The sequence below is a fragment of the Tursiops truncatus genome, chromosome 3, assembly GCF_011762595.2.
Source record: "Tursiops truncatus isolate mTurTru1 chromosome 3, mTurTru1.mat.Y, whole genome shotgun sequence".
NCBI classification, from domain to species: Eukaryota; Metazoa; Chordata; class Mammalia; order Artiodactyla; family Delphinidae; genus Tursiops; species Tursiops truncatus.
The window spans coordinates 111,600,068-111,819,128 of record NC_047036.1 but is presented as its reverse complement, the minus strand read 5'-3'; the positions used below and the strand labels follow the sequence as shown (position 1 = coordinate 111,819,128).

Below are 219,061 nucleotides of genomic sequence, written 5' to 3'. Positions count from 1 at the left end.
GAGACAATATTTGCAAATGAAGCGACCAACAAGGGATTAATTTCCAAAGTACACAAACAGCTCATGCAGCTCAATATAAAAAACAAACAAACAACCCAATCCAAAAATTGGCAGAGGATCTAAATAGACATTTCTTCAAAGAAGAGAGACAGATGGCCAAAAAGCACATGGAAAGATGCTCAACATCACTAATTACTAGAGAAATGCAAATCAAAACTACAATGAGGTATCACCTCACACTGGTCAGAATGGCCATCATCAAAAAATCTACAAACAATAAATGCTGGAGAGGGTGTGGAGAAAAGGGAACCCTTCTACACTATTGGTGGGAATGTAAATTGGTACAGCCACTATGGAGAACAGTATGGAGGTTCCTTAAAAAACTAAAAATAGAACTACCATATGACCCAGCAATCCCACTCCTGGGCATATACCTGGAGAAAACCATAATTCGAAAAAATACATGCACACCAATGTTCATTGCAGAACTATTTACAATAGCCAGGATATGAAAGCAACCTAAATGTCCATCAACTGAGGAATGGATAAAGAAGATGTGGTATGTATATACAGTGGAATATTACTCAGTCATAAAGAGAACAAAATAATGCCATTTGCAGCAATGTGATGGACTTAAGAGATTGTCATACTGACTGAAGTCAGTCACAGAAAGACAAATATCATATGATATCGCTTATATGTGGAATCTAAAAGAAAAGGGTACAACTGAACTTATTTACAAAACAGAAGTAGAGTCACAGATGTAGAAAACAAACTTATGGTTACCAGGGGATAAGGGGAGGGATGGCAGGGAGGATAAATTGGGAGACTGGGATCGACACATACACACTACTATATATAAAACAGATAACTAAAAAGAACCTGCTGTTTAGCACAGGGAACTCTATTCAATACTCTGTAATGGCCTATATGGGAAAAGAATCTAAAAAAAAAAAAAAAGAGTGGATATATATATATATATATGTATAACTGATTCACTTTGCTGTACACCTAAAACTAACACAACATTGTAAATGAACTATACTCCAATAAAAATTTTTAAAAAATAGTTATTACAAAATAATGGCTATATTTCCATGTGCTATACAATATAACCTTGTTTATTTATTTTATACATAGTAGTTTGTATCTCTTAACCCCATACCCTTATTTGCCTCTCCCGCCTTCCCTCTCCCCACTGGTAAAAAAGAAATTTTAACCAGCTAATCACCTTTGGAAGATGCTAGAGAACTCATTATTCTGAAAACTGATAGGTAAAAGGAAAGAATTAGGTGTTTATGTGTCCTTCCCACACAAAGTTTATTTCAGGGTAACCAAATATTTGACAAGGGGAAGCTTATTTGTATAGAAGTATTTGAGCCAATTAAAGAAACAATAGAATTTTAAATTGCCATTTAGCAGCCCCTAATGAAATAATGAAGCTAGGCCATCACCAAAGACTACTACGATGGTTAATTTTACGTGTCAACTTGCCTGGGCTAAGGGATGCCCAGATAGCAGGTAAAACATTATTTCTGGGTGTGGTTGCAAGGGTGTCTCTGGAAGAGATTAGCATTTGACTAGGTAAACTGAGAAAAGATCACCCTCACCATTGCAGGTGGGCATCGTCCAGTCTGTTGAGGATTTGAATAGAAGAAAGTGGTAGAAATAGGGCAAATTTTCTTTTTAATTCGAGCTGGGACAACCATTTTTTCTTGTCCTCAGACATTGGCGCTCCTGGTTTTCAGGTCTTTGGACTTGGAGCGAGACTTGCATCATTGGCCCCCTGATTCTTGAGCCTTTGGACTGGGACTAAAACCACTGGCTCCCTGGTTTTCAGGCCTTTAGAATCAGACTGAATTATACCACCAGCTTCCTGGTTCTCTAGCTTGCAGATGGCAGATCATGGAACTTCTTGGACTCCTTAATCTCATGAGCCAATTCCTGTAATATATCTTTATCTATCTATCTATCTATCTATAGTTATTAAAACCATTAAGTGAAAAGCTGAAGAGGAATTTTTAAGTGGATGAATCAGGCTAAGAACACTTTAATATCACCATAAAAGACAATCAGTTATTATGGACAAACTAATATGATGAAATAGGAAGTGCAAAACACTACCTAAGATGGACAAAAAATCAACACGGAATCTCATAACACCTCTAGAGCTCACTACCAATTTACAGAAAATACAGGAGTTAGAGGACTTCAAATAACACCATGGGAGGGACTTCCTGGGTGGCACAGTGGTTAGGAATCCGCCTGCCAATGCAGGGGACACGGGTTTGATCCCTGGTTCAGGAAGATCCCACATGCCGTGGAGCAACTAAGCCCATGCACCACAACTACTTAGCCTGCGCTCTTGAGCCCGTGAGCCACAACTACTGAGCCCACATGCTGCAACTACTGAAGCCCACATGCCTAGAGCCCATGCTCCGCAACAAGAGAAGCCACTGCATTGAGAAGCCCACACACTGCAATATGTGTAGTCCCCGCTCGCTGCAACTAGAAAAAGCCCACGCACAGCAATGAAGACCCAATACAGCCAAAAAATAAATAAAATTTTTAAAAATAAATAAATAACACCATGAAAATGCAATCAACAAAATTCAGAATTTGGGGGGAAATGACCTAGTTTCTTCAACAAATAAATTACAAGAGGAGAAAAAGAGAAATGGAATCCATAAGAGAGACTTAAGAGACATAGAGATTGAATGCAGCTGGGCACCTTGTTTGGATGGTAGTTCTAACACTTATGTGACAAAAATTATTAAGAAAATATTAGCAAACAAAATCCAGCAATATATAAAAGGAATTATAAACCATGGGTCCCAGGAATACAAAAATGGTTTAACATCCAAAAAAATCTATTAACGTAATATACCATATTGAATAAAATAGAACTATTTGTAGAATAATGTAGAATAAACCACATGATCAATTGATGCAGAAAAAGCATTTACAAAATTCCACACCCAATCATGATTTAAAAAAAAAAAAAAACTTTCAAAACACTAGGAACAAAGGGAACTTCCTCTTAAAGGATATCTACCATAAACATACAGCTAACATTACACTTAATGACGAAAGACTGAATGTTTTCCTGCTAACAGGAATAAGGCAATGATGTCCACTCTATTTCTATTCAACACCGTATTGAAGGTTCTAGCCAGTGCAGTAAGCAATGAAAAGAAATTAAAGGTGTAGAGTTTGGAAAGAAAGAACAACTGTCCTTATTCAGAGATGGCATGATTTTGTATGTAGAAAATCCTATGGAAACTCCCCAGAAAACTACCAGAAATACTATGTAAGTTTAGCAAGGTTACCAGATACAAGATCAGTACACAAAATGGACTGTATTTCTGCAGACCAGCAACAAACAATACTTAAAGTGAAATAAAGAAAACAATTCCATTTATAATATCATCAAAAATAATAAAATATCGGGACTTCCCTGGAGGTCCAGCGGTTAAGACTCCGCGCTCCCAATGCAGGGGGTCCGGGATTTGATCCCTGGTCAGGGAACTAGATCCCGCATGCTGCAACTAAGAGCCCGCGTGCTGCAACTAAAAAAAAAGGATCCCGCATGCCACCACGAAGGATCACGCATGCTGCAACTAAGACCCAGCGCAGCCAAATAAATAAATATTTAAAAAATAATAAAATATCTAGGAATAAATTTAACAAAATAAGTGGAAGTTTTATACCCTGAAATCTATAAAACACTGCTGAGAGAAATCAAGGAACACCTAAGCCAAGGGAGAGGTATACCATGTACTTAAGTTGGGATATTGTTATGATGGCACATCTTTCCAAATTAATCTATAGATACAATATAATCCCTAACAAAATAATGGGGATTTGTAGAAACTGACAAATGTATCCTAAAATCTATAAGGAAACATAAAGACCAAAATAGCCAAAACAATTTTAAGGAAGAAAAACAAAGTACGAAGACTTACACTACCTGATTTCAAAACTTATTTTAAAACTGTATAAATCAAGGAAGTGTAGTATTGGCATACGTACTAGCATATAAATCAATGGGATAGACAAGAAAGGCCAGATATAAACTTATACATTCATGGTCAATTGATTCTCAATAAACATGCCAAAGTAATTCAGTGGGGGAAAGGATAGTCTTATGGTGCTGGAATAATTGGTTGGACATACAAAATACAATGAACTGTATACTTACAATGGGTGAATTTTTTGATATGTAAATTATACTTCAATAAAGAGACAGCAATTAAATAATTTTTTCTTACAATTATCGGAAAATTAGGACCATTTTTTTGTTTTTGTCCACACCGTATAGCTTGCGAGATCTTAGCTCCCTCACCAGGAATTGAACCGGGGTCCCCGGCAGTGGAAGCGCTGACTCCTAACCACTGGGCCGCTAGGGAATTCCCAAATTAGGACAATTTTAACACTGTCTGGATACTTGGTGATATCTAGGAATTATTATTTTTAAAAGTGTAATAATGGTATCATGCTTATGTGTTTTAGAAAGTCTTTAGTTTTAGATTTATGTATTGAAATATTTTAGGATGACATGATATGATTTGGAGAATTTGCTTCAAAATAATTGAGGGGGAAAGAGAGTAGGTAGGGATATAGATTAAAAAACAAAAGACAGGTCTTGAATTTTTAATTACTAAAGCCTGGTGATGGCCACATGGAGGGTCATTATACTCTTATTTTTACTAAGTTTTGTGAAAGTTTGTAATTTCCAAAATTAAACAGAATTTTTACAAAGACTTCTTCTGTATGTGCTGTTTTTGTTACAGTCCTACAGTTACTCAAAAAAAATCATGATCAGTTTCAGTCATCAGCCATTCTGCACCTGGCATATTGAGGGTGCATAATACTTTGCAGTTATTATTTGTTTCTTTATGTGACAGAGGGAGCACAACAGCCATAGAAGTAGCTCCCAACATGATCTAAAAGCCAGCATCATCACGATTTATGAATGATCTCTTATCTGATACTTCTTTTCTTAATTTACTTTTTATTGAAGTATAGTTGATGTACAATGTTGTGTTAGTTTCTAGTGTATAGCAAAGTGATTCAGTTATACATATACACTTTTTCATATTCTTTTCCATTATGGTTTGTTACAGGATTATCTGATACTTCTGAGCTTATAAGAGAATGAGCACAGTAACCAGTTTTTCTGTGGAAATTCATCTAAAAACAAGCCTAAAGCTTAGGACTAAGCAGATGGGCTGGAGTTTCACTGGCTCTGTGCTAAAATTAATTAGCTAGTTTGAGAGATAAAGCATGTTAAAATATCAATTCAGAACAAATAAAAATTGCATTACATGGTTTAAGTTCTACATATTAAGGCATCTGTTTTCTAGTATGCGTTCCTAGAGGTTAGGGACTTGTGTCTTGTTCAGTATGTGAGCTGCTACATTGTACAGGAGATGCTCAACAGTTACTAAGGTCAGTAACTTGAATTTATTAGGTTAGTTGAAAGCTTGGGAAAATTACCAATTAAAATGGGTTCTTTTTACCTAAAATATAACAAATTCTTTATTTTCAGAAGTGGCTCCCACATCTGTTAGAATGGCTATTATCAAAAAGACAAGAAATAACAAGCATTGGAGAGGATGTGGAGAAAAGGGAACATTTGTGCACTGTCAGTGGGAACGTAAACTGCTGCAGCCACTGTGGAAAACAATATGGAAGTTCCTCAAAAAATTAAAAATAGAACTACCATGTGATCTCATAATTCTACTCTGGCTATTTATCCAAAGAAAATGAAAACATTAACACGAAAAGATATATGCACTCCATGTTCATTGCAGCATTATTTACAATGGCCAAGATATGGAAACAGCCTAAGAGTCCATTGACAGAAGAATGGATAAAGAAAATGTGACATATAGAAATAAAAATCTATATATCACGTTTATCTATACACCAAAATATTATTCAGTCATCTTGCCATCTGCGACAACATGGATGGACCCTTAGGGTATTAAGCTGAGTGAAATAAGTCAGACAGAGGAAGACAAATACTGTAAGATCTCACTTTTATGTGGAACCTAAGAAACAGAAATCAAAACCAAGCTTACAGAGAACAGACGTGTGCGACAGGTTGGTAGGGGGTGGGGTGTGGGCTAAAGGGGTGAGTGGAGTCAAAAGGTACCAACTTCCAGTTATAAAATAAATAAGTCATGGGGATGTAATGTGCAGCATGGTGACCATAGTTAATATTATGTTGCATATTTGAAAGTTGCTAGATCTTAAAAGTTCTCATCACAAGAAAAAAAGAATTCTGCAACTATGGATGGTGATGGATGTTAACTAACTAGACTTACTGTGATCATTTCACAATATATACAAATAGTAAATCATTATGTTGTACACCTGAAACTAATGTTAAAAAAAAGAGTAGCTCCTTTTGGCCCCACACCCTCCACCAGCAATAAAAACAATATTTACTTTCATTTACAAAGGGATAGATCTTGAGCTATACCAGGAGAAATGTAACCCCTCGATATAGGCAGGGGCATCTTAATCTGTCGTATGTATTTGGCTTGGATATACTCTTATCTAACCAACTCCCCCTACCATGTGTGCATGTGCACGCACACACTCACATGCTCCCTAGCCTACTTAATACTATGCCACCACTCATTGACTCCTCTTTCCATTACTGACACCAAGCTTTATTAACTACCTATTTCAGATCACGGTCTGTCCACTTCTCTCTTCCCCACTGCCTGATCTTAATCTGAATATCTCACTCAAATGAGACTTTACCACTGTGCCTGCCTCTGATTTTCCTCCTCCAAGCCAACCTAAACTACAACTGCGAGTGTCATTCCCTTATTTAAAACCTTCCAATGGCTTGCCATTGCCCTCAAAAGGAAACAGAAACTCTTTAAATTGATTTTTCAGGGCTCTTCTATGATCTGGTCCATTTCATCTCCACTTCTCAACCCTTGTTCACCACCACCACTTACCATACACAATAATTTGTTTAAACAATTTCATATACACAATTCTTCCAGGTTTGCGTATATGTGTATGTTGTTTTTCCTGTCCCTAATACTCTCCCACTCCTCCACACACCAATCCATACTCATCTTTCAGCTCCCAGCTTAAATGTCATTTTGAGCACTCTCATAGCCCCCCTCATTTACCCCAGAAACAGTATTCATCATATTGTATAATTTTCTGATTACTTGTCTAAATCTTCCATTAGACTACAAACCAGTAGTGTAGTGCACGCAGAAGAGTGTTTGGCTCAATGATGGTATGCAAATCTTCAGTAAATTAACAATTTTTTTTAAATGACACCTAATAATGACTTAAATTAGCTTCAAAACCCTCAATTTGGTTTCACATAATCTGTAGGATTTTGCTTCTTCATTCTACCCCAATTTCAGCCCACAACCCTTACTTACCTATAGAGATGTGGTAGAGATTGCCACTAAAATCCATTCTCTTCTTGCATAACTAGACCTGGCTGCCCAAGTAGAGACTACACTTCCCAGTGCCTCTTGCAGCTATATGTATTCATGTGACCAACCTACTGTCAAAAGAATGTGAGAAGTTATATAACTTATTTACTTAAAACGGCTTAGACTTCCAAAGCCCACCAATTCAGGGACTAAAATGAAAACAACTGAGTAATCTCAGAAGCCATATTTTGAAAACGGCAAAGTCAGTTAGAGCCCAGGTCCTTGAAAGACTGCATGGAGGACAGCACAGGACACTTAAGTGGTGAGAAATGTGCTAGCCTTAACAGAGCCATCATATTTTGGGGTCTCTTTGTTACAACTATAACTACTATAAGGCCTAATACACAGGATACAGAAAGGCAGATGAAATGGGAGACTTCAGATTTTCAGAATAACTACATAGACCTAATAAAATAAAGATTAAAATTTCCAATATCAAAAACAGATTACGAACCAAGAGTCATATAAACATAGAAACTAGTAATTTTTGAAACTAGTTAAAAATATCTTCCTTAATGAGAAAGAACTGATATGTTGGGACTTCCCTGGTGGCGCAGTAGTTAAGAATCCGCCTGCCAATGCAGGGGATATGGGTTCGAGCCCTGGTCCGGGAAGATCCCACATGCTGCAGAGCAACTAAGCCCGTGCGCCACAACTACTGAGCCTGCACTCTAGAGCCCGCAAGCCACAACTACTGAGCCCACGTGCCACAACTACTGAAGCTCATGTGCTTAGATCCCATGCTCTGCAACAAGAGAAGCCACCGCAATGAGAAGCCCGTGCACCGCCACAAAGAGTGGCCCCCACTCACTGCAACTAGAGAAAGCCTGGGCGCAGCAACAAAGACCCAATGCAGCCAAAAATAAATAAATAAATGTGTGTGTGTGTGTGTGTGTGTGTGTGTGTGTGTACACACACACACACACACACATATAAAGAATTGATATGTTATCTGAGGCAAATTAACAAAATCAGAAACTAAAAACAATACGAAAGAGACAAGGAAAAAGAACTTATGTGTCTGTGGTGCCCATAGGTCATGTGCAGTTATAAGCCAGCAACTAGGGTAACTGCCATTCTACACGCAACTTCTTATCCCAAGAAAAGCTAGCCCAAGGATAATGGGACAAATGATAGACAACAGATCACAAACCAACTTCAGAGGTCACAGACCAGCACCAGGCAGCTCAAAGACAAAATGGGCAGATTCTGTACTTAAAAACATGCCTTGCTCACATGGAAATAAATGCCTAACAGAATGAAGATTTTGAAAGATTTCTGAAGATTTAAAAACTTCAAAGATTTTATGGGGGACTTCCTTAGTGGTCCAGTGGTTAAGAATACGCCTTCCAATGCAGGGGAAGCAGGTACGATCCCTGGTCGGGGAACTAAGATCCCACATGCTGCGGAACAACTAAGCCCGTGCACCGCAGCTACTGAGCCTGTGGCGCTACAACTAGAGAGAAGTCCACACGCTGCAGCGAAGAGCCCGCGCGCTGCACTGAAAGATCCAGTATGCCGCAACGAAGATCCTGGGTGCCACAACTAAGACCCAATGCAGCGAAATAAATTAAAAAAAAAAAAAAAACCTTTAAAGATTTTAAAAGAGTAATGAGAAAAATGACCGAGAAAACTTTAAAAAAAAGGCTCTGTCACCCTCCTTACAAAGAAGCTACTTCAAGATCCCTTAGGTTCTCAGAAAAGAATGGCCACTGGCAAGGAGACAAAACAAATCATTAGAATTCCATGGCCACATTTATCTATTTCAGGGCCAGCACAAAAATACCTACTAAAAGCAGAACCTCTTTTTAAAATTTTTCCAATGGTGAGTAGAAGCTTAAGAGCCCCAGTTTTGCATGGGTTCAGATGCTGACTCTTACCACTTACTGGGTGTCATGACTCTGGGTAAATTATTTAACCTCTCTGGGGTTCAAGTTTTCTTACCAGTAAAGGCATATTCCAACTCCTTTGACACCATTCAATAAAATTGCAATGGTTTAACAAAATAAATCATGTAAAGTATTTATTATTTATGGCAAGCACTGTACTAAGAAGCCATTATTACTGTACCTGTTTATACTTTCACTCCAATGGGGTTTTGTACTTTGTTTTTTAATAACATTTATAGTTGACACTGATTTTGAAGCAGCTACAAGTTTCCTTTAAGTTAGGAACCTAACTTAAACCTGAGTTTAAGACTCAACTACTGAGCCTGCACTCTAGAGCCCGCGAGTCACAACTACTGAGCCCGCATGCCACAGCTACTGAAGCCTGTGTGCCTAGAGCCTGTGTTCCGCAACAAGAGAGGCCACCGCAATGAGACCCACGTGCCACAATGAAGAGTAGCCCCCGCTCACCGCAACTAGACAGAAAGCCCGTGCGCAGCAACGAAGACCCAATGCAGCCAATAAATAAATAATAAAATTACTAAAAAAAAAAAAAGAAAAAAAAAGCCATCACTAGACTTCCCTGGTGGTCCAGGGGTTAAGGTTCTGCACTTCCACTGCAGGGAGTGTGGGTTCAATCCCTGGTCAGTGAAGTTCCACATGCCATGTGGTGTGGCCAGAAAAAAAAACAAACCCAAAAACCATCACTTGCTCAGGTTTTGAAATTCAATTTTAAATTGTATTTGCTGTTTCCTACTCCAATTTATCCTTCTAGATAAGGGGGGGTCAGCAAACTTTTCTGTAAGGAAAGGAATAATCAGTAAATTTTAGGCTTTGCAGGACTTATGTCACAACTACTCAAGTCTGCCATTGTACTGCAAAAGCAGCAAGAGACAATATGTAAACAAATGGGAATGGCTAATCCAATGAAACTACAAAAACAGGCAGTGGGTCTTAGTTTGCCAGCCTCTGTTCCAGATGATATGCAGGATTCAGAGAAAATGGAAAAGGTAATTAGATATTCGAATAATTAGGAGAAAGTGTTTTTCTTTTTATATCTCCAATATTTGACAGTTACAAAATATGCACATGCTGCTATCCCTAAGGTTAACACTAAAAAAGTTAGCCACATTTAATATCTAAACTTTTCAAACTAAAAGGATCAATCACATTTAAATTTAAGCCTTTAGGGCTTCCCTGGTGGCGCAGTGGTTAAGAAACCGCCTGCCAATGCAGGGGACACAGATTCAAGCTCTGGTCCAGGAAGATCCCACATGCTGTGGAGCAACTAAGCCCGTGAGCCACAACTACTGAGCCCACGTGCCACAACTACTGAAGCCCGTGTGCCTAAAGCCCATGCTCCAGAACAAGAGAAGCCACCACAATGAGAAGCCAGTGCACTGCAACGAAGAGTAGCCCCCGCTCGCCGCAACTAGAGAAAGCCCGTGCGTAGCAACAAAGACCCAATGCAGCCAAAAATAAATAAATAAATTTATTAAAAAATAATAATAATTTAAGCCTTTAGTAGAACCATTAGCCTGAAGTATCTTAATAATTGGAAGAAAATGAGATTCATTTATAAGTTAGAAGTTTAAATTACAAATATATAATTACTATTTTGAGAAAAACAAGTAGAGAGAGGCAGATTTCAGAAAGCACAACCCAAGGAAAATACAAGACCACCAATCATGAAAGAGGTTTTACCATTTACAATTACCCTACTTGGAAAATACTTTGCTAAGAAATAAAGTAGTAAACATAGTTGGTTTTAAAGTAATGACTTTATTAATAAATATACATCCATATGATGATGTAGATACAAATCATGAACACTACTCCATTCCCATACACATAATTGCACACGAGTAGCTCAAGTTCATGGACATAAAAACATACACAGTATCTATTCAGACTTTTTACAGCAGAGAACAGCGTGCTTATATCAGTTAACTGGTAATTATTTTCTCCATAATTACCTGTGGAAAAAGGAAACTGAAACTCAAAGAATCAAAGTGGTCTGATTACTATAAATCACACGCTTGATTTACTATAGCATTAAATTTTCCAAAAATTAAATACATTATTTGTGAGAGCACAGATTTATCTACTTGGGAGTAGGGGGGAAAAGCAAAGGAAAGATTTAGATACATCCTAGAGTTTAATAGCATATAGTTAAGCTATAATAAAAACAAAAACATAATAGCATCAAAATATCTTATGTTCAAGGGAAAAAATGTTCTGAACAACTGTTGTGAATTCTTATATTGATAATTTACTATAAAGGGATCATAAAATTTTACTGCATATATAGACAATGACTGGCAGAGTAGCAGTTATTGTCAATATCCCCTGAATTGTTCTTTTAAAGCGTCTTGGAATATAAAAGAGAAACTTTTTTTTTTCTTTAGCTCATACACTGGTTTTTCTTACATTGGATGAATCACCTTTAACCTAATAAATGGATCCAGATAATTTTTTTTCCTCCTTAATTCAAAGAAACGCTATTCTTATTTCATGAAAATATACATGTAAATTCACACAAACATTAGTTTGGAATGAATATTACTTTTACTACTTTAACAGATGTTTCTTTTAAAAAGTAAATAAAAAATATAAAGAATTTTTTAGTCTAACTGAAATACTGATTTTTAAAACATCCCCAAATATTAAAAATTAATCACTTATTTTCTTCCAATACACTGTGCTAGCATTTTTTTAAATATCCAGTGCAAAACTCCAAAGATAGTATCAAAATCATCCCACGCTAAAGATTAGTTATGCAAGGTTATAGCTGTCAAAAAATGGAAGTTTCATCTGTATTAGCTCCTAATTTGTTAATATAAGAATAAATAAGGCATGTTAAAATATTTTTTAAAGAAAAAAGTAAAGCAAACTTACTTGAAGAGCAGATCATTTTCTGACCAAAGTTTTAATATAGAATAGTGAAACCTATTTTGTGAAGAACAGAATTACACAATATAAAATTACTAATTTACCTTTCAAGGAACAATCATACAGTGGGAGGAAAAGGCCAGTTTTCCCCAACTGATTATATTAAAGTATAGGCAATTGTTTAACATGCTATTTCAGTGTTTATCATGACAAGAGACAGTGTTACAAAAGATGCACAATGTAGTCTTTATAGAGAAGTAAAAATATTTTGTATTTTAAGACTTCATTCATGTTATCATTTAGATGTCTTTCTCTTCATCATGGCACCAACAAACTGTTCACAAGGAGAAAAGGAAGTGCAATCAGGAGATGCTCATCAGCATACAGATCTAATACTCCAGGTAACGACTCACATGAACACAGAAAATTCAGCTTTTTAAATGATGTTATCCATTCACAAAAGTAGCCATTCGCCCCCCCTTTTTTCCTGGGACATAGCTCCTGATGTTAATAAACACTGTTATGAACATACTTCCTTTAGTTGATCTCACCATTTCATTAAGTTGTATATAAGATTCATCATACATTAACACACCTGCTTTATCTTCTGACACACAGCACAGCACCACCGAGTAGATGTGCTGGAGGATGGAGAAAGGGGGAGGGGAATGAATGTAGAAAAAGGCAGGGAGAAAGAGCATGTATAACAAAATCAGGAAAGCAAATAAACCGAAAGGGAAATGTCAAATGGGTGTACTATAAAACACAACCTGCAACCAAACCCTTGACAGTGATATATATAATTCCATGGAAGAACATTTAATTAAACAACTGTTTTCAGGAATTCAAAAGAGGATTTCTAAGCAGCCAACTGCTGAACATCATCTTGAGAAACAACTAAATGACAGATACATAATAAAAGTGGATGGATGAACTTATGAATAAAGACATAAGCATCTGTGTGTGTGTCAGAAGTTATACTGTTCTAAGTAAATTATTTAAAAAGTTTTATATTTTAAGCTTCTGCAAGAAGAAACTCTTGTAGCAATTTAGCTGCCAGAATGTTACAACTGATTATGTAGTCATCCAACATTGTTCTCTATGGTTTGTGCAAAGCTAAAATTGTTGAGGTCACTGTCTTAGATGCCAGTGCACACACAGTCCCCACATACAATGCAACACCTCTTACTGTAAAGAGCAGCATAAAGTCCAGCTCATTGTGTCAGGCATCACTGGAACACCTGAAGGCTTGCTGCTTTTTTCCTGATAAAAAAGGTATGAAACATGACATCCATTTGCAGTCAGAGTTTGCAGTAACTGAGAGCAAGCCCAAACAACACAGTATGTGCCCTTTTAAAATTTTAATTATTTTAAAAGTTTTGGGGTCCTGCAAATCTACATTATAATCTCAAAGGCATTTAAGCTCACAAATACATATACACTGTAACTTTAAAGTTCAGTGGATTTTTTTTTTCCAAATCCAAAGTTTATAATAGTTTATTTTATTTAGAACTCAGAATAAATAAAATGTATATTAACAAAGAATATTACTTTCAGAAAGAGGGAAGAGAGATATCCCCCTGTCCCTTCTATACGTATCTACCCAATATGTTTTTTTCTTTCCTATCTATTTTGCTTCTAAAGCAAACACTGTCAGAAAAAAAATTTATTTTGAATGAAGCGATCTCACTAGAGCAACCATGAGATTTTTAATTAAACTAACCAACATATTTCTTACATGTTTCATGCATAGATGGATTCCTATATACTTCTTAATATTTGGGTTCTGACAGTCAGAAAACTACATTTTGTTTATACCAGTTTTACGGTCTACCATTCAATTTTTGTCCTTTGGTAGATACAGACCTGAAACCACAGTAACTGCTAATGCAATGGGACAATTTATCAGAAAAAACTAAAAAATATTCTTAATGAATGAACATTAATAAATGCTTTAAGCATAATGCTTTAAAACTAAGTATATGAAAGACAAAATATAGTAACTACAGCAACATGCAGACCTTAAGAATGTTTCTTTTCCTATTATATTAAATATGCTATTCTCAGAATGCACCGTATTCAATATTTCACCAAAAATGTAATGTGCAGTTTTTATAAAAAAGTTTATTTTTTTTGTAAATATGAATTGTTTGTAGTGTTTGGTATACATGCTCTTAGGCAATTAAAAAATACACAACCTAACATGGCTGAAAGGCAAACACTAAAGAATTTTTAAAGGAATGATAGTTAAATCAACTAATGCCATGTAGATCAATAAATAGGAAGCTGCTTAAACCTAGAACATTAAAAATAAGATTTTTAACATGTGAAACCTAAGTAAATGCCAAAGCATACAAATATCTGTGCCTTGTCTCATGAACATGTTACAAAAAAACCTCACAGCCACTACCTCAAGTAATCCTGAATCATTAGTTTGCTTTGTTCCATCAGTTAATAATACCTTAGATATTATCTTTATTATATTGTAAGCTTACTTCACAAACTAATAGGTATAATGGTTTCAGTTGTTTAATACATGAAGCATCTATTTAGAATGACCCAAAAGTAGTAATGAAATGAGACACGACCATAACTCCAAAGGAAAAGCAAAAATGATTTAAATAGGTGTTACACTTGAACCTATGTACAAAGACAATGCCACTGCTATGCCCTGAGTGCATCTGTCAGCATATGACAGTTTCTGAGCAAAAGCAGGAAAAAAAAAATCAAATGGGAAAACAAATTTGGAAAGCCCAGGCCATAAAATCATGTATGTCAAAATAAAACCAAGCTTTGGGATTATTCACAATCTTCCTTCTAAACCTGGCCCTCCTTTCCTGCCTCATTCACTCATTGGGCGGCTTGATTTCGCTGCTGGTTTCCTCTACGCCATGAACTGCTCTACCATGCATCATAGGGTAAGGAAAAGCAGCAGTCCCACAGCCATAACCAAGATCGGCAAGACGGGATAGAGCTTTAATGCTACCTGGAGGTCTCCCTGGGCTGACTTTGTATCCCGCAGCTTTAGTTGTACCCAAAGGTCTGCCTGGACTTGTCTTAAATCCAGCTGCTTTGGTGGTTCCCAGGGGTCTGCCCGTGCTGGTCCGGTATCCTGCTGATTTGGTGGTTCCTGAAGGCCGGCCACGCTTACCAGATCGGTTGAGATTTTTCTTTTTCTTTAGTTCATCTTTTATCTCTATGCTTCTGCCACTTGTAGTCTGCAAGTGTGTTTCATTTAATGGGTCTTGCCTCTGACAAGCCATTGGTTTGTGGCTGACTGTGTGGCTGTATTTGTTTTGCTGGGAGGAATATATGTCAAACTGATCAGCAGCTCTCATGGCATCTTCACTGAGGCAGGAAGGTTTGCCAGGCCCACAAAAAGCTGGATTACTGCTGGCAACGGGATGCATCATTTTCTACCAAAAATAAAAGACAAATATGCATAAATACACATATACAAATATATATCTGTATGACAGCATTTAGTGGGAAAACAGTCTGTCTTCCAACAACTATGCAGGCTCTCTAAAATTAGCTGACAGGCAGGACTCCAGACCACTTATAAACAAACACACATCAGCAGATTCAGATACTTTTTTTTTCCCTCAATTTAATCACTGGCAGGCACAAATGCCATGCAAGATAACTCTAGTTCTGATTTTGTAGTTACAATGTTCTCTACTTAGGAATTAGCAAAGTGTGTACATGAAATCTGCTACATTTTGTAGGCTCTTTTCTTTTAGACTACTAAATCCTAAAAAGATAATAATAAAGACAAGAATTGTTATTAACATGATTCTTTTTTTCTTAAGTTTCCCTAGCATTCTTAGAATGTCTTCCTTTGGCCTTTCATTATATTTCCCACATGTATACTTCTGATCTGGCCAGTTTTCACAAGGTGGACACTTCCTTATCATTATCATCATTTATTATTTATACAGAATCCTGAGTGTATGTTACACTTTACAAAAGATAGAATGTACCAAGGAAAGAACACAATCTGTTGGCCAAAGGTACTGACTCCCTCTAAACTATTCTATCCAAACAGGAGGCAATAACAACATAAAGGGTAAACAAAGGTTTTCATTAGGGCTTCCCTGGTGGCGCAGTGGTTGAGAGTCCGCCTGCCGATGCAAGGGACGCGGGTTCGTGCCCCAGTCCAGGAAGATCCCACATGCCGCGGAGCGGCTGGGCCCGTGAGCCATGGCCGCTGAGCCTGCGCGTCCGGAGCCTGTGCTCCACAACGGGAGAGGCCACGACAGTGAGAGGCCCGCATACCGCAAAAAAAAAAAAAAAAAAAGTATTTTATTATGATTGTTACACATATTTTTGTAGTATAAGTCTCTGTAGTTTCTATAAATGTTCGCTTATTTCAGCTAATGGAAACCTTTTTTTTTTTTTTTTTTTGCGGTACGCGGGCCTCTCACTGTCGTGGCCTCTCCCGTTGTGGAGCACAGGCTCCGGACGCGCAGGCTCAGCGGCCATGGCTCACGGGCCCAGCCGCTCCGCGGCATGTGGGATCTTCCTGGACTGGGGCACGAACCCGCGTCCCTTGCATCGGCAGGCGGACTCTCAACCACTGCGCCACCAGGGAAGCCCAAAACTTTCCATTTTTAAAGTGTGGTTATCAAGACAAAAAGTTGAATGTGCCACACTGCTTTCTCCCTTGACCATAAATAATGATGTGGATCTTCTTCCCTTACAAGAGCTCTGTGGCTTATTAACAAACAGTCCAAACTCTCTATCTGTGAAGACATCCCTGTGAATTGTTTCTCTATTTAGCCATATCGTTTAGACACACAGAAAATGAGAGTCTATATAGACTACAGTATTATATTTCGATAAGGTAAAAAACAAAAAAAACCACATGGGTTCCAATTCATATTTTGAATGTATACGAAGGTCCAGCCCCAAGTTGTTAGAAGTTCGCCTGCACCTTTCATAAATGTAAAATTGTACCAAAACCTCAGTTATGAAAATAGTTACTCCCAGAGGCTAAGAATAGATAATCAATGTGAGCCAAAACCACTGCAAATTTATTTCAGTTATAAAGGTAAAAGGAAATGGAAATGAAGTCAAAGAACTGAATTCAGTTACATTACTAAATATTTGCTGAGAATCAACAGATATAGAGCCACTGGCCAGCTAGCTTAAAGTCTTAACTATGAAGGAAAAACATTTACAATGAGAAGCTACTTGTTTATGGCAGAAGCCTTATAGACTTGAAAACATAAAACAAGAGTGAGCCAAACACAAACATTAAATGGAGTGATTCTTCACTTATTCTCCAAGGATAGAGAATGAGTTTATTATCACTTCATTTGCCCAAATTCTAATTTCAGATGAGAAATAAGAAGAGATCTGATTCACTTTGTTATAAAGCAGAAACTAACACACCATTGTAAAGCAATTATACCCCAATAAAGATGTTTAAAAAAAAAGAAATAAGAAGAGATCATCAAGATGTGTTCCAAATGTAATGATATTAGCTGAAAGTTTTTTCAGATTTTTCTACGTGCCAGGTAATAAGTTTGGCCCTTTGCACATTATCTGACTTAATCATCACTACAATTCAACTCCATGGGGAACATATTGTTAGCTCTGTTTTACAGAAACTGAGGCAGGAACTTTAAGCAACTTGCCAGGGTCACACATTAGGAAATGGTAAAACCAAATACAAATTCAGATAATTTGACTTCAGAACCAACTGGGGTTCTCAACAGCACCACTATCATTTGAGTCAGATAATTCTTTTGGGTGGGGGCAGGTGGAGGATGGGGTTGTCCTGTGCATTTTAAGATGCTTAGCAGCATCCCTGGCGTCTACCCACTCCACCCTCTTGATGTCAGTAGCTACACCCTCCTCTTTACCCTCCCAATCTGTGACAAGCAAAATATTCTCCAGACATTGCCAAATATTCCTTGGGGGGAAAAATCTGCCACCTATCATGGGAATCACTCAGCTATACTAAAATGAAAACCGAAAACTCAATTTCAAATACTCCTGTTGGTCTTCCCTGGTGGCACAGTGGTTAAGAATCCACCTGCCAATGCAGGGGACACAGGTTCGAGCCCTGGCCCGGGAAGATTCCACATGCCGCGGAGCAACTAAGCCCAGGCGCCACAACTACTGAGCCTGCGCTCTAGAGCCCGTGAGCCACAACTACTGAAGACCGCCTGCCTAGAGACCGTGCTCCGCAACAAGAGAAGCCACCTCAATGAGAAGTCTGTGCACCGCAACGAAGAGTAGCCCCCGCTCGCCGCAACTAGAGAAAGCCCGCACACAGCAACGAAGATCTAACTCAGCCAAAAATAAATAAATTTATAAAAAAATAAAATAAAACACTCCTGTTGAAGTTTTTATTCACATCTTAAGCTCCTACCTCTCCAAATATCCATAAAATCTGTTGATAACTTCTCCAAATAATCATAAAACTGTTCTGTTGATAACCTCTCCAAATATCCACAGAACCTTTCTATTGATAACATCTACAACATCTAAATCAAATAGATTTGTTTTCCAAATTGAAAAAAAGCCAACGTTGGGATTTGTGAAGGGACCAACCACATTCCTCTCCCCTACAAGTTATAAACTAACTGAGAAATATACACAGGAATTAGATAGGAATCAAAATACTAGTTTATTGCCAATAAAACTAGACTAGAGCCCACATGCAAATACAAAGAGAAACACACTGAGACCTTTGAGCAGATTATAAGAGAAAAAGTGGTCACTTTTTCTTTCTTTCTTTGGGCCGTGCCCTGAGGCTTGGACCACACAGTGAAAGTGCCGACAGTCTTAACCACTGGACTGTCAGGGAATTCCCACAGTGATCCCTTTTTCAATTTTATTATTCAGAAATCACCCTGCTGGAAAGCTCTAGTATAAAGAGATAGAAAGGTACCAGTTCTCTTCCACAAGTAGCACTGCCAGTAAAGGGAGAAAATGTTTTTTTCCTATAATCTGTTTCAATGGTTTATAGCTCATGCCTTTTAAATTCCTATCACTAACTTACCAAAATCTTCCCTCTGGACCTTACTTCCTTTAACTTCATTTTCTCTTAATATATCAGAACATTCACCACCTATTATCACTCAGGATATACAGTCTCAGCTTACATTATGTTAGGCTTTCAGAAGCAAGATTCTGCCACATATCCTTTACTCAGACAACCAACACTGAAGAAAAACACACCATTTAAACAGTAGACCTGCAATAAAAAAAAAATCCACCCATCTTCAACTACTTTAATCTTCTCCAGGAATTTATGAATTTGGTTTGTATTATGTTAATTAACTTCTGACACTGCTCACGTTTATTGAGGGCCAACTCCATGCAAAACACTATTCTAAGCATCAGGACACAAAATAGACAGGAGTAAAGCTCTTTATCCCAGGGAAGATAGTAAGATACTGACTTAAAGAACATTTCTAAAGGGCAAGTCTTCTATATGTTCTATATTTTCCTTCCCTGCTACCACCAAGAAATCAGTACAGTATTCTGCTTACTCAATTACTGATTAAGAAGCTGGACAAGAAATTTACTATGACTTTTACTCATGTAAATAGTTAAATAAAGGGGCTTCCCTGGTGGCTCAGTGGTTAAGAATCTGCCTGCCAATGCAGGGGACATGGGTTCGAGCCCTGGTCCAGGAAGATCCCACATTCCATGGAGCAACTAAGCCCGTGCGCCGCAACTACTGAGTCCGTGCTCTAGAGCCCGCGTGCCACAAATACTGAAGCCCACGCACCTAGAGCCCGTGCTCCGCAACAAGGGAAACCACCCAATGAGAAGCCCGTGCACTGCAACGAAGAGTAGACCCCACTCACCGCAACTAGAGAAAGCCCACACGCAGCAACAAAGACCCAACACAGCCAAAAATAAATAAATAAATAAGTAAATTTATTATTTTTTTTAAGTTAACTGAAACAAGAAACAGAGCTAAAACCAATCCCTTTCTACTTTCAGGTGTCAACTTTTTAAGATGGGAGTCAGCACCATTAGATCCTTGTGTGCATAACCATCATAAACACACGCACACACACAGGCGGGCGCATGCAGAATTTGTATGTTTTGTTTGTTTGTTTGTTTGCGGTACGCGGGCCTCTCACCACCGTGGCCTCTCCCGCCGCGGAGCACAGGCTCCGTACGCGCAGGCCCAGCGGTCATGGCTCACGGGCCCAGCCGCTCCACGGCACGTGGGATCTTCCCGGACCGGGGCACGAACCCGTGTCCCCTGCATCGGCAGGCGGACTCTCAACCACTGCGCCACCAGGGAAGCCCTAGAATTTGTATGTTTGTATGCAGTATGTGCATATACAAGCATTAATCCTACATTTAATAACGCCTCCCTGGTTCCATCCACCTCAGGGCTCGCCAGCTAACTGTTCTTTCTTGAAAGACTCTTCCCATACTATAGTACAGAGTTCATTGAAAGCATGCAGGCCATACTTCTTAATAGAGTCAGAATGAATACTACATTTCTAGAAAGTTTGGGCTGAACGAAATCCAAGAATACAGAACTAGCAAAGATTAATAATCTTTTAAAATAGTTCACTAAATATAAGGGAATTAACTAAGAGCTTCGATATATTTTAACTATGACTCAGTTAGAATTCTTAAAAGCATATGCTAAAACTTGCCATCCCTGAAGCTGTTTTACTGCGTATTTAACCCCTGAAGTCTTTCCGTGGGCTGTTCTTTACGAAATAATTCCTTTTCCTTCTCCTGAATGTGGCAGTCATCACTGTCAACATAAAGAACTATTTTTAGTAACTTCACAATGCATTCATTTTTAAACATGGAGAAAATCTTCCTTTCAAGAAAACCAAGTTCTGCTCTCTTCCGAGGAGCGAACACCACATAATTCTCAGAGGTTATTTCAGGTCATTTGACTTGTAACAACTAGCTAAAATCATATGCGATTTTATAATTCTAAATTAAAGTCCATTGGTGATCGACCTCAATCACTCAGAAAGTCTATTCAGCAAAGGCTAAAACAAATGCCAGTAGCGACGCATCCTGCTCCACCACGGAAAGTTCTTATACTAGGAGAGAACATAAATAACGGTCTTCTTTGTCTTCTTTCTACTCTTTAATTGTGCCTCCACGGCGCAGTTTCCCCAGTGCCGGAATCCTTATTTGACAAGAGGCGTTTAAAAATTCATTACCTGTTGTGCCCGAAAGCGATTATTAATGTATCAGCAATAAGAACTTTGCAGCAAATACACGCCCACACTAAAGAGAGGGTTGTGAACCCTCTTCGATAATCATAACTGATAGCCCGCTGTCGTGCACCGGAGTTCTGCAAGCTGGTCAAGTCCACAGGCCACTCCATCTAGACGTCCATCTCGAAGCCAGCAAGCATTAATTTAAAGTGATGGCGGGGAGGAATGAGGATTCTGACCTCGCAAAGAAAAGAAAGGGTGACCCCTCCCCCCGCCGCAGGAGGAATTTCCCCTAAATAATGGCTTCAAGCCCGGAGAAGAGCAGGCTACGACCGGGGTCCCTCCTCTCGCTCCGAGCTAGGCCAGAGCCCCTTCTCAGGCGCGGGTCGGAGACCTGTTCTCACCAGCTGGCTAGGCCCTCATTCTGGCCCCCTCCTTGCCTTCTCCACGAGCACCCGCCGCCCCGACTCTGCTCCCGGCCAGTCTGACAAACCCCCGCGCGCCCACCTACCTCAGCCGCCAGTAGCCCGGCCCCTCAGCGCGCCCAGGGGCTGCCCATCGGCTGGGAACCTCACGCTGGCGCCGCTCTCTTTCCAGCCCGGCGCCTCTACACTGCGCGTAGAGCCCAAGACAGAGGGAAAAGCAGGCAGGGCGGCGGCAGCGGCGAAGCGGACGCTGGTTCACAGCTCCGACCTCAGCCACCGCTCACAGTGCACCACCGGACCGAGCAGGAAGAGGCCACCACAGCCCCGTGGAGCAAGCAGCGGCGTGCGCGAGCTCGCGAGTGCCGCCCACGCGCACGCACACGCACACGCACGTCGCGAGACCCAATCTCCCGCCGACGACCAGCACGCAAGCCTGCGGAGAGTAGCCCAGGGAGCCGGGCTGCGCTTGCGCGGCACGTGGACGACAGGAGGTGGGGCTTAGGAAGGAGCTCCTTAGGCTCTGGTGCAGATCGCACGACCAAAGGGATAACTTCCTAACGTGGATTTTTCAACCCAATCCTGTGATGCTGGATCTACTACCGACCCCATTTTTCAGATTACAGGACTAATGGTGGAGTCAAGATTTGAACCCAGCATTCTTGTTACAGAAACTGTGCTTTTAATCACCGTTGGCAAAAAGATTTATTATTCCCTCATTGTGCTAGGTGCTGCCCAAAGCACATTAAAAGGATTCAGCCTCTTTTAGTTACTTACGAATGGGTCGGGTGAAATCTCCACCTGCAAATAAAATGGGGAATATTCAAATAACATGAGGCGTTTGGGCCCTCAGTCCTAGCACCATGTAATAATGAAAAGCCTCATTTTGTGAAGCTAATATTAAAAGTTTAACAAGTTTTTATATCCATGACCTCCTCTGAATTACCATATTCTTCATTCCACCATCACAGGAAGGGATGAGACAAGAATTAGCTTGCTTACAAAATCTCCCCTTCTATGTAGCTGTTGCGAGATTTCTGGCATATGGGTCACCCCATACAAGCCACTTAGCAGAAGGGATTAGTTTCCCTGGTTCTTCGGTCCGTTAATTCTAAAACGTCAGAAAGGAGAGGATCCAGAATTAGGAAGGCTGCCGAGAGGAAGACACTTTTTTTTTTTTAACAGATCATGGTTGTTGTTTTATTTTATTTTAAAACTTTTATTTTTTCCGGCCAGGCTCTGCTGCTTGCAGGATCCTAGTTCCCAGCCCCAGCAGTGAAAGCGCAGAGTCCTAACCACTGGACCACCGGGGGATTCCCAGGAAGACACTTCTTTGACAGCATGAAGAGGCCAGAGGCAGGTGCTTATTATCCCTTTTGCCCATGCAATGAAGACTGTTTGAGGAGATAATTCTTAACACTGAATTGCACCATGAGCACAACACTTGGCCCAGTGCTGCTGTCAGCTGGAAATAAAGAGCAACAACTTTTCTGGGTGAGTACACAAGCTAGGAGGCAAACCAAATACAGTACATAAAACAGGCAAGCTCAATCATTTTTTGGCAAGCAGGGTTTTGTGAAATGATTCTAACAATCATTCTAATTACTCCTATAGAATACTAGAAAACAGGACTGATCATACTATTGCTCATATATAAAAGGAGAATACCAATACAGAAAACAGCTAAAATATGTACACAGATTTTAGGGGATATTAAGTAGCCTTCCAAAAAACTTTTTGAAGACAAGTTTTCTCTAAGGAAGTTTTCTTTTTTATTCTTGAAGGGAAATGTGAGAACGCACTGCTGTGCTGCCATACCATGACTATTCCAGATCCATAACTTTAAACTTCCAACTGAAATGGCGTTTGTACATAAAACCACTTAAGCAGAAAACTTTTGTGAATTCCCTGGTGGTCCAGTGGTTAGGACTCCCCACTTTCACCGCCAAGGGCCCAGGGTTCAACCCCTGGTCAGGGAACTAAGATCCCCGCAAGCTGCAAGGCACGGCCAAAAAAAACCTTTCACACTAATAAGGTCAAATGATTTGCAGGCCCAATGGGGAAGTAGCCAGAGTAAGAGAGGAAGTCAGACATTCCCGGGTTTGAATGTCTGTCTGCCATTCACCTCCTATGGTACCTCGGACAAGTCACTGCTTTTTCCAGAAGTTTCCATATGTGTGAAATGAAAATAATGTCTTTTTTGTAGGGCTGTGAAATAAAATGAGCTAATAGGTAAAGAAAGATGTGGATTTAAATCCTCAGTCTACCACTTACTAGCTGTGTGACTATGGACAAGTAACTAGTTAATTCAACTATTTATTGAATTCAAAGTACAAGCTATGCAGGACAGACAAGGTCCCTAACATCAGGAAGTTTACATTCTGGTGTGGTAGGCAGAAACTCAAAATAATCAAAATACAGTGTTAAATGCAATGATCTGGTGTTTTCGGATAATTATCTCAGGTTGGTCTTCATGAGGTGCTATAGTACACAAAACACAGGTAGATAAATGGATATGCTTTTTCAAGAGCATATCCATTTATCATCACTTCATTTGCAAAAAGAGCACACTTTTAATTGTCACACTATTTGACTTACCTCCATTTCTTCAATAGTGTATACCTGTGAAATACGATTTGGACTCAGTTCGACATTTTTCATTCCTTCTCCAAAAACCTCAGCCTGGCCCAGAGTAGGCCAGATAATATAGACAAACCACTAGTTAATAAGACTTTTGTATGATAAGCGGTGATTGTATACATGTGAATGGAAGGCCATAAAAGGAATATTCGACTAGAGTGGGAAACTGGCTGCCCCTAAAGACCTTTCAATTAAGGCAACAAGTGTTCTTAAATGCTATTCATTTGAACCGAAAGATATCCATAGGAAAAATGAATCTCACTTTCTAGATTTTATCAGTAGCCACTGACTGTCCTTGCTAGATATACAGCTTATAGCAATACTGAAAGACACAACACTATTGAAAGATAGCCTAAGAAAATGCACTCCCATTCACCCATTGTAATAAGAGTACTAATATTTATTGAATGCTTACCATATGCCAGGCACTGTTTTTATATGCTTTAATGCTTTATATGTAATTGTTTCATCTTATCCTCACAAAAACAGATAAGGTATTATCTCTATTTTATGTATGAAAAAAAATGAGACATTTTAAAGCATTTAATCAACTTGCCTAAGGTTGTCCAAGTATCACCCAATATGTGAATTTATTTATAATTATGTATATGAACTGTTATTCTAAACTGTAATAATACTATACATGATATATCATGTAACAACATATTATAAAATCTACTCAAAAAATTTAAAGGATGAGATTTAATGTGGACTTCTTTTTTTTTGGCTGCATTGGGTCTTAGTTGCGGCACGCAGGCTCTTCGTTGCAGTGCTCAGGCTTCTCTCTTGTTGTGGCGTGCGGGTTTTCTCTTCTCTAGTTGCGGCGCGCAGGCTCCAGAGCGCGTAGGCTCTGTAGTTTGCGGCCTGTGGGCTTGGTAGCTGTGGTGCGCGGGCTTAGCTGCCCCACGGCATGTGGGAACCTAAAAGATGAGATTTCAAAGAAGAAATACAAATAGAGGATCCAGTGTTTTCTCCCTTTTTCCAGTGGCTTACTAAACATGTGCCCCACTTTGAAGACCACTGCTTTAGATAACAGGCAGTCAAAATCCAAGAACAAAACAAAGTGAAGATTATCAGTGGCTTTCAAACTTGAATATGTATCACAGAATTAGTACCATCCCAAACACACTTATAATAGCAACTCTAGACTGTAAAAAGTTACAGGGGAACTTGGGCTCTCTTTAAAGACATCCACTCCCCTGCTCTTTCCATGGAGCTTTCCAAATCTGAGACTTGGGCCGTGGGTTGGCTTCGGGGATGGGGAGGACTCTTTTTCAAAAGTCTACAGTAGAGTTTTAGGAATCTCAGCTCCCAGAAGCCTCCCTCAGGCAAAGGTATGGAAAGAAAATATTACCTTCGATATTACCTTGCACTGGCTGGACACAGGCACCTGAGAGCCTCCTAAGAATTCAGGAATAAAGGCCAAGGACACTTTAACACCCAAGGCTTCTAGAACTGCTGGGAGTTGACAGGCTGCAAAAAAATCCACCTACTACCAAGTGCCAAGTTCAAATGACATGCTTTTTCTGTGGTCAAAGAGCACATTTTTCATACTGAATCCTCACATTTTCTTTATTCTATAATAGGCAAAATTGTGAAAAGGGACTAATACTCAAAACCTGAAGTATCACGTATTTCCATTTATTAAAGATAATTAGAATTTTCTTAAATTCTGAAACTCTATAGCTTTTACAGTAATCCTAATGATATCTGCGAGAGTAACTCTGAGTTCCAGTTTTCCAAAGGGGTTAAAACTTTTTTTTATTTCACATTTTTACCCCTCTAGAAGAACAAGGTTAACACAAATATAGAATTTTTAAAGGCTTGAGCTTCAAAATCATGAACTTCTATAAGCTTATGCCATATTTGGAAGAGAACAAGGTCAAGAAAAATAATCAAAAGTGAATTCCTCACTAGTCATGTGATTTGATGGTATGCACTTACATACCAGTTTGGCCATAAAGCCCCAGAAAGGTGAGACCACTGATATTGTTGGGATATTGCAAAGAATTCATTTGCTTACACTTTTTCTTCATGTCTCTACTTGGACTCCTGCTCAAGTAAAATTATAAGTTGATACAGAAAAAAAGGACCTTCAAATATCTGCAATTGGTAATACACCAGGGAATCTTTACCTAGTGATGGAAATGTAGCCACCTTTAGCTCCAGAGAGCTGGCCTAAAAACACAGCATATGTTTCACTAAGCAACATGTAAGATGTTGCTATACTCCAAGTCAAATGCCTCACTCCAGTGAGAATTTATTAAGGTTTTCTGGTGGTTACAACACCTAAACTGAATAAAATGTTAAGACATCCCCTCTACCTATCCACACACATTCATCCGTTCTCTTTCTCTATATTTACATACACACTTTTTTTAAAGGTTAACTTCAGCTTTTCATGCCAGAAGCAGAAGGCATAAGAAAATGTCAATAGATTCCAATTCTTACATAAAACTATATACCACAATGTGAAGAACTGGTAGCTCCAGACTCAGTTCTAAGAGGAAGAGTGTTCTCATTGACATTGGGCTAGCCACTCAGAATTCACGCCTGCTACATGTACTTAGCATCCATCATCTAAAAAGGACCAGAATGGGGCATTTTACTAAACAAAATATAGTTTTTTACCCTGGACTTCACTTCAACTACCATTTTCCCCCCAGCCCCTATCTTTTTATTTAAAAATTTTTTAAAACATCTTTACTGGAGTATAATTGCTTTACAATGTTGTGTTAGTTTCTGCTGTATAACAAAGTGCATCAGCTGTATGTATACATATACCCCCATATCCCCTCCCTCTTGTGCCTCCCTCCCACCCTCCCTATCCTACCCCTCTAGGTGGTCACAAAGCACCGAGCTGATCTCCCTGTGCTATGCAGCTGCTTCCCACTAGCTGTCTGTTTTACATTTGGTAGTATATATATGTCAGTGCTACTCTCACTTCGTCCCAGCTTACCCTTCCCCCTCCCCATGTCCTCAAGTCCATTCTCTACGTCTGCGTCTTTATTCCTGTCCTGCCCCTAGGTTCATCAGAACCATTTTTTTTAAGAGTCCATATATATGTGTTAGCATATGTATGTTTTTCCCTTTCTGACTTACTTCCTTCTTTATGACAGAGTCGAGGTCCATCCTCCTCCCTACAAATAACTCAATTTCGTTTCTTTTTATGGTTGAGTAATATTCCATTGTATACATGTGCCACACCTTCTTTTTCTATTCATCCATCGATGGACACTTGGGTTGGTTCCATGTCCTGGCTATTGTAAATAGTGCTGCAATTAACAGTGTGGTACATGACTCTTTCTGAATTATGGTTTTCTCAGGGTATATGCCCAGTAGTGGAATTGCTGGGTCATATGGTAGTTCTATTTTTGGTTTCTTAAGGAACCTCCATACTGTTCTCCATAGTGGCTGTATTAATTTACATTCCCACCAACAGTGCAAGAGAGTTCCCTTTTCTCCACACCCTCTCCAGCATTTATTGTTTGTAGATTTTTTTTAATTTCTTTATTTTTTGGCTGCATTGGGTTTTTGTTGCTGGGCACAGGCTTTCTCTAGTTGTGGCAAGCAGGGGCTACTCTTCATTGCGGCTCGCGGGTTTCTCATTGCGGTGGCTTCTCTTGTTGCGGAGCACGGGCTCTAGGCACGTGGGCTTCGGTAGTTGTGGCACACAGGCTCAGTAGTTGTGGCTTGCAGGCTCTAGAGAGCAGGCTCAGTAGTTGTGGCACACAATCTTAGTTGCTCCACGGCATTTGGGATCTTCCTGGGCCAGGGCTCGAACCCATGTCCCCTGCATTGGCAGGCAGATTCTTAACCACTGCACTACAGGGAAGTCCCTGTAGATTTTTTAATGATGGCCATTCTGACCGGTGTGAGGTGATACCTCATTGTGGTTTGATTTGCATTTCTCTAATGATTAGTGATGTTGAGCGTCCTTTCATGTGTTTGTTGGCAATCTGTATATCTTCTTTGGAGAAATGTCTATTTAGGTCTTCCGCCCATTTTTGGATTGGGTTGTTTTTTTTTGATATTGACCCCCAGCTCTTATCTTAAACAAGTGCTGTGTTATCTGCCACTAAAGGACTTTAGCTGATGGTTTTATAAAGCAAAGCAAGGCATCATAGGAAAAAGAGCTCACACACAGACAAGTTATAACTTTGGAGGCTTTGCTCTCTAGCATGTGTTTCTTAAGGTGCTGATGAATTATTTAGAAGTGGGCTCCACAGCTGGCTTCGTAGGATTTATACATCCCAGGTACTCAAGAGCTGGTTCTGCTCAAACAAAAACTTCTTTGCACATAGGGGATGCCTCCCGCAAAAGGACTGCAGTCACAGGTATACTGTGACTACCAGTTCAATACCACGTGCATACCAACAAGGCTAGTAAGGTATGAAATATATCAGATAATAAAACTGTCTAAAAGGAGTTGAAGAGAATCTAGCCATTATCATTTCATTCTATACTTCCATTTTCTAAGAATGAGTGTCACTGTGATAAAACACCAACTGGCACATGGACCCATTATTTCACCTACAGCCTATCTTAGGCCAAATACAAACACCATTAAAGACTAAGAGCCTTCTTCAGGAAGATATTTTTGGATAGAACTATATATTTTGTGTTGCTAGAATTTTTTTAAAAAGATACAGAGAATATAATACCTCTCTCACATGCCTAGCAATGTAAACAAAATTAGATAAACAGCAGAAAACATTTCAGCAAAGATAATTTTAGGAAAACTCAGACTAAATTAACTTTATTTTATAAGGAATTTAGAAAACATGAGCAAATATTGATATTGCATTAAAAAAACAAATTAACTGGTACGTCATTCAAATCTTAAAAATCAAAGACTGTGACACTAAAAAAATGTAATAACAGGGGCTTCCCTGGTGGCGCAGTGGTTGAGAGTCCACCTGCCGATGCAGGGGACACGGGTTCGTGCCCCGGTCCGGGAAGATCCCACATGCCGCAGAGCAGCTAGGCCCGTGGGCCATGGCCGCTGAGCCTGCGCGTCCGGAGCCTGTGCTCCGCAACGGGAGAGGCCACAACAGCGAGAGGCCCACGTACAACAACAAAACAAAAAAAATGTAATAACAGAGAAATGTGCTTCATTTTAACAAAGTATTATCAGTGGCTTATTACAACTAGATATACAAACGTAAAGGTAATAATGCTAAAATGATGTAAAACTCTGAATCTCCAAGTGACCACGGAGCAGGCTGAAGGGAGCACCAATTGCCATCAACGTGGGACTGCAACATATTCTATCAAAAGAAACAAACTATCACTAGATAACAAAAATAAGGATATAAATAAAATGGGGGAGGGGGGAGGAGCCCAAGATGCCTGAAATCTTATAGTAAATGGTATATTTGGTTCTGTTGCTGTGTTGTGTCTGTTTTCTTCCTCCAAGAAAAAAAGAGGATATGCAAGGGATCCAAGAATATTTCCAAGTTATACCTTAGATTTTCATTAAGGATAACTTTATATTGAAGAAATCATGATTGATACTCCTTGTCACTTTAACCACCTAACATACTATAAAATAATTTAACAGCTATAATATTCTTTGGTTTTTTTCTTTTTTAAAAACTCTAAGTCAAGAATACTCAAGGGAACTTCTATATCTTTTAATTTAAGAAATACATCTATTTAATTCCTGAAAATTTTATTTTTTCAAGAAGTGACAACAATATGAAGTTCTAATACACCAGGAGTCTTGAAAAAAATTAGGTGATCCAATTATAGCAATTTAAATTAGAATATTCAGGAAATATATCTGAAGGCTCAAAAATATAATTTATGATTCTTTGTGAAATGAATTTCACTGAGAAATGCTTAAAGTCTAAGTTTAAAATGTGAGTGCCATTATACTTTTTTTTAAGAAAGAAAATTCACAACCTATTCAATAATCCTGAAGAAAAATCAGATTAGTATGGTGTTTGTATGTACAGATGCATAAACGAACACTTTCAGGGGAAAAAAACAATCATATTAATATTTACAGGCTACAAATCACTTTCTTTTAAGGAAGATTAGAAAAGAGTTAGTAGCTAGGCACAGAGCCAGAGGTTGTTAGGGGAACCTAAAAGTAGTAAATACTAAAACTCTTAGCAGTGTAAAGGAATGCAAAAAATTCTTATACTACAAATTTTTAATTTTACAAAACCAAAAACCAGTCCAACTATGGCCCATACATGATAATAAAAATTGAAACAAAAACTGTGAATGCATTTTGTAAAAATTCTATTATAATATTCTTAAATATAGTTCATATTGTTCCACTGAGTCAAGTAAGATTTAAGCTCAAGGTGGTCACAAAATTAGAGAATTTTACCTTTTCTGAGGAGATTATCACAATTTCATTGCAAGAAGATAAGGTGAATAGCCCCTTAGCGACTTATATACTTTATTTCCTTCAATGGAAAGTCCAAATATTTTAATTTTCTTACGCTTCTGGAATATTATCCAGATTTACATTAAAGGGCACTTTAATGAAAACTTTAAATATAGTTTGATAATTCTGGGGATACTTACTGAAAGAAAATTCATTAGCAAATACTGGTTTCTTGTATTTAAAAAAAAAATCAGCAAGAAAGAATTTTAAAAATCTTAACTTAAAATACACTGTAAACTGCAGACAACAACTGCCACATGTATCACAGACCAGCACAGGTAAAAAGTTTTTTCCAGATGTTTTATAAGACTTTGTATCTTCCTTTATTTGTTGGTTGGTAAGAATTTTGCTACAAGAGAAAATAAAAGGCATATGATCAGTAAAAGGGAGAAAAAAAAAAGAAATAATATGTTAAGTAATTTCCTTTACAAACTTATAAAACTATCAGATATTTAAAATAAAAAATATTAATACTGAGGAAGAAAGAACTATTCAACAATCATCTCCCTGTGTTCACTCGACTGTTCCTTAACAACGGTTCTGAACCAGCTTAATGGTGGTGGCATTCTTTTTCTATCACTCCTTGGTGAAAGTCACTTGATTTAAACGTTGTTTTTATTCTTCCCTCGTTTTGTGTACCTTCTATTCTTTAAATTTTTTATCCACCCGAAAGAATGTTCTGTAAGGGAAATTTTAGAAAAGCCCTCAAAAACACATTCTTAGAGAAAGGATAATGTTTCCTTTCAAAGGGTCCTCATCCCACTGTACACATTGTAGGGAGAGTTTACAGGGATGTGTCTGCTTCCTTTGGAAAGGTGGTCTATAAAAGGCCGCTTTATCCAAAATCAAATTAAGTCCTCATCAAAGTTTAAAAACACTCAAAACACCTAAGTTTAAAAACACTGGCAAAAATGTAGAGAAACTGGAATTTTCATACACTGCTGAAGGTAATATAAACTGGTGTAACTACTCTGCTAAACTACACATACCCTATAACTAGCAATTCTAGTCCAAGGTATATACTCAAGAAAATAATATATTAACGTGAATGTTCATAGAAGCATTATTCATAAAAACCAAAAACTAAAATGACCTCGAAGTCTAAAACATAAATTAACTGTGGTATATTCACATGCTTAAATACTGTACTATTTAATACTACTGATTTCCTCAAAGTAATGTTGAGTGAAAGAAATCAGATATAAAAGAGTACACAGCATTTGATTCCACTTATATGGAGTTCAAAATTAGGCGAAACTAATCTGCAATGTTGAAAGTCAGAATAATGTTACATTTGGGGGCAATGAATAGTGACAAGGAGGGGCATGAGCAGGGCTTCTGGGATACTGGTGATGTTCTATATTTCTTCAACTGGGTAGTGATCGCATCAGTGTGCTTATTTTGTGAAAATTCATCAAACTATATGTATATCATTTGTCTACTTCTCTTATTTATATTATAGTTCAATAAAACATTTACTAAAACAAATAAATAAGTCCTTGAGGTTTTCACTCACCAGCCGGATCAGTTCTTCTTTTATAAGCCTGGTGATTTCTGCCTTTGCTTTCTGCACAGCCAGTTCATTGGCACCTGGTGAGTGAGTGGAGAACATTATTTGTATTATTAGATTTATGCTGGATGTTTATCCACTGCATAGAGATCAGTACGTGACTTTCAGCAACATTGTACTACTTGCCAAGATAGTCTTTCAATACCTGGTGGAACACCATCTACATTGTATCATGGCTGCTTATTATTATGATTACTTTTAGAGTTTCAAATGTAGCCAGTGACGTTAGTGTTAAGAGTGTTAAGGTTAGTGAGGTACTAGTGTTACAAGTTCTTGGTATGTTGGTATGCAAAGTAAAGATAATTCGCAATTTGTCCAGAAGAGAAGAAGAAAAAGTAAAAGGAAAATATAACTTCCTAGGTTCATTTATTTAGCAAATATTTATTGGATGTTTATTATGCTCTTTAAAGTCAGCAAATGTTTTGGAAAAGTGTCACCTGAGCAAAGTCTTAAAGATGAATGGAGGACTAGCCAAGTTGGAGAAGGAGAGATGACATGAAAAGTATTTTACAAAGGGAATCATGTGTGTAATGGTACAGATTAAGAAAGTCACGCTTAACTACTGAAAAGTAAGAGAAGTACAGCATGGTTGAAAAATTTAAAAAGTGTGTGAAAGAACACAGCAAGATAGCCAAGTAGATGAGGTAGGCTGAAGACATTTGTATAGTTATAAATTCAAGAAACATTAAGCACCCACCATGTATGCTATACTATAAGAGATTCATTATACAAAGTACTCATTCATCTCTTTATGATCTTTTGGGCTACTAGAAAAACAAACTTGTAAAGATATTGCAGCAAGATGAGTAGGTAGTAAGTAGTCTACCAGAGCAACTTTAATTATTATTAATTTTTTTTCCAAAATATGTTTAATGATGCATCTTTTTTTTTTTTTTTGGCGGTACGCGGGCCTCTCACTGCTGTGGCCTCTCCCGTTGCGGAGCACAGGCTCCAGACGCGCAGGCTCAGCAGCCATGGCTCACGGGCCCAGCCACTCCGCGGCATGTGGGATCTTCCCGGACCGGGGCACGAACCCGCGCCCCCCGCATCAGCAGGCGGACTCCCAACCACTGCGCCACCAAGGAAGCCCTATTATTTTAATAAAATTTTATTTATTTATTTTTCGCTGCATTGGGTCTTCATTGCTGTGCACAGGCTTTCTCTAGTTGTGGCAAGCGGGGGCTACTTACTCTTCGTTGCGGTGTGCAGGCTTCTCATTGTGGTGGCTTCTCTTGTTGCAGAGCACAGGCTCTAGGTGCGCGGGCTTCAGTAGTTGTGGCACACGGGCTCAGGAGTTGTGGCTCGCGGGCTCTAGAGCGCAGGCTCGGTAGTTGTGGCACACGGGCTTAGTTGCTCCACAGCATGTGGGATCATCCCAGACCAGGTCTCAAACCCATGTCCCCTGCACTGGCAGGCAGATTCTTAACCACTGCGCCACCAGGGAAGTCCCCAGAGCAACTTTTAAATATCACTTCTTCCAAGAATCTTTCCTAACTTTTCCAGGTGGGGTTAAGTGTTTTTTCCCTCAGGGCTCTCACAGGATTATGTTCATACCATCATGAAAGCACATTTTTTTTTTTTTGGCCACATGTGCGGCATGCGGAATCTTAGTTCCCTGAGAAGGAACTGAACCCCTGCCCCCAGCAGCGGAAGTGTGGAGTCTTAACCACTGGACCACCAGGGAAGTCCCTGAAAGCACTTTTTTTTTTTTTTTTGCGGTACGCGGGCCTCTCACTGTTGTGGCCTCTCCCATTGCGGAGCACAGGCTCCGGACGCGCAGGCTCAGCGACCATGGCTCACGGGCCCAGCCGCTCTGCGGCATGTGGGATCTTCCCGGACCGGGGCATGAACCCGTGTCCCCTGCATCGGCAGGCGGACTCTCAACCACTGCGCCACCAGGGAAGCCCCTGAAAGCACATTTTTAAGGTAGAATGGACAAGATGTTTTTTCTGACTAGATGTGAACAGTGAAGAAGAGGAACAAAGATGCTAAGAGTTGAGCAGCAAGTAAAGAAAATAACAGGTAATAAAGGAGATACTGAATCCAAGAGGAAGAACAGGTGCTACTATTAGCAGTGATAGTGGATGAAATTCGATTCTGAGATCGTTGTGGCTGAGGTGCTCAGGGGACACCAAGTTGGAAATTTCAGTAAGGCCAATGGAAACAAGGAGCAGAAGTAGAGGAGAGACGGAGATTAGAGAGCTATCAAGGCTAAGTGTGGAGGGATTTGAAGCCAGGGGACAATGCCAGGAAGTAGGTACGTCTAGAGAGGTAACACGGTGCACACCTATAAAAGGAATAGAGCTGGACCAAAGAAGCAGACTAGAGAGTAAGGACTAGGAGTGAAATGTCAAAGAATAAAAGAAGAACTGGGGTTGTAGAGAACTATGTTTTTATCATTTAAAAAAAAATTTTTTTTTTTTTTTGGTTGCCCCACATGGCACGTGAAACTTCCCCGACCAGAGATAGAAGCCATGTCCCCTGCAGTAGAAGCTCGAAGTCTTAACCACTGAACCACCGGGGAAGTCCTGTTCTTATCATTTTATATAAGAAAATCAAATAAGGAAAACAATTCACAAGAAATGGGAAAATTTCCCCCCTTATTAGATATGCTTTTTCGAACCCATAGAGAGGAGAGGAGAGGAAAGGAGGAAGGGAGGAGTGGGAGGGAGAAGAGGAAGAAAAGAAATGGGAGGGGGGAGGGGAGGAGGAGGAAGTGGAGAAAGAAGAGGAGGAGAAGGAGGAGGAAGAAAAAGAAACAGTTTAACAACAGGAAGGAAAGAGCCATGAGTATGGCTGTGAAGTCAGAGCAACATGTCTAAGCCCTACACCTCGACCAGCCACTGACCACAAACATTTTAAAGCTGTGGGTGCTGGAAGGGAAGAAAGGTAGATGAACGTGGAGCCAAGGGTATAATCAAGAGCCAAGCCAGAATGAAAATTATTTAAAAAATGAAATTCAGGAGGAAAATATGCTACTTGGCATGAGTTGATGTGTAGCCTGTTGACATTCTCTGCTGTTTTAAAAAGAAGGAAAATGATACTCCCACCCAGCTCCAAGTGAAGAGCAATTTTCCTGCTTTAGTTAGAGCCTGACCATTTGGACCAGTTTAAATTTTTGACTGACACAGCTTCTTTAGGTAATAGGTTACATATGTTTATAAGCTGTCATGAAAAAGTGGCATTTCCTTTCATTGGTCCCAAAACAACTCTGGCTGCTTTTAAGGGATTCTCCACTAGTAAAAACAGAGGGTCACAAAACAGGCTATAAATTATACAGGCTGGCTAGGCACGTACGTCCTTCCTGTTCTCCTTCCCACTGCCGGGAGCTGCTGAGCCACACAGAGCCTCTAAGGAGCCAGGCAGTGGGGTCCCTCCAATTACAGAACTAGGAACAGATGACACTAGGCTCCTTCCAACACCTGTTTTCATCCTATTAGTGTTCAGTTGATTTGGTTGGAGTTTCAAAAACTAAAAGATCCTTTAAATCTAATCATCTATGAAAATTCTCAAAGCTTTAGGTCATTTTAATTACCAATCTCCAGCTCTTATTTAGCATATTTATGTTGCCAGAATTCTCAAGATTCATTTCTGACAAGGTTATCTTTTTACTGGGGGAGAGAAACCTTGCTTAGATTATAAAAATTAGATGTTACTTCCTAAGTACAAGTTGACAGTGGAAAGAAGCACCCAGAACCATTTTAGGTGGATGGAAAAGTCAGCAGAAGCTGTGGGCTTCTCATTTCACTTCACTTGGTAGTACAGGAGATATGTTGTGATAAAGTTATATACAAATTAAACCTGGCATACATTAATTACACTACACTAAATAAGTATAATTACCTTTAAATTAATAAATTATATATGGGATCCTTTTTCAAAGCAAACAATCATCTCTGATTTACCTCTTTAAAAGGCAGTCATTTAAAATACTGGTTTTGAAATCTTAGAGATATTCAGAATAAACTACAGTTATGTTATTGCAAAAAAAAAAATACAATACTGGTTTTGCTTAAATGACACCTATGACATTCAAGCTGAATATACAAGGATGACTCCATGTTTACAAAAGGTTTTATCATCAGATTCTACTGAATGACATCCTGTATGGCCTAATGAACACAGTAGGAAGAGAGAGCTGTCCAGTTCCAAGTGCAGAAAGATTTCAGTGTAATTTTCTCTCCTTGAACGCTGAGGTGCCAGCAACCCGCATTTTGCCTCACAATAAGGAACGGTGTCACATGATTCAGAAACACACTGAGTCATTGGCAGAGTGAAAGTCTTTCAGGATACATAAAAGGGTGCCATTTAAAAACCTGACTTGAAATAGATATGATCCAGTTTCTCAAAGTCACAATCACAAACAAAAAAATACAACTTGCCTAGTTCTGGACCCACATTCTTTGCATACCATTTAACATATGTATGAATCTTACTGTACTGTAAAGGTAGAATTTCAATAATATGGAAAACATAAAGGCTATATCTGAGTTTTACCTTTGCCACAATTCTTCATTTTAAAAAGTCCGAAAGTGAGAGTGACATCAGTGAAAATGGCACAGGAGGGAACTTCAAAAGCCTGTCCCTCCACAAAAGCAGTGAATAAACTTGCAAAAACTATTAAAATCAATTTTATCAGAACTCAGAAACTAATAAAAACCTTACATCAACCAGGCAAACCCTTATTAAAGGAGAAAAAAACAAAACCCCAGCTCAATCCTGGTAACAAAACTTTTCTGTTTTTTAACTTACTCTGATCCTATCAAGCATTTTGACCAGGAAACAACTTCTACTTAGGGTAAATGGGATGCACACTGCACGTGCATTTCTCTTCTTGTAGTCTTTATGTTAAGAAGTCACATAAAAACAATTTGAGGTCACCAGTTAAAAGTAAAGTAAATAGGCACAGTACTAATTTATTTTCACATCTGTGAAATTCTTTGTTTTGGCCAGGAAAGAATCAAACCCTAAAAATAAGTCCTCGGGCTTCCCTGGTGGCGCAGTGGTTGAGAGTCCACCTGTCAATGCAGGGGACACGGGTTTGTGCCCTGGTCCAGGAAGATCCCACATGCCACGGAGCGGCTGGGCCCGTGAGCCATGGCCGCTGAGCCTGCGCGTCCGGAGCCTGTGCTCCACAACAGCAGAGGCCACAACAGTGAGAGGCCCGCATACCGCAAAAAAAAAAAAAAAAAAAAAAAAAAAGTCCTCATATATATTTAAATCATTTTTAGTTTATATTTATTTCAGTAAGGAACTTACATACAGTTATAAAGTCCTCACAAAAACCAAAGGAATGCCAAAATATAACAAGAAAATACTAACTAGTGATAAACCTTATTTACAATATACTTTAAGTTTATACTTCCATTGATCTTTCCAGCAACAAACTTTAGAGCTGAGCTAGCCAATTCAGTAGCCATCAGCTATGTGGCTATTTAGATTTAAGTTAATAAAAATTAAATTAAATTTAAAATTTCTTGGTCACACTGGCTGTATTTCAAGTGCTCCACAGCCATCAGAGTTTTTATTGGACGGTGCGGCTTTAGAGAGATCACATGGATATGCCTGTCAAATAATATTTTGTGTGCAGAAGAGAAGTGGCTCTAGAGCATGATCAGATGTATTATTCAGAAAATTTATCAAGTGCCTACCATGTGTCAGACACTGGGAATACAGCAGATGATAAAGTCACTGCATTCACAGAGCTCTAGTAGGGGAGACAGAAACAAGTAAAAATATACTATAATTTCTATGTAATGAGTACTGTGAAGAAAAACAAAGCAAGTAAAGAGCTACAGAGTGGTGAAATGAGATCAAGTAAGGCTTCCTTGTTAGAAGTGATGTGTATAACTCAAAGGACTAGACTGCTGTTTAAGATTATACAAGGTGTGGGAGAGCTCCTTTGCAGCCAGCTAAGCCATTTAAGCAGTAGATATGCAGACTCTGGATTTACATGACATGGAGTAAAACCTCTTCACAGCTGCAACACCAGTGTTCAAAAAATACTTAGTTCATTAAGTAGATGAAATGGATCTGTGGCTGGTCTATGCTTAAAAATCTATTATAAAAATGTTCAAATTAAATATAAATGAAGGGAGACAAGTTATCTACCATGCAGTACATAACGAAGTAGGAAGAAAATCAAACTGGAAACTGTCTTTTGAATTCATTCATGAATGTATAAAATAAGGTTAAAAAACACACCTGATCACTCTTAGATAACGCATTACTTATACCCTTTAAGGGACTTCCTTGGTGGCGCAGTGGTTAAGAATCTGCCTGCCAATGCAGGGGACATGGGTTCCAGCCCTGGTCCGGGAAGATTCCACATGTTGCGGAGCAACTAAGCCTGTGCGCCATAACTACTGAGCCTGTGCTCTACAACCCGCGTGCTGCAACTACTGAAGCCCATCCGCCTAGAGCCCATGCTCCACAATCAGAGACGCCACCGCAATGAGAAGCCTGCACACCGCAACAAAGAGTAGCCCCCGTTGGCCACAACTAGAGAAAGCCCGCGCACAGCAATGAAGACCCAACTCAGCCAAAAATAAAGAAATAAATATACCCTGTGAGTTATGGTATTAATTGTCCTATCCTATTTTTTAAAAAGGTATGTGTGAACTTTTAGGCATAAAATCACAGGCAATATTTGCTTGGATAAACAAGCATTAAGTGGATTATTATATATAGTTGATTTACTTTCTAACCTAAACTTTGGCCTGAACGTTCTACTTACTGGAAGAATAAACAGACCAGTCCTGAAAATACATGTTTTCTTATAGAGTGATTTTCAATTTGACCAAATTGTCAAAACTGAAAGAGTCCCAAACACAGATCATTTACCTCTATATATGTACTAAACTTCTAAATAAAGACCACAATGATAGATGAAACTATTTTTTTTCTTATAGGTGTTCCTCATTTTCAGTCCTCTCTAGAACTGACCTCATATTCTTTCTGTGTCTATTACATCTATATCAACAGTGATCTAACTCAAGATTGAAACAGAACGAACAGTACATACTTTCAATTGCCAAGTAAATTTTCCGCTCTCCTTCCTTGGGTTCTTTGCCAGGTGGGAAGTATGTTCCTCTGATTGTAATTGCAGCTTCAGAATATTCACTGATTCTCTGCAGAGCTTCCTTAGAGGTAACTTTCCACCTAGCAGTCTATGAAATAAAGAGTGGGGGGACAATTATACTCCAATAAAGATGTTAAAACAATAAAATAAAAAAGAGTGGGGGGAAAAATCACTTTACAACAGAATAAAGAAACCTGATGTACTGACAAAGAATAGGTTAACTAAATCATATTATGGTCAATATTAAGATTATAATTAATACCTGCATCATAAATTCATTTAGACTCTAATGTAACTAGAACATAATCATAAATATGGAATTTCTAGTGTTGTCTCCCCATCTAGATAAAAAGTAAAGCAGCCATTTAAATGTTCATGGGTTTTAAACAAGGCATTTTCGCTCCTAAAAAAGGAGTTTCTACTCTATAATTAAAAAAAAAAGTTTAAATCTGTTACTTGCCTGTGGGAAGTCATTGATCTCTAATTCTTCTTCATATCTCTTAAAAGATTCATTCTGTCCACCATCCTGTCTCTCCTCTTCTTGTTTCTCCAAAGGCACATAATTAAGCTTGGCATTGATCTTTTCAGCAAGTTGCTCTGCAATGGTTTTTGCAGAGACAGTGGGAGCCAGGATGGTGCCACCTCTAAGAATTGCATTGGTGGCCTGCTGCATCACATCCTGCAGTTAAAGAAGACCTACAGTCAAATCTCAAAAGAGGGCAGAGACAAGACCAAAGATCCCACCACAAAGTATTCTCTGGAAAGCCACTAACTAAAAGCATCTTTCTAATGTAAAGTGCTACCCGTAAGTGCAATTTAACAGCATATATTTATAACAGACAGTTTAATATATCTCCCTTACTTAATGAGAAAACAATAATATTCAATTCTACATTAAAAATTCTACTGAATCATACATAATTAGGTAACTCTTGATATCAAATATAGTATATTTCTAAAATCATTTACATACTTTGTGGCTACTAGGAGTTTTCCTCTGAATCAGAATCTTTGCCCACTACCACCACTGAGCTCTTCCTTCCCCCATGGACCAACCCAACATTCTATAAATTACAGTAAATGACTTTACTCAACACATTTTTTTAAATTTGAACTTAATTTTACTATGTGCCTAATGCAGAGATAATTCTTCTGTGGGTAATACACGACTCACACCACAAGCTCTTCTAACAACAGCAAAAAGTTAGAGCCATTTGCTTTCACAATAAAGAGTTATTAGTAGCAATAATCTAAGAGAATATTAGGTGAGGTGCTGTGTCCCTGTTGTCAGAAGAGGCACAGGCTTGAGTACAGTAAACACTTTACAGTAACTCACTGGCTAAATAAAACAGATGCAGAGACCCAAGGCTCTGAGCCTTGATTGTGGCTGCCTCACTGGGTCAGCCCACTGGCCTCTAGCTTGGTCATCCCACTTGGACACTAGAGACCTGAACGTATACAGGCTACTGGACACAGGGCCCTGTAGGTCCCCAAACTCTCAAAATCTTAAAAATACTGTCAAAATTAACAAATTGTTCTTTAGGAATGCTATGAAAATTTAACCTTAGTTAAAAATTAAGTTAACCAAAATGCTGGAGAGGGTGTGAAGAAAAGGGAACCCTCCTACACCGTTGGTGGGAATGTAAACTGGTGCAGCAACTATGGAGAACAGTATGGAGGTTCATCAAAAAACTAAAAGTAGAGTTGCCATATGATCCAGCAATCCCACTCCCGGGCATATATCTGGACAAAACTATAATTCAAAAAGATACATGCACCCTTATGTTCATAGCAGCACTATTTACAATAGCCAAGACATGGAAACAACCTAAATGTCCATGGATGGATAAAGAAGATGTGGTATGTGTATACAAACACACACACACACACACGTACATATATACATACACACAATGGAATACTACTCAGCCATAAAAAAGAATGAAATAATGCCATTTGCAGCAACATGATGAACCTAGAGATTATCATACTAAGCAAAGTAAGTCAGGAAGAGAAAGACAAATACCATATGATATTACTTATATGTGGAATCTAAAATATGACACAAATGAACCTATCTACAAAACAGAAACAGACTCAGACATAGAGAACAGACTTGTTTGTGGTTGCCAAGGGGGAGGGGGCTGGGGGAGGGATGGATTGGGAGTTTGGGATTAGCGGATGCAAACTATTATATAGAGAATGGGTAAAGAAGGTCCTATTGTATAGCAGAGGGAACTATATTCAATATCCTGTAATAAACCATAATGGAAAAGAGTAAGAATATATATATATATGTACAACTGAATCACTTTGCTGTACAGCAAAAACTATCACAACACTATAAATCAACTATACTTCAAAAAAAAATTAAGTTAACCAAAAAACTCCCAAGAGAAACAAGGCAAGTGAAATATTTAACACATTTTCCCACTGTCTAAACCCATGTTAGTTTGTTATGTAACTGGATATTCATACTTCCAAGGTATTGTTTGTGTGCCCAATAACCCACCTAATATAAACAGAAAAGAAAGAAAAGAGAGTTATTTCTTTAGGATTTTGTTAAGATCAATCAGAATACTACTTTATAAAATTATCCATGGTTAACATGCTTAACAGTTAGGCCTTCCAGACTAGGCATTAAGACCGCAGTTAACCACACTAGAGAAATCACCCAAATATAATAATTAAAGAATTCTGTATTGAGGATAATGTTAAATGCTTACTACCTCAGTGTCTAAAATAACTTCTTGTTCACTTGTGCTGCCATAATTCCTGAAAAGCATTTAAATCAAAGAACTTACAAAAAGTACTAAGACTTGGAACAAATTACTTAATACCTGAGACTCAATCCCCAAATTCTTCTGAGCATTGATTCTAAGAGCCAATCTCTTTGCAATTTCTAACTTCTCAGCATTTCCTGCAGTTGGAGCAGGAACACTAGATGTTCCAGGAGCAGCCATATCCTTCACTCTCTTCTTTGAATTAAACATGCTTTCAATTTGCTCATCAATCTAAACAAGAAGAAAAAGGATTAGTAAAAATCTAATTAAAAATACCAATTTATAGAGGGAGAAGAGGAGGAGAAGGGGAAAGGAAAGGGAGGAGAGGGGAGTGAGGGAGGGAGGGAGGAAGGAAGGAAAGAAAGAAACAGAGATACAAGGCTGCAAGAACCACTTCAGCAGACTCCTGAGTGGTACAGATACATCCCAATTCAGTAAATGAAGAACATGTGCTGTCAAGACAGAGCAGACAATTTGATGCAGCTGCTTGCTCCAGGGCCAAGGCCTTAAGGCCAAATTACGTACACTGCAATGAAAGAGGCTGGACGAAGGGCAATAACTCAAGACCAGTGGACATCTAAAAATACAGTCAGTGGTTCCCAGGGCAAATGCTGCAACAGGGTTCCTAAAATTCTTCCCAACTTCAAAAATGCAATTGGATTTATCTAAAAAACTGGGTAAGAGAATCAGGAAAAAAAGCCTTTATTGTTTTTTTCCTTCAAGGAAGGAAAGAAATGAAGGTTGGTTTCCCCATCAAAGCAAGAGCAATGCTGAAAATTAGGCTAATATTTTAAATCTCAAATGAAGAGCAAGCTTTTTTCAGGGTTTAAAATTACTTAGGTTAATTTAGAAAGACCTTTTACTGAAATGGAAACAGACAACTTATCTTCTTTTTAAAATATTTTTTATCTAATAAGGGGTTTGAGTTACCAACTACTTTTAAACTAACATTTAAATAACCCTTTTAAATTAAACAGCATACATGGCGTTAAAATCCAAAACAAATGCATAAATCAGGAATGGGGAAGGTATATGGAGCTAGGTGACAGGGGTAACTTTACTTTTAACTTTATTCACTTTAGTATTGCTCTATTTTTTTTACAAAACTTATATAGTATTTTAACAAGAAGGAAAAAATCAACATATTTCATTATGAGATTTTTAAAAAATGTTTAAGTAACATAAAAAAACTGAGGTGGTTTTAAAAACAATGCCACATATTCTTTAATACTCTTCCCTCCAAGAGGTGGAGCCTCTCCTTAAATGTGGGCTGGACTTAGTGATTTGATTCTAACAGACAAAAAAAAAGTGGAAAAGCCAGTATGTAACTTCAGAGACTAGTCATAAAAGGTACTAAGGCTTCCTCTTTGCTCTCTCTTGGATCACGCATTCTGGGGGAGCCAGCTGCCATGCTGTAAGGACACAAATGCAGAGTGAAGAACAGAGGCATCCTACCAACATTAAAGTGACTGAGCCATCTTGGAAGAAGATGGTCCTGCATCAGTGAAGCCTTCAGATAACTGCAACCTGGGACAACAGCTTGACTGCAACCTCATGAGACCCTAAGTAAGAACTACTTGGCTAAACTGCTCCTGATTTCCTAACCCTCAGGAATCATGAGATAATAAATGTTTACTGTTTTAACCTACTAAGTTTTGGATTGATTTGTTACATGGTAACAAATAACTAAAATATTGACTTAATTGAATTTTAAGCCAGTATGGTATGCTAGTAAGAAATGGCCTAGAGTTAATAGGAGACCTTGGTCTGGTCCTGGCTGTGCTTAACAGCCAGTGTGGTCATTTCCTGAAATGACAAGATCAGACTGAATTCCTGATTTCCTAAATTGTGTTCTGAGCTAAGGTTTAACAGGGTATGTTTCAAAAACAACAACAAAAAAGTTCTATGATCAAATATCAAATATGTTGGAAGATTTCTGTGTCAAATAAAGTTAAATAAGATTATCTTATTAATGACTTTTCACATCCTTTGATAGGATACCACTAATAGTGGTATATACTAGGCAGATTTTCCAAAATTATTTTATAATGAAAACATCTAAAGCTCAAGATCCTGGGATTAGGGATCCAAAGAATACTCTGGGAAACCCTTAACTTGCTGAGTCCTCAGGGTCCCTTTTCACTGGGTTACAAATAATTCCGTAAGCTAAGAACATGGGCTTTGAAGTAAGAACAGGATGGGTATAGATCCCAGCTCCTCCCGTTAACAGCTATGCAAATCTGAAAAGGTTATTTCTTTCTAAGCCTGTCTCCTCAATTATAAAATGGGAATACTCTGAGTATCCACTCATCTAGCTATTGTGAGGAAGTAAATGAAATAATCCCTGTAAAGCACTTTGCACAGGACATGGAACTTAGTAGAACTCAATAAATGTTGACTATTACTATTACTAAGGATGTTGTATAACAATTAAATTGTAAAAGATTAAAAAACAATATTAGTACCAATGATGTTAAAGATACAGGGAGCCAGGCACTCTTATATAACACTATTGTGAGTGCAAACTGGTACTCACCCTGCAGGAGAACAATCTGACAACGTTTTAAGACCAAATTAGATATACCCTTTGGCCTAGCAATTCCATTTATACATTCATCCTCAAGACTTAATGCGACGAATGTGCAAGGTTTAATGTTCAAGAATGAGCGATGAAGTACAGTAAAGTATATTCCAAATAAAAAATATATGGAAACAAACATGTTTGTTTCCATATATTCAAAAATAGGGATTTGATTCATTAAACAGTGGAACATCCATATAATGAAATATGTAACCAAAGAATAGCATAAGAGTGAATTTACTAAAAGGGAAGACTTCAACATAGGACTATTGTAAAGATTATAAAGCAGTATGATCTCATTTTTATGAAAATACAGAAATACAGGCATATGTGAATACGTCTGTATACATAGAAAAAAATGGAGAAGGGTACACAACGAAAAGTTTCCAGTAACTTGCTAACTAAACAAGCCTATGGTAAAAACCTCCAGTACCAAAGGAATAATTGTTTCAACTGGTAAGAATAAGGCTTAGAACAACAATACTTACATCAACTGCAGCATCCTCATCATCCGAATCTTGAAGACCAAGAGCAGCTTTTTGTAACTTCTTTCTCTCATTTGCCAAAGCTTGTTCTGTTTCATCAAACTTGAATCCCTTACCAGAGAACCCACTACTCTTTTTAATTATTTTCCCTTCCTTTCAAGGAAAAACAAGAAAGTTAATTTCATAATAAAAAACTTTAATATTCAGGAATTTATGGCAATTAAATATTTTTCCAGGCGGTGTATGACAATGTAACAAAAACATTTCATTTGCATGTGAGAAAAAGGAACTCTATGTAGACTACAAAAAATACTAAGTTGAAGCAAAAGGGAGCATTTTGTTTTCACTCCTTTCCCTTCCTCACTAAAGAGATAAGTGAAAATAATCCTATCAAGATTTACAGGTATTAAATATTCAAGATCTAGAACACAATGACTTGCATAAAAATGAGACTTAAAAAACTCACAGCTTTCTGTTGATCTTTGAAATCACTCCAAAGTTTCTCTAGATCAGGTGGCACTGCAGTCCCTGACAATTCAAGGGCTTTAATTATGTCACCAGCATACCGAGCCTGATCTTCTGTGATGAAAGTATAGGCGAAGCCCTAGTGAATGATGAAAAAGTGATACTATTAAACACTAACAAGATGAATCCTCCTTAGATCACAAATAAGATAAAATCTGAGTCACCTAATATACCCTCTTTAAGATGACTCCATTACTAAAGAATTTCAAAGACCACAAAAGAGTCCTACCAAATTCTTTAATCGTTCAAAGTGAAATACCTAAGTTTAATATTTAAAAATAAGCAAAACCAGAAAATTTCTAATCTCTTTATGCATAAAGGGAAATACATGTGATTTTTACATAAATGTACAACTCCACTGTCATAAGTATTAACTTTAATATATCTTATTTCTCCCTTTTTGCTTGCATTCCCTTCCTCCACTACCTACTGCACCTCTCTACCCCAGCTAACCTGTATTAACGTCCTAGAATACAGCTTCCCATATTTTTTAAAGACCAATTAAAAGATATAAAAGCATACACACATGTATATCTGATATGTTTTTAACATATACAAAAATGAAGTCAGCTACATCACTTCCCTGGGATTCTCTAAAGCCTAAGGATGCAGGTGTCCCCAGCAGCTTTTTGGTTCAGGCAAGAGAAAGACTGGAGTTGTAAGTAGAGGAATAGCAAACTACAATTAGATTGCCATCTTCACAAAACGCTCTACCCTACCAGTGAACTGTTATAAATTTTAAAACATGATTTAATATTTTATTTCAGGAGTACCTAGTTACCAGATTTGACCCATGGCCTACTTTTATACGACCCATGAACTAAAAGTGGTATTACATTTTTTAGGGTTGTGTACACACGTACACACACACACACACACACACACACACGATGTGACAGAGACTGCGTGTGGCCCAAAAAGGCTACAATTTTAACTACCTGGCCCTTTACACAAAAAGTTTCCCAAATCCACAGAATAACTCAGGTTAAAAGAATAAATGCCATCACTACTTACTAGCTATGTAAATTTGTCAAGTAACAATGTCAGTGTGCCTCAACTTTTCTCATCTGTTAAAAGGGGTAATATGATCTACCTCAAAGGGAATTTGTGAGAATAAAATGAGATGATATATGTAAAGCACTCAGAACAGTGGGGGGCATTTAATAAATACTCCATAAATATAATCTATTAATATTATTATTGCTTCAGTATGTAGAAATGTCCATGGTTCTAATATCAAATATATCACCATCAGTACTTCCATCAGTGCTGCCTTCAAAAAGAAAGAGTTAGAACTATATACTTAACAGAATACAAATAAGTTAAAAAAGCAAATAATATTCATGTGTATAGGGGGGTGAGAACAGGGGTGATAGGTGTGGGCTGAGTGTATTTCATGATCCCTTATTTTAAAAAAAGCAATGAAAGATCTTGAACTATATGCATGTATGTATATACAGAAATTTTTAGGTGGGGAAAAATACCTTTTGGGGACACAAATGGTTAACACTATCTGCCTACAGAGAACAGCACTTAAGACATATATATGTATATAAATGATGAACATCAACTATTCCCCATACTCTGATGATGAAGGATTTTCAGAATGTCCCCATAACTCCTATTATCTCTTTATAATCATAAAGAAACACTTGTATTTTAACATAATAGAAATCAACTTTAAAAGCAATTATTTTTACTTTGTTGCCTGCTCTTCCAGTCCGTCCTGCTCTGTGCACATAATCCTCATAATGGTTGGGGCAGCTATAATTTACTACAAGAATCAGATGTTTCACATCTAGGCCTCGGGCAGCAACAGACGTAGCAACAAGAAGTTTGCAGGTCCCATTCTTAAAATCATTTATGATGCTATCTCTGTCATATTGATCAATGCCTGCAAGTAAATTAAAGAGTTGTAAAACCACATATTCAAGTTAAATTTTCCATTTTCTCTGACATTCAGACAAAGAAGTTAAACATGGGGTAAAGAACAAATCCAACTTATATTGACCACATGTCCAACAACTACCATATAGAAAGTAAAAGACTTGGCGGGGGGTTGGTGAGGAGTGATAAATTAGGAGTTTGGGATTAAAATATACACACTACTATATATAAAATAGATAATCAACAAGGATCTACAGTATAGCATAGGAAACTATACTCAACATCTTATAATAACCTATAATTGAAAAGAATCTAAAAGAGAATAGATATAATGTATAACTGAATCATTTTGCTGTGCACCTGAAACTCAACACTGTAAATCAACTACATTTCAATAAAAAATTAAAAAAAAAAAAGACTACGGAAATTTAATGGCAAGATGAAAAGTCATTGCTATTTACGAATTCCAAATCTGCCCTGTTTTGCCCCCTTTCTTACATATAAGGCTTATCACTCCAGAAGCCCAACCTCAGAATCACTAACCAATATCTCTTATGGGGGCAAATGGGAAAAAGGCAGGTACATTCAGCCTATATTGACAGGATTCAGATCTTTCTAATTCTCTCATAGGTTATTTAGAGCCTTGCTCCTCACAGTTTTGTCCCAGGGACCAGGAGCAGCATCACATGTGAGCTTGTTAGAAATGGAGAATCTCAGATCCTACCCCCAAACTACTGAGTCAGATTCTGCATTTTAACAAGATCCACAGGTGATTACATATGCACACTAAAGTTTATGGTGCACTGCTTAAAAAGTACCCAACTGGATCTCTCTTTAAAATTTGTTACTCAAAGAGCCTCAGGATGAGTGACAAAGCAGAGCATAAAATACCAAAATGTTCTTTTACAAAATGTCCAGGCCACAAATATACTTTATGATGGGGTACCTGGGAATCTCTAGTAATCAGTGAAGGGAATGGGATAAATTCTCAAACCTTGAAATTCATTTTTGCAGCAAGAGATATTCTAACATTCCATATAAAACCTGTGTTTAACATATACAGAACATTTAGCATCTAAATATTTATCAATATTAACTTATATTACCTAAAGTTTTAAATGTACTCTTCAAAGACTGAATTATGGAAAATATTTGGATCTTATCTCAAAGAAACTAGGATCCAACATTGTACCCAAAAACCTCATAAGAAAAATTAGTGGAATCAGTAACAATATACATTACGTTTATAATTTTAAAATACCACAACTTTTAGTGTAGACTGAGGTATCCTGACACATACGTGCAGTAGAGTTAGTAGTTAATGGCAGCAACCATTAACCCTCTTCCTTTTTAACATAACCTCAATTTTGTTATCCACCCAACACATGGTCACATATATTAAACCAGAGATGAGCCTAATTCTCAGTCTTAGGAGGTGAGTAATGATTAGTGTAAACTAGCCCTTCTCAAACTTTCTGTGCTCAGGTTGTCTGTGCACTCTTAAAATTAATAAGAACCAGACCCAGAGAGCTTTAGTTTATCTAGGTCATCTCTATCAATATTTAATGTATTAGAAACTAGAACTGAGGAAAATTTTAAATATTTATTAACTTATTTAAAAATAATAAAACAATTACATGCTAAAAAAATATATTTTTGTGAAAAGTAACTTTTCCAAAACAATAAAAATAAGGCGCTTCACATTTTCGCAAATCTCTTTGATGTCTGGCTTAATAGAAGATAGTTGGAGTCTCATATCTTCTGCATTCAATCTGTTGCAATTTAACACGCTGTGCAACCTCTAGAAAGCTATACTACGTATACACTGATGAAAGAATGAAAGTGAAAAAGGCAAATAACTTGGTGGGGTTATTATGGAAATATTTTTGACTTCATGAAACCCCTGAAAATCTCAGAAACCTCAGGGGTGCAAGGATAATACATTAAGAACTATTTGTCATTCCCTTGTCTTTGAATGAATTAGGCATAAACATGTGAAGCAATTCTGACCAAAAATATAAAAGAAGTACAGACAGGGGATTATGGGGTAAAATTTCCTTATATATATAAAAAAATACACATTTACATCAAGGTAGGGGAAAATCTTATAGACTAACCCTCCTGTGGGTAACAACTATGAATTCTGGACAAAATATAAAGAACTAACTACCTGAAGGCACCAGAGAGTGACTAAAAGAAGGCAGAAACTGGAAGGGAGTTGACACCTGGAAGAATGCAATGACACTGGTTGAGTTTACAGGATTTTACTTCTTTATTTTAAACTTTCTGTTTGGGAGCAGGCCCTGAGCAGCCCAGGTAGGGAAGTCAAAACGTGAATAGAAACAGTCTTACTGACAAGAAGAAACAAGAAGAAAGCATTCAGGATAAACTCAGGACCAGAAAAGGGGATAAATCCCAGAAAGAACAACAGAGCAGGCACATCCAACAGTGCATAAAAACACTGTCCAAGGACTTCCCTGGTGGCACAGTGGTTAAGAATCTGCCTGCCAATGTAGGGGACATGGGTTCGAGCCTGGGTCCGGGAAGATCCCACATGCCGTGGAGCAACTAAGCCCATGCACCACAACTACTGAAGCCCATGAACCCTAGGGCCCACGCACCACAACTACTGAGCCCACATGCCGCAAGTACTGAAGCTCACGCGTCTAGAGCCCATGCTCCGCAACGAAAGAAGCCACCACACCGCAACAAAGCCCCCGCTCACTGCAACTAGAGAAAGCCCGGGTGCAGAAACGAGGAAGGGAGGGAGGGAGGAAGGAATAAAATTAAAAACAAAAAAAACACTGCCCAAATATCTGACACCTAAACCATACATGGGGCAGAATCCAAGTAGCCCAGCTCTGGCTGAAAGAAATTATTAGATATTTCAGAGGTTGCCCAACAAGAAAGACAGTTTCAAATATGGATTCAGCCAAGTTAATACCCTATTTAAAAAAAAAAAAAAAAACCTTAAATAAAACATAAGAGAATTCAGACTCTACAAGGTATCATTCACAAAGGCCAGTATACAAACCAAAATTACTAGACATACAAAGAAACAGAAAACTATAAAACAAAATCAAAAGAAAAGATAATAGAAACTGACTTCAGATGACCAAGACATTATAATTAACAGTCAAAGATTTTAAAGCAACTATTGTAATTGTGATCAAGGAAAAAAACTTTTAAATGCTTATAATGAATGGCTAGGAAACTGAATTAGAGAATCAGTAAAATATAAAAGAGAGCCCACAGGAAATTCTAGAACTAAAAAAAAAATTGAATTAAAAAATTCACTGAATGGGCTTATTATTAGCAGATAAGAGATGGCCAAAAACACACAGTGAACTTAAGACAGAGTCAAAGAAATTATTCAGTCTTAGAAAGAAAAAAGATTGTAGAACAAAGACTGAACATAGCATCAGTGATACGTGAGACAGAATCAAAAGGCTGAACATACACACAATTGGAGTCCCAAAAAGAGAGGAGAGAATAGGCCAGTAAAACAATCAATCAATCAATCAATCAAGAAATAACAGTCAAAGGACTTCCCTGGTGGCAGAGTGGATAAGACTCCACACTCCCAGTGCAGGGGGCCCAGGTTCAATCCCTGGTAAGGGAACTAGATCTCACATGCATGCCGCAACTAACAGTTTGCATGCAACAACTAAGGAGCCTGCCTCCCGCAACTAAGACCCAGTGCAACCAAATTAATTAATTAATTATTTTTAAAAAAGAAATAACAGTCAAGAATTTCCCAAATTAGATGCAAGACATAAATTTACAGATTCTAGAAGGTGGTAAACCCGAAGGAGAATACAAAGAAAATCATATCTAAATCAACTTACCATATGACCCAGCTATCCCATTCCTGGTTATCTACCCTTGAGAAATGAAATGTTCACACAAAAATCTGGACTTACATATTTAATAGCAGCTCTATCCATAATTGTCTAAAACTGGAAACAACCCAAATGTCCTTCAACAGATAAATACACAAACAGTAGTACATCCACACAAAACATACTATTAGATAATAAAAAGAAATGAACAATGCAACAACTTGAATGAATCTCAAAGCCATCATGCTGAGTGAAAAAAAAGCCAACTGCAAAAAGCTGTATAATGTATGACTGCATTTATAAACATTCTTATAAGAGCACATCAGTGGTTTCCAGGGGCTATGTACAAGAGGAAAGAGAACCTTAGAGTTACTCTGCATAGGGATAGGACAAGGGAGTCTTGGGGGGTGAGGGAACTATTCTGTATCCTGATTATGGTGAATCCTTTGGGATGGTTAAAACAGCCAAAAAGCTGGAAGTAGCCCAGGTGACCAACAGAAATGACTAAAAAAACTATGATATACTTATACACTGGAGTATTACTCAGCAATAAAAGGGAAGAGCTGTTATATCCAACATGGATGAAAATTCAAAAATATATGCAGAGTCAAAGATACCTGACACAAAACCGTCCATAATGTATGGTTCCATTTATCTGGAATTCTAAAACAGGTAAAGTTGGGAAAAAAATGTAAAAAGTGGTGGCAGGGACTGAGGGAAATTTCTGAGGTTATATCTTAACAGAGGTTTGGGTTTCACAACTTACATTTGTCAAAACTCGTCAAATGGCACACTCAGGATCTGTACATTTCACTATAGTTTACTTACAGATGTTTTATTTAAAAAAATTTTGAACTAGTGTTAATCATGTGCACACTGAAGTGAAATGTGCTGATGCTGCAACGTATTCTGAAATGTATCAAAAAACTAAGAAAGGGCTTCCCTGGTGGCGCAGTGGTTAAGAATCCCCCTGCCAATGCAGGGGACACGGTTTCCAGCCCTGGTCTGGGAAGATCCCACATGCCACGGAGCAACTAAGCCCGTGCACCACAACTACTGAGCCTGCGCTCTAGAGCCTGCAAGCCACAATTACTGAAGGCTGCGCACCAAGAGCCTGTGCTCCACAACAAGAGAAGCCACCGCAATGAGAAGCCCGTGCACCACAACAAAGAGTAGCCCCCGCTCGCTGCAACTAGAGAAAGCCCACACACAGCAACGAAGACCCAACACAGCCAAAAATTATAAATAAATAAAAAGAAATTTATTTTTTAAAAAAACTAAGAAAAATTGAGGAGTGGGTAAAAGGACAGATGGCTAAAGATGTGACATAAATATAACAAAATGCTAATTGTAGAATCTAGTATTAGATATTCAAGGGTGTTAATGATATAGTTTTCTCACATTTTCTGTGTTTGAAATTTTGGTAGTAAAAATGAGGGGGAAAAAAAGCCATAGATATATGGAAAATAGTCTTCCTCCTCTGGAAGCTGTCAAATCTGGAAGTGATGACTGAGCCTGCAGAAGGCTTTTTGCTGCCATAAAGAAAGCTTAGCTTAATAACTAAGTTATTATGCTCAAGATGGCAGTATAGAAACTACAATATGGTAACACTGAGCTACTGCAGAGTGAAGCAATTCTGGAATCATTTTCTCTTTTTTTCTTCTTTGGCCACACCTTGCAGCATGTGGCCTCTTAGTTCCCCAACCAGGGATAGAACCCAGGCCCCCTGCAGTGGAAGCGCAGAGTTTTAACCACTGGACCGCCAGGGAAGTCCCCTGGAATCATTCTGCCATGGGATTTCATGTTTTATAAAATAATAAATATTCCTCATGATTTATGGCAGCTGAGTTCATATTTTCTGTTACTTGCAGAGAACCAAAAGGAAAAGTAACTGATATTAATAGTACACATCAGGGCTTCCCTGGTGGCACAGGGGTTGAGAGTCCGCCTGCCGATGCAGGGGACACGGGTTCGTGCCCCGGTCCAGGAAGATCCCACATGCTGCGGAGCGGCTGGGCCCGTGAGCCATGGCCGCTGGGCCTGCGCGTCCGAAGCCTGTGCTCCGCAACGGGAGAGGCCACAACAGTGAGAGGCCCGCGTACCGCAAAATAAATAAATAAAATTAGGCAAGAGAGTAACATTATTTAAAAAAAAAAAATAGTACATGTCAAAAGTCTCATTGAAGCATTTTGCCCTATTTTAAAATGTCTCTGTTTTCATATATCATAAACACCTGAAAGTAGAAACCATTGTGCTACTTTCCTAATTTCAGCAATATTTACTATATTAAATGCAGGTTGCATCTTTAAGGAATTTTAAAATTATTCATTATTAGTGCAAAAATGAAGAAATGGATGACTGACAGAATAGAAATTATAGCCATGGTTTAATGACAGTATTTTCAGATTTCTTCTTTCATTTTTTAACCCAGTTTAGAGGAAAGTTTAGAGGAATGCAGGTATGTGATAAATAAAAAATAGAGTATTAAGAACAATATGCTCTCCACATATTTTGTTCATAAACTACAATTACCCGGCCTTTGTGCTCTAACAAAAAAAGTCAAGCAACCATGGAATGCTCTGATTGTTGAACTGAGAAAATTGTCTCAGGTTAAGAAAACCAGGAGTGGGCAGAACACATCATCCACTCTCCAACCTCCTGCCTCCCTTTATCCCTTCACTAGACCTGAAGACTAGAGAACTACAGATGGCTCTGAAGAAGTGGCAGCACTCAGAGTGTCTCTGAGCTTCCTTCTCACTATTCCGAAGAGTAAGCAGGAATAAACAGCTATTATTCAATTAAGCGATAGGTTCTGCAAATCAGCCTGACTGCCCCTTTATGGAGATCAATCTTAGAAGAACAGAAATACCACAATCTCCATCTTACAAATGAACAAGTCCAGGATTTTCTGTCATTTGGTCACAAACCAGAGTCAGCAGCATCTTGCAGCTGCAATAATCCTAGCAGGAAGAATGGACTAAATGTTTTGTAGTTTGTATTCTTCTTTCTTCTAAAGGGGCACACAATTGTATGCATTTCAGACATACTAACACCCACACTTCTCACAACTAATGCCATTATACTATGTATTATGCATGAAATGCACATTAATTACATGTGCACATTAGGAATTTCATGGTTATACCTTTAAAAAAAAAATTCTTCAAAAGCCCTACATAGGGCTTCCCTGGTGGCGCAGTGGTTGAGAGTCCGCCTGCCGATGCAGGGGACACGGGTTCATGCCCCGGTCGGGGAAGATTCCACATGCCACGGAGAAGCTAGGCCTGTGAGCCATGGCTGCTGAGCCTGCGCGTCCAGAGCCTGTGCTCCGCAACGGGAGAGGCCACAACAGTGAGAGGCCCGCGTACCGCAAAAAAAAAAAAAAAAAAAAAGCCCTACATAATTTCATGCTGCGGAGCAACTAAGCCCATGCACCACAACTACTGAGCCTGCGCTCTAGAGCCCGCGAGCCACAACTGCTGAGTCCACGTGCCACAACTACTGAAGCCCGGGCACGTAGAGCCCGTGCTTCGCAACAAGAGAAGCCACTGCAATGAGAAGCCCGTGCACCACAACGAAGCGTACATAGCCCCCACTCGCCGCAACTGGAGAAAGCCTGCACTCAGCAACGAAGACCCAACACAGCCAAAAATAAATAAATATATTTATTTTTCAAACCATGTAACTCACAACTTTAAAAATAAATAAAGAAAAGGAAAACACAACGAGTCATTTTCAAATATTAAAAGTTAACCAAATACATATCCTCAAAGCCCTTTTAATTGCATTCCACATGAAGCCTTATGTGGTAGATTGTATTTTCCAAAGACGGCAGCAAAAGCATGTCCTATCCCACATACTCTTCTGCATATCGAATGACATTTTCCCATAAGGCAGTGGAGTCTATGACTCCATTCCCTTGAACGTGGGCCAGTCTAGTGACTATTCTGACCTATAGAATATGTTGGAAATAAAATTTCTACCACTTCCCAGTATCCTCCTTAACTGTCTTGGCAGCTTCTGGTTCTTGCCTTCTGGCCAAGCAGCCTCACAGAGAGGCTCACAAGGGAAAGAGTCAGGACTCCTGGCCAACAGCCTGACTGAGCTCTCAGTCAAGAGCCAATACCAACTTGTCAGCTGCCTAAGTAAGGCAAATTGGAAATGGATCCCCAACCCCAACTGAGCCATCCGAGTAGACAGAGCATGAAAGAGAGACTAGTTATGTGCTAAGAACTACACAAATTGCAGATTCATTAAAAAAGAAAAAAAAAAAGACTGTTGCCACTAAATTTGGGGGTGGTTTGTCACAAAGCCATATTGCCAGAACACTTGGTTAGTGAGTTTAATTCAAACTGTCTCTGTTCCATATGTTTAGTGTTCTAAGTCCCACATATATATAACAATGGCGATATTACACAGAAATTAATTAAAGCTCTAATGTGAATCATAATAAAAACCTCTAGGTAGCATGGTACAATGGAAAGAATAGAACATAAATCAAAAATTTTAAGTGCATAGAAACCAAGCCTATCGATCTGCGCCTGCGTGACCAGCTGAGTTGGCCTCTGGAGACTGCAGATAAGCCGACCTTGCCTAGACAACCGAGTGAGAGGTACCCCGGTGATTAGTGATTTCCTGCTGCCTCCTCACACAGTACCTGGGATTCTCATGACAGCAGTGATTGGTGAGGGGCTTGACCAAGGGAGCCCCCTTATCTCCCTCCAGTAGCAGTTAAGCTCATGGAGTGTGGACCCACCCAGGCTGGGTTCCAGTTCTGGCTCCACCATTTTCTGTGTCATCCTGGCAAAGTTTCTTAACCTCACTATGCCTCAGTTCCATCTTAAAATAAAAATATGTTAAAAGACAATAATGGTACGTACAGCGTAGGGTTGCTTTGGGGATTAGATGAGTTATACTAAAGCACTGAGGCATTTCCTGGCACGTGGAAAGCTCTCTAAGGCAATTGCAGTTCTTTGATGTCTCAGTCTGCTTTTAGTTTGCGGATTTGGGAAAGTCATCAGAGACCATGCCCCTCCTGTTTCAGAAACTCCAAAGGCTCCCTTTGATTACAGCAGGGGCTCCAAAGTGATGGTGCAGGGTGAGGGGGTGGGAGGGGGAGAGGTAACATAGGGTGGGTGTGATATGATACGTTGGGGGAGTGGGAAGAAAATACTAGAATATTTCTAATTTTTGTGTTTTTTAATTTCTTATTTGTGTGTTAATGTTTATAAAGAGCATATTACATTAGTTGTACATATAAATAACTTGTAAATAAATATTGGGGGTTTGGGCTGAAAAAAAAAATTTAAGTTCAATTCCTCCTTAGCTGATTAATGGTTATGGAATTTGATCAAACCAATATGTTGTTGTCTTATTTTCTTTATCGCTAAGATGAAATAAAATAATGCTTACCCACCCCCACAGAACTGTTGTGAATGAAAAATGACATGGATGACATAAAATTTACTGCTAAATTAGAGACAAAGGAAATACACAGCACAGTGCTTGGCTAAGTTAAGTACTTAACAGAGACTTCATTAAACGTTACCTCCATGAAGAGACATGCAAGGGTAAGAAGCTCTCATTAAATCTTTCAGAAGACCATCAGCATGTTCTTGCTTATCCACAAATATAATGACAGATCCTGATTCTTGATAATGGCCTAGAAGTTCAAGTAGCTTCAAGAATTTCTTTTCTTCTTCAATTACAATCTGAAAACACATTGTACCAAGTTAATGGAGTAAAAACCCAAATACATTTCATGAACAAAAATATTCATTTTATTTGTGGCAAATAAATAAACATCTTCCTATAACTTTAGGAAGGGGTAGGAAAATGTTGATTTTAATTGATAAACCACTAAGACCAAAAAAAAAATTGTAACTTTCAGAGACTAAGAGGCTTACAAATGTGGACAGATGATCATCTGTTCTCTCTCTCTTTTTTTTAATTTTTGCGGCACGTGGGTCTCTCATTGTTGTGGCCTCTCCCGTTGCGGAGCACAGGCTCCGGACGCGCAGGCTCAGCGGCCATGGCTCACGGGCCCAGCCGCTCCGCAGCATGTGGGATCTTCCCAGACCGGGGCACGAACCCACGTCCCCTGCACTGGCAGGCGGACTCTCAACCACTGTGCCACCAGGTAAGCCCCTCTCTCTGACTCTTAACTTCACATCCTATTAACCAAAGAATAACATAGGTATGTGACATTTTATCACCAGCCTACCAATTCTGGTGAAAAAAACTAAAAGAGCATTTAAACAGACAGTTCCATGGAAGAGCAAATTCTTGGTAGGGCTTTCCTGGTGGCACAGTGGTTAAGCATCTGTCTGCCAATGCAGCGGACACGGGTTTGAGCCCTGGTCCAGAAAGATCCCACATGCTGTGGAGCAACTAAGCCCATGTACCACAACTACTGAGCCTGCGCACTAGAGCACGTGAGCCACAACTACTGAAGCCCGCACGCCTAGAGCCCGTGCTCCACGAGAGAAACCACCACAATGAGAAGCCCATGCACCGCAACAAAGAGTAGCCCCCACTCACCACAACTAGAGAAAGCCTGCATGCAGCAATGAAGACCCAATGCAGAAATAAATGAATAAATAAAATTTAAAATATATATATATATATATTTCGTAAAATGTTAAAGGCTGCAGTTGATACGTACTATTTAATTTTAGAAATTATCTGCCTACATGACAACGATCCCAAAAGGATGACACAGTGCCTAAACATACAGGGAACTGGGGGTTTCCTAAGGACTGTACGCACCACTTGTTGCTCCACATCTGAGCAAACCACACTTCTGCCTCCAACCTGCACTTCAATGGGTTTACTCAGGATTCTGCGAGCCAAGGCCTCCATAGCTCTGGGGAAAGTAGCTGAAAACATAACTGTCTGTCGGTCAGGACGAACATTATCCACAATGCGCATGACCTGAGAAAACATTACAAATAAGCATGGTGAGTGTAGTCTCCAAAAACTGTAGGATGGTAAAACCAAGTAGAAGGAACTTTTGAAAACATCTATTCAGTGACTTTTAAATGTGTTACCTTAGAATATTATAATTGATTTTACCCTAAAATTTGCTCCTCTTATAGTTTCCCCCTCTCAAGATATGGCAACTCTAGTCATTTTGGTTTATGCCAAAAATCTAGGAGCCATCCGTAACTACTCTCTCTCTTACTCATCCCACACCCAATCCATCAACAAATTCAGTAGTCTTGATCTTCATACTAAACCTACAATGCACCTATTCCTCACTGATATTTCTGTTTTCCTCCAATTATTCAACACATTTTTACTGAGCAACCATTATGTGCCAGGCATTGTTCTAAGTGCTTGGAATATGCAATAAAAATAGAGAAAAACTTGTCTTAATAGAGCTTATATTCTAATGAGGATGGACAAACAAATATATTATGTTACAAATGGTGATAAGAGCTACAGGAAAAAAAAGAACAATGATGGTGGACACACTGTTGAGGGAGTGGGATACAGGTACCAATTAACTACCTCAGTGTCTAAAGAGCCCTGGAGGAATCAGGGAGTTCTAGGATTCTTATGGCATAAACAAGAAAAAAAAGACATAATGAATAAAATTATTACTGATGGTTTCAAGAGAGACAGGGGTGAGTGGTCGGAAACTGGAAAGGGTAAAGGTCTTGCCAGGAATACACAGGACCACATTTCTACTCCAATCAAAGATGATGTGATATCTGTGAAAGGGGCTGCCGTACCCAAGGCATGTGGAAGTGCTGGGCTCCTGGTCCAAACCTCAACCATCTCTCATCTGGATTATTTCAATTGTCTCCTACCAGGTTTTCCTGCCTTTACTCCTGTCCAATCTGAAATCTATTCTCCACCCTGCAGCCAAATTGATGGCTTTAAAACTTATGCCAGTATTTTCAGTTAAAAATGTTTCAGTGTTGACAGCACACACTTACTTCTCTTCCCTTGAAAAACGCTGTAAAATGTAACAATACAGGGATTGTTTTAAAAAATTACACAAACCAACAAAGACCAAGAAAATAAGACAGGACACGATAGCAACAACATTTTGATTAAGTGGTACCTGACTTAGCAGACCCAAGAAAACTAAATCCTAAAATGGGAATGAACTAGACTTTCAACAAGTGGCTTCTCTTATACCCTATCCTGTTTCTCTTCTTCAGGAGGATTGCTCTTTACCACTTGGTCTTTACATAAATTTCAGAGTTAAGCTCTCTTTAATGTTTTCCAGTAAAGTTGCACAGTTTTCTCCAGATACATATTACACATCTTTGTCAAGTTTATTTTTTCAAGCTTTTGTAACTTACATGATTTCTAAAGTACATTTTCTAACTTACTGGGAAAAGAACTGCAAATGACCTTTCTTTACTGACTTTGTGTCCAGAAATTTTACTATTCTCTTTATCAATTCTAAAAATTTATCTGTAGATTATTTTGAGTCTTCTACAAAGATAGTCATATCATCTGCAGATAACACTTGTTTCTTCCTTTCTAAATATTATACCTTTTTCTTGCTTACTGTGCTAGGACCTCCAGCAAAGTGTTGAGTGAGTATTCACTACCTAATTTTCTTTCTTATGTTAAAAGCTTCAAAGTTGCACCATTAGGTGTAAGGTTTGCTACAGGCTTATTCTGGTAGCTCCCTACTAGTCCTAGTGTGCTGAATTTTTAAACCATCAGTGAAATTTTATCAAATGCTTTTCTACATTATTTGAGATAATACTATGGTTTTTCCCTCTATTCTGGTAACAGGGTGGACTACATTACTTGATTTTTCTAATGTTAAACCAGCCTTACATCCAAAGGATACTAACTTCGATATGACTAATGATCTATTTTAAACATTGCTGTATTTGGTTCCTTAATATATTTTTTTAGGGGTTTTGCATCATTGTACATAAAACTGTAACATAACGTTTGATTTCTGTATCGATATTATATTGGCCTAAAAAATGGAATAGCTACTATGGAAAAGTTTGACAGTTTCTTAGAAAGTTAAACATAAATTACCATACAGGGGTGGGGAAGATGGCGGAAGAGTAAGACACGGAGATCACCTTCCTCCCCACAGATACATCAGAAATACATCTACACGTGGAACAACTCCTACAGAACACCTACTGAACACTGGCAGAAGACCTCAGACCTCCCAAAAGGCAAGAAACTCCCCACGTACCTGGGTAGGGCAAAAGAATAAATAGAGACAAAAAAATAGGGACGGGACCTGCACCAGTGGGAGGGGCCTGTGAAGAAGGAAAGGTTTCCACATGCTAGGAAGCCCCTTCACGGGCGGAGACTGCGGGTGGCGAAGGGGGAAAGCTTCGGGGCCACGGAGGAGAGTGCAGCCACAGGGGTGCGGAGGGCAAAGCGGAGAGATTCCCGCACAGAGGATCGCTGCCGACCAGCACTCACTAGCCCGAGAGGCTAGTCTGCTCACCCGCCGGGGCGGGCAAGGCTGGGAGCTGAGGCTCGGGCTTCGGTCGGAGCATAGGGAGAGGACTGCAGGGAGAGGACTAGCGGCGTGAACACAGCCTGAAGGGGCTAGTGCGCCACGGCTAGCCGGGACGGAGTCCGGGGAAAAGTCTGGACCTGCCGAAGAGGCAAGAGACTTTTCTTCCCTCTTTGTTTCCCGGTGTGCGAGGAGGGGGGATTAAGAGCGCCACTTAAAGGAGCTCCAGAGACAGGCGCGACTCGCGGCTAACAGCACGGACCCCAGAGACGGGCATGAGACGCTAAGGCTGTTGCTGCCGCCACCAAGAAGCCTGTGTGCGAGCACAGGTCACTATCCACACCTCCCTTCCGGGGAGCCTGTGCAGCCCGCCACTGCCAGGGTCCCGGGATCCAGGGACAACTTCCCCAGGAGAACGCACGGCGCGCCTCACACTGCTGCAACGTTATGTTGGCCTCTGCTGCCGCAGGCTTGCCCCGCATTCCGTACCCCTCCCTGCCCCCGGCCTGAGTAAGCCAGAGCCCCCAGATCAGCGGCTCCTTTAACCCCATCCTGTCTGAGCGAAGAACAGACGCACTCCACCCTACATGCAGAGGCGGGGCCAAATCCAAAGGTGAGCCCCCCAGGAGCTGTGCAAACAAAGAAGAGAAAGGGAATGTCTCCCAGCTGCCTTAGGAGCAGCGGATTAAATCTCCACAATCAACTTGATATACCCTGCATCTGTGGAATACATGAATAGACAAGGAATCATCCCAAATTGAGGTGGACTTTGAGAGCAAGATTTATTATTTATTCCCCTTTTCCTCTTTTTGTGAGTGTGTATACTTCTGTGTGAGATTTTGTCTATATAGCTTTGCTTTCACCATTTGTCCTAGGGTTCTATCCGTCCGTTTGTTTTTTTTTTACTTTTAAAAAACTTTTTTTCTTAATAATTATTTTTTATTTTAATAACTTTTATTTTATCTTACTTTTTTATTTTATCTTTTCTTTTCCTTCCTCCCTCCCTCCCTCCCTTCCTTTCTTTCTACTTTTTCTCCCTTTTATTCTGAGTCGTGTGGATGAAAGGCTCTTGGTGCTGCAGCCAGAATTCAGTGCTGTGCCTCTGAGGTGGGACAGCCAACTTCAGGACACTGGTCCACAAGAGACCTCCCAGCTCCATGTAATATCAAACGGCAAAAACCTCCCAGGGATCTGCATCTCAACACCAACACCCAGCTTCACTCAACGACCAGCAAGCTACAGTGCTGGACACCCTATGCCAAACAACTAGCAAGACAGGAACACAACCCCCACCCATTAGCAGAGAGGCTGCCTAAAATCATAGTAAGTCCACAGACACCCCAAAACACACCACCAGACATGGAGCTGCCCAACAGAAAGACAAGATCCAGCCTCATCCACCAGAACACAGGCACTAGTCCCCTCCACCAGGAAGCCTACACAGCCCACTGAACCATCTTTAGCCACTGGGGACAGACACCAAAAACAACAGGAACTACGAACCTGCAGCCTGCAAATAGGAGACCCCAAACACAGTAAGATAAGCAAAATGAGAAGACAGAAAAACACACAGCAGATGAAGGAGCAAGATAAAAACCCACCAGACCTAACAAATGAAGAGGAAATAGGCAGTCTACCTGAAAAACATTTCAGAATAATGATAGTAAAGATGATCCAAAATCGTGGAAACAGAAAAGAGAAAATGAAAGAAAGATTTAACAAGGACTTAGAAGAACTAAAGATAAAACAAGCAACGATGAACAACACAATAAATGAAATTAAAAATACTCTAGAAGGGATCAATAGCAGAATAACTGAGGCAGAAGAAAGGATAAGTGACCTGGAAGATAAAATAGTGGAAATAACTACTGCAGAGCAGAATGAAGAAAAATGAATGAAAAGAACTGAGGACAGTCTCAGAGACCTCTGGGACAACATTAAACGCACCAACATTCGAATCATAGGGGCTCCAGAAGAAGAATAGAAAAAGAAAGGGACTGAGAAAATATTTGAAGAGATTATAGTTGAAAACTTCCCTAACATGGGAAAGGAAATAGTTAATCAAGTCCAGTAAGCACAGAGAGTCCCATACAGGGTAAATCCAAGGAGAAACACGCCAAGACACATATTAATCAAACTGTCAAAAATTAAATACAAAGAAAACATGTTAAAAGTAGCAAGGGAAAAACAACAAATAACACACAAGGGAATCCCCATAAGGTTAACAGCTGATTTTTCAGCAGAAACTCTGCAAGCCAGAAGGGACTGGCAGGACATATTTAAAGTGATGAAGGAGGAAAACATACAACCAAGATTACTCTACCCAGCAAGAATCTCATTCAGATTTGATGGAGAAATTAAAACCTTTACAGACAAGCAAAAGCTGAGAGAGTTCAGCACCATAAAACCAGCTTTACAACAAATGCTAAAGGACCTTCTCTAGGCAAGAAACACAAGAGAAGGAAAAGACCTACAATACCAAACCCAAAACAATTAAGAAAATGGGAATAGGAACATACATATCAATAATTACCTTAAATGTAAATGGATTAATGCTCCCACCAAAAGATACAGACTGGCTGAAAGGATACAAAAACAAGACCCATATATATGCTGTCTACAAGAGACCCACTTCAGACCTAGAGACACATACAGATTGAAAGTGAGGGGATGGAAAAAGATATTCCATGCAAATGGAAATCAAAAGAAAGCTGGAGTAGCAATTCTCATATCAAACAAAATAGACTTTAAAATAAAGACTATTAGAAGAGACAAAGAAGGACACTACATAATGATCAAGGGATCGATCCAAGAAGAAGATATAACAATTGTAAATATTTATGCACCCAACACAGGAGCACCTCAATACATAAAGCAAATGCTAACAGCCATAAAAGGGGAAATCGACAGTAACACAGTCATAGTCGGGGACTTTAACACCCCACTTTCACCAATGGACAGATCATCCAAAATGAAAATAAATAAGGAAACACAAGCTTTAAATGATACGTTAAACAAGATGGACTCAATTGATATTTATAGGACATTCCATCCAAACACAACAGAATACACATTTTTCTCAAGTGCTCATGGAACATTCTCCAGGATATATCATATCTTGGGTCACAAATCAAGCCTTGGTAAATTTAAGAAAACTGAAATTGTATCAAGTATCTTTTCCGACCACAATGCTGTGAGACTAGATATCAATTACAGAAAAAGATCTGTAAAATATACAAACACACGGAGGCTAAACAATACACTACTTAGTAACGAAGTGATCACTGAAGAAATCAAAGAGGAAATCAAAAAATACCTAGAAACAAATGACAATGGAGACACGACGACCCAAAATCTATGGGATGCAGCAAAAGCAGTTCTAAGAGGGAAGTTTAGAGCAATACAATCCTACCTTAAGAAACAGGAAACATCTCGAATAAACAACCTAACCTTGCACCTAAAGCAATTAGAGAAAGAAGAACAAAAAAACCCAAAGTTAGCAGAAGGAAAGAAATCATAAAGATCAGATCAGAAATAAATGAAAAAGAAATGAAGGAAATGATAGCAAAGATCAATAAAACTAAAAGCTGGTTCTTTGAGAAGATAAACAAAATTGATAAACCATTAGCCAGACTCATCAAGAAAAAAAGGGAGAAGACTCAAATCAATAGAATTAGAAATGAAAAAGAAGTAACAACTGACACTGCAGAAATAAAAAAGATCATGAGAGATTACTACAAGCAACTCTATGCCAATAAAATGGACAACCTGGAAGAAATGGACAAATTCTTAGAAATGCACAACCTGCCAAGACTGAATCAGGAAGAAATAGAAAATATGAACAGACCAATCACAAGCACTGAAATTGAAACTGTGATTAAAAATCTTCCAACAAGCAAAAGCCCAGGACCAGATGGCTTCACAGGCGAATTCTATCAAACATTTAGAGAAGAGCTAACACCTATCCTTCTCAAACTCTTCCAAAATAGAGCAGAGGGAGGAACACTCCCAAACTCATTCTACGAGGCCACCATCACCCTGATACCAAAACCAGAGAATGATGTCACAAAGAAAGAAAACTACAGGCCAATATCACTGATGAACATAGATGCAAAAATCCTCAACAAAATACTAGCAAACAGAATCCAACAGCATCATACACCATGATGAGGTGGGGTATATTCCAGGAATGCAAGGATTCTTCAGTATACGCAAATCAATCAATGTGATACACCATATTAACAAATTGAAGGAGAAAAACCATATGGTCATCTCAATAGATGCAGAGAAAGCTTTCAACAAAATTCAACACCCATTTATGATAAAAACCCTGCAGAAAGTAGGCATAGAGGGAACTTTCCTCAACATAATAAAGGCCATATATGACAAACCCACAGCCAACATCATCCTCAATGGTGAAACACTGAAAGCATTTCCACTAAGATCAGGAACAAGACAAGGTTACCCACTCTCACCACTCTTATTCAACATAGTTTTGGAAGTTTTAGCCACAGCAATCAGACAAGAAAAGGAAATAAAAGGAATCCAAATCAGAAAAGAAGAAGTAAAGCTGTCACTGTTTGCAGATGACATGATACTATACATAGAGAATCCTAAAGATGCTACCAGAAAACTACTAGAGCTAATCAATGAATTTGGTAAAGTAGCAGGATACAAAATTAATGCACAGAAATCTCTGGCATTCCTATACACTGATGATGAAAAATCTGAAAGTGAAATCAAGAAAACACTCCCATTTACATTGCAACAAAAATAATAAAATATCTAGGAATAAACCTACTTAAGGAGACAAAAGACCTGTATGCAGAAAATTATAAGACACTGATGAAAGAAATTAAAGATGATACAAATAGATGGAGAGATATACCATGTTCTTGGATAGGAAAAATCAACACTGTGAAAATGACTCTACTACCCAAAGCAATCTACAGATTCAATGCAATCCCTATCAAACTACCACTGGCATTTTTCACAGAACTAGAACAAAAAATTTCACAATTTGTATGGAAACACAAAAGACCCGGAATAGCCAAAGCAATCTTGAGAACAAAAAATGAACGGAGTTGGGGGTATCAGGCTCCCTGACTTCAGACTATACTACAAAGCTGAAGTAATCAAGACAGTATGGTACTGGCACAAAAACAGAAAGATAGATAACTGGAACAGGATAGAAAGCCCAGAGATAAACCCAGGCACATATGGTCACCTTATCTTTGATAAAGGAGGCAGGAATGTACAGTGGCAAAAGGACAGCGTCTTCAATAAGTGGTGCTGGGAAAACTGGACAGGTACATGTAAAAGTATGAGATTAGAACACTCCCTAACACCATACACAAAAATAAGCTTAAAGTGGATTAAAGACCTAAATGTAAGGCCAGAAACTATCAAACTCTTAGAGGAAAACATAGGCAGAACACTCTATGACATAAATCACAGCAAGATCCTTTTTGACCCACCTCCTAGAGAAATGCAAATAAAAACAAAAATAAACAAATGGGACCTAATGAAACTTCAAAGCTTTTGCACAGCAAAGGAAACCATAAACAAGACCAAAAGACAACCCTCAGAATGGGAGAAAATATTTGCAAATGAAGCAACTGACAAAGGATTAATCTCCAAAATTTACAAGCAGCTCATGCAGCTCAATAACAAAAAAACAAACAACCCAATCCAAAAATGGGCAGAAGACCTAAATAGACATTTCTCCAAAGAAGATATACAGACTGCCAACAAACACATGAAGAAATGCTCAACATCATTAATCATTAGAGAAATGCAAATCAAACCTACAATGACATATCATCTCACACCAGCCAGAATGGCCATCATCAAAAAATCTAGAAACAATAAATGCTGGACAGGGTGTGGAGAAAAGGGAACCCTCTTGCACTGCTGGTGGGAATGTGAATTGGTACAGCCACTATGGAGAACAGTATGGAGGTTCCTTAAAAAACTACAAATAGAACTACCATATGACCCAGCAATCCCACTACTGTGCATATACCCTGAGAAAAACATAATTCAAAAAGAGTCATGTACCAAAATGTTCATTGCAGCTCTATTTACAATAGCCAGAAGATGGAAACAACCTAAGCGTCCATCATCGGATGAATGGATAAAGAAGATGTGGCACATATATACAATGGAATATTACTCAGCCATAAAAAGAAATGAAATTGAGCTATTTGTAATGAGGTGGATGGACCTAGAGTCTGTCATACAGAGTGAAGTAAGTCAGAAAGAGAAAGACAAATACCGTATGCTAACACATATATATGGAATCTAAGAAAAAAGAAAAATGGTCATGTGGAACCTAGGGGCAAGATGGGAATAAAGACACAGACCTGATAGAGAATGGACTTGAGGATATGGGGAGGGGGAAGGGTAAGTTGGGACAAAGTGAGAGAGTGGCATGGACATATATACACTACCAAACGTAAAACAGATAGCTAGTGGGAAGCAACCGCATGGCACAGGGAGATCAGCTCGGTGCTTTGTGACCACCTAGAGGGGTGGGATAGGGAGGGTGGGAGGGAGGGAGAAGCAAGAGGGAAGAGATATGGGGACATATGTATATGTATAACTGATTCACTTTGTTATAAAGCAGAAACTAACACACCATTGTAAAGCAATTATACTCCAATAAAGATGTAAAAAAAAAGTGGCTTTCTTCTATTTGAGGCTTTCCTCGCCTAAAATAAATAAATAAATTACCATACAATCAGGAATTCTACTCCTAGGTAATCTATTCAAAATATACGAAGAAGTATGTCCATACAAACACTTGTATACAAATGTTCCTAGCAGCATTATTCCTAATCATGGAAATAATCCAAACGTTCATCAGCTGGCTAATGGAGAAACAAAATATGACATATATTCATATGACGGAATATTAATTACTGAGCAATTAAAGGAATAAAGTACTGACAAATGCTAGGACACCAATGGAGCTCAAACACATATGGTAAGTGAAATAAATACAAGCTAGATGTATACTGTATGATTCTCCACCCCCTCCACCCCCAACAGCACGGCTTGCGGGATCTTAGTTCCCTGACCAGGGACTGAACCCGGACTACGGCAGTGAAAGCACCGAGTCCTAACCACTGGACCACTAGGGAACTCCCTGTAAGATTCCATTTATATGAAATGTCCAGAAAAGGCAAATCTTTTAAGATAGAAAGCAAATTAGTGGCTGCCTCGGGCTGAGGTGGAAATAGGAAATGAATGCAGACAGGCACAAGACATTTTTCTGGTGAAAGAAATCTTCTAAAACTGAATTGTGGTGATGGCTGAAAAAACCTGTATGTGTACTAAAACCCATTTTATTACACACTTTAACAAAGTGAGTTCTATGGTATATAATTAGACCTTAACAGAGCTCTTTTAAAAGTAAAAGATTATAATGACCTTATAAATTGATGAGTATTCCCTCTTTTTTATACTTTGAAATAAAGTATGATTAGGAACATAATTATTTACTCCTTGAATGTCTGGTACAACTTCCTAGTGAAAAATAGTCAGGAACTTGTGTTTTCCTTGTAGGAAAATTAAAAGTTGATTTCTTTAACAAATGTAAGACTATTTTAGTGTTCCTGAATCTGTTTAACCTAAAGCTTTCAAATGTACTGGCAAACACAGAAAAAAAAAAAAAAAAAAAGAAGCAAGAAGTGAGAAAGAGACTATGCAAGGAGATGAAAATTTCAAAAAACTATCAATATCCAGGGAAACTTAAGAAATTTCTGTATCTATGAGACAAGAACAGGATGCCATTTAAAATTAAAATTCAGAGAAAAGAAAAGAACATTTAGAAATTAAAACTATGAAAGCAGAATTTAAAAATTCAACAGAAAGGTTGAAAGCTGTGAGTTTAGGAAATCTCCTAGTACGGCAAAATGATAGAGATGCAAAATACTTAAGAAAAATTAGGAAAATGAAAGGATGAGTCCAAAAGGTCCAACATTCAAATAATAAGAGTTCCAGAAAACAAAGAGAAGGAAATTATCAAAAAGTAATTCAAGAAAATTTCTCAAAACGGAAGGATTTGAGTTTCTAGACGGAAAGAACACACGAAGTAGTCAGGACACTAGTTGAAGAAAACAAGCCTAAATGACATAGAACATTCGGATAAAGATCCAAAAAGTTTCAAGACAAAAGGTACAAATTAAATACAAAAGGTTAATAACTGAGTAACATTGAATTTCTCAAGAAAACCAATGGAGGGACTTCTCTGGTGGTCCAGTGGCTAAGACTCCACACTCCCAATGCAGAAGGCCCGGGTTCAATCCCTGGTCAGGGAACTAGACCCCACATGCCACAACTAAAGATCCCGTATGCCGAAACTAAGACCCAGCGCAGCCAAATAAATAAATAAATAAATATTTTTAAAAAAAGAAAAGAAAAGAAAGAAAAAGAAGAAAGAAAACCAATGGAGACAAAAAGAAATTCTGAGGGAAAATAATCCTCACCTCATATCTGGCTAAATGTCAAATAAACGTGAGGGTAGACCAAAGACTTTCCAGACATGCAAAGACTCAAAGAATGTACCTCAAGCACTTTCTACTGAAAAAGCAGTCCATAAACAAAGGAATACACCAAGAAAAAGCCATGAGATCAATTTCTGGTTAAAAATGAAAGACTGAACACATGCATCTATTTTTACACCCTCCAGAACGACAAAACATTATAAAAAGGAGATTTTTTAAAATTCACAATGATATGACTCAAAACAAAAGCAACTAATCAGGACAGAGTTTTGGTGAGGGGGCATGAAAATGTTCTGATATTGGATAGTGGTGATGGTTGTAAAGTTCCAGGAATACAATAAAAACCACTGAACTGACTGGGAAAGGGCACCAAGCTCCATATTCCACCTGACTTCTGCAACTCCCTCTACTCTCTTTCTACAAATGGACCTGCTGTCTCTACTAGAACACATAATTAAAAAGCATATTCAATATCTCCCTCCTACAAAGTAACCTGTTTAATCTCCCCAAAATGCTTATCCAGTCCTTTTTCACATTACGCTCAGATCAAGCTCCCTATAGCTTCCCCACTATCCCAGTCCTACTTGTTGGGACCCAAAGGATAAATTTAATGCTTCTTTCATGTGATAGACTTTATTCAAAGAGTTAAAGGATGCTACCAAATCCCCTACCTCAAGCTAAATATTCCTCATTCCTTTAACTGTTTCTCGGCTCAGGTATTACCATAGTCCTGTTTATTCTTATATGCTCCTCTGTATCTCATTTAGAATGTGGTCCCTAAATCTAAACACAATACATGCATTATCATATGACAGGTAATACATTTTTGGAGAATACATGAATAAACGGAAAGGAATGAACACTTTAACCATATCCCTTTCCAATATTCCATTTCTATTACTGCAGTGATTTAAAAGCATTTTTTTGGCATCCATAGCCCATTGACTACTCATACAGCTCCTCTTGCTAAGAAAAATTTCTACCACCTTTTAAAAAATTAATTAATTAATTATTTACTTATTGACTGGTTGATTGACTGATTGATTGCTGCGCCGGGTCTTAGTTGTGGCATGCCGGCTCTTAGTTGCAGCATGCATGCGGGATCTTGTTCCCCAACCAGGGATCGAACCTGGACACCATGCATTGGAAGCATGGAGTCTTACCCACTGGACCACCAGGGAATCCCCTCTACCACCTTTTAACATGTTTTTCTTTAGGCTTTTTTTTTGTGTGTGTGTAGCCTTTAGGCTTTTATCACTATAATTTTGTATTGAACAAAACTGCACACATGAAGAATATAAAATCTAAGCTAGACAAATGCTTTGGGCCTTAGTTTTTACATCTGGAGAATGTAAACAACCTGTGCTATCTAGATCATGAGGTAGTGAAAAGCATGAATTAAAGCAATTTATTTGGAAGTACAATGAAAACTATAAAATATGAAAGCTTAAGTTTCTATTAGGACTCCACTTCTAATTTTACCAATGATGGTTTTAGATGGCTTAGGAAAGCCTGCACAAATACCTCCTGAACAAGTTTAATGAAGAATCCAAAACATAAATATCTACTTCAATTCCCTATGTCCTCAATCCACTGTATCACCACACAACAGAAATGTGTGTGAGCATTTCAGAAACCATACAAATATTTCATGCTCATGGCAGTTACAAGGTTTACTTTATAGTTCAAAACACTAAGAAATTTAATAAGTACCTGTGGTTCAAAACCCATGTCAAACATTCTGTCTGCTTCATCTAAAACAACATAAGTCACTCTTCGAAGATTTGTAACCCGACCTAACATGAGGAAAAAAAATAAAGACAAAAAGAAAACTAAAAATCAGTCACAATTCATTTTATGACTACCAAAATCTTTAAAAAACTGTAAAGGGAACTAAAATGCCTGACTTAACCAGAGGGGTGAGTTAGGTATCTTTAAACAGTGAAAAGAAATTTTGGTTTACAATATCTTATCTACTGGCAAATACTTTCTGACAATGGGTATATGAGGCCCTTTATTTTGTCAAACTCGTCTCTTGCATACCATCATAGGGCCTGAAGAACCTGTAAAATTCAGAAAACAGCCCTCTCCAAAACACATCATAAAACTAAGACTGAGATGGAGCATCGAGCCACATCAGCCATTATCTGACAGCATCACCTAGGAAAAAACATATTAGAGATTACAGCGTATGTGTGGAAAGCAAGTTCCAGTGCTAACTATTTCAGACGCAGAAAATCTCTCTTTACAATACTTTATGTAGTACATAACCTACTTATATACAGTTAGAAGCTTCTAACGGGCATGTCAAAACATAAATAAGAAGCTATTCAATATCACTAGGTAACTAACATATTACACAAAAATTTTAAAGATCAATATATTACATAGATACATTTTTCTATACAAAGATACAAATCCTATTTTACACAGTGCTCCCACTGGTTTAAATAAATGCAACTGGCTTCTTAGCCAGAAAAAACTAAATACATAGACAGGAAACCCTTTCTAAAGGATTAACACAAGCATTTCTATCAATTGTTGATTCAATCACCTGGCAAAAACATGTATAAAACAGTTATTAAATATAAACCAAAAGGACAGATAAAGGGAAAAGATAAAATTAATCAAGATGAATTTCAGGAGGAGACAATCAATGCAGCATTGAGAAAAAACAAGGAATTATTTCATTAGCATTCAACCCAAAACTTTTCATATGCTATACAAGCACAATGACTTATCAATACCAATGTCACTTTACCAACTTCATGTAGAATTAGAATTAAGAGTACACAGAAATCCAAGCAAAATGCTATTAGAAACATGCATTACTCAAAGTTTTAAATACTCTATGATATATATATACTGAATACTACAATGGAAACGTTTGAAAGCATTTTCTTCAAAAAACAGAAATGTGCCAAAATAAATGCTTTCTAATATTTAAGTATTCCATACTAACATGTGCAGCCCCAATTAGTTTTGCAAGATTGGGAACAGCATTAAATTACCTACCTTTGATGGTTTAAGTCTCGGAAGCCCAGTTCTATAAATCTTGAAGGGCCTTTCTCCACAGAAGTTAAATAATGTCAACAGTTTAGTAACAGTTTTGATAGGGAATAATTTAACAAAGCACAATATTTGAGCTAAAAACATGCAAATTTACAAAAGATAAATTTTCTTGAAGCTGCAAGATCTTAACTTATCTAGTATTGTAAGAAAGTACTAGCTCCTATGGAGAAAATGTCTAAATTGTACAATTAAAAAGAAATAGTCCCCCACCCTTTTAGAAGCAAAGCTAGGCCAAAATTGAATTAAGAATCCATGTTAAGTGCTAAAAAAAAAAAAAAAAATCAGATGGAGTAGTTGTGAAAAAAAATTTTTTTAATTAAATTGCAAAAATATTATGAATACTTGCAACAAAAGCTTGTTACAATACAAATTTCAAGATATTACAGCTTCAAGAAGAAATGTAGAAACCTTTGGTGGTTTCTTGTTTCTGCTTTAACAAAAATGTACAGAATTCAAAAAGGAGAAAAGAGAACAAAAAAACGAACAACAACAACAAAAAAACCCCAACACCCCTGACTTACCACTGTTAGCTGCTAACATGTCAATCATTCGACCAGGTGTGCAAACAATAATTTCAGCACCTCTTTTCAGCTCAGCAATCTAATAAGAAAAGATGAAATTTTATAGTGTATTTATCACTAATGCTTCTTTACAAACTTGAAAATACTGACTGAGGTCCTTGCAGAGCTCCATAACATAAGACAGCCAGGTCTGATTAGAAGACACCAAAGCCTCCTGCTTAATTCTTTGGAATGCTGGAGCACTAATAAAGGAATAGGAAGCAGCAGAAAGACCACATGATGCTGTAACTTTGAAATCAATGAAAACCACAGGTTTTTACCAATTTTAATTTGACACAACTCCTCAAAACCAAGAAAGGAATATGAGAGAGCAGTAAATAAAGAAATTTGATAGATCAATGTTTTTCAAATTGAGATTTGTTTCCATTAGTGAATCACAAAATCAGTAAGTCACAACCTGCATTTTAAAAATGAAATAGAATGGAAAACACTAGACTTTGTTAGACATTATAAAACTTTGTTTGACTTCTATATAAATATGCATGCATGTACCACCTTATTTTGTAACTGTATTTACTACAGGCTATGGCCAAAAAAACTGACACAGATAAACTTAGAAAACTAAGTTCAAGCGTTTAAAATAGCATTGGGATAACAGAAGCAAATATTCCCAAGATGTGCCTAAAATCTGAGAAGTCCTGGTGGTTTGGGGGTTAAATATGTTCAGAAAATGCCACTTAATTTATCCCATTTTTTCTAGCATCACAATATACATTAGCTTATTAACAACTAAGAAGTCTTGCAGAAAAGAAAATTTTAACTTTACATAGTCCAACATTTCCAAAACTTATTTGACCACAGAACCCAGTATTTTTCCTTCTTCTAGTTAAAGCAAAATATCTGATGACTAGCATTCTTTAGAAGACACATGGAGAAATGCCAATCTAAAGAGAGTGAATGAAGGTATGTTTAAATAATTCTCACTAAAATCATTTAAGAATGCAGATGAAACTCTGATATTAATACATCCCACTCAAAACCACCTTTTAAAGATGTCATTTAGATTAGAGAAAATAAATGTTGGTCCAGGAATCATAAGACCTAGATTCTAGGACAAAGTCTTACTAAGCTAAAGACTTTGGTCAACTTAACCTTTCTGAACATCTGTAAAATGGAAAAAATAATCTGCTTCCTTGAGCGGGGAAAGACAAGCATGGGAAAGCTAAGATACGAAAATGACTCAAAAATTCTAAAATATAACTTTAACATAATTCATTCTTACTATTATTTTCACACCTCATTTTAAAGATTTTAGAAGCAATCAATACAGAAAACACTAAAGCAAAAAATCACTTTTACATTATTAAGTCATTCAATTTTTAAAAAGACTGCAAAAACTGAATGTTCCTTTTATAACTACCTGCTCACTGATTCCTGTTCCTCCATAAACACAGACCACTCTAAGGCCCAAGGTCTTCGAAAACTTCTTACATTCTTTAGTAATTTGTAAAGCCAGTTCTCGAGTTGGAGTCATGATGACAGCTGAAAAGATAAATGTCAAAAGCCTAACCACCAAAATTCTTGAGAGGCTAAGATTTATAGTGTTAAATTTAACCTCTGCAATCAAGTTCAGATCATAGTCTAAATTTTGTTTTAATTTGTTTTATGCACCTTTGAAAATCCTATTTCAAAAGTTTTGTAATAGCAGAGATTGTGGTGAAGGATAATTTTAAGAAGGTTTTAAGAACATGCTATAGGAAGATAAATGAGAGTTAAATACCTTACTCAACCATCAGGAAACTACTTGGTTGAAAAGAATGCAAATCATTCTCAACTGCAAATCACAGAGCAAAGATAATCAAGTGACTCACTGTGCTGAAGAGCCATGCCGTGGCTTCCGGAAACAACCTTGGTCTGAGGGGCACAGACAGAGGAGAAATATACTGTGCCCTCTGTTGCCAAGAGAGGAGTTGAACAACTTTCCAAAACCCTACTCAAATTTGGAGAAGAGATCTCTGCCAAATGAATCAAGAAAACTGAATCTAAAGACCTAATCCTGAATGAAATGTTGGCACTACAGCCTTTTAAGGCCGAAAAAAGAAAGGAAAGAAAAATACACTTCCCTACAGTCTTCTATGTTGAGTTGATAGATCCACTGATACGGGCTAAGAACAAACCTCAACATAAATAAACAGATAGATGCACGAGGAGTCTACCTGCCGAGTCAGAGTTTAAAAACTGAGCTGTGCCAGGAGAGGCTGTTTTTGTACTTCTGAGATGTCACTCCAGAGCTCTGAAGATTCTCACTCCACCTGCTGGTAAGGGGAAATCAGCCCCAAAGTGCCAAATTTATAAAGGAAATGTACATAAAGACATCTTTATTGTTATAATTAACATTACAAAGCATCAGGTCTTTCTGATTAACGGACAACGAAGTTGTTAACTGAAAAAATAGTTTAATGAAAGGAATTGTACCTATTGGCCCCTCTCCTTCTTCTAATGACCTCTGATCCATGATGTGTCTAAACATAGGCAACAGAAAGGCAATGGTCTTTCCACTTCCTGTCTTGGCAATACCAATCAAATCTCGTCCAGACATTATAGCAGGAATCGCCTGGGTTTGGATTGGCGTAGGCTTTTCATAACCATGCCTTAAAAAGCAAACCAAAGGAAGACAAGGTAAGAACTGTGATCTCTGGGTCCCTCAAACTGTAAATAAAAGTTTTCCAAAATGTATATCCATACAATGAAAAGGAATGAAGTACTGAGACATTCTACATCATGGATGATGTAGAAATATTTGAAAATACTACGCTAATTGAAAGAAGCCAGTCACAAAAGACTATATTAGTATGATCTTATTTATATGAAATGTCCAGAATAGAAAAATCTATAAAAATAGTAGATGAGAGGTTGCCTAATGTGGAGGAGAAAGGAGAAAACTGACTACTAATGGATCCAGGCCTCTTTCAGGGATAATGAAAATATTCTAAAATTAGATTACGGTAATGACTGCACAACTCCATAAATATACTAAAAATCATCAAATTGTAAACTTAAAGGGTAAATTTTATGGTATGTAAATTATATCTCAATAAAGCTGTTTAAGAAAAAATAATCAAGTTTTCCCATTAGAGTAAAAATGTAAGCAGAGGAATTATTTGCGTAAAGGGCTATTTTTAGTAGCAAGATATTGAAAAATGTGGACAACTACCGAACACTTACTTTTTGAGAGAATTTAAGATCTTCATAGAAATCCCACACTGAACCCAAGATTTAATTGGTTTGGGGCAACCTTTTCCCTTGACAATAATGCCCTCCATTTCCAACCGAAATACATTCACTTCTACAAAACAAAATCCAGATTAAAAACTCTTAAATATTGTTCTAATAGTGCCTTCTACTTTTCAGTGAGGCATGGTAAGATTAAAAATTTTCAATTCTTTTCTAGTGTTCCTGAAGATAATTCCATAGAAAAGCTACGTGACAAAGCACTGAACAGCTCAGAGAGACAACTAAAGCGAGTACTGTTGCAACCAATTAGGAACAAAAGAAACACTCCAATTTCTACAATTTGGCTTTTATTTTGACTTAAATTGTACCAGCAATAAAAGAACAATGATTGACAAGTAATACAACCACTTGTTCTTTAAGCAAGGGTTGCCCAGATTATCCTTATTCTATCAATATCACACAGATTCACATTGGTTCCTAACTCTCAAATATCAGAAAAGGTTAACAATATTTTATTTGCTAACTTCACATGAAGAGTATTTTCGATGCTAAAAATCTCAACTACATGAGCCAAACTAATTTTTCCTCATTTTTTTTAATGTTTCCAAAAACACACTAATTCCTCACTGCTCCAAATCTTTGCGGATGTTGTCCTACCCTCTAGAATGACTTCTCGCCTTCTAGTTCCCTCTCATTTCTCCAGGTAAGCCAGGCAAATTCCTCCTACTCATGCATCAACTCACAGGCCTATCAACATTCCTCCCAGGCAAGGTGAAGTGTACTCCCTCTGTTCCCACAATAACCAATAAATGAATAAAAAAATTCTACCCTCTTGAGACATTTTTGCCAGTTCTGGAACTTCAACATAAAAGTTTTTTCTGAATTGTTCATATTCAATTTTTCCATGATCCACTGGTTCTAGAAGCTTTCTCTGCTTTGTCTGATAACCTGTAAGGGCAGTCTGAAGATCAACTTCTTCCTCCTCTGAAGAATACTATAATTAAAAAAGAAAAATTAAGAGCTAAATCCATTACTACTTTCTCCTGTGGGAAGAAATATTCCTAGTTTTAAAGATCCTCCTCTCCTAGAAAATATTCTTTGGCTTTTACTTTATTTTCTGAATTTTCCAACTTAGTTTATTTTTTCTTTGCCCTTATAGAAAGCTATAATAACAATATAAAGCTAAAATAAAAAAATAATTTTAACACGGCTTTAATAAAGTTTTCCTATAGTTTTCTCTATATAAATCTTTACAATGAGTGCTAATAGGAAAAAAAAGTTTAATTTATTCCGTCACTTCACGTCTTCTCTCCCTATTCTATGTCTGGGATGAGCTGATGAGGGACAAGCGGGAATCAAAAAGTGGGCATACACTTGTGCAGCAACACGGATGAACCTAGAGAATATCATACTATGTGAATTTAGTCAGACAGAGAAAGACAAATATTATATGAGATCACTTATACGTGGAATCTAAAAAATAATACAAATGAATTTATTTGCAAAACAGAAACAGACGCAGAGAACAAACTTAGGGCTATCAAAGGGGAAAGGGGAAGGGGAGGGATAAATTAGGAGTATGGGATTAACAGACACAAACTGCTATACATAAAATAAACAACAAGGATTCACTGTATAGCACAGGGAACTATATGCAATATCATGTAACAACCGAAAATGGAAAAGAATCTAAAATATATATATATATATATATATATATATATATATATATATACACGTGTATATATGTATATGTTTGTGTGTATGTATATATATATATGTATATATACCTATAGACAGATATATATATCTGAATCACTTTGCTGTATACCTGAAACTAACACTGTATTATAAATCAACTATACTTCAATTAAAAAAAAAAAAGTGGGCATACAGCAAGAGGTCAAAGATGTTAGAATGTTCTACCAATTTGAATATGCGGCTACAATACTGTTGAGAATAGCAAGAATTTCTCCTAAGAGTAACTGAAAAGCACACTTCCATCAATGCTTTCTTATAAATACTTCTAGGACAGTATCGCAAACAAAGTCAAAAATGAATGAAGGGGGCTTCCCTGGTGGCGCAGTGGTTGAGAGCCCATCTGCCAATGCAGGGGACACGGGTTCGAGCTCTGGTCCGGGAGGATCACACATGCTGCGGAGCAACTAAGCCCATGTGCCACAACTACTGAGCCTATGCTCTAGAGCCTGCGTGCCACAACTCCTGAGGCCTGGGCGCCTAGAGCCCATGCTCTGCAGCAAGAGAAGCCACTGTAATGAGAGGCCCATGCACCGCAGCGGGGAGTAGCCCCCACTCACCACAACCAGAGAAGGCCCGCACACAGCAACGAAGACCCAACGCAGCCATAAATAAATAAATAAATAAAAATTAATGAATAATTACCTCCATGGCATCCTGGTCATTCTCCATTAGCTCACCTTTCTTCTTATCAGAATCTACGACTGCTTTTTTGGTTGTGACAACAGTGACAACTTTTGTGACTGTTGGCCCAGACTTCTAAAAAAAGAATATAAAACGTAAAGTTGAAACACAAATTATACACCAAATGAAACACAATGATAACTGTCACAATTTATAATTTGAATTAACTTAGTTGTTAGTGACAACCTAATGAAAAAACAAAAAGTGGTCTGCCTTCTCCTTACTGACTTGCTTGAATTTAAAAATGTAGGTACTTCCCTGGTGGTCCAGTGGTTAAGAATCTGCCTTCCAATGCAGGGGATGTGGGTTTGATCCCTGGTCGGGGAACTGAGATCCCACATGCCGCAACTACTGAGCCCGCACGCCACAACTAGAGAAGCCCACAACGCCGCAACTAGAGAAGCCCACACGCCGCAACGAAGATCCTGCATGCCGCAACTAAGACCCGATGCAACCAAATAAATATTTAAAAAAAATTTTTTTTAAATGTAATACAATTGCATTATATTTTGTAACACATTAATAATATAGGTAATGCAGTATATAATATACAATTTTATATAATATTATGTAATATAATTTATTTTAAAAATACTACTAAATGGTACTTTTCACTCATTCAACAAGCCAAATACTATTCTGGGACCTTAGGATAAATCAATAAACAAGACAGGTACGGTAAAGATCACTGCTCTTGGGACGGTTTTAGAAGAAGGAATAAACACAACAAAAAATTAATTTATATACTTTTTCAAAAGGTAATAAATGCTATTAAGAAAAAGAAAAACTAGAGTAAAGAGGATCAGGAGCATAAAAGATGGGAGTGCTGGAGAAGGACCTATTCAGGGCTTACTGAAGAGGACCTACTGAAGAGGACCTACTGAGAAGGCAACAAGTAAGAAAAAATACTAAACAAAGATGATGGCAGTTAACAGTGACTTCTAAAAGAACATTTGCAGTTAAAATTCATGAGTATCTCTGCTATTTAGAAAAGCATTGACACTTCTGAGATGGGGAAGGAAACAAAATCATTAACTTTATAAAGCCATGCATGTCAGCAGTAGGTCAATGCACCAGTGAATTCAAGTTACCCAATTAGGAATGTAAATCTCTAAAAATAGGAGAAAATTCCATACCTTTTCATTTCCCCCACCACCTTTCACACTTCTCATATTAAACTTTTTTACTTCCTCTTTCACTTCTTCCATGTAAGCATCTAATGGATCTAACTCCTCACCCTCCATTTCATTTCCTTCCTTTTCAGCCTCTGCAGGATCATCTTCATCATCTAAAATATCAGAACACACTTTCTTTGAATTTGTGTTTCAAAAGGAAATACTTCACAATGAGACCACACCCCCCCCCCCCAATTAAAGCCTTTTCTCTTACTACCCAAACACCTTCCTTACCAATTAACACAGGCACAACGCAGTTCAAATACTCACACTGGCAAGGTTTTAAATCCAGCAGGTATTAGTTTTGAATAATACTAACAAAAGAAATAAATTATAAATTATTAAACTGAAAAGAGGAAGAAAGACTAATATGTCTAAAAAATGGATCTCCAGTATTGTTTTACAACTACACTAGCAGAAGCAGAACTAAAAACTCTGTCTGCTAAAATGGTATGTCTATTTCTTGCAATTATCTTTCTTTAAATGACACAAAGAAAAAATAATAGCACATTCTTAATTAAAGACAATCTAATGCTTTTTACATAACTAAGATATCATCACCACTTAAAGGTATAATCCATTCATCTATTTAGTTCAACTTTCACAGAAAATGAAAAATTCACAGGAATTTTCACAGAAAATGGAGGAAAATTCCCTTTTCCTATAATATCTCACACTCTTCCACTTTACTAAAATCTTAAACATCAATATCAGATGTGGAGGGGAAATGTTTCTCTTATAATTTATGAAAAAATCAGAGGGACTTGAAAACATGCCCTTAACTTACCCTCATTACTAACATTGGAAGTAAAAAATTAAAGAGCTATTTACTGACTATGCCCATAAGCACCTAACTCTCCACTCTAAGGTAAAATCAGTGATCCTTACCAAACACTACTATACAATTTTAAAATTTAATGTAAACATTAAAAGGGGCGTTTAAAAATCTCAAAATGAAACTAGTGATTCTACTTCTAGGTATATACCCAAAAGAACTGAAAGTTGGGACTCAATCAGATACTTGCACACCAATTCTCACAGAAGCATTATTCACAACACCCAAAAGACGGAAACTTATATATGCAGCAACAGATGAATAGGTAAACAAAATGCAGTATATATGTACCATGTAATACTATCCAGCCTTAAAAAAGAAGGAAATTCTGAGACATGCTACAACATGGATGAAACTTGAAGACACTTTGCTAAGTGAAATAAGCCAGACACAAAAAGACAAATATTGTATGATTCCACTTATATGAGGTACCTAAAATAGGCAATTCACAGAATCAGAAAGTGGATTTGAAGTTACCAGAAATGGGGGGGAGGGGGACAGGATGGAGAATTATTGTTGAATGAGATACAGAGTTTTTGTTTAGTTCTGGAAATGGACAGTGGTGAAGGTTGCACAAATGTGCTTAATTGTCACTGAATTGTACACTTAAAAATGGTTAAAATAGTAAACATTATGTTTTTCCACAATAAAAATGGCCTATTACTCATAATTCTAGAATATTCTACATGAATTGTTATATAGTCTATTAGTCTAACAAATCAATATACCATCATCATCTTCTAAACTCCACTTTTTCCCTTGTTTCATCTCTTCAATTTCCTTTTTCAGTTCCCCTATGTTTTCCATGGCCTTTTTACGTTGTTCTTCCCGCCATTTCTCTACCCTTTCTTTTCGCTTTCTCATTTCTTCTTCTAGCTTATTCTGGTCAAAGTTCTTAGGGGAAAAAAAAGAGAAATAGAGAGAGGGAAATAAGGATCAACAATTTTACTCCAAGTGACATTCCAGATAAATTCTCCAAAGTATAAAAAAAGGAAAAATAGATGTACACAAAACTCCTGAAAATAGATGTACACAAAACTCCTAAATTTAGACCAGATTTAGATCATACATCTTTTAAATATATTCAGGAATAAACTAGCAAAATGAAATCACAATAAAAAGCATCTTCAACTAAGAAAGCAGACACACTTCAAACACCATAAATTAATCTCATTTTAGTTACAAGCAATATGCACACATGAATTCAATTTCTCCCTCTAAGTGGAAACTAAATGAACTAGCAAGCAAAGTTCCCTAGTTATTAGTTATTCTCAACTTTAAATCCTCCAAACTCCTCCAAGACTGCCTCCATGAAAACCAATTTTCTATTACAAATTACTGAGTAAATGAAAGCTATTTATCAACATGATTAAGAAGTTTTGATCTTTTAGCCTTTAGGTCTAGGTTTCCTAGGAACAGCCATTCTAAACCCTGTATCAAGATTATTAATAATACTCTTAAAAGGAGAGAGCAAATCATTTGCACAGTCATAATCAGGGACTTAAAGATTAAGCATTATAGAAATCAAAATTTTAGACACGCTACCTTACAGGTAGTTATGGAAATACACATGTATAAAAGTCAAAGAAAATATTAATAAATGATAATGATGATGGCATTTTGGGCACCTAGGATTACAGAGAATTATTTCTGACTTTCCAAGTATTTTATAATACAGTTATATTATGTTTGTATTAACATAATAAGTTTATTTCTTAAACAAGCAAAAAGCTTTGATCCTGAATTTATATCCTTTATAATTCCATCCTCTCTGAAGATGAGCCCCAGAAAGCTTATGTGTTTTTCTCAAGATCACCCACTCATTCAAGACTAGTAGAAACTAGATCAGAAACCAGACTCCCAGACTTCTTGTGTTATATCTTTTCTTAGATACACTGCTCAGAAAGCAGGTCCCTTAAAAAAAAAAAAACACTAAACAAATAGAACTCAAAAAAAAAAAGAAAAAAAAGTGAAGCTATAATATATTCTAAAATGGGCAAAAGATATGACTAGACATTCCAAGAAAAGTGCAAATAGTAAATAAACTTAAAATACCTTATTTAATTATTAGTTTACATTATGTTCATAGCACTTAAAAATATTTACTCATATTTAAAGATATGCAACTCAAAATAACAAGAAACCAACTACACTGGCAAAAATTAAATTTTGAAATATCCATGTTAGCAAGAATGTGAAGAAACAGACATTTTCATATGTCTAAAATCGTAAAACTTATACAACTTTTTTGGAGAGCAATTTGATACTATTCATCAAAATGTTAAATGTATACAGCCAGCCCTCTGTGTCTGTGAGTCCACATCCTCAGAATTCAACAAACTGTGGATCAAAAGTATTCAGGAAAAAAAATTCCAGAAAGTTCCAAAAATCAAAACTTGAATTTGCCCCATGCTGGCAACTGTTCACATAGCATTTACATTATGTTTACAACTATTCACACAGCATTTACGCCATATTAGGTATCATAAGTAATCTAGAGATGACAATGTATGCGGGGAGGATATGTGTAAGTTATACTACATCATTTTATATAAGGGACTTGAACATCTGAAGATTTTGGTATCTGCAGGGGTCCTATAACCAATGCCCCTAGGATACTGAGGGAAAGCTATATATATATACCCATTGACAAAGTCATTTATTTTACTGATACCAATTTACCCTATACTATATTCACAAAACACATGTGTACAAGGATTAATATATCATTGTTTATAACTACAGACTGGAGACAGCCTAAATATCCATCTACTTTTTTTCAACAAAACACTATGCAGGCATTACAAACAACAAGCTCTACCTCTGTATGCAGCTACAGAAAGATATCCAATATTTAACAAATGAAAACAGAAAGGCATTCTACTTCTTAAGTTAGATAGTTCGTATACTGCTATTTATTACTCTTAAGACCTTACATATTGATAAAATAATTCATAATTTAAAAGTGACAAAAAGCAAGGCACAGAATAGTGCATATAGTATGATCACATTTTGCACATAAAATTAGATAATTTGTATAGATATGCAACTTTTTTCTGAAAAATTTTCTCATGGGACAACTATTATTTTACCTGTTTATTTTACAAATCTATTATCATCTACTTAAAAATAAAACACACAGCATTAAAAAACAAGAATTTGTCACTACAGGAACAAATTTGATATTATACGATTACTTATGTTAGTAAACATACACCGGCATCCTTTTCTTTTTCATCCTCTTTGTCATCTTTGTCTTTTTTCTTCTCTTTAGAACTTTCCCCACTATCTGTTTTCTCTTTGGACCTAGACCTACCAAAAAAGAGAGAGACAGAGAGGGACATCATCTATTTGTTTTTGGAAACATTAATTTTAGAATACTTAGACTTGTATTTTACTTTTTATGTAAGAGTCAACTGAATTTTTATATACCATTAATAAACACTTTGGAAATAAAATGAAGAATTAATCCCATGAAACTAACTGCAAATATTATTAGATATCTGGAAATTGACCAAAGGAAAACTGGACACAGCATATAAAAATAATTACAAAATTTAAATAACAAAATTAAAATTTAACAAATGGAGAAATACACGAAGACATTAATAGTCTACAGGACAACTGATATATGTAATAATATTTAAAATCCCAACAGGCGGGGCTTCCCTGGTGGCGCAGTGGTTGAGAGTCCGCCTGCTGACGCAGGGAACACGGGTTCGTGCCCCGATCCAGGAAGATCCCACATGCCGCGCAGCAGCTGGGCCCGTGAGCCATGGCCGCTGAGCCTGCGCGTCCGGAGCCTGTGCTCCGCAACGGGAGAGGCCACAGCAGTGAGAGGCCTGCATACCGCAAAAAAAAAAAATCCCAATAGGCTTGCATTTTGACCCTACTTAGGGCATCTAATAATGAATAAAATCCCTTAATTGTAATGTAATCAAATTAGTTGACCTTTTTCCCTCCTTTATGATTGGTGCTTTTTAAAGCATCTTAGAAATTTTTCCAACTTTGATGAAGATACTCTAGAGGTAAAGAAGATATTCTCTAGTACAAACTCCTAAAAAGTTTATAGCTTTGCCATCTAATTTGGTTTTTAATCTGTTTGGAAATGCTTTTTGCGCACAGAATGAGGTAGCCGGTCCTATTTTATTAAGGAGAGCAAATGTCCCTAACACCATTTATTGGAAAATCTTTTTCCTACTATTTACAATGTCACCACTGTCATTTATCAAATGACCTTATATGCGTGGATCTGATTCTGAGTTCTTTATATGGTTCCAGTGATCTACTTGTCTATCCTTACAATAAAGCAACACTCTTAATTTCTATAACTTTATGACAAGTCTTGATACCTGGTAGTGCAAGCCCTCATAACTTGTTCTTCAAAAGTGTTTATGCCCTTTGCATTCCTAATTTTATAATCAGCTTATCAAATACTTTTCTATTCATGTCTGCTAAGAACTTTTAAACATCAATGTATGTTGAAGTTAATAAGATGCTTTTCCTGAATCTACTTAGATAACCAAGACTCTTCTCCTTGAATCTTATTAATGTAGAGGATCATACTGATTGATTTTCCAATGTTAAACTAACCTTCCATTCCTGGAATAAATCCAACTAGTTTATGATTGTATTATCTTTTTTATATATTGTTAAAAGCAGCATGCTAATCCTTTATGTTTAGACTGAGTATAGCCTATAATCTTTTTTCACACTGCCCTTGTCAGGTTTTCCTCAATCATCTTATTAATTTTCTTCATTTTATGAATGTTTCTTCTTTCTTAAGTCTTTGTTCCTCAAAAGTATCATTACAGAGTAAAAAGACAAACCAGAGTAATATATCTGCCCCTCAAATAAATGACAAAAAACAACTATCCAGAATATTTAAAAACAAAACCCCCCTATAAATCAAGTTTTAACGACAGAAACAACCCAATAGGAAAATGAGCAAAACATTTAAACATGTACTTTAGAAAAAAGGAAATCTGAATGACCAAGAAACATATGAAAAAGTGTTCAACTTCATTAGTAATCAAGGAAATGCAAATTAAAACCATAATGATATTGCTATTACATGTCTAACAAATAAACAAAAATCAAAAGGACTGACAATACCTAATACTGGCAAGGGTATGGAGGGATACAATTCTCATATACTGCTGGAAGTATAATTAGTACAAACTCCTTGGAAAGCATTTCGGATTACTTAGTTAAAATGAAGCTATGTTTATTCTATGACCATGTAACTTCACTCCTATATATATATATATACCCAAGGGAAACTCATACACATGTATACTAGGATATATATACAAAAATGTTCATAATAGCCCCAAAGTTAAAACAACCCAAACATCCATCTCAGTAGAATGGATAAATAAATAGTGGTATATTTATACCACAGAATAGTGTTCAGCAATAAGAATAAACTACTGTTATGAGCAACACAGATAACTCTCGATGTTGAGCAAAAACGCAAAAGAAGACAAGACTCATTCATGTAAAGTTAAAAAACATATAAATCTAGACTATTCTTTTTCCAGTTATACACACAGGTGGTAAAACTATAAGGAAACAATTAGGACACAAATTACTAGCACAAAAGTCAGGAGTGGTTTTTTTTGTGTGTGTACGCGGGCCTCTCACTGCTGTGGCCTCTCCCGTTGCGGAGCACAGGCTCTGGATGCGCAGGCTCAGCGGCCATGGCTCACAGGCCCAGCCACTCCACAGCATGTGGGATCTTCCCGGACCAGGGCACGAACCCATGTCCCCTGCATTGGCAGGCGGACTCTCAACCACTGTGCCATCAGGGAAGTCCCCAGGAGTGTCTTTATATAGGGAAGGAGGGAGCTGGGTTAGGGAAGGGACATGGAAGGCTTCCGGGGGTACAGAAAATGTTCTATTTCTTGACTTTGGTGGCAGTTACATGGATCTTGCTTTATAATTATTTAATAAGCTGCATGTTTATATTTCACTCATTTCTCTGAATTTATATTTTAAAATTTAAAATAATCCCAATGGGCATTATTACACTGACCTTGACAAAATAAAAGTAAAATTTATAAAGTAAAATAAATGACATGGAAAAAATCCTCATTAACTAATATGGAGAAAACAGAGCAAACAGAACAAATCCATACATCCCATGACACCACTTTAGAAACAATAATGGCAAAGAACAAACCACTAACAAGAGAAACAAAAAGAGTAAATGTATTATGTCTAATAGACATAAATAATATCTCAAAATTGAATGGTACTGACATCTTAAGGAAACAGGTACATTTAACTTACAAAAGCAAAGTTCACCCATTATGAATAGCAAATCAGCAATACACACCATAAGTAAAAAAGTTATTTGTCAATCAACATTGGAAATGCCAAGAAAATAATTTCAAAGGAAAAAACATAGTTCCCACAAAGATGTATATAAAATGCATTTCTGACCATTAATAGCAGATATTAAATAAAAGAACAATGCATTATGAGTGTTAAAACTAATAGAATCTAGCATTTTCTAAAAGCATTACAAGCTTTATAACCTATTGAAATAATTCAGCTAACAGCTCACGGCAGCAGCCAAATTCAGTATTTATAAAGATTTTTTTAAAAAACTGTAGGGAAGAGAGACAGTTCCCAACCTACCTATTCTCAGCTTTCTTGCTTTTATTGCCAGGACTGGAGGATCGGGATCTCCGGCCCCGGCTTCTACTCCTCGAACGTCTCCTGTCTCGACTTCGAGATCTTCTTCGCTCTCGACTTCGATCTCTCTCTCTACTTCTGGAACGCCTGAAAGGGGACACTTCATTTATTCTATGACCAAGTGGAACGTCTACTTCAGACCATGGTTCTGCCTCATGTTGAAAGAAGCTTCTTAATTATTACCATTATTAAAGACAGATTTCAATTAACTATCACATCAGCTAAACAGGGAACAAGTAAAGCCAGTCCTTACAAGCGGTCAATGAAATAAATGATACTAATTTCAAAGCGATGTTTGTTGAAAAACAGAGGAAATATGTAACAAGAGCTGTTTGAAATTTATGACCTATAGCAGAAAATCTAAATTTCAAAGACAGCTGAAACCTAAGTATAAGGATGGGCAGAATGGGGCTGTGGAAAGATCACAGATATGAAAATTAGGAGACAAGAATTTCTACCCTGGTACTACTAATTAGTGACATACATAGGGCAGATCAACTCTCTGGGTCTCAGTTTCCTCATCTGTAAAATATGGAGACTTCCCCAAATAATCTCAAAATCCTTCTTGCTCTAAAATCTTGTGATTCTTTCACACCAAAAAGTCAAAGACCAAATCTTTAACGACCAATTTCACTTAACAAGTACTTGACTGAATTGTATGAAACTGTTCCTGGTACCACATAATATAAAATTGAATAAGTTAGTGTTATCCACATTGTTACGAGTGAATATTTTCCCTAAGTACCAGGTGACACTTTTGCAATCTCTCCTTCCAATGTCTGAAAAAGATGAAGTCAAAGTTCTTTCTGTGATCAGTTCACAGCACCTGTATAACCTCGTCTTCTTTCCCATTTTAATGAGAAATCTTTTTTTGGTGTGGGGAAGATTACTTTTATTTAGAGACTGTTTTCTACCTCTAGAAGTTATGGCTGCTTGGGTGGTACCATGGAATATTTAATCAAGTTTTAAAAAATTAGGATGTTCTTTGGTTAAATCTAAAAAAGGTCTTTAAAATAGTTTCAAACAGAGTATGGAGATGGCTCTGCCCTGTTTCCTTCTCCTGTCAGCTCTAGCGGTTGCTCTGAAGACAGGGGTCAGCTTTCTTGGGACAGGATTAGACTAGAACCCCCCTGATGGCATATTACATTAGCTTTTACTTCACTGTTGAAAATGACAGTGGAAAGGGGAAAAAAAATACTGTTTGAAAGTTCTTGTTCTAGGCAAATCACTTCTGTACCTCATCAAACAAGCTGGGGTAAAAGCAGAGGGCCTGCAAAGGGGCCACTAAATTCTAGTCCAAAATTTTTGAAGAAGCCTGATTTAGCTGAGAAGGTCCAATTTATCAAGAGTCCTGTGGAGATTAATGTCTTACCTCAGACGCTTCCTGTCTCTTGACCGAGATCTTCTTTTATCCCTGCTACGAGACCTCTCTCTCCTTCTATCTCTATCCCTGCTTCTAGACCTTCTGTCATCTCCACGTTTACTTCTTTTGTCTGAGGGTGAGCGACTTCTAGATCGACTTCCAGAGCGTCCCCGTGATGCTGATCGCTTCCGATAGTGGCTAGATTATTAAGTTAAAGATTAAGCTTAGCAAACACAGCTTCTATTACATTTTATTTATTTTATTATTTTATTATTTATTTATTTTATTATTTTCTAAAAAAAATCTCAGCAGATAGATTAAACATTGAAAGGACTTCTTATACGTAAACTTTTTTAAAAGTAGGGGGAAAGAATGAACTCTTCTGCTACAGCATACTGTCCTGAAAAAGAAGGAAGGACAGTAAGCCAAAGAGACCAAGTTCCTGCCTTTGGGCCTCAAGCAGCTTGCATTCTGGTAAAGGAAGAGAGGACAGGCAAGTAAAGAAATAAGTATACAATATGTATTTGGTGGTACGGAGAAAAACCGATGAAAGTAAAGGAAAAAGAGAGACAGTGGGAGGTAGAAAGTTTGCTCCTTTACACCAGGTGATTAGAGAAGGCCTCACTAATAAAGTGCCATTTCAGAGGTTTGAAGGAAGTAAAGGAAGGAACCATGGAGATATGTGAGGGAGAAACTTTCCAGGCAAAAGGCGCAGTAAGTGCAAAGACCCTGAAGAGGAACCTTGATTGGTGTGTTTACGGAACAGCAAGGAACCAGATGTGGTTGGAGTTGAATGAGTGAGAGAAAGTGTCATGAGATGAGGTCAGAGGTACAGCATGGTAGCCAAATGTGGAGAGCCTTATAGGCCATTATAAGGACTTTCTCTTTTACTTTGAGAAAAGATGAGAAACTATTGGAAGATTTTAAGCAGAGGCGTGACATAACCTCTCTACTATTTTTAAAGCATTACTCTGGCTGCTGAGGGGAGAACAAACCAAAGAAAGGCAAGGACAGAAGCAGGGAAAACAGGTAGAATGCTACAGCAATCGTCCAAGTAAGAGACAGCGTTGACTTGGATCAGAATGTCTCGTGTAGAATTGTTGAGAAGTGTCAAACTCTGGATATTTTAATGACTAATTAAATGTCAAGTGCAACAGCAAATCTAGTACACAAGCCAGGCAAGGCAGAAAAGTGGGGGAGAAGGCCGAAGACATAGAAAGGACCTTCTTGGGAAGGGCCCTGAAGGCTGTGCTGAAGAGTCTCACTTCATCTTGGAAGCAGTAAGAACCAACAGACATGAAAGCAAGGAAATGACATAATCTTATGTTAATTTCAGAAGTGTCACTCTGGCTGCAGTGTGGAATCAACTGGGAGCGCAAGATCAGAGGAAGGTAACTTGAGGCAGGTGTAGCAGTCTGAGTAATACATGATTAGAGCCTGAATTAAGTCAGGGAGAGCAGGAATGGTGACTGGGTGCAGTATCTAATTAGATGTAGGCAGCAAGAGAGAAGAATCAGTCAAATAAATATCACTTCCAGGTTTCCGGTCTGGGTGGCCAGATGAACAGCAATGCTTTCACAGACATTTAAAAGACCTTTACACGAATTTTCTGTAGTTATGGAAATACTCTTTATCCAGGTGATGGTTACACGGTTCATATATGAGCTAAATTTCACCAGCTCTACCCTTAAGCGTTGACCATTTCCCTGAATATTAATTATACCTCAGTAAACTACTATTACCTTACTTACTTATTATTTATATCCTAGATATAAATGATCTTTCAGTCACAGCTAAACATTAAGCAAATACGCACATTTAAGATAAAAATCTCAAGGTCCCAAACCAGGTAACAATCTGAAATGTTGAAGAGATATCAGAGTTCTAATAAAACCTCCCAGTTCTCAGTTTAAAAAGGATAAAAAACACATAACAAAGACATTTTAAATCTATCTGCGAAATAAACGCCCATGCAACAAGCATTTACTGTAGTCCAAAACAAACCTAGTCACGTAGTATTGAAGGCGATGTAAAAATGTTTGGCCACACGCTCCTTTCAATTAAGAAAATACCACACGCGCACAAAAAACTAAAGTAGAGAGCGACAGGGGCCAAAGAAATGTTGCAAACGCGAAGTGGTGAGAAATTCAACTAAGGTCGCTATTGACTAAGGCGATACGGGTAAGCTCCGCGGAAATGGCGGGATGTAGTTGACGTCCCGGAGGTGTGTTCCCGCTCCAAGGGCTCGAACCGGCCGATGGCCGTGTAAGGGAACCCTGTGCCCGCCGCCGACCCAAGCACACCCACTGCCTCAGCCGAGGTCCCCCAGCCCCTCTAGTAGCCGCGGGCAGCGCTGGCCGCACGTGGGGTCGCACCGGGCCAGGCCCGGCCCCGCGGCCACCTCGATCCCGCCTGAGGAAGGGACTCGCCCGCTCGCCCGCCCAGCGCGCCGCCTCACCGTGACTCCCGGCCCATGCCGCAGGCCGCGGGAAAGCGGCGCCCTTCGGGATCACGCGCAGGAGAACCGGGCAAAGTAGGAGGCCGCACAACCCTCAGCACGCCGGGCGAGGAACAGCACTAACAAGCTGCAGCAGCCACAGCGGTAGCCACCATCCGAACGCGGCCAACGAAAACAGGACGTGCTGGCGCCAGCGGCAGGAGGAAGGAAAAAGCGGGCCGGAAGCGGCTATCGTTCCACAGCGGCCCCTCTCGTCTGGAGGCCGCACAGTGCCGGCTGCGCCTAAAGAGGTTGCCTCGGCCGGGTTTTCCCTGCACAGCCGCGGAAGCCCCCGCGCCTTGGTGCGGTAGAGGGTGGTGCCTCGGCCGCCATGCAAGCCCTGGGAGGGTCTTTCCTACAGGGGGCACTGAAACGCCATAAGCAACCCCGAGCTGCCCCAGGAAGTGTACTGACATCTAAGCGATGCTACAAACATCTCCATTCACTCTCATCATTTCTACGTGCATTCATTTAAACATATTGTTACGTGTCAGGCATGTTCTACCTTCCAACGAGCTTTCAATCGCGTGGCAGACATAGGCATTAACAGAAACACAAGCAGATGTAATATAACAGAAAAGAGATTCTACCATAGGAAAGGGGTTCAGAAAAAGAGTTCCCTAAGGAAGTGACCTTTGAGGTATGATTTGAAGACTGAATAGGAGTTAACTTGGTGAAGAGGACGAAGAGCTAAAAATACGTTACACAAGATTATGGTTCTCAACACTGCCTGCGCTTGGGAGCTTAAAAATACATATACGGATGCGTGTGTTCCATTCTGATACTCTAATCTGATTGGTCTGGAGTGCTTCCAGTGCACTGGGAATTTTAAAGCTTCCCAGGTGATTCTGAAGTACAGTCCGGTCAAGGCGAAGAACGACTCGCCTAGTGGAACTTACGCTGCAATGTTGTTTTAGCAGAAAGCTGTAAAGGCGTTGGGGACAGGCTCTCACTTACTTTACGTGCTTCTGTACTATTTTATGTTCTTACACATACAGATGATAGAAAAGTTCCATATTTTGACTGTGGCAGTCATTGCATGGATGTTTGTCAAGATTCATTGAACTGTACGCTTTATTTTTATTTTATTGTTATTTTTTTTGGCCGTGCCCCACAGCCTGCGGGATCTTAGTTCCCCAACCCGGGGGCCCTGCAGCGGAAGCGTGGAGTCCTAACCACTGGACGGCCAGTGAGTTCCCTGAACTGTATGCTTTAAATTGGTGTGTTTTATTGTATGTAAATCTTACCTCGATAAATTTGAATTTTTAAAAAATGAAACCAACGAGTTTAAGACTCTAAGACTGGCTTCTGCTCTTCCTCTGTGATTTATTGCCCACCTGTGGCTGCAGGGCAGACCATGCCGCGTAAGGAAGGCCTGAGCCAATATATGACAGAATGGACACCAATGAGGGTCAGGTATGAGAGCCATTGTAAATTGCTTGTATGAGGGCTGAAGGTAAGGAGTGTGGAGACACTGACAAGTGGTCAGATTCTGGATGTATTCCACAGGCAGCTTTCCAAACACTAATTGATAAAATGGATGTGAACTGCAAGGGTAAGGGAGGAATAAAGATGACTCCCAGGTTTTGATCCGAGCTACTCTGGATTGTGGTGAATTTGTGGAGATGAAAAAGGCCTGGGTGCAGCAGATTTGGTGGGAAAAGGAGAGAAAATCAGTGTTTCTGCCTACCAGATATCCAGAAGGAGATAATGGCTGAAAGGAAATATATGAGTCTGGAGTTCAAAGGAGAAATAGAGATTGGAGAGATAAGGGTCATAAGCACTTTATAGAATGTATAATACAGATCTTCCTCAACTTAGGATGGGATTACATCCTGATAAACCCATCTTAAGTTTAAAATACTGCAAGCGGAAAATGCATTTTAATATGCCTAACCTACCCATCATAACTTAGCCTAAAAAAAATAAAAAATAAAATAAAAAATAACTTAGCCTAGCCTACCTTAAACGTGTCAGAACACACACATTAGCCTGCAGTTGGGCAGAATCGTCTAACACAAAGCCTATTTTATAATAAAATGTTGAATATCTCATGTAATTTATTGAATATTATACTGAAAGTGAAAAGCAGAACAGTTTTAAGTGGATCATCATGGACTGGGATCTGCAGCTCTCTGCCACTGCCCAGCGTCACTATAGAGTATCATACTGCAGATGGCTAGCCCAGGAAGAGATCAAAATTCGAAATTCAAAGCGCGGTTTCTAACGAATGTGTCACTTTGACACCAACATAAAGTCAAAAACTTGTAAGTCAAACCACCCTAACTCAGGGACTTTCTGTATACGGTATTTGAAGCCAAGGAACTGGATGACGCCATGCAAAAATTGATATAGCTGGAACAGATTTTTTAAATCACTTACTCAAATTTCTTGGTTTTAAGGGAGAATACTGAGACATGGGAAACAAATTTAATCCCAGATCACTAATCTTCTTGGAATCTAAACTGGAACCAGAACCCAGGCATCTGATACCCAGGCCAGAGCTCTTTCCAAGATACTTCATTTCTAATTCCCTTTTTTTAAAAAATAGTTTTATTTTCTTTTTTAATATTCATTTATTTAGTGGCTGCCCCAGGTCTTTAGTTGCAGCATGCAGGATCTTCAGTTGCAGCATGCATGCAGGATCTAGTTCCCTGACCAGGGATCGAACCCCAGCCCCCCACACTGAGAGTGCAGAATCTTAAACACTGGACCACCAGGGAAGTACCTCTAACTCCCTTTTAAGAGAACATATTCACGTGACAATTCTAACTGGCTTTTTGTGCCCACAGCATATTTACAGTAAGTTCACAGCATTTCTATGTCCTTGAAGAAACTACTTTTATCTATTAGCAGAGGTGAAAGAAGTAATTATAGTCTACTATGTCTCCAATACATCACTTATTTAGCAAACTGCCCTGGCTTCCAAAGCAGATTTTGATTCTAACTAACCTACCTCTGAATCTCATAACCCTCTTGCTGTTTTTACACCAACTGTGTGTACACACATCCGTTTATACAGCTAATAAGACTAAAAATCTATAGCCAAAGATGTCACCTCTCAACGACCATCCTTTGTTGTTGTTTTCTTTTTTGGCTGCACTTCACAACATGAGGAACCTCCCAGACCAGGGACGGAACCCACGCCCCCTGCAGTGGAAGCACAGAGTCTTAACCACTGGACCACCAGGGAGATCCTCAACAACCATCCTTGTCAATCTAGTTTGTCTTTTTTTTTATTTTTTAGCGGTACGCGGGCCTCTCACTGTTGTGGCCTCTCCCTTTGTGGAGCACAGGCTCCAGACGCGCAGGCTCAGCGGCCATAGCTCACGGGCCCAGCCGCTCTGCGGCATGTGGGATCTTCCCGGACCGGGGCACAAACCCATGTCCCCTGCATCGGCAGGCGGACTCTCAACCACTGCGCCACCAGGGAAGCCCTGTCAATCTAGTTTTAACTCATAAACATTTCAAATCCCTGAAATTTCTAAGTAAAAAAAATTCCTCTTAATTATTCCAAACACTAATAAACCTGCATTTCCATTTGACATTATTCAACATGCTTAAGCAAATACTCATGTCTTCTCTTTGAAATAAATTTGATAATGACCTACAATTACTAAAACTTGCATGTGTAAAGTGACAAAATGGAAGAAATAAAATGTGCAATTGAAAACCCCTACTGTCTTCCCAGGGATTGGGGAGAGTGTGACAAATTCAAGAATACTATCCAATCCTCTGCATATTAGATTTGTATGGAATTAGGAAAAATGTGTGCTTGTAATCTTACCCTAAGTCAAACGAATAGACAAACTGTTATACTTACTCTCCATCACTGTGGTTCAAAATAAAAAAACTTTGTGAGTAATAAAAAAAAAAGTCTATATCACAAGAATTAATCAAACAGACGATACAAAAAAACTAGTGAAATATAATACCAAGTGATAAAAAACTTATGCTTTATACTCTTTTAAGTCAAACCTTCCAAATATGACAGTGTTACTACATTAGTTAAGAGTATTTATGCTATTGGGTTGAATACTTCAGTCAATTCTTCAAATTCGATTTTTATATCTAATCATTCTATGCCTATTGCTTAAAAAACATACTTCTGAAAATCTAAAACTCAAAAGTAAAAATTTCCAATTCTGAGTTTGGTAATAAAATTTTTCATAAATTAAAATTAATAAAGATTTCATAAATACCTTTTAATTTCACATGTATGAATCTTAATCATTTCCTCCATTAAATATTTATGCTGGAATAAAAATTAAGATACTGGGGCTTCCCTGGTGGCGCAGTGGTTGAGAGTCCACCTGCCGATGCAGGGGACACGGGTTCGTGCCCTGGTCCGGAAGGATCCCACATGCCGCGGAGCGGCTGGGCCCGTGAGCCATGGCCTCTGGACCTGCACGTCTGGAGCCTGTGCTCCGTGACGGGAGAGGCCATGGGGTGAGAGGCCTGCATACCGCAAAAAAAAAAAAAATTAAGATACTGACTCAACGAGAAAAGATAAAATTGGCTACCTTATTCAGCCATTATAAATTAAAATGTGCAAACTTAACACTAGACAATTCAATTTCTTTCATTTTATTTTTAAGATGGCTCCATTTCTCAGGACAGAACAATACAAATACAAGATTCAGTCCTTGGGACTGGCTGAGACGACATTCATCTGCTCTCCTTAAAGCACTAGCTCAGCTCTCAAAGAGGAATTACAAATCTGAGAAGTTAGGGAAAGGTGTAGACTAGGAATTCTAATTAAACAAGAAAAATCGATTACTGACATTGGTACTCTAATCTTCACATCAGTATTAATACAAACTCAACCCTTTCCAGTCAGGGAACCTGCCATTCCATTCCTAATCAAGTGGTTTTAAAACCTCAAAAAGTAAAAGAATTTCATAAAGGTGTAAACCAATATGTTTCCTTTAGAGTCACTGCAATATAGAAGAGAAATTTTTTTTGTAAGCTTCTCTTTCTGAGTTCTGCAGGCTTCATGGTACTTCAGAGCCCAAATAATCAAGCAGTTCATGACAAAAGATAAAAGTGAAAAAGTAGACACAGAGATCTGTGAAAACTTCGCCCATTTTGCTATAAGTATCCATTGATCGATTTATCACTTCAGCAGGAATTCCGGATAACAGAAGCGCAGCTGTTAGCACTGTTGTCTTTATCTTCTTTTCACCCTGCATAGAGAAAGACTTCAATAAATCTTACAGCTTTCAGAAGACTACTTAAGCTCTATAAAAACATCAGTGCTGCTATTTTTGCCTAACTGATTTCAAAACTGTTAATGAAGTTTCAAAATATCAATCAATAATATATGAAGAAACATTTACTGAGCATATAATATGTAAAGCAGCAAACTGCTAGGCAATAGGGAAAAGACACCATTCTTGCTATCAAAAGTTTTTTAAAAAAGTCTTACCTTGGAGGCAAGATATAAATAATAATTTAAGATACATACAAAAGCTCAAGACAAAAACAGGAAAAGCATTACCAGACAGGACATAAATAATTGCTAAATGAATGACATGGATGACGTGTGCTATAGTGGCTCAAAGGAGACAGAAATTACTCCAGGGTTTTTACGTATAAGTAAAGCACAGGGAAGGATTTCAGAAGGAAGTGGAATTAAAAACAGGCCTTTAAGAATGAGCAAGATTAAGATAAGCAAAAGTGAGAAGATAAATCTTATTATAAGGTTAAGTCTCATGACAACAAAAGTCAGAAGAGTAATAGGTGTACTGGAGGACAGTGAATAATTTGTAACAGAATCAAAGGAACATTCTGTAGAGTCAGCCCTAATTGCCATCCAAACGAATTCACATTTGTTTACATATGCAGCAGAATATCACTGAACATTTATTTCCTAATATAATTTTCTAGTCTCATTCTTTAAGAGATTCAAGGCTGAATTTTCATTTAATTTATTGATTTGGTATCACCAAATCCAATCACATGGTTCAAAACATTTTAAATATAAAAAGCTATAGTTACCCAAGAGAAATCAAAGCCTATGTCCACAAAAAAACCCACTCAGGAAAGTTCTTTGTTGCTTTAGACATATTAACCAAAAATTGGAAACAACCAAGACGTCCAGCAATAGGTAATTAGACAAATTAATGGATACACTCACTCAACTGGAGCATTACTCAGGAAAAAAAAAAAAAAAGAGAGAGAGAGAAAGAGAATGAACTACTTATGCACTCAACAATATGGATGAATATCAAAAATATGATGCTGAATGAAAGAAGCCTTGCACAAAGAAGTACAAACAGGAATGATCCCATTTAAAATAAGTACTAAAACAACCAAAACTAATCTACAGTGGGAAAAAGAAAATCAGACCTTCATGGTGCAGGGGTTGGGACTGCCTGGAAAAGGACATGATGGAACTTCCTGACAGTAATGTTCTAAATCTTAAAGGATTTGGGTTTCACGGGTTGTCAAAACTCATTAAATGGTATAATAAAGACTTGAGCATTTCACCGTATGAAAATTTTACCTCAAAATAACGAAAAATAACCATAAAGAAACACTGAATTGTGTGTGTGTGTATATATATATATATATATATATATATATATATATATATATATATAAAAACTGAAATGTGTAGGGGTAAAATATACTGATGTCTTCATCTACAACATACTTTGAAATGCATCAAGAAAAAAGATGTATTAAAAAAAGATGTATTGAAAATGGATAGAAAATTGGGTGAATATATGATAAATACAATGAAATGTTCACTACAGAATCTAGGTGGTAAGCATAAACGGGTGTTCACTGCACAATTCTTTCAACTTTTCTGTTGAAACCTGTTAACAACAAAATATTTTGTTGAAAGAAAATTATACAGTAATCTCCCTTCCTTTTCTCTCCCCATTTACCTAGTAACCAACACACACTCTATCACAAATAACCACCGTTAAAAATTTCATGTAATATTCTTCCAGAGTTTCTTTACACATATACAAGCAAAATGAAATACATACGATTTTCCTCCTTTTTACAAAAAAAAGGAGTATACTATAGATGTTATTCTGTATTTTTATATCTTAATATTTCTTGGCGAGCTTAACATTATCAGTACATGGAGACCTTTATCATTCTGAATGGATAGGCCATAATTTTTTTTAACTAGTCACTTTTCAGTAGACATTTAGGTTGTTTCCAAACTTTTGCTATTGCAAAACTAAAATCAGTGTTTCAAGGGTAAATTTCTAAACAAATGCTTTAATTAAAATTACATTTTTGGAGGGGATCAATGAATATACATCTATATCATAAAAAAAGTTTTAATTAAAAAATAAAATTACAGGGCTTCCCTGGTGGCACAGTGGTTAAGAATCCGCCTGCCAGTGCAGGGGACACGGGTTAGAGCCCTGGTCCAGGAAGATCCCACATGCCGCGGGGCAACTAAGCCCGTGCGCCACAACTACTGAGCCTGCGCTCTAGAGCCCACGAGCCAGTTACTGAGCCTGCACGCCACAACTACTGACGCCCGCGCACCTAGAGCTGGTGCTCCGCAACAAGAGAAGCCATCGCAGTGAGAGGCCCGTGAACTGCAATGAAGAGTAGCCCCCACCCGCCACAACTAAAGAAAGCCCGCACACAGTAAAGACCCAAAGCAGCCAGAACTAAAATAAATAAATAGATAAATTTATTTTAAAAATAAAATAATAAATAAATAAAATTACATACCTTTCTTTACTCTTTTACTTTGTGGATTTGACTATTTGACCCCTCAAAAATATGTTTCAAACCCATTAAACACACACATGAGGTCTATCAGTGCATTACAAATGACTAAGCAAACAGTAAAGTAGCCATTTTTAAGCAAAAATCTCACACAAAAACTCAATTACACAAGTAAGGTTATCTTCTCTAATGGCAAGGCAAGTTCCATAAAACTGTATAGCATAATTGGAGTCAAGCTGACCAGATAAACACTGATACTCCCCATGATTCTGCTCTGTAAGTGTGGCCAAATATTTCTTACAAATATCAGACGCTTGGCATTAAAGATAAAGCGCGCTGTCATTAAGTGTTCAGTAAGGAGCACAGTAAGATAACTGAACCCATTTTAAAAATAACTTCCTTTGTTAAAAACAAAATGTATTACTAAACTTACTAAGTAACTAAGTTGAACACTTTCTTAGACAAGTACTATTCAAACTCTGTCATGAGGGTTTTCCCCTATTCCATGGTGGACCAACATTTTTGTAAAATATGATAAAAATGTTATGGCAATGTCATATTGCTATACAAGTTTCTAATTACTCACTTTCTGAACTGAACTTATTACAAACAGAAACAAATAGTTTGAAGATCTGCACTTGTGAGCCAATCACTCTTTGAATAGCACTGATTCAGACCATAAGTATAAATAATTTTAAGTTCTTAAAATCATCTAGTTGTTAATCAATCTAAATATATCACCATAATTCAGAAAAAATTTTAATTTACCTTAGGAAAATATTTGTATAGTCCCATGTATGCAAGTTGTAAAGTAAGAAATGGAGCAAATATGGACTGTGAAGACAGAAGATAAAGTTACATATTTCCAACATAATCATTCAAATCACAATAAATCAAACTAACAGCAGTTATAAAATTCCAAGCAAAAAAACTGTAATAAAATATTTAATTTTAGTGGCTGAAAGGATTGTTTCTGCAAAAGAGTGACAAAAATAAAGAGATTTGATTTCCTTAACATAAAACATGTTTCTCAAGTCACATTCTATCAACATCCTCCAAAATTCCCTCTCTCTTAAAAACTTATCTTTTAAATAATTTAAAAGGTAACTTCTCAGCGGTGATTGATGTATAATCATCATGCAGTAACATCTCTCTCATCTAGAAGTAATTAACTGACAGTTTGAAAGCATACCTAAAAGGCTCAATACTCAAAAGAGATGCCATACATACCTCACTCACACTTCAGGGCAAGGAATGAATTCATCTCTGGCCCTCAAATGACGAGGTGTTTTTATTATAGATAAAATGGCTTGGTTATCTCACTTCTCACACAATAAAACAGAAAAGATCAAAATAATACCTAATTTACATTTATTTCTAAAGTTAAAATAGGGAGTGAAGGAGCAAATATTACTAGATGGAAGAATAGTGAGAGCAGTGATTAATAGCTGAAAATCTGACAGCAAAAAAAACACCCAGAAAGCCAAAAAACCTCACACGAAATGAGGTACAAAAATAGGACATAATTTTAAAAGCATGGAAGTACAGAGCCCTTTAGATAAGACAAAAAAAGTAGCTATACATCTCACTAAACGCTGAAAGCTATGATGCCAATTTATCATCAGGAAAAAAAAAATCAAATCTGTTCAACAGATTCTCTTTAAGAAAAAACTGGCATAAAAATAGACTTTTAGGGACTTCCTCGGTGGCACAGTGGTTAAGAATCTGCCTGCCAACGCAGGGGACACAGGTTCGAGCCTCGGTCCGGGAAGATCCCACATGCCGTGGAGCAACTAAGCCTGTGTGCCACAACTACTGAGCCTGCAAGCCACAAGTACTGAGCCCACGTGCCACAACTATTGAAGTCCATGTGCCTAGAGCCCACGCTCTGTAACAAGAGAAGCCACCGCAACGAGAAGCATGCACACCACAAAAAAGAATAGCCCCCACTTGCCGCAACTAGAGAAAGGCTACGTGCAGCAACAAAGACCCAATGCAGGCAAAAATAAATTAATTTTTTTTTTAAAAGATGGGAATTTCCATTAAAAAAACAGACTTTTAAAAACTTTTTTTCTGGGCTTCCCTGGTGGCACAGTGGTTAAGAATCCACCTGCCAATGCAGGGGACGCGGGTTCGAGCCCTGGTCCAGGAAGATCCCACATGCCGCAGAGCAACTAAGCCTATGAGCCACAACTACTGAGCCTGCACTCTAGAGCCCGCGAGCCACAACTAGAGAAGTCCACGTGCCTGGAGCCTGTGTTCCACAGCAAGAGAAGCCACCGCAATGAGAAGCCCGTGCACCGCAACAAAGAGTAGCCCCCGATCGCCCTAACTAGAGAAAGCCCGCGTGCAGCAACCAAGACCCAACACAGCCAAAAATAAATAAATAAAATAAATAAATTTTAAAAATAATAATAATAAAAACTTTTTTTCTTAATAACATAAACCTTAATTATCTGAAAATTTACTTAATGTGGCTGGTATTTGGTAGGTATTCTTAAAATGTCTACTGAATGGAAACACCTCAAAGAGCAAGACACTGTTACGCTTTTCTTCTTTCCTCCACATACTATGAAACAAAGGACCAATAAATCCCAACTTTCACTGAACAGCCATGGCATATGAAGGTACAACAAAAAATGGACTGCTCCTATGATAATACTACACTATAAAATGCAGAATGCCTTCTGAACCATAAAAAAATTACATCACATCCAGGACCATAGGAACTGCATTTTAATATTTCAAATTTGAAAAGTGGTAATTAATATCTCTATATATGTAGGTAATTTACTCTTTGGTTTTGGAATCAAAGTGCTTGGGTTTAATCCCAGCTGTCACTTAGTAGTGTGACCCTGGACAAATGATTGCACCTCTCTGAGTCTTCATTCCTTCATCTATAAAACAGATTCAAATGATACCTGGTTCACTAGGGGCAGTACAGGAATAAAGATGCAGACATAGAGAATGGACTTGAGGACATGGGGAGGGGGAAGGGTAAGCTGGGACGAAGTGAGAGACTGGCATGGACATATATACACTACCAAATGTAAAACAGATAGCTAGTGGGAAGCAGCCGCATAGCACAGGGAGATCAGCTCAGTGCTTGGTGACCACCTAGAGGGGTGGGATAGGGAGGGCGGGAGGGAGATGCAAGAGGGAGGGGATATGGGGATATATGTATATGTATAGCTGACTCACTTTGTTATAAAGCAGAAACTAACACACCATTATAAAGCAATTATATTCCAATAAAGATGTTTAAAAAAAATGATACCTGGTTCAAGAATGAGGTTAAATGAATTAATATATGTAAAGCACTTAGAATGTTACTTAGCATGTAGAAAGATTTTAGCAATTATTATCAAGCTCTGTATTTAACCAGAACACCTCATTCTATACCTAAGGCGAATAGCAGTTTATAACACATCTCCAAACATCCACATGAATCTAGTAAATATTAAGTTACTGTTGGCAATGAATCTTACAAAAGCACTCATTATTATAATCAATTTGCATTTTCCACTGTTTCTTACCAAATATTTGCAAACAAAAGCTCTGACTCCAAAGGCAAGAAGAGCACATCCCACCAATCTAAATATTCGAAAAGAGTCAAATTCTTCAGTTGTATTTCCATCCTCTTGGTTGGGTTTTTCACTAATCAACTGTTTCCTTAGCTTCATTGCTTCTTCAAATCTGGAGAGGTACTGTTCTAGGCCATGGCGAGAACCCCTCTGGACAGTGTCTGCTGTCAGGTCTTCTCTGTTGCGCTGCCGGAGCTCAAGGCTTACATCCATACTGCACTCAGGAGGTTTAATGAAAGAGTCCAATTTGTCTCCCAGCTGAGTCCCCTTTACCTCGGCCACACCACTCTGCTGGTCAGTTGTTCCTGTACTGACCGAATCACCCAGCACTACTCGCTTTGAAACTGAAGGAATGGTGAGGGAGTTCAGTTTATCACTGTCCTGCTGCTTTGATTTTGTTTGACTTTCTTCTTCTGAGAAAAGAAATTTAGAAGACTTAAGTATTACATACTGGCAAACATCTTTCTTATTACTATTTAAAAATATGCCACTAGAGCTAGAACTTCACAGCCTCTGAATTTAATACTGGTTCTTCATAAGACAAACTAGTTCCTTCCTCTACACACTCAAAATGTCAAAAAGAGTATTCCTTCAGAGGACAGACCCCAAACTTTGGAGGTAGAAGATAACGCTATTATACAAATTGGGAAAGACAGGGATGGAGATTTTTTTAAATCTGTATTTTTAATATTACATTTCTGAATCCAGAGTCCTGTCAGCACAGGGTGTGGCATATACTACAGCTACAGTTTACGTAATCCTACTGTAATCTGGCAGCCATTAGCAGGTATTTAAGCAGTTTTAAGATGCTGTTCCGGTTTAAAACAAAACAAAGGGGAAAAAAAACCTTTAATGACAGATAAAATAAAAATTTCAAAGCAAAATAACAAAGTAGAAGCTTTAGGAAAGAATAAATATTCTACTATTAATCATTAAAGGGGAAAATGCGTCTTCTAACGATTGTTCTAGAATTTGAAATAGGGCTCTTACCTCTCTTGGCAGTTTTCAGTCGCAAACCTGTAAACTGTCTAAAAGTTCAGAGCTATATATCTAAAGCCCCACAGAGCAGAAGTCACAAGGATCTAAGGAACATGCAATCAGTGACTAAAGGCCAAATATTAAAGGCAACGCTCAATGCAAATTTAGAGAACACTAGCTCATACTGAGTGTTCAGTAAATATTCACATGAAAAAAAATTTTAAGAAACTCATTGTACATGTCATTGGGGGAGAAATGAGGAGCTCTTTTCAGTGTTAAATGCAGTTCCTGACATCACTCACATCAATCTCAGCACACTAGGAGATAAGGCCTCAGATGGGCACGTCCCACTTGTTGGGTTTCTAAAGAACGGTCCCTCCAATTTTTTTCACCTGTTTAAGAAGACCTGTAGATGACAGTGTGGAGAGCACCGAACACAGACACTAGGATTTAACCGTAAGAATCTCTGATCCAAGGAAGAACCAGGCGGCAGTTCAGTAAAGACAAGCTCATGCAGGCCGACAGAGTTACAGCAAAAGGCCAACGAAGGTACAAGCCAGGGAATGCACTGGAAGGGAAAGCATTTGGAAAGGAAATAAAGGCAGGCAATCTTCCCGACGGGCACAATAGACAGAGCAGTCTAGGGATAAAATGTGTGCACTTCAAGAGAGGCGAGGGAGTGGGGAAGGAGGAAGGGGGCCGTCTCAGGGTAACTGGGCAAAGGGCACCAGGGCAGAGGGTCTCAGGAGCGAGAGTTTCACAGCCCGCGGCGGAGGTGGAGACAACCTAAGGGCGGAGCCCCCGGAAAACTGAGGAAAGAGACTAGAAACGTCGTGGGGTTACGAAGTGCGAACTGGGGATATCATCAAAGGGACGGGGCCAGAGGGGGAGATCAGAAAGCAGGGTTTGGTCAAAAAGGTCGGCAGGGTGGAGAAGGGAAAGGAAGAATGATCCCGAAGACTCAAAAGGGATGGGCAGGAGACTGTGGGGAAACGGAGGTTCTCACCGGCGCCGCTCCCCGGCCTGTGAAAGCCCATGATTCGGTTGATGCGCTGTTCCGAGTTCATGAGCAGCTTTCTCCGCCGCAGCTCGGCCCGACGCTGGGAAGCCGACAGGCCTGAGCCCGCCGGGGCCCCCGGCCGGTCCCCGCTGTCGGTAGCGATGGTGACCGGCTCCATCTTCCCCTCCACAATCCGGGAGTGGTGACGGTGACAGCAGCGGGAGCCGCGGCGACGAAGACTCCTGGCCGGGCCGCAGAGCAAGCGTCCCTCTACCTCTGTAGACCCGCCCCCTGCCCTAGCGCTTGGCCGCATATGCAGCCTAAGCACGCGCGTCGCCTTACGGGACCAAGCGCGAGCCTTGCGCCGCCATCTTGAGTGAGGGCATCGCTGGAAGCTTCAGTTCCTCCCGCCTGGGCTGGCCCTCGTTGCTCCTCTCCCCCTGCCAGCGGTCCCCTGTGGCGTTCCCTCGGAAGTGAAGAAAACCGGCACCTAGCCTGACGCACGGAAAACGTATGGGAGCGAGGAATAAACTCTTCCTGCCTGGTGCCAGGAAGTAAAATGGAGATTGCAGCGGCAGGCACTGGTTTCCAGTGATTTTCTTCGGCCTCGCTTATAGGCTTCGGGAATGCGTAACTCCGAGAGCGACGCTTTAGGGACCCTTGCGGTTGGGATTTGTTATTGGTGCTGATTCCTCATCTTCAGTAGTGCTACTACCAAATACACACCTGGTTCGTTCCAGGCTTTCCTCGTGTCTTTGTTCAAGACTTTCCCAGTGAAGCCTTCCCTTTCCGTTCTATTTAAATTTCCACCTCTTCTCAACACTCCTTATTCTCCTTATGTGCCTTTTCTCAACAGTTATAACCGACTCGAAAGCTGAATGTACTTGTGTTTATTATCTGCTTCTTACTAAAATGTAAGCTCCATGAAGACAAGTAATGTGTTTTGTTCACGGCTGCAACTCCTAGAACAGTGTGAGCGCTTAACAGGGTTGCCTTATCCATTAGGCCATGGTGAGGGCCCACAATAGGGGCCCAAGAAAATGTTTTGTTTTGAATTTTTTTAATGGAAGTATAGTTGATTTACAATATTGTATTAGTTTCAGGTGTACAGCAAAGTGATCTGGTTATACATATTGACATATATATATGTACATGTCTATGTTCTTTTTTACATTATTCTTTTCCATTATAGTTTGTTACAAGATATTGAATATAGTTCCCTGTGCTATACAGTAAACCCTTGCTGTTTATCTATTTTATATATGGAAGTCTGCATCTGTTAACCCCATACTCCCAATTTATCCCTCCCTTGCCCTTTGGTAACCATGAGTTTGTTTTCTTTGTGAGTCTGTTTTCTAAATAAGTTCATTTATTTGAATATTTTTTTTAAATCAGAAGAAAAGTGTAGTAATAATTTTTGTATAATGATGAATCAAGCCTGGATTGTAGTCATTCTCATACTAACACAGTCATAAAATATAATTTTAAATATGCTTTTATAGAGGAAGGAGCCCACAAAAGCAAAATATCCACAGCCCACAAAAGTCATAATGCAGCCCTGGTGCACAGTAATGACTAAGTGAATGAGTAAATGAATGAAGGAATTAAATCCCTTGTCAACCCTTGCTGAGAGGACGCCATGGCCAGTTCGTACCTGAGGCTGCAGGGGGTGAGGCAGCCTAGTGTGTCCCCTGCAATGAAGCCTGCTCAAAGTCAGCAAGTGGGTGAAAACCCTGCTTAGATAGAAGGTAATAAAATACTGTTTTTAACTGTTAGTCATCTGACCCTGTCTCAGACAGAAAAGGATTATGAAAAAAAGTGTAAAAACAAACAGCAACTTATCTTTTGGGTTCAACAACGTAAGGAACTCAGGTATAAACATTGAACATTCCCCCTTGATTGGATGATAGCTAAATCTCAGGGACATGCCCTAGCTAGTAATTTTAAAGCATTAGAAAAGGTTTCCCTGCATATCTGTACAGATCTACATCACTGAGGCCCAGACTGTGCCTTAAAAACTTCTACAGTTGAAATAATTAAGTACTAGTAATAAGTGTGCACAACTTGATGAGGTAAAATCCTGATGAGTCAAGACCAAATACAGTTCCATGGTAGACAAAAGATTTTTTTCACTTGAGATAGCATATAGAAACCAAATGGATATTTTGATAGATGTGTTGATGTATGATGGCTGATGGAGTCAGGTAAGAGTTTAAAGTGTCAAGATTTCATATTACATGCTTACTTATTTCTGGGAAACCATTTCCCTATGGGGTTTCCATAGTTATTAAATTTCCTTGTGCTTCTCAGTGGTATATGATTCCTTACTAAATGATGTGCATACTTAATGATTCTTGTCTTAATTTCTGTCTCCCTCACTATAGACTTTACAAGGGCAAGCCCACCTCCATCTCTTTTTCTTGTGTGTGTGTTATTTTTTTGGTCTCGTTTTTATATTCTTTTAAAAATTTTTTAAATTAAAAAAATTTTTTTTTCCATTTTTAAAAATTGACCACTTTGCCCCATGCTTAGCACTGAGAGCTCTAGATTAAATTTACCTGAATAGTTGCAGAAATTTTTCTTTTGTGCCAAATCTTGGCATTTTCAATGAGTTTTATGTATAATTTTTATTTGATCCCAGCATTGTTTAGGTAGGCTAATATTAATACTTTATTGACAAATTGTAGCTACAAACTGACAAATATGTATGAACATATTGAGTCATAAGTAATAAAAGTAGAATTCAAATTCTCGGGTTAAATATAGACAGTAAGTTCATGCTTGGACACCTCTCTACTACATATAACAATCAGTAACAGTTAAGAACATAAAGAGAGGGACTTCCCTCGTGGTCCAGTGGTTAAGAATCCGCCTTCCAATGCAGGGGACGCAGGTTCAATCCCTGGTCAGGGAACTAGGATCCCACAAGCCACAGAGCAACTAAGCCCACGCACCACAACAACTGAGCCCACACACCGCAACGAAGATCCCGTGCACCTGCAACTAAGACCCGATGCAGCCAAATAAATAAATATTTTTTTAAAAAACATAAAGGGAAAAAAAAAGATAGCTGGCCTCAAAAACAAGAGAAACATCTCAGCAGATCAAAGTATCAGAAACAGCACAGTGGAGCTAAAGTCAGGTGCCTGTTGGGCTGCAGATCCAGAAGCTGGCAATGGTAGCGTGTAAGAGGACCTGAAAGTGCTCCACGTGAGATAAAGGGATGAACAGGACAAACTCACTGCTTGAGGTCTGCCCTCCCTGAAAAATATTCAAAATATCATTTGCTATTGGACTTCAGCTTAATAAACAGAGAGACAGAAGAGAGGGCAACAACTAGACTTCCCACTGTTGGTGACTGGAATGGTGATATCCCCAAATCACGGCAGGAGCCCTAAAATACCTCCATGAGCCCTAGTTTTGGGAAAAAGCAACTAGAAAACCCATAGACAGGGAGGGGGAAAGCTTGGACTGAGAGAGATGTGCTAAAATGAAAATAACAACCCTCCCAATCAAATAAGCCTAGAAACCCAAATTCTAACAAACATGAAGAAATACAACATTTAAATTCTGCCACCCAAATTAAAAATTGGAATTCACTCCAGAAAGAATGTTATAGAACAATTTTAATACATTATTGAACAAAATAGGCAGAAATTAATCAAAAATAAGGTTAGTTATACAAATATAAAAATCAATAGATGAGATTAAACTCCAACTGGGCGTAGTCACAGAGGAATTAGTCACAAGAGGAATTCTGGAGACTTCCCTGGTGGTCCAGTGGGTAAGACTCTGCACTCCCAATGCACTCCCGGGGCCCGGGTTCCATCCCTGGTCAAGGAACTAGATCCCTCACGCATGCCACAACTAAGAAGTCTGCATGCCGCAACAAAGAGCCCGTGTGCCGCAACTAAGACCCGAGCAGCCAAAATAAATTTTAAAATAAATAAATATTTTTTTTTTAAAAAAAGGAATTCTGAAGGTAAAAAAAGAATAGAGGGAATGACAGAAGCAAATATTTTAAGAGAAAATATATGTCAATTATACCTAAGTTTTAAAAATAAATAAAAATTTTAAACGTAACTGAGAATTTTCCAGAATTGAAGATAGACAAGGATCTCCAGATTAAAGCATGCTCTGAAAAGCAAGCAGGGTAAACAGTAAACTCAGAGTATTAAAAGTATAGAATATTAAGGATAAAAGAAAAATCTTAAAAGCTAACAGATTATCTTCAAATAAACAATTAGACTTACAGTAGGCATCTTATCAGTAACAAAAGGGTCCACAAGACAGTGAAGTAGTATCTTAAACATATTGAGAATTAAAAAATTGAAAACGCTTTCAATCTAGAATTTTATTTTAATTATTTTTTTTTTGCGGTATGTGGGCCTCTCACTGTTGTGGCCTCTCCCGTTGCGGAGCACAGGCTCCGGACGCGCAGGCTCAGCGGCCATGGCTCACGGGCCCAGCCACTCTGCGGCATGTGGGATCTTCCCGGACCGGGGCACGAACCCGTGTCCCCTGCATTGGCAGGAGGACTCTCAACCACTGTGCCACCAGGGAAGCCCCCAATCTAATATTTTAAACCTAGCTGTTCTTGAAGAGTGAGCATCCAGAATTTGGATTGTGACTTCCCAGACACTGACTCAGGTTTAAAGAACCTTCAGCAATAGTTTTCCATTTACTTAATTTGGGTGCAAAACATAGCACTACTCAGTGACTGTCAAGTTATTCATACCAATTTAAATAACTAATCACAGTATGTTAGCTCTTTCAATTAACTTTATTGAATAGCCAAATTGATAAGTTAGCACAGTTCAAACGGTTATTTGCATGGGTTACAAATGACTTTTTTTTTTTACAGGAATAAAACAGTGAAAATTACAAACTGTAAAAAGGAAGACATCTTGTCTCTAACGTTTCAGAGAAGCAAGATTTAACACAGCACATTGAAGATCAATACATTTTTGAATTTGAAAACAAGAATTTAATGTTACAATATTATACACTACTTTACAAAATTAAAATTTCTATATAAGGATTATATTTGTAATAGTTAATGAAATCTTGAAATCACATTTAGTGGTCCCCTAGATAACAGCTGTTATTCATCTTTGATTAGAAGAAAATCTTTTATTCTAATTATTGTAAAACAGTCTATTAGACTCAATATATTACATTAAATTAAAACAATAAAATATATGCAAACTAAAATAAATGCTACAGCTTGAGGGAATATTAATGTGCCAGACTTACAGAAATGTTATTTTAAAAATCCTAGAAATTAGAAAAATAGAGTACTTTTTATGGTAGAACTGCCATGCTCAGATTTAAATACCAAGATTGCCCTTGTCAGTTATTTTAGTAGCTGCAGATCTGTAGAAAATTCAAGGGTCTTTCATAATTTACAACTACAATAAAAAAAATATGGCATAGTGTAAATATTAGTTGCTTTACATCAAAAAGTAATACAAGATGAGATAGCAGGTAGTGCCCTAATTTAAAAAAAAAAAACAACTAAACTAAACAACACATTCAATATTGCAAAAAATAATTGCTTCATATCAATATCTCCAAAAGTTTCATTCATTCCCTCATTACTGGGAGAACAAATATTGTGAATCCTTACTAAAGTTATGTTTTTTATGACCTGACTATTATAAAATTATTCTGGATTGCACATGTTATGCAATATCTAAAATAATTTTTTAAAGTAAATTTGTGTAATACACTAACAAAGCATGTTGTAATAACAAGAGTCATACCCACTTAGGGATAAAAGTGAGGCACAAGGAAGATTATTGTCCCTAGGAGCACAAACTTTTCCCTCTGGAAGATTCTTTACTACTATTAAAAAAGAACCTACAATATCAACATTTAAAATTCACATTATGAACAGAATTTTAGTTATTTTAAGAAACATCAGTGCATAATAATGACTCAGTTTCTTCAGAAGAGGGGAAAATATAAATGTATTCTAACTAGCTACAATTTGAAAATTGCTTCCTAATAAATGAAGCAGCTTTCAAGAAAATTTCCAGTTCAATGTACCACTTGCATACTGAAAATAAACCTTAACACTGCTTAAGGGAGATAATATTTTTATAGAACACAATTATTTTGATCTTGCTGGCAAGCAGTAGTATATACTCTAGTGGGACCTGTTTCTTCCCTACCCCAAAACAATTCAGTTAAAGTCAGCTCATATTGATGTAAACCTGAAAGTTACTATTTCATTGGTGATCATATGAGATCAAGATTGTAAACACATTTTTCTAACCCATTAAAACAAAGAAACAAAAATCTTTTCATCAAGTACTATTCATGAACAACTTTTACTTTAAGAAGTTCATATAAGACAAGATGAATCTGTGAAAACTGGACCAAACTCTTTTAAAGATATTTTATCACGGCACTTTAAACATACAGATGTATAATTTACCTATTTGTAAACAAAATTCACTGAATAGTTTTGACTATAATATTTCTCTGGCCAAATCAAAAAGCAGTTTCTTAAGCATGTTCAGGAATCAAGTTTCTTTTGTAATTTTCATAAATCAGATTTGTGTAATCTTAATATCCACTAAACCAAACAGTGGCATTCATGCTTTAATTTTTAATATCCAAGAATAAATCTTATGAGCAGCTTCCAATTTAATTATTAAACTCCTTAGAAAAATGTTACTGATGCATTTGAGACAGCATTTAAGAAACCTTTAATTTCTTTCATTCATACTCATTTCACCAATATAATGCTTTTATTATACATCACAGAGCAAAAATGTACCAAATAAAACCCACTTAAAGGATCAAGATAACTAAGTTTCTCATCTCCTTATTATCATTGCAAGTCCCAACATATTTATGAAGACAGCTCAGATTCTTTTCACTGCAGAATAAGACAGTGTATCCAACCAAGTCTTCTGCAGTCAAATCAGAAAACTACATATAGTTTTCACCTCAAATCAGGGACATTCTTCTTCAAGTATAGAGAATACTGACAGATTTTAAAGCTTGACTGTATCACTTCATAGTCTTCTCAAGCTAGACTAGAGTTAGTTTACTCTAGTCTTAGTTAACATAATGATCCTTTTTCTTCCTTAAAAAAACAACTGTGAGGGATGGATTCTAGTTTTCCAACATATTATTTACTTAAGAAATTTTTTGATTTTAAAAAGATCATTATCAATGGATTTGTAACTTCCCTGCAACATTTAGTCTTGTGAGGTTTTAAATGTAGCAGCCAAAAATTCAGAAAAAAACGAGAAATATACATTTGGAACACAGAAGTCTTTATTTTACAAAATGTACTTTGCCTCTGCAATACTGTCTTATTTCAATCCATAACAACTCAAACATAATTGGCAGCAAAGGAAAAAAGGTATCCAATCGTATATAGATATATTTTGATTTAAAAAATACAGTATTTCAGAGTCGCATGTTTGCTGTGTTCCTTTATTTGCTATAGTTTGTTGAGATCACAGTGAGAACATATAATCATCACATTAGTCCACAAACCTAATAGGAAAGGAAAGTATTACACATTTTCAGGTGTTCTGCATTATTGTAACTTTCCTTAGAAATTACTAAGTATCTTCATTTGTTCATTTATTCACTTGCTGTTGTATATGCAAGAGGAATTCATAATATGATAATGCAGATTCTGTTCTGTCTTCTACCATGTTTTGAAGGAAGTTTGCTTTCATTGGACTCTCATCCCTTAGGAATAAAAGACAAATATTTACATACATTAGACAAAATGTAATAGTAACATAAACAGTGGATTTGTCACAAAGCTTTTGACACACATTTTGCTAATAACTGGATATAAAGCATAACTTAGTAATATTTATTAAAAAAAATTTCTTTTTCTATATTCTTCTAAAGAGTTTGCGGGAATTCCCTGGCAGTCCAGTGGGTAGGACTTTGCACTTTCACTGCCGGGGCCGGGTTCCAACCCTGGTCGGGGAACTAACATCCTGTAAGCTGCTCAGTGTGGCCAAATCAATCAATCAATCAATCAAGAGTTTGCTTAAGCAAAAGGTCACACATATTTGAGTCACAAGGACTCAAAACAGGTCCTTGCAAGGCCAAATTGTTTCACTATCAGTAAATGACAAATTCAACTTACCTTATTACATAAAGTATTGGGTAAAATGGTCTCTGTTCTCTAAGCCAAGAGATGAAAGCTATTGTTCTGGCAGATTCTGGTGTATCAAGTTCTGGAAGGTCTGTCTATTAAACAAAAACCAGCAACATCCAACTTATTCTAACCATCTACAGTGTTTTTCAAACTTTATCTTGTGTAAGAATCACCTGGGGATCTTGCTGAACTGCAGACATTGATTTAGGAGGTCTGGGGAGGAGCCTGAGATTCTGCATACCACAGTTTTCTAGTAAGGGGTTGGAAACTTCTTAAAGGGACAGATAATAAATATTTTAGGTTGGCAGGTCATTTGGTCTCTGTTGCAATTCTCAATTCTGCCACTGTTCCACTGAAGTTGCCATAGACTATACATTATAACATCTAGAATTAACTGATCCATTCAGGCAGTTATTACAAATATATCCATTTCTTATCTCCTCATTACTTAAAATGCCTAGTCATCCAGACCAGCCATTAAGCTACTGCTTATCCTAGATAGAATCCTGACATACATGTCTTTTAAATATATAAATCTCCTAATGACTTTTATAAATGAAGTTAAACCCATAAATATGAAAAGATGCTGACATAAAACATATTCCAAAGCTGGTGACAAACTGAGAGTTGAAACTGAAAAATATGATGTGAAATAAGACCATGTTATAATTAATTCTAACTTTAAAATTCACAGCTATCCAAATAGTACATAGTTTCACACATGCTTTCTCATGTGTTATTTCAAATACTCCTCCATAAGCAATAGCATTCTTATCTTACAAACGAGGCTTGACCAGGTTTGACAAACCTGGTCAAGGTTAGTGACTTGACAAAGGTCACAGAGCTAGTGACAGAGAGTCCACTATTACACTGTCCAATAATCAATATAAATTCTACTGACACTGGTCACAAGTCATTTGCTTGTGTGGAAATTAGCTTAGTTCTTACTCCAAAGCAGCGGTTAAAAGGACCCTGCCAAAGAACAATGAAATCACCTGCAAAAACACAGAAACAAAAACACAGAAACAAAACACTAATGCCAACAGCAGCAAACTTTTTTGGCCATTAACTAAATTCCTTACTTTCTCCCTAAAATAGTACACACACATAAGAATAAGTCAGTCAAAGATGCAAAATAACGTAAAGAATGCCTTTAAAATATAGCTATGATTTCAAAATAGGATGTTCATGTTTTTGCCACATTTGAAATGCCTTTAAGCCTATTACAATCACTATAATTACATAATCTTACCATAGTCTGTGGAATTAATGCATAGTTTTCAACTCCTAGAACTTGACTGAGAAAATTCTGTCGACAATTTCTTCCAACCCAAAGCATTAGTACCTATGGACGGGAAGAAAACTATTTTGAGATGTAGCTTAACAGTGAGCTGTTGACTTACCTTTAACCACTGACTATGTTTCAAAAGATCAGAAAGATGAGTACGTTTACTGAGATTGTACAGCCTTCAACTGAAGTAATGATAACTACCATTTACCATGATGAGACATTTTATGCTTGGCATGAAAGGAGACTATGGAGGGATAAGTGGCTAATACAAAAATATACAGATTAAACAGCATATAATCTGTTAAGGAAGAGAGATATCAAGAGGAATGAAGGTAGTAGTATGCAGAGAGAAGAATCCAGCGCAGTCAAGACTACTCACAGAGCCTGCATCCATGAGGAAAGCTCCATCCCTGCTCAGCTTCTCCACTGAAAGCTGAAGAATAGGTGGCTGAGGTATAGTGCGATCATTGATGTTGATTGCACCCTAAAGAATTAAGCAAAAGATTAAAGCTTTTAATCATGTACCACAATGTTCATTGCAGCAGTATTTACAATAGCCAGGACACGGAAGCAACCTAAGTGTCCATCAACAGATCAATGGATAAAGATGTGGAACATATATACAATGGAATATTACTCAGCCATAAAAAGAAACAAAATTGAGTTATTTATAGTGAGGTGGAGGGACATAGAGTCTGTCATACAGAGTGAAGTAAATCAGAAAGAGAAAAACAAATACTGTATGCTAACACATATATACGGAATCTAAAAAGAAAAAAAAGGTTCTGAGGAACCTAGGGTTAGGACAGGAATAAAGACGCAGACGTAGAGAATGGACTTGAGGACACAGGGAGGGGGAAGGGTAAGTTGGGACGAAGTGAGAGAGTGGCATGGACATATATACACTACCAAATGTAAAACAGACAGCTAGTGGGAAGCAGCCGCATAGCACAGGGAGATCAGCTCAGTGCTTGGTGACCACCTAGAGGGGTGGGATAGGGAGGGTGGGAGGGAGATGCAAGAGGGAGGGGATATGAGGATATATGTATACATATAGCTGATTCACTTTGTTATACAGCAGAAACTAACACAACACTGTAAAGCAATTATACTCCAATAAAGATGTTAAAAATAAATAAATACATAAATAAATAAAGTAAAAAAAAGGTTAAAGCTTTTAGATACCAGTAATAGGGAGCCACAATTAAACAAACAAAAATTTTAATGAGTGTTACCTCTGAGACTTTGGAACTTATTTAGGTAAATCACAATTATTCATATTTAAATATAAAGAAGAGGAAGAAATATGTATCACTTATCTAAACAAAGTCACCATGAATCCCAATAAAGCCAAAATAATTTCTGATCTTAATTATTATTTTAAAAACTAATACAATAAATGCAATCAATATCATGTATCCTGAATGGATAAATGACATTAGTAAGATCCAAATAAAGTCTGGAATTTAGTTAATAATAACAGATGATTGCGTGGCTTAGATCAATGTACACATCCTGAGGGAAGAGTAAGTCTAATGCAAATGCGTTTTTCTCCAATTTAATATTTATTAAGGCCAGAAATGGAAGGTTTTCATTTATAATTGAGTATAGTACTGCCATCTTAAAACACACACACACACACACACACACACACCCCTTTAAATATTTATAACTATTCATTTTTGACAAAAAGTTGATTTAAGTACTAAAACTTGGTACTTAATTAACCTTATCTAAAGGAGAAAGTAAATAAAATACTGACCCGTCAAGGGGTACTAACTTGATAAGGCTTTAGCTCTACCAGGAACTATTAATCACAGCACCTTAAGACCTCTGGCCTTAGGGTGTGTGGGCAGCTAAAGAGACTATAACTTAAATACAGCCATTCAGAAATTAATGTGAACTAAGAAAAGAGAGCCTTGTCCTTCTCTGGTGATAAAGATGGGAAGCTATCAGTGGCTCTGTTTTCTAGTCTGGTAGAAAAGGCCAATCTGAAACAATGAGGCAATGCAAGAGAGTCTATGAATCTGAGCTAGACCTGAGTTTAGTTATACCCTAGCCTTTCATGTGGTTTGTGTTTGAGTGCCACATCAGTCCCCTTTCCTTCCTAAGCTTACTTGCAGAAAAGAGAGTCCTGATAAATACACCACCGAAAGTCCTAGTAGTGCTTGTCTTTGAATGTATATGAGTGATTTATTTTTCTTCTTTCTAGTGGTTTCTGTATTATACGCATCTAATATATTGCATTTGTATTTATGTTAATTTGCTTTTTTTTAATGTGAGAAAAAGACAGGTCCAGTTAGTTGAACTTGTCAAACACAGGATTAATCTTGAGTTATTATTTTTGTAATACAAACTAATAATGTCATCAACAGTTTTCATTTGCTAAAAAGTTACCTCAAATTTCACACGTAATTTCTTCTTTATTATGCAAGGTACCCTAAAATCTTTAAACTCCGAAAAGGTTTTAACCAAAATATTACTTCCAACATATATATCCTAATTTGATCACAATGTAGGAAGAAAGGTTATGATTTAACATTTTCATGCTTGTAGCTTCAACTCAGGTTAATTTCCTATGAAGGGAAAATAATGTTACAACTTACCAGATAAATATTTTCTCTTTAATTGAGGGACACCATTACACTAAACATTGACTTGAGGTATTTAAATTAAGTGTAATTTTACTCTAGGGATACTCCTTTCAGATCAATTTGCTTAAATAAATAAATCATAGGTTGCTCTGGTCAATCTGACAATCTCTTCATTTACTTAGATCTGCTCTAAAGATTTGTCTTAAACAGTAAAGTTTATTATTTTAATAAATAAAGGTACTATATTCAGGAGCTTTCCAAAACCAAACTTTCTTTATATAGGAATAAAATAAAAAGCTTTAAAAAAGAAAACACCTTTCTTCATTTCTGCAGTGGATTCAATATAATTAGGCTTATAAACCTTCAAGTAAAAGCAACTAAAAAATGAATCAATCTTACCTCATCTGAGAGATTGTCAACTCTATACAAACTGGGATGAGTTGTGAGCATAAGGTAAACCAAAGGCTGATTTTTCACTTGACACATAGCAAAAATGCGTTCATCTAGACATGCATTTGTCCCAGTCTGAAATGATTTCTATAAAAAAATAATACACCCCCATTAAAAAAAAGAAAAGGTATTTAACAAATACATATACATTTTGCAAATATCAGTTGTTAAAAGAATATCTTCAGACAGAATTAACAAATTTACCGTTAATTATTCTTTCAAAAATATATCTTGGGACTTCACTGGTGGCACAGTGGTTAAGAATCCACCTGCCAATGCAGGGGACGCGGGTTCAATCCCTAGTCCAGGAAGATCCCACATGCCGCAGAGCAACTAAGCCCACAGCTACTGAGCCTGCACTCTACAGCCCGCAAGCCACAACTACTGAAGCCCGTACACCTAGAGCCTGTGCTCCACAACGAGAAGCCACCGCATGAGAAGCACGTGCACCGCAAAGAAGAGTAGCCCCTGCTCACCACAACTAGAGAAAGCCCACTTGCAGAAATGAAGACTCAACGCAGACAAAAAAAAAAAACATATATATATATACACACACACATATATATATATATATATACACCTTAATAAGTCACACACATCTATTAAATCGTGTCTATATCCTCACCTGAAAGTCTTGACAAATTAATTATCTGACCATGGCAAAGTCATTTAATCTCTCCAGCATTTGTTTCCTAATCAATGAAATCGATCTAAACACTCTATCTACCGTATAGCAATAGTGATGTAAAAAACTAAATAACATTGCAAGGAGGGTAAAGTTATATTGCAGATGACAAAATAAAGACATATATGAAATATGAAGGACCAAAGATCTAAGTTTCTGTAAAAGCTGGGTGATGATTAATGGTGGTTAACTATCCTTGTTTCTCCCACAGAGAAATTAAATAATGTAACAAAGCTCACAAATCAATCAGGAAAATTAATAATTTGAAGACAACTGCTTAGCAGCATACAGATAATAAGTAATTGTGAGTTTCAACTGGAATATTAGCTCCATGAAGAATAATGAAGTTCTGAGGTAAGGTTTTAGCCATTTCTATTGATGGAAAGGAATAGAAAGAGGGAGAGAGAACAGCAATGAAAGTATGCCTTAAAACAAATGCACTGGGACTTCCCTGGTGGTCCAGTGGCTAAGACTCTGTGCTCCTTATGCAGGGGGCCTGGGTTCAATCCCTGGTCAGGGAACTAGATCCTGCATTCCACAACTAAAGATCCCGCATGCCGCAATGAAGATCTTGCATGCCGCAATGAAGACCCAGTGCAGCCAAATAAATAAATAATTATTTTTAAAAAAACAAATAAAAAACCCAAATGCACTGACTATAAATAAGCAAGAAGAGAAAAGGTTCTTAAAGAAAGAGTACTATGGGAAATGAAAGAAGTTCCATTTATTCATTCAAAAAATATCTACTGACTGCCTACTATGTACTAAGAACTGCTCTAGATGCAGGGACAAAGTGGTAGACAAACAAGTTAAAAATCCTTGTCCTTGTGGACAAAAATCCTAGTAAGGGAGAAGTAAATAATAAACAAGCAAAATATGTGGTATTTCAGTGTTAAGTGCTATGGAGAAAAACAAAGGAAGAAAGAGAGATAAAGAATGTCAGGGTGGGATGGGATGACAGTACTGCATATTAAATGGGGAGAAGACAGAAGGCAGGCCTCAGTGAAGGACAGCATTTAATGAAAGACCTGAAGAGGGAAGAGCTCAGATTCTTAAATGTTAAAATTTAAGTATTTACGTAACCTCTGTGTATTTACATTATTTTCAGAAGTGGAAATACATAATTTGAGTTAAAGAAACTAGAAGTAGATTCAAAAGCTATTTCTATCAATGTGTAACAGGTTGCCCTTCTTGCCTGGAAGAGACAACATACACCTGACAGGCCAATGCTGGAGTTCAGAAAGTATACAAATTGACAAGAGCAGTCCTTAATTCATCCTGGAATCTGGGATGGTTCCCCAGGTAATCTGTTAACATGAACTTTTTAATAAAATTTTATAAGGGAAAGTTATACCAAGTCTACAAGTTTAGACATTTTTTATTAACTGAAGTATAGTTAATTTACAATGTGTTAGTTTCAAGTGTGCAGCAAAGTGATTCAGTTTCCTCTTTTTCAGATTCTTTTCCAGTATAGGTTACTTTTTTAATATATATATTTATTTTATTTATTTATTTTTGGCTGCATTGGGTCTTCATTGCTGTGCACAGGCTTTCTCTAGTTGCGGCGAGTGGGGGCTACTCTTCGTTGTGGTGCACGGGCTTCTCATTGCGGTGGCTTCTCTTGTTGTGGAGAACGGGCTCTAGGCGCAGGCTTCAGTAGTTGTGGCATGCAGGCTCAGTAGTTGTGGTTTGCGGGCTCTAGAGCACAGGCTCAGTAGTTGTGGCCCACAGGCTTAGTTGCTCCGCGGCATGTGGGATCTTCCTGAACCAGGGCTGGAACCCATGTCCCCTGCATTGGCAGGCAGATTCCTAACCACTGCGCCACCAGGGAAGCCCAGTATAGGTTATTATAAGATATTAAGTATAGTTCCCTGTGCTATACAGTAGGTCCTTGTTATTTACCTATCTTATATATAGTAGTGCGTATGTTAATCCCAAACTCCTAATTTATCTCCCCCGCAATCCCCGCTATCCCCTTTGGTAACCACGTTTGTTTTCTAAGGACATTATATTTTGGTCATTGGAAAAATAAGCCTCCTCCACCAGGCTAGAGTTTCCCTTTTTTCTTTTTTCAGGAGCCAGGGATATGGGCAAAAGGTAGGCAGGGGAGACAAGTAAATAATAATATAAAAAATTAAAAAATAAATAATAAATATGTTTTTAAATGTCCTCTATAAATAAATATATGCACAAAGAGCTACCGGGTCACAGAAGGAAAGGCAACTGCCAGAGGGACAACATTTGAGCTCAAAGACAAGGACAGGAAAGCATAACGCACATCATGGAAATAGGTACACATGTATGAGAAGGCATTTCTAAGATTAAGAAATGAAATGTGGGACTTCCCTGGTGGCGCAGTGGTTAAAGAATCCGCCGGCCAATGCAGGGGACACAGGTTCGAGCCCTGGTCCAGGAAGATCCCACATGCTGCAGAGCAACTAAGCCTATGTGCCACAACTACTGAGCCCATGCACCACAACTACTGAGCCCGTGCGCCTAGAGCCTGTGCTCAACAAGAGAAGCCACTGCAATGAGAAGCCCATGCACCGCAATGAAGAGTAGCCCCCGCTCGCTGCAACCAGAGAAAGCCCGTGCGCAGCAATGAAGACCCAACGCAGCCTAAATAAATAAATAGTAATTGCATTACAAAAAAAAAGAAATGAAATATGGCTGAAATATTGTAGGGAGCAGGAAAGCATCATAAGAAGAGTCTCGTGTGTGACTTGTTGCTCTAGCAGTAAAATATACAGTTCCTGTTTTGAAAAACTGGAAAACTGATCATTTGCATCTTCGATAACATCAGTGAATACTTCATCAGTGAGCATCTCTTACAAAGAAGGCACATACTTTAAATCAGTATTTTGTAAATTTTTTTGGTTACAAATCCTTTAAGATACAATAGGAGTTAAGGTCCCTGTCCTCAGAAAACTTAACTGATGTAAAGTTATATATACAATGTTCAGTGGTTCACAGGACAAAAACTTTGGCTGTTGACATTTTCACTGTGTTAGTTTCTGATTCTGATTCTTTTACCTGTTTAAGGAGAGCCAACACAAACAGTGGGAAAAGCCGCAAAGAAAAAGGAACCATAAGTCCATGCTGCTGGTTACTTAGGACTGAAGAACGATAAGCTGAAAGAGAGTCTATGACAGCATTCACTAGGGCGTCCCGAGCATCACTCAGACTGGCAGTCACAGACCTGTCAACAGCTAACAGAGGTTGAGGTAGGCACAAAAGAGAAAAAAGATAGAAGTTTAGCTATCCCACTGTTAAGGAAAGAAAAGTTTTTTTAAAATTATACAAATTCTCTCTCAAGTTATTACATACACAAGGAATCAAACATAGCAGTTAAAAGCACATACTTTGGAAAATCAAACCAACATGTGTTGAAATGTTGTTCTGCTATTTCCTAGCAGTATGAATATTTGGCAAGTAATTTAACTTTCATGAGCCTCAGTATCCTTACCTGTAAAATGGGAAAACTGTATTTCGCCAAATCTAAGGTGTTATTAATTGTAACCCACCATTTTATTTTATGTATCATTGACAAAGAAAAAACTCTGCAATCAAACACACATGCTTTCTTAACACAGAGAATTTTTTTTTTTTTTTTTTTTTTGCGGTACACGGGCCTCTCACTGTTGTGGCCTCTCCCGTTGCGGAGCACAGGCTCCGGACACGCAGGCTCAGTGGCCATGGCTCACAGGCCCAGCCGCTCTGCGGCATGTGGGATCCTCCCGGACCGGGGCACGAACCCGTGTCCCCGGCATCGGCACGTGGACTCTCAACCACTGCGCCACCAGGGAAGCCCCACAGAGAATTTTTATTTCATATTTATTGAAAGAACTCTTAGCTATTTAGATGATCTTCATCATCTGTCATGCCACTGTTTTATGCTTTTCTTTATACTCAAAAAATTTCTTCAATACTAAAAACACTCTAATTGTTTTGAAGACTTCTCAAACTACAACTAAACTCAATTCATGTGTTATCAAAAATACACTCGGGCTTCCCTGGTGGCGCAGTGGTTGAGAGTCCGCCTGCCAATGCAGGGGACACGGGTTTGTGCCCCCGTCTGGGAAGATCCCACATGCCACGGAGCAGCTGGGCCCGTGAGCTGTGGCCGCTGAGCCTGTGCGTCCGGAGCCTGTGCTCCGCAATGGGAGAGGCCACAACAGTGAGAGGCCCGCGTACCACAAAAAAAAAAAAAAAAAAAAAAAACTCAATGAAGTGATGTTATTAACTGCTATGACCAAATTTGTACATAAGCAAGAAAGAATGAAGACTACTGTTACCTGATCAACAGTAACTCTAAGACTTTATCAACTGAAGACATCCTGATTTTAAAGATTTTGACAAAATGTGAAAAAAGTGCATACTGGGATCAACCAAACTTAATAACAGAACTAATATTTGTTGTGAAGATTTTTTTTAATCCACAAATACTGCCTGATATATAGTTGTTGCTGAAAATAATAATAATCACACTGTTACCAAAACATAGCAGTTCAACAAAATATAAAGGCAATGATCCTCAAATTTCTTAGGTCACAATTTTTAACTTTTGACAACACATGAGACTAAAGTGAGGTTAGATTCTTTACCCTGTTCCATTAAAGAAAAATTTTCCCAATAGGAAATTCAAGAAAATAGGTAATTATTCCTATTATAGGCAGATTTGAGTTTGAAGCAAATGGACCCACTGGTAGTCATCCCTGAAGGAGAAAGGGAGCAAGAAACAAAATGATGTTAAGCTCTATGTATTTGAAAAAAGGATCCAAAAAAAAAAAATCCAAGAAAGCAACTCTGAGATGGAAGACATTAAGGAAAACATGGTTATTTAAGTCCGTAGCAGGCAGATTGTGAGGCAGAAAACAGTTTAGTGGTTGCCTAAGGCCAGTGAGGGAAGAAGAAGGGAGTGAGCAGTAAGTGTTAATGGACATGAGGTTCTTTTGGGGTGACGGAAATGTTTTAAAACCGGATTGAGATGATGGCCACACAAATCTGTATATATACTCAAAACAATGGAATTGTATACCTAAATGGGTTAAGTGATTGTTATATCACTTATATCTCAATAAACTGAAACTACATTTCAATAAAACTGTTTAAATTAAAAAAAAAAAGATCAAGTTATCTGCAGCAGATCCATTTACTTAGCAGGCATACACTGGATCCAAAATATTGAAATCATAAAGCTAATTATTTAAAGGAAAACAAAACTATGTGGACATTTCAAATGTTACTACTTGCAATATATCTGCAATAGGTGACAACAATTCTTACCCATATTGGCCAATAACCCTGAAATTGCTTGAACATCAGCTCCAAGAAAGACTTCATTTAGAGTTGAAACTACTGGCAAACACAAAGTATGAACACGAATTCTTCTTTCACCTTTGGACAAAACACACAAATGATAGTGAGGGACAGCACTATAAAAAATAGTTTGTATTAAAGTTATTCGGAAAAATCAGTTCTTTTCAATTTGGAACCAAACAGGGTTATATATAGTAAGCAGGGATAGTATCAAAACTTTAATTCGTGAAAACTCTAAAGCATTATTTCTTTTATCTTTTTTACTACAAAATTATTTTTCTTCAAGGTATTACTGAAAAGACCACAGGGATCATATCCAAATGATGGTAACATGCTAGCTTCTTAAAAACTTCTTTTCTGAATTTTTTGGTTACTTTATCCTTTTCCGTAAACACAATTTTGGGAAAATATACATACTGTAAGACAACACTACTCCAAGATGTGTTCTAGAGTTTGTTTTGATATTTAAAGTCCAGAGAAATTTTATGTTTCTTTTTAATCACAGGAAAAAAGTTTAAAAGAAATAGACTAAAGCCGCTCAGCACAGCCAAATTATAAACAAACAGACAAACAAATAAAGCTTTCATTAAAAAAAAAAAAATGAAAGAAATCAACTAATAGTCACAATACTTCCTCTTTGGTAATTACCCACAACAATAAAAATCAATAAATACAAGAAACAAAAATGAAAATCTTTTGAGAGCCATAAAATATCAAATATCATGTCAATCTTTAAAACATTTCTAATGAGCAAGACCTTGAACAACAAAGAACAAGTAAAAAAACTAGAGAGGATACCCACACTACAACCTGCAGGGACACATGAAGACTAACGAAACTGTATCTAGGAGGAGCTCATACAAATTACTTTTAAAGAGAAGAAGTGATATCTACAAAAAAGGGTAATATTGTTTAGTGTTTCTAGTCTAGATAAAAACATTGATAACTAAAGGGAATAAGATACAATGTTTAGCCTATCATATTGGCAACATAGATACAGACACACACAGATACATGCACACAAAATCAGAGGCTGAAATGAAAAGGGCACTGGATGGGACTACAAATTGGTAAAATATTTCTGAAAAGCAATCTGACAATACCAAGATTTTTCTAAACAGTTGATCTCTATACTTTTTATTTCCAATCCTAGAAATCCATCTTAGGGAAATTTTCAGAAATGACAAAGATTTGTGGACATGGATAGATATTATAATCACATTTTCCATAAAAACAAAACATTAGAAATAAACTAAACTTCAAATAGTAAATATATAAAAAGATATCCAATGTTAGTTATTAGGGAAACATGAAATAAAACTAAAAGTGGTATCACTATACTTTATTAAAATGGCAAAAGAGATAAACAAAACAAACCAAAAACCTCAAACCAAACACAACAAACAAAAACTAAACACTGATAACAGCAAATGCTGGTGAGGATGCAGAGCAGCTGGAACTCTCATACACTGCTGGTGCGAATGCAAAATGGTACAGCCACTTAGGAAACAGTTTGGCAACTTCCTAAAAAGTTAAACATAAGCTCACCATACAACCTAGCCATCTGTCGAAAACACTGAAAAAGTATTAACCGAAGTGAAATCACAATTTATGCTCACACAAAAATCCAATGCAAATGTTTATAGGGGATATATTTGAAACTGCCAAAAACTGGAAACAACCCAAATGTACCTCAACTGGAAAGTGAATAAACAAACTGGGTACAATGGAATACTACTTAGGAATAAAAAATAACTACTGCTGGATGAAACAATATGGATAATCTCAAATGCACTATGCTAAGTGAAAGAGCCAGATACAAAAGGCTACCTACTGTATGATTCTATTCACAAGACAGTCTTACAAAGGCAAAACTACAGAGTCAGAAAACAGATCAATGGTTGCAAGGGGCTGGGGATGGGAGAGAAATGACTACAAAAACACAAGGAGATTTGAGGGGTAATGGAACAGACTGTGATACCTAAATTGTGGTGGTGGTCACACACACACTTGTCAAAACTTGTGGAACTATACATTAAAATGGTAGATTTTACCACAGGTCAATTATATATTACTTTTTCTTTTTAAATGTTAAGAAAAATCAATGAGCAGAAAAAGGATTGGGATGTTCTTCTGTCAAATAAAAAATGATACCTAGAGACAGAAATCTATCTTACTTTTACATTTATAGTATGCAGTATTACAATCATAGTACAAAAACTGGACTTCTCTCATACTAAAGGTTTTCATTAAAATATCTGTATTATACACTTTTTATAGATTTTGGTGGGGCTGTGAAGGTCAGTAGACATAGCACAGAAACACTTCCAAAACCTTTTTTAAGGAGACAAAACAGAATAGGGTGAGAGCTGTGAATCTTTAAAATAATAAAAATAAATTTAACCAGCCTTCACATCATCTTTAGGACAAAACACATTATAAATTAATTAGTACTAAACAAATTATACCCTTAAAAAGTGTTTATCTTCCATTTGAGCTCCTTCAAAACTTAACTCAAACATCACCCTCTGTGAGACCTTTCCTGACAACCCTATCTTAAAAAACCATCCCCTCAGCACTTCTTAAACCCTTCACATGCTGTTTCTCGTTAACTGATATTACTATGTAACATACTACTATTTTACTTACGTATCCTCTTTATTGTTTGTCTCCCCTACTAGAATAAGCCTATGAGAAAAAGGTTTTTAAGTCAGTTTTATTGACTATTGTATTACCAGAACATATTTCAGACACTAAGTAGACTCTCAAGGAGTTTATCACAAGCCATAGACTACATGGCCAAATCAAAAATCTTACCTTTGCTATATCATTGTGCTTATAGTTAACAATATGGTATTTTAGACTTTAATTTTGTTAAGAGGATAGATCTCATGTTATGTGTTTTTGCCACAGTAAAACAAACAAAAAAACTTACCTTTGCTGGATGTGTACAAGAGTGCTGACTGAAAGGAAACCAACTGAGTGTCATTAAGACTCTCTTCCACTGACATTTGTACTGCATACCCAGCATCTGGGTTTACATTAGGTAAAGACAGTAAGTCTGTGGACCGAACAAAGAAGTTCCCATGGAAAGTATGAATGGAAAGACCTAGAAAAGAAAAATATATCAAAATGATTTATATGCACCTACATATATTTACATTTTATCCTTGTCACTTATCAGAATAGCACAGAGTAAATTAGAAAGTTTAAATGTGATATTGTGGTTTATAAGAAATATATACTTGGTCTTCACCAGTTTCTGGCACAGAGCTCCTAAAACCCTTAGAATTCCTTAAGTGTTAAGAGTCATAAAGGTATCTTTTGCTATGTTAACAAAGTGGTTTTTGGAAAGCACTCAGGTAACCTAAGGATGGGGGCTGGTTGTCAGAGGATTCAACCATATGATAAGAGGGTTAGATCTTCCAGTTCAACCCCCCACCACTATCTCCAGGGAGGGGAGAGGCGCTAGAGGTTGAATCAATCACCAAATGTCAGTGATTTATCAGTCATGACTATGTAATAAAGCCTCCATAAAACCCCAAAAGGATGGGGTCCTTTAGAGAGCTCCGGGATTGTGAATACGTGGAGATTTGGGGAGAGTGAAGCTCTCAAAGAGAGCAAGCAAGCTCCAGAAGCTCCATGCCCTTTCCCTATATCTTGCTCTATGCATCTTTTCTATTTTGCTGTTCTTGAGTTATTTAAAATAAACCAGTAATCTAGTAATTAAAATGTTTCTCTGAGTTCTACAAGCCACTCTAGCCAATAATTTCAACCAAAGGAGGGATTTGTTGGAACATCCAATCTATAGCCAGTTGGTCAGAAGCACAGGTAACAAACTGGACTTGCAACTGGTTTCTGAAATGGGGTTGGGGGGGGGAAGGATGGGAGACGGTCTTGTGAGACTGAGCCCGTAACCTGTGGGATCTGATGTTAGCTCCACACAGACGATGTCAGAACTGAGTTAACTGCTTGGTAGTGTGGAGAAAAACAACCCACACATTGTAACTGGAAGCAGAATCATATTAAAGAATACATAGTAGTTAGTGAGAGTGGGGAAGGAATAAAAGATATCTTCTTAAATGAATTCAAATTTTCAAAAAACTTTTTTCGATAATAATTTGGCAATATCTACCAAAATTCTAAATGGGTACTTACTTCGACTCCAGTAATTCCATAACTAAGAATTTATCCTAGAATATCCTCATAAAATATCCTCGTAACAGTGTTTCTACTAACAAATCTCACAACTGGTATTTGCTCACACTTGACAACTCAAAAAAAAAAAAAAGAATTTATTCTATAGATACAATTGAGTGCCAAATTTATATGTGCAAAAAAAATTAATCATAACAAAAAAAAATCAGAAATATCTTCAATGACAACCAGTAGGAAAATAACTAAATTGTGATTTTTACATTCTACTGAGTACTGGGTAGAAGTTAAAAAGCATGAGACAGATCTACATAAACTAATATTATTAGATCTTCAAGACTTGCTGGGCTTCCCTGGTGGCGCAGTGGTTGAGAGTCCGCCTGCCGATGCAGGGGACATGGGTTCGTGCCCTGGTCCGGGAAGATCCCACATGCCGCAGAGCGGCTAGGCCCGTGAGCCATGGCCGCTGAGCCTGCGCGTCCAGAGCCTGTGCTCCGCAACGGGAGAGGCCACAACAGTGAGAGGCCCAAGACTTGCTGAAAACATGTACAACGTTATTTATGCTACTACACTGTACTATATATTTTCCATGGAGAGGTACATATGTATGTAAACGTATAGAAAAACTTAGCATTACCACAATGTGGTTATAGTGACTACATAAGGATGGAGTGAAAGTGAAATAACACACACACAAGCTTATACAAGAGGACTTTAGCTTTATCAATAATGTTTTCATTTTTTACAAATAACAGGTATATTTTCTTTTCTTTTTTTTTGCAGTACGTGGGCCTCTCACTGTTGTGGCCTCTCCCGTTGCGAAGCACAGGCTCCGGACGTGCAGGCTCAGCGGCCATGGCTCACGGGCCCAGCCGCTCCGCGGCATGTGGGATCTTCCCGGACCGGGGCACAAACCCGTGTCCCCTGCATCAGCAGGCGGACTCTCAACCACTGCGCCACCAGGGAAGCCCCCTCGCTGCTTTTATTTGAAGGCGAAAATATATTCCCATGCTTATATATGAACGGGAAAACTTTTTCAAGGGCATATGAGAAACTCTGAGGTAGACTATACTGGTTTAAGTTTAATTTCTCATTTTATATCTTTTTGTACTGTACCTTTTTTTTTTGTAGCTTTACCAAGAGCATATTATTTCATGTAATATGAATTTAATGTAATTTATCATTAAAAGAGAGAGAAACCTAAACAAATTAACCACAAAGATTTAGTAAATTAAGCACTCTAGAAAGAGGGCATAGGTTGGTTTCTATGTCCAAGCTCTTTATGCAAAGTTTGGTACATATAAAATAGCTTCTGTCCTGCCAAGTAGAAAAAGTCTTAAAAGCACTTTTAGGATGTACATTCCCCTTAATTTAGAGCCAATATCTGCAGAAATAATCATTTCTGAGGTCCATCAATCTTGAATGAATGGGATATGACAAATAGGCCCTTTAAAACATAAATACTAAAAAACTATTAGAATTAAGAAGCAAGTTCAACAAGGTTGCTGGATACAAGATCAGTATACAAAGAATTAATTATATTTATAGGAGAAATAAATTTTAAAAATAATTCTATTTAAAATATAATGGAAAAAATATTTAGGAATAAATTTAACAAAAGAAATGCAAAACTTACATTCTGAAAACTGCAAAATATTGTTGAAAAAATTAAAGAAGAGACATACCATGTTTTTGGATGGGAAGACTTATTATTGTTAAGATGCCAATATTCCCCAAATTAACCTATTATATACAATTCCTATCCAATACCAGCTGGCTTCTTTGCAGAAACTGACAAGATGAAACTAAAATTCATACGGAAATGCAAGGGACCCAGAATATCATAACCATCTTGGTAAGGAAGAGAAAAGTTGGGAGTACTCATACTTCCTAATTTCAAACTTATTACAAAGTCACAACAGTCAAGAAAGTTTGGTACTGGCATAAGACAGACATAGATTAAAAGAATAAAATTCAGAATCCAGAAACAAACCCTCACATTTATCATCAACTAATTTTCAACAAGGGGCCATGGACACCAAGACATTTCAATAGGAAGAGAAGTCTTTTTTTTTTTTTTTTTTTTTTGCGGTATGTGGGCCTCTCACCGCTGCGGCCTCTCCCGTTGCGGAGCACAGGCTCCGGACGCACAGGCTCAGCGGCCATGGCTCACGGGCCCAGCTGCTCGGCGGCACGTGGGATCTTCCCAGACCGGGGCACGAACCTGTGTCCCCTGCATCGGCAGGCGGACTCCCAACCACTGCGCCACCAGGGAAGCCCGAGAGAATAGTCTTTTTAACAAAAGGTGCTGGGACAAATGTATATCCAGATGCAAAAGAATGAAGTCAAACACCTACCTCATCAAATACAAAAATTAACTAAAAATAAATCGAAGACTTAAATATAAGAATTATAACTATAAAAGTCTTAGAAGACAACATACATATAAATGTTCATGACCTTGGATTAAGCAGTGGTTTAATGCTACATTAAGATACCAAAAACACAAACAGAAAAAGTTGATAAATGGGACATCACCAAAATTAAAAACAATTGTGCCTCAAAGGGTACCATTAAGAAAGTGAAAAAGGCAACCCACAAAATGGAGAAAGTATTTTGCAAATCATATATTTGATAGAGGCCTTGTATCTAAAAACATATAAAGAACACTTAAAACTCAATAATAAAAAGACAAACATACCAAGTTTTTAAATGGAAAAAGGATCTGCATAGACATTTCTCCAAAGAAGATAAATAACCAATAAGCACAAGAAAAGATGTTCAACCTCATTCATGAACAGGGAAATACAAATCAAAACCTCAACAAGATACCACGTCACACCCACTAAGATGGCTAAAAAAAAAAAACAGGACAATAACAAGTTTTGAAAAGGATGTGAAGAAATCAGTACTTTCACTGTTAGTGGGAATGTAAAATGGTGCAACTTCTAGAAAACAGTCCGGCTGTTCCTCAAAAAGCTAAACATAGCTACCTTATGACTCAAGTATATACCTTAGGTATAGACCTGAGAGAAATGAAAACAGGTCCAAAACCCTCTACACACATGTTCATAGCAAGGGACATCCCTGGCAGTCCAGTGGTTAGGGCTCCGCGCTTCCACTGCAGGGGGCGTGGGTTCGACCCCTGCTTGGGGAACTAAGATCCCACGTGCTACCCCTGCTTGGGGAACTAAGATCCCACGTGCTACACAGTGTGGTCAAAATTTAAAAAAAAAAAAAAAAAGTTCATAGCAATACTATTCATAATACCCAAAAAGTGGAAACAACCCAAATATTCATCAACTGATGAAAGGATAAACAAAATGAGGTATCTATACAATGGAATACTATGAGAAATAAAAACAAATGAAATATTTTTTAAGGGGGGGGTAGTGAAATACTGATATATGCTATAACATGGATGAACCTTGAAAACATTAAAGTGTAAGAAGCCAGTTACAGAGGACCTCATATTGTATGACTCCATTAATATGAAATACCCAGAACAGGTGAGTCCAGAGACAGAAAGTAGACTGGCAGTCGACTAGGTGGGGGAATGAAAAGTGACTCCTAATCAGTACAGGGTAGCTGTACTGGAATGATGAAAGTGTTCTAAAATTGATCATGGTAATATCATGGTGAATATATTTAAAACCACTGAATTGTACATTTCAAATGGGTAAATTGTAAGATATGTAAATTTTATCTCAATAAAGCTTCTATTAAAAAAAAGGAAACAGAATGCTATTGTGGAAACTGATCTGTTATGGGTGACACCAATATCTGTGTGCTGTTTGGAGATGTGGCAACCTCTTAAGTGTTTATCTGATACTTCATTTGACACGTCATTTGATCAACAGATTTTAACATCTATCTAGTGGACAGGTTTGTGGATCCTTATCTTTTGATACCTATTTTTTGCTACATATTTCACATAATCTTTCCACTGTAAAAAATTATTGCTTCATACCCCTTTACAGAGCAGTAATATTTTAAAATCTGAATAAAAGAGTAGAAACAGGTTGATAATGTGGAGAAATGAAATATCAAGAATTATAATTTCCCACTTTCATAAGAAAATAGTTGTCACATTTAGCAACCACAAAACATTTATCCTGAAAAACATATTGAACATACGCATTCTGAAACTGTGAGACTATTTCCAAAGCAACAGTGTGGCAAGGTATTAGTAGCAGGTGCAGAATGAGAAGAACACAAACTAAAAGATACCCGACTTCTGGAGATGGATGGTGGTGATGGCTGCACAACAATGAGAATGTACTTAATGCCACTCAAATGTATACTTAAAAATGGTAAAATGGTAAAAAAAAAATTTTAATTTTTAATTTTTTGGCTGCACTGTGCAGCATGTGGGATCTTAGTTTCCCGACCAGGGATTGAACCTGAGCCCCTGCGTCGGAAGCATGGAGTTTTAACCACTGGACCACCAGGGGAGTCCTGTAAAATGGTAAACTTTATGTTATATCTGTTTTACCACAATTTTAAAAAATAGTTGTGGGCTTCCCTGGTGGCGCAGTGGTTGAGAATCTGCCTGCCAATGCAGGGGACACGGGTCCAAGCCCTGGTCTGGGAAGATCCCACATGCCGCAGAGCAACTAGGCCCGTGAGCCACAGCTACTGAGCCTGCGCATCTGGAGCTTGTGCTCCACAACAAGAGAGGCTGCGACAGTGAGAGGTCCACGCACCGCGATGAAGAGTGGTTCCCACTCACCGCAACTAGAGAAAGTCCTAGCACAGAAACGAAGACCCAACACAGCCAAAAATAAATTAATTAATTTAAAAAAAATAGTTGTAAAAAAAAAGATCTTCCACTACTACTGTTCAATAAGTGGAATAAAAATCCATCAGTAATATGTTTTATTTTCTTTGGAGATGAGATATTTTTTCACTGAGATACAATTCACATACAAAAAACCCCACACTTTTCAAGTGTACAATTCAGTGGTTTTTAGTATATTCAAAATAGTCCCTAGGGCTTCCCAGGTGGCGCAGTGGTTAAGAATCCGCCAGCCAATGCAGGGGACGCAGGTTCGAGCCCTGGTCCGGGAAGATCCCACATGCCGTGGAGCAACTAAGCCCATGTGCCACAACTACTGAGCCTGGGCTCTAGAGCCTGTGAGCCACAACTACTGAAGCCAGCGCACCTAGAGCCCGCACTCTGCAACAAGAGAAGCCACCGCAATGAGAAGCCCACTCGCTGCAACTAGAGAAAGCCCGCTTGCAGCAACGAAGACCCAACACAGCCAAAAAAATTAATAAATAAATAAAATAATACATTAAAAAAATAGCAATTCTTATAAAAAAATAGTCCTTAGTTTTTCAATATGTGTCTTCTCTATTCTTAATTGCATAGTCCATCAAAGTAAGTACAATACCTTAGAAGAACAAATCATTTTTTTTTAGAAGAACAAATCTTATGAGAAAAGACCAGGTGAATATATGTGTATATTTATTCATATCAAAAGCAACATTTACGTCTTTGTAAGTGTAAAAAAAAAATAGTGCCCCCACCTTTGGTGCACCGAATCCTCATGACTGCCTCAAAGCCAATCTTCCGAGTGAGGTATCTCTGTAGTTCCTTCTGTAATTTCTGCACTTGCACTGGGTTGTGCTGATGGTGGTAAGAGGGATAATAATAGACACTACCTGCTGAATACCGAGAAATACAACCTGGAAGAGAACACATACTCCTTTTAAATTCTGCCATTAACTACTATTACTACACCAGAGTAACTACAAACATTTGAATCAATCTTTCCTTAGTCTCCTAAGATATTGGCAAAAAAGAATTATTTCATCCCTTTAAATAGTAATATAGAAATTTCTCTATTATAAATATTCAGAGTATAAGACTATAAGGTTTATTATAAACTAAACTAACTTCCCAAGGGAATAAGAATTCTTTCACTTTGTCCTCTCTTTAACATATCGTCATAAAAATACCATTTTGACATTCACATGAGAAAAATAATCACTAGGAAGAACTTACCCAGAGAAGCCAAATCAGAATACTGTCCACTGAGAAGGAATAAGTCAACAGCTACCTGCTGACCAGAACAGTCCAAGGCTAATTTCTTATAGAAGTCAGTTGATGGTGTCAAGTGAATTTCCTATTCATAATTACAAAGAGAAAAAATTTTAAATCATTAAATTGTCATAAAATTTATACACCTATCCATATATACCAAGGGTTAACAATTATCCTTGGGCATTCTACAAAATCCTTTTGTTCCGTGATATTTCCTCTTTTTTCAGTATGAAATATGTCCTGTTTAAGAATTTACTATTTTTTTTTACTTTTAAAAAGAAATACACCTATTATACTAATTTTGATAATCTATTAAATGCTTATTATGCTAGAAGCTTCTAAATTCATATGTAATACTTTTCATCTATCATAGGAGATGGGTACTATCGATATTTTCATTTTATAAATATAAGGAAAAAGAGGGGCAAAGATATTATGTAACTATTCAAGCTCACACATCTAAAAAGCAGTGAGACTTAGGCAGACTTATTCCAAGACTGACACCTTAATCATTACAGTATATGGCCACACTATCATAATCTTTTGAGAAATACACATCTCAAACAAGTTTACACACACAAGGTGCTCAAAAGCAATCCATGGCAGTCAATATACCGAACCATGACTACTTTTTATTCATCATCCAGGTTCTACTTTGTCCCTGGCAAGCATATTCTCTTAGTCTGCCTGACTTTCTCATCAAAGGCAGGTGGCATTGCTATGGCCTGCTAAAGATCTATACATAAGGTAAGGGTGAATCAGATAGAAAATAATGTAATAAAATAGAAATGTCTACATAAAAGAGGAGAAACGCTTTATCCATTTCCTTATATTCCCTCCTTTTCACAACTGAAAAATAAATTTGAAATAAGCTCTGTACTCAAAGGGACAAAACACCAGCATAAATCTTATCATGCACTTGATGACTTTCTAACCTTAGCAGATGACCTTTGGTTGGGTTCCTCTCGTGGTTTCAGGGCTCCCACTCCAAGAGTTGGGAGTTGTGTTTGAAAAACAGACATTCGACCACCAGTTGGGGACATCAGCTTAAAGGCAGCCTGAAGGGCTGGACCCAAGGCACTCTGGGTCTCCAGGGTCTTGGTGAACATTTGCGGCAAAGTTTTCAGTAAATCTTGGACGAGCTTGTGAAATAAAGCAAGAAAACTCAAGAGTGTTACAATAAAAAAAATTTTTTTTCACGTTAAGTCACTAACTCATACAATAGACAAGACATTGAGTCATGATGATGGTCAGAGAATCTACAGACAGTACAGTAAACAATGAAGTTGGTCAAATGACAAGAAAGCCATTTTAAGTCAACATTATAAATTGGCAAGCAAGACAAATCAAAATTGGGGCCTTACAGTTCTTGCACATGCAGTAGTCCAGCAAGACTATAAGTCCAAATGTATCCAAAAGAACCATCACAGTTTAGAGATTTTACATATTTAAATGCCATGAAATATGGCCTTCTCAATCACCTCTATACACTTTATTCTTTTCAGTTCCAAAGTGCGTTTAACTCTTCCCTACTGCAAAATCTAAGATAGCCAGTAAATTTGCCAACTAGTAATATTACTACAAAAGAAAAACAAAACAAATAACAACTACCTATTCAGGTTAGGTTGTACAAATAAAGAGAGTTAATGGGAAAAAAATACTTCACACTATGGCGAAGTCACCATTGCCAACAGCTGAGACCATAGACTTGCTAGTTAAAATGTTACCCCTACGGCATATATGCATGTACAGGGTAGACAACATCCCCCCTTCAGACACATTCTGTTCACCTCTCACTGTATTATGTCATGGCAATTTCCAGGCAGGTAATAAGAGTTTCTTCTGAACTGACCCCAATGACACTCTGTGAATCAGAAAAGCAAAGGGCACTGAAAGCAGCCTAAAGTGCTTCTATGTAGTGACCAGAAGCTTATCTCAGCAACCCTCCCAATTTCCCAAATGGCTGGCAAGGCAGGTTTCCTTCAGGTTTCTCTCATTTATGGAATAGGCTTATCTTCTACCCTACTACAAATGGATACATTAAACTTAAAAGCCATCAGTTCAAGGGCAAAATCAAAAGCTGTTCATCTGATGAATTTTAACTAACTGCAAATATAAAATGCTATACATCTTAGAAATGTCACAGAGAGAAGCAAAATTCTACTTAAAGTTCGTTTTAAAAATATATTCCTTCAACATTTCAATTAAACATGTCAGATAGGAAAGTGTCCCTTACCTCTTTACTTTCATTTAAATTTACTAATAAGTTCTCTGGCATAGGTATAAAAACATCTGAAAGAACAAATAAATATTTCTCTTAAACAAAACTTAATTGTTAAAGATGTTCCAAATACATAACAGTGATATAATTAACCACCCCCATACTTAGAGAAGAGCCACCTTCTCCATTTGTACAGCAATGTCTACGTATGTTCAGTCACCAAAAGAGCACTGATTTAGGCTTTTACTGCAGCTTATCTATTACCATGTAAAAGGTAAATAGCCTCCCAAATAGAAAACACTGACCCACAAGCACTCAGTAAGGGTTTGTACAAGTACTCTGCTTCTTAGGTTAAAGACAATTTAGAATCCTGCTTTAGAATTCTTGCTTAGCCCCAGAAGCCAGCCAAGGAAACACTCTTGGCATTAAAAAAAAAAGTTGACTAAGATGACACACAAGAATTCTGTGTCTTGACATGGAAGTAATACAGCCCACCAACAGCTCTGTCATTCATAAGGCACATACTTTCTCATAAAGAAGGCCCCCATTATACTTATGGGACCACGAGGTCAAGTGAATCAGGAGGTATGCTAAATGGCCACATCAGAAGAGCTTCTCAGGATTCAAATTTATTCTTTCTTAGGAATTAAATATCCTTTCTTAGAAGGAAGCAACTGGGAAGGAAATGTGGGTGGTGATGCAGGATTATGAGGGGGTCTCACTTTCTACATTTTTGTACTATTTTTTATTAAAAAATTACAAAAATAGGCTCATCATAATGTTCATGAAAAATAACACCAACAAATAATTTGAAACATTAAATACTTTAACTATCATATAAAAAATGTACTATTGTTTAGATTTCTACCTTTTTCTTTAAAATTAAACAGATTTTAATAAAAGTTTTAAGATATAATTCACATACCATAAAATTTACCCTTGCAGAAGATACAATTCAGTGATTTTTAATATATGCATAGTTGTACAACTAACACCACTAATTCCAGATCCTTTTCATCATCCCAAAAGGGAACCCCACACCAATTACCAGTCATTCCTCAATTCCCCGTCAACTCCCACAGCTCTAGGCAGCCACTTTCTGTCTCTGGATTGGCCTATTCTCGACATTTCATATTAACGGAGTCACACTATGAGGTCCTTTGTGACTGGCTTCTTACACTTAGCTTCATGTGTTCAAGGTTCATCCACGTTGTAGCATTTATCAGTACTTTATTCTTTTTTATTGCTGAGTAACAAAACATTTCATTGTATGGATATTCTACGTTTTGTTTATGTTGGGTTGTTTCCACTTCTTGGCTGAGTTGCTACCAACATTCACATACACATTTTTGTGTGGACATGTTCTGTATTGTTTTATTTTTAATAATTCGTATTTAGCAATTTTAAAAAATTGAAGTGTAGTTGCTTTATAGTATAGACATGTTTTTAATTTTCTTGAGCATATACCTATTAAGTAAAATTGCTGGTTATATGGTAACTCTATGTTTAACTTCTAGAGGAACTGACAAAATGATTTCCCTAATGGCAGCACCATTTTCCATTCCTACTACTAGTGAATGAGGGTTCCAATTTCTCCACATCCTTGCAAATACTTGTTACTGTCCTTTAAAAAAATTTTTGCTATGTGACATCCAGCAAGGGATATTCCGTTTATCAGCTCATGTATAAAATTGAGAAGCTGGACCATATCAGTAAATTCACAACTTGGCCCATCATCAGAATCACCTGTTCAGTGATTTTATTTTATGCCAAATAAGTAGCTGGGTAAATAGATAAGGGAAATGAATGACTGACGTGGCTGCTCTGTTGTGAGACCTGGAACAACCAAGACAGAAGGGGGCTCTATTCAACTATTTAATTTTAAAGTTGTACAGTCAATTCTCCTAATTCATAGATTTTATAGTTGCAAACTTGCCTACTTATTAAAATTTATTTGTAACCCCAAAACCAATACTCATGGAACCTTCCCAGCTATTCAGATATGCTCAGAGCAACAAAAAATTTTGGCTTTGAGAATTTAACTGGTGTGATGTGGCATTTCACTGTGGTTTTCATTTGCATTTCCCTGATAACTCATGATGTGGAGCATCTTTTCAAGGGATTATGAGCCAATTGCATATACAGAATATTGAATATGGTGTATTGAATAGAAAAATGTCTATTCAAATCCTTTGCCCACTTTTTAATTAGGTTGTCTTTTTAATAAGTTGTAGAAGTTTTTTACATAATCTAGATATAAATTTTGATCAGATACATAACTTGCAAATATTTTCTCTCATTCTCTCATTCTTCACTTTCATGATGGCATCCTTTGAAACACAAAAGGTTTTAATCTTTTTTAATTTTTAAAAATTTTTATGTTTTTTTAGTTTATTGAAGTATAGTTGATTTACAATGTTGTGCTAATTTCTGCTGTACAGCAAAGTGATTCAGTTATACATATACATTTTCTTTTCCATTTTGGTTTATCAGAGGATATTGAATATAGTTCCCTGTGCTCTACTGTAGGACCATGCTGTTTATCCAAAGGTTTTTAATTGTTAGGAAGCCCAACTTATCTGTTTTTTCTTTTGGTATTTGTGTTTTTGGTGTTATATCTAAGAAATCACTGCCTAATTCAAGGTCAAAAAGACTTACTTCTATGTTTTCTTTTAACAATTTTATAGTTTTAGTCTCATACTCAGATCTATGATCCATTTGGAGTTAATTTTTTAAACTGTGGTAAAATATACATAATATACAAAATGTATCACCTTAATCATTTTTAAGTGTACAATTCAGTAGTATTAAGAACATTCACAATGTTGTGTAACCATCATCATTATGTATTTTCAGAACATTTTCATCATCCTAAACAGTACCCATTAAATAATTTCTCCCTTCCCACAAGCTCCTGGTAATCTATAATCTACTTTCTAACCTATATCTCTATGAATTCACCCATTCCCGGTACCTCATACAAGCGGAATCATATAATCTTTGTCCTTTTGCATCCGGTTTATTTAACTTAGTATTGATATAATGTTTTCAAGGTTCATTCATGTTGTAGCATGCATCAGAATTTCATTCTTAGGGATGAAAAATATTCCATTATATGTATATACCACATTATTTAACGAATCATCTCTTGATGGATACTTAGGTTGTTTCCAACTTTTGGCTACTGTGAATAATGTTGCTATGAACATTGGTATATGAGTATTTGTTTGAGTTTCTGCTTTCAATTCTTTTAGGTATATACTGGGAAGCAGAATTGGTAGATCATAATGGTAATTCTATGTCTAACTTTTTGAGGAACTGCCAAATTGTTTTCCATAATACTGCACCATGCTACATTCCCACCAGCAATATACAACAGTTCCAATGTTTCCACATCCTTGCCAGCCCTTGTTATTTTCCATTTTTAAAAAAATAATAACCATTCTAGTGGATGTGAAGTGGTATCTCATTGTGATTTTGATTTACATTTCTTTAGTGACTAATAATGTTGAGCATTTTTTCACGTGTTTATTGGCCATTTGTACATCTTTGGAGAATTGTCTATCTGAGTCCTTCATCCATTTTTGAATTGTGTTTTCTTCTTGTTGTTGCTGAGTTGAGAAGCTCTTTATATTAATCCTTCATCATATGTGTTATTTGCATATGCATATATTTTCTCCCATTTTGTGACTTTTTACTCTCTTGACAGTTTTTTTTCATGTACAAAAGTATTTTAACAGTGATAACATCCAACTTATTTATTTTTTCTTTTGTTGCTTCTGCTTTTAGTGTCATATCCAAGAAATCACTGCCAAACCCAATGTCATTAAGATTTTCCCCTATGTTTCCTTCTAAGAGTTTTACAGTTTTAGTTCTTAAGTTTAAGTCTTTGATCCACTGAGTTAATTTTTTTTTATATGGTTTATGGTAAGGGTCTAACTTCATTCTTTTGCATGTTTGGTTTTCCCAGAACCATTTGTTGAAAAGACTGTCTTTTCCCCATTGAATGGTCTTGGCGTCCTTATCAAAAATCAACTGAACATATTTGTGAGGGCTTATTTCTGGGCTCTCTATTCTGTTCAATTAATCTAGGTCTATCCTCAAATACTTTTTGAATGAGCTTTAACATTAACTTGTTTTTTGTTGACTTGTTCAGAACTCACTTTACCTCCATAATTCTGTTTCCTCTTCTATAAAATGAGAGATTTGACTGAGGGACTCTTTTTTTTTTTTTTTGCGGTACGTGGGCCTCTCACTGTTGTGGCCTCTCCCGTTGCGGAGCACAGGCTCCAGACACGCAGGCTCAGCGGCCATGGCTCATGGGCCCAGCCGCTCCGCGGCATGTGGGATCTTCTCAGACCGGGGCACGAACCCGTGTCCCCTGTATCGGCAGGCGGACTCTCAACCACTGCACCACCAGGGAAGCCCTGAGGGACTCTTATAATTCCAAAAATCTTATGATTTTATACTCAAGGTTTTCCTCAGTATAGTAGAATCATACCATATGCTGCTAGTTTGTTGAACAGTCACGAAATATTTCTAAAACTAAAAGCTCCTCAGGCAGTTCAATAATTTTAAGTATATAATATATACCTTCAATATCTGAAACTATTAGCATCTGAGGTTGAGATAGACCTTCTTGAAGGCTGTAGAAGTGGATTGTACTATCAAATGTTATGAAGCCAATTTTTGTCCTAGTGTTGCCAGGAAGCCTAAAAACAAATTCAGAAGAGTATTTTGTAGTTTTCCCATATACATATATACCTAAAATATCTGCAAAGAGTTAAATACAAATATCTACTTCTGTGTTATGAAAACTGCCCCAACATAAATGTTTTTAACCCATGCAATGTTTAATCACCATGAAAACATACACTACTCAAAAGAAAACACTATATATAAGTCAAACAATCAACAAAACCCAGCAATAATACAGCAATCCAAAACTCATTATACTATATAAAGTTATATCACTTAGGAAATGAGATATAAAAAATAGTGGAAAGTATATACAGAAGTTTGTAGATGATTTTAATTTATAAAAAATACTTCAAAAAAATTACCAAATACCAACTCTAAAATGTAATATAAATTTATGAACAGCATATCTTTAAAAAAACATTGCCCAAACCTCTTTTTATATTGTTTAATGCATTCATTTAAGATGATCAACAGAAAGATCTGTTTTTGAAGAACTTAAATATGTAGACCATAGTTTCATAAGGGGAAAGACAAACTAGTTTTCATTTTTGTTGTTCATGCTTGGGTGAGTCAGTGAACTCTCTCATCAACAGACAATCCCCATACATAACCTACAACATTAAAAATACAAATGCTGATAAGAACAAGAATGCCCTTCGCCAAGGTGAGGGAGTTAGTCCACTTCTGATGAGATTTGGTCCTACACATTCTTCCTTACACACAAGAGCACAATAGTATTTCATTACACTGAAAGGTCACATTAGCTTTTATGTGTTACACTAAGTATCTAAGAACCACTTAAAGTACAGTTATTTTAAGAGGCTTAAGAGATATGACCAGCAAATGCAATGTGTAGATACTGTTTAGATTCTTATTTCAACAAACCCACCGTAAAAAGACATTCTGGAGACAACCAGGAACAAAAATTGAACTGGGTATTATATCACATTATGGAATTATTGCTAATTTTGTTTGATGTGATTCTCATATCTTAGTTAGGGTTAAAAATAATTCCAAGTATTTCTAGGTAAATGATATACTGACTGAGATTTGTAATAAAACACTCTAGGGAAAAAAGGGGGAAGGGCAGGGTTAGATGAGGCAAGAACAGCTGAATGCTAAAAATATTGAAGTTGAAGGATGGGTACCTGGAACTTCATTACATTCTTTCTATTTACTACATATTTGAAATTTTTCCATAATAAAAAGTTAAAATAAATTAATGTTTCTCAGAGAAAGTGAGGCCTAAAGTTATCTACTGATTTAAGTGGACTTTTAGAACATAATTACATAACTTTTAAAATATAGTTTGAAACTACTTATTCATTTTACAAACACCATTTATAATTTAACCTGAATTAAGATACTTACAAATCCAGATTGTCTAACAAACTCTGGCAAACTGAATTCAAGTATCCAGTTTCAACTGCATTGTGAGACACATCAAATACAAAAAGGTACACTGGAGGTTGAGGTGGTCGTAACTGAAGGAGAAAAAGGATCTCATTAAATACAATTAATAGAATTAAATTTAAACTTACCATTTGTTGTGTCTATATAGCAAAAGAATAAAATAAGCAGTATTTACAGATTAAGTGGAGACCACAATAAATAATAATACATTAAGAAAATAATATGGAAAGAAGTTTTCTTCAGATGCATACTTAGAAAAAGGACAATGAGGATATGATTATCATAGGTCAGAGGAGTATTTTTTTCTAGGACAGGAAGAGGAAGAAATGTGCTCAGAAAGGTATTTATGAGCATCGGTAATGTTCAATTTCTTGACCTATGTGGTGCAACAGTGGTGCTATGATTATTTGGTAACCTATATATTTATATTTTATAGGCTTTTCCATACGTACATTATATTTCACAATTTAGGGAAATGTACAGCTCTGAAAATGACATATCAAGTTAGCCTGAGCTGGTTATTTAATCAACACACTTCAGCCAAGTTCCAGAAAAATGTACAAGTATATTTTAAACTTCCAAGTTCAAAGATTTGTTTTCAATTCAGTAAAAAGCCGGGGCGGGGTGGGGAGGCAGGTACAAAATGGGAGATTGGGATTGACTGATATACACTACTGTGCATAAAATAGATAACTAATGAGCACCTACTGTTTAGCACAGGGAACCCTACGCAGTGATCTGTGGTGACCTAAATGGGAAGGAAATCTAAAAAAGAGGGGATATACGTGTAACTGATTCACTTTGCTGTACAGCAGAAACTAACACAACATTGTAAAGCAACTATATTCCAATAAAAATTAATTTAAAAAAAAAAGCTCGTCATGAAAGACAAGGAAAAGCTAAGGAACTGCCACAGATGAGAGCAGACTAAAGGAACAGAAACTAAATGCAATGTGGATTGAATCCTGGGATAGAGAAAGGATGTTAAGTGGAAAAACTAGTGAAATCCAAGTGAAGTCCGTAGTTTCATTCATAGTGTTGTGCTAGTGTTAATGTAAGCTTGATGACTGTCCTAGAGCTACATAAAATGTTTACATTAGGGGTAGCTGGGTGGACTCTTTGTTCTATTTTTGCCATCCTTATATAAGTCTAAAATTGTCTCAAAATAAAAAGTATTTTAAGTTTTCAATAAAAATAATAAAATAAAATAAAAAGCACCAAATAACCACAATCAGAACTCCACGTGTGGTATATTAACTTTTATATTATTTTGCACATATCACTTGCAAAATCCATAGAATCTGTTGCCCAAGAGGTAAGTCAGGAAGGAAGAAAACCTCTTGCTATAGGCAAATTTCCAAATTTAAAGGAAGCCATTTTTACAAAACCTGGGAGTTAAAGAAACCCAGGAAGGCCAATTCAAAAGAACAAATGCTTCTGATTTTTTGGTTTTAATTCAACAGAGGGACAGCTACACTACAGAAAGCGATCACCAGCCATTTAAGTGTCACAAAAATGTTTTCTACACTGAAATTTCTATGTGATGAAAAGAGACTGAATCTTCAAAATATCTATACTAAATGGCCCCAATTGACCAGATAGAGACTATTCCACAAAAATATACTAAAATAAAATATTAAAAGTTGGTATTAAATCTTATCTTCATATTCCCTTTCCTTAGAGGCAATTATTGCATGCGGAAAGGGAAATCAAATCAAAAATCCTAAATTTTTATGAGACCTCTAGCACCTGCTAAAGAAGATCTGGAAAGTCACCTAACTAAATTTGTTTCACATCCGTAAAACAGGATTAACAGCTTAAGAGTTATTTGTGATAATCAAAAATATATAAGTGCTTTATAAAATGCATAGTGCTAGTTAAACATTAGGCATAATTATTATCTTTTCAAATGCAAGACCTCAGATATTCACACAAGTGTATAAAAGTAGTTGCAAAGATGATGTGCATCACATCATTATTTGTAACAGAAAAAACTGGAAGTGACCTAAAAGTAAGTATGATCCCAATAATATATTGCAAATTTCTGGATGGATGCCCAAGAAACATAAGTGGAACTTTACACTTTTACTTTTCAAACTTACCCTTATATATAAATTAACTACTTTTATAATGAACAAGGATAACTTTTATAAATTAAAAATATAAAATTTTGGTTAAAGGACTTTATATTTTATTTAAAACCAGGTATAATGAAATATTTGTGCTATATAAAAAATGAAAGTTTACCATGTATTCTGAAGGAGCCATAAACTCAATAGTAGCATTTTGAACTTCAGGTCTTCTATGAGGTTCTCCATAGACTCTGGTCAAAGGGTTGTACATGAATTCTTCAGGAACTATGTGAGTTAACAATATATAATGTTAAAACTGAAAGGATTAAGTTTAATATAGCTTGCGTTTGGCTGTTTTTTTTAATTTAGGAATTTATAAATAATTCAATATAGACTAAATATTAAGGGTTAAATACACTTTGTTTTTGAGTCCCATTCAATTCCCCTCCACACTGAATGGCACTAAGTATGTTTTGCTGTTACAACCACAAGCACTATGATTTTTCTTTCCCTATCTTCTAATATCCTTTTTTCTCTTAATTCTTGGAAAGCTGCTTTCCTAAAGTAGTTTGAAAGGATGATAAAAATTCATTAAATGCCAATTATTTTCTTAAATGCAAGACTAAACTTTGTCTTAAATTTCACAGTGGTACATGGATAATAACATTTGACGTATGAAATGTACAGACTCTGGTTGCCCCTAGAAAGCTATGGTAAAATACTTCAAAGGTTAAAGCCTAAGGGTATGGTGAGTTTCAATAGTTATAAGACCTCTATGGAATATCAGTTGCCTACTGCCTATAAAACACTAGTGCTCAAAGAGTATTTTCTAAATTAACACATTTTTGACCAGAGACATATTACGGCCACAGGCGTTGGTTTCTGAAAAAATCCCCCCCTCATAATTATCATTTCATCTATCTTCCCAGGAACTGTGTAAAAATTCAAATTCCTATATATGCTAAAGGGTAAGCCATAGTTCATGAAATGGTCGGGGCTGCACACAAAAGTGACTTCAACCCTTATTATAATTTAATTTCATATATTGAAGCATATATACATAAGATTTTAAAAGTGTACTAAACACTATAAATACATACATTTTCTACATTATTACAGAGTAAAAAGAATGCTCTTTTTCTACCCTCACTTCTTCTACTCTAAAAACACAAACAATAAAAATGGTTATAAAAAATCTCTCAAGTGTCCGCCTGCCGATGCAGGGGATATGGGTTCGTGCCCTGGTCTGGGAAGATCCCACATACCGCGGAGTGGCTGGGCCCATGAGCCATGGCCGCTGAGCCTGCACGTCCGGAGACTGTGCTCCGCAATGGGAGAGGCTACAACAGTGAGAGGCCCGCATACCGCAAAAAAAAAAAAAAAAAAAAAAAAAAAAAAAAAAAAATCTCTCAAGTTCCTCTATTTCCCAATGCTTAATGAAATTTCCTTCTAAACAGAGACCAAATTTTCATTGTGGGTAACGGCATGCCCTTTTTTTCTTCTCTAATCCTAATAGAATGTTGTTGGTTAGATGATATTCCTCAAATATAAATTGTGAAACAGTTACTGAAGAAGATCCCCTCCTCATCAGCTACTAAAAAAACTACATTCAACTAACCTTCTAGCACTGCCCACCTCCCTTCATACAGCAGTGAATGAAGCTAATGGCAGCTACTCTGTGGGCTTATTTTCTTTCACCCTAGGGAAAAGGCATGGGACAATTTCTAAATAAAAATATTTCTTAAATTACAGGTTTAAATAATACCATGAAATATGCCATTTATTATATACCCAACAGAATAAATGTAAAAAAGTGGTATCAAAGTAGTAGTATCACATTTTTTGCTTAAGAAGTATATTATTATTTATATATAAGTATAAATGCCTAGAAAATAGTTAAAAGAAGTTATATCTGAGCGAAAGGATTACGGGTAAATAAGACCGGGTTTTGTTTTGTTTTTTAACTTCACATTTGTGTTATCTGATTTCCCTACAATGCATGTAGAAATGTTTAAATGTTTGAAAAAAAAAAACATACCATCATTGACTCGGTAACATAAGTTACATTTCCATCTCCTTTGATCAAGAAAGCTGACAAAAGGGTTGATGTATGTCCTGCATGAACGGCATCTCACAATTGTACTAGAGGTAACCACAGGCAATTGCTGAAAAAAAAGGACTAAATTATTAAAGACAATGATGATCATGTCTAAAGGTCAAGCACTTAATCCATACCTTCCAAATAATTGTTGGGATATTATAATTTTAGAGAAAAAACTAGGGTAAAAAAATGTGTCCAAGCTGCCAAACACAAAATTATGTAATGAAATGTACTGGTTCTTAAACCCTAGTGATTTTCCCCAGGACCATTCTCATTAAATTTTGCCTTTTAAAAAGTATTTATTTTCTCATTAAAAGTTTACATTGCAAAACCAACATAGTAAATTTACAACATATCTGTGAGATGAATGGTGAAGGAAGGATCAATATTCTAAAAAAATGACTAATTAAATCATTAGGAAGCTTCTTCATGTTATATTAACAGGCTACTAAGTTCTCATAAAAGAACTGTCACAAAGTAAGGTATGGTTAAATTATATTTAAATATTTTATTGGACTTTGCAATTATGCTCCTATTTAAAGTTTATCCTACGTTTTAAAAGATGTAAAGTTAAAGTCAAAAATCAGTAAAGGCAATACAATCCTATTACCAAAAGGAGGTTTGTATTGGGAAAGTCACTTCACTTATGGACTGATTCTCTCAACCCGTATGTGGTCACATGTCAAGGTCCCAGAGCCTTAGGACAAAAGTAGAAGGGCTTTTTTTCTTTTCTTCTTCTTTTTGGAAACAGCTTCTTAAAGCAACAGATTTTACTCCAAGAATGGAAGAACTGGGAGAATGGATAAAGTATTTTAATGGGTAAACAATTTACAACTTGTTAAAATAGTATGGTTCATTTATTTATTTTCTTCAGTACCTCTATTCTATTCAGTACCTCCTGAATTTTTCAACAATATGTTTATTTTATCTCTTTGTGAAAGCGTTTGATAATATTTTTGGCTGAAATACAAATAAAGGAATCGGCCAATGGTCAAATTCCTAAAGACAGCTCAAACAAATTCTTGCACTATTATAAAAAATTCCTTACCACCAAGATAATTTTCCACAAAACATTTACTTTCGCTAGTAAAACATACCACTAGGTCTTTAAAAGGATGAAGCAGCAGTCCCAAAGGAAGTTTGGCTTTATTCAGTAAGGCCTGAGTCTGAGGAATGCTAGTCAGTGTGCATCGGAATAACCTATATCAATGTAAAAATCATTTGTCAGTTATTACTATGACTATTTTTGGACAAAAATAAAAAGACTTAAAAGGTACACATTTTAACATTGGATCAGATTACAAATGAAGTATTTCAATAGGCCCTCACAAATCTTATCCTTTTTAAATATTTAAATCCTATTCAGAAAGAAAGGGTGGACGGTTATAATCCCATTTTATATAACTAAAACAAATTTTCTTCTCAGCTTGTGCATAAGACAGTCTAGACTACCAAAGAACTTAGTTTTCTTTATATAAATCTAGATGGCACTGGAATTTAAAGGTGATGACCCAAATTTGCACATGCAAAGTTAAGCGTATTACTGGGACTTTCCCTGGTGGTCCAGTGGTAAAGAATCTGCCTTACAATGCAGGGGACACGGGTTCAATCCCTGGTCAGAAAACTAAGATCCAACACGCCTCAGGGCAACTAAGCCTGCGTGCCACAACTACTGAGCTCACGTACGCCTCAACTAGATCCTGCATGCCACAAATACAGAGCCCATGCGCCCTGGAGCCTGCATGCCACTACAGAAGAGAAAAGCTACTCGCCACAACGAGAAGCCCGTGCACCACAACGAAGAGCCCGCGCACTGAAATGAAGGATCCTGCATGCCTCAAGGAAAATTCTGAGTACTGCAACTAAGACCCAATGCAGCCAAAAATAAATTAAATAAATAAATAAATAAATAATAAATCTTAAAAAAAAAGTTAAGTGTATTACTGAAAAGCTCAGTTTTACTGATGGTTTTTAAAAGACTATTTAAAAATAACAAAATTGGGCTTCCCAATTCTGGTGGCTCAGTAGTTAAGAATCCGCCTGCCAACGCAGGGAATATCCCACATGCTGCGGAGCAACTAAGCCCCTGTGCTACAACTACTGAGCCTGCGCTCTAGAGCCCGCGAGCCACAACTACTGAGCCCATGTGCCACAACTACTGAGCCCGTATGCCACAACTACTGAAGCCCGTGCACCTAAAGCCTGTGCTCTGCAACAAAAGAAGCCACTGCAGTGAGAAGCCCGTGCGCCACAACGAAGAGTAGCCCCCGCTCACCACAACTAGAGAAAGCCCACATGTAGCAATGAAGACCCAACGCAGCCAAAAATAAAAATTAATTAATTAAAAAAAAATTCAGGGACTTCCCTGGTGGTCCAGTGGTTAAGAATCCGCCTTCCAGGGGCTTCCCTGGTGGCGCAGTGGTTGAGAGTCTGCCTGCCAATGCAGGGGACACGGGTTCGAGCCCTGGTCTGGGATGATCCCACATGCCGCGGAGCAACTAGGCCCGTGAGCCATAACTACTGAGCCTGCGCGTCTGGAGCTTGTGCTCCGCAACAAGAGAGGCCGCGACAGTGAGAGGCCCGCGCACCGCGATGAAGAGTGGCCCCCGCTCGCCGCAACTAAAGAAAGCCCATGAACAGAAACGAAGACCCAACACAGCCAAAATAAACAAATAAATAAATAAATAAATAAATAATTTTTTTAAAAAAAGAATCCACCTTCCAATGCAGGGGACAATGGTTTGATCCCTGGTTGGGCAACTAAGATCCCACATACTGCAGGGCAACTAAGCCCATGTGCTCTGGAGCCCACACACCATAACTAGAGAGCCCACGCACTCTGGAGCCCGAGCGCTGCAACTACTGAGCCCACACGCTCTGGAGCCTGTGCACAACAACTAGAGAAGAGCCCCCACACCGCAACGAAAGATCCCACATGCCACAACAAAGATCCCACATGCTGCAACTAAGACCCAATGCAGCCAAATAAATAATAAATTTTTAAAATAAATAAAAATAACAAAATTCAGTTTATCAGAAAGTCTTCATATACACTTAAACTCACAATCAATTTTAAGAGAGAAAAGAGTATTATAATTATGTTGGTTATGAAAAACAATTTAAAATGAGAGCAAATAAAGGATTATATAGAATCAAGTCTCTGTCCTTTGGACTCTGAAAATATAATGTAATCACCATAATGATAATGAATATCATAGTCCCATTAGAGCTGATAAGAGTAGCTATCAGATCAGGGGTTACAACTCTATTTCTTTCTTTTTTTGTGGTACGCAGGCCTCCCACTGCTGTGGCCTCTCCCGTTGCGGAGCACAGGCTCCGGACGCGCAGGCTCAGCGGCCATGGCTCAAGGGCCCAACCGCTCCGCGGCATGTGGGATCTTCCCGGACCGGGACATGAACCTGCGTCCCCTGCATCGGCAGGCAGACTCTCAACCACTGTGCCACCGGGGAAGCCCTCTATTTCTTGACTTAGAATATTTCAAATATCAAGTAAGCAACTAACAAAGCGCTGTTTTCTGCATGCAGAACTACTTTCATAAATTAATACATTTGTATAGCTTGTTTGTAACACATGAAGCTCAAAAATAATCTGGAAGAATTTTAGAACAAGTAAAATGTCATATTTAATAAGAAGCACTGTTTGAAGCCTTACTCTGGGTTACAGTTGAGTTTCTGAATATCTTCATGCAAATTTGGAACAGGAGGCTGCAAAGGTGTCAATGGAAGCATGTTTCTTTCTTGAAGTAGATTGATAACCCATAGCCCCTCTGGATGTAGACTTAATCCACTCATGCTTGCAGGTAAATGATTAGCACCTAAAGGAGTCTAAAGATATATAATTTCAAAGTAAGTAGCCTTTATAATGTCTTCAGTTGAAAAGAGAAGAGTATAAGGACTTGGTTACTTAATTTCTCTCTATATAACAACACTGTAATCTAGATTTCCTGCTCAATTTTTTGGTTCTGGAGATATGTAACAGGACGAAGGCCTTATGAAATATTTATTACCATTCTAACTGGTTAAAAATTTTCATCATACCTTCCTAAAATTTTTTCATGTGAATACAGTTTAAACTGAAGTGGAATACAGGTAAAAAAACAAAAACAAAAAGTATACCTGAGTAAATGCCTGTGGACCACTTGGATAATTCAAGGAAGAGGGTGGCATTCCTGTTGTACTAGGTGGTATTGTGTTCTGATAACCAGGTGGTAAGGAGGGATATGAATATCCAACACTTCGGCTCATTGTAGGATTCTTACTAGTAAGCTGTGGTGTTGCTAGAAACAAGGTAACTTTTAAGTTCTATTTAACACTCCAGAGTACTTTAAATCAACACACACATCCATTAAATTATAGAAATCATAACTCTAAAATCCTTTGGGTAATTTAATACTTTCATTCATCAATTTTGTAAAGTAAAACAAATAAACACTAGTAACAAAGTAAGAGCAATGATTAAAATCTAGCTAAAGTGGACTACAGCTGTAAACACACAAAAATAAGTTTAGTATAATTAATTTACTCTCATATCTCATATCATGTACTAAACTTTGTATTCAGACTAAAATTTAAGTCAAAACAACTTTAATTAAAACATACTAAATGTTCAACTGGATAAGTAAATTTAAATAGATTTAATTGAAAAAAATACTCTTCGGTCATAACATAATAATAATAAAGCCCATAATCCCAGTCCTAAAGGGGATAAAAACCTAACAAAAAATCTAAACACATGGAGATTAAAAATGCTAACAGTAGGTATCATTGTGTGACATAATTATGAAGTTTTCTTCTTTGTTTCCTACAAGGAACACATACTTAAAAAAACAAAAAAACTTTCATAGCATCTCACCCAAGAAGCCACCGCCTTCAATTTCATCATAACTATTGTGAACCACCATAGATCCATTATTGGTATTTGGTATAATACCTAAGGACGAAGTTTATTAACAATATTTAAATTAGAACCATTATTATAATTTTTGCAAGATTTGAGCTAACGTTTAAAATTTATGATAACTTTCCAAATGACAAATAGTTTAAACCACAACCCAGGAAATGTTAAATGTTGAAATAAAAATTTCAAACAATGTAAGATTTTAAATATACAAAATATATAAAAGTTTCAAATAATTTTATAAGCTTCCAAAAAGAATGGTACTTTGTGTAGTTTATAAAATTATATACTACCTGAAAGATTTTACTAGTTGTGAGAGCAGCATTAAAAACTTCTAAGGAGCAGTACACACTAAAATAAGTCACCAAAATCAATACTATTTAAGGATGAAATAAATTTATGAGGATAAAAACCTTTTTAAAAAAATATGTAAGTAAGGGCTTCCCTGGTGGCACAGTGGTTGAGAGTCCGCCTGCCGATGCAGGGGACATGGGTTCATGCCCCGGTCCGGGAAGATCCCACGTGCCGTGGAGCGGCTAGGCCCGTGAGCCATGGCCACTGAGGCTGCACGTCCGGAGACTGTGCACAACGGGAGAGGCCACAACAGTGAGAGGCCCGCGTACCGCAAAAAAAAAAAAAAAAAAAGTAAGTAAGGCAGCAAGAAAAACAAATATCATATATTAACGCATATATGTGGAACCTAGAAAAACCGGTTTGCAGGGCAGAAATTGAGACACAAAGAACAAATGTATGGACACCAAGGGGGGAAAGTGGCGAGGGAGGGGGTATGAATTGGGAGATTGGGATTGACATGTATACACTGATGTGTATAAAATGGATGACTAATAAGAACCTGCTGTATAAAAAAATAAAATAAAATTCAAAAAAAAATAGAATACAAGAAAAAAATTTTAAAAAATAAAAATATGGAACAGAGCAGAATCTGGAGTTAACTTTAAGGTGATATATATTAATTAGAACAATTGCTTTGGTCTAGCAAACAACCACTAAAATGAATAATAAAAATTTATCATTATGTACCTCTGCTATTTATTAGCTCTAATTTGTGTACAGAAGAAACTAAAATCAATGAATAGTATCAACCTCTAGCACCTAAGTATAAAGGTGCTAACTTAACAGTTTTAACACCAAATAGATAAGTTTAATGGTTTCATAAAGTTAGTAACTCCTTTCCAATTCTCAAGACCACCAGGTCTTTAGCCATGAGTTGATACAGAAAACCTTAGTAAAACTGTTTTGTAGAAACAAAAACATTGAGCATATTTTTAGTTGATTAAAAGTTTAAATACTTATTGTAGCTTGATATTCAAAATTATCAGGTGGCAACCACTGGGACACGGCTTTATCATTTTGTTACTCATTGTTAACACCATTCTTTTCAAATTATACACAGGTCAGTTTTTTCCCTACTAACAATACTAAAAAGAGGAAATGGTAGAAGAAAATACAAAAATGATAATATTGATTATATTGAGTAGTAGGATATGGGCAGTGGTTTTTTCCCCTCCTCTTCTGTTTTCCTATTTCCAATCTTGTTGCAATGGTTATATTATGGCTAAAATCAAATTTCTTATTTTATAAAATATTTTGTTTAAATTAATAAACTTATATGTTAAAGTTACCTCTGAAGACAATGCTTTAAAATTATAAAACATCAAAATGTTTGTATATTTGACTTTTTATTTAGGCTCATAAATATTTGTTACATTTACAGTAAGAGTGGCAAGCAAAATACTGCTTCATAAAAAAGGGCTAATGTATTAAAAGGATAGTTCTAACATCATGTCCAGAAAAGCAAAATTTCCTCTCTCGCCTCCCTCTCCCAAAAGACATGTAACTTTATAGCCACGATTTTTAAAATCTGCACAGCAACAAAAAAAGTCAACAGTGATCCCAAAAGCTATTCCACAGCCCAGAATGGGGCAGTGGAATACCGAGAAACTTTTTTAAACTCTAAATTCCTGAGGGGCATCCCTAACCAAAAAAACTAGATTTTCTGTTAGAATATGACTTGAATGCACGGAATTCAGATAATATTCATCTTTCCACCCTGAGTCAAAACTTTAGGACGCGACTTGGTTTTTGTCTTGCTTACCTTCTTGGTTGCTAGCTGAATTAAAGGTGGGCTGGGGCACAGCTCTATGTGTTGATTTCTGAGGCGTAAGGGCCCTCACTGGAGGTGGTGCTCCAGTTGGAGGGGGTCCAAGAGGAGTTCCTGGTTGAAAAGTGGTAGGCAGAGGTGGATTCACTAAGGGGGGTGCAGATCCTATGGAAACAGTGGTTTTTCACATGACACTTAAGAACTTAAGAAAAATGCCAAAACGGCCTTTTACCGAATCTAAGTAACTTCCAAATCTATATTTCAACTACAAACCAAAAATTACTAGAAATAAGTTAACCTCCCAGATGAATGATTTTCTAATTTATATGCATACTTTACACATTTCCAAGTCTCTCCTACCATAATTCTTACCTGTCGATTATTAGAGCAGTATAAATATAAAGTCAGCATCAAATCACTTATACAGTAGATACAATGCCCTGTTTATTGATTAATTTTTCATTAACTGGTCAGTTTCAACAGGCCACATCAAATATTCCAGTAGAAATTAACATTAATAAAAGTTTATGAATACCTATCAATATAGTCCATTCACTATCATCAATTAGGTTTAGAGTTAGCTTTCTAAAACTACAAACTATTGTGGTTATCCTAAATTTTCCAAGTTTTATTTCATTTTGCTTCATTTTTATTGGGGGTATAACCTGTTAAAATAGATAATAAATGTGTACACTGTTCAGTGTTTACCTAATAATAATTAAAAGTAGTTTACTTTCAATAATTGCTTAAATACTATATTAAGAACACTCCCTAGGCTTAAAAATCAGGAAATGATCCAAAGTTTACGTATAAACCTTATGAAACACTGATATCCAAGAGGTTTAAAAGTACCCATCAAACAAAACTAAGAAATGACATGGTATTTGTCCTTGTATCTACCAGCATCTCACTGCCTCAATTTCACCAATTTTCTATTAGGACAGTAAGTTCTGACTACTGTAAAAACATTGTCAGTTACCCTTGGGGAAATTCTTCTGTGTGACATGGAAAATTCCAAAACCCACAACCACCTGTTCATTCAAATCAATAATACTGCTTCCACCTTCTCATTTGCTAAAGAGGAGGAACAAAGTCTATAAAGTAGATAAAATACTACTGATAATACTACTGATAAAATACATGTGATTTAATTTTTCATTACAAGACTTTTAATCCTCTGAATTTGTAAGTGAAATAGGTAATAAATTTTACATATAATATATTCTACCTGTATTTTGTAAAACCCTGTATTTTGTAAAATCAAAGGAATAAAGATACCTAAATATGAAAAATTTCATTATGTTTCTTCAATACTGTTCAAATTCTCCAGGGCCAAATTGAAAAATGATCTCCCAACAAGACTAATCAGTGCCCTGTTGTCAAAGGTGAAGACAAAGATTACTGCCATGTAACTCCCTTATCAAAGAAGCACCCATACGTATCTATGGCAATAGAGACAAGTCAAAGGAACAAAAGGGCAAGGTACATTTGCAACTCAGCATGAATAAGAATGTTTGATACATCTGGCCACAAAGATGTAACAACCTAATGTTTAACAGAATACAAGTGAGCTGATAGAGATTTTTCACAGCTTTAAGAGGAATATTGTTGAATCCAGAATAGGCTACATTTCATAAAATAGACATTATTTTTTCAAGTTGAATGACTCTTATTTAGAACACTAATAGTTAGAGTTTCAGAATCTGCCTTCTGAGATCCCTAAAACTAATTACATGCTAAAAGGTGTCCCATTAGAAAAAAAAAGTCAGAGAATTTTAATACGTGAATTAGAAATTTGCATAACTTAGATACAGTTTTTTTTTTTTAGATTTTTTTGATGTGGACCATTTTTAAAGTCTTTATTGAATCTGTTACAATATTGCTTCTGTTTTATGGGGTTTTTTGGTTTTTTGGCCGCAAGGAATGTGGGATCTTAGCTCCCTGACCAGGGATCGAACTGGCACCCCCTGCTTTGGAAGGCAAAGTCCCAACCACTGGACCACCAAGGAAATTCCTAGATACAGTTCTGAGATCAGACAATCAGGCACCTACTAACAATGATGAAAAAACAGAGGTAAAAACTGGGGAAGTTTTTTAGAGTTCTCATTAAGAAAAGAGAAGGGAGTCATACATCCCTTGTAGGTTCATTTTATTAGTTTATGTATCTTTCTTTCCCCTTCTTTTATATAGAAACCTTCATAAGTTTTGGGACTTCCTTATGTCTCTTTCACCACACCTGTGCTGTAATCAAGGTGCTCTACCTGAGGGCTTCTGTTATAGCCAAAAAAATATTTCAGATTATTGATCACGTGCTTTTTAATGAGAGGCTACACCTAATTTTAAATAGTACCTTTTCCCAACCTATTTTCTTGTGGCTTTGGGAAAATTATTCAAGCCTCACATTCCTTATCTGTAAAACGTACTACTGTAAAGATTAAATAAGATAAAACACATTAAAGTTTGGTAAAGTGTTGGAAAATAACAAACATTCAGTAAATGATACCTATATAAATGTTACCTAAAAATGTTACCTAAAATGTTACCTAAAATTCTATATAATAAATGTTACCTTAAAAAAGAAGTGAATGTTCATTAACTTCAAGCGATTGATGCTCACTCATGGTGTCAAATGAATAAGAATAAGAGTAATTAGAAGGATTTTAGGTCTAACAATTATGGATCAGAAGATCTCTCCAAAGAAACTAAGTTTCTAGAAGCAGGCTTAATCTTTACAAGTCCAAAATGCATTCACCAGGGCCAGTGGCTAGTCAAGAGGCTAAGAAAAATAGTTTCAGCAGTTAACAAACTACAAAACTGATGAAGTGCATGTAGTATCTAGATGCAGAAATACATATGAATATAAAAAGGTAATGACTGACATTACTATTACACTTGGAAACTTTTACTAGTTCATTTCCTTGAGGATGTCTGCTGAGCATAATCAACCTGCAGATCCTAATACAGAATCTGAAATGCTTTTCAAAGTAACACTATTAATGTTGATAAGTGTTTAAGACAAATTTTAATATAAAAAAGGGAATAGTGAAACGGTTAAATGAACCTACTTTTGAACTGTATATGACCAAGCACTGAGGGTAAAAAATAAAATGATCAAAGTCAGTCCAAGAGTATATAGCTTTCTTCCCAAATTGATGTACAGATTCAGCACAATCCCTATCAAAATCACAGCTGTCTTTTTATTGCAAAAATTGACAAGCTAATCCTAAAATTCTTATGGAAATGCAAGGGACCTAGGACAGCCAAAACAATCTTGAAAAAAAACCTAAAAAGGTGGAGGAGTCAATCTTTACAATTCAAACCTTACTACAAAGCTACGCTAATCAAGATGTTTGGTACTAGTATAAAAATACACATATAGATCAATGGAACAGAATTCAGAGTACAGAAATAAACCCTACATTTATGATCAACTGATTTTCAACAAGGGTGTCAAGATCATTCAATGGGAGGAAGAACAGTCTTTCCATCAAATAGTCCTGGGACAACTGTATATCCACATGCACAAGAATGAAGCTGAATCCCTACCTACTAACACCACACAAAAATTAACTCAAAATTGATCAAACACCTGAATGTAGGAACTAAAGTTATAAAACGCCTAAAAAAAAACAGAGATAAATCTCTGTGCACTGCTTTCTGATCACAGATGTGCTCAATAATACTCCTCACTCCAAAAGTACTGTCTGTTTTCACCTGCCCCTCCGGATTCTCTGGTTTCTGGAGCCAAAAATTGTCCATGCCATAACAAATAGACAAGACAAGCCTTAGATCAAGTCCAAAGAGAGACCACAGGGATTAAGCTTCCCTAGAATACAAGATGGAAACCCATTAATAAAAGTAATGGCCAGTACTTAAGTGGTTCTGCATGCATACCTGAAACCCTGAAATATCATGGGTGACTCAAAGAAATTCAGAGGATACCTTCAAAGGAAAGAAGCAAAGCAGGAACAATCATGATTTTAAGTTGACCCAAAGGTTACAGAAGTAATCTACTTAAAGATTAACAATGATCAAAAAAATCAATAGCCTTCCATATGATTTTAAGGTTGAAATAGTCATTTAAAAACATTTAAACAAGCAAAATTTTCCCATCTCTACATTTTAAGCAGTCCTGTAAGAACTCTACCTGATTTTATGAAGTTGTTTTGAAGTGAAGCATCTCCAGAAGAAACATATTGAGGACTTGTCAAATTTGCATTCCCAGACATGGTCGGTTGGGATGACGCACGAGGACAATGGTTTGTCTGTGACGAATAGTTATATTGCCAATTCAAGGGTGGTGGTATGTTGGCTCCAGGAAGAAAGCTACCAGAAGGCATTGGTGTAGCAGCTGGGTTCTGAGAAGTAGGTAGTGGCATTTGGGGAACAGGACCACTACGGAGTGAAGGTGTCACTGGATTAGAAGCCACAGATGGTCTATAAACAGTCTGTCCAGGTCCCTGATAATTACTTAGTGGAGAAACAGTCTGGGAACCACCAGAGTTAGACTGTCCAGAGACTGGATTCAAAGTCTTTGCTGGTATTAGATGAGGGTAGGATCCTGGAAGCTGAGAATTATATCCTTGGCTCACTGACACTTGTGAAGACATCAGTGCATTTTGGACAGGACCTTCCAATAAGAGGAGGAAAAATTAGTTTTACAAACAAATAAAGCAATACTTTAAAAAATACAGTAAAACATATGGTGCTCTTACAACCCAACAATGAAAAGACAAATAACCTAATTAAAAATGACCAAAGAACAGATGAATGGATACAGAAGATGTGGCACATATATACAATGGAATATTACTCAGCCATAAAAAGAAACGAAATTGAGTTATTTGTAGTGAGGTGGATGGACCTACAATCTGTCATACAGAGTGAAGTAAGCCAGAAAGAGAAAAACAAATACCGTATGCTAACACATATATATGGAATATAAAAGAAAAAAGAAAAAAATTGTTCTGATGAACCTAGGGGCAGGAGAGGAATAAAGACGCAGATGTAGAGAATGGACTTGAGGACAAGGGAAGGGGGAAGGGTAAGCTGGGACAAAGTGAGAGAGTGGCGTGGACATATATACACTACCAAATGTAAAATCAATAGCTAGTGGGAAGCAGCCACATAACACAGGGAGATCAGCTCGGTGCTTTGTGACCACCTAGAGGGGTGGGATAGGAAGGATGGGAGGGAGACGGAAGAGGGAGGAGATATGCGGATATATGTGTATGTATGGCTGATTCACTTTGTTATAAAGCAGAAACTAACACACCATTGCGTAGCAATTATACGCCAATAAAAATGTTTAAAAAAATGAGCAAAGGCTTTAAATAGCATTCAAATATATTTCCAAAGAGGTAAACAAATGGCCAGTAAGCACATGCAAAAATGTTCAACATTATTAGTCATTAGAGAACTGCAAATCAAAACCACAATGAGGGTGGCGCAGTGGTTAAGAATCCGCCTGCCAATGCAGGGGACATGGGTTCGATCCCTGGTCCAGGAAGATCCAACATGCCACAGAGCAACTAAGCCTGTGCACCACAACTACTGAGCCTGTGCTCTAGACCCCACGAGCCACAACTACTGAAGCCCACATGCTGCAACTACTGAAGCTGGCACACCTAGAGCCCGTGCTCCACAACAAGAGAAGCCATTGCAACGAGAAGCCTGCACACCACAACGAAGAGTAGCTCCCACTCACTACAACTAGAGAAAGCCCACGCGCAGCAACAAAGACCCAACGCAGCCAAGAAAAAAAAAAAAACAGTGAGATACCACTCACACCAACTCGGACGGTTATAAAGAAAAAGCTGGAAAGTGACAACTGTTGACAAGGATGTGGAGAAACTGGAAAGCTCATACATTGCTAGTGGAAATGTAAAACGGTACAACTACATTGGAAAATAGTTTGGCAGTTCTTCAAATGTTAAATATAGTTATGTAATCCAGCAATTCCACTCCTAGTCTGCATAAAACCTTGTACACAAATGTTCATAACATCATTATTTGTAATATCCAAAAAGGAGAAACAACCCAAATGTCCATCAACTAATGAACAGATAAACAAAAGAGGCATAACCATACAATGGTATATTATTTGGTCATAAAAAGGAACGAAGTACTGATGACATGCTATAATACAGATGAACCTTGAAAACTTTATTTTTTTAAAGACTATTGAGATTATTAGTGTTTTTTTAACATTTTATGTTTGTTTATTTATTTATTGCATCAGGTCTTAGTTGTGGCTCGTGGGATCCTTCATTGTGGCACATGGGCTCCTCATTGCAGTGCACGGGCTTCTCTCTAGTTGTGGCACACGGGCTCCAGAGCGTGTGGGCTCTGTAGTTGCAGCACACAGGCTCTCTAGCTGTGGGTGTGGGCTCAGTAGTTGTGGCTCGCAGGCTTAGCTGCCTCGCGGCACGTGGGATCTTAGTTTTCCAACCAGGGATCTAACCGGCGTCCCCTGCATTGCAAGACGGATTCTTAACCACTGGACCACCAGGGAAGTCCCAACTTTATACTAACTGAAAGGCATTAGTCACAAAAGATCATACACTGTATAAAACATTTATATAAAATGTTCAGAACAGGAAAACCCACAAACACAGAGGTAGATTTGTGGTTACAACAGCTGGAAGGAGGGAATGGGTAGTAACTGCTAATGGGTATGGGGTTTCTTTTTTGGGGGTGATAAAGATATTTTAAAACTGATTGTAGTGATGGTTGCAATTTTCAGTGAATACACTAAAAATCATTGACCTGTACATTTTAAAGCTGTTATTAAAAAATTAATCTCTAGGGCTTCCCTGGTGGCGCAGTGGTTAGGAATCTGCCTGCCAATGCAGGGGACACGGGTTCGAGCCTTCGTCTTGGAAGATCCCACATGCCGCGGAGCAACTAAGCCCGTGAGCCACAATTACTGAGCCTGCGCGTCTGGAGCCTGTGCTCCACAACGGGAGAGGCTGTGACAGTGAGAGGCCCGTGCACCGCGATGAAGAGTGGTCCCCGCTTGCCACAACTGGAGAAAGCCCTCACACAGAAATGAAGACCCAACACAGCCAAAAATTAATTAATTAATTAAAAAATATTAATCTCTAGAATCACCACTTCTAAGGAATATGCTGTCATTTTTGCCCATAAAACTAAACAATGAAAAGAAATAAGATGAATACTTTTCAAAAGATGGCACGCATACAAACCTAATTTCTTTGGACTTTTTACATTCAAAAGGTATAAAAAGAAAATACGTATCTTCCAATCATACCCCCTCAATCCATGCAAGCAATGTACAAATATCATCAGCCTAATTTGAATCGTTTCATAAATTACACAATACTTATACAAACATACATAAGCATATGCACATATAGAGAGAGGTAGGATTAGGAGGCCTACAAAAGCATACACACATAAGTAATATGTAGCTGGGGAGAGAGAGTCTATACGCATTGCTCTGCAAAAAAAAAAACAAAACAGGTATCCTTCCAGGACAAAAGAAATAGATCCATATGTGTTAGTTGCAGCAATGTTTATAATAATGGAAAATTGGAAACAAATTAAATATCCATCAGCAGGAGACTGAATATATAAATTGTAGATTAGTCACACAATGGGCTAATTATCAATAAAATGAATAAACCAGATGTACATCTACCAACTGAAATAAATTACAAAAAGAATACTAAGAGAGGGCTTCCCTGGTGGCGCAGTTGTTGAGAGTCCACCTGCTGATGCAGGGGACACGGGTTCGTGCCCCGGTCCAGGAAGATCCCACATGCCGCAGAGCGGCTAGGCCCGTGAGCCATGGCCGCTGAGCCTGTGCGTCCGGAGCCTGTGCTCCGCAATGGAAGAGGCCGCAACAGTGAGAGGCCTGCGTATGGCAAAAAAAAAAAAAAAAAGAATACTAAGAGAAAAAAGGGAAGTTATAGAGAGGTAAGTATGATATCTTTCTTATAAACCTTTTTATTATGAAAATTTTCAGACATACACAAAAATATAAGACTAGTTTATGCAGTCTCCCACACAAAAAAAGTAAAATGTCAATAGGAATTACATTTGATTTATATATTCATTTTGGATTGTTTGACATTTTATGATAGAAAATCTTTCAGGAATTCCCTGGCGGTCCAGTGGTTAGGACTCTGCACTTTCACTGCCGAGGGCCAGGGTTCAATCCCTGGTCAGGGAACTAAGATCCCACAAGCCATGCAGCACAGCTGGAAAGAAACAAAAACAAAAACAACTTCCTTTCTACCATAAACATGGTATATATCTCTCCATTTATTCAAAACTTGTTTTATATCTTCCAATTATATTTCATGCTTTTTTCGTAAAGATGTCTTATACCTTATTTAAATTAAATTTAGGGGCTTCCCTGGTGGCGCAGTGGTTAAGAATCCGCCTGCCAATGCAGGAGACACGGGTTCCCTGGTGTCCCTGGTCCAGGAAGATCCCACATGCCACAGAGCAACTAAACCCATGTGCCACAACTACTGAGCCTGCGCTCTAGAGCCCGCGAGCCCGTGTGCCTAGAGCCCGTGCTCTGCAACAAGAGAAACCACCACAATGAGAAGCCAGCGCACTGCAACAAAGAGTAGCCCCCACTTGCCACAACTAGAGAAAGCCTGTGCACAGCAACGAAGACCCAGCACAGCCAAAAATAAATAAAGTAAAATAATTTTTTTAAACTTAAAAATTAATTAATTAAATTTGGTTAACTTGTTGTTAGGGATTTTGTAGTTTGTAAATACTATGAATAGAACATTTATTTTCACTTCTAAGTAGTTAAAAGGGTATCTATTATTCAAAGCACCATAAATGTCCAATTATAAGGTGACATTTTCCTCAAAAATTATTTCTCAAAAAAGAAGTCACCTTACATATGAGTCTCTACAAATGTTCTCATTGTACAAGGATGCTTTGTCATAGTACATTAACACTGTTTCAAACAGTGGATACAATTAATTAATGAGTTATGAAATCAATGAGTTACAAACTATCTTTTTAGTAATGCCATCTGTGGGACCATCATTCTGGCCAAGCTCTCCATCGTTCCCGTGCAGTGAGGCTACTGGGGGAACAAGATTGGCAAGCCCCATACTAGCCCTTGCAAGGTGACTGGCCGCTGTGGCTCTGCGCTGGTGCACTTCATCCCTGCCCCCAGGTGCAATGGCATCCTCTCAGTCCTGTGCCCAAGAAGCTACTGATGATGGCTGGAACTGATGACTGCTACACCTCTGCCAGGGGCTGCACCGCCACCCTGGGCAACTTCACCAAAGCCACTTCTTTTTTTTTTTTTTCTTTTTGCGGTACGTGGGCCTCTCACTGTTGTGGCCTCTCCCGTTGCGGAGCACAGGCTCCGGACGCGCAGGCTCAGCGGCCATGGCTCACGGGCCCAGCCGCTCCGCAGCATGTGGGATCTTCCCAGACCGGGGCACGTACCCGTGTCCCCTGCATCGGCAGGCGGACTCTCAACCACTGCGCCACCAGGGAAGCCGACCAAGGCCACTTTTGATGGCATTTCCAAGACCTACAGTTATCTCACTTCTGATCTCTGGAAAGAGACGGTGTTCACCAAGTCTCCGTATCAGGAATTCACTGACCATCTTGTAAAGACCCACACCAGAGTTTCCATGCAGAGGACACAGGCTCAAGCTGTAGCCACCACATAGTTTTCTATGAGAAAAATAAAGTGAATGAAGCTAGTTAAAAAAAAAAAAAAAGATAGTTAAGAATGGAAAATATCGGACTTCCCCGGTGGTGCAGTGGTTAAGAATCCACCTGCCAATGCAGGGGACACGGGTTTGAGCCCTGGTCCAGGAAGATCCCACATGCCACAAAGCAACTAAGCCCATGCACCACAACTACTGAACCTGTGCTCTAGAGCCCATGAGCCACAAATACTGAGCCCACAGGCCACAACTACTGAAGCCCAAGCGCCTAGAGCCCGTGCTCCGTAACAAGAGAAGCCACTGCATTGAGAAGCAGGCACACCGCAATGAAAAGTAGCCCCTGCTAACCGCAACTAGAGAAACCCTGCACGCAGCAATGAAGACCCAATGCAGCCAAAAAATAAAATTAATTAATTTTAAAAGAAGAATGGAAAATATCAATGGGTTACAAACTATCTTTTTAGTAATGAAAAAGAACATAGTTAAGAATGAAAAATATCGCAGGACATTATATGTAATAAGGCAAGTACTGTGAGGTTTCATTACAAATACATACATATATGAATATATATACTGGGTCACTAAAATATTTCTTATTGTAGATTATAGTCAAAGTCTGAAAGCCCGTGACCAACTGATACGTTTGCATCCTCCTTTATCCCTCTATGATTTATTTCCTACACATCCTATTACCTTTTAAAACATGGATCATATCAACTTCCTACTCAAAACTTTCAAAGTCTTTATCTTAGCTTATAACATCCTCTATGTCCCTGGCCTCCTTTCTGGTCTCATTTCCGACTTTCTTTTTTTTAAATATTGAACATTCATTTTATTTTAATGAAACAGTGCCAGGATAATACATATGTTCTTTCTGATCTGGAAGTAAGTAGCCTGTAGTTTTCTGATTCTATTTGTTTTTCACTTGTTCTTTAAGCAAATTTTAATATAAAGTTCAATTTTTCTTTAAGATTAGGTTTAACATAGACTATGTCAACTCAGACAGTAAGCCAATGTCTTGAACCACAGATTCATTAGTTCTATCTTTGTTGTATTAATTATGCATGGTTCTTCTCTTATTAGGCTGTTTCCATCCTAATTTGACTTTGCTATTAGTGAATAATATCTGTTCATCTGTATAGGCCAAGGGGTCTTTTTATCTGATATCTCTAACTTTGGAAAGATGTCTATGCAGGCTGTATTTAAGCCGACTTGGAGCAGATTTGCAGTTCCAAATAAACACATACCTTTACAATTCTACCTTATAACAGTTTATCATATAATCCAAAATGGCTTAATGAATAATTTCCACTAGAGACTGAAAGCCCTGTCTGTATAATGGAACACCAATTCTTTGAGTTTAGTAACTGATTATGGTAAGGTCACTATGTGAACAGAGTAATCAATTACTCTGTTTTAATGGCCAAAGGCCATTACTAGCAAGCTATTCAAAGAACTTCCTACTCTTCCTCTCTGCTCAGCTCCAGCCACATCCACCTTCTTAACGTTCCTTCAACAAGCTTAAAAATGCTTCTACTGTAGGGTTCTTCACTTTTTACTCTGCCAAGAACACTCTACTACTAGCTTTGTACATCCAGATCTGGATTATGTAAACTGTACGTGATTTGATGTATACTCCTTTGTCGCAAAAAGGTATATAACTGTACTTTGACCTCTAACAGGTGGAATATTCCTCAGAGCTCTCTAAACGACTGTCTTCCAGGTTATAATCCTCAGGTTAGGTGGAATAAAATTTTCATTTCTTTCTTAGATCTTAGACTATTAATTAATTTTATTGTCAACACTATATTTAGGCTAATCATTCATTTTATTACAAATGGTTAGGAACACTCCATTCATTGACTAATTGAAAAGACAGATTTTACTAAATATCTACTGAGGACACAAGGTGAGTAAGGTCCACTCCATCCCTGCCCTCAAGTAGCTATAGTCCAAACAGGAAGACATATAACCAGGCAGGGACAAAACAGAGTGAAATCTTAAGAGATAACAGGAGTTAGCCCCAGGAAAAGGACTGTCAAGGGTGTTCCCAGAAAAAGGAACAACATGTGCAATCACCTGTGGCCATGAAAGGGCAGTCTGAAAAATCAGTATGGCACCGCAGAGTCAAGTGACTGAAGTGAGACAGGAGGTTAGGACATAAAAGAACCTCTTGGGGATTGGAGGAGAGATCAGAGATTGGAAGAGACTGGAGTCTATAGCAGTAATCCAGGTAAGAAATAATTGACTAAACAGCAGCAGTGGGAATACAGAGGTGTTTGAATCAATGAAAACATTTGTAAAAAGTTAACTTATAAGCATATTTTGGGTCATCTGGATAAAAACCAACATCTCACACCTTGTATTGCCACAAGATTTCATGGCCCACTCTCGTATTTTTATTTATTGTTTTATCACAGGCCAATATGCCAGAGGCCTTCAAGCCAAGTGCAGCCAAGTGAAAGCCAAGTATCAACAAAATGCACAAAATAAGCAAAAGTCTTACAGTATATCAACGAAGAAAATGAAAAGAATATGCAAATAGTAGAAAGACAAATACAAAAGAAACTGCTTTGTAGTAGTCATTATCATAGATCCATTTTGAGTGACTTATAATGTGAAATTTTTATTTTTATATGTATCAACTTGCAATAGTTCATTAGAAATGTAGTAGTAAATACGTAATGAAGTTTTCACTAAATGGATTTTAATTATATTATTTTGAAGTCATTAATAAATTATGTAGCCCATCAAAATAATAGATCAGAGACATTAAAGGGGTCCAGAATATACCACCATGGCATAAAAATTATTTTGAGTACAGGGCATGAGTTTTGGGAATCATTTACCTGCCCAAAAGCAGAGCTTCCCAAAAGAACTCAAAAGGATTAAGTTGTCATATATCTCCTCCCAAGGAGCAACCAAAGAAGACTGCCTCATTACCTGAGATGATAATTCTCCACACCACACCTAAACATACCCTGTCACAAAATGATCAAGTCTCCCATCTATGCTACTAAGCACCAATTTATCTTTCCTAAAAATTGTTTTCCCATAAGTACCCTTCTCTCTCTCCCCTTCCCCTATTAAGATGGTATATAGTATATATAACTAAGATTCCAAAAGCCACGCAGTGTGGCCAAAAAAAAAAAAAAACTGATAGAGGAAGTTGAACCAATGAAATTTGATGTGGAATTGAATATGGAGACTGAATATACGAATTGATGTGGAATTGAAGTGGGGAAGGAACCAAGGATGATTCCCAGGATTCTGACCTGTGCAAGTCAGTAGATGGCAGTGCCATTCACTGGGACAGAAGGAGGAGAAAAGAACTGGGGAAGGCAGGGAATAGCAAAGGGAAGAGGGAATGTAGAATTATTTTCAACATACTTTAGGTGTCACCAAGAGATTCAAGTGGAAATGTCCAATAGAAAGACACCTATCTATATGGGTTTCAGCTTATTATATAACTTTGGAACTCACTGGCATATGTACAATATTTGCTATCATGAGAATTAATAATATCATGCAGGGAGTATGTGCAGAGTAAGAAAAGAGCCAGCCACAGAAACTATGTTTACTGTGTTTATTGTTTTTTGTTTTTTTTAAGAAAAAAAGAAGAAGAAGGGAACCAGGTCAGAAAGCTCTGAGGAACACCAACATTTTAGGAAAAAGAGAGCAATTAAAAGATAGCAATTAAAAGAAAAATATTTTACATACTTAATAACCAAGAAGTCATTTGTGGCCTTATTAAGGGCAGTTTTGGTGGATGTATAGAAGTAGAAGCCAAATTAGAAACAGTAGAAAAGAAACAAATGAGAGATTAAAATAGATGCAGGTGGGGCTTCCCTGGTGGCGCAGTGATTGAGAGTCCGCCTGCCGATGCAGGGGACACGGGTTCATGCCCCGGTCCGGGAAGATCCCACATGCCGCGGAGCGGCTGGGCCCGTGAGCCATGGCCGCTGAGCCTGCGCGTCCGGAGCCTGTGCTCCGCAACGGGAGAGGCCACAACAGTGAGAGGCCCGCGTACCGCAAAAAAAAGAAAAGAAAAAAAAAAAAATAGATGCAGGTGATTGCTTCTCAATCACCCAAACAGCAGCTTCAAAAACAAAGAGATACTAGGTTCTACCTTTGTAAATTCCTATTCTATAGGACTCAATGGAATCCCAGAATTTACACTAGTAAAATTTTCATGTACTGGTGATCCTCACATACTTCAAAATGAACTTTGTGAACTTTAGAAACCAGTGACATATAAAAATGATTGACATATTATTATTCATGAAATCTAGAATGTAAAACTTAAAAGATACTTCTGATACACTATCTCAATGAATACAAAATAAAGGTTAACTTTACAAGTTTCTTCAAGGAAGCCTACTGAACAGTCACAAGAACACAATGAATGAACTACCTTTTCACATAAATTTAATAGTAAGGTAAGGGGGGAAAGATCTCACACATCAAAATACATTCTGATCACTTAAAAAGTTACCAATTGAAACTGTAAGTGCAACAAATGGATGCTACTGCATGAAAACAGCTTGTGAGTCAGTCACTAGACATACGGGTTTTAAGAAAGGGATCAAAGAGGAAGAGCAAATATTAAGAATCAAAGTGGGGGTATGGGCAATTTCAGGGTCTACAAGACGTTTATGAAATGTGATACTGAAACAGCAAAGAAATGGACTCAATACTAACAAAAGTGAAGGTCAGGTCATATATTAATTACAATCCAAAGGAAACTAAGCTAGGTGGCAATTTCAAAAAATATCAGCAAATGTTTACTCTAATTATATGTATCCACCTACATAAAGAAACCAAAGAGAAGGTTCTGATCCTTGATTCAGGCATAACTACCAGGTAAGCTGAATAACAGTGGTTAAATAAGACTGCCTAGTTTAAAATCTAGGTTCCACAACGTATTAGCTGTGTGACCTTGAACCAGTTGCTTGACCACTCATCTCAGTTTCCTGGTCAGTAAACCTAACAGTTCTCTTATCATAGAGCTGTTGTGAGGATTAAATGAAATGATGCATATAATGCAACCTAGCACAGTGACTGGGCATACAGTAAGTAAACAGTAAATGTTAGTGCTTACTATTACTATTTTATGTCTTTCAGGAGTTCCCAGTCTAACAGCAGAGACTAACCAGAAGCCCAATGCAGTAAGTTCTATTAGAGGTATGCAAAGAGTCTTATGAGAGTCCAAAGTTACTGTGCCCACAGAAAACATTAAAGGGAACTCAGCCACAACAATCAGTATTATAGACCACATGCCAATCTTATTCTCAACATGCTTTGATCACGACTAAAGACTTCCTATATTAAAAATACAACATCATAAATACGGTTTTCCTCATAGTGAAACTAAAAGAGATTTACATTTCTGTCATGCCTAAAATAGAGAGATGAGCACAAGTCTAGCATTTAAACTGATGACCAACCCCCCCCCATATTCTACTGTGTTTTAGCAGATACTACTGTACAAAAATCCACAGAAAATTTCACCAGAAAAAAAAAGAAGTTGAAAATGAGCTCAAATCTCATCATGAACAAGTTGACACGTGTTTAGTGAACTAAACTGCAAAATACCCAATTCTAAGATATTCATTCGATAAAACTGGTAATTCCTTAAATGTGCTAGAAACCGTGTGAGTCTGCTGGAGAGAGGATGATGTGCAAAAACAGATATTCTTGTCCTCATAGGACTTACAGTCTAGAGGGAAAGCTAATATTATTTTATAACAGGGTAATCTGGGTGGGAGAGAGGGTGTAGAATATCCTTCTCACTCTTAATCTATAAGGGAAAAAGTTGAATATTACATAATATTACAAAAAAATACTATTAATAAAACTATAGTTTCTAACTGCCTTGGCAAATTGACTCAAATAGTCAATAAGGAAGCTAATTAGAAGTGGGAGGCATGGGACTTCCCTGGTGGCGCCATGGTTAAGACTCTGTGCTCCCAATGCAGGGGGCCCGGGTTCGATCCCTGGCCAGGGAACTAGACCCCAAGTGCATGCCACAACTAGGAGTTTGCATGTCACAACTAAGGAGCCCTCGAGCTGCAACTAAGGAGCTAGCCTGCCACAACTAAGACCCTGTGCAAACAAATAAATAAATTAAACAATTGTTTTAAAAAGTGGGAGTAATGATTTGCCTTTAGCCCTTATTACATGGTAATCAGATGAAGATCTGCCAGTTTAAGTAGTCTTGCAATTTCACCATCAATTTCTACAAAGGAAATAAGTGTACACAAATCTACACAGAGACTTAGAAAAACCTGTCTAGACAAACTTTGGATTGTAGTGCAATGTAACAATCAACCACATAAAGAAATGTCCAGATTGAGGCATCCTGTAATATAATGACACTATACAATATGAAAGTAAGTTACAGAAAAGTGGAAAAGGTGACTCCTCAGTCACCTTTTAGATTATAATCTAAAAACAAAACAAAAGATCCAACTAGACTGTAATATGTAATTTAAGCAAGCTACATCAAACCTGAAGCGTAAGAGAATTCAATAGAATATTTAAACAGCAATAAGTGCCTAGAAAGAATTAACCAAAAAAATTAGATTCCAGCACTGAACTTTTTTTTCACCTTCTAGAGAAATATCCTCCCCTCCAATTCTCCACCACATCCCTACTCTCTTTATTATTAGTGGGATGAACAATAAAGGAACCCAATACAGGACATTAGCCATTTTACTGAGAATACTTTTTCAAAAAACTTTAGAAATGGGGCTTATAAAAAGAATGTCAAAATTATATCTTAACAAGGGTATATACCACATGACCCAGCTATTCCACTTCCGGGCATTATTTGAAGAACACAAAAACACTAATTCAGACAGATATATGTACCCCCGTGTTCCCTGAAGCATTATTTACAACAGCCAAGATATGGAAACAACGTAAGTGTCCATCAGCGGATGAATGGATAAAGAAGATGTGATAAATATACACACACACAATGGAATATTACTCATGCATAAAAAGAATGAAATCCTGCCATTTACAAGAACGTGGATGGAACTTGAAGGTACTATGCTAAGTGAAATAAGCAGACAAAGACAAATAGCATATAATTTCACTCATATTTCGAATCTAAAAAAACAAAGCAAGTGAAGAGACAAAATAAAACAAAAACTCATCAATATAGAGATCAGATTAGTGGTTACCAGAGGGGAAGGGGGTTGGGAGATGGATGAAATGGGTGAAAGGGCCAACTGTGTATGGTGATGGATGGTAACTAGACTTGTGGTGGTGATCACTTTGTAGTGTATACAGATGTCAAATTATAATGTTACGCACTTGAAACTTTTTTTTTTTTTTTTTTTTTTTTGTGGTACGCGGGCCTCTCACTGTTGTGGCCTCTCCCGTTGCGGAGCACAGGCTCCGGACGCGCAGGCTCAGCGGCCATGGCTCACGGGCCCAGCCGCTCCGCGGCATGTGGGATCTTCCCGGACCGGGGCACGAACCCGTGTTGCCTGCATCGGCAGGCGGACTCTCAACCACTGCGCCACCAGGGAAGCCCCTGAAACTTATTTTTTAAAAAGTGGGGGATACGGACTTCCCTGGTGGTCCAGTGATAAAGAATCCACCTTACAATTCAGGGGACTCAGATTCAATCCCTGGTCAGGGAACTAAGATCCCGCATGTTGCGGGGCAACTAAGCCTGCATGCCACAATTACTGTGCTCACGCGCCTCAACTAGAGCCCTTGTGCCGCAAACTAAAGAGCCCACACGCTCTGGAACCCACACGCCACAACTACAGAGCCCACACGCTGTGGAGCCTGCGTGCCACAACTACAGAAGAGAAAATCTGCATGCCACACTAGAGAGAAGCCCGAGCACCGCAACGAAGAGCCTGCACACAGCAAAGAAAGATCCTGCATGCCTCAACAAAGATCCAACACAGCCAAAAATAAATAAATAAATAATAAATATATATTTTTTAAAAAGTCGGGGTACATATTTGCAATCCTATGATTTCCTTCCCTATCTGACTCCAGAATTGGCTCTGAGCAACCTGTATACAGGGACTCTTTTCTTACTCTCTTTTACATTCCTAAGGACAGAACTTAAGTGTGCAACAAATGTCTGTTGGACTGGATCAAACCAACATAGTGACAACATCTCCAACACAGTACATACAGTGGCTAAATTGCTTTAACATTTCAAAATTATCAAAAATATACTTACATATAAGTTTACATGCATATTTACAAGATTTGCCATTTAAAGCTCATGTAAAACTGCAATTTATAGATTATAAGAAAAAGCCACAGTCATATGACATCTTGCTTAAGAGTTTTGACCTTAAAGTGAAATGTCTTAAAATAATTTCATCCTCGGTGAAAATGTAACTAAAGAGCCTAGAATAAAATGTAGTTTACATAATGTTACCGTAAATTTGAAAAAGAACAACTGATGCAACTTAACACCATTTCAGTGCTTACCCCCACTTATTCTTGCTTCTGCCTACATACCTGCCTACTCATAGACATTTTTAAAAGTCTTTTAGAGCCTTCTTTGTAAAGAAAACAGTAGTCTCTAAAAACAATGTAAATTAGCTATTTTAGTCATTGATTATTTTCTCGAACGTCACAGCAATCTTAGGTTCCAATGGACAACTTAAGCATTTTAATATTATTCTACCAGTTTTGTTTCCAAGAACCAAAGATTTATAAGTAAATTGGTAACTTGGCAAACTGTTGGCAGAAAATCTGTCTTTATTATAACGATTATAATAAACTTAGCAAATCACAACACACGACAATTTAAAGAATCCTAGAAGGGGTATAAAATTAGAAGACACCCTCACACCAAATGACAAATTATAGTGCCACATGTACACTCTGGTCAGAGGTTCAGAGACTTGTGTCCAACCACTTTCCAAGTGATGTAAAGACCTCTGGAAATCAAACAGGAGATCTCCCCTTCTAAAGCTGAAAAACTGAACGAGGGGGCCTAAGTACAATTCGGGGAAGGTTCAGGGAGAGATGAAGCAGGCCCTAAGGAGGTCTCGCCAAAGCACAAGCATCCATTCGTCTCCGCAAATTCACACTGAGTATGACCCTCACGTCACTGCAGGCCCGACGGGACCGAAATGAATCAGACCCCAAACTCTGCTCTCTAGAAGACATGGGTGAAGAGGCGAGGAGGGGAAAGGCACATAAACAGGCACTATGAGCCTTGTATGCCAGTTCTGAGGTACGGACCGAATCTGTATTCTTCACCCATGTATACCCAGGGCGTTACATACAGCAAGTGCTCAGTGACTGTGTGCTGAACGAAAGAATAAATAAATAAATATGGAAAACAAAGACGAGCCGCGGTGTCCGTGGCTCTGCCTCCCACCTCCAGCCGTTCCTGACACGGGCAGAAAAGTCACCCTCCCCTCAGACGGCGGCAGCAACCAAAGGTCAGCTCGAGCCGGGGCCCAAACTTTGCCGTCCCCAGCGCCCCGTCCCCACCTCCCACCCCCGGGCGGCACTTACCGTTAGTGTAGGGAGACCCCGAGGCCCGGGCGGCCCCGTTCTGGGCCTGGAGGCCAATGGGGGCGCCGCCAGAGGCCGGTATCCCGGGCTGGGACATGACGACGATGTTTATCGGGGTTGGAAGGGGCTGGTTGGCGTCTGCGGCAGCGCCAAGCCGAGAGGTGAAAGACGACTGCTGGAAGCGGAGGGAAGGGGCTAACGACTTAGAACTGAAGGCGGGATAGAGAGAGGGCGGCGCAGGAAGCCCTAGGCATGGCGCCGCATTCTCCCTAGCCCGCCGGCGGTGACTGCTTGGTCTGGGGGCTGAGGCTTGGAAGTCGGGCCGGTGGGGCCGAGAACGCCGGGCTGGTAGGCAGCAGCCAAGCGGAGAGAGACGTAGGGAGGCCCCGGCCGGAACTGCCTGTCAGCCCCCGGCCGCGCAGGCGCAATCGGGACACGTGGCACTTCCGCCTCCGGCCTTGCAGCTGCCGCCCGTATAGGTGAGCTCTTCTTTCCCCGCAGGGCTGCCCTGAAGCCACCTGACAGCTCCGGGTGTCCCGGGCCAAAGGACGGAGCTCGGCCTCTCCTGCCACGTCACTCTCACCGTCGGCCGGAAGTGGCGTGTGTCACCGATACGGAAATCCCCGCCGTGATGAACGTCATCTAGCCGGCACGGCCGGGATGTGAGGGCAGTCAGGGTTTGAGTGGAAGCTTTCGTGGGGTGGGAATGACAGTTCCTCTCCTCGAGTTTTTGTGAAGATTACCTGGGAGGACAGACGTCATCGTCCTCTGCTGAGACTGTGCCGAGTAGCTGAGCCGATTAATGTTCGTTGCAGTATTTCATTTCACATTTCATCATCATATTCCAGGTGTAAATTGTAAGGGATTTTTAAAAAAGGAGTGGTTAATTATGTACATGTGTTCAGAGTAATCAAATCGAAGAGGAGGCCTTTGCTTTTTGACCGGAGGATTCAGAAGTCATTTTAATTTTGAAACTCGCTGATTCATATAGCATAGTCACGCCAAAGTTCATTAACAGCATATTTAAATGGCAGTTTTATTTCCTCTTCTAAGAGTTTGCAGTAAGGTACAACATTCAAACTTCCTTTCTAGTCAAGGAGACTTTTTTTTTTCTTACAAGTAGAAGATTTTTTTTTAACTTTTGAGGCCAAAGGGAGGTAGAAACTGGAGTGATTAGACAACATAATTAATGATCTCAGTAGTCATCTTAGCCACCTTCATTTTACTTAGGTTTTCCTGTTCTGAGCTGATGATCAAGCCCTTCTTTAGACTGCAGATTTGTACTGTTCATTAAAATGTCATAACAACAGTTTCAAAACCGGTGAAGGGTGAAGTACATCTTACTTAATTCACTTAATATCAAATGCCTATTATGAAATGTTATATTACATGCAAAAAGAGTAAGAACTAAACTGCTGTGTGATGCCTGAAAAATGAACAGTAAGAATTCAAAACACTAAATGTTAACTTTTATCCTTTTTTTATCATTTGCCTCAGATGTGTAAAAATGTGTTTGCTGTGTATGAAAAATTAAACTCCTTTGTACAGTATACAAGACTTCTTTAGGATGATGATACTTTTGGTCAAACTGTTTTCAGCTTAGAGCCCCTATAACCAAATCCCAAATCACGTATCCCAAGAACACTTGAAGAGATACACAAACACAAGCCTCTTAATGGTTTAAAGAGAAACCTCAGAAACTGAACCTCCCTGAGGTCAAACAGAAAGTCAGCGTCACTCTTCAAAAGAGCAAATCCTTAGGCCTGGTCTCAAACTTGCTTCAGTTGAATTCTTTTTTTTTTTTTTAATTCAACTTTTAAATGATCTTGGTTTGTTGACCTTGGCACAGGAATTTGATTTGGTTAAATCAAGGTTTCTCTGGACTTTGTTCTGTTTAAGCAATATCTGTATTGAGAAAAAAAATACTGATGAAGAAGAATTAGCCATTTTAAAAAGTAGATAACCTCTGGTTAAATCAGGTTAAATAAACATAAATAATTTGCTAATAAGTAAACAGTGCTTCTTCTAAAATGTGTTCCACCCCTAAGTATCCCTGTTGCTATTATCACCCCCACTCCAAAGACAAGAAACAAAATTAATGGTTAAGTCTTTCAAGTGTTTTTTACATTTTCAATGTAGTCAGCTTTAAAATATTGAGGAAAAACACATAATTTGTCATCTGCACACCCTTAGGAATAGTTGGAAGATAAGTGTAAATAACTGAGGTGAGACAACATATTTAAACAGTTAAGTGCTTTTCCTATTAAATATTATCCACACATTACCAAATCCTTCTCTGGCTTCTTTAAGTTGGCCACATAAATTTTATGGAAAAATTATTAGTGCTATTACCAGTTGTTAAGGGTATCGATATTTCTTTGGTCAATTATTTATATCTACCCTACACTACCATACACTTTTCTAAGCTAATGTCAGTAATATATTCTACTTTCTTATCCTGATTTTCAGAACAACAGGACCCTTCTACTGCATATGCCCCTTCATATTTTTATCTATGTATCACATTTTCTGCACATTATTTTCAGAGCCTTCAACCCTATTTAAGAAAATGATATACAACAAAATAAGTGACACAAAAGTGTTTGAGTAAGGAGACAACACTGTACAAAGAATATTTCATTAAATTTGATTACTTATTTAGACCCAAAAGAGGGAGATGCATTCCTAATAAAATTTGCTGATTTGCAGAAGTGGACTTTGGCTCACACCAGCCTAAGTCCACTTTGCCTGCCTGCTCGCGACTATTGAACTGTCAGCTGATAAGCAGGATCAATCCTGTTTACTTTTCAGGATAAGGGAAATTATTTTAGGTCTCCTAGTTTTTTTGGGTTTTTTTTCTATTTCTATTTCAAACAAACAAACTAGTTTCAATTACAAACAGCAGGTTTGTTCTGAAACTCTCTTGTGGCTCCACTTTAGGAACAGTTCCTCTGGCCTCATTTGCCTCTCACAGGACATCTGTCTGTATCTGAAGTCAGTAGCTCTGAAGGTACATTACAAGTACAGTCATCCCACACCAAGCCAGTAAATCCCATTGCTTTCTTTGAAAACTTTTCATCTTTATGTAGTTCTCACTGCCCACTCTGGTTAGTTATTATCATCTTGCACCTGAGCTATTGGGATGGTCTTACTGGTTTCAATCTCTCCCAACCATCCTTCCTGCTGAATTGAGCTCCTAAGTACTGACTCCATTTTTATTTTCCTATACCCCTAAACCTGTAATTGCTCCCTTTGCCTGCTCCATCAAGTTAAAGTTTCTCTGCATGGCTTTTCTCATCTCATTCTGAGTAAAATCCAAAGTCCTACTCATAGCCTACAAGGCCTCAGATGACTTGACATTACTACTTCTCTCTCCTCATCATCTTCTACACTGCCTCTCACTCAGCACTTGCTATCTCTCTAGCTACCCAAGCACAAGTCTGCCTTAATACTTATGTCCATTACCCAGGATGCTCTTCTTCAAGACACCCATCTAGCTCAATCTCTCACCCCTTCTTTAGTCAAATGATACCTTATGGTGAGGCCCTTACTGAGCACCCTATATAACAACATACCCTCTGTGCTCACTTTCTATCCCTCTTACCCTGCTTTTTTTTCTTCATAGCACTTCTCATCATTGTTATATACTTGTGTTTATGTTTATCTTTCTTCAGTGGAATAAAATTCTATACATATCGTGACAATTCTAAGGTAACCTTTTTTTATATAAGTTTATTTTATTTAGTTAGTTATGTTTGGCTGCATTGGGTCTTTGTTGCTGTGCGTGGGCTTTCTCTAGTTGCGGAGAGCAGGGGCTACTCTTCATTGCAGTGCGCGGGCTTCTCATTGCGGTGGCTTCTCTTGTTGCGGAGCACGGGCTCTAGGCACGCGGGCTTTAGTAGTTGTGGCTCACGGGCTCTAGAGTGCAGGCTCAGTAGTTGTGGCGCACGGGCTTAGTTGCTCCGCAGGATGTGGGATCTTCCCGGACCAGGGCTCAAACCCGTGTCCACTCCATTGGCAGGAGGATTCTTAACCACTGCGCCACCAAGGAAGCCCAAGGTAATCGTTTTGATTTCATGTCTGTCTCCTTATTTAGAGTGTAAGAAAGTAGAGCCCAGGGCCAGTGTCCTATTTACCTCTGTATTCTCAGCACTTGGCTTGGGGCCTTACACTTGACAGGTATTCAATAAACATTTTTGAATGGATAAATTTAAAGCGTCATCTGTTCCAATCTTCTATTCTGAATATTTTGAGCCTCACTAATTCACTACTGTAAGTTCATATTGCAACTGTAGCCCAAACCACACCACTAGCACTTGTTTCTAAACTATGTTGTTCTCTAATTCTTTTATTCTTAACTATTACGCTGCATTGTGTCCCATCTGATACTGACCTGGTAGTGTAGTTGAAATAGTGTCAGCCTCTGGTCAGACCCTATCGCCCCTGAGTAGCACTGGAGGTACAATATCAAATGCCAACTCTTTTTCCTTTTCTAACTCTAAAGATATCGCTCTGTCCCTGCCCCATCTACACACAACCTGGCACCATGGTATCAGAGATCTGAGATATAAATTCCCCTTTAAACCTATCTTTTCATCGTACTTTCTACTCATCAGCTCTTTCACTGATTTATTCATTCATTCAACAAATATTGATTAAATGCCTTCCATATGTCAGGCACCAAGCAAAAACAGAACAGGATAGATAGGATCTCTTCCTTATGTGGAGTTTACAGTGGAGGAAATGCAATAAAAATGTAAATAAATATATCTTTATAAATTTCGAATTTGATAAGGGCTGTTGAGATATTGGTAGTGAGATAGAGAATAGGAAGCAAGGATCTGATTTGGATAGGAGGGTTAGGACATGAGGTAACATTTAAGCTGTGATCTAAAGGACGAGGAAGCTACCCATACAAAGGGAGAAGGTGGGGAGAAGAAGGACACTGGGCAAAGGGAACAGCACCTACAAAAGCCCAGAGGGAGGAATGAGCTTGCTGTGGTGAACAAGGTAGAATGGCACAAGGTGAAATTCGAGAAACACAGGAGGCAGAGCAGCAAGAGCCTTATAAGGCATTGTAAAGAGTTTACAGACTTTGGGAAGCAATCGAAGAATTGTAAACAGCGGAGTAATTTGATCTAATTCATGCTTTAAGATGAATCCATTAAAAAAAAATCAGTGCAACAGCTGTGAGGGTAATTGACTGGTGGGGAAAGAAGAGTTGTTGCAGTAACCCAGGCCACAGATGATGGTGGCCTGCAGTAAGGTGGTTGTAGTGGAGAGAGAAGTAGACTCACTAATCCAAGTTAAAACTTTGGTATTTCCTTTACTTTTGCTACCAACATGTAATCAAGCATGTCTGACTCCCTATTTCTTTGCTCCCACTGACCCAGCACCGCCCCACGTTACCTCTCACCTCTGTGATTGCAGCTGTCTTATTACTGATCTCAGCTTTCAGTCCTGACCTGTTCCAATACAACCCACGCACTGCTGCCAGAGCAAACTTTCAAAAATATGACTGACCATGTTCCTGTTCTGCTCAGAACCTCTGAAAGGCTCTACAGTTTGGGAGTCAAGGTCCCTGGTAGTCCAGTTGAAAGCTATTTAGTCAAACCATAATACTTGCCTGATGTTTTTCCCATCTCTATTCCTTTCAGAATGTTATTCTCTCATTATGATATATTATCCCTGCTGGATATTAATCCCCATTTTACATATACAGGAACTGAAACTTCAAATGGCTAATAATGTTAGAACCATAGTCTACAGCTAAGGGTTGTACTCTTAACTATTATACTCTATTAAAAATGCAGCCATTGGGCTTTCCTGGTGGCACAGTGGTTAAGAATCTGCCTGCCGGTGCAGGGGACATGGGTTTGAGCCCTGGTCCGGGAAGATCCCACAAGCTGCGGAGCAACTGGGCCCGTAGCAACTGGGCCCATGTGCCACAACTACTGAGCCTGCATTCTGGAGCCTGCGAGCCACAACTACTGAAGCCCGGACGCCTAGAGCCCATGCTCCGCAACAAAAGAAGCCACTGCAATGAGAAGCCCGTGCACCACAATGAAGAGTAGCCCCCACTCGCCTCAACTAAAGAAAGCCCATGTGCAGCAATGAAGACCCAACGCAGCCAAAAATAAATAAATAAAAATGCAGTCATTAAAATTCATGATTTAGAAGAATACTTAATTACATGGGAATGTTTTTAATTTGAAATGTTTTACAAAACTGTTCATAGTATGATTATAATCTTATAAAACTGGTTATATCTGTGAGGTGTGACAGAGGGTGATTTTTGTTTCCATTATGTTTTTCTGGATTTTCCAAACTTTTTAACCATGACTAAGTATTAGTTTTATAACAATAACAATCTTCAAAAAGATTGGGGGTAAATATCTTATGTATCCTTTAGACTCTCCTCAAACATTGATATCTCCTGCCTCTCCACTTCCTCACCCCTACCATAAGTTTGTACTTTGCTATCCTTTCTCTCCTCCTACCTTCTTTTATAGTTAGTTGTGAACAAACACATCTCCCCACCAAACCGAAAGGCCCTGGAGGAAAGAGACTGTCTTGCTTATTGTCATTCCCCCATTCCTAGTCAATTTACAATCTGTTGCTGAAGTCAGCAGGAACCATAATTTAGATTTCTATCTAAAGGGTCACTAAAATGCCAGGGATATCAGGAAAGAAAGGCAATCCAGGAAAAGAGCTGTGGAGTAATCTTGAGGAGCCTGGTGAAGGGCCTCAAGCTACTTAAAAGTATTTATTAAACCAAACTGAATTTAAGACTAGGTGAGTGGAAAGGAGAATAGAGGTGAACCCAGACTGGAACAGCAGGCTCCTCCACCTAGACCAATGGACTCCAGGGAAATTCTTTAACCCCTTGAGGACAAAAATGTACCTAGGAGTCCTTCATATTATGAATGAATCACTAGCTCATATGTATTAAGCACCTATTGTATGCCAAGCACTGAAAACAGGTTCAAGAGAGGAAAGGCAGATATGGTTCTTGACCTAAGGAAGTTTCTAGAATGCCTGTTGGGGGAGGCTATAGATAAATAATCATACATATTTAATTGTAAAATTATAAGCAAGATAACTTCAATGATAAGGTAAATTGTACAGTTGCTGGGGAAACCTGAAATAGAGGGCTTAACCAAGTCTGAGAGGGAGGCTTTGATGAGAGAGCTATCTGTGCTGAGACTTGAAGAGTGTGTAGGAGTTAGCTGGGTGGAGAGGAGAGATCTGGAGAAGCAGTTCTGGCAGAAAGAATGACAAGTGCAAAGGGAGGACCAATGGAGTAAGGCATTTCCTGAGGCTGGAACGAAAGAGGGGGAGATCCAGCTGAGCCAGTTACAGGCTTTGTTGGGAATCTATCAAATAACTCTGCTTCAGTCCCCAAACACCTCCTTGTTCTGTCCGCATCACCTAGAATCCTAGGCTTAAGAGCAATCTTGGAAGTGCTATAATCACACTTTCATTCAAGGCACTCAAGTATTCCCATTTGAATACATTGAAGAAAAGTAACATCCATGAGCAAAGAACGGCCGGGGTCAAGACAGTCTTGTTTAAAGCTCATAGTTACATAGTTACATTTTGTAAATTACTTGTTGAACTCAAGAAACAGGTGCACTTTGAAAATGTATTTTTTCAGAAAAGCATGTCACGTATAATCTCCCCAAGCTAGGAACCGGTGTTACCTTCTCTGCCTAGGCCCGCAGCCCGTGCAGCCCCTTCAGGCGTGTATGGGGAGCAGGCCCCAGTTCTGGGAGCATTCAGCAGTGGGACTGGCCGCGGAACCGCCAGGAGGCGGAACTAGAGGCGCACGGCGCTGCTGTCCTGCGAACCTTCGGGAGAGAAGCACCCACCGGCCCGGAAGGAGCTAGCGCAGACTAGGGCCGCGGCAGCCATCGCGCTTTGCAGTTCGGTGTCGGAGTGAGTAGGGTCGACGCCAAGCAAGGAATTGTGTTCTCTCCAATCGCAGGTAAGTGGCGGCCTCTCCTCCCCGGAGAACCGGCGGGCGGCAGCTGTGGACCCCGGGGAAGGAGCGCCTTTCGCGCCTGGGCCCACCCAATGCCCCTGCCTGTAGCCGGGCGAGGAAGGGGCTCCTGTTTTCTGCCCTGGAATCTGGCGGCGGGAAAGAGGACGGGCTCCTTTCGTGCTTCGCGGGGCCTCTCTGACGGTCATCCGGATAGGACACCGCTGCTGTCAAACGGTGTGTTATTTCAGGAATGAACGAGATGACTCTGAACTGCAGGCAAGCCCTTCCTTCCCCTCGGCCTCAGTTTCCTCACCGAGTAAGGTGAAGGCGGCGGGATCATTGACAGCTCAAGAGGCTGTGACGCGGCGTGTTGTTCTCAGCTCTCCCACCTAGTGCGGGAACAAATCGAACTTCCTTTCCCACTAGTGGGTAACGTCTTCCCATAGCCCAAGTCCCAGCTGACTGGGAAAAAGATAAACTGTTGGGGGAAAACTGCAATGATTTAGGGATTATTTCACGAGTTTCTAACAAGATAGAAATTGATTTCGACAACAGCGAAAACTCTAACATTGATGACCAAAAAAACCAAACGCGTCAGGAATTTAAGGTGTTAGGTACATGGGGCAAAATGAGGTGAAGAAATCCTTTTAATTTGAAAAACTAAACCTAATATTAGTTGCACGTTTTTCTTGATATATCAAGATCTATACTACCACTGTGTCTCACGCTGAAGAATGTCCTGTGTTCAGTGTTAGAATACGAATTAGAGTAATTTTAAAGAAGCAAATGAAAGAAGGAAAAGAACATTTGTTTTCTACTATGTGTAAGGCGCTAGCTATGCACACAGCAATCCAATGAGGAAGTAATAGTATCATCTCTATTTTACACATGAGGAATACAGGAAGGTTTACATTTTATCAATAATTAGTGGTGCTGATATTTCAAAGCAATGTGTATATCAAACGTTGTTTTAGTGGGCTTGCGTTGTCACCAAAATATTTTGAACTTTAAAAACTTTAGGATAGTTCATTGGTGTTTTCTGAGTTTGCAGAAGAGGAAGGTGTTGCCTTCATTTTAGAAATATTAAAGAAGCATTGTCATTAATTATGCAGATTAGCAGTTTTAATAGGGTACATTTTAACCTTCCTTTGCCTTGCACTTCAAGCAAGAATTGAGACCGAAGAGTAGGCTATCAGAAATGAAAATCACTGCCACGTCATTTGAAGCTTATAAATCAGAATTCTGTAGTAATGATTCATTATTTCTCCACCCTCTTCTTTAAGTACACTTTACTGAAACTCATTTAAATTATTTTTCTGCAAAACATTACTAAGCAAATAATTTTCAAATCATGGTATTGAAAAGTTTCTCTTCCTTGTATATAGCTTTTAGAACAATTTGAGTCAAAAGTATTTTAATGATTAAATTTGTCATTGCTTATGTCAGTTTTCTTTTTTCTTAATTCATTATAGCCAAGTTCAGTACTTAGGTGCGCAACTTTTTTAATACAGAGGTTTTTTTCCTTTCCTCTTAAAAAATCCTATTTATATTTGTCATAGATTTAACCTTATTTCAATTGAGCATCACTTTCCCTTAAAGGAAAATTGATTATGTACTTTTTGTTCATTACACTAACTAAAAGGTTTAGTTTTTAGTTCCATTATTATAATTGCTATACATTCAATCCTAAAATGTTTTCTAGAGTTTTTTTATTTGCATCACCGTTTCCATAAAGTTTGTAAAAAGAAAATTTAACAATTTTAGGGGTGAGTATTTATAAAGTAACATTGTCTTAAAATATTCAACATTGTCACTGTCCATACTTTTAGCAGAGTTGGCCCTCCATATCCACGGGTTCCACTCTAAGGATTCAACCATGGGTGGAAAATATTTGGGGGAAAAAATTCCAGAAAGTTTGAGAAAGCAAAACTTGAATTGGCCAAGTGCTGGCGACTATTTACATGGCATTTACATTGTATTTACAACTATTTGCTTATTATTTACATTGTATTAGATATTATAAGTAATTGAGAGATCATTTAAAGTATACTAGAGGATGTGCGTGGATTATATGTAAATACTATGACATTTTATATAAGGCACTTGAGGATGGGGTGTAGGGGCCTGGAACCAATCCTCTAGGACACCAAGGGACGACTGAAAGGCATAGGGCCTTGCTGAAATTCTACAAAACATGGTCAAGCAGAGTTTGGCCTTTGTATTTCTAGTACTGTTTGAATCTGAGAGAGAGGTATGTATAGTTCCTAAATTAGTTTACAGATAGTATACTAATCTTACGGAATTTGTACATATTTTAATCATAAGCCTGACAAAATTGTGTAGAAAATTGTGATTAATCTCTCCTAGTGAAATTTCCTTACCTGGATTTGAAGGAAACTCTTCTAATGCCTTTTCTGGTGACAGTGATGGTGCTATTAATATTTAAAGTAAAATCAGAACATTATGAAAAAAAACTTTTTCATATTAATAGTTGTTAATATTGAAGTTAACTTGAAAATTGGCATTTAAAGTTTTGTGATTTGAATTTTAATCAACTTAGTTTGAAAGAATTAATACCACTTATATGGGGTAGTATTCAAAGTGTTTTCATGTACATTATCATAGTTAATCATTCTTAACATTCTGTGAGGCAGGTGGTATTTCCCTTATATGGAGAAGCAAACTGGCACTCAGAAAGATTGGGTTTCCCAGAATGAAATTATGGTATTTCGAAAGATGCACATTCAGGACTTACCTGGTGGTCCAGGGATTAAGACTCCGAGCTTCCACTGCAGGGGTCACAGGTTCCATCCCTGGTCGGGGAAGTTCCCCTTGCTGCATGGTGTGGCCAAAAAAAAAAAAAGATGCACATTCAGTTTAGATTTTTTAAATTCTAGGACAGGCACTCCATCCATTTTATCACAGCTCTACCATGCTTTGCTTCCCAAAGTTATTAATGTATTGATTCTAGAATTCTATTCTGAATAGGATTTACCTCCTTAGAATATTTTTTATTTTCTACCAGCACTACTTTTTGGAGTATTTATATCTTGTCATCCTATGTGTATTTTTTTCCCTTATGTATATTTTTAAAAAGTTCATAACTAGGGCTTCCCTGGTGGTGCAGTGGTTGAGAGTCTGCCTGCCGATGCAGGAGAGACGGGTTTGTGCCCCGGTCCGGGGGGATCCCACATGCCGCTGAGCGGCTGGGCCTGTGAGCCATGGCTGCTGAGCCTGTGCGTCCGGAGCCTGTGCTCCACAACGGGAGAGGCCACAGCAGTGACAGGCCCGTGTACCACAAAAAAAAAAAAAAAAGTTCATACCTAAATGATTTTGCTAAATTACTTATATTAGTTATAAATATTAAAAGCCCATGTAAATTTTCAACATATAATTTTCTTTATTTTTTAATAATAACTTTATTGAGAGAGAATGCATACCATAAAGGGTACTTGTACATACACTTCTTACCTTTATAAGTGTACAATTCAGTGTTTTTTTAGTTCATCATGTTGTGCAACCATAACCAGTAACTCCAGAACATTTTCATTACCCCCAAAAGAAACCCAGTACTTATTAGCAGCCACTCCCCATTTCACCTTCCCCCCAATCTGACAACCACTAATCTGTGTACTCTAAAGACTTGCCTATTCTGGACATTTCATAAAAATTGAGTTGTCCTTATGAGTTTAATGGGGCAAGGCTTTCAGAAGTTATTTATAATCTGAGAATTTCTGTTCCATTACACCCTTTGCACTGATTTTCATGTTACTTGAGTAGATCACTTTTCTAATCTGCTTAGCAACTTTTCCTTTTTGGTGTTCATGCAATAAATAAATCTGCTGACGTGTATATGTTTCCTTGTTCTTGACCTTTGCTTTTCACATGTCTTAATAGTGTGTTCATGGTGTTGTGTAACCTGTTCTCAGGGCTCAGGTATCTGTTTGTGGCTAAGTAACTTTTATTCTTAGTTGGCATTTTTACCTCTACTTTATTGTTTTTAACATCTTTATTGGAGTATAATTGCTTTGCAATGGTGTGTTAGTCTCTGCTGTATAACAAAGTGAATCAGCTATACATATACATATATCCCCATATCTCCTCCCTCTTGCATCTCCCTCCCACCCTCCCTATCCCACCCCTCTAGGTGGACACAAAGCACCAAGCTGATCTCCCTGTGCTATGCAGCTGCTTCCCACTAGCTATGGGTTTTACATTTGGTAGTGTATCTATGTCCATACCACTCTCTCACTTTGTCCCAGCTTACCCTGCCCCCCGCACCGTCCTCAAGTCCATTCTCTATGTTGGCCTCTTTATCCCTGTCCTGCCCCTAGGTTCATCAGAACTTTTTAAAAAAATTTTTTTAGATTCCATGTATATGTGTTAGCGTACAGTATTTGTTTTTCTCTTTCTGACTTACTTTACTCCCTCTACTTTAAAATGACTAATGACTCCTAGCTTAAGGAGTTTCTGTTTAAGGATCTCAGAAACCGTGACTTTATAGAAATGTAAATATCTCATTAATTTCTAAAGAAGAGTTTCCCCATATATGTTATTAAATTTGTTATCTTGGGACAAATTATACAAAAGCAAATTGGTACCATCCTTATGCAAAAAAATCCATTTACCTGCATGGCTTACCCACTCTACCCTCCCTGAGTCCTTGTGGCTCTCACCTACCAACAGTCATCTTCAGTAAGGATTTTGCCACTTGATTCACAGTCTTGCTTTCTAAAACGCTACCCTCCAATCTTCTAGATGATTCCACTGCCTGTCAGTGTGGAATAGCCCAGCTTCCCGAATCCTTCACCCCTAATTCTCTTCAGCTGCCTATGCCAGAGCCAGGCCTTGGAGCTGGCCACCACCCAGACCCAATCCTTTCTTGAATTCTGAACCCCACATTTTCCTCCACTGTGCAGGCACAATTCTGACCCACCTTTCACTTCTCGCACCCTTTTACTACATCTACACCTGCTATTTAGCTAGACTCTTCCCCTATTCTTCCATTTCTATTCTGTGAGGAGCCTGCCTTTGATCCCCACCCCATTCCATGCTCTATTTGTGTTTATACCTTATCCACTCAGACTGAACTTCTGATCAGATTACTTCAGTCTCTGTTGCTAGTAATGTCAAATTCCTGCTCCCCTATCTTTTTTTCATTTGCTGTTCTGTAAGTCCCTAAACCCCATTCGCTCCTTGTTCTCTAAGGCTGAGCATTGCTTGCGGTGGGGGGGTGAGGGATAGAAATCAGTACAGATTGGTACTGCTGTGAATGTTTTTGAACCCTAGCAACTGGCTCTTTTTATTTTTTTAATTAATTTTTTATTTATTTATTTTTGGCTGCGTTGGGTCTTTGTTGCTGCGTGAGGGCTTTCTCTAGTTGTGGTGAGCGGGGGCTATTCTTCGTTGTGGTGCGCAGGCTTCTCATTGCGGTGCCTTCTCTTGTTGCGGAACACGGGTTCTAGGCACGCGGGCTTCAGTAGTTGTGGCATGTGGGCTCAGTAGTTGTGGCTCATGGGCTCTAGAGCGCAGGCTCAGTAGCTGTGGCGCACGGGCTTAGTTGCTCCGCGGCATGTGGGATCTTCCCAGACCAGGGCTCGAACCCGCGTCTCCTGCATTGGCAGGCGGATTCTTAACCACTGCGCCACCAGGGAAGTCCCTGGCTCTTTTTAGCAATCTTTTAATTCGATCTTTTCCCCACAGTAGCTATTCTTTTTTTTTTTTAATTTAATTTAATTTTGGATGTGTTGGGTCTTCGTTGCTGTGCAGGCTTTCTCTAGTTGCGGCGAGCGGGGGCTACTCTGTTGCGGTGTGCAGGCTTCTCATTGCGGTGGCTTCTCTTGTTGCGGAGCACGGGATCCAGGCGCGCGGGCTCAGTAGCACCCCTTCTTCATCTTTCCTGGCCTTCCTTCCTTCTCATCTTAGAGAAAGTGTGCTCTCTGCCCAGGCTCCTCTTGAGACTTTGACCCTTTTGGTTAATTCCTTCTCTTTCTCATCTTTAACCTCTTCCTTGCCACTAGCTCCTTCCTTTCAATTTATCAACATTCTCAAGCCTCACCCTTCCTTAAGAAGAAAACCTCATTTCCCTCATCCCATTTCAAACTTTTTGAAAGAAGACTTTCCTAGGACTTCCCTGGTGGCGCAGTGGTTGAGAGTCCGCCTGCCGATGCAGGGGACACGGGTTCGTGCCCCGGTCCGGGAAGATCCCACATGCCGCAGAGCGGCTGGGCCCGTGAGCCATGGCCGCTGAGCCTGCGCGTCCGGAGCCTGTGATCCGCAATGGGAGAGGCCACAACAGTGAGAGGCCCGCGTACCGCAAAAAAAAAAAAAAAAAGAAAAGAAAAAGAATGACAGAAGAATTTCCTCACTGCCTCCACCTGTTAACCTCCTGTCCCATTCTCTTCTCAATAATGACAGAAGCCAGGTTTTAAATATTGATACTTACTTTGTACATTGTATCTCATTTGCTCTTAAAACACCCTGAGAGATTTTAACTTGTTCAAGGTCACACAGCTCTGCTGTGCTTTCAGTACCGGCCATAGGCTCTCCTGTACTACCTACCGCTCCACTGCAGGCTACTCATGCTGTCAACTGTTGTCTTCTTGTCACCAAAGCTAGCTGTGACATCTCTGCATTTAATGTGTTTAAATGCATTTAATTAATTTAATTTAATGTGTTTAAATGCATTTAATTAATTTAACTTCTTTCCTTGCCTCTCTCTTCTAGTTCTTTTACCCTTCCTGGGTTCTTTTGGTTCTTCCATCTATATCTGTCCCTCAAGTGAGAATTAATTTCTTTCATAGCATTTGGCTGGTGCTGGAGGCAAGGAGACTTTAGCAGAGATAGTGGGAGAACATTCTGATGCTGGGAAGGATAATGAGCAGAGGTTTTAAGGTAGTAAAGTCCAGGTCGCCAGTGGTGAATGGCAAGCAGTTTACTTTGGTCTGGGGAAAGCTACAAGTAGGGAAGTAATATGTATTAAACTTGGAAAGGTAGCTAAGAGTGGAATGTGGAATACTGGCCTAGGAGTTTGAATGTATCATTTCTCAGCTCACAAACCTCCAGTGACTCTCCATCCACAAGCATAGAGTGGCCATATAATTTAACCTAAATCAGGACCCTTTTGAGAGTAAGAGGAAGCACTGTTAATAATTACACTGAAATAACTTTGCTGAGACTATCCCCAGCAAACTGGGAGTTATAGTCACCCTGACTATGCAACAAGTCCAAGATGACATTTTGGGGAAGCTACTCTGGAGGGCATGTACAGATGGGTAGAAACACATTTTGATGTTAAGATGGTAGTTTTGGAAAGTGACAATAAGGCTTTTGACTAGGTGGCTCCTGTGAGCATCAAAGAAAGCTTGAGACTTCAGTGCAGAAATTGATAGAACTAAGGAATGACTGGGTGTTGGATGTGAGGGAGAGGAAGGAATTACATGTCAGAGTCATGAGCTGGAGTTATTAAAAAATGGTATGTAATGACTTAAATAAATTTAAACCTTTAAAACTATTATTATAAAGCTTTAGAGAGCCAATGCAATGTAAAGGAAAGGGGATGGACGTGGAAGTTCAACTCATGTTTGAAACTTAGTTGTGCCTATCATTAATAGTTGAGTTTTACTTACTGTAACTTCAGCTTCTTCTGTAAAATGCGAACAATAATATATGTACTCTGAAAGGTTGTTGGGGTATTTAGTGGTGATATCTGTAAAGTGTCTAGTACTGTGGGCCATGTAGTAGAAGAAATAATAATAACAGCAGCTAAAATTAAATGCTTCCTCCATGCGAAATACTAAATGCTTTGCGTGTAGTAATTAATCTTCACAATAACCATCTCAGGTAATATCGTTATCCCCATTTTACAGATGAGGAACGTGAAGTAACTTACCTAAAGTAGATATTAAAGTCCTAGCACCAGAGCTCCTGCTCTTAACCTCTAGACCATAATGCTCGTAGGGGTTCAATAAATGGTAGCTGATATTTTTTGTTTGTTTGTTTTGCTTTGTTTTATTAAGTTGAAAGGCGGATTCAGCATCGTTTCTTATGTTCATATATTAAAAGTAGCAGGCATGAAGACCTAATGTCTAAATTTAGTCTCAGATTTGTTTATCAATCTGGCTTCTGCATCACTAATTAGCACCAGTTGATTTTTTACTCTCAGTTTGCGGTCCCCTAACCCCAGTCATATTATCTAACAATTCCCGACTTTTCGCTGTACCCATTCAGGCTAAACACCATCTAAGAAACCTTTCCTTAGCTATACCCTGGTGTCACCATAGAACTATGGAAATAGGACTTCGGATGTAGAGACAAGCAGGACTGGTTTTCTCTTTTTTCATACAAAATATAAAGTGCATTTGTGAGCATACCATACCTCTTTCTGTTGGTATGCACATAAATACCTCATATCTCTGTTATTTATTTTTATTATTTTGTTTTTATGCTCTTATGATCATTACTCCCCTAGTAGCTTAGGACTTAGAGTATAGGCATTTTTTTCCCCTTGTGTTTGAATGAGTCTTGAAACTCTATAGGGTGAGTTGTTACCATTTTAGATAATATCCTATTCAGTTTTAACATTTTTCAGTTTAATTGCATTTGTGTAGCTAATTTATCACTGTATAATCTTTTTGAGAGAAAGAGCCATGTTTGTCATCAATATTTGTATTCCCCATGATGTCTAGCTCCGGACTTTGGATGTAATATGAACTAGGTAAATATATATTAAATTAAATTAAATATCTCAACACACCACTGCTTTATTTGATTCTCTACAGTGAAAATTATTATGATTCCCTTTGAAAAGCATATACCTCAGAATCTTCAGAAAAGACAAGCCACCTGTATATATTTTCTCTGACTTTAAGTTTCAATTTCTATATGACCTAAAATGATAATAGTAGGAGGTGTAATTTTCAACTTGAGTAAAATGAGAACTTCTAAGATAATAGATTCTTATATATTCATGTTGCTGTTGTAGTTCTCATTCTTGTGACACTGACAAATGAAACTATTCATAGTTTGCCAGTCACTCTGTCTTAATCAGGAATCAACTGATTGCAAGAACAAAATTCTGCTTACGCTAATTCAAGTAAGAAGTTAATAGAAGAGGGGAGAATCTATTGCCAGGATCCAGGGGATTTCCTAGTAAACACTGCTAGGCCTTGTACAGACTGGAGGTAGGCTGTCTCTTTTCTCTGTTTCTGACTCTCAAGGTGATGTGCTCTCAACATCTTACCCTCAAGGAATATTGAGTTTGGTGGGCCCATCTGTGTCCAGTTTGGCAGCCCACTGGAGGGAGAGGCAGTTATAGAAAGCAGTGTTGTGTGTCATACTTAGTCTGAAGAATATCAAAGATAGCACAGCCCTTCAAACTTTTTGGACTTGGCCCAAGTTTGGGGCCTGGGTTTTTTTGTTCAGCTCTAGAAAATGAACTTTGTTGATCTGAAAGCATATTTTTGTATAAGTGATTTTTTTTTTCTAAAGAGGCTTTTTTTCTCTTATTTTCCATATTAGCTATATTAGTTTATCAAGTACATGTCAAGTAAATGCTGAATTGAACTATGCTCTGTATTTTCTACTGTGATTTAATCTTTTTTTTTTTTTTTTTTACATTTAGTAACATGATTAAAATTTGAAAAATGCAGAAAGATAACAAACCCAGAAATTTACTGTCTGGTACCAACTGCTACAAAAGAACAAAAGAAAAAGAAAAAGGGTTTTTACTCCACATAGGTAAAATCAGACTCGGAAACTTATTTCATGATCAATTTCCTTTCTTCTCCTCTTTTCTCCCTTCTCTCCCATCCCCCACTCCAAGGTTTTGGTAAATATTTCATATGCCATAGATACTATATTTAATTTACTATTGAACATAGATTATTTCTAAAAATTTTCTTATGGAACACTTTGATGAACATCTTTATACATAAGCTTTTCCATATTTAGGACAATTTCTAAAAGTAGAATTCTTGGGTCAAATGGTATCAACAGATACATTATTGTCAAATTGGTTTTGAAAAAGATTTGTACCAATTTATACTGCCACTAATAATGCTTCTTTTACCACATTTTTTCTAGTCTTGACTGTTATAATTTTTTCATGTTTGCTACTTTGAGGGGCAAAGAATGGTCTCTACTTGGTATTTTAATGACACTTTGTTTTTTATTCATCAGTATAGATCAGGTTAGACTGGCATGGAAAAGAGTGTTTAATTCTTTGTAGTAAGGTTGTAGGATTATTTACTCACAGTTGATGTTTAATGTTGTTGGTGTTTAATGTTGACTACTAAATTCAAAACACTTTTTTTTCCAGACCCTGTAAGATTTGGCTATGTCCTTCATATTTGACTGGATTTACAGTGGTTTCAGCAGTGTGCTACAGTTTTTAGGTAATGTTGGCCCTTTGTTCTCTTTTGTTATCCCATTTAATCCTACTTATATAAAAGTGTCTTTTATTTGTACAGAGCCTCTTTGTATGTAACCCAGTAATTACAAATATGGGCTCTGGAAACATACAAACATGTTCAATTACTCATTATACCTGTTGCAAAGTAACCTTAGACAAACTCTTTTCTCCACTTTAGCCTTAATTTCCTTATCTGTAAAATAATAATAATTCCTATCTTTTAAGGTTGTTGATAAGCATATTATTAACAGGAATAGCTACCATTTATTAGCCAGTTTGCACAAGAGTTTTACATGCTTTACCTCATGTAATCCTCACCGGAATCCAATGCATTGTTTCTTTTTTTATTATTATTATAAAAATGCATGTTCCATAAAGTACCTCATATATTATAAATGGCATTTTATAACCTACTAAATGAGTCTTGTTTACCCAGCAATTCTGACTAGTGATTTTCCTCTCTTTATAGATTTTAAAGATAGGAAAAATCTTTGCTTCCCATTCTTTTATTGACACCCTTGACTTGTCACATTTTTCGATGAAACAGGCTTTTTTTTCCCCCCTGAACCAGGCTTTTGATTAACTTTTATGTTGGGATATACACAATTTTATTATTGTAATAATTAATGAAAATATTTCTAGTCTCGTATTTTCAAATTTTGTCCTAAGTTTAGTCTCTTTATAACCATCATCTTGTAAACTGGCAGAAAGAGAAGCATTTCATGTAATTACAGAGTGGTCAACATAGTTCTAAACTGGCCACAACCATACTTATGGAATGATATCTCCTATATAAATATTTCTTTCTCCACAAACATAATCTTGACTGAGGAAATAAATTTTGATTGGGAAATATAAATTTTGTTTGACTACTATATATTGAAAGGATAAAAATGTAAGATCAAATTTTGTCACTGTATTTTCATTTCTTAGTTGAACCTTAGTTGCAAATTTTTAAAAACCCAGAGTGGTTTTTTTTCTTTTTAAAAATATAATTCCTCACATTATTTTATACTGTTGCTCTACTACAGGTCAAATGTCAGATCTCTCTATACTACCTCCAAGAGAATTCTTAAATCTTTTTATCAGACTGAAATATTTTGTCACATATTTGCAAGAACTGGGTCAGAAATAGAGGCTTTTAAACTTTATTTTGCTGGGGCTTTGGGTTATAACACGTTGGAATCTATATCTCAGTTTATAGAACAATGAATCTATGCTGAATTATGTTGAAAAGGCAAAATAGATTGCATCACAATCAGGAACAAGAAGGTTAATAGTGCTAACTTTAGGAAGCAGTATAGAGAAATGAAAATGAACCAAAGCTTTGGGATCAAACATAGGTTCAAATCTCAGATCTGACTTCGGCATTTGAGCAAGTTAACTCTGAGTCTTCATTTCCCCTCTGTAAAAAAGAGGATAATAATGCTACTTCACAGAGTTGAGCATTAAGTGAAATGTTTGCAGGTGCTTAACAGTGCCTACCACAAAATAAGAATTTAGTCCAACTCAGTTTAAAGATTAAATGCTGTAGTTGTTCCCTTTTAGTATATTATCCTGTACACTTTTACTATTTAAAAGTTAGGGTGGTAGGGACTTCCCTGGTGGCACAGTGGATAGGAATCTTCCTGCCAATACAGGGGACACGGGTTTGATCCCTGGTCTGGGAGGATCTCACGTGCCGTGGAGCAACTAAACCCGTGCGCCACAACTACTGAGCCCACATGCCACAACTACTGAGCCTGTGCTCTAGAACCCATGCTCCACAACACGAGAAGCCACTGCAATGAGAAGCCACTGCAATGAGAAGCCCGCGCACCACAACAAAGAGTAGCTCCCGCTCGCCACAACTAGAGAAAGCCCGTGCACAGCAACAAAGACCCAACGCAGCCAAAAATAAATAAAATTAAATATTTTTTTAAAAAGCGTGGTAAGATTGAGTGCATTGGTTAGAAACAGTCTATATAGAAATCTTTTAAGAAATAGAAATGTTTAAGGAGATTATTAGTCAGATTTATAATTAAAGGAGAGATGTAGTATCCCAGCTCAAGTAAATATGGAAAACAATCTTTTCTTTAGGATTGGAATTGTTGGTCAATATGTGATCAAAAGATTAGGACTTAAATAATTTACTTCTTAAACTTAAATGTGGGTAAAGAACTACATGTTATTTTGGCACGAACTTATTAGAAAATGGATGGCCTGAATCTGTAATTGCCTAATGTCTTAAAAATTTCATTTATTGATTAAGTATTTTTTGAGCTGCTGCTGCATTCCCTGTCCTCATGGAATTCCATGGGTATTAGACAATTAAAGACATGAAAAATAAATTTCAATACCACTACACACCTATTAGAATGCCCCAAATCCAGATCCTGACAACACCAAATACTGGTGAGGATGTGAAACAACAGAAACTCTCATTCATTGCTGGTGGGAATGAAAAATGGTACAGCCACTTCGGAAGACAGTTCGTTGGTTTCTTATAAAACTAAACATACTCTTACCATTCAATCCAGCAATTGTGGTCCTTGGTATTTACCCAAAGGAGTTGAAAACTTACATCCACCTGAAAACCTACGCCCACCCGAAAACCTGCACACAGGTGTTTGAGGCAGCTTTAGTCATAACTGCCAAAACTTGGAAGCAACCAAGATGTCCTCTAGTGGGTGAATGGATAAACTATGGTATAGCCAGACAATGGAATATTATTCAGCACTAAAAAGAAATGGACTATCAAGCCATGAAAATACATGGAAGAAACTAAAATGCATATTACTGAGTGAAAGAAGCCAATCTGAAAAGGCTACATACTGAGTGATTCCAACTACATGACATTCTATGACATTCTAGAAGAGGCAAAAATATGGAGACAATAAAAAGATCACTGGTTGCTGGGCCTTGGGTGGGATGGGATGTATAGGCAGAGCACAGAGGACTTTTTAGGGCGGTGAAAATACTCTGTATACTGTTGAATATGTGTCATTAAGCTTTTATCCTCTTGGGGGAGGATATGTATGTGTTGGGACAGAGGTATATGGGAAATCTCTGTACGTTCCTTTCAGTTTTGTTGTAAACCTAAAAGTGCTCTAAGAAAAGTCTTTAAAATACATACACACACACACACACACACACACACACACACACCTCAATATGGAACTTTGCAGTAAATGCCAGTCTACTGTAAATTGGTCAATGCTGTCTTTATCTGTTTATCCCTTTATCCATCAATGCTTGACTGATATATTTAAAATTATGTGCTTGGATATTTATGTTGTTGCTTAGTGTTATGCAATCATGTGAATAGTTTAACCTTATTCTCAGGGAAATTTGACAGTGAACTAAACTTTTTTACTGAAAAAAACTCACTGTAATTTTTATTGTCAAAAATGGTTAATTTATTTTTATCTGTAGAAAAATACTCTTTAATTTTTCTTTTGGTCTAGTTTCATAAATACATGATGTCAAGTATTTTATGAGTGTTTCTCTAGTAGAGGACACAGATATTTATCAAGGGATAAACTAAAATAAAATAAAAGAGGATTTAAGATAAATTGTCAAGGGAATTGGCATTCTGGCATTGCAAGATAAGTTTAGGTCACACACACATTTATTGATCGGGGCAAAGTTTAGTTTTATAATGATTTGACTTCCCAAATCATAATAAATTTAAAATAGCTCTTCAAAACTAAAAATAGGTTAGATATCCAAGCCTTTTCAGGCCAATTTATAAAATATTAAAAGTTCAAAAGGTTAATGTTTCTTTATCAAAAATCTGGGGTAATTAGGAAAAGTATCTAAATAACTAAATTGTGAATATTATATTATACTTCTTTTTAAAGTCATTTTATTTGTGTAGTCTGTCAGATATCACTTTGACTAATCATAGCTCTTATTTTGCAGGATTATATAAGAAAACTGGTAAATTGGTATTTCTTGGATTGGATAATGCGGGAAAAACAACATTGCTACACATGCTAAAAGATGATAGACTTGGACAACATGTCCCAACGTTACACCCCAGTAAGTATATTCTCCCACACAATATATTACTTGATCAAGTGATACCAATTCATAGGCCCTAACCAAAAGGTTTTGTTTGTTTTTATGGTGGATAAATTATGATCAGGTCATTTCACCTGTTCTTAAAATAGTATAGTAAATAATAAGTGACCCAACTCTAGGGAGTATATTTAGATCTTGAAATAATACTCATATCTTCGTATAAGTTAGTATACCATTGTCCAGCTAGAGGAATTAAAAAGTTATTGCCTCAGGGATTATGATATGATATTCAACAACATATTGCTTAGGTTATAAATAGTCACCATTAGCTTGTTACATAACCTAAATTTCTTTCAAATTTTAGAACTGTACTATTTTAATCATTATTCAGTGGACAGATTATAGTCTTATACTTTGCTGGTAGCTCTCAACTTGTTAACCAGTTATTTTTCCAGTCCTAACAACCTGAACTATTTCTAATATAAAGACCATAGAATTATTCAAAAAAACAGGGCATGTATTGATACACTTATAGAAAGGTTTTTGGTTTTTGGTGTTCTTTTTGGCCACACCCCATGGCTTGCAGGGTCTTAGTTCCCCAACCAGGGACTGAACCTGGGCCCACGGCAGTGAAAGCACCGAGTTGTAACCACTGGACGGCCAGGGAATTCCCTAGAAAGTTTTAAAATAATTAAAAAATAATTTACTGTGCTTCCTTTTAGAAAGGCTACCTGAAAGACATTAATAATGATTCTATAAATCACTTAATACGTATCATCCTGTATATAAGGTTATGTAATAGGTACTGTTTGAGAAAGTAAAGTTAATGTTAAAGTGATAAAATTATTAGAAACAAATCTAATCTTAAAATACCTGTGAACTTACTTTTACTGTTGAAAAGATGATGAATCAAGTACACAGAGAGTTTAAAGATAAGTTAATCCATAGATTAATTATGAAATAATGAGTGTTGGCCTTAATAATGAGTATAAAATTGAGAACTGGACTAAAAAGTAGATAATATGATAGTTAATTTAGTTCAGTAAATATACAATGAACAAAGAAGGAAAATAGAGCAAAACAAATTACCATTTTATCTCTAAAGCTGTTAGTGAGTGAAGTTGGAAAAGGAAGATTTTGTAAAATTGATACTTTTTTTTTTATATTAGGAGAGGAAAGTGGGGCTTGACAAATAAGATTCTGATACAAGAACAATACTATTAAAGAAAAATGATCATGGTGAAATTGAGTATACAAAATTATCTGCAAAAGCAATAGAAATGGAAGAGATTACACAGTGGTCTTATATTAGGTGTAAGTCATTTAAAAAATTTTATGATGTTGCCCTTTTTAATTTATTTAACAAATATTTTTTGAGCACCTGCTCTATGGCAGACATTGTTCTAAGTACTAGGAGTAAAAGCAGTGGCACAAAACAGATGCTATCTCAACCTTCCTGTGGCTCACATTCATTTCAACTAATATTTTTCAATTAATCAAAAAACGTGTGTACTCACTTCGGCAGCACATATACTAAAATTGGAATGATACAGAGAAGATTAGCATGGCCCCTGCACAAGAATGACACACAAATTCGTGAAGCATTCCATATTTTTTTTTTGCATTGCATATTTTTAAGAATGAAACTAAAAATACTCTCTAACATTATACACAAAAATAAACTCAAGATGGTTAAAGACCTAAATGTAAGGCTGGATACTATAAAACTCTTAGAGAAAAACATAGGCAGAACACTCTCTGACATAAATCTCAGCAATATCTTTTTTTTAATTAATTAATTTATTTTTGGCTGTGTTGGGTCTTTGTTGCTACACGCAGGCTTTCTCTAGTTGTGGCGAGTGGGGGCTACTCTTTATTTGCAGTGCATGGGCTTCTCATTGCAGTGGCTTCTCTTGTTGCGGAGCACAGGCTCTAGGGTGTGCAGGCTTCAGTAGTTGTGGCTCGCGGGCTCAGTAGCTGTGGCTTGCGGGCTCTAGAGCTCAGGCTCAGTAGTTGTGGCTCACGGGCTTAGCTGCTCCACAGCATGTGGGATCTTCCCGGACCAGGGCTCAAACCCATGTCCCCTGCATTGGCAGGCAGATTCTTAACCACTGCACCACGAGGGAAGTCCCACAATATCTTTTTTGATTCACCTCCTAGAGTAATGAAAATAAAAACAAAAATAAACAAATGGGACCTAATTAAGTGTAAAAGCTTTTGCACAGCAAAGGAAACCATAAATAAAACAAAAAGACAACCCACAGAATGGGAGAAAGTATTTGCAAATGAAGAGACCAACAAGGGATTAATCTCCAGAATATATAAACAGCTCATGCCACTCAGTATCATAAAAACAAACAACCCAATCAAAAAATTGGCAGAAGATCTAAATGGACATTTCTCCAAAGAAGACAGACAGATGGTCAAAAAGCCCAAGAAAAGATGTTCAACATTACTAATTATTAGAGAAATGCAAGTCAAAACTACAATGACATATCACCTCACACTGGTCAGAATAGCCATCATCAAATATCTACAAACAATAAGAGCTGGAGAGGGTGTGGAGAAAAGGGAACCCTCTTGCACTGTTGGTGGGAATGTAAATTGGTACAGCCACTATGGAGGACAGTATGGAGGTTTCTTAAAAAACTAAATATAGAACTACTGTATGATCCAGCAATCCCACTCCTGGGCATATATCCAGAGAAAACCATAATCCAAAAAGATACATGAACCTGAATGTTCATTGCAGCACTATTTACAATAGCCAAGACATGGAAGCAATTTAAATGTCCATCGATAGAGGAATGGATAAAGAAGATGTGGTACATATATACAGTGGAATATTACTTAGCCATAAAAAAGAACAAAATAATGCCATTTGCAGCAGCATGGATGGACCTAGAGATTATCCTACTAAGTGAAGTAAAGTCAGACAAAGACAAATATCATATGATATCACTTATATGTGGAATCTATCTAATTTAAAAATGATACAAACGAACTTATTTACAAACCAGAAACAGACTCACAGATCTTGCAATCAAACTTATGGTTACCAAAGGGGAAACGTGGGGGGAAGTGATAAATTAGGAGATTGGGATTAACATATACACACTACTATATATAAAATAGATAACTATGGACTTCCCTGGTGGTGCAGTGGTTAAGAATCCCACTGCCAGCTCAATATTAAAAAAACAAGCAACCCAATCAAAAAATGGGCAGAAGACCTACACAGACATTTCTCCAAAGAAGACATACAGATGGCCAAGAAGCACATGAAAAGCTGCTCAACATCACTAATTATTAGAGAAATGCAAATCAAAACTACAGTGAGGTATCACCTCACACCAGTTAGAACGGGCATCACCAGAAAATCTACAAACAACAAATGCTGGAGAGGGTGTGGAGAAAAGGGAACCTTCTTGCACTGTTGGTGGGAATGTAAATTGATACAGCCACTATGGAGAACAGTATGGAGGTTCCTTAAAAAACTAAAACTAGAATCAGCATATGACACAGCAGTCCCACTACTGGGCATATACCCAGAGAAAACCATAATTCAAAAAGACACATGCACCCCAATCTTCAATGCAGCACTATTTACAATAGCCAGGTCATGGAAGCAACCTAAATGCCCATCGACAGACGAATGGATAAAGAAGATGTGGTACATAAATACAATGGAATATTACTCAGCCATAAAAAGGAACGAAATTGGGTCATTTGTAGAGGCGTGGATGGATCTAGAGACTGTCATACAGAGTGAAGTAAGTCAGAAAGAGAAAAACAAATATTGTACATTAACGCATATATGTGGAACCTAGAAGAATGGTACAGATGAACCAGTTTGCAGGGCAGAAATAAAGACACAGATGTAGAGGACAAACGTATGGATACCAAGGCGGGGAAGTGGCGGCCGGAGGGCGGGAAGGTGTGATGAATTGGGAGATTGGGATTGACATGTATACACTGATGTGTATAAAATGGAAAACGAATAAGAACCTGCTGTATAAAAAATAAAATAAAATAAAATTCAAAAAAAAACAAAAAGAATCTGCCTGCCAATGCAGGGGACACAGGTTCGAGCTCTTGTCCGGGAAGATCCCACATGCCGCGTAGCAACTAAGCCCGTGAGCCACAACTACTGAGCCTGCGCTCTAGAGCCCGCGAGCCACAACTACTAAGCCCGCGTGCCACAATTACTGAAGCCCACGTGCCTAGAGCCTGTGCTCCGCAACAAGAGAAGCCCATGCACCGCAACGAAGATTAGTCCCCAATCACCGCAACTAAAGAAAGCCCGCGTGCAGCAATGAAGACCCAATGCAGCCAAAAATAAAAATAAATTAATTTTTTAAAAAGAAATTTAAAAAAATAGATAACTAACAGGGAACTCTACTCAATATCCTGTAATAACCTATATGGGAAAAGAATTTGGGAACTTCCCTGGTGGTCCAGTAGCTAAGATGCCTCGCTCCCAACACAGGAGGCCTGGGTTCAATCCCTGTTCAGGGAACTAGATCCCATATGCCTGCCGCAACTAAGAGTTCAAATGCCGCAGTGAAAGATTCCGCATGCCAGAACTAAAGATCCCGCACACGGCAACGAAGGTCACATGTGCCTCAGCTAAGACCCAGCTCAACCAAAATAAATAAATAAATAGGAACTTCCCTAGTGGTCCAGTGGGTAAGATTCCATGTTCCCAGTGCAGGGGGCCCGGGTTCGATCCCTGGTCAGGGAACTAGATCCCACAACTAAGAAGTCTGCATACCGCAACAAATGATCCTGCATGCCACAACTAAAGATCCCACATGCGGTAACGAAGATCCCATGTGCTGCAACTAAGACCTGGCACAGCCAAAATAAATTAATAAATAATAAATCTTTTAAATAGATAAATAAATCTTTAAAAAATCTTTAAAAAAAAAGAATCTGAAAAAGAATGGGTATATACGTATAACTGATTCACTTTGCTGTACACCTGAAACTAGCACAACATTGCAAGTCAACTATACTCCAATAAACATTTAAAAAGAAAAAGCATATGTGAAAAAGGTAACATATATCTACCCTATGATCTGGCAGTTCTATTGCTAGGTATTTATCTAGGAGAAATGAAAAACGTGTTCACCAAAATTCTCATCCAAGAATGTTTATTATACCAGTTTTATTTATCTGTAGTAGTCCCAAACTGGAAACAGCTCAGATGTCCTTCAAAAAAAGAATGGATAAACAATGGGATTCTACTCAACAAGAAAGAGGCATAAACTGCTGATACATATGATGCATATTATATTGCATGGAAGAGGCTGGTCACAGAATTTATGTACTATATGATACCATTTATATAAAATTCTAAAACAGGCAAAACAAACCTGTGGTGATAGAATTCAGATCAGTGCTTGCTTCTGGGAGTGGAGGTGTAGACTGGGAAGGGGCAAGAGGGAACTTGCTGGGATGTTAACAGTGTTCTGTATCTTAATCAAATTGGGACTTCTTTTAGAAAGCACGAGTGTACTGGGGATTGTAACCATAGGGTAGTTTGCCAACCACATCCAAGCATTATCTTTTCCTTATGGAAAGGATCATGCTTTGAACACAAATTGTATTACTTATTCATTCAGTTGGCAGTCTTCATACAGAATTTTTTAGCAAGATAAACTACTCTGGGGTCTCATAGTTATATTGAATAGTTAACAATTATACTGAACCTTTCATTGTAATTGTAGGGGGTCTTCTGCTTTTGGCCATGAGGGAATAACAGAGTCTGGAATTACCATCCCACTGTAAATGACTAGAAAACTGGACAAAAATATCTACTACAACATAGCACAGGGCTATGATTCCTGAGAGAAGAAAAACAAATGCTTCTCTTTTCAAGTTTTATCACAGGAGGTAATTTTCAGATCATGGTGTAGGGAGAGGAAACCCAAACAACCTAGTAGTCTTACTGAGTTGAGGAGACAGAGACCAGAATTTGGGGAGGCTGAGGTGACTAGAATTTGCTGGGCAGATTACCACAGAGGAAGGAGCTCTGCAGAGAAGGAACTCCAGAAATTAAAAATATATATTTATTTATTTAGGCTGCGCCGGGTGTTAGTTGTGGCATGCGAACTCTTAGTTGTGGCATGCATTCGGGATCTAGTTCCCTGACCAGGGATCAAACATGGGCCCCCTGCAGTAGAAGCATGGAGCCTTAACCACTGGACCACCAGGTAAATCCCAGAACTCCAGATATTTTCATGGCTGATTACTGATCTGTGCATACATAGAGTGAAATACACATGGCCAGTCAAAGAATAATTTCTGGAAGAACAGTTATAGTGGAGTTGTTAGCCAAATAATTCCCAGAGCTCACATGGGGCCGGGAATCCAAGTTCGCACCAGCCAAAAAGGAGAGACATTGTTGAATACTCCAAAGGATCATATCTTAGTAATGGGGCTAAAGTAGCTCCAAAGTAAAGGCTACTTAGGTCTGCCCTACAAAACTTAAAAACCGATCTGCAGGGCTGCCCTGGTGGCGCAGTGGTTGGGAGTCCGCCTGTCGATGCAGGGGACACGGGTTCGTGCCCCGGTCCGGGAAGATCCCACATGCCGCGGAGCGGCTGGGCCCGTGAGCCATGGCCGCTGAGCCTGCGCGCCCGGAGCCTGTGCTCCGCGGCGGGAGAGGCCACGGCAGTGAGAGGCCCGCATACTGCAAAAAAAAAAAAAAAAAAAAAAAAAAAAAGGATTTAAGGGGAACATGAACATAATGAGGAGAGAAATGGAAGATATAAGACAGAACCAAATGGAACTTATAGAAAAGAAAAATAAAATATCTGAAATGAAATTTTCACTAGATAGGATTAATAGCAATTTTTTTTGTGGGGTGGAGGGTGTCCCACACTGCACGGCATGTGGAATCTTAGTTCCCCGACCAGGGGTTGAACCCGCACCCCTGCAGTGGAACACAGATCTTAACCACTGGACCACCAGGGAAGTCCCAAGGATTAATAGCAAATTAGTGCCAATACTGCAGAAGGAAAGACCAGTGAACTTAAGTCAATGCAATAGAAACTAAAAGAAACACAGAGAAAAATGACTGAAAAAAAAAAATCAACGGAGCCTCAGTGACTTGTGGGACAATATTAAGTAGTCTAGCAAACCTCTCATTGAAGTCCCAGAAGGGGAAGGAAGGGAGCAGAAAAAATATTTGAAGAAATAATAGCCAAATTTTTTATTATAATTGTGTTTGTCATTAAAGACTGTCACCTGTGAAATATGACAGCCATGAGAGAATACTGTTATTTCACCTTTATCGTTTAAGATGAATTACAGGAAAAATTATTAGGTTGGAGCAGTCACTTGAATTCACAGTAAATAATTGTCAATTTCAGCAGGATAGAGAAGGAAAAATAAGTAAGTGTTGGATTTGTGGTGGGTAGTGAATACTAGAAATGAATATTACCATTTACGTGCATTATATTGGCAATATGAAAGGGAATATAGTAGTTACAACAGAGAATTGCTTTTTGAGTTGACCTTATTTGCAATTAAAGTAAATCAAACTTTAAGTGGCAATATATACCAGGAATGGATGTCTAATCTTCATGTTGTTAAAATATTTTGTATTATTATTTAGCGTCAGAAGAACTAACCATTGCTGGCATGACATTTACAACTTTTGATCTGGGTGGACATGTTCAAGGTGAGATTCTATTGCTTTGTTTTATTTAATAAAAATGTGACCATTATGTTCCAGTGCATGAAACCTCATTCTATTCAAAGAAAGCCAGAGTAGACTTAAAATTTAGGAGTTATTACCCCTAGATAAATGCTTTAAATGCAAAGGATGATTTTCATGGTACTCCAATTTAAGTCTGAATTGCTTTTGGTGGTAAAGCATATGAGTAAAATTTAGCCTCCATTCTTTCCCTGCTCCAGTCCCCCTTTCGCTTACTGTCGTAATCATGTTATGAATATGTTATTGCTCTGTATGAAAAACCTTCAGTGGCTAACTCATTACCTATAAAATAAAGGCCAAACTCACTGACCTGGCATTCAGGATCTCTATGATCTGATCGCACTTTACTTTTTGAGTCTTTATTTCCCACTATACCCTTTCCCATTCTCTTTACTCCAACCAAACCAAACCATCTTGGTGTTCTCCCACCTCTGTGCTTATGCCATCCCCATCTGCACATAGGTAACCCACCTTCAGGGCCCAGTGTAAGTCCCGCTGCCTCCCCTGAGAAGCCACTCCCAGCTGGGAGTGCTCTCAACTATACTTACGTAGCAATTAGTGCGTTTGTATACATATCTGCAAGTGTGGAACGACTGTCTTATTTCCTCTACTAAACTTAATGGGACTGAAATCCTAGTTATTTTTTAATATCCCCAAAAGGACTTAGCAGTATCCACCACATGGTAATTCATAAATAATGAATATTACAAAGCCTGTGGCTAGTGAAAGCACATTTGAGACATATATCAATTGTTTAAAATATACATAAACTAATTCCTGGAATATAATCATTAGATTTAGAACCTAATGGAGTTTGAGACTTCATTTCTGTATTATTTTAAGGTATATTATAAAACTGAAGTCAGAAAATAAAGTTACCTTCCCCTAGGGTACCCCCAAAACTGTTTTCCCCTCTAAAGAGAATGTCATGGCAAAAATTACCCTAATGGTTTCATAAACTTTAATTTCTGTTATGAGTAGAACAGTTTATTATTTTAACTTAACAAGTCTGTACCCGATACTAATTTCCTTCTGTCACTGACTCCAGATTTATCACTGGCAAAAAACTGATAAACTAGGAATGTCAAAAAAATGAATACTGCATATAAGAAATCGTAGTGGTCCCTCCAATGAACTTAATGTGCATCCTTGTCCATTAGTAGCAAATATTAATTCTTCTTCTAACATAGGAAAATTGGGGCAGAGTGAAGTATTTGACTTGCCCACAATCAAGGAAAACCTGTTATTTCTTCTTTGGTCACCTGGAAAGATTTTGGCAATATTGGGTGAAAGATTGACTTGAGTATATAATGAAGTAGCAGCAGCTAAGGGATAATTACACTTGATATCTTGTTGGACTCTTGCCTCAAACTATCTGCTAGGTTTGACCAGCAAATAAAATCTAACTCCTGATTGTTTTTATTAGCTCGAAGAGTGTGGAAAAACTACCTGCCTGCTATCAATGGCATTGTATTTCTGGTGGATTGTGCAGACCATGAAAGGCTGTTAGAATCAAAAGAAGAACTTGATGTAAGTTAAATAATTAAAACTAAACATAGTTGAATCACTGTGGTAAGCCTGAGGAAATAGGCTGGATATGTAGGTATCAGAGTGTGGCTTTTTTGCAGCCTCTGATGTAACTCCTGACAATTTGTGGAGTTCTGAGATTATTCTACTTAGAATGTAGAGGGAGTAGCTTGGAGTAATTGTAGCTATTGAGGAGGTACTAATGCAGACTTCCTTCCTGAAGGCTTGGGTTCACTCTGTGCAGAGTGTGCCCTTGTAGTATATTTCATGTCTGCTACATTCCTGTAGTGGCTTGATCTGAAGCCCCTGGTCCTCCTAGGATGCTGGTTTCTTCAGGAGTTAGCCAGAACCTGGAAATGGCATAACATGCTATCTTTGTCACCGCTCCCAGGAGTGATCAGGGCCATGTGTAGCCACCTCCTCTCCCGTCTCCCAGGTCACATGCTTCATAAAGGGGCTCAGAAGCAGTAGGCAAGGTCAGTGCTAGATCTGGGTCCACAAGCAGGTCCATGATTTGATGGAAGGTTGACCTGGCCATGCCTCTGCCTAGAGCAAGCAAACAAGTACTTATTCATGTGGAAAAGTCCAGATAGTCTCTGGTCTTAGAACAGGGTCAGGGAATTCCTGAGTTCCTACTTTGTGCCCGGCACTGTGCATATTACCTCATTTAATTCTCAAATTAACTCCATAAGGTAGGTGGTACTATTGCAAATTCTCTTTGAACTTCAATGAGCCTTATTTGTGTAAGATCTCACAACTCAAAAGCAGCAGAACTAGAAATGAAACCAGGTCTGCATGCTTCAAAGTGTTGGGTCTATTCACAGAGTGAGCATTTACAGAAGGAGACTTAGGGAGGCAGAAGAATTGAGCTTTGGGTTTGTTGAGCTCACTTTAAAATGTAGGGAGAGTTTGCCAAAGAAAGCCAGACTGACGGGTATGATAGAGAATGAGTCCTTGATGCCCATTTGGTAGCTTGTCACAATGAACCTTTAGATGGTTTCATATCAACATCTTGTCGTTCGTTTTGTTTTGTTTTGTTTTTCAGTCACTAATGACAGATGAAACTGTTGCTAATGTGCCTATACTGATTCTTGGAAATAAGATTGACAGACCTGAAGCCATCAGTGAAGAGAGGTTGCGAGAGATGTTTGGTTTATATGGTCAGACAACAGGAAAGGTAAAAAAAAAAAAATTTTGACAAGTGTGAATATTTCATTCAGTAGTACAAATATCTTTTTATTTTATTTTTTTTTAATCTTCTGAAATAGTGTGTTCCCACACTATTCTTATCAGTTTAATTGGTACAGTCTTGGCTTTTTTTTTTTAAATTGGGGTATAGTTGACATACAACATTATACTAGTTTCAGGTGTATAACCAGATGTCTTTAAATTATTATTGTCCTACCTCATAAGCCCATTTTCATTTTTTTTCCTTAAAAACTGTCATTTATACATTTGGGTCTTTTTTTAATGTCCTCATTTATTTTCTTTCTACCACTGAATGAAATGAAACCTTTTCTTGGTGATATCAAAAATGTCAAAGCCTACGGGCTTCCCTGGTGGCGCAGTGGTTGAGAGTCCGCCTGCCGATGCAGGGAACACGGGTTCGTGCCCCGGTCCGGGAAGATCCCACATGCCGCGGAGCGGCCGGGCCCGTGAGCCATGGCCACTGAGCCTGCGCGTCTGGAGCCTGTGCTCCGCAACGGGAGAGGCCACGACAGTGAGAGTCCCACGTACCACACAAAAAAAAAAAAGTCAAAGCCTATGCTTATGAGAAACTAAATGAAAGCTTTCAAAGTTTTATTTGTCATAATTTTTCAGAATTAGCCACTAAATAATATACTTGAATGTTTAAGCATACCAGTAGTGTATTTAGGCCCTCAGTTCAGTGTTTAAGAGTTCACCACAGATAAAAATAAAATGTAAACTTGGCCATAACAGTGTTGGGGTTTTCTGAACATATGATTTATAATAAGCTTTAAGACACATTATTTTTGCATTCATTTTTACTAGTATTTGTTTTGGGGAAGGACCTTAGTATTGAAAAATCCCAGAGTAGAGAAATATTGCAGCCTATGGAAGGAGACTCTTATGTTAGATATGGTAGACTTTGGTCTATTTTCTGTTTCTTCTTTTTAATAACTGCACATTTTTTTTTTTTTGCCATGCTGCATTGCATGTGGGATCCTAGTTCCCCAACCAGGGGTCGAACTGGCGCCCCCCACATTGGGAGCTCAGAGTCTTACCCACTGGACTGCCAGGGAAGTCCCTGCTCCACATTAATTTTAAGAAATGCCTTGTTTAGTCATAAACCTACTCAGAGAATGTTTGTTTTTAATATAAGTGAAGCCAGTTGTCCCAGGTAACTTGAATTTTTTCTAAGTCACAGATTATTTTCATTCTGTGTGCCTCACAAGCTCACCTCTGTCCCACTGAGCAGACATCCTGTCCTCCAGTAGAGTGAGAGGAGACGTCCTGTGCGTTTAGGGGAGGGTACTTGGATGCCAAACAGCCGTGGCTTTATCACAGTCACCCTTTGTTCTAAGATGTACAAGCTGCAGTTCTCCTGGGGAGTGGAGCTTTTATTTCATTAAGGGGTCATTCAACATAATGTCTATCTTCTCTTCTAGGGCAGTGTATCTCTGAAAGAACTGAATGCCCGGCCCTTAGAAGTTTTTATGTGTAGTGTGCTCAAAAGACAAGGTTATGGAGAAGGCTTCCGCTGGATGGCTCAGTACATTGATTAACACCAGCCCGCATCGGTTCAGGGTCTCACCATTCAGGCCTACTCAGAGATTTGATCACTCGACATGTATAACTTGAATTCAATAGACTTTTGTTGGTTAGAAAACCGATGTTTTTTAGATTATTAATATCTTATCAACCTAATTTGAGTGAGAATTGAAGACTGATTCAAGTAAGCTGAATATCACAATGTAGCTTTCTAATTCCATTAAAATAATTAGAATTTAGTTTATAATCTGACATTACCCCCAGCACCATTTTTAAAGAGCAACTTTCCAGACTACCTTTGAAGCACTTTTTAACAATATGAAACTACAAATGTAAACCATATTTAAAAGTTCATCATGTTAAACTTTTTATGTACTTTTTTGGAACTAGTTTTTTAATTTTAGATTATGTGTCCACCTATCTTAAGTGAACAGTTAACAATTAGCTTATTGATGACTGCATGATGCCTTACAGTTTTCATTATTTTTTCTTAGGCAAACGTCATGCAATAAAGCAAACCCTAATGTTTGGCATCCTTATTGGGCAAATGTTTCGTCTTAATGTGTCTTATCTGGCTAGTATGCTCTGAAATTTTGTATGTTTACTATTATCTATATGAGGGGGTGACTGGGAAAGGAGACTGCTTCAGAATATTTAGAATAATGCTTAAGTTCCTAGAGGCTTTTGCATTTTCCAGGAGACAAGTTGTGTTTGGTTGTACCTTATACCACATTTATCTCTGAATCATGTGTATTTTTATCTGTAACACTACCATTGCCAATGCTGATGGGGTCCATGTCCTAGTCCCTGTGGGATCGGCCTTCTGCAGAAAAGCACATCTTCTGGTACAACCCAAGGTTAATTTTTGGTTTGATAGGCCCATTCCAGTTGTCTCATTCTGAAGTGCTCCATCTTACTGGTTTGGTATTCTGTGCCTCTTCACCAAAAGTAGTGACAGGCACCAGTCTCCCCACATTTAGAGGTACTCCCCAGTCTCTTTATACTTAATGGTACTCTCCAGGGCAAACGACAAGTAGGGTCTTGTGCACAGTCTCATTGTGGAGGCGTGCATCTGAGGAAAAAGAGCCTATTCTCCTTCATTTGTCACTGAGATATTTGGGGATTTTGCTCCTGTCCTTCAGCTCTTTTGCATTTTTGGCGTATTTTATTTCTTGGTGGAAAGAAAATGAATCCATGTATTTAATTTTCTTTTTTTTTATTCTCAGCTAGCTCTCACTTTATAGCACAAAAGGCTTTTGTTTTTAGATACAATTCTTGCCATGCGATAGTGTCTGCAAACCTCATTGACAGGCTTTCTAGTAAGATTTTAGTTAGCTTTTTAAAGCATTTTAATTTCCTAAGAAATTGAGTTCTTTTTTTCCATATGTCAGAGATTCCCATAATTCGCTGAAAGACAAGTGCCAAATATTTATTTTTAAAGACTGTCAAGCTTAAGGTTTCCTCTCTTGGTCATAAACCAAGGTTTTGTAGTACATTTAACCAATTCCATTGAGAATAGATTGCTCCAATTCCATCAAGAGTAATTTTAATATCAGAATCAGTGTTTTTCTCTAGCTATTGTCCAAATCAGAGTTACTGTAGTCCTTTCTGTCATCAATAATGTAATATATGAAGCAAATAAGGATTGAAGGATATGCCTGGAAGGAATTACCAGTTGGCTAAACCAACAAGGTCATTTCACCATGACATTTGGTCTTAGGAATTCACCTATTCTATTTCACTTTCAGTTTCCTTCTAAATGAAAATAGAATGCTTTCTCCCTGCCTAGAAACATCAGTAGCACCATGGGAAAAGTAGCAAATGACATTTCAGTCTCTTGGTTTATTCTGCCAGATATGTTTAAAGTACTCATTTTTAACGTCTTGACCAGACAGAACTAAGCCTTATTAAAAGTAATTGCCTCTTGTTGATGGTATCTTTTCAATATTTACAGGGACATGCCTTTCTTCAAGTATTTCCTAGTATCTATTGTGATCATTGAGAAGTTAATTATTTGTGTTATAAATTGGTATAAAGGAAAAAGCTTAGTGGTTTCTCTAGAGGGGATTTGCTTTCTGGTACAAAATATATTGTTCCAGAGCTCTCATTCTAGGTCTGTCACTGGGATCAAAGGAACAAAGTCACTTTGTGGACCACACTAAACTGTGGATATTTTCCCAATGATGTAAGAGTCTTATGGCCTGAACCTCTGGAAATGAAGCTGCAGTTTCCTGCCAGCTCCAGGGAGATGGGCCTCAGAGTTCCCCAGCCATTGGGCATCCCATCTAGTTCTGAGAGCTCCTCAGAGCATATACACTAAGTCACTGCTTCCTTCAGGAGAAGCAAGTTAAGAGAATGCCAAGAAGCAGTAAAAGCACATGGGGAAAACATATACTCTGTATGTGCCTGTGCAAGTGTGCACATTTGCGGTGTAGTTTTTGGGTAAATGGTAGTATTGGGGACATAGGTTAATTTTGTTCCTCCCACTGTAGAGTGTGAAAATGTAATTAACACTGTTGTATACAAGTTAAGATTGGATTCCATATAAATCAGGAAGTGTTCAAAAGATGTTTTAAAATCTTAAGTCCAAAACTAAAAATAGAGGGTCTCAGCTGGCTTTTGTATTTTTAAAGAAGAGCTTCTCAACCTCAACACCTGTTTCAATGACTGCTGTTAATTATACTTTTGTGTAACTGTTTAAATTGATGGATTCCAGTTTATCTTGGTGAATTTTTAGATTGAAGATTATAGCATTTTTAAAAATTGGGGCACAGATATTTCCTAAAGCATATGAAAAAATATTCTTCACCATTGGCTTAGTTGACCCAGTATCTTTGAGTGCCAAAGAAGTATGAATTCAGATACTGCCTGCATAGATCTAAATTTTAGTTTTGTGTGCCTGTGTACATATACAAATTTACTGTGGTTTACAATGTATACACAGAACATTTCTTTTCTTTAGTTTTCAACTGGCTCACACTTCTGTGTAGCGCTTTCCAGCATGTAAGTTACTTGTAAATCATTAAAATAGAGTAATATTTGATAATAGTGTTTCTTGCCTTCTGCAAAATGATTTAATTAACCCAGCATTTTCACAAGTTCCATCATTAAAAACAGAATACCTCTAGTTGACATGATTTGAGAGTTTCAGGAGACAGGTTTACATTTTCTGAAACTGTACTTGGTATGTGGCTCAACGTAGCATTTCAGTCTTAGTCACTTACAGGACTGAAGTTTGCAAGACTTCTATTGCCAAATAAATTTTGACCAGAGTACACTGAAAATAGCTAATATAAAAGGAAGTCTCTCAGAAAATCTTGTGTTGATTTTATTTAGAGTATATGGTTTGGATTTTTTTTTTTTCTGGCCGTGCCATGCAGCATGCGGGATCTTAGTTCCCCGACCAGGGATCACCGTGTCCCCTGCATTGGAATCGTGGAGACTGCCAGGGAAGTCCCTGTTTGAATCATTTTAAACGTATGTAAAAGTTGGTGAAGCTTCAAAAAGTCTCCAAGAGAGCATGAAAAAAGTAGAGATTAGCAAATATAAACTTCTGGATGCAAAATTAATAGGGAATTAAAGATTTTCTATAAACATTAAATTTTTTTTTTGTAATGAATAGTTGAGAGTTCAGAAAACAGTATATCTTCAATTAAGGACTAAATTCTCAAAGCTCCATATTTATGTTTCTGGTCATTTCCATCATTATCCTTTTGAAATGCAAATTAGTGCTTTTTAACCAAAAAAAAAAGAAAAAGAGGAAAAAGAAAAGAAAGAGAACAAGCTCTTAAAAATATAGGGACTGTGCCTCTGTGTAAAGTGATTGGAATTTTGTTAAAACCATGTTTCTACTCTTGAACCCTGGAACCATTACCCCTCACATACCCCAGCCCACACCTGGATAAAAAGATCCCCGAGTATAAAGGGAGTCTACAGAGTCTGTTGAAGATGCAATTTTGAACTAATTTTTGTCCTCATAATTTGGAACATTAAGTAGCTAATATATTTAGTACCTCTGATTGATTGTTCTGGGCTTTGACCACACTTTTAAACAGAGTCCAAAGTAATCACAGTAAAGCAAATTTATCCAAAGTAAACTTTGTTTCAGGAGTGCCCGCACCCCAAATAGATTTTAGGACAGAAATGGGAAAGGCTTTTGAGTGATTTCATGCAGAATTATTTTCTGTGGAAAAGCCACACTGGAGTGGATGAATTCTTCAGCATGTATTTTAAATGAAGCGGGGGAATTAGATTTAATTTTAGTTTTAAATATTTGAGGGTCGAGGGAGGTGACAGTTCTACAGTTTTTGACATACAAGCTGTCCTTGAAATTGTTTTCATTATCAAGTATGAAGATTCACATCAGAATGGCCAACTTCACATGGGTTTCTGGATTCCCTGGTGCTGCTCCTAACCTGAACTCATAATCAGTTGCCATACTGAGGCAAGAGCACTCAGGGTGAATGTAGTCACATAACTTTAAAAGTGATCAAAGTGTTTTCCATGGTGAGGCCTTCAGTATTTGACTGAATGCAGAGTATGTTGAAGTGGTAAGTCGGTGATAAGTTTTCCATCACTAACCTTGTTTGCACTTTTGTACACCACTGCTTGCACTAGCATCTTAGTGTGAATTTTAACAATTGTTTTACAGTGTATACAGATTGTTAAGCATTAATTTATATAAAGATGTTTGTTTACCTTTATATATTTTACAAAGAACAGCTATAATAGTTGGTTAAATGTCCTTGAATTGTGTTTGTGTGTTATTTTGATTATGTTCTATTGTCTTTTCACCCCCTATGAATTTGAGTGTCAGGAATAGAAAAATAAAATGATTACCTGGTCTTTGAAACACTCTGGTGTCAAGTCCCATTTTTACCATCCAATTGTAATTTTCATTGTGCTTATTAGAAATTTCTTGGACTTCGAAATTATTAAGATTATAGAATGTACCCTTTGTACAAGGATTCCAAGGAACCTTTGCTTAAATTAAGTACCGAGGCCTAATTTGCCTTGTAAGACTGAAAACAACTCATGGGCACACTGTAGTAGGACTTACACAATGCCAAGTCCATTGAAATGTGAAAAATAAGGCAGCTGGTTGGTTTTATCTACATCAAGGTTCTCTAGCTTTAGTATGCATCAGAATCTCCTGTGTGTGTGTCCGGGGGCGGGGGGGCGGGGGGAGCTGGCTTTAAAACACACAAGAAAAAATATCCCACCAAATATTGTGATTCAGTAAATCCGGGGTGGGGTGGAGGGCAGAAATCCAAATCTTCAACAAGGTTCTCAGGTTTTCCTGGTGCCAAAGTGTGTGGATTTTCATTTAGGAAAAACAGTAATATAACACTAAATACTAGTAACACTAAATGGTCATTGGCCAATCAGGGAAGAAAAAAATGTATCTTTTTTTTCCCCCTGAGAATTCATTTATTAGTAAATCCTATGTCAGTGTAACCTGTAGTCCGTGGTTCTCAACCTTGGCTGCAATTCAGAATCACCCAAAGCCCAGGCTGCCCTCAGGATGCAGACGTTTTTCAACTCCTCAGGTGACTCGAATGAAAAATTTTATCATTTTGTTAAGGGTTATCAAGCTACTTTTGAGACTTAAACCCAAATATAAAACCTTTCTACAGCCATCCCTTTAACCTTCCCACTAACAGTGTGCAGGACATCAAGCTTTATGCTAACTCTTAAACAATCATGATTCTATTACAGTTGGGTCCATCAAATAGAGATTTAGTATGGACTCAAGTTATTTGTTGAACTGAAACTAATAGGTAGGTAGTGAATGCACTGAAGGGGTAAATGCTAAGAAAATAAAGTCCAGTTTATTTAGCTCATTTTCTTGAATTTAGCTATATAATATCCCACTAGACTATCTGATATTTGTTCTAAAGCTACAAGTAATGCAATGTCATAGCCCCCAAAAGAGTGTGAAAAACACCTTTTTGGGAATAGAGGAACTAGGAAACTGTAAAAGAAGCCCTTTGGGTGGTGGCCACCATCCTCCTAATTGAAAGGTGAGAACAACAGCTTAGAAACCTGATGATTAACAAAGGTCCTAGAACAGGCCCTGTTTCTGCTGCGTCCCTTATAAAGGGTTCAACTGGGGATTCAGTTAATTGACAAAGGTCAGAGCCTGTGTTTACAAAGCCTCTTAACTCAATTTATTTAAAATCAGACACCAAGACTGTAATTTTCTGGCCATTATTTAGTAAACAAAGGAAGCCTCACTTTGGAATGTGGATTTTGATTGGGGGCACTATGGTGAACCATTTAACATGTTTATTAAAGTCACTATGACTTCAGTGATGGCACTATGCCACTACGAACACGCTGGTAATGTTGCAAAAAGAAGACTGAAGCGCTTTCTTACCTGATTGTATTGAAAGGGCCTGGGTTAATGGGTAACAGTCCTCCAGTCAGAATCTTCACAGGTGTCACGTTTCATGGCTGGTAAAATAAACAAAGGGAAGAAATAATTGGAGGTGAGGTACAGGTGGACAGAGAAACACCTGGGGGTCAAAAATGGAGATTTTGGTTTACTACTGTCTTGAGCTAAAAGGAACTGAATGTGACCCTCATCAGTGGAATTGTAGTCTCATTTCATCCGGGATTAGCAAAATCTCAGAAACTAGAGATTATACACATTACCGAGTTACAGCACCGTTTTTAGGGTTTTCTCCTGGCCCTTGGGTTTGGGTTGAGCTCTCTAGATCCACCTCTTGGTTGGGAAGCCACGCCAGATTGATTGCAGTCTGGAGAAACGCATGTTGACGTTCCTCCATTCTAGGGACTTCACTTTCGAGACCTGAATGGCCAAGAGCCCCTCTTTGGGTAAGGGGCAGAACAGGAGAGTTCCAGCCCTGTTCTGGGCCCCAGAGCTCATTTACAACTAGGGGCTCTACTGCATGGGGACACAGCTCTGACAGCTCCTGAAGGAAACCACGCGACGCTGCTTTCTTTCCCGACTGCAGCAGATGGCAGTGGCACAAAGATATTTAGAGAACAGTCTGAGTCTTTTTCCACCTCAGCTTCTATTTGGGGCCAGGTTCAGAATCCACAGGCCTCTGGCAGTCGGGTGGCATGGGGACCCCTCTCGGATTCTCTGGGGCCTCAATTTGCCTTGCGTCTTTGGAGAAGCAGTGCCTGACCCTTCTGATTACCTGGTATGTGGGTAGCCTTTGCCCACCACTCCACACGCAGGGCTGGGCTGGGCAAAGTAGGAGGCGGGGTCCCTGCTCACCAGGTTCTCTCTTTTTTTCTCTCTCGCATATACAAAACCTTACGTGTGGAAAACCGTTATCACCAGGGACTTTGCAAGTATTGTGCTGGTATTGGATTCAGGTTGGGACATTTGGCCTTACTTTCTGTCTGCCTTTCCACCAGTCAGTCAGCAGGAATTTCCTCAACACCTGCCTGCTGGGGACTAGCATGGAATGATGAAAAAGGGGCAGAGATCTACCCAAGGCACCATGGAAGGCAAAAGGGAAAGGCCCCCAAACCCCATCGAGGTTTCTAGAAAAGGGGCACCAGAGCTGAATCTTGAAGGTGTATAAACTGGTTAGTGGAGAAGGGGTGAGAGAACAGTGCGAGCAGACAGCACGGCGATGACAGAGGCACGGCAGAAAAGGGCACGCTGTGATTTGGGGCCGGTAGAGCCCAGAGCCTGAAGAGGTGCTGCGTGGAGAGCATCTTAGATGGAAATGTCAGTGGAGGGAAAGATGAGAACATGAGGCCTGAACTGAGGAGGAGGCAGAAGAGCGGGGCTGATCCCTCTCATCTTTCAACCTGCTTCTCACCTGTCATGGTAAGTAGGCTACTTCTAACACTGATTCCGAAACCAACATTTTATGACGTATGACCATGTTTTCCAGCCCAAGGCAGGAGCTGGGGATCCACCAGGGGAGCCTGCTCAGGGGGCCATCAGATCAGGATACACTATTTGAAGCTGAGAACATCTGGACAGACATGTATCCCCAAAATGCCACACTGAGCATGTGCACCAGAATGTGTGGCGCTGACAACAGGGAAGACACATGTTTGAGGTCAAAATAAAACACAAGCTGGAGCTGTTCACACAGCTACACAACCTACAAGACATCGGGCTGAGGGAGTGGGGCTCCCTGAGGGTACTGCTGGGAGTGGGGAGCTGAGACCACATCTGTCCCTCTCTGACCCCCCTCTCCATGCACCTCTTACCTGGGACTGGCTTTGCCTGCACAGTGTGGGGATCTGGTGGTTCCATCCATCGAGCAGGAGAAGCGTAATAGAAGTAGATGAGGGGAGCACCCTGCCTTCTAATCCCCTAGAAAAGTCCTGAACTTGAAAAGTCAGGTGGGCAGGGTGTCCTAACTCATCACACAGCCCAAGGGCTGCCCAGCGAACACTGGACTGGACTTGACCTCTGTGGCTCCCGGGCTCAGAACAGCCTGTGAACAGAAACATTGTTTCAGGGTGACAGTTACAGTTGAATTTAAGGAAGACATTTTTTAATTTAATACAGATGGCTTAGCAGTGGGTTGCTTATAAAGTGACAGGCTCTCTGTCACTACAATTCAGAGGCTGTCCTAGAGAAGGTGGTGGAGAAGACATGCTTTCACGCCCCCCACCCCGCTAAACACTGAGGTCCTATCACCCAGATGCGGCTCCTCAGATGAGGGCCAGGTAGGACCCAGGACTTACGGTGCAGGTTGGTACTGGTCCCATACACTTTCTTGACCAGAAGGATGTGCTCCTGGAGGGCAGAGGGGTCCCTAAGATTTAAGCATCCCCTCTGGTTCCTGACGTCCCTACAGGGCACACTGCTCCCTTGGCCGTGAACCCATTTATGAGTCTTACGTTGGACGAGGCAGCTATCAGGCCCGTCCATGGCAGCTCCTTCCCAAGCCTCCTAGGCTTCCTTCTGTAAGCTGATGAGCATGAATATTACAGCTGGCGTGTGGGAAACAAAGTTTTGTATACCAAGCACCTGTCGCCAGAACCAGGCAATCACCCAGCGTCCCAAGATAGCAGTTCAGAATATCCACAGGTGATGGTTTATTTTGCTGAGTCACTTTTCTTACTTGGCTTCTGCAAACCCTGGTGCTCTTCCGAGTTTCGTGTTGCTCCCAACATTCAGTCCCCAGCAATGGAACGTTCCTTCTTTGCAAAAGAGGGTGAGGGTGCCGGACAGGAGGAATTCAGCTACCTCGGGCCTCCTGGGTTACAAGGTTTCAGGAAGGCCACCGAGGAACCGGGAATGCTGGGAAGGTGGGTGTTTCTCAGGCATAGGCAGCTGACTGGCACAGGCATCACGTGAGTGGCTTCCCTGATGAACACCTGGTGCTTACAACCCGCCCTTAGCCGGCCCCGCCCAGGCCGCACGTGGCCAGTCCCTGCCCTGCCCCCAGACCACAGGTGTCCTGCTTGGGCATAGGAAGAGCCGTGAGAACTTGTAAACAGCGGGGCTTCGCCCCTAGGATTCCGGGACTCAGTAAACAAATCCCTCTGGCCTCCTGGCCTCTGGTCAGTCTGCCAGCGTTAGAGCGCCCTCTGCCTAAACCGCTGTTCCCCCTCCCCTCACCCAGTCAGTGGTTCCTCATTCTGTTCCCTTCACATCCATGCCCACTTTGTGACTCTCAGCCTCCCGGCATGGTGGGCCCAGTAGGAACTCTCATCCTCATTTGACAGGTGAGGAAACTGAGGCCCAAAGGGCCAAAACACAGTCCCTAATTCTCCATTACCATAAGGCCCACAAGAATCCATTTCTAGTCACTTTCTCCTTTGTGGTGTGTTCATGGATGAATTCTCTGGACCTGAACGGCCACAGTTAGCTAATGTTAACTGAGGATGGAGGGAGAATAAGGGGGAATTGCCCACTGAACCCAAACCCCTAGACCTGGACAAACCCACCCTACAATTGCTGTCACCCAAATCACAGAGTGCCCCCCCCCCCAAGCCCTGCCAGCGAGGCCTCGGCCCCATACCCAAGCCTGGAGGATGGACACCTCACCTTCCTTCCAGTGCCTGCAGGCCCTGCTCAGTGCTTAACCCTGTTACCGTCCCAACCGGACCTTGTGTCTCACCTCATGATCACACCTATGGCTAATGCTATGCTCCTACTGACCCCTCACCTGGTGACAGATGAATCGGGGCCCATGATGGCATTCTGATTGTGTGAAAGCCTGCAGCGTCTTCCTGCTCTTGCTCTGTCCAAGTTCAGTCTGGAGGCTCATGTAACCCCCTCTGCCAGCCAGCCCCACCTCACCTAGCTGGCCTTAAGGTAAAATGAAGGGCCCCGGCAGACTCTGACCTGATCCTCACTGACCACATCCTCTGACCATGGACCCTCCTCCCAGGACCTAGAGAAAGCAGTATCCCCAACCTCTTCTCCCATTTTACAGATGGGAAAACTGAGGTACATCAAGTCAACGGCAGAGAGAAGAGTAGAACCCTGGTTTCCTCAGCCTGGGTCAGACATATTTTCCTACAGTGCTGTGCAAAAAACTGTGAGGGTTGGGTAAAAAGAAGACTTGAGTTTGAGTTGGGGGTCCCAGGGGAGTCATGGGTGCTCTAGGAAAGGCAGAGAGGCCCAATGTGAACTCTTTTTGTTTTTAATTTTTAAAATTAAAATTTTTTTAATTAACAAAATTTTTTTGGCCGCACTGCACAGCTTGCGAGATCATAGTTCCCCAACCCGGGATCGTAGCCGGGCCCCCCGGCAGTGAGAGCACAAAGACCTAACCACTAGACCGCCAGGGAATCCCCTCTTTTTTCTTTTTAATGTTTTAGAATGGCTTCTTTTTCCTTAACATTGTGTTTGTTGTTGCAGCAAAGCAGTCATACATTATTAAATGTAGCAGGGTTACTTTCTTTTTTTCCTATATAGTATTCTTTTTTTAAAAAAATTGTGGCAAAAAACCCACATATCATCCGGCATCAGGGCTGGGCAGCAGATGGCGTCCCAGATCTTACCCTGCAGGAGTTTCACAAGAACAAGGCAAGTTCAGGGTGGGCACGAGAGTCCCTCCCCGCTGCCGTGCAGTCTGTGTGTCATTGCACATGCTTTTGGGACTATCGGATTAAAGTTTGTCTCCCACACTGGCCTGGTCTCTGCAGAGGGGCATGTGGTCATCCCAGAGTCCTCAGGGCCCAGCAGCTGATGCCCCGTGAGTGCTGAATCCATGTGTGCATGAACGAAATGGCGGGAGTGGACACCTGGCCTCCCTTCGGATTCCTGTGCCATTGGCTCATTAGTAATTACTTTATATTGATTACAGGTTCAAGTGATCATAGTTTGGATATAATGCATTAAATAAAATACGTTATGAAAATTCATTTTACCTGTTTCTTTTTACTTGTTAGAAATGTGGCTACTAGAATTACATATGTGGCTCACACTTTATTTCTACTGCACATTGCTGCTTTGGACCCACAGGTACCTTGACCTCTCCTGCCCCACAGCTTTGCAGCTGCAGGCCTGGCCACGGAGCCCCTGCATCACTCTTCTGGAGCACTGTGGTCAGGTGGGCCTGGATTTGGGAGGAGGGAGAGGCTGGGGTGCCGAGCCCAGGGCAGCTGGCCCAGAGAGCTGACAGCCCCAAACCACAGCTAGGGGGGCTGGCCGAGCAGGAGCCCCCTCAACCCTGGGGCTGATCCACCAGCACCTCATGCTGACTGCGGTTGAGGATGCTGAGTGAGCCCTTCTCACTCTCAGCTGGGTGCCCTGAAAGAACCCACACAGCTCTGTCAGACAGGGTTCCCAGGTTCCAGCAGCAGGGATGTGGCCCCTCAGTGAGGGACACCTCCCTCCATAGGCATTCAAAGCACATACACTCACCCCGGGTTTCTTTCCATCACTTTTCTGCATCGGGGGGAATCACAGAACTTTGGATCTGGAGGTGCCCTCGGGGACTTACCTTCTACTGCATCAGTGAGGAAATGGGGCAGTTCTCCGTGGTTAACAACTAAGCCAGCGGCCCCAGGAGCTAGATTCCTTGAGTCGCAATTCAAGCCCCTTTCCACACAGCCTCCCCTTGGGCTCTCAGAGGAGGTTCAAAACCCCTCTGCACGTAGCTTAATCCATCTTTGCGCTTGCCGAGCCCTCTGCCCAGAGCGCTTGTTGTCCCTTCCTCCCAGCCAGCTCCCCTTGGGCGAGCAGCTAGTTATTCTTCAAGTCTACGACGCCTGGAAGTCTGAAAGCTCCGGGAGGGCAGGGTCCTGGTGCCATCCAGTGTGCGACCCAGCACACTGGCAGAATGAGACGTATGCTCAGTAGGCTGTCAAGTGAATGAATGAATGCATGCATGAACGAACAGTGTTGCTTCCTCAGAGTAACCTGAATGCACCCCTGTCCAATCAGCCCAGGCCTCCATAGTACCTCCCAGTTCCCTCATTGTGTCCCTGCTGGTCTGTGAGCTGCCCCAGGGCAGAGATGGATGGTGGCTACATTCCCCGTACTTTACAGAGCCTGGTCCGGAGTAAGTACTCAGGAAATAATGAGTGAAAAACAAGCCTGGGCAAAAGCCTTTCCTGATCTAGGG

General features: G+C 38.2%; 5 protein-coding genes, 1 long non-coding RNA gene and 1 other non-coding gene across 25 annotated transcripts; 2 read left to right on the top strand and 5 right to left on the bottom strand.

Moving 5' to 3' along the window:
* Nucleotides 1-11,129: 11,129 nt before the first annotated feature.
* Nucleotides 11,130-22,210, bottom strand: C3H5orf24 (chromosome 3 C5orf24 homolog). Of its 10 annotated transcripts, XR_002174176.3 has the most exons (5): nucleotides 21,938-22,209; nucleotides 15,246-15,675; nucleotides 13,449-13,522; nucleotides 12,855-12,900; nucleotides 11,130-12,593 (listed from the first exon to the last, which is right to left on the bottom strand). XR_002174176.3 is itself a non-coding variant. In XM_019924448.3 (4 exons), the coding sequence occupies exons 2-3, from the start codon at nucleotides 15,670-15,672 to the stop codon at nucleotides 13,482-13,484; spliced, it is 468 nt and encodes a 155-aa protein (XP_019780007.1). In that variant the 5' UTR covers nucleotides 15,673-15,675; nucleotides 21,938-22,209; the 3' UTR covers nucleotides 11,130-12,900; nucleotides 13,449-13,481. The 10 variants fall into 10 exon arrangements, 5 of the variants coding, with proteins under 5 accessions (XP_019780007.1, XP_019780008.1, XP_073658643.1 ...); XR_012330859.1 differs by having other exon boundaries at nucleotides 13,449-15,675; nucleotides 21,938-22,210; XM_019924448.3 differs by having other exon boundaries at nucleotides 11,130-12,900.
* Nucleotides 22,211-29,231: 7,021 nt separating this feature from the next.
* On the bottom strand, nucleotides 29,232-91,590 carry DDX46 (DEAD-box helicase 46). 4 transcript variants are annotated; one of them, XR_012330858.1, is made up of 24 exons: nucleotides 91,415-91,589; nucleotides 88,966-89,154; nucleotides 87,537-87,680; nucleotides 84,107-84,203; nucleotides 81,620-81,785; nucleotides 80,018-80,169; nucleotides 78,843-78,956; nucleotides 77,268-77,433; nucleotides 76,431-76,551; nucleotides 75,681-75,856; nucleotides 74,626-74,747; nucleotides 73,206-73,284; nucleotides 71,326-71,408; nucleotides 58,414-58,578; nucleotides 57,194-57,356; nucleotides 47,617-47,810; nucleotides 45,858-45,995; nucleotides 45,395-45,544; nucleotides 42,380-42,556; nucleotides 40,003-40,221; nucleotides 39,486-39,630; nucleotides 32,408-32,481; nucleotides 31,032-31,240; nucleotides 29,232-29,758 (listed from the first exon to the last, which is right to left on the bottom strand). XR_012330858.1 is itself a non-coding variant. In XM_019924442.2 (23 exons), the coding sequence occupies exons 1-23, from the start codon at nucleotides 91,429-91,431 to the stop codon at nucleotides 31,193-31,195; spliced, it is 3,099 nt and encodes a 1,032-aa protein (XP_019780001.1). In that variant the 5' UTR covers nucleotides 91,432-91,589; the 3' UTR covers nucleotides 30,631-31,192. The 4 variants fall into 4 exon arrangements, 3 of the variants coding, with proteins under 3 accessions (XP_019780001.1, XP_019780002.1, XP_019780003.1); XM_019924442.2 differs by lacking the exon at nucleotides 29,232-29,758 and having other exon boundaries at nucleotides 30,631-31,240; XM_019924443.2 differs by lacking the exon at nucleotides 29,232-29,758 and having other exon boundaries at nucleotides 30,631-31,240; nucleotides 42,383-42,556.
* A 4,434-nt stretch (nucleotides 91,591-96,024) lies between these two features.
* Nucleotides 96,025-105,513, bottom strand: CAMLG (calcium modulating ligand). 2 transcript variants are annotated; one of them, XM_019924440.3, is made up of 4 exons: nucleotides 104,729-105,490; nucleotides 102,697-103,157; nucleotides 99,929-99,994; nucleotides 96,025-96,639 (listed from the first exon to the last, which is right to left on the bottom strand). In XM_019924440.3, the coding sequence occupies exons 1-4, from the start codon at nucleotides 105,033-105,035 to the stop codon at nucleotides 96,448-96,450; spliced, it is 1,026 nt and encodes a 341-aa protein (XP_019779999.1). In that variant the 5' UTR covers nucleotides 105,036-105,490; the 3' UTR covers nucleotides 96,025-96,447. The 2 variants fall into 2 exon arrangements, with proteins under 2 accessions (XP_019779999.1, XP_019780000.1); XM_019924441.3 differs by lacking the exon at nucleotides 99,929-99,994 and having other exon boundaries at nucleotides 104,729-105,513.
* A 3,973-nt stretch (nucleotides 105,514-109,486) lies between these two features.
* SEC24A (SEC24 homolog A, COPII coat complex component) lies at nucleotides 109,487-172,656 on the bottom strand. Of its 5 annotated transcripts, none has more exons than XM_004316901.4 (23): nucleotides 172,149-172,656; nucleotides 157,103-157,585; nucleotides 152,950-153,120; nucleotides 150,789-150,866; nucleotides 150,053-150,213; nucleotides 149,589-149,761; nucleotides 147,014-147,116; nucleotides 145,854-145,980; nucleotides 143,991-144,100; nucleotides 141,702-141,814; nucleotides 140,223-140,341; nucleotides 135,645-135,700; nucleotides 134,344-134,550; nucleotides 133,370-133,490; nucleotides 132,892-133,050; nucleotides 126,140-126,313; nucleotides 123,172-123,282; nucleotides 120,919-121,094; nucleotides 117,150-117,287; nucleotides 114,536-114,640; nucleotides 114,118-114,210; nucleotides 112,854-112,957; nucleotides 109,487-112,441 (listed from the first exon to the last, which is right to left on the bottom strand). In XM_004316901.4, exons 1-23 carry the CDS (start codon nucleotides 172,243-172,245, stop codon nucleotides 112,327-112,329), a joined length of 3,294 nt encoding a protein of 1,097 aa, XP_004316949.1. In that variant the 5' UTR covers nucleotides 172,246-172,656; the 3' UTR covers nucleotides 109,487-112,326. The 5 variants fall into 5 exon arrangements, with proteins under 5 accessions (XP_004316949.1, XP_019779996.1, XP_019779997.1 ...); XM_019924437.3 differs by having other exon boundaries at nucleotides 152,950-153,069; XM_019924438.3 differs by lacking the exon at nucleotides 150,789-150,866.
* A 7,344-nt stretch (nucleotides 172,657-180,000) lies between these two features.
* On the top strand, nucleotides 180,001-211,388 carry SAR1B (secretion associated Ras related GTPase 1B). Of its 2 annotated transcripts, XM_019924435.3 has the most exons (8): nucleotides 180,001-180,135; nucleotides 189,755-189,870; nucleotides 190,451-190,526; nucleotides 194,447-194,566; nucleotides 202,173-202,238; nucleotides 203,701-203,804; nucleotides 204,847-204,978; nucleotides 206,432-211,388. In XM_019924435.3, the coding sequence occupies exons 3-8, from the start codon at nucleotides 190,469-190,471 to the stop codon at nucleotides 206,546-206,548; spliced, it is 597 nt and encodes a 198-aa protein (XP_019779994.1). In that variant the 5' UTR covers nucleotides 180,001-180,135; nucleotides 189,755-189,870; nucleotides 190,451-190,468; the 3' UTR covers nucleotides 206,549-211,388. The 2 variants fall into 2 exon arrangements, with proteins under 2 accessions (XP_019779994.1, XP_019779995.1); XM_019924436.3 differs by lacking the exon at nucleotides 189,755-189,870 and having other exon boundaries at nucleotides 180,010-180,135.
* LOC109548165 (uncharacterized) lies at nucleotides 194,446-215,781 on the bottom strand. The gene is made up of 4 exons (XR_002174173.3): nucleotides 215,603-215,781; nucleotides 214,740-214,969; nucleotides 212,914-212,990; nucleotides 194,446-196,704 (listed from the first exon to the last, which is right to left on the bottom strand). It is a non-coding gene; the product is annotated as an uncharacterized lncRNA (long non-coding RNA).
* On the top strand, nucleotides 196,058-196,164 carry LOC117312060 (U6 spliceosomal RNA). Its single transcript, XR_004526228.1, has one exon. It is a non-coding gene; the product is annotated as a U6 spliceosomal RNA (small nuclear RNA).
* Nucleotides 215,782-219,061: the final 3,280 nt, after the last annotated feature.

Bases quoted from the DNA above. Each gene is read 5' to 3' on its own strand.
- C3H5orf24 (XM_004325892.4), bottom strand. From the start codon at position 15,672: ATGATGCATCCCGTTGCCAGCAGTAATCCAGCTTTTTGTGGGCCTGGC.
- CAMLG (XM_019924440.3), bottom strand. From the start codon at position 105,035: ATGCGGCCAAGCGCTAGGGCAGGGGGCGGGTCTACAGAGGTAGAGGGA. The intron at 103,158-104,728 runs GTGAGAACCTCC...TTCTTTTCTCAG, and splicing joins CAGGCCGGGGAGCGGCGCCG to AAGAAGAAAGTCAAACAAAA. The intron at 96,640-99,928 runs GTAAATTAAAAT...TTCTCTATGCAG, and splicing joins TATACAAATATTTTCCTAAG to GGTGAAAAGAAGATAAAGAC.
- SEC24A (XM_004316901.4), bottom strand. From the start codon at position 172,245: ATGTCCCAGCCCGGGATACCGGCCTCTGGCGGCGCCCCCATTGGCCTC. The intron at 147,117-149,588 runs GTAAGGCTTCAA...ACATTGATATAG, and splicing joins AAACTCAACTGTAACCCAGA to GTTATTCCGATGCACACTGA. The intron at 145,981-147,013 runs GTATGTTTTACT...CTTTTTTTTCAG, and splicing joins ATCCTTTTAAAGACCTAGTG to CAATTGCCTGTGGTTACCTC.
- SAR1B (XM_019924435.3), top strand. From the start codon at position 190,469: ATGTCCTTCATATTTGACTGGATTTACAGTGGTTTCAGCAGTGTGCTA. The intron at 202,239-203,700 runs GTGAGATTCTAT...TGTTTTTATTAG, and splicing joins TCTGGGTGGACATGTTCAAG to CTCGAAGAGTGTGGAAAAAC. The intron at 204,979-206,431 runs GTAAAAAAAAAA...CTTCTCTTCTAG, and splicing joins ATGGTCAGACAACAGGAAAG to GGCAGTGTATCTCTGAAAGA.
- DDX46 (XM_019924442.2), bottom strand. The intron at 77,434-78,842 runs GTAATTATTCAT...TTTTAATTATAG, and splicing joins ATGACCAGGATGCCATGGAG to TATTCTTCAGAGGAGGAAGA. The intron at 47,811-57,193 runs GTAACGTTTAAT...ATTTACTTGCAG, and splicing joins TTGCATGTCTCTTCATGGAG to GCATTGATCAATATGACAGA.